General features: G+C 42.3%; 2 protein-coding genes across 10 annotated transcripts; both read right to left on the bottom strand.

Annotated features, from left to right (window-relative positions):
- Window positions 1-95,482: 95,482 nt before the first annotated feature.
- EDN1 (endothelin 1) lies at window positions 95,483-99,626 on the bottom strand. Its single transcript, XM_054284988.1, has 5 exons — window positions 99,316-99,626; window positions 99,006-99,147; window positions 97,859-98,017; window positions 97,482-97,589; window positions 95,483-96,731 (listed from the first exon to the last, which is right to left on the bottom strand). Exons 1-5 carry the CDS (start codon window positions 99,377-99,379, stop codon window positions 96,593-96,595), a joined length of 612 nt encoding a protein of 203 aa, XP_054140963.1. The 5' UTR covers window positions 99,380-99,626; the 3' UTR covers window positions 95,483-96,592.
- A 27,060-nt stretch (window positions 99,627-126,686) lies between these two features.
- On the bottom strand, window positions 126,687-257,524 carry HIVEP1 (HIVEP zinc finger 1). Of its 9 annotated transcripts, none has more exons than XM_054284572.1 (11): window positions 257,123-257,524; window positions 252,756-252,902; window positions 188,111-188,164; window positions 162,313-168,254; window positions 155,972-156,105; window positions 154,433-154,608; window positions 152,302-152,406; window positions 141,068-141,585; window positions 137,152-138,201; window positions 134,209-134,313; window positions 126,687-129,667 (listed from the first exon to the last, which is right to left on the bottom strand). In XM_054284572.1, the coding sequence occupies exons 2-10, from the start codon at window positions 252,793-252,795 to the stop codon at window positions 134,305-134,307; spliced, it is 8,028 nt and encodes a 2,675-aa protein (XP_054140547.1). In that variant the 5' UTR covers window positions 252,796-252,902; window positions 257,123-257,524; the 3' UTR covers window positions 126,687-129,667; window positions 134,209-134,304. The 9 variants fall into 9 exon arrangements, with proteins under 9 accessions (XP_054140547.1, XP_054140548.1, XP_054140539.1 ...); XM_054284573.1 differs by having other exon boundaries at window positions 137,212-138,201; XM_054284564.1 differs by lacking the exons at window positions 126,687-129,667; window positions 134,209-134,313 and having other exon boundaries at window positions 136,482-138,201.
- Between the last annotated feature and the right edge of the window lie 30,834 nt (window positions 257,525-288,358).

The following is a 288,358-nucleotide window of genomic DNA, read 5'->3' as shown; positions in this document are numbered from 1 at the left end:
AATTAAAATTTGGAAATATCCTGAAGCCAAACAAAACACTGCAAAGTCCCCTAGATGATTTGTATGCTGGGCTTAGTAACCACTCACTGCTAGGCAGGAGATCAATAGTATAGTGACAATTAGATATTAAGTAGAAGGAAAATGGCATGGATACACCATGTCCAGATTGCTAGAAACATATGAACATGAGGAATGGAGGTGGAAATAATATTTTCAGTGCTTGATACTGGGATTTTCTCCCCACAGTAAAATTGGCCTTATTTCTTCTGAAAGGTGTCTTCAAGGATTTTTAAAATAGCCTCAGACATTTCCCTTGCTGCTGGTCTAATGCTTCCTAATTTCTTTTTCCTTGCTTAGGATCTCCTCATGACTCCTCTTATTAGTTAAATATATGAAAGCCAACCTTTGGTTTTCACATATTTTATTTCTCACAGGACTCATATTTTAAAACTTGCTGACACACTGCCAATCTGGGTGCTCATTTCATACTATTTCCTGCCTGAAATGCCTAAGACAGTAATTTTTTTTATTCTTCCTTCACACAATAACTTCTGCAATAAGACCCTGATACTTTGTTAGAGTTGCTAGGCACTGCTGTAGCACCATTAATTATAATAAAGAACAATGCATAATCCCAGAACAGTTTCAAAATCCTTCTCACCTCAGCAAACACATACAGAAATATGTGAAGAGGTTTATCCCTACCCAATGCAGTTCCCTTGCTTAGGAACTGCATGCATTCAGCCTCCTTGATTACCTTGGCATTTATTGTCCAATTTCTTTCTTCGGGGTTTCAGAAGTCAGAGGTTAAGAATACTTTTCTCATAACTTTCTGGCTCTCATCTTTCTGTGTCGTTCTCTTTCAATGTACAAAAGGTTTCCACATGCTTGCTGCTCTGCCTACATACCTGGGAAACATAGCAGGGAGAGAGATGCTGCCAAAGCACAAGATCCATTAGCAATTGTTTCCCTTGCAAGGGCACAAGAAAATGTGATTTTGTATATAATGTTGATCACAGATTCCCAGGTCTGCCTTTGGCAAAGAGAAGAGAAATTGTATGACTCTCAGCTTTGCAGCCATAGTTATTCTTGCTGTCACTGCAACTGGATTTAACTGCCAAGTTTTAGACAAATCTTTCAGCAAGTGCCAGCAAAAGGTATTGGTTGCAACAAGGGCCCTAATTCTGTTTTCACAATTATGTGAAATTAAAGAGGAGCACGTCTTAGTGTGGGAAGCCTCTAAGAGCAATACCCATGACTTTACCCTAAACTCCAGGCAATGAGTTCTGCGGTTTTGGGTCAGCCAATATTTGACTGTGGCATGACTGAGGGGTTATGGTCCCTGTCTCCTCTTGAAAATAAATGGGGCACTTGTCCTGTGCCAGTTAAATAACAAGCAGAGATTTTTTCCCCTCTGTGCCAGCACAACCCCATGGACTGTTTCATGGACAGGGTTGGAGTACATCTGTATGATCAGCTGGAATCGGTCCAGAGTTGCAGGTGCTGGCACTGCAGGGGATGTTGCAAGGACTCTGTCTAATGCCCAGGGAGCCACAGGGCACATGCAGTGAGCTGTGCACCCCCAGAACAGGAACAGCTCACCTTTCCCAGTGCTGTGCTGAGGCAGTGTGGCCACAGGCCCCTTGGTATGGGAGGTACTAGATGCAGCTGCAGGTTTATGCCCATAAGATGTGGGTGTATGCTGATGATAATGTGAAGGGCTGGGAAATACAATACCTCTGCCCTCAGTGCAATTACTTCAAGTTATTCTGCAAACCTTAATGACTGAAGTGGGGGAAATAAGAGAAAGAGAAGAAGGTAATAGACTTCGTCACAAGAGCAGCCATGTCCCTGCAATTCTTGGGGTTCAAAGAATAGATGAGACAGAAGAAAGAAAGTGTGATGCCAATCACTGTTTTCAATATCCTCCCACGTAGCAACTGCTTCTATTGAGCCTTTCTATTGTGAAAGCCCTTCTTTCACTGCAAACAGAGTGGGAGCTCTCAGTGAGCCTTGGCTCCCAGTGGAGAAAAATACTGTGCTTTGGTCAATAACAGTGAAAACTTGTTTATACCTTGAATTTGCTGGAGTGCTGCACTGGCTGGGGGCTTGGCCCTGCAGAGAGAGAGCGCTGCAGCTTGGATCCTTGCCATGAGAGAGATCCCATTCTTCCTTTGAACTTAACCAGCAGGTCCTTACCAGCCCTTCAGTCTTATTGCCTGCTGAGCTGGAGCTCTCAGAGCAGATGGGCTGGTTGAGAAAAAGTGGCCACAGACCACGAGGGCCAAACACTCTTCCCTGTCACCTCAACATGAGTGAGATCCTGACTGGTTGGTTGCAGCTGCCTAGTAATTTCCAAGTGACATCTGGTTGTCTCTGCCACCAAAGCTATTGGAATGAGCCTCCAACTGCACCACATCCGGACTTTGACGAAGTTTGTTCCTATAGCTGAACTTTGCTTCTTGAACTCACTTTTTAAATGAATTTTTGTTGGCTTCCAAGTAGAACAAAAGAGAATTTACACTCTCTTGGAAATGTGATGAGAATGACATTACAGAAACCTGAATTTAACTTGAAAAACATGATGACAGTGTATGAGCAATTTGCAAGGGAATCCCTGTGAAAAACATGTTGCTAAAACTGACTTTAAAAAAAAATGAATTCATTAAAAGCAGAGCTAAGCAGGTCCAAAGATAATGTATTGCAGATCCTTAATAGAATTTTCCAGTTTTCCATAGTACTTTGGAAAGGTCTTCAGTGCAGGAGAGAAGAGAGAAGCAAAAGACCTGCTAACACTCCAGCAGAAATCTTTGCTGACAAATAGACAAATTGCATGTATTTTCAACTCGGGAATAAAACAGCAGAACAAATGTTAGCATCAGTAAAGCCACTGGAGTATCAGAGACTAAAGTAAAGCTTGAAGGTGTACCCTTCCTCCAGCTAAATGGTTGACAAAGGATTTTGAAAGATTGACACATGTATACACATGTATAGACCAACAGCAACAACAGCTGTGCTGTAGTATCACTGCTTTGTTATTTCTTTGTGAGAATATTGGTTATAAAGCAAAATTAAAAAAAAAAAAGTAGTGCAACTGCAAATTGGATTGCTTCTGCAGTTTTCATTATTGGTCAGGAAGCTGGTAATTGAAGGATCATTAAGATGCGAAAACATGTCTTAAAATAACTTGTTCAGCAGAGAGGCCCTTTTATTGGATTTCTTTCTCTGAAGACCATCTCCAATATTTCTCAGAGCTGCAATATGCTGCAATGTGCAAGTCCTTCTGGCTCTGCTAGAATTTACTGAGTGAGCAAAACAGCTTCTTGATAGATTGAATTTAATGAACTTGCATGGAAGGACCTAATCACAGGGCTAAAAAAAAGCTCTCTGTGGCCAAAACCACCTCTGTACAGCTGCTGAAGGAATGACAGCTTAGTGGAGACACTGCAAAAACAGGTTTCTCACAGTTTCAGAAGAATGAAAAGCTGCAAATAGCTGGCTTAGGGATTTGAAGGAAGGTCATTAGAGCTACCCTTTAAACTTAGTGGTAAATCCAAACAAAATCCCCTAGAGAAAAAGAGAAAAGCTGGAAATTTGCACCTGTCTTTATTTAAAATCAGCTTTCCAGCTTCTCTCTTCTCCCTTGACAGGAAGTGTGCCTTGAACACGAAAAACATTCTAGGGGTTGAGGTGTCACTGTAGCTTTTTTTTTGGTTTTACCCTACTCTCCAGCAACTTAGGAGCTGTGAGACGTCCATGAAGTCCTCATCCCATGTACAAGGGTCAGAGAGACAAACCCTCTTCCAGGCCAGTTTGGGGCCATGTGGGGGAAGCACAGCAGAGCACAGAGCAGCCCCACAGCGATTTGCTGTGCCCCTCTTGGGCAGGTGTGGCACCCTCCTTGAACACCAATGCACCCAGAAATGTCCACATGTGTGGTGCAATGATGCTGACTACTCATGGTCTCTGGATAAACAGTGTGATGTTATATTGCGGCTGCAGTGAGATTTCACAAAGCCCTGGTGCTGTGGGGTGGATGCCTCTGGGTGCAGGAGAGCACATAAAGAGGGAAGTCTGCTCTCTATAGACCTTCATGTCAGCAACGTGAGCTCAAATCTTTCCCATCCTCAGCGCAGGTAATTATGCCCTCCCACTGCTTTAAACAAAAATACATTCTTCTCTTTCAAACAGTCAGGTTTTGATAACTTTTTTTCTGCCCACCTTAGCTCATATCAATCAGGCTTTACGTAACTGTGGTATTTTAAGAAGTAACACCTACTCTGCAGAAGAGTTATTGGCAAAGGCCAACTAAAAAGGAAAAAAGGAACATGGAATGTTACGTTCTGTCTAAGGGCAATGTTTTCACAAATAGAAATCAGAAGGAAAATCTGACCTGGAGGGAAAAAATGCCATAGAAGGAACCTTTGTACTAAGTATGATTTAGTTTCATAGAGCCATTCCTGGCTTTAATTCTGTTTTCACTTTCAATATACTACAGAAGAGGGCAGTAGAAACCCAGTGTTTGCATGTAGTAACAAGAATACTTCTGTGGTCACATCAACAGGATTGAACATTAAATTAATGTTTGTCCTAATACACGGGGGAAGAATTAATTCCTGTAGTTCACACTGTGGAGGATTTTCTAGCCTGTGTCTTAAGAAAGACAGAGCTGGGAGTCTTCTTTCACTCTGCATTTTCTGTGCATATGATCTGTAAATCCAGCATATAATACTGCATATGAAGTATGCACATCATCAATGCCAAACAAGCAAAATCAGGGTCAGATTTCAGCAAAGGCTAAGGCAGGCAACTTCAGCACAGTGCTTTTACTTACTTCCATGGAGATAGATAGGAAGGCTGTGTAAGGAAGAGAATGATTCTCCAGGAGTCCTGCTTCAGCTGGTTTTGACCAAGTGGAACATCCAGCTGCAGGGGTGGGCAGAGCAGCTGGAGGACTCCCGGTGAGAGAGCTCTAGATACTGCTTTCAGATTGCAAGAGAGTTGCTCTAAGTTATCACCAACTAACACCTTGAAAGGACTGTATGAATAGAGAGGAATAGAGGTCAGTATCGATTCGGCTTGTTGTTTAAAAATACAGGGGTGCCCAACCTTGTCTGCTAAAATTACCTCTCCACCACAGAGCTGTAACACCTTCCAGCCATAATGCAAGTCATGGCTGCAGTGGCAGCATTGCTGTGTCTCACCAGTGTCTGAGGAAACAAGTGCAGGCAAAGATGATACTTTTAATCAACTTGGTAGTCCTAGAAAAAGCAGACAAGCTCAAGGATATAATCATCCGTCAGGCCTTTAAGGAGTTAAGTTTGCAGAACAGTTCGCACTTCTTCCTTTCCACAGCGCTCTTTCTCTTACATAATAGTTCTGCTCCCCTTATATAATAGTAACTTTCTAAAATCTCCTTTTATTGCTGATTTTTTAAAATGGTTTGCATCTCTCAAAAGAAAAATTTTGCTATGTGAACTATGACAGGAAACATCAGACAGCTTGTGGAGGCTGTGTGTGCAGAAGGAAGGAAAAGTTTCCTCCAAAAGCTGGAAGGAAGGGGATGAAATTACTATTTATACTATCACAGGCTTAAAGTTATAATTTGACATTTAAAATGCACTCACTGAGAAACTTGTATAAAATCAACTTTAAAAATCTAACAGGATACCACAGGGACTGTAGGTGGTTACAATCTAATAGACAATTTCATAGAAGCGCTTAGCAGGGACAGTGCTCTAATAAAGAGAGTCTATAAAAAGAAGTTTCTGTGAAAATCTATAGGATTTAACAGCAGAAGCAGGGAGAAGGGGGGGAGGCAGGGGAACAGGGAGAGAGAAGATGTGACTTAAGTAACGTCTGCTGAAAATTGCATGTTTTACAATTTTGTGTAGGTGGACTCTAAACATTCTAATGATGCAAACGTCAGACTTGGATGTCAAGTGCCCCAAAGCATGAAATATGGAGTTGAAGGGCTGGAGTTTCTGCCCATCTGTAGCAAAATTGTGTTGCTATTTATAGGCATGCTTTTCTCAAATATCTAAAATGCTTTCATTGCTTTGCACAAACAGGCATGCCTATAGCTGAATGCAACTGAGTCATCCGAGTACTGCAGTTTTCCTTACATTAACAGGATTTAAAAATCCTACCTTTTCACAATGAAAGAAGCTAGGTAGGTAGAGACCTACCTTGCCTTTTAAAAAATATTGCAACTTCTGTACAAAAGGTGGTTTTGTAATACTTAAACTTGAAGATTTTGCCAGTTTAGTGTTGGGCTTGAAATTTTTCCAAACTCTGCCAAAATTCTCCTCCTCCTCCACTTGCAGACTCCGCTTGCTTGTGTTTTGACAGGGAGGATCACGACTGGATTTGCTGAGGAGATCCATATTCAGAAGAGGCAGTTTTTAACCCAACCACACAGTTAACCTGAGCGCATTGTAGAAAACATGCTAGTTTAAATGCATTATGTACATTTACTTCGTCAGCTGTTTTTCATGGATGTCACTTCAACAGTCACTGCATAAGCAGTCTCCGATTGATTTAGGTTGGTTCTAGTTTGAAATCCCTGTCAAAACCAAACAGTGTCAGTAAGTAAGTAAATGTGACCATCAGCCAGGCTCATTGTAGAACAAAACATCCTGACATTGCAGTAATTACAGTACAGAGAGAGTATAATAATCTGGAATAGCTGGAATTGTGTATTATTCTCATCTTCTCAGACACATAGGTCATAAAATTATTCAGAAGGCAGATTTGTATTATGCTTGTTACTTTTGCTGTCCCAGGAATTTTTCAGGGTGTCTAAGAATTAAAGTTATATTATGTCACAAAATTGAGACTAAAGCGTTTAGGCACTAGGAAGTGCTGATTAAAAACGAGCAAGGAGCACAGGAGCAAATCTCTCTCTGCCTTGTTAATGCCACTTTCTATGTGCAGTATAGACTGTCGCTAGGAGGCAGCTGTGCCTCGGATTACATGGTCCTTCTCATTTCTCTCTGCTGATTTTTCTCACAAACCTCACATCCTAGAGCCTGGGAGCTGTGAGACCAGCTTCACCAGTCTCAGGGTGACCTGTAAACATGACTTGTCCAGATGATACACAAGATGTCTAATCTTAGCCTTGTCTGGTAGCATCTTGGCCAATTTGAGGTTAAACAGCTCCTGCCCCTTGTGCAATATCCCACTCACATGGACCAGCAGCTCTCTGGGGAACCTCACCATGCCATGCACAGTCTCCACAGCACCACTCTTAATCCAAACTGCAGCAAACTGCTTCTCTAACCTACTCCTATCAGTGTTTCCTTGCCTGTGTTTGGCAGGGCAGTGAAGCCCTCGGGTGTGTTTTATGCTTTACCCTGCATGATGCAGCACGAAGACAAAATTCCTCAGAGTCCTGACAGATCCCAGCCACAAAAACCTCAACTAGAAACAAACTGGTCAACTTTTTCCTGCCTAAATGCTCACTGTGCTTGCCATTAATTCAAATGATTGCAAATATAAGTGGCTTAAGCTCTCCAGGAAGAACTCTCAGAAAACAACCCAGTCCTTCAGGAAAACACAGCAGACATCCATCTCGTAGCTGGTAGATTTCCCATAGAGGCTTAAAATTGTGATGTACTGGTCATAAAGGTGACATTTTTCTAACAAGTAAGTGGAAAAGCCTTACACCATGACTTAGTTTACCAATAACCCTTAACCAGCTGATGCAATTGTAAATACCCAGTATTACAGTTCACCTTCATACTACTCTCTACATCATGATAGAGAGCACAAAGGATCAAAGCCTGGCTGGCTGTACATATCCAGACCTCAATGGACTCAAAAGTTTTGGTGAGGTCTCTAAGAAAAGGGGCCTGGCTGGGGTGATGCTGCTGAAAGAGGAAGCACAGACACGCTGAAGTTTGCACACACAGTGAGACAAGGCAGGGAAAGAGGACAAGGCAGGGAAAGAGTATCTGCTGGACAATAGGTAAGGCCACAGCACCTGGTGGTGACACTACTAATGCAAGTAAGCACTGCACATAAAAGCAATGCAAGCAACTTGCACTTAGGTAATGTGAGTTTAGAATATATACCCAACTATGATCTTAAACAATACATTGTGAACTGGCAGCTCTGTTTCACTGACAGTGGTCCTGGGCGAGTCAGAGGTGCAGGCTCCTGTTTCTTAATTCTTCCAATTTGATAGAAATGTGAAAAGAGAGTGCAAGCTCGAGAGGGTGATGGTCACAGCAGCAATGAACTGCTGAAACACACTTTTTTCTTGAAATTCAACATCGCTCAGTAGAGGGCACCAGCACCTCAGTTTAGGGCCAGACTGTGCCCAGCAAAGCAAGAATTCCTGGGAAAAAAATCCCCCTGTTCATAGCTGGGAACTAGTATATAAGAAAATATAAAATTTGAATAATAACAGCAAAGTTGCCCTGGTGAAAAGAAAAAAGTTCAGGTCAAAGCTTAGGTTTCCAAGTTTGTGAGCAACAAGGAAAACTGGACACCTTCCTAGCTTCAACTGCAAATGCACTCTGCTGTAAAAATAAATTGAAGCACATAAAATAAACAAACCAAATAGATCTTTAAAAATAGATAGATTATCTCATTATAATTCAGTATACACATCTTGATGCAACAGAAAAAGTGAAGTCACTACTGAGCCATAAGTTAACAAAATATTGCTGTTGCTCAGGGCACTTTACAAGTGAAGCAGCTCAAATCGCTCGGCCTGAACCTACAAGAATATTGCAGATGCTTGTTTCTTACAGTTATGAGACTTGCTTCCCTTAATGTCTAGAAAAAGCACCTTCACACTTTTCATTGATGTCAGGGAAGTTCAGCCCACAGCCCCATCCCCACGAGTGTGGAGTTGCACACCATGGTGTGACTGGCAGGTCACGCAGGTACCCTGGTGCCTCCTGGTTTGGTATTTAGCACTGTGGGGACACGGGTTGTGGCATCCAGGGCCACCAGGATGCCCCTTCCTGGCATGCTGCTGTGATCTCTGCCAGGCCCCAAGCCAGCCTGGCCTGTTCAATCCAGGACTCAATGCTGGTCCAGCCTCCTGACAATGAGCTCAACTTTAAGTCCTAAAAAATCCACATCACCCTGAAACATTGCTCAAAACAGAGTGCCCAGGAACAGGCTTTCCTGAAGTCAACACGATAACAAGGCCATTTAATCATCCAAAACTATGTGGCCTCAGCTTTGTCCCTCAAGGATATAAACATCTCTTTTTAACCACACTTGGCAGCAATAGTCTTTCTCCTGGATTTCAGCTTTCTAAAACATTCACAGGAAAGCTGATCCTTCCATGACTTGATGGAACACTGGATGGTACATGGGGAGCTAACATCTTGTAGTGACAGAGGTTAAACCCGTGTCTGGGGCAATGTAGTTCAGTACACTTTACACTGCTGTGTCCTTTTTTGTCAAAAGGGTACATTTTGGAGAGAGGAATCTCTCTATGCTCACATGTCTTGACAATAAATGATTGAGAAATAAGGAAAAAAGACAAAAAGTTTAGGGAAAAAAGATACAATTCAAAGGACACCTGAAAACAGCCTTTCAGCTTATAAAATGAGACAGGGCAGTGCTTTTTCTACAAGTCCTGGCATGGCTGAGGTGCAAGATCTGCTTGGAGGAGACCTGTGTTGTCAGGCCCAGGTGGATGTGAACAAAACCCAGACTTCTCCAGCGGAAGCTCAAGCATAAAACCCCCAAACCAACTAGATTCTTATGAGGTTAGCTGGCATTTTATGAGTACCAGTGATTGGTCATAGCCTTCTAGACAAGCATCCTGAAGCCTGTATCTCTGCATGTTTAATAAGCCTGGAGGATTTTTCTCCAAAGTATCAGTACCAAGGGGGAAAGGGGCCATAACGGCATACCAGGGGATCCCTTGGATCCAGATTCCCATGGCACTCATATTAATCTCCTCAAACCTAACCCCCATCAAATGCTGCTGACTCCTCAGCCTGGACATTAGGAACTGGTCCTGGAAGCTGTACTTCAGGAAGGATAGAGATGAGGTGGTCTGGAAGCAGAGCTGAGCAAGAAGAATGACAAAAGGCTGGGAAATATAGTCTGTGAGGAGCAACCTCAGCACTGTTTACTGAATAAAAACCACTGAAGAGTACTGAAAACAGACCTAGGAACTCTGTGAAATGTGTAGAAAAATACCCATTTCAGAAGGATGCTGTAGAAGATCTCCCAAGGCCCTTTTCCATGGTAACATTATACAATTCTATGACATATCAGGTTTAGAGATCAGTCTAGAGTAACAAGTGCAGCAAAGAAAATAGTCTAATAGTTTTATCTGGTTTTTACAGTCAAGGAAATTGGAAGCAAGGACCTAATCCCTTGACTATGAGGTATTGCAGTTTTCAGATGGAAAATTCTCAAAAACCCCCCTGCAACAAAACAAAGGCGCATTGTGTTTTAGCCTGGGTACCAGTAAATACATGTAAGTTGCCACTCTTACATTTCTCAATGTATGGGATGCAATTTTCTCTGCCTCCCTCCAATGCCATCCCTGTGTCACCCAGCTACAGCCCCTGCCCTGTTTGCACAGTGCAAACCCAGGCTCTGGCAGCAGGACACTTTAACGATTGACAGGGGAAAATATGCCAAAGCAAGACCAAAGGCCCGGGGTAAGAATAGTCATCAGCCTGGTCCTCAGCTTGCTTAGTAAACCTTTAAAGGTGTTAGCAAAACTAACCTGAACATCAACATGCACAGGCCAGCCCTCAGGTTATCAGGATCCTCTCTGTTTGTATCAGTCCTATCACAGGACTGAGTCGCACTGGGATGTTAAAAAGAAAGAATTCAGTCAGTAAACTTCAGGAGAGAGGGAATTCATCCCACCAAAACTCAAGGTTCCATACTCTAGCAAGACAAGCAAGCCTAGACCACGAAGAGGACAAATGCTCTTCTTCTGCCCCACGGCTGAGTAGCAATGCCTACCTAGAAGGAAGGAAAACATCAGCAAAGCCAAGGAAAACGGGCATGCTGTGGGTACACAATGCAAAAGCACAAAGTCACTCCCTTTCTCTGTGTGCCTGTTTGTTTCTGTTGTGCAGTTAATTCTTCATGCTGACCTTCTAAGGACAGGCACATTAGGGAATTTCAGATGGTGCTGTAATGTCTTGGCCATTGAAAACTCTTCCTTATTTTGTCTGAAATGTTCTGAGGGTGCTTTCTTTAGCAGCTTTATTGGCTCTACTGCAGATTGTTTTTGTGCTGGCTTGCGGGAACATCAGGTAGTTTTGGGGGAAAACAATTATTTTTGTTATTTTTTATTTAAGAATCGCTCATTCAATAATAGAAACTAATTTGTCATTTTTTATATTCCTAGTGATTCCCCATTCTCTTATTTTCTTAGTCCCACTGTTCATACTGAGTCATGGTGAGCACTATGCAATGGTGGAGGCAGAACACACGCTGAGAAATAGGTGAGGTGAGAGTTTTGCCATTCCTAAAACCTTCGCCAGTTACTGAAAAGAGGAAAATAACCTTCCAGGGATGTTGCAGAACCCTCCAAAAGATCCGTGTGGTGCTGGTGAGAAACTGCATGTGAAGCCAGCTCCAAGGGTGAACAGCTCTCAGAGTACTGGACGGAGGAAAATTTCCACTACTAGAGGGAGGAAAATTGCCCTCTTCCCTTGCTCTGAAAGGTTCTGCAGCGTTAGTGTCCTTCCTGGGGCTCCCTTCCCCTAACTGAACAGCTGCCATGACTATCCCAGACACTTCGCACTGGACATTAGGTCTGTGTTTGAGCATAAATCTGTGACCTCTAATGCCCATCTCTCAGCCTTGTGTGCAAATCATAGCATCAGTTTTTCATTCAGGTGAAGGAGACCCAGGAGGATGCTAAGGACACTCTAACCTATGAGTACTGATGTGTGTTAGCCATGACTACCACCTCTTCAGGGTCTTCTTTTCCAGTTAAATGATCTTGCTGCTCCAGCACCTAGGTCTGCTTTAGCCACACATGGAGGAAATGTCATGTTTTGTGTCAGGTGGGAGCTCATTAGCCCTCCTGCTGGGTCTCCTCTTCTCTGTTGTGGTTTGCCAACCCTTTTTCCATGAGGCTTTGCTCTCCAAGGAAGTCTGAACCCTGCTGTGCTGGAGTTGCTGTCTGCTGTCTGCCCTCTGAGCCTTTGCTTTATACACTTCATATGTCGCTTAACCTTTCCACCTCCAGTTTTCAGAACTGTTGGAATTGCTCTACAATTTGCACTGCATTTCGGTCTTAAAAGTGGCCATTTAAGACCAGGCCTGTCCTCCTTGAAAAGCAGCCAGAGTCCATACTGTTCTTGCCTGCCAGCATTCCCTAAATCTGCTGCTTATTCTTCCACCCAGACCTCATTTTTATTTCTCTTCCGTTTTAAAACTTTGTAAAACTTAAAAATAGCTCCCTGCAAGTTCAGAGAAAAAGCTCAAGCCAAAAAAAAGGAAAAAAAAAATTGCAACAACAAATCAGATAAGATGAAAACAGAAAGGGAAAGGGGGGAGGGCATGCCACAAATTATATCACTGTCAACATGGAAATGCTTAAAGAATGCATATTGAGAAACAACAGGAATTAAGAGGCCACAGCTGTGTGATGAGAAGTGATAAGAAACTGCCATCCTTTAATAAGGAGTCCTAGGAGACATGCTTCAAATGCCCCTTTTCCCCAGGCCCCTCAATCTCCAAACAAACAGTACCTGCAAAAAAAAAAAAAAAAAAAAACAAAAAAAAAACCCAAAAAACCAACCAAACCAAACCAAACCAAACCAACCTCCCCAAAAATAACAAAAATCCAGAAAACACCCCACGCCATCATGATTAAAAAGAAACCCTTCATTTACCCTGTTTGGGATTGAACAAGAGTTGGGGTGAATCAATGAGCAAATAAAATACATACAGTAAAGGCTTTTAAGACCATCAATGGAAAAAGGAGGAAGAAAAGGGGGGAGGGTGCTGGTGGCAAATAACAGTATAAACTCTGCAATTGTTACTAGTCTGTCAACAAACATACTTTAGGGATTTTCTTGTTAAGCCAGAGGGATATATACTTGCAGTAGAGGATTTCAACCTTTCAAGTTTATTTAAAGCCATCCACACACTTTGATTAAAAACACACACAAACTTTCACGTTGGAGGAATCTTAGGTAAATGTCTGTTTTAGCAGCCATTTCTTTACTTGATTTTTTTTTCTTTAGGTTTTTTTTTGGTTTGGTTTTTGGTGGGTTTTTCTTTTTTTGTCTGCTGTGCAAACTTTTCACATAAAAGACAGAGAAAAGCACTTTCACTCCTGCCGGGTCTAAAAAATACCACCCTTCTGGTTATTTATTTATTTTAAGCACTGTGCTGGGGACCTGAGCACTTTGCAGAGCAGTTTAAGTGCAAATACATCTCAACTCTACAGGATGTTTTTTCAATTGTGCCTTGGTCTGATCTCTTCTGGATTGTCTACAACGTTGCCAGCTTTTACTGTGAGTGGGGAAATAGTTCATGGCCTAATTAAAAGCCCAGCCTCTGGGCTCTTGGGACTGTGGGCTATTTAGCTTCCCTTTAGAGAAAGGACGCCTGCACAGATATAGGGAAAAGCCTGGAAGTGCCACATAAATGTACCCAAGAGCCTGAAAAGGCAGAACGTAAGTTAAAAAGTATCTCAAATTCTTTAGAATATTTAAAATAACACCACAGAAGAGTTATGAAATCCCAGGGTTGGCAGGAATGAAATTGCATAACACCCTAGAGGTTTAAGTGTTGACTGAAATCTAACAATTAACAATAAGAAACGATAATAAAAATTAAAAACAGTAGAAAAGAAATATTTGGCAAGAGATTGAAACTGTAAACATACTACTCTGAATTTTACATTTTAAAATTGAAATTGCTTGAATTACTCTAAATACTGTAAGAAAAGAAAACCAGAGCTTTGAAAGAATGAAGCTCTTGAATTAGGTATCTCATTAGCACAGGCTGATTTTCAGAGGCAACCAGCTCTGTCTGTGACAGTAACAAAGTGCATTGCACTGGAAAACTCAGCCTTGTAGTTAGGGGTGTTGGCACAGGCTCTGGTACCAGTGCTAGCCACTTGTTATAAACAAACAAACAAGCAAGCAAACAAACAAACAAACAATCTTTTGGTGGAAGTTAACTTCCTTTCCCAGTCACACAAGCTGTGCTCAGGTTATGTAGGCAAATATTTATCATTTGATAAAAGGTTATGATCTGCTGACCTTGGTATTAGTCTTGATTGCCAGTAAAGCAGAGTTCTTAAAAGCTGTTATTATAAGCAGGGAGCCAAACTAGTCAAAAGTTTCCTGTGTAATTTATGTCAGGTTGCTCTGAGGTTGGCTTTTTATTTTTTTAAATTTTGTGCTCTCCAGAGAGCCATGCTCTGGTGGCTGGTAGGAACTACAGATCAGCCAGCAAGATCTACTCATCAGCTGCAGCTTCAGATGTCCCTGCACTGACTGCCTGGGAGGGTGATGGGGAAGTGTGGTGAAAAGGGTGCCCTGCAATTTTCTCACCCTGTGGACAGGACAAAGGGGATGAGCAGAGCAAAAGATCAGACCTTTGTATGAACAGACAATCAGAAGGCAATTATGATGTTTGTCATGATTGTTTGCTCCTAATCTGCATCCACTACTATGCCCCTGAATTTATGACTTAAGATTTATCATAACAACACTGGTGCACCTACTGTAGGTCAGAGTTTGCAAACTCCTGCACAGGATCAAGCCAATAAACGCTGGCTGCAGAATGCTCTTAGGGTGGGAGTGTGCCATGTTTTAGCACATGTATGTCCTAGGTACCTGTGTGACCTAAAATACAGCCAAAAGCAATCAAGTGAAAAAGAGAATGTCTGGGACCCAAGTTTCAAATAAAGACAGTTGCTCTGCTGCTTTCTGGAAGTCACTCTCCTCATTATTCACATGTACAGCATGCTCAGAAGCATTTCTCAACCTCACAAGTTTTGTATATTCACTCTAGGAATGCAGTCATCATCTTCCTGGGTACATGCTTCCAGTTTTCCAGGAAGAAAACCAATAGGAAATGGAGCAAGTGATCATATCTGATAAACCTGAAAGCTGCTGTAATGAACAATGCTGGGGTGTCAAAACTCTTCAGTGCCTGCCAAAAGACGGCCAGTGGCTAAGTAGAAATGGGGCTCTACCAGCAAGGAGCTGAGCATTTCTCCTTCATACAGCAGAGCCCACTCATGACTAAACCTATACACGTGAGTGAACCCAGAAAAGCAGATTTTTTTTTTCTTTTTGAAGATTTGCTTTGTCCACCTCTTCATTGTCTGCTTTACATAGCCTGGAGGGCATGGTGTGCTGTGTCCAAACTGCATCTAATGCTTTAGCCACAACTAGCTGTTAAAAAATAAAAATAAGCTCAAATCCCTGTGCTTTCTCACATTAGATGTGTGCATGCCAAGATTTTTTTAAAGTGAGTAATACTTTGAAGAACCTTTGGTTTCCAGTTGTTTTAATGTGTGCCACCACTCTCTAATCCCCTTCCCAAACTGTGAGGTATCCATCCCCTAGATTTCTTAGAAGCTCATATCTGCCAGCACTTGGGGATTATCATAGTCCAGTGGTGTCCAGATCTGCACCTTCTCCTCAATATATACAGACTGCTGGTGAGGCTCCTTAAAAGTATCAGTGCCACGAAGTACTAGAATTGGGAAAGAGACAAAAGTGAAAGAATCAAATAAATTCTTCTGGACATGAAGAGCCATACAGAAGGTCTTGGAGAGGGTGGATGCGAGGAGATATGCAAAGAGTGCAGCAGATGCCAAGATCTTTCTCTCCTTAGGGAATACTGCCTGCACCAAAGGATTTTGCCAAACTGGTATATGAAGTGCTGGTGCCCTGGACAGGTGCCTTCCTCTGCCTACCTCTTTCTCGGGGGCAGGAGCTATTAGTGATCTTGCAATGATGACAGTGAGGCCCATCTGGAGCCCTACAAACACACTCCTGTGCAAGCACTCTGTCCAAACCAAGCTTCTGCTCTGGATGGCGTTAATTCATGTCGAGATTCAACAGGTGGAGAAAATGAGTGAAAGTGCTCATGAGAGCAGTAGGAGGGGATGTGAAAGATGTCTGTCAAAGACAAGCATTTTATCCCTCACCATCTTCTTCAAATGTTAATTTTGTGTTCCCTTCACATCTCGAGTTTTACTTGTTTGAAAACAACACTGTACTTCAGGATAGCTGACTGGCTCCTTAGTTATTGGAGGGAGAGTAGATTTTGCCTACCTGAGCAAAGTATTTTCCTTTTTCTGAGGCCAGGAGATCTTCCCCTGGGAGGCAGAAACAGCAAATTGAACTGGACCAAGAGCAGACAACTTAGCTTAGGACACTAAACATTTCAAGCAATTTACCTACTCTAGAGCCCAGCCATATCTTGCGAAGGGGATAAATTCTTTCTGATAATCATGATCATGGGGAAGGAGGGGGTGAACAAGAGAAAGAGCATGCCAAAGCTTTTCATCAGCTCCTGCAGGGGTTGGTTTTGTGCCCACCATGCAGTGTGCTGGGATACTCTACACCCACAGCCCAGACTCCTGCCAGCAAAACACCAACCCCTTGAAGGATTTCAGCTGTGTCTCCCTTCTTCCTCTTCCAACATCTGCTGGATGCTCCCTCCCTCCCTCCCTCTCATGAGCAAATCACATCTTGACTGCAAAGTCCTCCAAGACCTCTCCTTTCTGATTAAGGTCAAACCTGAATTTAAGGCACACTTTGCAGAATCACATTGTTCGCAGCCCTGTTGCATGGACCTGCCTCAGCACAGGCCAGCACTCATGCAATTTGAAGGGTCAGGGAATTAGGACAGAACAGACTCTGAATCAATGGCTGCTTCCCAGAACCTTCCCCTTAGGTGGCAGGGGTGGTGACTGCCCTCTATCACTGCTCTGTTCTTCTGTAGGGGTTGAGCACATTCATTGTGTAGCTCATGCCACTCCCCGCTTCAAGGGCAGCTGGGCTGCTGTGGGAAGTGCCCAGAGCCATGTCCCAGGTCCCCGGCAGCCCCTCCTGGCTTCCCCCCGGCTCTTTTGTTGGCTTTGCATGGCGGCAGGCGGCTGCGCGTGCTGCGTGACTTTCTACATGCCGGGGGATACTTCAGATGACATGATGGACATTCCTCCTTTGAACCCTGCCCAAGCCCATGCCAGAAAGGCCCATGATAGATTCCCCGTGCCATCCTGCAAAACAGGCTGAATTATAGCACCTTTTAACCACGGCCCAGGGTAAACAATACAGCCTGTACCACGGCTCATAAACAGTCCTCATTATTACAAAGGGCATTTCAAACGCGCTGCGCTACGGCTTGACCTTAAAAGCTATAGACAATCTAGCGGAGCACAGACGGTTTCATAAAGTACAATCACTTCCTGCAATTCTTGGGGCAGTGCAGCCGGAGCCGTGCAAATCCTGTTTTCCCTGCATTGTTTCCTGCATGTGAATATCATCAGTCTAATGGTGCTCGTAACCATGGCACTCATTAAACAGGAGCAGGGAGACTTGTGATAAAGCCATCCAGGACTCCAAGGATTTGCATGAGGCTAGGAACCTTGACTGGACAAGGCAGAGTTGCCAGCATTCACTTCAGAAGATCAAACAAGCAAAGTATGCAAAAGAGAAGTGCTTTAAGAACAGATACTGAGTAAAACTGCAATCACACAGGTTTAGGTCAGATAGGACAGTGGGTCCTCAGTGATCCCCTCCCTGCTTAGGGGGAGCACTGCATGTCTTTGGAGAAAGCCTTTGCTCCTGTCTGAGGGTCCTCAAGCCTGCAAGAACACAGAGATACAGCAACATCTGCACAAGGCAAGAGCAGATCTGTGGGAGGTACAGAGGCCAGGGAGGATCCACCTTACTCACCTCTCCATTTCCCTGCATATAGGGAAAAAAAAAAGCATTGGACAGAGGTATGACTGCAGAAGAGGTAACTGGAGGTAGTTGGCAGTATAATCAGTTTATGCTCTGGATAAGATTATTAATGACTCTCTGATTTATTTAATATCCGTGGAGGGGTTTCATGTTTCCAGACAACACCAAGACAGTACCTGCCTGGTGCATTCAGGACTGCCAAACATTTCAAACATTATGTTTTTACAGAGAAGTCCATGTAAGTGAGTGCACACAATTACACATTTGACAAACAGAAAGCTGATGGGCTGCTCAGCAGGCATCTGGCCATCCTCAGACGCCTCAGTGCTTGGCAGTCTTTGCCACAACTGGGAACTAAAGCATCAGCAATACCCTGCTTCATAACTGAAGGCACCTGATCAACAAGATGTTGGAGGTGTAATTGCCCCATAAAAGGTTTAATTTACAGACTCCTGCATCCCATAATGAAACCAATAGCGCCGAGCCTGACCTCGGTGTACAAGGCAGCACCCGCAGAGACAGAACCAGGCAGAGGTTACTGCAAATCTCAAGGCAAGTAAAGGCTTGATGATGGGGAAATTTTAGATGAGTAATTAATCAAGGAGTGCTGGACATAGTTCATTGTGTTCTTTAAATACTATAGAAAAAAGCCTGTTTCCAAGTAAGGAAAGTGCTTGTCTGGGGCAGCAGTGCATACTTTAGTCTTGGTGCCACTGAGCAGGCAGGAATTGAACTCAAACTTTAAAATGTAAGGCCAGGGGGATGATGATGGTCACAAAATGCTTACATTCTTGAAAAGAGTAAAAACCACTAAATAAACACTTGTAGATATGGTAAGTCAGGTCTCACAGGAAGAAATTCTGGGGAACAGTACTCAAGCCTACATTTGGACAGCCACAAAGCAGTGTGAGTTGCAGAGGAGAAGAGCACATATAGTTGAAGAGAATGGGACAGCACCAACACCTTGTGGAACATTACCACAAGAAGGAAAGGTTATCAAGGAAGTTAATGCAGAAGTGGAAGCATAGACTTTTGCTGGTGAATGAACATAGAGAAATAGCACAAGCATGTAAATACAAAATGAACAGCAACCAGGAGGTGGTATGAAAGCCTCCCAGATACGCAGAAGCAACCAGACAATGAAGGAAAACTCATCACTTCTTGGATAAAGAGGAGAAATTACAGCTGAAAGAAAGAAGGTTGTTTAAACCTTTGTAAAAAGTTAACCATGAAATTGATTTAGCAGATTATAAAGGCCAAAGCCGAAAAAAGAAAAAAACCCAAAAAAACAAAAGAAAAAACCAAAACAAACAACAAAAAAAACCCACAACCCCCCCCCCCAAAAAAAAAGAAAAGAAAAAAGAAAAAGGAAAAAAAATTGCTCAAAGAAGTTTTAGAAAGATAATGTTTTGCAGTCTAAGAGGTCTGATGTAAGTCACACTAGTGTAATTAAGGAACTCCCCAGAGCAGACTGAGCTATTAGTGATTATCTGCAAGAACTCTAGGTTTAAGGGGGATGTCCCAGAGGGCTGGAAGACAGCAGACAGAGGACCTGTCTTTACAGAAAGGAAAAAGGAGGAGCCAGGGAATTCAAAACTAATCTGCCTAACTTTGATAAATGGAAAGATAATAGAATGAATAATTAAATAACCAAGTTATAACCCCAAGAGAACAATATGTTGACAAATATCAGCGACTGCAGTTTTTGACTATTTTTTATTTTTAATAACATGGCATGTCAGACCAATTTACTTGGTAAGTAGCCCAGTAATTAAAAAGGAGGCAGGATGCCATTTTTCAACACAATGTTCTGAGAAGTAAGAGGAAAATATGATCTTGGTGAAATCGCATTAACTTGAATATGCTACTGTGTGAAAAACTGCACTTGGAGACCAGGTGTCAATCATTCACTCTCAGGGCAGGATGACATTTAAGGAAGTCCTTCCTGCACTTATCCCAGTCTCTTCTCTCTTCACCTTATTCATCAGAGGCTGGGACTGACAGTGAGCTCTCCTCTTGCAGAACTAGCTGTAAAGCCAGAGGATGATCCAAACTGAGGAGGGAGCTCAAATGTGCAGCCTGAAATTCAGCAAAGGTGAGGTATTTTTGAGCCAAATAAAGCAGACCAAATAAGCAAAGAAGTGGCAGCACACCAAGAAGTGATCTTTGGGACACAGAGGACCAGGAGCTCAAGGTGCACGTAGAAAACAAGGTGAATCTTTTTTCCAAAGTGTATCAGTAAGAGGGCTGGATGTGAAGCACGAGGAAACTGGCTTACTCTGTGTGTATAGAAAATTTAAAAGAGAAAAATTAAAGACACTGGTAGGACATCAGCTTGTCTCCCTGCTTGAAATGAGATCAATTCCCCAGTGAGTTCAGAAGGGAGCAATGGTGATGATATGTGATGTGAAAAACCCATTATCCAAGCAAAGGCTGGAGAAATCATCTTTGTTCAGAAACAGGATTGGGGGAGAACAAGAGAGATGCTGTCGGTCCTACAAGAAGGGAGTTACAGCAAGAAAAAAAGCTTAGTTGTTCTCTGTGTTGAGGAGAGTTTTGTTTATTTTACACAAAGATATTTTGAGCTAGCTGCCTGGGGGGAATAGGAGAAAAAAAAACAAGGATGAAAACCAAAACCCAAACCCCAAAATAAAACTCAAAGCTTTCTCGTTTGAAAGATAGTTGGAACAAGGTAGCAGAGGAGGCTGTACAAACTCTGTCATTGGAGGACTGCTAGTGGAACAGCTGTCAGGGCTGCTGCAGATCATCTCTTGAGGTCCTTTGCAGCTCTGCTTTTGTATGATCTTGCAGAGTAATTAAGCCTCTGTTTAACATTATGCACATAAGTGACTTGCAAAATAGGCAGTGTTCCAACCTGAGCACATGTTTAATTGCTTTGCTGGTCTGAGGCCCAAGGTATTTCTGGAAGGTGTTAATTTATTCCAAAAATTCTTGCTAACAACTATTCCCCTATGCACACTGACACCTGCAAAAAAATAAAAGCAGCATTCTTCTGTTTCCAAGCTGCTGCATTCCTTTCAAACCATCCTGCCCTCCTCTGATAATACTAAGAAAATAAAAGATTCTCTGTTTGTGATCTTATTTACCAGGCAAAATTATTTCCTCATGTGGTGTAGTTACAAGAGAAACACGAAGTCACTGAAACAATGAGATGATTTATATCAATAAAGCATTATGGATGCAAAATATGAACATGAATGTATTTAGAATTCACTCAAAACCATACATAATACATACAGACATCACACACACTAACAGACTCTCCTGAGCTTTGAATGGATGGAAAATCTCATCTTACAGCAGCAGGACCATTGCATTTAGTTCCTAGTCTATATCTATGTTTAACCTCACTGTGCCTTGTCTCTGAGGCAGCTGGCACACGGTGCCTCCAGTGCCACAAGCAGGAAAACAGTTCATAAAGCACAGCTAAAAGATCTTTGGGGAGCTGAGACATTCTGAGATTTAACTGACTTTCCCAAAGCTAGACAACCTCTTCCCAGGCCTATAGGGCTGCGCCCCATCAGCACACAGCTGGCAACTGCATGGGGAGGTTGGGGAGGCCAGGGGCAGCTCAAATACCAACAAATCCTCATTTTTCTGTTGGTGGATTTTGTGTGCGTGTACTTAATGAATTGTTGCTCAGGAGTATCAAAGCATCAGTCATGATTCTGGTCTTCCCAGTCTGTGTGAGGTGTGCAAACACACAACAAAGGAAGGAGCCCTGCCTAAATCTTTTCAAGCTGAGTGCTAGATGAAATACCAGAGTTGGATGAAAGGAAGGCAGGGAGGAACAAAAGGAAACTGTAAGCCTGGTTGCACTATTATCTGAGAATTGCTGTTGCCTATAGAGCTGAATTTTAGCTCTTGAGAGCTTGCTTGTGGAAGGGGATAAGAAATGGCCATCCTTGCCTAAATATTTTGATGGGAAAGGGAATTACCAGGAGAAGATCCCATCCCCAGAAAGTCAATCAATGGAGTGTTTATATTGCAGGCAAAAAGCCTTGTTCCAACCCTTCACTGCAAAGCTGGCAGTGAAGGGACTTAAACCTGGTGCTAAAACAGACCATGAGATTCAACTGGATCTGGCAGGGAGGGCTTGGACATTCCAGAAAACCCCAACAAACAAGGTGGAGGTGATAGACGGGGGGGAGATCTTCAATTCAGCCACCATCACTAGTGCTAAGGTTCTTCCAGACACGGATCTGTCAGAGGCTCCTGCCCTGTGTGACTTTGCCACCAGAGATGATGCTGGATGCCAACAGCCCCACGCTGGGCTAGGTCCTCTCCTTGGTTCTCCACCTTTCACTGGGAAATTGGGAAAAGGGAAGGGAAAGATTTCTTGTAGAGAGGGTCCTTTTCCAACTGCAAGCTGGCTCCTGTGAAAAACTTGGTGGCCATGAGTGGAGTGGGACTCTTGACTTTATTTCCTTGATAGAACCAAAACTGACCAATTTTCTTGAGAACATTTTAACAGCACGACTAAAATATTGCGTTTGAGTTCAATTCCTAAGATGCTTTAAACTGAATTTAAAAGATTTTTATTTTCTGGCTTCTTACTGATATGACGAAATATAAGGGATTTTTTTAGCAGTTGCCCTTTCACTGTGAACTTTCAGATATGCAGCTTCTCTTATGAGATTTCTCTTTGTGAAGCTGTAGTGTTTTAATTCTGATAAAATGAAAATCCCATCATTAATTTTAAATCTGCAGAGCATATGAATGACCGTTTTCCTAAAAATACACATTTCTGTCAAGTCATTCATTTTTTATTTTGAGATACTTATGTTTTCCAGCTTTCCTGCTGACACATAAATTGGTATTTTCCCAGCAGCTCCCCTCTGAACAAAATTTCTCATGCACCATTCAGTCAGGCAGTTTCAGTTCATAAGGTCTAATCCTTTAATTGTTTCATGGGTGAAAATTCCAATAACATGCGATTAAATCTCTGGCACATATTAGTTATTATTTCCTTATCAGTAATATTTACTATTTATTCTAGAGCAAATACACTCCCAGAGCACCCAGACTACAATACATGAACCGACTGAAGGTTGTCTTGTAGACCACTTGCTAACTGTGGCTCTCAAAAAGGCCCATCAAAACCTTGGGAAAACTTTAAAATTACCTCCCTGATGAACCCTGCTTGTCCATGAGCTTTCTAGTAAAGGTCATTTGCTTGAAGCTCATTACTAATCCACTGCAGGATTAGGAGAAATTTAACATTCACAGGCACTGCTTACAGGGGAAGATGAACACCAAAATATTCTTAGTATACTTCTGAAATTCTGATTATTTTTTCCCCTACTGGAAAAAAAAAAAAAAGGAATTTCAAGAGCACCAGATCTGCTGTGATTCTTTGCGTGGTGAACAGGCGAAAAGAATGTTATAACTGGAGATGGCAAGGGAGATTAAGAAAAGGAGGGGGAGTTTTCTTGGAAAAGGCAGTAGATTAAAACGAAGGCTTTCCTTAGGGACCTATTGTTTTTTGCTTGCTTTTGATGAAGAACACAGAAAGCATTTTTTTTCCTTGGGTGCAGTAAAGAACCTCTAGCTTAGGGAGGCACACCCTAGGATGGTGAGTGGGCTGGTGGAAGGAGTGCTCTTCCTCTTCCAGATTAATGACCACTTCTCAAGTGAAGTCTGAGCTCTTGGCTATTGTGCAGTGTGTACTTTTCTTTTTTTCCTTTCTTTCCCCATATTATTATTTTTATTTTATTTTTGGCAAAAGCTATTGAGAGAGTCTTGGTTTTATTGCACTTTGACACGAGTGTCAACACCTTGAAATATTTCACAAAATGGAATTCTTGCTGCCTGCCCAGTCCTATAATCAACACCCCAAGGTTTCCTCAGACAGCAATCTTTGCAGAAAGTCTGGAAATCCTTAGCCTAAGTGATGAGCTAAGATACATGGGCTCACAGAGGAAAGTTGGCACATAGTGCCTCAAACCCCAGTTTTGTGGGGAAGCAACTCTTCAGGCAGCAAAGCTGTGAGTGCCTGGTGAATCCATGATCCTAGAGGTCTTGTCCTGGCTGACTCCCTGTGAATTCAGCCCTGGAGCTGTTGAAGCACACAGCAGCACTGCAGCACAGAGCATATGGGAGAGGTAACCGAGTGAGTGTGATGAGTGAGGGGCAGCAAGGCTGGGGAAATCCTATGTGCAGTTATACAGTCATGGAATCATTTCGGCTGGGGAAGACCTCTAGGATCATTGAGTCCAAGCACAGCACTGCCAAGTCTACCACTAAACCATGTCCACAAGTGCCAGATCTATATACATGCCCTTTACATACATCCATGGATGGTGATTCCCTCACTTCCTTGGGCAGTCTGGTCCAATGTTGGACTATGCTTTCCATGAAAAGATGTTTCCTAATGTTGAATCTAAACCTCCCAGGTGCAACTTGAAGCCATTTCTGGTCCTTTCATTTGTTACCTGGGAGAAGAGGCCAACCTCCACCTGGCTACAACCTCCTTTCAGGCAATTTTAGAGAATGATCAAGTCCCCCCTGAGCCTTCTTTTCTCCAGGTTAAACACTCCCAGCTCCCACAGCTATCCCTTATAGGACTTGTGCTTCAGACCCTTCCCCACCTTTGTTGCCCTTCTCTTGACATGCCCCAGCCCCTCAGTGTCTTTCTTGACATTGGCCCAAAACTGAACACAGGAGTTTGAGGTGTGGCCTCACCAGGGCTGAGTACTAGTGAGAAGGATGATCATTGTCCTGGTCCTGCTGGCCACACTGGTCCTGATCCAGGCCAGGATGCCATTGGCCTTCCTGGCCACCTGGGCACACGTTGGCTCCTCTTTGGCCACTGTTGACCTGCATCCCCAGGTCCTTTTCTTCCTGGCAGCTTTCCAGACATTCTGCCCAAGACTCGAGTGCAGGGGGTTGTTGTGACCTTACTGAACCTCATACCACTGGCCTTAGCCCATCAATCCAGCCTGTCCAGATCCTTCCACAGGGCTTTCCTGCCCTCCAACAGATCAACACTCCTGCCTGACTTGGTGTCATCTGTGAAGTGACTGAGGGTGCACTTGATCCCCTCATCCAGATCACTGTTAAATTATTAAACAAGGCTGGCCCCCACACTGAGTATTGGGGAATAGCACTTGTGACAGCCACCAGCTGAATGCAATTCCATTCACCACCACCCTCTGGACCCAACCATCCAGCTAGTCCTTTACCCAGCTAACAGTACATCCATCTAAGCCATGAACATCCAGAGTCTCCAGAAGAATCTTGTGAGAAACTTTGTGTCAGAGAATAAATTCCAGGTAGACAAATTCCACAGCTCTTTATTCATCTGCTAAGGTTGTTCTCCAGCACAAGCCCCGATGAGCTGCAACCCACCTGTGTGCAGATAGAGCCCTTCTGCTTTGCCTCCAGGACATTTTTAGGGGAAGGGCACAGTTATCTACATACACAACTCTTCATCAAAAGCTGCATCTATTCAGTTTTTTGGGTTCTGAAAGCCTGAATGGGAGCCCTCACCTCTGCCCCTTGCTGTGATGATGGGCTTTCATTCCTGGTATTGGGATGCAGCCCCATCCAGCGAGGCTGATGGACACCCAGGGACACATGCACTCTCCTCTGAAGGATTTCTTTTTTTGTTGTTCTCCCCTTTTTTTCCCTTGTTTTGTTATTCTTACCACATAAAGGAGAAGTCCTTCAGAGAGAGCCTGCCGGAAGATCCAAGACACATTCAAATGCTCTCTTTTCATTGTTCCCAGAAGATTAATGACACGTAGGCCAATGGGCCCATAGCCCTGTTCCCGTAGCCTGCATGCCAAGGGGGAACAAATGAAAGCATGTAACTGGAATTTCCACTCAGCTTGTCTCAACAGCACACGAAAACCTAGGACAAATCAAATTACAGCTACAGAATACAACAAAGAAGTTGCCCTCTCAAAATAAACAAACAAGCAAATGAATAGGAGAGTGGCCCCAATTTAATTGGTGAAGTCAGGCAATGATAGCTGTTTCACATCTGGGCTGTACTTTCATTTGGCTGGAGGCCTTTTCATGCCTATGCTGAACTCCAGCCGCCAGTGAGGAGATCTGGTGGACTTTGAATGTCTTTTCAAGCTGGGCAGCCTGCTGCTGCCTTCCCATGGCCAGCTCCCCATGGCTGCTCGCTGCTTCCATAACCCAGTCACATGAGGCCCCCCACTGTCCCATCCCTGTTAAGAGCAGATGTCCCTTGTGTTTGTCCCAAATTCCAGTGCAGCAGCCAAAGCTGGCTGGCAGATAAACTGCTGTGTGGAGGCCTGTCAGTCAGAACCATGTGTGTCCCCCTAGGCAAGGTGGCTTCTTCGTTCCAGGCTGCCAGCCAACATAGGAGAAAGGCACTCACTCACTCTGAAGAGTATCAGCAGGTTGCATGCCTCAAAAGCAAGCGTTAAGTAAATCCGCACGTCTGGGGGTCAATGTTTTGTTATCCAACTCTTTCTCCCAAAACTCTCACTGTGGTTTGTCAAGTCTCTGGTTTTGGGAGTTTGGAAAAAGAAGGATCAACAGAGACATCAAGTAGAACCAGCAGAGTAAGATGAAACTCCAAAGAACCTGGGAATGAAGGAAGGCAGGGTGCAGTCCCTGGAGAGTACCAGGGAGCCTGTCTACCCTGTCAATGCAGCTGTGCTGGTGCCAAAGCAGATCCCCTCCTAACCAGCTGCTGAGAGGGCCCCACTAAGCCCCTGCTCCCTCCACGGCCACAGGTGAGCTGGAGCCAGAAATGAAAAAGCAGATTTCTGTCTGGAGCTGGCAGATACTTATCACTTTGCTTCTAAAAGGATGAAATTTTGAATGCTATTTCCTCATGTTTTCTCACAAGCCCAACTCATCTTTTTCCTGGCATGCAATTCAACCTCCAGTTGGGAAACAACAAAAACAACCCCAAAACCACCAAAAACAAACTCCCCCACAGCTGAGCTCTGCTTCTGCCAAGCAGACTCAGGTAGTCCCCGGTATGAAAAACAGTTGCTGGCACCTAAGGTGTGCCCCAGAAATCCCTCCTACGTACTGTTCCTAGGCTTTGTAACCTGACCTGATGCACCAGGAGCAGTGTTTTTGGCTCATTTTTACATTAAATAATGCTTACTTGATACAGTGAGTGAAACACACCAACCTTGGGCACAGTTAATAATTCTCCTTTCACTCCCTGCCCAAATCCAGCCAACTAGCCAGAGGTTCAGCATGCAGAAGGATGTGTTCATCCCTGGTTCCAGATAATATCACTCCTTACCCTATGTTTACAGCAGTACAAGTTATAAGTAAATCTAGTAACAAGTCATCTTTGTCTGTATTCCAGTCTATTTTTTCAATTATTTTTTTCTTCCTTTAAATGTAACTTTTCAGACTTGCCATTTAGAACAAGCCTCTGCATTGCTAGCTGTCTTTTAAATCAAATGTAAACTAAATGACACAACAATCTTTGGGTCATATGAAAAAGTGGTAGTTAAGATCTACACTGGCTGGAAAATGGCTTTATTCACACTGCATTTGCTTAAATCTGACACACAGACCCAAAGCTAGAAGAAACCAGTTTAGTTGCTTCCACTCAATTTTCTCCAGGGGAAACTGGAGAAAAAAACAAAGCAATTTCTGTTTGTTGTGGCTGAGTGACATCTGTCAAAAGCCAAATGTTTTTCAGGCATGGGTGCCCACAGGCAAACATTATCAACAGCTCAATGACTGCACTGATTTTTCCAAGGTTGCATCACTGGTAGTCACTGCAGTCAGGCAGTGTCCAATGCGTGAAAATATCAAACCCACTACTTGTGTCCATTACCAAGCAGTGACGTGAGGCCCAAGAGTCAGGCAAACCATGCTTAAAATAACAGTTAGCATCATTGCCCAACTCCTACACCAACAGATCCTTTCTGGTGACCTATTTTCCCTCCTCTCTATTGCCTCTGATAAGATCGCATGGATCAAACCAGGTGCTGTTTCCCCTGTCAGTGCAGTCCTGGCTGTCAGAGCACACTGTCCATACCCAGCAGCTGTGCCACATGGAACACAGCACTGGTTCAATCACCACAGATGCCAAAGGTTGGGTTAGTGCAGTGGTCCCTCTGCTAGGGCTGCCTGACCCTGAATTATTGTTGTTTAAGAGGAGGAAGGTCCATGTGTTAAGAAAACATCCAGTCTTGTGTTACTCAAGAAGCTATGGCTTCTTGAGGAGGTGTTTGTTCCAAAACACAGCACGGGGAACACACATTGCACACCTCCCTGTGTAGGGGTGCACACATGCCACACGCAGCAGGGAAACACGCCACAGCACTTAATTGCTCTGGTACACGTGAAATCTGAGCAAGAGGGCCAGAGAAACAGAGAGACAGCAGCAAGCATATGGATATTTTGAGATGTTATTGAGCTTCAGTTCCGCTGCTGATTTCTCAGCCTCTCCACCACATGCTCCCTAAAAAAGCTGTGTTTCCAGCCCTCCACTTATATGCAGCTCAGGGAGCTGACCCCACCAAGACAGGTCAGAGGGAAGACAATTCACCCTCGGCAGGCACCTGAATCACCATGATTTCTGTGATTTATGATCTCTGCCTGCTGCAGCCAGTGTCCAGAGCAAGTGAGAGAACGTCGCGCCCATGTCCCTGTCCCCACGTGCCTTTGTTCTCCAGAAATAGCCAAACAACACATTGGAAGATTGCAGTCCGTGCTAGGATTTATTTAACTTTTCCCCCCCTCTTCTTTCTCCTTTTTTTCCTGCTCAAAGGAGGTCTCTGGGCATGTTCCGGTGGTTATTGTTCTCGGGCAGTGCAAGGGCAGTGCCCCAGAGGGGCTGGGCCGGAGCCTGACGCGTTCCACACCCACATTCCCTGCTGGGGGGAGACGGATATCTCCTCATGGCCTGTATTTGCACAACTTACTGTATATTTCCATAGAAGGACAATGAGCATCTACCTAAGCATAAGAAGCCTCTCAGATGACAAACATGTTACATGTGCACCCAAAACAAAGGATTTGCGAAATACAGAAATTCCCTTCATGCTTTTCCTCTGAGTTTTTGCTGGGATTTTTCTCCCTGCTTTAAGCAACAAAGTCATTGTATGAGTAATATTGTCCCATACTTTTTTTTGTTGTCATTCATTTATGTTTCCTATAATTATCAGACAAGCTTCCAGAGTTCTGGAAAAAGATTTGCATACAAATTGCCTCTTCCACATGTGCGTAACCTCTTCAGTTTTCAAATGAAAAAGCCACAAAAGTTTTCATTTTCAGATCAAATGGAGGGCTGCTATGAGATGCTTAAGCACAGTCTAATTTTACAAGATATGAGCAGTCCTATTGGCTCGAGGGGCCAGTAGACAAGTGTCTGTGTTAAAAACACAAGTTTATCTCATTACAGGCCTAGCATGAATTCTTCACCCAGGATCATCTGGGAGCAAGATAACAGTGTCTTCATAGCTACCTCCATGGTTTGAGGATAAGAAACCGGGAAAGTTTATAGCCAGACCCAATCTCTTCATTTGGCTAACAGATACAGCAGGAAAAAAAAAAAAAAGAAAACTTTAGGGCACACTCTGTCTGATGCTACTTGGTTTTCTAAAGAGAGAAGCAGACAAGGTCTTCACAGGTACAAGTTGAAATCTGAGAGCTGAAATGGAGAGGAATACAGCTGTAGGACCTTGCTGACTTCAGCTGAATACCTTTGAAGGCAACTTCCTCCCTCTGGTACACAAGACATTTATTTTGTTGATTAAAACCAGGTTTATTTAGGCTTTTGTTGTTGCTAGCATGAGTACAGCTACCAGGGAGGGAGATTTATCTCACTTTACAGGAGTTATCTCAGCATTAGGCAACTGGCATGATCTGGTGTGTCTGGGCTCCCACTGCAGTCAGTGGAAAAGGATGAGCTCTTCTAGGGGTGATTCAATCCATTTTATGACAGGTATCAGAGACAAGAGGGATGAATCGCCCTATAGACAGACTTCGCTCTCTCTGCTGAGAACACAGAGACTCTGGATGACTAGACCTAGACTTAAACAGCTAAAATTAGATGACATGAATCATACCCAAAGGTGATTTTTTTTTTTTTAATGCTAGAAGCACAGATACTACCCACCCAGCAAAATTAGCAAGGCAGCAGTATCTGTCAGCATAAAACCCAGACCATGTCTTTTCAGTCCAGGAATTTGAAGAGTCATCTCCCAAACATCCAGCTCCTCCTACAGACTCCTCTCCCTCCCTGAGACCTGCTGTACCCACAAATGCTCTATGCAGATTTGACACCCCACAAACCTTTGTGACCATTCCCCATCTCCTTTGTGCCAACAAAATGAGCCCAAACCACTACAAAGAAAACGATCCTTGCTTCCTACACATTTCCAATGGGAGTCAAGGCAACTTGGAACATCAAGAAAGTAAGCTCTACTATTTAACACCTTCAGTGATTCAAAGATGAGGCTTAACATTTTATAAGGAGGCTTAATTTAAATCTCTCCCATCAAATCAGGATGAGATTCCAGTAAAATTGTAAAGTTTCACTTGTAATGACCAGCACCAAAACTTGTTGGATGTGTGTGGGGGACCCTTGAGAAATTGCCTCTGCAGTACATACCTGTATGTTACACAATTACACTTCTTCCCAATATAAGATGAGATTTCAATAAAGGTCTCATCCGAAGCAGCCCTTCCCACACCTATTTTGTAGGGTTACATAAGAGAATTACAAATATGCTCAGCAGCAGTATGCATTCCCAGCCCTTTATGAATCTTGATAAACTCCCGACCTCCGTGACAGCCTGCAGGAATGAGACCCATAGTTGAATTATATCACACAGGCAAAAATAGTCCCTTTTTCGGCTTTGAACTTGCTACCTTTTAGTTTCTTCCAGTGTCCTTGGACAGCAGCTAGAGCATGTTTGGAATTTTCCAGTCAAACAAATTGGAAAAGGGCAATTCAGAGTGAAAACGTCTTCAGGAAATGGTTCTGTTTGACAAACTTTGATAAAGCACAGGCAGGATTGGGTCCCAGAGGTGTTTCCTGCTGGCTGAGCAACATAACACAGGGGAGCTGAAGGTTGCACGGATCCCTGCTCCAGGGCAGGGCATTACTGGGCTGGCCACTACTAGGAGACCAGAGGCCCTAGGAACCCTGGCTCTACTGCATGTCTTGGAGTTTAGATACCACTGCTCAAAGGAGGTTTAAAATTTTCCTGAATATCCTGTTTCAGTTCTGAAATTTTTGTGGAATTTCCATTTCCCAGGAATTTGCAAAATTTGCTTCCCAGTGCCTGGCTCTCAAACAAAGACTGCAACATTTCCTCCCTCATTACCCAAACCCAGTAACTTTTGACCTGCTGTCATGACATTCAGTCCTTTTAATTTCTAATTTTAAGGAAGCATTTGTCACCTTTTCAACTTCTTCCCTCCTAAGGGTTTGCAGACAGCCCTCAGTTATTTTGGTTTGGTACTTTTTGCTGTCCTGAAAAATTTCTCCAAATCTACAGTGTCTATATGTGAGTAAACCAGAAACTCTCAATGCCTTTATTAGGGGGACAGGGCCAATGTTTCCATGAATGCACATAAAACGTGGTCACCACCTGAACGTTTGCACACCAATATCCACCACCCAAGGCGTGGGCAGGGAGCGCCTCGGTGCGTAACAATGCGCAGTATTTGGCAGGACTTCAAAATCTTCCTTCCTCCCTTTTGGTATGCCTCTGGCATGTAACTGCAGCTCTCCCAAGCGCTCACCCAACGCCAAGTAAGGGAAAAGTGACTCGCTGACTTAGAAATGCAGACCCCTTTCTTTGCAAGAAGGAGAATTTCAGGATCTGTCTTCCTGTCTGGGCTGAGAGAACAGACCTGAAGGCATATTTAGGGACACTTCCTTTAAAGGTTTGTTCCAGCCAAGTATGGGCCTATCACTACAAAATTAAACAAAAAATTCCCATGCAGAACAAACAGAAGGGGCCAATAGGTCTTCTAATGGACATTTTCCTTTGATGTCCTTCTGAAACAGATTGAGATTGCATTGATGCATATTTCAGGCTAAAAAAAATAGAAAAACAATTCCCAAACACTGACATAATAAGCAAACCAGAAAAAGAAGCATGGCAAATTCATGCTTCTCATAGCCTTCATTTTCTCATATTATTCTTTCTCATTCCACTGTAGGGAGTATAAAACAAAACAGAAGGTGCAGATGTGATTTTTTTTTTGTATGAAAATTATACTAGTGAGCCTGAAGTTGCTGCATTAGTGTCACATGCTGAGGTGCACAATCCATGTTATCACCCTGGAGATGGAAAGAGGTACAACGATTTGAAAAGCACGAGACAAACAAATAATGAACTTGGTCCAAGGATGATGAACCTGTGAAAAACAGACTTGGGCAGTTCAAGGCAACCTACGCCTCCAAGACAGCTCTTCCAGTTGTAGCTCAAACCTTCCAAATGCCTGGGAGATTTGAGAGCCACAGCTTTGGCTGATAGCTCACATCTTTTCTATTTCATGGAACTTTGTGCAGCCTGACCTCTGGCAAGCCAAAATAGGGTGGTGATGCTCCCTCACAGCCATGTCTCCATGGAACTCCTCTCCAGGCAGAGGCATGGGAAGCTTAACTTTGTGTGCCATCACAGCCACCCACCACTGACCAGTGCACGAGCTTTGTTTACTGTCTCACTTCAACTATATATAGCCAGCCAGACCTGGAAAAACACAAATTGGGTCATCCACTCCAGTTGCTCACACCAAGGCTTGTTTCCTTGCTTTATTATTCCTATTGTCTTATCCTATCTGGTCTCACCCACCCATGTCATTGCCTCTGCTGGTCGGACAATCTATTCTAGGCATGCTCAAGGTTGTGAATTTTTTTCCTTCTGTCTAGCCTCATTCTTTTTCCATTTTTAATTTTAGGCCAAAATCTGTGCAGCCACTTTCTAGATAATCCAGATAACCCTCTTCCTTTCTTTCATGCAATTTCCTTTCACTTATTTATATTGCTATCATCATGTCATCACTCCCTAGCCTAACTTTTTCCAAGAGTTTTTGGCTGATGCACTCTCTCTTCCAGCACACTCATGTGCCCTTCCAAGGCTTTACGCTCTACTTTTCTACCATTACAATAGTTTTTGGCTGTTGTGCTGCATTTGGGAAGCAGAGTTTTCTGCTCCCACCCAGCATGTCAATACTGAAGGCTAGTAACTTTACACACTATATTAGCATCATGGTAGTCTATTAGGCCTTTAAAGCATTTTGCCCTCAGCTCAAGCCTTTTAGGCCTTTAAAGCATTTCTCCGCCCTTGTCATCTCCATTGTGAGATCACAAAACGTACAGGTCAAGATTACACCTGATACTTGCACAAATCTAGGAGCTTGAAGGGCCCATGGCCTTCATGCTTTGTGTAAGGTCTCATCTATGGTCTGTCGTCACCACAGGGCTGAAGACCCTGTGTGAGGAGAGAGATATCAAATTCTGGGAATAGAAGCAGAATATAGGCACAAGGTCCACTTTTAAATAAAAACCTCATCATACAGAAGCTTATTCGAGTAGTAAAAGACAGTCAGAAGGGTTTAGATTATTTCACATGAAGGCCAAAAGTACTGTTTGGGTGCAGACAGTTAAAAATTTACTATTGCAAGAGGGACCATCATCTTTCCAGCACATTCTATTGGAGCTTACCTCTGCCTCTCACTAGCTGGTTTACAACTGACTTACTACTAGTTCCTTGCCTGTCAGCTTCACACATTTGTATCTTAGAATCTTTAGAAATAATGCACTGTATTTTTTTAAAGGGAAAACCAGTATGTGATTCTTGCCTGTTTTAAAAATTGTTACTTCAACAGTGTTTCCTTTTTCTAACTTTCAAATATATAATTCATATCTTTGCAAATAATAATTTTCTTTCTTCCCCCCTGCCATTTGAATGTTGCCTGCCAGTGATTGGAAATTGAGCCTTGATTTCAAGGCACTACATGTTGTAGTTATTAAAATACTGAGCTTGCTGCCACCACTGAGGCCCCACGATAAAGGTTTTAAAAGTCATAAGTGCCAGTCAGACCACGATTTTATTGAATATCACAGGGAGGAAAGGTATGTAATTGTGATTTTATTTTTGACAGCCTACCCTCTCACCTGTCCTTGTATCAAGCTACTGGAACCTGATGGGCAGGTTGTAGATGTCTCTACAGTTTTCAACATCCAATATGACAAATGAGAAGAAAATCCTTTTATGTTTAAGAACAGGATTTTCTAGTGACATCGGTGAAGGTATCACTGTGCTCCTGAAAATGCTAATTTATGGAGTTTCTGAATTTAGAGAGATGCTTTAGATGGTCCTGACTGCAATCTGGTAGTGTGCCACCCCCTCAAACCAAGGGGAGCAGGCTCACACCCTGGCTAGGTCATTCCAGCTCACTCAGTGCTATGGAGCTGACTGAAAACTGCATTTCTTTCAGTACTTTGGGACTGGCTTCACAGCCACTAGAGCTGGTGCAAAGGATGGAACAAAAGTGCAGCAAGGCACTGGAAGGGGAGAGCAAGCAGGAGCCTGATACCATATGGAAGCACTGGGGACAACCCTAGGTGAACTTACAGCGCCAAAAAGCAGGCTTATCATAGTTGTCAAAATAAAATTGAAGGAATCAGATGCAGATCTAATTTCTCTCTCTCTACCACTTTTGCAGTGTTTAAGCAGACAGCCTCTGAATGCAATCTCTCTATCAGTTTATACAATGCTAAAGTGTGGCTACTAATTACCTTGTTAAAAAACAGTGGCTATTGTAGGACTAAGTCAGAACAGCAAAATTAAAGAGACCAGGCTGCTGAGAATGTAATTAAAGAGTGTTTGCAAAACGCTGTGATTATTAGATAAATGGCAGGCTTGGGGACACTAATTACTACAGTAAAACTGCTTTTGGTGGTGTTTTATATAGATAATTAGTGTGATGAGCCTTGAGATAGGGATTGGATATTCTGTCACCCCTATGGTCCCTAAGACTTCAGCAAAATTAAGTAATCTCTCCATAAGTATGTTTTAGTTCTTCTACCAGCTGTGACGACTACAGAATAAAAGTCAGTAAAAAACAAAGATTGGGACATGGTTTCCAAACATTTAGGAAGGAAAGATTTTGTCTAGTTACAGAAATAAGCATCTTGGAAGGGTTAGCCAGCAAACAGAACTGAAAAACTTCAGCCCAGGGATACAGACACCAGGATAAGAAATATGAGGCTTTCCATGTAACTATTATTGCAGGAAAGTGGGTCAGAGAGTCAAGAAACCGATTAATGAATGGGGAATAGTATGCAAGGCAAAAAACAAATATCAGCATTTTTCTCCCTTGAAGCTGTTGATAACTTGAAGCTGTTTCAATAATGATATCCCAAACTGATGGCAATGTTTCCTCCCACCATCCAGCACTATCCTGTTGCTTTGTGTTTTGAAGGGCTGTCACTCACATGGAAAACACGGAAGAAAGGTCAAGCAGAGAGTACAGGATACGAAGGAATGTCGCACAATCAAGTCCTGGTTTTCAAGTGCACAGAAGCCCGACACAGGCATTTGCAGCTTGATCCTGCAAGCCTTTCCTGACAGCAGCTGCCAGTGTTTGTGCAGGCACCTGATGGAAGCCACAAGGCTGATGTGCATCACTGGTGTTCCTGGAGACAGGAGGATAGCAGTGTCCATATGTGATTCCAGTGCAGTACATGACCAAGAGCTAAGGCCTTGGTCCCCACTTTTGATAAGAGAACATAAGGAAACTTTTTACTATGTGATCCTCTCTTTTCCCTCTCTCCCCCCCTCCCCCCTCTTTATTTTCCTGTGTTTATGTGTTTGGGTTTTTCTTTGTTTGTTGTTTTTAAGTGGTTTTGTAAGCTGACATCTTAGCCACTTGTCCAGAGAACGATGAGAGTGAACATTGTTGTGTTGCCTGATGGTTGTTGTTGAAGTGGAAAAGAGCAACAAAACCTCTAAGAAAGCTGGAGTTTACGTTTTAAGCCCAGTTTTCAGCCCAGGGTGAAAAGTATTCTGTGTTACTGAGCTCTCAGACACAGCAGGCCAGAACAATCTTTGTATGCCACAGGAATACTCACATGCACCTTAGAGCCATAGGAAAGGGTCAAATTCAGAACCTTTAAATATCAGCATTGTGCATGTTCTTTGAATCAGCCCAGGTTCACGACCATGCCAAAAATTCTCAGTGATTAAAGCCCAGAGAACAGTGCTCCACAGAAATGGGGAACAGTCCCCATGTGAAACTGTTTGGGTTGGGACAGAACTGCATGGGACAGAACACTACAATCCCTGGGGAAGAAAAACCAAAACCCAAGAGAAAGCACCAGCCCAACTGCTCTTTCTTGCTGAAAATTACTAGTTTTGCTACAAAACAAGCTTTCTCTGGGTCCAGTGAAACAAATCGGAAAAGGGCAATTTTCTGTAAAAAAGAAAAGACAGTCCCTGAAGCCACACATCAAGACATGGTTTCCCCACATCACTTGCATGACACTTTTCCTCAGTTCAGAGTAAAGACACAAGAGACATTCTCTCGAGCCAGAGCACTCCTTGGCCAGCATATTTAGTCTGGGCTGCACATCCAAGGATCCTGAACATTTTGTCCCTTAGGTAGCTATCTGCTATTAACATGCTGTTTGAGAGAACCCACACCAAGAGGAGAGCAAAGCATCCAGGAGCCATGAAAGCCCCTAGATGAGTCTAACAATTTATACTAATTTTACTGTTGTCATCATCTAGATCAAAGAATGGAAGTGACCAGCTAAAAAAGGTGGGCTTCTAAAATTCAGGGAAAGCCACAATCAAAGGGCCACATTCTGCAGCAGCTCTGGCTCCTTTGAAGACAGGAGATTAGGACTGAGCCTCTTAAAGTTCATAGCTACTAAACTGTTAAGGGTCAGTGAGGAGAGTAGGTCTGTAAGTAATGTGGACTATTTAACAGACTAAAGCTGTCCAGCTGCCTCTTTTTTTTTTATTTTTTGGCTAAAGGAGTCAGAACAAAAGGGCAACCTCAGAAAGGGAAGAGACCACACACACCTGGTAGATCAGAGTAACTGCCAGGAAGAAGCAAATTCCTTCCTAACAACTACTAGAAGTATCTTTTAGAATTCCAGAAGTGGAAAAACTAAAGGCTTAATGGAACACACAAATCTGCCTGTCCTACATTTCCTACAAACCTTCAGAACTGGTATGGCAGTCAGCATATTTAATCTTCTATTTTGTCTCATTTTTATATGTATGGCCCAGATACATATGACAAAGGGTTGGACTATTTTGAGCAACAACAACAAAAAGCTTTTCATTTTTACTTCTTAATGGTTTGCAGATTCCTCAGTGGTAACAAGGTCCAACCCTTAACAACAACAACAACAATAAAGCACAAAAATTATGAAATCATTAATACATTTTCAAGCCACTCTAACTAGAAAGGAGATCTTGACATTGACCATAAACCAAATCTAAATTATTGTAAATTTTTGGCATATTTAAATTCAAGAACTTGCTTCCTTCTGCTGTGACAATATTTCATAATGGTAGAGATTACTTTGTCTAGAGGAGAAGTGGGAAAAAATTTCTTTGCTTGAAAATTAATTATCCAACTCTTCTCCTTCAGAAGGAGATCTGACCACATTGATATCACTTTCTTCTGACTGAGACTTAACAAACCTCAGTGTTGTCCTGTAGGTTAAATCAACCTTTTCAAGCCAGCAATACTTCCATTTACTAACAGCAGACATAGAGTGATCAAAACTGGATACACATATTTGGTTGCATTGAAATGACACTTAAGGTATCCTCCTTCTGCCTCTAATAGCATTTTAACCCAACCCTTGATTTCTTTTCACAGGGATGATGCAAGAATTTCAGAATTACACTATAAGGTGCAACCTGCCCCACACAATGAGAGTATCCCAGGACTGCAACAACAAGCAGGAGTCACTCTGAGTGCTAGTAACAGTCTCAAAGATGACAAAAAAAAAAAAAAAAAAAAAAAAAAAAAAAAAAAAAAAAAGAGTAAAACCCTAGGGAAAACTCCAAGGTGAACTTTTACATTCAGAGATAGAGGCTGGTATTGCCCCATATCAAATTCTACCATTATTAGACCCTTACTAAACTTCCAAGATCACCCTCACCCTGACTCCTTCCAAAAATTTCTCAAGTAACAATTGCCTGCCCTTATATTCTGTAATAATTAATTACCTTCACAACTGGAGTATGGCAATGCCATCTCACTTCTTCATTCTTTTGCATAACCATGAAATTCAGTGGCATTAATACATGAAAAATAAATTAGAAGAAAATGTAACCAAAAGGACACCTGACGCAACACTTCTCCCTTGCTCCTAAACAGAAAGTCTTTGATATGAGGCCAGTATATAACTGTGCTACTGCATGTCAGCCACTTGACACCTTTCTACCTCCCTTAATCTTGAGCAACAATAAACCAAACTTTGAATTTTTTCATACTCACATAACCCCAAAGGAAGTCATTCTGGCTGCAAGCAGACAGAGGAACAGACACCTGTAGCTCTTGTGGCTAACTACATGGTAAGTGGAAGCAAAGGAACAAGAGGAAGGGGAGTAAACCATGCTCACCTGACAGGAAATGGCACTGGCTGCTCCCATTGAATCCAGTACTGAAGAGTTACCCGGTGTGCAAAGTTTCAGCAAGCACCCCCTAGTTCCAGCATTAAGGAATTTGGTAAATAACCCTTCTACCTTTACCCAAACCACTACCTTTGTGATTGTGTAAGTTTTTACCATCTCCTCCCTAACCTTTCTTCTTTCTGGATTGAAGAAATTCCATCTTTTTAGTCTCTCTTCGCAATCTGTCATTCAATCAGCAGTATCTGAACTTGTTTTCCTTGCCCTTCTCTGGATCTTATCTAGCTCTGCCATATCTTCCTCAAGATGCAGAGCTCCACAAGGTACTCCAGGTAATGTCACTACAGTAGTTTTCTATGGTGGGAAAATAACACTCCTTTTCTCATTAGCCATACCCCTCCTTGTGATGGCCAGTGCTTTGCTGGACCCCCTTGCACACTGAGCAGATGACCTCCAAGAGCTGTCACTGATGATGTTGAGGTCTCTTGGTCTCTTTCCTGCAGTGGAACTACAGGAGTTCTGCCTCATAGTTTAGATTATTTCTCCAAAGGTGCATCACATTTCATTTACCTATCTGGACTTCTCCTGCCTTTTTTTTTTTTTTTTTTTTTTTGTACACTTATGTGGTCTTTTCAAGCCTGGCATGGCATTTGTTTGTTGAGAAATGCTTACTATTGCCTGAAAACATGCACAATTTCTTGTTCATGCCCTTGTCTCCTCTTTATTCTCAATGAAGACAGCACCCATTCCTGGGCACTGTTCACTGCTGACTGTGATCCTCTGGCCAGTGAATTTCTTCAACAGCCTTCAGGGTGGCATCTTGTAAAAGGCTTTTGAAAATTCAGATGTTTTGAAAATTACATACATAGGGTTACTTTCACCCTCCTGCTACCAACACCCTCTTAAAGATGCAGAGACAGGAGCTCCCTTCTCTAAAGGTGCCTTTCCTTTTGTGGGTGTGGGGCCATCTACCACCCTCCCAGGATTGGAAGTCAGACCTCCCTGGTTTACCAGTTCTAGTCTGTAGTCCCCAATTCTAAAGACAAATTAAATTAAAGGAAACATTTTAAGTCAAGAGAATTTCCTTATCCACTTAAGAATAAGGCAGGTCTGTCCTCTATCCAATTAATATAATGCTGCCATTAAGGCCTAGCTCAGTATATATAAAAAAAGTATTTTGTCTGTTTATTCAGTAGGCTTTAGCTTGTCATAGACTGTAGAAAAAAGTGCAATGAAGTAATTTTGGAGACTTGAAAAAAACAATTCAGACAATCCCATGGGTCCTTGGTCTTGCACTCCAAATTCTTCAGTTGTAAGGCCATTTTCTAATTCAGAACAACTTCCTTAGAGGCCATTCTTTCACTCCTTTCTGCAAGAGGGCACAAGCATCCTGCATGTTTAATTGCAAGCATACAATGTTATCTGCTCTTTCTCTCTTATGTAAGTTTGCAGGAATGCTGAGAGACTTTCCGGGCTCTGAGAGGTTAGGGGTTGGAATCAGGTCCCTTGTATATCACTGCATTGACTTTTTGGGACGTGGAGTTATTGCAATTAAGATACTGGCCGGATGTGTGGGCTAAAGAGCCCGACTGATATCACAGGCATTTATTGATAATGCAACTTCTGAGGAAGAAATCTGGGGAATTGTTGTTCTTCATGTTTTCCTCTGCAAGCAAGCAAACCATATGGATTTATCAGAAACACACAATGCTTTATCTAGCAGAAGAGAAAAAAAGAATAGTGTTTATTTTACTGTGGAGGAATGTTCTCTTTCAGTTTGGAGAGCCAGTTGCCTGAGCTGGCAACTGTGTACCTTTTGGCCTTCAGCAGGAGTATTGCTCTGGTTTAATTCAGTGCTATCTTTAACCTGATTACTATTTACTATTTGTGTTGTGATAATATTTCCAAGCTGCAGTCAAGGAGAAGGGCTTCATTGTGTTAGGTGCTGTACAAACACACAACTGAAAGATAACTCTTGCCTTCAACCGTGCAACTGAGCAGCTCCTAAGCTGGGTGCTGGCACACAGGGAGGAAAACATCAGCAGCAGGCTGGGCTGAGGGCTTGGGTTTGCTTCTCTTTCCCAACTGTGCAATCTCAAGCAATTGGCTTTCCCCCATCTCATTTAACTTGTGCGCTGCTGTACAGAAAGCCTGGCCGAAGGACAGTGAAGGGTGGTGGGAGGAACTGCCTATCTCCCACTTCTTTCCTCTTGTGGCACCTGATATTAAGCAGATCATCTGCATCTGCCTTCTCCATGTGCCAGTGGGCACACAGGAAGGAAATGGTGAAAAACCTGAAAATTAAAGCAGTGCCCTGTCTGCCAGTCACTTTGCAAAGTGTTAAGAAGACATTTCTGTGAGGAGAAAAATCCTTTCCCAGAAATCTTACCAGAGTCCTAAGAACATTTTGTTTGGCAGCAATAGGGTAGCCTCCTACTCCAACAATGTTTTGGGCCCTTTCTTACTGGTAAAGGGCAGCATTCAAAAGGCAATTAGGAAGAGCAGTGTTTGGTTTAGTCTCACCATTTACCTCATCAAAGCCTGAGGTCTCAGTGGTCTTGCAGGATGGAGCTTTTTGCCAGAAGAGGTTTGGTTGGGTCAATGTCCACCTGTCTGGGTCTGGCAGGAGAGATCCAAGTCTTTCCTCCGAGATGTTGATTGCATGACCACCCTCAAGAAATGGACTTTGAGTGAGGCCAGAGGTCTGGTAAAAGTGTTACTTTCTCCTGTGCATTGGAATGAGTCATGGCTCCATAAAGCCATTTTCACTTTCCAGTGCATGAACTTAAATTCCAGGAGTCTAAAATAAGTGAACAACCCTGCTCAATGTGGGTTTCAGGCAAGCCAGGGGAGCGCAAAGGAGAAGGAAGAAGGCAGAAATACTCTTTTCCAGCACTGGATTAATTTTCCAGATTTTATGTTAACACCCTCTCTCTCTCTCACTAATATTTCAACTCTGTCTGGATTTTTATATTCCTCAAGCAGAAATTTGCTGAGTTATCCCCAGCTGCACAGCAAGGATGTGCATTGGATGGTGCTGCCAAGGAAATAGGAGTGAAATAATGAACAAGGGAGAGCACAGTTCTGTGGGCTCTCCAAAGGGAGTCTGGACTCTTTAAAATGCAGCAGCACCTTGCACTTCTATTTGCCTATCTTATGCTAAAACCTACTGCTGCAAATATCCTTACAAACAAATCCTGTGGGAAAAAAAAGAGACTTATGTGGCTTGGTACCTTTGATAACAAACTAAAAAAAAAAATATCTGTAATGTGGCAAATAAAGTCCGTCTTTGCAGGGATACAGGCACACCCCACACAACCACTACATGTGAAACCCAAGAAAGATTCTGTAATAGCTTCTTTCTCTAGAAAGAAATGGAAATAGCTGTAAAGCTATTTCTGTTGTTTAGGGGAATATGTCAAAGTGACACCAGTTCTGGAAGACAAGGTGACAAACCAGCAATTAACGTTTGCCTTTTCACTTACAGTAATGTCATTTAGGAACAGAATACATACAGTAGACAGGATAATTCTATAATTTCTTTATATAGACCCTAATAAATTGTATTCAAGGCTGTGTCTGTGTTTTCTCAAAGCCCCACTGGTCTCTCCCAGCTCCTGCATGTTTCTTCAATTCCCTGCTGGCTTTGTCTCTGGATTGTAAGCTCTCTTGCCAGAACTGGGTGTAGGATGAGGAGCTCTTTCTTTTGTACTTCTGAAGTGGATAGCATGTTTTTAGCAGTATTCTAATCTTAATAAATATATAAAATAATTGTCTCCTAATAGGACTTTCATAAGTAGCTTATGGCACATTGCCCTTATTGTAGAAAAGTATGTCCTTGTAGATAAGAAATGTCAATTAAAATGTAACCTTTGTGGAGGACAGTTTTATATGCAAATTTAAAAAAAATAATCAGAACATTTTTGGGTTTTGTTGTTTGGGTGTTTTTTTATGCACAGACATAAGTAGTAAAGGAAAAGTAATGTGCAGGAAGCTGAACCAGCATATTGTATCAGCACAGTAAATAACATCATAATGACTGTGTTATCTTATCACAGTGGTGCATAGTTTTGTATGCAAATGTTACCTCAAATAGAGTCAACTACCTGCAATAAAGAGCATTTATTGTAGGAAATGCAAGAATAATTTTATATTATTTTGTTATTACAATTGATTTTCAAATTGTAATAACAAAATAAATAGATTTGCACAGATCTAAGTTAATGGACAGCTTATTGCTTGCTGCTTGTATATTGTGTTGTCACACAAGCCTTTCTAAAATATGACAGGGAACATGGGTGAATGAGATGGAGACACTGTCACACACTTCCTCATGCTAATGTCAGGGGCCAGTAACAGAGGGCAAGAGAGCTTGTAACAGGAGTAACAGGAGCTGCAGGGAGCTCCTGCAGCTGACCTGGTAACATACTTCACAGCTGGATAGCATTACAATAATTTGATTTCTGGGCCAGCCAGGGAAACACCTTCCTAAGATTGCCCCTGTCTTGGGCACTCTGGGAAGTTAAACTCTGAATCTATATAGACACAGGAGAACAGAACTGAAATTTTTTTCACGGCCTTTAAACTCTAAAAGAAGTAGTATTTGCTCTTAATGTAATCTAAAAAACTCTATAATTGAATAGCTTGTGTGGTAACAGCATGATAGTGTGGCTGAAAATGAGCCCTCTATTTGTATTGGCCATATACAAGTAAAATGCTTGAAGCAAGGAAAATTTTGCTCTTCCCATCACAATTCCACTTGAAAAAATTACTTCTTTAAACTCCTTCATTTATCAGAACTTCTGCCTGAGATGTGCTGCTTTTCCCCTTTCTGAATTCCTGACACAATACAAATCAAACAAATTCAAGATAGCAAAGCCGGGAAAATCATTATAATCGCAAAACCATCAAAAAGGTCAACCAGAAGGAGAACAACAATAGGATTCTGGTAACTGTTTGGGAAGAAACTATTCTTGCTGCAGTGAAACTCTCTGTTTTCATAACAACAAATTAAATACCAAGGTAATTCCCTGGGGCCTCCAGCAGCGTGGCTGTGTGGCAGCAGCAGCAGCAGCCACTCCAGCGCAATGCAGAGTGTCATTAGGAAAACCCGCTGGCTGCTGGGCCACTGGGGCAGCTCCGTGGTGTTTGAAGTTACACTGGAGTCCAGCCTACCTTTTCAGAGCTCTGCATTGTTACTCTTCTCTTCCTCCCATTCCTGTCCATTTCCTTATTCTCCTCTCTTCCTGTCCCCTGTCAGGCAGACGTGTTTTGGAATTCATTCATAGTATGAGGCGCTGAGCGTTGTCAGACTGGTGCAGGTGGCTGGTGTGCCGGCTTCAATAGCTGGAAATGAGGGAGTTACAGCTGCACCTCTTTTTCAAGATTTTGTTGGCTTCTTGTTGCCTTATAATCACCCTAAAAATGTGTAATTGGTCAAGTGTAAGGTGTTCTTTTACACTCAAATAGCACAGGTTAGCAAGGTAAGTGTGCTGCAAACATCCATTCTGAGAAAGAGTGACATTTGTGTTTGCTTTGGCTGTTCAGCTTTGGAGAATGAAAAATCAAGACTGGCCTTTCTGAGACTCCTGTTACTCATCTACAAAATGTGATGTTCTATATATCAAAACATTTCAATGATGGTTGCCAAGGAACTGCAGGTATCAAAGCAACTTTCTTAATACTTTGCACTGGGAAGCTTAGATTTTCCTGACTAGTATGCAAAAATGATTATAATTTATCAATTATGGGCCAATGGAAGTGTTTACATTACTATGTCTGTCCTTTTCTGAGCAACAGGCAGTAACATAATTTATAAACAGCCAGAGCGAAACAAAAAGAATACTCACATTTACAAAAAAAATCCCCTCAATTAAATGTCAGGTAAAGAGCATGCTGCAGCAATGCAATCATTGGGGTGCTTGGTCCCTGCCAACTGACAGGTTTAAAATAACCATTCTTATGCAATGAACAGCTATAGAAGTTTCACTGGGTAATAAATACCCATGTGACAACAATAGTCAACTTTATCCTCCAAACCTGTTCACCACATAGCCTGAGGCTTGGTTTGTCAGGTCTGAAATATGTTTGCTGTGTTGATTCATGGCATTTTCAGGTAAATTCCTGCTACCTTGCCTTGCAGACCAGGCCCAGTATCTCCAGTCCTTTCACTGAGGCACCTGGCTGATGTAACTTCATGGTTTCATGAGATTCAAGGCACAGTGAAACGAAGAGTCAGAGAGGTGGTAAGGGGGAAGTTGTTCCTGGTCCTTCTCTGGACTCATTGGGTTCTTTCTTCCTCGCTTTTCCATACTGTAATCTCAGGCTGACTGCCCTTGTCCTGGAGTCAGGCACTGCAGGGGCACCCTGACCCACAGGTAACTCTTCTGCTAATGAAAATAAATGGAATTGAGGGGAATTTTATAAAGATTCTTGTCTTCAAAATAAGTTATCATGCCAACATCAAAATTAGAAGTCAAGAACCCAAAAAGAAGAAACTATTCTGAAAAACAGAACTTAATCTACATTAAATTTTAAACCCAGATATCTGGGTCTGTCTCCTATGTACTCAAGCTCTTTCCTCAGATCAGGTAGCTTTTGCATAGTCCAGAAGTTCTGAGTAAAAGAAACTTTTAAATTTTTCTCTGGATTTCCCTAGACATATTAAGGGATGTATCAAATGCATAAATAACTGTTCAGTGAATTTACTGTTAATAACACTTTCTACTTCAAACTGGATTTGAAAAGAAGTGGTAAAAAAACTATTGAACTTCCTACCAGTGCTTTGCCATTGGAGACCACTATCATGGTCCAACCATAATTTTCTGAGACTGCATATTTTATTCCTTTTAGTAGAAAGAGAAAAAGTTGCAGACTTAAATATCTGTCAGATTCAAGGACGCCTGTTCTGGCTCCATGTGTGTCCTATTTTGTAGCATTAAAATCCACTTTAGAACAGTTCTCTTTTTTCTCATGATCCTTTCAGCTACAATTGCAAACAGAAATAAGCATGAGGCAAGACTTCACTCAGTCTCAGAAGGGAGAGCTGTGAATAGCTGAATATCGAGTTCTCTGGACATTTACATGCTTCAAATGGCACACACTGGATTTTACTTCACTTGACATGAAATTGTAGGGCGAGAAAGGCTGGTGAGAATGTCACTGAGATATGGACTGCATTCACTGAAGAAACTGAAAAAACTCCTGGGAACCCTTAGCTGCATTTTGGTTGCCTAGAATGCAATATAATGAAAGCAGTGTTCCTGTTCATGAAGCAACTTCTGCCCTTACATTTGCTAAATTCCTACCAGGAGGAAGTTTTCTTGGAATGGTGGGGAAATAAACAATGAACCAGAGATACAAACAGTTGGTATTGTGTGATGTCAACAGTAATGTGGATGAAAACAATCCACAGACCATTATCTTTACATAAATGAGATGTTAGCCTTTTGGTGCAAGGTATCTTAATTTTTCCTAAGTTCTAACTCATACATTTGCAGAGGTCTGCTTGCCAGTGGCCAGATCTACATAGTTACAAAAGAATGGTTTTATTTAAAAGGAAAAACAAGCTTGTTCTCTCCAGGAAAACATCCTCCTCCACTTCCAGGGATTTACAACACGTTAAGGAGACCATAATCACCAGAACTCTGTTAAAAACATTTGTCTGAAATTACCAAACAGTAGGATGCACAACAGGACAGAGAGAAGCTTCTATTTCAGGCTGATCCAGATAGGGGTAGCAGAGGAAAGCAAACCAAATCTGTTCTTGTTTTCATTATTGATAAAGTGCTCTGAAACTCACCTCACTATGACTGTCAAATGAAATCTGTAGAGAAGACCAGTGTGAAAATGGAGGGTTGAAAGTCTAGCCCTGTTGAATGCAACCACAAGATCACAACAGGCTTTTCTTTTGTCCTTTGTCTTTGCATATTACGTAGGACGTTGTTAATTCATCTTTCAAATGTTCCTTTATGGAAAACATTTACACCTGATACTAGTTTTGCTTTGTGGAAGTGAAATGCTAAACTTAGAATCACCATTTAATCATATGTTTCCTGTGCATTCCACCTGAGCACTGTTGAGGCAAGCTTTCCTTCTAATTACAGAGGTGAGCTGAAGAACCAGTGATTAAAATAAGATCAGCTTTTCCTTAAATACCGTTGTACTTCAGGAGAGTGATCAAAGTCAGTGGTTGCTTTCAGAGATATGCTAATTTACAGCACACAAACTTCTTAAATGAAGAAGTGTGGCCCTCTTTTTCTTGCTTAGATTTAGAAAAAAAGAAATACCCAAACCAAACAGTTCAGTGTACTGAGCAATCCTTCTATTAAAAAGCTCTGTCTTCCCTTCAGGTTAAACAGGGGACTCAGCCTGAATAAGGGTAATGCTTTTGCCAAAAAGCCTCAGGGAAGATCGTGTTCTGTCTATAATTTTGTTGTCACAATAACACCCATTGTTTTTTTTTCTTTAATTTTTTTAAAATTTGCTTTTCATTAAGGAGAAGGAGATTTTTGTGGCATTGTCAGTGCTTGCAAAGCACTTTTAGATCCATGGTGCAGTAATGTGTGACATCCATGTATACGTGGTGCATATGCACAGGTACATATAAAGTGTTACCCATAAGTATTAGTGTTTCCTCCCTGTTTCTGATGCCTCGTGAAGCATGATTTCAGCATCTGAAACCAAAACCAAGCCCAGAATAATTTGTCAGATTTACAGAGTTCTAGTAACTCTCTGATAAGAGATATGTGTCATCTAGGAGAAGCCTGAATGAAGCATAAAGTCCAGTTTCTCCTCAGGACACCTGGGCAAGCTGATGCCTGGGAAGGAGAGGAGTGCGCAGCTTATCCTGCTGTGGGCTCTGCTCTGTGTGAATGCTGGAACTGGATCAAAAAAGGCTCCCTCTAAGTGTGTCTAACACACTTGTGGAAGCAGTGGGAAATGGGCACTCATGAGATATCTTGTTCTTTATCTGGGAGCAGGTATATCTCTGTATAGGCATATCTCTGTGTCTGCAGGACCAGCCACACTAACCTACAGTGGAGCTTTGCTGTGTGCCAACTTGAGCACATTTCCACCATAACTGCAAGAGAGGGCAGCAAAGCCCTCCTCCAAAGCAAATGCTGACAGAAAAGCAGCTCATTAAAATATCTGTTAAGCTGTGAAGTGTTTAGGCTTCTGATTGAATGTAAAAATATTCAGGGCATATCTGCTCTGTAGGCCACAGAAGTAGGTGTCACCAGTTGTTTTTCTTTGGTAATAAGTGATCCTATTGATGACTGTTTGGAGGTATCCTGTCATTTAAAATCACAATGCCCAACAATTGTGTTCAGATCTGAAACAGACTCTTTTAGCTATCCAAAACAAATGGTAGGATAGGAGCTTGAACCATTTCTTGTGGCCAGGACACTGAACTCACTTTGACTCAGTACAGGTGTTGAAATCACTACAGGATTATCCCTGGAGGTGGGTAATCCTTTAAAGGTTCAGAGCTTTGGGTTAGATAAAAATCTAAACATTTGGATGTTTATCTGAAACCTTATCTCAGTCATCTAAACTCCTGGAGGCTGAACACCCATCAGTTGCAGATCTACAAGTAAAAAAGTAGTAGGGTCTCTTGTTTCTACAGACTTATAGCCTGATCCTGACAGCTCTGAATAAACAAAACCTCACATTGATATCAACTTGCCTTTGAGCTGGAGTATTGGGAATGGGAAGTTCCCTTCAGCTAAAAGTGACCACAAACATTATCTGATGGGGGTAGAGGAGGAAGTTTTGGTTACAAAATATAGGATTTTTTTTTTCTCATGAAAGTCACTCATAGCAATTTTTTTTTTCACTGAAAATGTGTATACTTGAAAATTGTTAGAAAAGCTTTGGCAATTTTCCTTTATTTTCTCACAAAAAAAAAAAAATTTATAATGAAAATAATGAAGGATTTTCAGTCCCTCCTGGCATTTTGACTAAGGTCACCCTAACTGAGGCTGTGTGCTGTGGTGCCTCACAAGAGCATAAGAAAGCCTGTGAGTGTGAAACATGGACACTGCAGTTCACAACAGTGGATTATATCAGTGCAGAGATATTTTTCTTCTCTACTACAGTACCTCAAATTTTTCCATTTTGCACCAAATGTTTTGCTCCTTTCTAGCATTTCAATCAACAAAACAATTTTGCTAGGTGGAGAAAAATTAACTTATGTCTATTAAAATGTGTGAGAGTTTATTTCTGAAGAGGGGGAGGGTAAGGGCAGAGTTTGAGTAATGACTCCTTTCCTTTGCTGACATTCCCATGTTATTTTGTTGTGCCATGCATCCCAGGCTGTATGAGAGGTATATGTGTGAGGAAACGGCACATCCTGGACGTTTAGTGTGCCCAGACCTGTTTTATAGAGTTAAGACCATTGCTTTCTCCTCAAGGCTTGCTGAAACCAGCAGCAGTGCTAGCTCCCAGTTCCCACCACTACATGGAAAGAAAAGCTGCTGAAAGAAGGCAAGAAATGGAGAAAAGAGAGGAAATTAGTCAGGTAAGACAGTGGCTGGAAACATGGTACATACAGGTTCAGTTTCCTACTCCAGCACAACTTCTCTCCTTCGCCTTAGAGGACTCCTTTTGTCTGTGTTTTCCCTGTTGACTGTAAAGGCTAACACATTTATCTTAAGGGGCATTTCAAAGATAAACACTAAAAAACCCCACAAAATCACTCAGTTTAACAGAGTAACAGGAGCTACAGGTGCTCAGGGAACAGACAAGAAACTGGACTGCACTACTTTTTGGCAAACACAGGCAAAAAGTGTGACTTTATCAAGGTCTGGCCCATTTGTCTATGCTGCTGTTCTTAAACTGAGTCTTTTCTGTGCCCCTTACACATTAGTATAATAGAGAATTAACATTGTTTTCCAGTATTTTAGTGGCTGGGAAGAGAATTCAAACACTTCCCCTTTCCTTTTCCTCCTGATATGCCAGTTACAGTCCCAAGTTCACAAGGGCAATTCTGCTCGTTCCTGTACTTTTGGAACCATGTGAATAGCTGCCACACCACTTTTGTAACAACACTCTCACTCTGGGAATTAAAAAAATATGTACTTATTTTTTTGTTTTGGGACTACAGTAGGGTCACAAAATTAATGGTCATGAATTAGAAAGATGTTAGTATGACTCTCCTTTGATACAGCAATTTCAAGTTGATGTCTAGAGACAAAGTGATATTCAGAGTTTCACAGAATAATTATTTTCTCCTGTCCATGGCACAGTTGTCTCTTTTTGGCAGTGAAAAGGGCTTGCATGAAAAGGGAGGGAATGGTTTACTTTGTATTATTAAATTCTGGGGCTCAGGAGAATCATAATTCCACTTCTGTTGAAGAAAACTATTTTCATTCTCCTGGCATTTTTCAAGCATCACTGTGCTTTGATAACTTATTCTCTGTCAAGCTTCCCTATTTAAGCAATACACTTGTTTTCCCTGGTTAACTACCTTTTATATGTACAGATGTTATTTCTCATCAATATTTTATGCTTCAAATAAAAATGCTAATTTGGTTCATGCAGAAAGACACTACTTCTTTTTTTTTTTTTTTTTTCTGAGCAGCTGTGCTGTCACCAAGATGATTTCAAGTAGGTCAGTAAAATATTTTATTTTATGAAAGGTATTTCCTTCTCAGTTCTGTTGCTTCTGAGCATTGCTCTGAAAATCCTACCCCTTGCAGAGGCTACCCAGAAATCAGGGCCTTTCTTTTGGAGAGGAGAGTTTTTTTGCAGGGGGTGGAGAGGGGAAAGGAATGACGTAAGAGCAAATGCATCTCAGTGACTCATGAATCCAAGGCAATCTGCCCACCTGCCCCTCAGTGTGCCCTGGGTTCTCCCAGCAGTGCTGGTGTGCATTGCAGGAGTGGGAGAGGGCTGGGGAGCGTGCACCACCCCTCAGAGGCACGCATTCCACAACTGCAAACACATCTGGGCTCCCCCTCTCGCTTCATTCCCTCGCCCACATCGCTCTGGGGGAAATTCTTGCAGGATGCTTCCTGTTTTTCACTTAATCCTCTCTCATCTTTAAATTCTATCAAACTGGGCACTATGAAAGCTTCCAATGATTTGTTAATTGAGAATTTTTTTCATGGAACTACTCGATACTTGCAGCAAGCATTTTCTGGCCTTGTCAACACCTGAATTTTTTGGCTGCAGTTTCTTAGCATGGTGGTAAGCACTGCTGGGTCTTGCCCACCTTATGCATCACCACAGAAGAGCTGACTCAATTCCAGGCAGGTTTTAGCCTCCCAGACCTGTAAAAATCAGCTGCACTTGTCTCAGTGAAGGTGTCATTTAAAGCTTACAGTCACCTGCCACACAGCAAGCAGCATGTACCTTGTTACTCTGCCCAGCTCTGAGGCCCCCAGCATAAGGACTGGATCTGCTGGAGCAAGCCCGTGGGAGGGCCACAAAGATGCTGAGAGGGCTGGAGCATCTCTCCTATAAAGACAGACTGAGAGAGCTGGCATTGTACAAGTTCAGTTTAGATGAGGTATTCAAAAAATTCCTGGAGGAGGGTGATGCACTGGAACAGGTTGCCCAGAGAAGCTGCAGATGCCCCATCCCTGGAAGTTAAAGGCCAGGCTAGATAGAGCCCTGAGCAACCTGATCTAGTGGAAAGTGTCCCTTCCCATGAGAGAGGGTTGGAATCTGTGAGGTCCCTTCCAGCCCAAATAATTCTGTCATTCTATGGGTAAAAACCGGTTACTCTAGAAGAACAATTCACGAGGTACACAGGTATTGCTCTGAAATTGTGTGCTGAGCCCTGAGGGGAGGATTTGTGTTCATCTCATATTTTTCTTGAGTTTTTGCAGGGGGTATCTAGAGAGCCAACTGAGTGAAAATCTATATAAACCCATTATGTTCCCAGAAAACATTAGGGGTACATATCACTGTGCCTCAATTTGCTATGGCAACTTGTACATGCACCTCTCACATTCCATGTACAAGCAATACAAATGAAAACTGGAAATGCCAAACATTTGCAGTGGCTGCCTTCCACAAACAATACTACCAACTCAGACACTTCCTAGAGATTATTTAAAGATGACATATTTTCCAGTTAACTCAAAAAGAAAGCAACCACAATTAAATGTCCTGGCTGTAGATATTTCCCTGATAAGATGTGGTAAGAATTGCTCAGCCATGTGCCACAGCAACAAACAGCTCTCTGAGCTACAATCCACCTGATAGAAATTCAGATGACCCAGGTATTAAGAAAAGTATTGGCCATCATTTCACAAGTGGTCAAAGATGTACTGCACTCCTGACTTTAGTAGCAAAGCTGCTTGTGACATCATTGCAACATTTAAATGGAGCTTGTTTCTGTGGTCCATGAGGGAGAAAAAACATTTTATCCCTTGGTGGTGAATGAAGAGTAGGTAAAAGGTGCATTTCCAGGTAGGAAACACATTAGACAGAAGACATTGCAGAGGAAGTGGGTACAGGGGGCAAGGGGACAGAATAGAGAGTCAGGGCCAGTAACAGGGAGCTGCCAGTCCATATATACATGTGTGTGTGTGTGTATATATATATATATATATATATACGCGCACACACAGAGCCTATTCTAAATACAGACAAGTTTTCTACCCTGTGCAATTCACGTGGACAGGAATGCCAGCTCAATGGATGCTATTCAAAGTATTCCACCACCCCCTGAAAAAAACAGTAGGCTTTTTCTGCTGTGTCAAGACAGGCAAACTGGTTCAAAGCACTAATGCCAGCAAACATGTCTGCAATGCAGCCCAGCCTAAAGGCAGCAACAGACTAATCATTTAATAAGGCTGCCCCATCAGGCTTAATTTCAGCCTTTAAAATGTCTGATTGGACCTTTGGGTGAGACACAGACATTATAGAAGTACATTATTTCTTAAATAGTAAATTCTTTGGGGCAGGAACCCTGAGTTCCTACAGGTCTCTATTTGCAGAGGCCTCATTCAAGGATCCTTCCACTATTACAGCCTCAGAAGGCACAGTGATCAGGGTGCATTTCAGTTGTTTAAAATGCTTTGGTTTTTACTGCTAAAGATGTAATCTTGCATTTCTTTCACTGACGTGGTATCATACACATAGAGCAAATGGCACCAGCCAGGGAGCAAGCCCTGACTCAGACTTGTGTACTTCAGTGGTGCCAGCATCAGCCGACAATAACGTGCTGTCAGAAACCTGGATTAGCCCTCAGACTAGGTGAAAAGAAAGGATTAAATGAAATCCACTGGTAATATTCCAGGCTCTGAGAATGGTAATGTGAAACAAAACATTGTATACAAACTTAAGAAATGAGATGGAAAATGTAAGAAAGCGACAAGAGACAGCAGCCTGAAGGAGAACTGCCAGGCATTGTGCAGTCCCTGAGAGGGAGAGTTGGGGAACAAAATATTGCTGTACTGTAGAATTGTGGCTCTAACATCTTAAACTTTAATTTTTCTCATCCAAATTTTATACATATAAACCATGAACGAGCACCTTTGTCCTAACTCTGCAGATAGCCTCAAACCACCTGAGAGGTGTGAGTCTTCTAATAGGGACAATATACTTTGAAGCCCCGCAAAGACATGTAAGTGATCTAATCTATTAATTACTTTGCTGCTGACAGCATTGGTAGAACCATGCAGCTGCTCCATTTGTCCCAAAACCCCAAACTACAGCATTGCCCTCAGCTACTCCTTGCACTGCTCCTGCAAAAACCTTCATGTCTCAGCGGAGGTCAGCTGTGGGATGCCAGTTGCAGAGATGGAGGTGCTGCTGGGTTTTGCCACATGAGGGAAGAAGACCTTCTTGGCTGACCTTCCTGCCAAGGCAACAAGCAGACAGGCTGCTAGGACTGCAACTTTTCCTGCAGCCAGCCAGATAAAAATTCCCCTCCTCTGATTTTGTGACATTGTGTCAGAAAAGCAAGAGATAATAAGCTGGAGGAGCCCCTGGGTGAGGCACATGCAGCTGCTTAGAGCCACTCTTGCTTTCCCTCTGTGCTTTCCCTAGGTCACCCTATGTGGATGTTGCTACCAGCTCAGACCATGAGCAGTTTGTCTCAGAGCTGTCTTGCCAGTTCAAAGGAGAAGTCTCCTGCAGCTCTCATCCCGAGGTACATCCACCCTGCTGTCTGCTCAAGTCCCAGAAGACTCAGAGCTCAGTTCACTGTGAATTAGAAGGGCAGGAGATTTGATTTTCTATTGGATTCCTTGCCACCAGCTATAAAAAAACAAGCTGCCATTCAGCTCTTATCTGCCAAGCTCTGTATATGTGAATTTTGCTTCCTGTTATTGCAGCAACGGTAGGGATGGAGAAATGCTCTTGATTTCCTTTTTGAGAAGAATTTTCTTTTCTAAACAATTGGTATTAACCAGAACAAAACAACCAAGAAACAGCATGCTTGTTTCACAGATTCCAGTAATGTTAGAGCTCTGTACATTGTTTCAGCTCTTGCTGAGATGAAGCTTGATTACATTAATGTTAGCCAGCCATTTAATTTGTTTTACTCAGGGACACTTTCACTAGAGGCTTCCTGACCCCTGAGGAGCTGGCTCTGCTTGCAATAGCATGGGTGGGCAAAGAATGGCAACAGGGTTTTTGCCTGACTTCTAGGAAAATACCTGTGTGGGTTCACAATGTGCCTGTTCACGTGCATTTTCATTTGGGTGTGTGACTGTATCTGCCAGCAGAGACTTAGGTGTGTCCTCCACTTGTGGCTTCTGACCAATCTCCACCAGCCTGACAGAGGAGCATAGGTTACAAGACTAACTAAGGTCCTGCAAGTCAAACAAAGGCGACACTTCAGAAAAGGGCCACTCAAGGGTAAAGCTGCTAGATGAACTTCTTAGAGAAGGCACCTGACAGTGCAACAAAAACTTCATTTGGAGCCTGATGCAAAGTGGCCACAAACCCAGGAGCTTGCAGGTAGATCCCAACAACCCCAGCAGGTTTCCCAATGTGTCTGTGCTCTGCTGCAGCCTGGTGGAGCTGAGCAAACCAATGGTACAATCAGTACCATCAGTACCGCCTGCTTGCTCGCTGTCCCTGTGGCCAGGACCTGGCTTACCCAGGACACCACGTAACCATGCAGCCCACACAACATCTGATGTAGATCCTTATGGAATATTGGTCAAAAAACGTAGGTCTGACTGAGAGAGTCACCCCTATTCAAAGGTTCTCAAAATTAGTACTTGTGAAGAAAGTCCCAATCCTGTTTTAGATGAATTTGTCAATGCAGGGCACTGATGGACCATGGGCTACTGGGTGGGTGCAATGCACTTTCTTAAACACAAAATCCTGAGGGCTTTCTCTTGTCTTTGAGTCTATTTGTGACAAATGAGATGAGCAGAGCCAGTAAAGAAAGCATCACTTCCTTGCTAGACACACTTTGGGCAAGCCCAGTCTTACATGTCTCCCAAGACCTTGGGAGGTAGGAGTACATAGGAGTACAACATCCATGTGTTTCCTGTGGTATCCTTATTGCAACTCAGCTTCCTGGTGCACATACTGTTACAGGAGCAGAGGATAGAGAAATAGAGATTAGATAGACAGGACCATTGATATTACTCCCAAAAGACCAGATCCAGCTCCTTGCTCCCTAAAGCAAGCTGGATCAGGGTACATGAGTCACTTTCTGCAAGTACAGGTCAAGGAGGGACACAGCCTCTAGAGCCAGGCTGCCCAGCAACAGGCCAGTCTTTACAGCAGGATGATGAATTATTAGAGACCTAAGTACATTGTGATGAGGTGGCATAACCATTATCTATTCTACAATGAAACAGCTTGCACTTCTCATGGAGAGCTCATCAGAACTGTAACTTTTCAGTTTAAATCTTATCATGCTGTATGAGCAGCTGGTTTACGTTTTGCATTGTCCATTTCAAGGAATTATTCTCCTCTGTTTGTTTCTTAAAAATTAATATCTTGCGTCTTGCCTTACTTTGATGGTTTGTTTTACGTTTCAGGAATGCAAAACAATTGCACAATAAATCACTGGAGGAATGTACATGGGGGTTATTTGTCATGGTTATAAATAAATGAACTTTAGCAATAGTTGATAAACAGAAGATTATGGACAATTTGGGCAGGCTCTCAAAAAGATCAGATCATGACTTTAGCCTTTTAATAACAAGCTGTACTTTATTGTCCCATAACCCACAAGAAACACTGCATGCAGGGTGGCCAGGTGACTCTCCAAGCTGGCAGCTGATTGCCAGGAATAGGCTATAAAGCCCTATTATTCTTGTGAAGAGGGCCTGTTCCACACACTGTGCCAGGAGCAGACACCCAGCACTTGCGGAGACTTTACTGTCTGTGAAAATTGTGAAGGAAGTTCATCCCACAGATGCTTAAGTTTTTGGAACATAGCTTTAACTGTTAATATTAAATGAGAATCAAATTTGGACTTATGCCCCTTGGAATCAAGCATGAACTCGCCTCATTACAGAAGAGACTCCAAACTGCAAATCATAATGTTCTCAAACACCTTAGAACCCTTCAGTTCTAAGATTTTTTTCATTTGGCACTACTGAAAATAAATGTCCTGCTGAATAGAAATAAGATTACCCATTTATCATGTTCCTTGAAGCAAGGACAGAGAGAGAGAAAGAGAGAATATCCAGCCTTGAACTTGCCAATGAAAGTATTGGATGCTCCAATTTTTATGGACTCTAAAAAAGTCACTGCAGTTCACATATCTTTGTAGGAACTGGCTACTTCTGTGGCAATCTTTGTGCCCCCAAAAACCCAGTCAGACTTAGGTTCTCTGTTAACCATAATCCCATTTACTGCTACATTCACGTAGAGAAGTTTAGTTGAATCTTGCTTAAACTTGTACCTCTGAAAGTCTAGACTCAGTCCAGCTCAGGGAGGAAAGATGAGAGCAAAAGGATAAGCTGGGTTTTTACTAGGAAGGTTTATTCTTTAAAAATACATCTCTGAGACATATGTATCTCTCTGAATAGAGGGCCAAGGCTCAAGAATACAGCAATTAATCTGATTTCAAACTCCAATTTGAATATACACACATGTATTTTTGAAATGCAATGATGGAAGGAGCTGTAATTGTAACAGATGTGCCAATCTTTCAGAAGCATATTTCAAAAGGGTAATTACAGTAGTTATGAAGTAACCACCTTTATGATAATAGGATGCAATTAATTCAGACAGTTCCCTATCCATCAAGGTAAAGTGCAACAGAAAGCAAAGGGTGGGGGAAAAGGCACTTAGGTGTGCATGCCTCTGTGTTGGTGGGTTTGCAATTGCAGTCAGACCCAGCACTGCTCTTCAGACACCAATATCCGAATTGCTGCTATCTGCCAAAAATGCTTGTGTGCAGTACACAGCTCTTATTGTCTATTGTTGTTATCTCTCCAGACATCTAGCTTGGGAATAGCTGAAGTGTCCTTTGCTTTTCTGTCTGAGGGTGTGGTGAGATGGCAAGGCTGGGCCGATACCGAGGCTTGCAGACGCCACGGGACTGGGGGGGGATGCATCCCAGCCCACCTCCCCTCCCTGCTACCTCCTGTTGGCACTGGTGTGCAGCTGGCAGGCCAATAAACCAATTCAAGCCAGGGAACCAGCAGGAAGCTAACCCCAGGAGAGGGGGAAACAACCCACGGCCAGTCTAGCAGGCTGAGTGAGCCCGTGCAGACACACACGTGCCGAAGCTGGAGCAGACAAGGAATGAAATAGCATTGCTGGGAGGGAGAGAGACAGGGACAGCCCCTGCACTGATGTTGCATGATGTTTGCTTTGCCCTGCTGTCTGACCTCACCCTCAGCTTCTAGGAACAGTGACCTACAGTGTCCTAGGAATGACAGTTTCTTCTTCCAGTCTTTGGTAGACCAGCATGTATGGGATGTCAGTGTGCTGGAATACAGGGGGTGTACTGTGCTTGGGGAAAGCATCAGTCCTGGAGCAGGAGATTCCATCTGAGCAAAGACAAGTTATGTAAGGAAATTTGTCAGAAGACAGGACTACTATAGCTATGCAATCAACCAAATCCAGACTCAGCCTCAGCTTCTTTCCTTACTCTTTCTTATCCATGCCTCAGCACCTTGGGGCAAACAGAGCTGATGGGAAGTTTAACAGAAGGAGGGATAGAAGGGGGAAAACTCTATGAAAAGTGTCAAAAATGCTTAGAGTCTGGTAGGCAGAAACCAGTGCCAGAAAGAAAGGACTCTTGTGTATAATCAGAAAGATAAATTTTCTGAATATGTAGGGCATTCAGAATACAAATATGCTCCTGAGACTGAAGCCACAGTCACTCCTAAAGACTAGCTGTAGCACCAGCAGCAAGGCACTACTCCCACCACAGCCCCTCTGTGATTGAGGAGACCCCCAAACTGTATGCCTGTTCCCCTCAGAAGCTCAGCACACACACTGGCCTCAGAAGAAAGAGTCACACTTTCTATGGGAGAGCTTAGACCAGGCCAAGGTGCAGCAGGCACACACAGGTCTCTCTTTGGAGAGCTGGCCCAGATCCAGATTTGCTGAGTCCTTGGTACCAGGGAGTGTGGGGTGGGCAGGGGGGACCCCCATGCAGATTCCTGCCCACGCACATCCTTTGCACAGCCCCAGATGTCCACCAGATCCCTGGTGAAAGCTGGAGCACTCCCGCGCTTGTACAAACAGGAAAATATGACAACTATCTGCCCAAAGGGGTTTCTGGTTCCATGACAACATACCAAACATGAAATACTCCCACCTTTCTCAGAGGGAATTTTCAAGGCAGGAGGCAGGTTGGTAGGGAGGAGAGCACCTAGGTGCTACAGAAACAACACGGGCAGGTGCAGATCACCCTACTGCAGAACACCTGGCAATTGTCAAAACTGCAGAAATAAGTCAATTGGTGTTGATACTTCATTACAGAGCATATTTTCCTTTATGATTATTAAATCTTTAATCCTTTACTGGCATATTTTTTTCTCCTCTCACATAAACAGTTTTTGGTTTCCTGGAACAGAGTGAGGCTCCTTCACACAGTCAGCCACAGCCCAGAAGAGCCACGGAGAGGAGAGTAAGCACTGAGGCATCCTCTTTGCTTTGTTGTTCTCATTTTGACTTGATAGACCTTGAGTTTTCATTACTTGGAGGCTCCAACAGCCTCTGTGGACAGAAAGGGAAGAGCCCAGGAGGCAGGGGGAATTCTCAGGGTGGGGTATGGGCTACAGATGCCTTCACCCTCCAGCCATCATTAGAGACACATCACGGTGGGTAACCAGAGCCTTCCCTGGAGCATCATTGCTCAGTGCAAACCCAGCCTCTTCCTCACACTGCCCTTCGGCCAGACTGCACAGGGTTTTTGGGCCCTGTGCATTTTCATGCTCTCCCCCACACCTTTATCAGCCTTGGAACGTGCTCTCTCATTGTCAGGGCTTGACTTGACCCGTGGGACAACTTGAAGTGATGAGGAAGTAACCCTGTACCTGCAGCACCACTGAGGTGGTTCTTCTGCTGAGGTTTGGTTGTTGCTCCCCATCACCTCACATCCAGCTTCCCCAGCCTGCAGTGCCTTCCCAGATAGCTTGGGCACCCAGAACAATTCCCACGCTGCAATTTCACTGTGTGTGTTCTGTTGCTTTACATATTGTTGCAGCACGCAGATGACATTCAGTTGTATGTACATTAAGAATAACCCTAAAAGCAGAGCTGAATGCTCACCCACTCCTGGATCCAACCACGAAGGGGCACCTGCACACAACCATCCATACCCAATGCAGTGTTTTCCCACAGTACCATTACCCGTTTAGAGCTGTTCAGGTTGCTCAGGTCAGAATAATAGAAACAACAGGAGGAAGGCAAATAGTTTGTACAAGAGGGAACAGTGAGGGTTTTCTGTGGCAGACTTGTATTATTGGATAAGAGCAGGGCAACCATTTCTAGTGGAAACTGTGTCAGACTCTCTGGGTGCATATGAGGTACCTGCTTTGTATCGTGCTGGAAACACAGAGGAGCTTCAAAATGGGACTAAATTATGTTGGTGTCCTACTACTGGAGGTTTCAAAAATGCCAGTACAACCCCATACATAACATTCTTACTCATGTGCTCTGCCTTTAAATGGTCTGTTGGACTCTCCACAACTCTTTGTGGCTCAAGATGCCAGAAACCAACCAGCTCATCAGTGCAGGTTTCTAGCCTCCTACGTTTGTGTATATCCAGTAAACACAGCTATTTGGCTCTAGCCAAGCCCTTGTGGTTTCTCCATGGAGACTTTGTTGCCCTAAAGAGCAAAAGCATTGAAATATGTGACTAATTATGATGTCTTACCCTCTTTGCATGTGCAGGACTAGAAATGCTTTGCTGAACAGACAGGGATCCTCTTTCCTAGTCATGCAAAGCACAAAGCACGATGGGGAGCTGAGGCAACTCACAGGAGCTGTGCTCCAGGAAGGACAACATTTATGTGTTTGATGAGCCACAGCTCATCAGTGGGGCGGTCTAACAAATATTGGCAATCAAAGATTGCCCAGCTTTAATCTAGGAGAGGCTCTTGGGTTTGTTTCTGACTGGAAAGCTCACCAGATAAATGACACCCCAGTTTGTTAGCTACTTCGTCACTGTGTAAAGACCAATCTTCCACTGCTCTGTCACACTTTGCGTGATGATGTTGCTGTTTTCTGGCCATGCAACACAGTCACCTCAGCTACTGGACTTAAAAAGCAAATGCTTGCAGAACTCAGACTCAAAATATATACCCTGCAAACTTACCAATCAGCAAAAGTTTTGAAAGCAAGCTTGAAAGAAATACAAGTTGGCTAGAACAGCCTGTTTAAAGTCCAGATTCAAATGAGTACTCATAGAAAATATGTTGTAGCATACACCCAGATTTTATGACACAACAATAATAATTGTAATACCACCTAACTTTCATCTGTAGATCTTGAAGGCAGTCCACAAGATATTAAGCATCCTTAGAGCAGCTACTTTGAATAGGCACTTTTTCAGCTGCTGACAATATTTAAATTACTGAAGCAGATTAAATGATATTATTAACTAATCACATGCCAAGCCTTTTTACGTCAAGTTGCTACCTGGAGCAAAGTATTATGCTTAATTTTGGAACAGCCGACACCTATGGTTTATCAGGGCAACTGTAAGCATAAACAATAAACCCAACTGCACAAAGGTTCATTTGCATGGCCTAATTTAGTTTTTGCCAGTTGTACACAGCATTGTTTCAGCCATGCAGATGCTCTTCTGCTGAAATCAGTTGACATCTAAGGGAATACAAGTGACTTGGGAAAACAAAGCCTTAACTTTCCAGAGATGATGCAAAGCATATCAGACTGGATCAGTCCAGGAATCACAAGTATAAATCAATGAGAAATGAACACCTCAAACCTGGCAGAGCAATGAGGGCTTAAGTAGATCTGCCTGACAGAGGGAGGGGAGAGACTGAGTCCTACTCATGAGATGAGAAGTTATTTTTCTTCTTCCAAACTGCTGTTAAATTTTGTTATTGTGCAATATCAGGCTCTGCTAAGTGGTAGATAGTGCATTAGATAGGCACAGTGGGTGGTAGATGTGTATTAAGATATTGCATGAAGCAATAACATTTCCTAAACTTTCTCTGTCTTTTACCCATCACACAATGCAAAAAGCATGAAAACTACCCACAGGTTAGTGGTGGGTAGGTTTGAAGGGCCCATATTGCACTTGAAGGTATTTTGACTGTGCTACAAGTAGCCAGTCTCACAGGCTGCAATGATCCTATGAAGTTGCACAATACCTGTGGAGCTATTTTTTATTAGAGCTTGGGGTCAGTGTTGTTTGGACAATGCTCTTATACACATGCTGCAGTTCTTGGGGTTGTCCATAGCAGGGCCAGCAGATGGAACCGATGATTCTGGTTCCCCCTTCCACCTCAGCTTATTCTATGATGCTATTTTCAAAGTGCTCCTTGAATTTCAAAATGAAATGTGAGTGTTTTGCCCTCACAGTGAGGCTCAAAGCCTGAAAATGCAACAAAAAGGTGTTTTGATGGCTGAGATATTACAGCACAAATAATATGTCAAGCTGCACTAAAGAGACAAAATATCATTTTCTGTGCTTACTGTTTTCCATGCAACATACCTACATTTTATTTATCACAATTTGGAACATGAGAGAAGAGAGATTTTTGGATTTTCTGAGAACCAGGAGAATGCCCTGCTAAGGTTCCAGGTATGATGATGGGTTAGTCAAGATCCACTTTTTTTGTGGGTAGCAGGTAACACCTCAAGTATTGACCAAGAGAAGGAAAAACAGGTATTTACTAGAAGTAAAGGAAAAGACCCTGAAAATGGAGCCTTGAGGCTGCCAGTCTGCCACAAAGTACACTCTCAGTCAAAAGGCTACATGAAGTCAAGTTGATTTATTATTTTTTAATTCATTTTGAGATTACTTTAGGCACCCCAACATGTGAATATATGTTTTTCCTTATAAGTGATAAAAGAAACAGACCTTGTAATGGAGTATAGTGCTCTCCCTCTCTCTTTCTGAAGCCTTTCACTATATTATTCCAAAAAAGAGGCAAAAGACAAGACTTTCCTACTTACATAGCTCATGTTTTGCCAAAGCTTGCAAAAAGGCAGCAGTACCATTTTCACATGAGCCCATTGCAATGGAATTAGGAATTACTGTATTTTGTCTCATACCTCAGCCAGAGGTGGGGCCTTTGTGTCAGTGCCAGGACAAGTCTAGCAACAATTGTCAGGTAACCTCAGACTGCAATTAAAATGAACTCTGAAATAAAGGATTTCTGAACAGAAAGTTGTAAAAGAGAGACGGGCGGAGAAGAAATGTCTGAAGTCCAAAAAAGGCGATGTCAGGCTCCTGTACCTGGGGAGGAGTAACCCTGGGTACCAGGGCAGGCTGGGGACAGGTGACCAAGCATTGGAACTGGCTGCCCAAGGGGGTTATGGGGTGTCCCTCAGTGGAGAGACTCCAGAGCTGTCTGGATGCAATCCTGTGCTGTGTGCTTTAGGATGACCCTGCTTGAGCAGGAAGGTTGGACCCAGATGACCCCTCTGAGGTCCCTTCCACCCTGACCATTCTGTGATTTTGTGAAAAGTTATTATATATTAACTACATTTTAACAAGAGAATCAAAATCTCACCATGATACTCAGTAAGACAATGAGATTCTAGAAGACAAATTTCAGATTAACTCTGTGATGAAATATTGGGGGGATTCATTATTTTTAAGTCATAGTTGAATGAAATAATTTCACCTTGCAGTATACTATAGTCAAACACATAAATGGTAGGGATGGGAAAGAAAAAAAATCCTAATGTTAATTTGAATGAACCAGAGGAAATGCCTATAGAAAGTAGGAAAGAATATAGTTTTATATGGTCTCTGTATCTTAGGGTTCTCTCACAGTCTTCACAGCACTCAGAAATTACAGCTTTGCTCAGGAAAAACCTGCATTTTTAGCTTAGGAAGAGCCAAGTAACTGTATCAGTTCTCTGCAAATCAGAGCTGACTGTGGTCATTAGCTCCAACAGGCAGACGCAGGCCTGCAGACAGGCAGGTGAAACCACAAATTGAGCCATGCTATGTACGAGGCTTCCAGCCATCACTTTCATTATTGGAGCACCAGGATGACTCCCATCTTTACAACTCCCATTCTTGAGTACATCGCCTCAAGCCTTGTGTTTTCATCCGTAGCAGAGGAAAAACCACCACCATCTCCTCCATCCCAGCCTATGTCAAGTAACACCCTCTGGTCAATAGAAATGCCCTTCCAACCCTTTTGGTTCCTCAGAGACCATGGCAAAGCTTTTGTATACATGGGAACAGCAGAGCACAGCCCACCATGGTGCTGTGCAGGGCCAGGAGTTGGACTTAATGGTCCTTGTGGGTCCCTCCCAACTCATCATATTCTGTGATCAGAGAGCTGAGGGAGCAGGGGTTGCCTCTAACAGACTCTACTTTTTAGGCAAAATTACTGTCTACAAACTTGACTGGTTGGTCTCCTACTAGCAGCCACACTTACCTGAAGACCCACTGTGGCGTGGTACAGTGTGACTCGCCTGGCCTGGGTGCTGCTCAGGGCCCACACATGGACTATATTTACAGCTCCATCGCCATTATTTTGTATCTGGAGTTAAGCGTGTACCTTGTAATTAACAGCCTACTGAATTGATTTTTACCTTGCCCTCTCCAGAATAGTTTGACCAGATTGCTGGACTGTAATGTAGTCCTTCCTTGAATTTTACTGGGGTTGTTTGCTTTGTAACTTCTGAGATGGCATCTCCTTTGAAAGCACTTGTGGGCACTTGAAGTATTTGCTATTTAGCCATCCAAACATTTTGATCTAAAATATGGGACCAATCACGTTTTTTGTTTCCCAGGGCATCGGCTCAAGTCCTGCCCGCAGATTGCTAAATGTATATGATGATGTATAATCATAATCTCCTTTAGCATTTAGATACTGCCCTCCTCAGCAGATTTCCATGCTCTTTCCAGAAGGGGACAGTTTTGTTGTATACATTTTTAGAACAGCACCTGTTTGGTGCACAGAAGTAGAATGAGTCTCCTTTTCGTTAGGCCAAGAACAGAGTAAAAAGAACTTTGATTTCCTCTTGCCCAGTCAGTATCCCAGTTATAAGTGCCATCAGTTTCTTATACCTTAAAATTTTGTGCATAGTAATGTTTACTCGTTCCACTTTTCCAGCAAAATCAAGATGGAGCTTTGATGGCTAGTGCATGGTACTCAGGATCCACTGATTTTGTGACCACATCTGCCTGCGAGCCCCGTCTGAGAATGATTACATACCCAGTCCAGATGCATGGAAACTGGCTTTAGTGGAAATTGTCACTTTTCTGGACTGATCAGCTTTGCTAAGGAGCAGGCAGGGCTGGGAAGTGATCTGTCCTTCAAATTTGAATAGTTTGTATGGTACCTGAACGAAGAAAAAAAATTGAACCCTCAGCGAAGCTCTCCAGTGCACATGGCTCCAGTGCACATGCCTGACATGCCTTTCCTGCTGAGCTGTTTCTGCCTCACTGGCTCCACAACTGGAGTTCCTGTGTGCAAAACAAGCTAAGGGGGACAACTGGTGTTGATTGTGGCAGAGGTTTTTTCAGGTCTGTTTCTACATTAAGTCTTTTTTGGGGATTGCTTTAATGCTTCTGTTGATATTTCTATGTTTTGCTTTTCATAAAAAATATCTAAGTGACCTCCAAGAGCAGAAACTTCTCAGAAAATGTGAGATGGAAAAGAAGAAAACTCTCTGTGAAAGAAAAATCATCAGAGATTTCACTTTGATCTTACTCTATTGTTTTGGTTTTGCTTCTTTTCACAAAGTTCAAGTATTTTCTCGCCTGTAGCAATGCTAACAAATGTAACGTGCAAACACACCCTCTTGCTTGTTGCTGATTACTATATTAAGATAGGTGTCAGATTAAAAAACAGATGGAACAACAGAAGTCTAGTTTGCAAACTTTATTTAAGCAGCTACATTAACTGAGAAATACCTCTCAGACTTCTATCACTGCTGTTAATTGTTAAAATACACAGGCTGATTTTGCATCTGCTACTGGAAGGAGTCAATAGGGCCAGCTCTGAAAAGCTTTGAAGGCTCTGCCTGTGTACAAGTTTTGAGCACATCTTCCCTGGATAATTTGGTTTCTTTATGCAGTAGAGATGCCCAGCATGCTGCACCAAGCCAGGCTGGGTATGCCTTTGCACACAAGTGCAACCCAGAGAGGAGCAGATTTAACTGAGAATGTTTCTTGCCCCCGAATTGCTAATTTTTCTGGCATAAGCTTTAAATTGGAGCTGTACGAAATCCAAGGAGAATTGCTGCAAGGTAAATGATACAAGGGGGTGTAGGAGTAAATACCATGGCTGGACACATTCAAATGCAGCCCACAGCATTTTCCCCTCTTGCCTCTCCTCCTTCCAGTCGCAGAGTTTAGCCCTCCTCTATGACAAATCGCATTCCAAAAAATTTAATGACTGCAAGCATTTAATGAATTATTAAAAATTACTGTAAGCCAGCTATAACTTCTTCAAGCAAGACTGAGCCCCACACCCTCTCTGTGGTGCCTTCAGTGAGGTGGCTGAGCTGGCCCTGGCCCCTGGCTAACGCTCCCTCTCTTTGCTCCAGGAGCCTCTGGGACCACGGAGGGCTCCCAAGGATGAGCTCCTGCAGCTGAAGGACCAGTAGAGGGCATTCAAAACACAGAGTTTCCCAAATGGTTGGGTGCCCCTAGCACCCAATAAAATCAATGAACTGGTGCTATGTGGACACAGTAAGTTGGAGAACACCTACACTTTGCAATTCATGTTTGTTCAAGACCTAATGGAGGTAATATTTGTCCTGACGCTACCACAAGTGCTGTTCCTATGTAATTACTGCCAGAATTACACCACAGGAGGCTCAAATCATACAGTAACAGGTTACTTCGGGGTATGGAAATTCAGATTGGCATCTCTTGTTTGTTTTGCTTTTTGTTCAGGGTTCCAGTAGACATCAAAGTAAATGGCCCTCACCACCGTTCACATTACTCCTCCATATATGTGTGCAAACATGTTCATCCAATTCTCCTAACTCCAGAGTAGCCACTCACAGGTCTCCTTCTTTGTTTGACAAGGTATTATTTAGCAGCCACGTTTTCTTCTGCTACCTTTACCCTGTTATCACTTCTTTCTGCAGTTTGATTACTCAGTTAAAGAGAAGGAGGTTTATTTGGTTTGCCTATTTGTTCGGATAAAGGTTTACATGGTCTGTAATTTTCTTGCTCTTGAGTTACAGCTGGATTGTTGAGCCTAATTCTCCTAAAACACAGCTTTTATATAAAATAGAAGAGTATCTCACTAACTTAACAGATGTGAGGTTTAGCACGCTGCCATCTTTAGATGAAAAGTAAGACTAACTAACAACTGGCTGGTAACACGGTTCTGTCAGTAGAGCACGCAGTATTTATTGACAGCCACATTAAATACAGTCCCTGTATTTAGTAAGGTCATTTGTGGCAGTGCAGTCATCACCAGGACAGCATTTAAAGTCTGCATCAGTGTTGGACCCATCGTTGGGATCTGCAGTGAGTGCTTTCGGCACAGGCTGCGTTTGCTGCAGGAAAGTCTGTGACTGGGTGGTGGCTGTGCACTGTGCCTGTGCCTCCTGCTCACAGCAAGTGCCTATTGCCTCAGTCTTTTATTCATGAAACACTGATGTCCTGCCACAGATTTGTAAGCCAAAATATGAAGGGAGGAACACAACCATTGTTTGGACAAATACAGACTATGATCATGTTCATAGATCTTAAAGATAGATCTGTGATCATATTCATAGATCTTAAAGCCATAGCATTATAATCACACTTTTATTGCGGTGGGATTTCAGCCACTCATTTCCACATTAGTTGCCGAACTGTCTGAGATGAATTATTTTTCCTGGATAGGACTTCTCTTCTCCTCATGGATGAAGAGTTTTCTAGACATTGAATGTGACAACTCAAATGGCATAGTGGAAGTTTTTAGGGTTATCTGGCCCTCAGACTTGAGTTTTCCAGGAACAGCAAGGTATTTTGTTCTCTCTTGTCCTTCAGGATCATAACTGACTTGCATTATAAGTTTTCCACTTATTTGGCATATTAAAATTTAATATGTGGGAGGGGAAACTAAGGGAAGAAGTTCTATTCCCCTGCTTGCTCTTCAAATTGGAAGTTCCCTAAATTCTGCAGCCTTATTCTGAAAAATAACAATAATTTTCCTGTTTCTTCTATCTAAACCTATAAGCATTAGCTGGGGAGAAGTAAAGCAAAAAGGAGAGGAAGGAGCAGAGGCTAGAGGAACAGGCAATGAAATTCTATTTGACAGTGCTCCTGTGAACTTGCAGGTCACCTGCTCTATAGGCCTGCTTAAGCCCCAAACTTTTTCCTTACCGATGTTCACACTTTTGTGATGGGATATTTCAAGAGGTATCATCTTGAGGGAAGATCTGTGACTGAGGAGGAGCTTTGTCCTGTGTGCCATCTGCCCTCTCCAAGGGCAGATACTCCTTGAGCTACTCCCAGTGCAAGGCGCAGAGCAAAGTTCTAGAGGCTGGGATTGCAGTACACAAAGCTGTTTTATTCTTTGATTTTTGTAATCCATCACAAATTGCCCCTCAAGACACTTGTCTCCATTTGTGCCTCATGCCCCCATCTATAAATGCCTATAACAAGCCCTTTCTCCTGTCTGTTATTTTTCTTATGGTCACACTATGAACTGTTTGGAGGATGGACTATCCACGATGGATCCAACAGCCTAAATTATAACCAATAGTAACATAGCACCAGGAAAAAGTGTGGTTAATCCAGTAAGTGAAGCTCGAGGAATTAGTTCTGAGAACATTTTTTTGGGGTCATTTCCACTGACTGATGCAAATGGACACTGATGGAATCTGCATTCCTTTCAGAGCAGCCTGAACAGCTCATCCTAGTTTTATTTTTCTTTCCCCAAGCATTTGAAAATGTAATTTTGAAGGTCAAGGATTGCTCAGGGTGATACGGTTGGAGCTTTTTTAAGTTTCTGACTTGATTCAACAGAGCAAGATTATACTGCAGTGAAAAATCTGGTGCATGTGCCTAGTTATGTCAGGAACAGCTGGATTGTATAGCAAAATCTCTACTCTAGGCTTCCCATGATATACCCAGTTAAAAAATTAACAACTGACAAGGTATTCCTATTTTATTTTTGGTTGCAAAGACTAATTTGAAGAAGATTGCATTGCTTTTGTGTCAGCTGTTTTACTTTTAATAGGGAACTGTCAGGATAGGAATTAGAATGAAGCAATGTCCCTTAATCTTTTATCATAATTAAGATCAGTGAACTTTAGACAAAGCACATCTTCCCACTGACATCCCTGCCCAACCCTGTTTCTTTTAGTCTGCCCTCCCAGTTTCCCCTCGCCCCTCACTTGGAATGACAAACCAAAGATATTGTCAACTTTAGCAGCAAAAAAGGGGGTGGATAACAGGGACAAATGAATTTCAACTATGTTAAAAACAAAGAATCACTGATTTTGCAGAGGGTATTCTAATTCAGCTTCTCTTTTAATTTCTGTACTATTAAAGCCTTCAGATAGCACTGTTGACTCTTGGATTTATCTGCTTATTTGAATAACAGCTTCAGCAGCTTGTTTGAGATAATTCATATGTAATCTCAGGGACAAAAATTCTCTGGTCACTGCTGAGTCAAAACTTCACTGAAGATAATGTTCTTGCTGGGAGAGTCTAAGAATACCAGCAAGATTTGCAGGAGGGGGTAATATTTGTTTCAGACTAGCTGATACATCTGAAAAAGCAAACAAGTGTCTGGGTACAAAAGTTTTTCTTGAAGTCAAAAATAGAAGCTGAAAAGATAGATACAAATTTGGAACTCTTGTTCTAATTTTAACCTGATTATTCTGTCCTCTTAGTCTATGAGAAAGAAACCACATTCCCAGCTGGTACCTACAAAGCAGAGAGATGAAGGTGCACAATTTGCTCTCAGACAATATTGATACTGAAAATATTAACTTTGAAACTGGGCCTGCTTTGATCAAAGGACAGGGCAGATGACCTTCAGAAGTCCCTTCCAGTCTCAATTATTCTTGGGGACCTGTGATTTTATGCCACCTCTTCCCCTAAATCTTGCCTTTTAAATGACAAACTCTGTTGTTTGAGTAAGAACAGCACCCAGAGAGCAGAGGACTGGCCAGCTCTTTTCTCCCCTTGTGGCACAGGCCTGGGGCTGATATGGCCATTTCACACGTTTTCATTCAGATGCTGGCTGTTGCTTATGAATTCCTGTTGTGGAAAAGGCCAGACCCAAAATGGAAGAAGGAAAAAACCCAAACTACAAGGCAGACAGGAGCAGGGGTCAGCAAGCCACAGCGAGAGGGGTGCGGGAGGGTGTTTTACATGTACCCACAAGAATGGTCCTGCACACATCCACTGACACATTTGACATTGAGGTCAATCATGTCTTTCAGCTATTTGGAGAGCGACATTGCTGCGGGTTTCGAAAGGATGATCTGCAAGTGCAGCCAAAACCATCTCATTAGAGCACCTGCCAGTCTTTATCAGTTGTCAAATAAAGCAGATGGATTTGGTCAGCAAACCTGCAGATAAAACATTAAAGGTTTTGTTGTGCTTTTCTTCTTTACTTTGGGCCCCACTTCAAAGCTAGTTTCTGCTTTAAAGTTCTGACTCAGTCCGATAAATAAAAGAAGTCTAAGTTTTCAGTTAACAATGTTTATTACAAAAAACCAACACAGCTGACCCTTGCAATTGTTAGCATGGGCAGACTTCATCTCCATTTTTTTGTTATAGAAGGGAAATGGTTTACCAGAAGTTACTGCTAAATATTTCTACAAATAAAATAACAAGCATTAATGATAATAATTCAGTAACAAGAATTCTTTACCTCTTATCTTAGGAGTTTAAAACAATTATGCCTCACAGAACCTAAAACAGGATGATACAAGAAAAAGGACGTAATTCCCATATGGCTGTAAAATTAGGCTGCTCCTTTTAGCATGAACTGTATGGACACAGTGTACACACAGCAGTGGAAACAGGAGAGCTGCATCTCACCTGTTGGGGCAGTTGCCCAAGCAATTGTCCCCTGTACTTCAGAGTAGCCTCAAAGACTACAAGATTATACATAACTCACTGCTGTACCTTTTCCAGGGCTGGCACCAATGCGGCTGGAAGCCCAGTGCCCTCCAGCAGGACAGATCACTGAGGGGCAGATACTTTCCCTATCTCCCCTTAAGCTTCTTTGGACAGGAGGAGCAATGCTGAAGCTCCACCAAACCGTGGATTGTGTGGGTGCAAAAATCTTTATCACTCAGGTGTTTGTGCAACACAAACATTAGAAAGAAGCACAGATACCTTCAGAGGGGCTTCATTAAGAAAATGCAAATTCATCTCCTCAGCAAGCTACTCATACTTTTCTTTCAACTCAGATTATTGTAACAGAAAGCATCTCTACATATTCATTACTTTCCAGCAGCTACTTCCTAACTGATTTCACTGCTGATGGGATTGAATGTTGCTTCAGAAGTATTTCTGAAGCTGAGATTAAGAGGTGAGCATCTTTGTGAGATTATCACCAAGGACATAAATCTCAGGGTGATGTGATGGATGGAGAGGTGTGAGGGAGGCACTTGGGGAGCAGGCCTTATCCTGCACCAATGATTTCAGGGAGGTAGGGGTCTCTGGGAGAAGTGAAGAAATAACAACACTTGTCAAAGAATATTTTAATAAGAGAATTGGCATAATGCAGCAAATGCTTTCTGGTGATGAATTAGAAAACATTTTTTCCTTTCTGGCAAAGCCCTCATTTATCACCTGGAAGCAAAACTAATTGAGTGATTCAAATGAGAATTATGAAGCAATGCTGTTAATAATCTCTTCTGTGTAATAATTCTTTGTCATGCAGACATGCAAATGATTTGCAGTTCCCAAGAGATCGTGTTTGTGACTAATGAGAAGAAAACAGGCCAGATTTTACCTTCAGCAGCAAAGCCTACATCCACTGTAAAATTATCAAAGGTGTTGAAATAACATATGATTTAATGTGTAATTGAGAGTAATTCTAGCTTCAAATTATATTAGTTTATCACAATGTACTTTTCCTGATGCCTCATGAATGATATTCCTTAAATCTCACAAAGAGAAGTTCTCATCCACTGAGGAGCTCCTGCAGCTGGTGCAGTGGCAGACTGGCAACATTTTAATATTCCAAGCAAATCTGTATGGGTCAAAGCAAACCACAAAGCCTGAAATATCTGCATCTGGCATTTCAGCTGGATTTACCTGGCAGGGAGGAGAAGGAATGAGAGGGAGAGGGGAGAGGGAGAAGCAGCCCTGGCTTTCAGGTGGAATTGTAATAATTCCTTTATGGCAGGGCATTAACATAGAGCCCGTGCCAGTAAAATTAGCCCACCATTGTACTGGATAAACAGCGTCTCGTTGAGACAACAAACCTGTTGATCTTATCTGTCAAGACCTAGAGCATCATCTGGGCTTTGCCTTATCAGCTGCTCTGTCAACAGTTCCCCCATAAAGAAAAGAAATTGCAATAGCGAGAGTAAAAGCAGCCTCCAGCACACAAGAAGCTTTTTGCTTTAGCAACCTGCCAGGCCACAAAAACGTGCCACTTTAAAGAAGAAGGCACATTGTTACTGGAGAAGATAACCTCTGGGCAATGCTCAGCAATGGGATTACAGTGAATTCCATCTTGGACAACAACTTGATGATACAGGTGGGGAAGAGTTTAGTGTTTGCAACCAAAGTTTCTTACCAGAAACCTCAGAAGTTTAGTGAAACCTTGTCTTTAATTTTGCTTGGTTTTCCTTTATGCATCTGTGACCGTATCTAAATTTAATGGAGAAATATAACATAGCAAACAAACAAAAAAAAAAATACCCAACTCACAATGCTTGGAATATTTTGCTTGAAATTTTTTTCAGCGAAACCAGGGGTCTTAACACTGTGTTTCCCTCCCTTGCAGCTCTTTTTTCCTCTGGAGTTTCCTTTTCCATCAAGCTGACATGAGAAGATGGCCTTTCATTCTGTGAGCAACGGGAAGCACCCCTGGATGAGCATTAGCTCCTTGGCCAACATCACCTGCCATTGCATAATATCAGCTTGGAGAAATTGATGAAGGAAAGATTTATCAGGATGCCCAGGTGCTGATAGAAAGTGACCTGCTTTCTTCCCCTGTTTGTATTCCATTTACTGCTGAGCCAAGAGGGTGCACAGAAAGAGGCAAAGCAAGCCCAAGAGTATGAGGAAAGTCATACCTTGGAGAAGGAAGATCCATTCAGGTGTGACTGCCTAGACATGCTCTGGTCTCTGAAACATATTGCAGGCTTTCAAACTCCTATTAAAAGGATCAGCCTGTCCCTTTCTGAAACAATTTGTGCAACTGTGAAGCCTGTAACATCCTCATGTCTTTAACAAGGAAAAGAGAAAAACTACTTAAATTAAATGGCTTTGGTACAAAGAGGATCTGGCAGTGGCCAGCTTTATATTATTAACATTTCCCAGGAGTGATGTTCCACAGTGGCAGGCTGATGTAATTACCAGAAGTGAAGTTGTAAGTACTATTGAAAAGGCCAAGAGATTTGCTAGCAACTTCAAAGAGGTAAAGATTTGTGTGGATTTGCACGGGGATAGAAAATGCAATGGGTTAGAAAATCAGGTCCTCCAATGTCTTTAATCTTTTGTGGGCTTTATCCAGACATTTTGGTTTACAGGGGATTTAAATTAAGTTGCAAGAGAGACTTCCTAAACTTTCTATCTGAATGTTATATTATGTGGGTTTTATACTATTAGCTTCAAAACTGACCTTTTCTAAGCTTTTTGGATTAATGGCTTGTGGACAACTAATGCTGGCATTGGCAAGGAATTTACTTTCATGATGTGGAGACAAATGATGATCTAATAGTGATTTGTCTTTATCCAGGAAATTCACATATATATTAAAAGATGAAAGAAAGGTCTTGGAATGAACCAGTAAATTATCAAAAAATGACAAAGCACACTGGATAAAGTACACTGGAAAATGCATTTGAGAGAACTTGTAGTGCAAGATATGCTACAGAGAGTCATTGTGATAGAATATGATCAGACAGACCTTTTTTGATCCTATTTTTGTTTGAGGAGTAATGGTATTAGTATAATTATGCAGATTTGTTCTGAATTATTTATAACAGAAAGTGTGCCAGCTTTTGTGGTTTGACTTCTTAAAATTTTTCTTTCCTTAATGTAGGTCAGTCTAAAATTTGAAAAAAAAGTCAACTAAGGGAAAAAAAATCACTTGTGTTTTAACATAACCTATTGTCCATATGGATATGGAGCAAAGGGATACCTTTTCTCAGACTGTGCACTGTGACAAGATGTCCCAGGGGATTCAGTGTTCCAAGGATCCTCTCTGTTGTTTTACAGCAAAGGTGGGAATGCACTTCTGTAAAGCAAGACATTTTCAAAAATGCTCAGCCTTGTGAAAGTGCTATAAATTGCCTGAAACAAAGATTGCTGCAAAGATCCCTTCAAAGACAAAAAGCATCTTTTAAAATATTCCCAGCTTCTATTCTGACCTTGCCACTGATCAGCTTTTTTTCCCCTCTGGCCTCTAGATTCCAGCATACTTTGAAAACCCACCATTATAAGAATTTTATGCAGGCCAAACCTGGAATAAGTTAAGGCATGCTTCACTAGGCAAACAGACATCCATTAAAAGAAATGTTTTCACTGTGCCTCAGTTTCCCTCTGTGTTCAGTTGGAGTAAAGATGCTTATTCCACAGCAACACTGCATGGTAAAAGCTTGCTTGCTTTTTAAAATCCCATGGTTTGAAAAACATGGTGGGCTGGGGATGGCTGACTACTTACCCTTGAGCAGAAGTGAAGTAGTTATAATTCCCAGTATCCTCAAAAAGGCAGGCAGAGGACTCAGTAGGAGCTGAATGAAGCAAATGTTAAGCACCAGCTATGGGAGGTGATGTCAGTCCCCTGCCTTCTGTCTCCAAGGACCATCACTGTGGTCTGGGAGAGCTGTAGCCAAGGCTGAAGTTAACAGGCAGGGCCTGCAGGATAATCTAGATGGACTATGAATGCAGGAAAAAAGGGAATGCTTGTTCTCTCTCTTCACACCCAAAAAGATGAGAAAGTACTACTTGCAACTTTCCCCCAGCTCAGGCATTTTGTAGATTACACTGTAAAATGCTTATTCTTTTTGATTACTCTTAAAAAGAAATGTATCAACTCTGTGGTTGTGTCTCTTTTCCTCATAGATGTCACATGAGTGGAAGGGGTTGGTGGAGGAGAGGGCTGTGGTTGGGCATAGAGTGCCTCCCATTCCCTTGGTAAACTCACTCATGCCCTGGCTGGCTGAGAAAAAGACTGAGCACAGAAATGAGGCAGAGGGCACAGGAGTCAGGGGAAGACCTTTCCCATTATTTGCTTGTTCCAACACAAGCTTGCCCCTGCAGATGAGGGGACCCTTGTAAGAATGCTGTTTTAGCTGACATGGGAGAGGTTCTTTATAAGCTGGGACCAGTCTGATGGAGAGAGGCCTGCTGCTGCACAGTGTGCAGGTGCCCAGCTGCTGCTCTGCAGTCAAGGTCCTCAGTGTGTGTAGAGAGGTGCTGAACCAAGTCCCAGAAAGAACCTCTGGGCAGTGCTTTGCTGCAGGTGCCACCTGTTGATAGACACTCTTCTGAAAGAAACATCAGTGTTTTGCATATTTGAGCCAAATACTTTACTGGGGGCCAAGAAAGACCATGCTGGGAGAGGAATATTGCTTGTATTGGTTTTTTCTGTAGTGTGTAAGCTATGATCTACTTCCTAGGGCCTTTTTAGACTTTTAAGTAACACTTTCCTACTGCATCATTATTTCTGGACATGGGCTTCCCATGGGTCTCCTCCCTTCACATTGTTTGCACAGGCTCTCAATCTTTACTGTAGGTCTTAGTTTGTCAAACGGTATTAGGAAAATATTTTGAAGCCTCTAACAGTCAGTGGCATGTGGAGGTGATGCTCTAGGGCCCTGTTGAGATTAAACATTTACTGCTTGACTTGTTTGTGATGACAGGGACCTGGCTGGTCTTCTCTTCCTATGCAAACTGGCAAAGCTCTGCATTTCAGCAGCTGGGAAACCAGCCCTGTCGGCACCACTCCTCCTTTGTAGTGAGGAGCAGCTTAGCCTGAGAGCACAGAGTCTCAAAGCAGTGCTCCCTGTCCTCCAGAATAAAACTTTTTGATGAGCTCTGCTGCAGGAGATCATGGAAATACTAGTGAGGGAATTGCTGAGTACATGTGTTGTCTTTATGGGCCGTGGAATTGACATTTAATGAAAGTGGGCACTCTTTCCCTCTCTCCGGAGAGGTAAGTGTTGCATGGGCAACACAAATAATAGATATAAATTTAGGCACTCAAAATAATATCTGACAAGATAGGAACATAAAAATCAGCTGTCACTCACCACTCTTTCCCTAGCCCTGGTGCATGAGGCACTGGCAGTTTTCAAAGTGAGGACAGACACCCTGCAAGTCACAGGTGCCACTGCATTAATGTTAATGACAATATTTGTTTCTGCCAGGGCACAAGGGTCCCCTCCATCTGCTGCAAATATTTTTGCTGTGCAGGACTCCCTAACCTAGCTATTTTAAGTTTCTGGTGCATAACAGTTAACGGAGCTGTCTCAGTTGCTTTTGTATTTTGTAACTTTTCTAACCAAATGTGGTTGCACCTGTCTGGTGTTTGACAAGCCATTAACCAGTGTGCTTAGTGCCAGTGATGTCCATGTACAAGGAATAACACTTTTTCAGAGCACAGCACCCACTTCAGCAAAGTTGCCTTTTCTCACCTTTCCAAAACCTCTCAGGTGTGGACTCTATCCTGTTGTCTGCTGGGAAAAGAAATTAATCTCAACATGTCCAGGCTCCAAAGCACAGTGAAAGAGCAGCTCAGAGGAGGAATTCATGCAGGGAATTACTCTGGGCAAGGGACTGTCTGTGATCCCCTCTGCTTTACACATTTACTATAACATGGGATTTGTTTGTTCTTTCACCTGTGAGTGTAGCATGTACAGCTGTGTGTGTGCACACTAACAAATTGACTTCAAGCATTCCCCATGCACTCTGCTGATGACAAAACCACATTGAGAATTTGCAGATCTGAGAGTAGTACTTGGAAAAATGATCTATGATGTTTCAACCACCATAAAAGACTTCCTGATAAGGTTGTATCTGACACATATATTACACCAATTTACCAAGCAGAAGTTTTAAGACAAATAAAAGAATGTATTTCTCTTCCACAAGCATAATCAAGCTCTAGAGCTCTTTACCACTCTAGAATTTGTGACAGACAAAGGGATAAAATAATTGACAAATATTTTTTTTAAAAAACTGAAAATCAATCCTGCTATGTCGCTATAAATTGAATTGATTGAAAGTAGAAGCATCCCAGCATAGGAGGCAGACAGCTATGTGCTTTTCTTGTTCTGCATACTTCTCCTGAACATTTGCTGCTGGCCACATGAGTGATTTAACTAACTGCACAAGACAAGTTCATGTCCTTATTTTATAGCCATCTTTCAGGTAAAATACAACCCAGAATGGATCCTCACTGCTTCTTGCTGTTGTTGATGTCTCATTACTTGCCTTGAGGGTGATCCATGAGTGAAGTCAGCATTTGAAGTCAGCAGAACTGCAGTGCTATTCAGGGATGCCTAGGATTGTGTTGGGGTTTAGGCTAAATATCAAATCAACTCAAGCAATCATGTTTTACCCATATATACCAAGTTTCCCCTAGAAAGTTCATCTGGGAAAAGTCCTTCCTGTTGCTCTGTTAAGCAGGTAGGCAGTTTAGCTACCATGTCCTGTTCAGCATAAGTCACCGTGTGCACCGATAGGCAGGCAGCCTGTACCCACACGTAATCTGTGTCTCTTTGGAAGCAGCACAGAAAAACCCAGGAAATCAGAGACTTTTTATCATGGGTGTAGGCAAAGAAGCTCACCTCAATTTCAGGCTGTCCCAGCTAATAACATTTGTTCCCATTGCTCCGAGGGTACCTGCGTGTGTTTCTGGGTTCAGCTGTCCCAGTGGAACTTGATCTGGGTGACAGCAGGGAGGTGGAGGCAAGCAGGGTGCTTTCTGCTCCTCCTCAAGGCTATTGCATCACGATTTTGAGTCAACACATTTCAGACCTCCCACAGAGAGCAGAGCTGGCTCTTTACCTGTGCAAGACCCAGCATAATAACTTCAGGTAGCTCTCCCCAAGGCAATTTGCTGAGATCATACACGACAGTCACAAATATTTCCCAGATTACCAAATCATGTGTGTTGGACAAAGAATTTGATTTTTATTTTTTATTTTAATTACTGTAAGGCAAAGGTTAGCTAAAAGACTAAAAATCATACAAATAAATATCATACAAGGTGATAAAAATTACAAATACAAATTTTAAAAAATCATACAAAGTGATGTCTGAATCATTGACTATGACCTCTTGCATTAAAATCCAGAAAAAGAGAAGAAGAATCCCACCTTTGCTTCCTTTTTATTTTTGTACCACAAGGCTCTTCTTGCAACACCAGCTAAGAAAGCAGTTTTCTGTGAACCTTCTTGAAATGAGGGAATCCGCAAAGGAGTGGTAGAAATTTCTATGTTGTGAGCCTTATGCACCACAGGGAAGAAAGAGGTATTGTTGAAAATGTCAAAATACCTGGAAAAGTAGTAGCAGAGGGATTGGCTAACTGGTATAGTTTAGAATGGGACTGAGGTTACTCAGGGGGTGAAACAGAGAACTAGAAAACTTTGACTAGTTCCCTGATTGTATGTATAAGCTTTCCACAAGGAAATTGAGACTGACATTTTTTGGGAGGGACTGTTAGTTGGTGAAAAGTCTCAGTTTCTGGCAAAGTAGCAAAAAAACCCCTCAACACATATTCTGCTTTCTTGCAGAAAGAAAGAGCAGCTGTTTCAGCCACACAGGTGAGGCCAACGAGGTAGCTGAGGTACCTATTGACAGATAACACTTTTCTCAGAAGCAAGACAACAATTAGAATGACACCTTGACAGTGTGCAAGGCTCTCATATTTGCCATTCACACTGGATAATACTCCCACCTCCATTTGTTGAAACTTGTATCCTTGATCAAGAATGACTTTTTGTCATTTCTGCAAAAGAGCAAAATTCCTCTGGTGAAGAATTTGAAGTTCAAGCAGAGCCAAAATTGCTCAATGTCATTAATAGGGCCCAGACTGAGCTTTTGTGCTGAAATAGCAACAGTTTAGGGGGAAAAAAATTAGGAGGTTAAAAAAGCAGTTATGAGGCCCCAGAAGGGTGCCAACTATGCAAATCCCCATTCTCCCAATTAACATCTTGTTTCGGTCCTTTCATATTTCTTCTCTGCCTCTGTTTTTCATGTGTGTATTTTCTGCAAGAATAAACCCAGCTTGGACACAGGAAGGTGAAAGCATTCTTACCATGTTTGTGGTGCAGAACACAAGCAGCCTCTTTGAGTGTGGGCCAGGTGTGAGCTTAGCTGAAACTGAAATTCTGCCAGGTTTTCTACAGAGCAGAAATATACACTCACACACTCATATATATAAAAATAAATATATATATATATATAAATATATATATATATGCATGCAAATAAGTATCTATAAATGAATGCAAATGTATTTATGCATGTGTTTGTGCTTAGGTACATGCTCTGTGCATCTTCTTGACAGTGCTGGTTTCCATTTCACAGCAGCATTTCAACAAAATAAAATTGGGGATTTTTTTAGTGGAGCATCAGATCTCTGTTGCATAATAAAGGAAATAAAACCAAAAGCATACCTCCTCACTTCTTAAGCAAGAAGATTTTTGGGTTTGAGGCTCCTGATTGGAGGAAGTTGTTAGGAGTTGTCTTCCCAGCACGTCCCAAACCTATCCTGACAATAAGCAGCCTCGCAGCTCTCCTGGTTGGCACAGTGAATTTGTCAGCTTCACTTCAGACAGCAAGAGGCAAGGAAATAGCTGGGCCTTCAACCAGCCCCAGTGTTTCAGTGGAAACACATCTGGGACATGGTCATCAAACACATTCTGGAGAAGCAGCGAAGAGAAACACGTCTGAGTCTCCCTCACTGGAGCCCTTATGTTTTTGTGGTACCATCCATCTGAGCCAGCTGTGTAGGAACTTGTGGCTGTGTAAGTAAAGCTTTATTTTTTCACCCTGCTAGTGCAGACCTCTGTCAGTACAATGTGTGAAACTGGAGTGTCATGGAGGTCACAGTTCTGGCATATGCCCTTGAATAAAGATTTTATCAATGTAAAAAACACTCACTGCTAGAAACAAAGCAGTAGACATCTTGGTTTGTTTTGCTCAGTAGGTTCAAGGATGCTATTTTGCCTTGGTGATTCTCTGCACTCTGATTGACTTTTTCCTACCAATTTCAGGTGCATCAAAACAATGTATTTCATTCTAGAAAGAGCTTCCTTCCTATTTTTTGAGGGTTTTGATTTTTTCTTGGTCAGTGCATGTCTTTCAGAAATGTAGTAAGTGGCATCAAGGAATCCTCCTGCCTGTGAAATTAGATCCCTTGTTGAGCTGTTGACTTGCACTGCAATAAAGTGATTTTAGTTTTTTGTATCCTACAGTTTTGCATGGAGGCTCCCTGGATTTAGAGGCTTATAAAAGAGTCCATAGGCAATCTCACAGTCAAAGAGTCATGAAATGGGAAAGGTTGGAAGACACCACTGGAAGTCACCTAGACCAACCTCCCTGCTTTGGCAGAGTCTCCTAGAGCATGTTATTAAGGATTGTGTCCAGATAAATTTGGACTATGTCCAGGGAAGGAGACTAGGACTTTCACCAGTGAAGAGTTGTGCTGTTTTCCAAAAAACTGATCTTTACACAGCAATCTCTGCCTGTACATCCAGATGACCCCTCTTTTGGCAGGAAAGTACAATGGAAACCCAAGAGTGGCATTAGAAATAATTTCCATACGTGATACTATGTTGGGTCCCAGCTGAACTGAGAGAGTTAAACTGTTGCCCCAAGGGCTCTTTGTCAGACTCTGTAGCCTGCGTTGATGATCTCAGGCAAGACAGATTTCCTACAGATTACAGAGGCATATCTGAACACTGAGTCAGTTCTTGTCCAAAAATTATGAGTAGCCTGAAGATAATGCCTTGCAGCAGCAGGCAACCTGCCACAGGGCTGCCAAAGGCTGGCCAGATTTTGAGCAGCACCCAGCAGGGCCAGCGTTATGTGAGTCACCGTATTTTGTGGTTGGTGTCCATAAGAGGTGGCAGCTTTTATTTCTGGTCAACTTTGGGTTTGGTGGGAGCCAGGAGCTGCTGCACACAGGCAGAGAGAGCATGGTAGCTGCTGTATCTCAACTTGTGCTGTGTTGGGTGGCATTTTTCCTCTGAGTAAGACAGCACCTCCTGCAGCACATGCAGTGTCACTTGGTATGCTGGACTTCCAGCTGGGAAGGACATCTACAGTCCTGAGTATCATTTTGCAGAAGCTGCTGATTTGTGCTCTTATCTGTTATCTCTCTTCATCATTTCCAGATTAAGTCTTGCACAGGCAACATGATTTATATAGCTCAGTAGAATGAGTCATTGAAGTTAAATGCCCTTTTATTATCCTTATTTCTTAATGGGTAGTCTCATCCTGGTCATTCTTTAAAAGAACAAATCTTCTTACATATCTTCAGTGATAAGAAATGGCTCCTTGGTCTCTGTTGCTCACATAGACATGTTTATTTGCCTGTTGCGCATTCACATGCTCATCTCCTCTTCTCTCTCTCTTGCTCTGTCTCTCTCTGTCTCTGTCTCTGTCTCTGTCTCTCTCTCTCTCTCTCTGTCTCATGTTCATGCATCCTCCTGGAGGTCCTGCTTTCTTATATGTACATTAGTACACAAAACACAACCAAGATAGAAGACTTGCACATCCTAATTAGCCTGGTTGATTTTCACTTGTTCTGAAGAGCCTTAAAACCTGAAAAGGCATTGAATATTAACAGTGTGGCACTTTATCCAACAAGGGAATATTTGTTTTCATAGGTGAGCTACCCAGTACTAGCAGTTCTGACCTGCCTGGCTATGGGGTGAATTGAGATGGAAGAAAACACTCTACATTCCCAAGAATAGGCACAGATTATCTTTTCTTTAACCTTCCAGTTTGTTTCCCCTACTTGTTTGTTTGGTTTGTTTTACCCTCTACCCATTTGGTGTGTTTCTGGTTCAATGCCCCTGTAAAGGCCAGAGGAATTAGCACTGTTGAAAGAAATCCACTACTGAATTGCCCTTGTGTTGTCTGGACTTTGTTATGGCATCAGTTCATTAAAACCAAGAGATGGATAGCTGGAAGAGAAAAAGAGAGAGAGAGAGAGAGAGAGAAAGAGAGAGAGAGAGAGAGAGAAAGAGAGACCAGCTAGAGGGGAGCACTTGTGGCCGGACTCTGGCAAGTCTCCTTGAGGGGCCAGACCTGTTTTCTTTTGAAAAGAGCACTGAGAAAAAGTCCCAACTGTGAAATGGCAGGCTAAGTAGGAAATGGACATATTCCAGGCAAGCTGGAGAAAGATAGATGCTCTGTACCCTAATTTTCCCAAGTTCCTCCTCTCTGGTTCCCATCAGTGCTGCCGCTGGATGTGTAGATGGGTGTGTTGCATCCCTGCCTCATTTCTCCAGTTCTCTGAGCTCTGTCAGTTCATTCCTCCACACACTTCCCATTCCTCTGATGTCCCCAGAGAGTGACCTGGGCAGGTCCCATCACTGGTGTGGTGGACTACCTGCAGCTCCTACTGATTGTTGGTGTCCCTGAGGACCTGAGGGCAAGGAATTTCCCTCTCTGTGGAATCTCTGTGTGGAATCCAGCTGCCATGTATGGACAAGGCACAAGATGAAGGATGCAGTAGAGGAGCAATTGTGCCTTCCTAAAGAAAGAGAGAGATATAGCCAGCTGAGAAAAAGGGAGAGGCAAGACTGAATCTTTAGTTTGTCTAATTTTCTCTGAAAATTCAGTTCTTCAAAAAGCTAAATTTTACATAGCTATTTCAAATCAAGCTTACCTATTTAGGTAAAATTATCAAGGCAGCCTAAAATAGGAGTACAGTCCTTGAGGCATGGCCGCAATACAGTGACTTTTCCCTATCAGTTCTCTAAAAACTTGCTGTTGCCACACCAGTAATTGCAACAAGGGAGATGATAATAGTAATGAGCTGTCCTATTTTTAACAACAAACCAGGAATGAAAATTTTCTCCTTTCTCTGCTCTCAACTTTTCTTCCTCTTTTCTTCTCTTCTCTCCACATTTAACCATTTAATGACTGGAAGCAAAGAGGAAAATAAGAACAAAAGAATGTACAGAAAACTAATGACATAGGAGGGGGTCTGAGTAGACAAAGACCTGTTTTTTCCATTTCATTACAAAAATCAGAAAAATGTTTTGAAACCCAAATTTTGAGGCATCTTTTTTAAAATTAATTTCTTAGAAGATCAAATACCTTATACAAATATTTTATTTGAAATGCACCAGTTCTGTTAAATAAACCACTGAAAATGAATTCTGTGCCTTGTAAATGTGTCAATATCTGCTAAACAACACACAATATGAATAAATCAATGTGGCTGAGTACTCCTGTATTTAGAGAGAAACATGCATCAATACTCTTTTGAAGTTATTTCTGTCTGATGTGTCAGAATTTACTAAGCTGTTTCATAGACCCTCCATCAAAGGACGGCAGAAACCAAACAAAATACAATTTAAAAATAGCTACTTATTAGGAAGAACAGATGGTGCATTCATATACCACAAAATTGTAAAATTTTAGAAGCCTCGAATATCAAGTCCTTGAGTTGTAACTCATTTGCACTGGAAACTTAGTTAGCAAGTCAGAAAAAACACACTCAGAATTCTGCAGAGCTGTAAAAGAAGCGAGAGCTGACACATTAAATAAAACCCATCTATTTTTATGTCAAGTCCTGATAACAGTACATTTTTTCATTTTCAAACATAAAGAGAGAAAGAATTCAGTTCTTTCCAGGCTTGGCCAAGGCACCTGATTCACAATGGAAAATATTTTTATGTCTTATGTCAGCATTACTTTGTTCCAAATTAAGGGCTGTGGTACTGAAATCTTTCTTTTATGATAGTGCCCATTTCTCACCAGTTCTCTCTTTCCCCTAACAGTGCTGCATGTTGGAGGTGCAGCACAGAGGTGTTTCAGTTCACTCAACTTTCCACATCAGTTTTCACTTATGTCTGAATGCAAAATGACATAGTGAAATGTGTCTTTTGAGACGCAACCCAGGGAAACCATGTGGGAAGAATAAGAACTTGAAATCAGATTTTTCAAGCAAATTAGTCCAAACCAAGCTTTTTGACTGAAATATTACCAGAAAAAAAAAAATGTTGATATGCATCTGAGGTGTCAGTGCAGGCATTTAGGGGCCGAGGCTGAAGACTGAAATCTTCCTTTCAATTTAATTGACTACCCCTCTCACTTGTTAGTATCTGGAATTAAATGGCAAACTGAATGTGTTTGCAGAATTAGGTTCTTGAAAGATAAATCAATAAACTTGGAAACAGACGTGTAACAACACTGGAAAAATGCTGGCATTACTCAGACAAGTATGCAAGGCTTGGTACAGCAGCTGGGAAAAAGTGACATAAATTCTTAGCAATTTTTCATTTCACTGGGAACATGAACGGTGGGACTGGGTCTGTCTAGCTCTCCCCATGATTTTGTACCCTAGTTTAATGAATTCTTGAAGGCCATATGAAAAGCCATCTGTGGTATTATTTTCCACAGGCCTCAGTCCCACTGATGTCAATTGGGCTTGAAGAATACAAGGGGGGCAGATGCTTTAGTTCCAGCATTTACTGCCAACATGTACCTCAAGCACCGTGGACATCTCATAACACATCTGGAATCACAGTCTGTAGCTTCCACACCATCCCTGTCTACTTTTTTCTTCTGCTCTTTCCCATGGTCTCGAACATTGCAGAAGTGTCGGAGCCCAGGAAATTCCTCTGGCTGCCCTGGAGGACTCGAACCCCTGCCCAGGGAGCTCAGAGACCTTGGCACAGAGCCCAATAACCCTGTGTCTTTGATTTAGCCCTTGGAAAAAACAATTACCAACCTTTATATGAAGAATTACAAGCCACGACAGTTTAAGTAGAATGATAGTTTATTTATCACGGGGTGAAAAATAGATTTTTTGGGGTTTTTAGAATGGGGGTTCAGGGGGCAAGATGGAGTAAGCTGGGATGTCCAGCCTTTCTCCTTCTTCCTCTTGGCCTCCATCTTCTGCTGTGATGGTGGCACTTTTAGATTAGCTTAGAGTAGAAGCTCACTGTCTAACATAGGTGATAGGTATTGGAAAGTAATTGTAATTATGTGTACAATTGTAAACATTGTACACATAATTTTTAGTATAAAAAGATAACACCACCCTGGGGGAGGCAGAGTGCCTCAGACTGTCCTGCTGGACAGGCATCGGCAGGGCAGGAGGAAGAATTTTATAGATAAGATACAATAAACAACCTTGAGACCGAGAAATGAAGAGCCCTGACTCCTTCAAGTGCCGGGCTGGGAAAAGAGACTTTCTAACGCATCTTGGGGTCACTCTGAGCAGCGAGAGTGCTGAGAGAGAAGTTGGGCTGGTTGGATGTGAATGCTGACCATGTATTTTATCCCTCTTACCACCTTCTGTTGCTTTTAGATGCCACCCCTTAACCAGGATGTGTTGGAAGCTGATGCTGGACCAGTAAAGTCACTTCTAGCCAGTGCCATCCTCACTGTCACTCTTCATTCAAGTCCACAGACACTGCCTCAGCCTTTCCAACAAAAACTACCAACAAGGAGTAGCAGAGTTCCCTGTACCTCAGCAGAGCTTTTTGTGCCATTGCAATGCTGTGAAACACAAACAGGAGCTAACTTGAGAGCAGCACCTCTACCAGGTAAATCTTCTCATTAATCAAGGAGGAGATAAGCTAAGCTGGCTCCATCTTTGCAGCTGGATACAGGTCTCTGGATTAGGAGACAAGTCAACAAAAGTCTGTGTGTAGCTGTTTGTAAGAGTGAAAAAGAGAGCTTATTTTCCTTTCCCTTGTTTTAATCTGCAGTGAAAGTCAAAATCAATTTAGAAGATACCTATATCTTGATCCAGTGAAGAGAAAAACAATATTTCAGCTTACCCAAAGGAACAGTAGACACACATCTCACATATGATTTGCTGTGAATTTAGAGACCCAAGGAGAACACTTTTTTTGCCATTAGGTTGGGGTTTTTTTGCATCAGGCAATACCCTCTGCTGTCAAACATTTCTGAGAAATCAATGCAAGTCAGGGTAGCCCCATTTCACAACTTTGTTCTCTCTCTCCAGCAGAGAAAGCCACTTCATTAGGTTTGACTCAGTGCCCACCTGGCTCAAAGATGGCATAGCTATTCACTGATGTCACCTATGGGTTTCAGGGTAGAGCACTGTGGGCTGGGACCTGTTCCTTTCTGTATGTTTGATATAACATAAAGAAACTTCATCTGACCCCTCCTGACTTTCTCAGCAGTCAAACTCAAACTGAGAAATAGTCTTAAACCAGCTCTGTCAAGGAATGCCAGCGCTGTCTAAATGATCCAGCTTTCTGATGGGAGTCACACATGGAATGCATTCACAAGGTTTCTTCAAACTGGGAGTGAGTACAGTGAGAACTGATCTACAGTGATATCCTGGCATGCACTCCAAAACTATTGAAACCAATAGCCTCAGTGCTGTTTCTACATCCTTTTTAACTACACTAAGATTCTCTTTTCTGGTAATTCAATTCTTGACATTTTTCCTTGAGTTAGCCTACGCTTCCCCTTTCTTTTTTTTTCAGAGGAGATTTCCCAATGAAAAATTGTCCTGGAAGAGATATAAATAACATCTGGGTGTGAAAATTTTTTTCAACAGCTGACTAAGTCAGAAAAGAGCACGAAGAATTTTTTTTTTTCTTTTGTTGGTATGATAGTCGAAACTGGTAATCTTTTCCTCTTAAGTCAGCCCAGCTATGTGAGGGTAGTAGGCCAGGCTGCAGGAGCTAGCCTCATTCAACATTTCATGGGAATCAAATTCTCCTCAGCCTAGTTTCCATCCTGCTTCTTTCTTCCCTCTGATTTGCTACCTCCTCAGGATAACCTAGAGTTGATTCATGGTAATTAGGCTGTTCTAGAAACTCAGCTTAAGATGGTGAGCTTCTCCTCCCAAGAGCTTCCTTTATGCTATTTTCTTTACCACACCTTCAGTTTATTACAAAGCTCTCATACAGTGCATCTTGTACCTGCTAGCCTCAAAGAACATATCAGAAGTTTGTTATTTATCTATGGGTAAACATTTGGTAAATAGCTGCCCTGCTATTCTTCTGTGAGAATTTTGTATTTTCTTAAGCAAATTAGATACTGAATACATTTCCCTCTGTTTAGTATGGTTTCATCCCTCAAATGCTACTCCATGAGGATTGCCAGTAGATGCTTCCTGCATATTTTTCCCACCATCCTATTTCTGGCCTCTCCATGTCAACCTGTCCTCTGAGCTCACACCCACCTCTTTTATCATTTACACATGGCATAATGTCTTGGGAACAATCTCATTTCCTTAGAGAAGATCCCCTAGGCTTTTACATTTAACCATTTCTAATAAAATTAGACTGCCTGTACCTGTCCTTTGCTGCACCCTCCTTTGGTCCACCCTCATTGCATCTTAATGGATGCTAATCTGAGAATATATCTGCTTCTAAGCCCTGTACTCAGCTGGGAAGCATAATGGTACTTCAGGGTGAATAGCATCCTGAGAATAAATTGTTCACTGTTGAACTGGCACTAAATTAACACTAGGCTGAGAACTTTGAACTGATCACTGTGCTCTGCTCATCTTGGTGCGTTACTGTGGCCCTTCCCATTTTGGAAAGCAGCTCTCTGCTGAGAGCTTCATGGGACCCTTAGTGTCAGAAAAACACTTGCCACAAGAGGCTGTACAGATTGAGCCTCTTCCCTCTTATTTCCCCCTGGCACCACTCTCACCTCTGTCTTGTTGCCTTTTCCAGATGTAGTTCCCTAGAACACATGGTGATTACGGACATTCCTCAGACCAAGTTTCCTAGCCCTGAGGCCTTCTGGCCTGGAGAAGGGAGTCCCTATGGATCACCTGCATGATGCTACAGGCTGAAAGTCTGGAGAACTTCCATGTTCGGTAAGACACTGAAATATTTGCCTGGACAAGAGCAGGATTTCACTAAATAAGTAATTTCATTCATTCAGTAACAGCTAGTTAAAGCTAATAATGTCTCAGATATTCCTTTCCATAACTGATCCTGTGACCCAGTCCAAGTCTTCCTCAGGCTGGAGGACACCAGAGGGGAATTTCACTCTTGGGAAGCACCTCTTCTGCCTGGGGTGAGGACAAACCTTGGTGACAAGGCCACAGAGGGCTTTGGAGTAACCACACAGAGCCTTATAACAAAACCTCATATTTGTGTACAAGCTTCCAGGGAAGAATGGAAAATGAAACATCAGCCAACACTTCCTGTAGATCCACCCTTGTGCACGTGCTTGGGTGGTGGTGTTTCATTTCATTTTTCTGGTTAGTGGTTCTCATCAGAAGTAAAAAAGAAGCTGTCCAATGGTTGTGCAAGAGAAATATGGCCTCTGGAGATCCTGACTGCTCTGTAAAGGGAGCTGCTGTAAAAGCATCAGCAACCTGCTCTAATAGCCCCAGGATGAGATTTCATGGGATTCTCTATCATGTGGCGGTCATGACACGCTCTTGCAGAACAGGTCTGGGACCAAATTCTGTACATGAGATCCTGCCTATAGGGATTCTCTTTGGGTAAACATTGACTTTTTCCTTCAGATCAGCAGAGCCAGCTTTGCACTGAACACAACCATAAAGTAAAATCATTGCTGAGTATGGTGGACTCTGGCCACTTTTGGCCACATGCAGCTGAGGCCATGCAGAATTTTGTACCCCAGCTCTCTGCTGTGCTGTAACCAGATGGCAGCAGGTGAAGAACATGTGTGCTGGCAGTGGGGAGCTCTGTCTCTGGCAGAGGCAGCAAATCCTCAGAAACAGACCAGCTGGGCTCCCTGTAGAGGTTGGACACTCGGAGCCATAACTGTGATTCCTATTGCACTGTCACCTTTAAGATGCTGCCATTTCCTACCATGCTGCTTATCATCCAGAAGTTTCCCACCCTGCCTTTCTGCCCTCGTTTTTAACAGTTTTCTCTTCCTGGAGAGACTGTACCAAGGGGCTGAGAGTAAGATCTGGGGGCTGTCCTGCTTCCTACTCAGTGTTCATCTAGACTGACCTGCTTCTCAGATGCTTTCCCTTTCCCAAGCCTCATTTCTGCAGCAATGCCTGATGTTCTCTGGGCAGGGTGCTCAGAAGAGACGGAAATGAGCATTTGCAGACACTTTGAACTGTCTCCTGAATAAATGGAAGAAAACTAAAGGATAGCCAGACAGCAGGGATTATTGATTTTATAGCTATTTCAACAGCTTCATCAGTGGTGGCATGTAAAAAGAGCTCATCATTTATAAATTGACTCTTCCAGGGATCAAAGGCTTGTCAGGCAACAATTAGTTCTGGTAATTTATCAGATGTTTGAGCTTGTCAGGTGGAGAGAGAAGGCTAGTTCTGCATCAGCTCCCTTGCAAAGTTGTAGCTGTAGCCAGGGCCAGGTAGGATGTGCAGGTCACTCATTTGCTAAATATTTCATGTCCTCCAGTGTTCCATCAGTCTTTCTGATACCTGATCCAATTTGGTTGGGCTGTCAGCTGAAAAGGAGGCATCTCTTAGCACACTAATGCCACCCCAGCCACAGGTTCTTTGTCTCCTTAACAATGTCCCTGTCAAATCCCTGCTGAGCAGCTAAATGAACTGGAATGCAGCAAAAATAAGGAAAAAAGAAAAAAAAAACCAACCAAAACCTGTGGTCTGTCTTTAATTAGCCCATAAACCATTCAGAGCTTCCCAACTGTGCTGTCCATCCAGAGAGGGAAAACTGAGGGCAAATATACTCTCTCCTTGCAGACCTCATGGTAAAAATAATTCCATGTTAACAGCAAGAGCTGATTTGAACAGATGAGAAGCTTGAGCAAAAGCAGCCATTCTGTGTAGCAGTGCCTGGTGCAGGTGCTAAGAGCAGCTGCACACTTTGCAAAGCATCCTTTGCAAGGGCACCTACGGAATTTGGCTATACTGACGAGAACTCTGGTAGTTTAGGTAGCAATAAAAAAGACAGATATCAAGGCAGAGAGCCCTTTGATTCTGGATTCTTCTGACAATGGGGAGTAGATCCAAAATGTGTTGTACAACATTGAAAAGACCTTCATTGCAGTACCCTACATTGCATGTGCACACATTTGCTGCCTACAAGCACACATGCCAGGTTGATAAATGCCTTGAATTTCCCCTGATGTACCTGATCACGTACACCTGATAATGTATTTATACAATCACATTCTTTTAAAAACAGTACCTTTCTTATTTGCTATGTGGTGGGACTCAATCCTGAACTTTCCTATGCTGACATTTTGCAACTTTTTTTTCCAATCTACTTTCTGTGTATAACCTCCAGTTTAGTTAATTTATAATGTGGGCCACCAAAGAATATCCAGTGGAAGTGCAAAGTGTTCCAGGAACTTCACATATGCAGGTTGTATTAAAGCACATATGAACTTACATCCCTTAATCACATTTCATGGTTCTTCAGACATTCAGGGAATACAGGCTGAAAAAATAGCTGCTATCAGAGCTTCATACAGAAGCAGCTCACAAAAGTTGTGTTTGGTAACAGGGACAGCACAGAAATACTTGTGTAAACAAAAATAAAGGAAAGACTGTAGCTTGCTTAGAAAGTTGAACCCTGTGCATGTATAGGCATTTATAGAAACATCTTTGGAGAAAAATAATTGCTGGGCAGAAAGTGGTTAGTTCAAAGAATACATTTTTTCACTGTATAGTAATATCTAGCCAACTTTCTGACTTGCCTAAAGGGTCAACACCAGAACCAGCAATCTATAATCTATTGCCAATTCAGGGCAAAGGACGGCACTCATGAACAATTTGCTTTTCAGCCAGGTGAAAGACGTCCTTGTGCTCATGATGAAGCAGACTAAGGGTGAAGTAAAATTAAATTAACAGCTTTAATGCACATTTGGAAGCCACTGGAAAGCACATAGCTGCAAAGTGTCCAGCTGGATGTGTACCGAGAATGACATAATGGTTAGCAGAGACCCAGAAGGAAAAACAGCAGGCCAAGTCCTCAAGAAAAGCCATAAGATTTTAGAAAGATAGTGGATTAAAATTTCTGGGAAAACTAAGAAAATTTTCTTCTTATGAAAACATGGAAGAAACATGGATGTCTGCTGAGGTGTCTGTGGATTTCATAGCTGTAGGCTATTGCTGCATGACTGATACAATAAAGCCTTTCAGCTGGTGAAATCAGGGCTGTTCCTCCAAACTCTCCTGAATAATGCCAGTTTAGTCCATCCATAGGGAAGCTGGGATGACTGGACAGCACTCCCAGCTGAGATGCTTTCTCAGAAAAATCTGCTGTGAGATACTGATAAGACCAGTGGGGTCATTTTGAGATGGTGCCTATGGAAAGAGCAGCTGGCACAGCAAAGCAGCCCCCATGTGGAACCTGCAGCCGTGTGGGACAGGAGGTTTACATTTCCAGAGGACTGATCAGGGCTGCTGGTGTGGCTTGTGACAGCAGCCACCCTTCTCCTGTCCCCCAAAGGGCACACTGGCATCGTCATTGAGCATTGCAGGCTCTGATCAGCCCAGCATTGATCCCTCCTTCCAGCAGCATGGGTTCTCTCATTCCTGCTTGCCTGGCTGCATAATTAGGTTAACTGCGTGATGGATGTGCTGGGCAGCCCATGTGCAAGGAAAGAGAGTCTCCTTTGAGGTGACGTGAGAGGGACAATCACAAGGGGAAAACCCACAGGGAACTGTCAAGGCACCTCTCCAGCACATATAATGTCATGGTTCTCCTTCTGTGCTTGTTTATGGAACTCGAGGGAAATCCTCCCACAGGCAAATCCACACCTTAAAGGCCTGCACATTTCTGATAAGAATAAGGCACACACCATTTGTTCAACTCTGTCTGCTTTAGTTTGCTGTCTAGTTTGTGAATATCACTGCTTTATACTCCTGTTAGAAATAAGGGAAGATTAAAATACAAAACAAAAGACAATCTCTTGCAACAATAGGATTGAAAGGAAGATATGATGACAAGAGAAGCTCTTGCCCATGAAAACATTCAATACATGTGACTACCTCTGCACAAGAAGTCCTTAGAGCACTCCTTTTTTTTTTTTTTTCATGATGGATACTTCATCAAGTCCTGGGTGAAACTGTGTTTGTGAAAAGAGATGGAGAAAGCAGAGGAGGATAAATCAAACCTATGTGACCAAAAATACAGTGCTGCTTTCTTCTTGCCAGATTAGAAGTTGGATTTGTCTCTGGTGACTGGCACAAATGTACATTTTTCCTTTAGCTAGGAAAAAAGTTCCTTTTAGGATTGTTTTTTTACTTTCTTTCCTTGGAGAGAAAAACACAACAACAACAACAGTGTGGGCTTGAATTACAGTTGATGAACTAAATAATTTCTGTGGCCCTCAAAATAGCTGGAGAATTCAATGAAACCACAAACTCCATGGGGCTCATCCATTTCTGAATGCAGCTTTTTTGAGCCAGAGGCAAACTGCCCTATCACTTACCAAAGTGATATCTATCTAATTTATTACTATCAAATGCTTGCAGGGAGGAAAAAAACCCATCCAAATAAAAACAAAACCCATCCAAACCCAGCCCAAGAAAACCAAGAGCCACTAAAGGCCTGTGCTAGCATGAGCAAACCAGTGTCTGTTTGTCCCCAGCGTGGCAGTACCAGACAGAAGGAAGCCTTTCTGGGTCAAATTCTGCTTTCATTTGCACTGCCAGAAGTGATGCCTCTAAAGCTGAGGGAATTGTTGGCTGGCTGGCTGGCCCAGTGGACTTCATGCAGAACTCAGGTCTCCTTGACCTGATCAGAGCAGAGGAGCCTGTCCCGGGCACTAAGACATACCAACTGATTGTTTAACCATATTGAGCAAAATAGGCTTCCCTACCATTTTTCACCTAGCTCAGATTTGATCAGAGATATAAAATAAAGAAAGACATGAACACTCATTCTGGCTACGGTTCTGAAATGTCGTTTGCACAATGTTTACCTCAGGAAAAACGATCTTGCCACTATCTTTGTACTTTATCTGCAGCTTTCTGTCTCTCTGCATACTTACACTTAGCACCACAGCTTCCAAGCATTCTCCTCTAATTAATCAAAAAGTCGGTCCTTTTGTTTCCTAGGTCACGAAGGAAGAACAGTACATTAAATAAAGATATTGGCTGAGGATGGAAGCTGGATTTCTACCCAAGGAGCCTAATAATAGTGCCTTGATGCAGTCCAAGTAAAAATTGATATGGTTTTATATACACAGAGGCAAACAGTTGAGTGTGAAAAGAGTAAACACCAGATAGCATTCAAACAGTGGTTTATCCAGTCATTCTGTGTTTGTAAATATAGAAATGTGTTTTGGTGGCTAAATTTATCCTAATGTAAGGAAACATGAACAAAGAGGTTGGTATTTGGTAACTTCTATAGGCAACATTAGGACATCCTGCAGGAATTATTTGGGGGCAGTTCATGATAATGTGGTACAGATTAGGGTTGCCATTTCTGGAAGAATTAGGTCAGAATTATGTAGATAAGATGGAAAGAATTTCAGTAGCATTGTAGTATTTTCCTGACTTGAAGCCTGACTCACACGTCAAAGCTTTGTTTTATTGTATACCTTGTTTTGATCTATAGTCAAAACAGCCTTTATCCAGAGAAAATGAAAATAAACCAGCTGAGAAAGAAAGAATTACAGTCAGCATTGAATAAAAATAAGTACAGCAAGCCTAATTTTGGAGAATAGTTGTCTTTTCCTGTGAAACTTTCCAATTCCAGAAATGGCCATACTGAACCCAGGAAATATCAGAGGAGGGAGATATACTTTGATAACAGCTCAGGAATGGAGCTTTTCCTTGCTCTCGGTGTGAGATGGAATTTCAGTCATATGTCAGGTGTATTTTGGGCCACACTGGAAAGTGGTGTCCCTCTTCCCTATACACTCCCCTTTATGCCTCTCAAATTTCTTCCTGGATTAGAAGAACCTCTCACTTAAAAAGGAGATAGATCATGATCATGAAAGGTTCCCTTTTTCAGGGCACTAAGATTAGTGCTAGTTAGAAGACCAAGAGCTTTGACTCTGCAGCCTTGCCTCTGCAGTCAGCACGATGTTTCCTTTGGCTTCAGATAGAATATTTTTTCACTCAGTTCGTTTATTATAAGTAAGAATGTACTTTTACACTGCTCTGTGTTCGGTGCCATAAATCCCAGCACATATTATGCCTCTCTTTTCTCACCAGGGGCTCTAGCCTAAGTTACTGAGTCTCTCTCTCTCACAGAGCTTTGAGAAGGAGCAAACCTCTGGGACAGATCCTGGTACTTGTATGTGAGCCAGAGTTAAGATAAAATGCTTCATGTTCCCTGTTGCTTGTTCAATGAGACAAACAGACTGCTGAACTCTGCTTTACCAGTCTAGCTCATTAATGCAAACCAGGGTAGGCTGCAGTTTATGCTCCAATGCCACAAGGTAAATGGGGGGCACAGTGGCATGCAGAAGCAGCAATGCATCCCCTTCCACCCTTGCTGCACACCACTGGGTCCCTGAAGCCAGCTGGGCAGCATGCAACCCCTCCTGCCACCCTTCCCAAAGCCTGCAAGCCCCTGCCATCAGGGCAGCTTACCCCTTTGTGCTCTTTGCATCGAGGCTCAGGCTTTTTCTTTGCACGACCCTGGGGACCAAGCTGAACCCATGGCATGCCAGAAGGCCAGAGTGCCCATCCCTACACAAAGCTGCAGCAGGAGCAAGCAGCAGATGCAGCTTACTGGGAAGGAAAGGAGAATGGAAGCCAGCTTTTGACTCTGGGCATGAACAGAGTAAACCTTAGAAGGAACACGTTTATTTTTAGGATGGTCTCCCAAGAATCCCTTAAGCAGATAGCCAGAACTTTGGGCTACTGAAGCCCACCCACAGCATCATTTAGGCCAGCCACATACAAAATCCAAATAACCAGGCTTAATAACAGCACAGACACTGCGGCAATGCTCCCCCACTCCCAGAATTGATCCTCTCCCCACAATCTTTCCTGGGAGAGAAAACAGGAGCCACTGGGATGGGGATGCTGATGTGCAGCCCCTTCACTATCAGGAGCATTCATCCCACACCAGCTGCTCGCCGGCCACTTTGGCTGAGTGGGAGGCAGCATCTCAGCTACTTGCTTGTTTGTTTTCCCTGCCAAAGGCAACCACTGGTAGGGCAAGAAATGGAAAACCAGGGAGCATTAGTGAGGTCTCTTCACGCCTGACAGAGGTCACTGATCCAGGCACATCCCAAGCAGTCAGTGCTGGTGATGCAGAGATCAAAGGATAGCTCTGGGGGCTGCAGCCTGCCCTGCAGAAGCACAGGGGCTCCCAGCTCCTTCCCACTGCCTGGACCAGGCACTCCTGTCAGTACAGGACTGCCAGCAATGTCATTTCCCCACTGAATTACTGCTCTAAAACATAGCAGAGCAGTGCAAACAAAACATTTTTTTAGCCTGTCAATATTCATAATATTGACAAGAAATCCAGAACAATTTCAGAAATTTTCAATGGTGACTACTTCTGTGATTGGGTCACACTCCTTGTATTGTACTTCTTTGTTAAGTTCTGTTTTTAAGAAAACCCAAACCATTCAATTTTATCCTTGGATTAACTCCTGCGCTTTATTTTTTTCCTTACAGGATCAGAGTTTATTAAATCAATTTATTTGCTTTAAGCATCTTTCTGGGTATAACTATTTAAAGTCAATATTTTGAAACATGTAAAAAAGATAATTATTGATCTAGATTTTTCCTGGGCTTGGGCCCCATTGAGATCTCCATCTTTACCTTGCATGGAACGGGCTGAATTTTTTAGTATAGCAGGGTAATAAGTAACATTTCCTAGTTCAACAGAGCCCACAAGTTTTCCAGTGTGTGCATTTCCCTCTCTAGTTCATCCGTATCCAAATCCTTAATGTCCATATTTTAATGCTGTAGTACACCTACGTCATACACGTGAGAAGACTGCTCCAGGATAAATTCATTTGACCAATTTAGAGTTTGCCATGGAAATTTGATGAGCAGCCTTGCAGCTGGAACAAGTGTCATCTGCTGTCTCACATGTGGCCCAAACTTTGCTGTGATCTGGCTTATCTGACAGAAAGACAATTACATGCACACATTTCACCTGGGTCAGCTTTATATGTGGGGCAACCTACCTCCATGACCACAGAGCCACAGACTAAGTAAAAACAAGCCAATACAGTAATTAAAAATATTTATTTATGAAGATATTTACCTTGATAGGCATAAAGCATTTCCCAATTTCATACAGAAATACATAAAACATGCATAGACCAATATGGCCTACTTCAATGTGTATTCAACATGGTAAATATAATGAAGAACTTGTGTGAATATAAATACATGACACAAAAATAAGCACATAAGATTCAACTTGTCTGCAAATTCAACAATGTGAACAAATTCACTGCTATAAACATTCACCCAATATTAGCCTTTTGACTTAATTCAAAACAACCCTTTGTCTCAATGCATTTCCACCAAACAAGGCCCTGAATAAATCTTGCAAGAGCCTCTGGTACATCCCCACTTCAGTGCATTTTTGGTAGCATGCAAGACACAACAACCTGTATTATTAGAACTTCAGTTGACCAGATATCCTTGTTATGGGAAACTAGTAGTGTCCTTGATAAGTTTTATTTTATGTTGAAGGGTCCTTTGGTATCCGAAGCCAAAGGACTTTGACTATGCAAACAATCAGAGTGCCTAACCCACATTCAGATAACTCTGGTTGTACAAGTAAACTAGACTTCTGAAAAAAGGCAAAGGGTTGCAGCTGATTAGTAAAGGCAATAACAAGGTGTAAAAATACTCTAGCAGGAGTGCAACAAACAGTATGCGAGGTAGACATGTATATATGCAGTAAGTCCTGATTAAAGTAGAACTGTGGCTTTCATTTTTGCATTTTAATCAAAAGGTAGAGTTCTTTGAAGTTTGTACACTCAGATCTTGCTTTCTGTCCTTGCTAAGCACGTCTGTGAGGTCTTCCTTGCGAGATGCTTTTATTGTAGACCCCGAAAGCTGCTCAATTGATGGGCAACATTCCAGAAGCAGTATTCAAACATTTCTCCAGACAGATGGCTTTTCATGTACGTCACTGCAGATTTCCCTTCAGCCCTTCTACCCATCCACCTGAATTCCGAAATGACAAAATCCTTTGTCTTTATATCTCCAAATACAGGACTTCCTTAGCACTTAGCTCCACTGTGCGAACACTGGGACAGAGGGGCCCTTAGCCATCGAGGAATGTTGGAGTCAGGGCAGTTTTCGCGATGCTTTGTCAGCAAGCGTTGCAGAGGAGGATTCCGGTGATCTCCCACTAGGATGCTTTCAGGCTCTCCTGGACGCTTTGCCTTTTGCTCGCCCTGTTGTGTTTGAGCTTTCGCCCTTTCTGGAGCTCAGCCTTCAGCTTTGCGATACTGAAGGAGGCTTTGATACTGTTTCCAATGGCCTCCAGCCTGCAAAACCAAGAAATGTACATTTAGCCTTGTGATAATGGAGATGTATGTGTAGAGTAAAAAACTTACTTTTTGCTTAAATAAACCTCAGTCTAGATTTCTACTGTGGGATCCTAATAAACTGCTGTTTGCTATACCTCAGAATGAGGATAACTTAAGATACTTGAAATGTTGTATTCATAATTTCAATGCAAACATTAAATTAAAATATTCACTCAAATACAGATGCCCTAGACTTCCTTAAGTAGCCCGTCAGGAGGTCTCCAGTGGTTTTTTATGTTTCTCCTGTGTTGTTTCTTTTAGTAAACCTGATCCTACTTCCAATGAATAGGTGCATTTTTCAACTAAGTAAGCAAGCCCTGCTTTCAAAAAATTATTTAAGACTTCCAGGGCCTAAGTCTCATTCAATATCATCAGGTTGCCTGCTCCCCTAAGTCCTGTTCTGCTTGTGAAAGAAGCACTAAACAGTCTTCTTTAGTACAGGCAAACTTCTGTATTCCATACTTTTCCATAGGATTATGGCTGAGCACTGAATGCAAGCAGAGGACAGACAGCAGGCTGAGCTCAGCACCCATGTCCTCACAAGCTAAAAACCCAGAGCATGAGGAAAAGCCCTCAGAGTATCCTCACTGATTGCTCCGTGACTGTCAGGCTGAAACCAGCAGCTAAGCCCAGGATGACCCGAAGGCAGGTGAACTGTGCTCTCTATTGCTGCTCCGGGGAACTACACCGGGATGAGAAGAAACTCACCGCTTCATTTTCCTGCTGTCAACAAGCTGTCGGTTCATGCATTTGGGTCCAAAGCAACTGCCGGCTTTGATGCGGTGCCGCGAGGTTTTCTCCACTGTGGACTGGGCCCTGTTAAAAGGGAAAAGGTGCTGCTGTTAAAAAAAGCGCCGAGTCTGCAGTGCACAAGGTGAGGCATCTCATCAACCACTTCTCAAGGCATGCAATAAGCAATCTTTCTGGGCCAAGCCATAGTGTGTATCATAGAAGTGGGAGCACTCAGGTAGGAGGCAAGGCTTTGGGGAGAGCATTTGCTCAGCAAGTGCCAAAATGAGTAAGTGCACCACAATCCATCCCTTTCACATGCATTGCCTTTTAAAGAGTAGCAACAAGAGACGCACCAGAGATCTTTGCCTGCCTGGCAGAAGTTCAGACATTTCTTGTCCTTCTGGTTGGCACATCGGCATCTGCTGCTTGGTTCAGCGAGCATCTCCGGCACCACGTCCTTCAGTGATCTTCTGGGTCGAGCAGGGCCGCCGAGACCATATGGAACAGTCTTCCTATGATCAAAGAGACAACATGAAAGTCATTTAAATAATTCTGTGGCTTCAAAACACTGTGGGGTATTTTGGGCAATCTTATCAACGGCATTGATTGCACGAGTAAAGGTTGTGGGATAGGGAATGCATCGTTAGTCACAGTTTCCATGCAAATGCTTCTGATGATCCTGCAGCATATTCATTAGCATGGCTACTGACAAGGATGATGACCTTTTAATTGTGATTTCACAAGGCTGTTGTGCCTCCCTGTGCAATAGAAAGCAATAAAACCTCATCTCTTTGAACTTTGGCTACTGCCAACACTGAAAGAAGCAGTAAAAGTGAAGAACAGATTCTCTCTCAGAGGAAACCCAGCAGCAGAAGAAATGTCAACGTTGCAGTGTTTGCAGCCTTAGGTGAGCCTCCGGCTCACTACTTTTTGGTGAGGAGAGTATAGAAATGGATACTGTGCATAATCCTGTTAACACGTGGGGTGCATTAATTTGCAGCAGAGAGCAGTGAAAGGCAGCTAGAGCCACCCGGTGTCAAAGCATTCCTTCCAACCTCCTAACTTGTCAGAAAGAAAACCGCTCAAATTCAGGCTGGCAAAATCACGCCTTTGGCATTTTGTCTGATTCTGATTCATAGTGAAAAGCATCCTGCAGCCTTTGCTGAGCAGCACCCGAAGGAAATTGTGCTGCCCAGATTTTAGGCAGGCAGGTGTGCTAGGGCTATTAGGAGCTATCTGCCCGATCTGGGTGGCCCAGTCCTGCTTGCCTTCTTCTGGGGAACAGTCTCGTTGCTACACGTGCCAGAAAAGTAGGAGCAGGAAGGTAAAGCAGTAGGAGAAACTCTGCAAACAACTATTCCTTCCTCCCTCCCCTTCCCATCTCTGCAGGGGGGTTGTGGTTCGTAATTTTCGCCTTCACACCTCCCTCCCTTTCTTCCTAGCCACAGGGGAACCCGGCGCTGGGGAACTGCCGAAACCCCTCCATTGCACTGCACTCACTCGGGGGTGTTGATCCAGATGATGTCGAGGTGGCAGAAGTAGACGCACTCCTCGTCCATCAGCGAGGAGCAGGAGCAGCGCCGGGCGCGGCGGTGCGCGGCGGCGGCGGGGGGCGGCGCGGCGTCCGCCTCGGCTCCGGGAGCTGCGGAGGGAGCGGCAGAGCTCAGCACCCAAGGCAGGGCAGGGCAAGGCACCCGCGCATCCCCTCCCGCTCACCCCTCGGCCAGCCCTCCCCGGAGCCCCGCTGCGGCCCCGCAGCCCCCGCGGGTCGGTCCCGGGCGGAGGCGAGCGGCAGCGGACCGGCACCTACCTGCCGGCAGCAGCCCCGGGCAGAGCACGAAGAGCAGCGAGACGATCATGTGGCAGTAATCCATAGCAGGCGGCGTTGGGCGGATGGAAGAAGTGAGGGGAAACGGGGTAAAAATCACTAAAAGGCGAGGGAAAAGAGGAGAAAGTGTGTCCCAGCGTGAGCACGGAGCGCTGTGGCGGGTGCCCTGCGTGGCGCGGCTCGGTGCGCCCCGGCGCGTCTGGCTGGCGCGGCGGTCCCCGGCGCCCTTTTATAGCGAACCCCCATGGAGCGGGTAAACAACCCCGGCGCTATTTTATCCCGAGACAATGTTATTCTCCTATTAGTCACCGCGCGGCAACGTGCGGGCCGAGATAAGGCCGGGGCTGGAAAGGAAATCGCCTGCAAACTTCAAGAGCGGGGGGCGGCGGCGGCGGCGGCGGCGGGAGGGGGGGCCGGGGGCGCCCCAGGGGCGGGAGGGGCGCGCCGGGAGCCGCCAGGGGGCGCCCTGCCCGCGCCTCGCACCTGAGGGCGGCTCCGGGATTCGGGGATTTGGGATTTCAGGGATTCAGGGATTCAAGACTCAGGGCTTCAGGGCTGCGGGGCCTCAAGGTTCATCGCTTCAAGGCTTCAGGGCTCGGGGCTCTGGGCTCCACCTGCTGCTCCCGCTGCTGCCGTGGGAAGAACCCAGCTGTGTGACACCGGGGTCCCTTATGGGGGATGATGGAAGCCTGACTGCGCTGGACCCTGCCCTGCTCCTCCCTTCAGACCCTGTCATGTGGGCTCTGGGGTCTCAGGAGGTTTGGGCTTGGCAGCAGCGCTGGAGAATTGGGGTATAATCTCCCTTTTCTTCCATGGTAGGGCAAGGTGCTAAAACTAGGGTGTTTTAGGTGTGCAGGTGTGTAAAGCCAGGTAGGGAGGGAAGGAAGAAGATCTGTGCCTGCTCTTCGCCTATGGCTCTCACCGCTAATTCTAACAACGCCTTTTTTCTGGCATGTTTGTGTTTTCAGCCTTGTGTCCAAGAGCAGAGTCAGTGTGGAAGCTGGACCCTTGAGGAGTGGGTGCAGCAGTGCCATCACAGATACAGACATGCATGGAATCCACTGAGGTCCCAACTGAAGGAGCCAGCCCCTGACTATAAACTTAATTAAGTGAACTCAAAGTGCTTGTGATCCACTGTGGAACCGTCGTGCTGCAAAGCGTGCCAGTTTCACCTATGATAAATAGATAAGACTCTCTTGGTATTTGTGGTATTTCCGTGCACTGTGCTGTAATAATAGAAATGACCTTGGCTATCACAAAGAGCGGGACTGTTAAGTGCAAGTTGCATTGTGGTCTGGCAGGTGAATGGCCAGCTTTTTTAAAGTATCAAATTATACTGTGCCACTGTATCGCAGCGGACAGACTGTCTGCAGCCGTGCTGAGTCAGAATAAAAGTCCATTTAGCTGGTATCCTCTCTGCCACAATGAATGTTAGCAGATGGCATGGGAAGGAGTACAAGAAAGGAATGCAAGTGGAGACTAATCCTTTCCTCGGTGTAACCTCCCTGCTTCTAACAGGATGAAGTGTAGGGGCTTTCCAAGCAATAATGAACATTTAGACCATTATGCTGAATAAACACCAGTGGCCCCATCCTGAGATGGTCATATCTATTTATCAAAGGTACTCTAAAAACTGCCCTGTAAAATATCTGTGAGTGCAGAAAGCCGGGTTATACAATGGTTTTTGTTCACACCTCTCCAGCGTGGGAGTTTATTTTCCAGAGCAGGGATGATATCGTCTTGTGTATTTTGTCTCCTTGTGTATGTAGGGCAGGATTTACCGGAATGCCGAAGTATCTGTAGAAGTGTGTTTGAATTGCTGCAGTCATGATAAGAATCTGCCAGCAGGGGTCACACAGCTACATACAAAAAGTAATCACAGCCCTCCGAAGTAACGAACTTTATCTGAGTTCAAAAGTTAGGAAAGAAACTAGGCGACTTTTTTCTTTCTCGGCATTAAAAAAAAAAAAAAAAGAAATTTTTAAAAAGCACAAAACGTGAAGCAGCTGTGCGGGTTGAAAGATAGCAATCGTTCTGTATTGAGTACAAATATGCATAGCCTTTCCAGCCTGTCACTTAAAGACTGTCTTTCATGCCAGTGCTTATTTAAATTTTTTTCCTGAGATTCCTTTTTCTAAGATGTGCACTTGGAGCCAAAATGACTCACATTGGTGTAAGATATTTTCAGCCTTGTCAGAATATCTTGTTAGAAAGTATTTTGTTAGCTGACAAAAACAGCATGCATGTTTCCTCTGAGTAACAAGGCACAAACATATCGCAGGTACTTCTGAAGATGGTGTTCTTTTTTGCCTTTTTTTTATAACAAAAACATCTTCAGCAATTTTTCATAAGAATTCATAAATGTTATTGTTGTCAGAGATCCATTTCCTCTGATTCAGCGATTTTTGATAGCTCCACTTTCAGATCTTGAGACTAACCAGAATCGAGTTATTCTGGTTGCTGTTCCCGTTGCTTGAGTAATGCAAAAACAAACTTTTGTTCCATTTGTTACCAGTGGCCCACAAGGGTCATTTCAGGCCACGGGGATTGCCAGGCCAGGACGTGGGTTTCCCCAGGAAAGGGTAATCCTGACCCCTACTTGGACACTGTAAAACACGATCAGCTTTGTGCCATGCAGAAATACTCTTTGGGAATCAAAGAAGGAAAATTTCCTCACTTTAAAGCTGTTTAAAGGAGAAGTCCAACAGTAGGGGTCACAATAGGGGCCTTGTAAAATCTTCTGAAGAGGACTGAACTTTGGGTAGCAGTCAGAGTTTGCAGGATGGAAACACAAAGTCAGGTACTCCAGAGTCATCCCAGTGCACGCCAAGCCAGATCACCCCAAGGGCCATATTTGCACCGTATTTGCACTGCTGCCCATGGGGACAAGGGTGGGAGCAGGAGCTGAAGCTGGCTGCTCCAGCAGCAGTCCCTTTCTAGCTGGAGCACCTTGGGCAGCCACCCCCGAGACATTGTGTTACGGAGCAAAAACTCAGCTGGCCAGCCAGGCTGTGCTTGTAATGTTCCAGCTGGAAAAGGCCATGGCACTGACTTCTGTAAAGGACATTTTGTTTGGTGTCAGAAATGTGAAATGCCTGCTTATCAGCAAAACAATAAAAGGAGACTGTAGAACTGTGCCTTTCTGTCTAGGGAACAAGGGGAGCAACATGCTGTTTGCTGCTGATTTGAAACACTATTCTCAATTAAATGAAAGTTATATAACTTGTCCCCTTACTTCCCTCACTGCCCCTCTTGCACCTTACTTTCCTCTTAGGGGCTGTCCCACCTGCCCATACCCCATTTTTATACAAAATGAAATTTTTTTACATAACATGCAAATCAAAGAGCTGACAATGCCGTGCAGAGGGGACCTTGACAGGCTTGGGAGGTGGGTCCATGCAAACCTCAGGAAGTTCAGAAGGGCCAAGTGCAAGATCCTGCACAGGTGTCATGGCAATCCCAATCCCAAATACATGCTGAGAGATGAATGGATTGAGAGCAGCACCAAGGAGGATTTGGGAGTTTTTTCACTCAGAGGGCGGTTTGGTACTGGAACTGGTTCCCCAGGGCAGTGATCACAGCACCAAGCCTGACAGAGCTCAGGAAGCATTTGGACAATGCTCTCAGGTGTGATTCTTGGGGTGTCCCATGCAGGGCCAGGGGCTGGACTCGATGATCCTAATGGGAGTCTTCCAGCTCAGTATATTCTGTGATTCTGTGGTTCTATGACTGGGGGCATTGGTGGATAAGAAGCTTCATGTGCTTCCAGCCCCTAAATTCAGCTGTATTCTGAGCCGCATCAAAAGCAGTGTGGGCAGCTGGTCAAGGGAGGTGGTTCTGCCCCTCTACTCTGCTCTGGTGAGAGCTCTCCTGGAGTGCTGCATCCAGCTCTGGGATTCCCAGAACAGGAAGGACATGGACATGTTGGAGCAAATACAGAGGAGGCCATGAAAATGCTCAGAGGGCTGGAGCACCTCTCCTATGGAGACAGGCTGAGAGAGTTCTTCAACCTGGAGAAGAGAAGGTTTCAGGGCATCCTTAGAACAGCCCTTCAATATCTCAAGGGGGCCAAGAAAGCTGGAGAGGGACTTTTTATAAAGGTATGTAGTTATATAGCAAGGGGGCTTGGCTACGCACTGAAAAGAGAATGGGTTTAGAACAGGAAGAAGTTCTTTACTGTGAGGGTGGTAAGGCACTGAAACAGATTACCCAGGGAAGCTGTGGATGCCCACCTCTGGAAGTGTTGAAGGTCAGGTTGGATGGGGCTTTGAGCAACCTTTCCTAGTGGAAGGGGGCTTGAAATGAATGATATTAAAGGTCTCTTCCAACCCAAACAATTCTAGGATTCCATGATAATTTGAGCTCTTGGAAATTACCTTATTCTCATCTATCACTACCCAGCCCTATAAATACATTTATTTAATTCTCCTTACAGCTGTGAGAGTCCTTGAACTGAAGTCTAATTTCTTGCAAACCAACTTTCTTCATTTCTCCCCATGCCCAGTTAGTGAGGTTTGGCAAAGGACAGGAGTGTCTTTCTCAAAATACAATTGTGGACTTATTAAAGTGCTGAGGAAAGGAATGAGGACAGCCAGTGATCCAGCAACCTTATGTTACATGTTTGTAACATGTGGCCCAAACAGATCCTGTCCAATATCACCAATGATCATTTTCTTTCCAAAATTCACTCCACATACAAAATTACATTTAAGCCAGGGAGGAAAGTTGCAGCTATATGACCCTTGATGGAGGAAAGCCTCTATCAGAAAGCTCTTCCAGACCATGCACGTCCTGACACCATGTGGCAGTGACTAGATACCATTTAAAATACAAAAATCAAACTCTGCTTAGAGCTGAAATAGATGAGAAAACCAACTTTAGTGAGCAAGGTTCACAGTTTCTCCCAGGGCTAAAATCGTTATTGTCAGAAAAACAAGTAAGATGGTTTGCAGAGATTCAGGTTTCAGAGGATGAAACCTGTTGTGAAACCTTCCTTCCACTTATACTTTCCACAACAAAGAACTGCAAGCAACAGGAAAATATTCCCTGGAAGTAAAAAGTCATCTTTAAAATGAGGGAAACATCAGGTGGGAAAAGGGAAAGGCTTAAATAGCCTGAGAACAAAGAATCCATATAACTTTTAGGTGAGAGTTAACAGGAACTTCTCACTTACTTCAGTGTCCATTTCTGCTGTGATATTGTGGGAGAAAGAGTCTCCACTTCCCACTGAAGTGAACCACAGTGGCACTGGAGGCACTTGGCTGTCCCCTGTCCCAGCAAGCTGTAGCAGTTCCTCCCGTTTCCATCTTTTACCCTGCATCTGCTCTTGTGCAGGGGCAGCAGGCAAACAGAACACCAGGAGCAAGGGAAAAGGTTACGCTCCGTGGGTGGAATGTGGGCAGCTGCCCTGAGCCCTCCCCCCAGGCCCTGTGAAGGTGACAGAGGTGCCTGGTACTGCCGAGGGTGTGTCCTGTGAGGTGCCAGGGTGGCTCAGCTGGGTGATCATTGCTGCTCTGGTACCTCAGGACCCTGCACACAGAGACCCCAGAGGAACTCAATCCATTGCCCTTTGCGCTACAAGCAGTTTGTACGGTGGTGCTTAAGTTGGATTTAAGTTTTTAATTGACCCAATTCTCATGTAAGTGTCAGCATTAGTAGAAGGTAAAAGGCAAAGGCCTTACTTCTGGCCCAGAAAATCTCAGAGAGCTCCTTCTCCAGAATATTTCCCAATCTGTCTTATGCCTGGTCTCTTGCAGATACAACCACCTTCAGCCATGTCAGACACAAAATGCTGGGTTGATCCCACAGGACTCTGATGTATTCTCATAGCTATGCTTGGACTCTTGAGTTTGCTGTAGAAAAAAAGAAATACGTCTGTGTGGTCTTCAGCTCCATTCCATCATTCAAGTTCAAAATACAGACAGCACGAACTATGTCTTCTAAAAGTGTGAAAAGATGGTAAAAGGTTACATGTATCAATAATCAGCCTCTAAAGAATGAGTTATGCAAGTAAGAGTTTAACTACTTAAAGATTAACATCAATAAATACAAGAGATTAGTGCAAGGACTGCAACAGAAGGCTTTAGCAAAGAAAAGGAAATATTAAACAGAAAATGTTACTTGTAGAAAACCAGATCTAGTTTTGTATACAACCTCTTCTGTGAATACAGCAGCATATGACAGAACACTTATTTGCAAATAACAGTTAGTGGAAAATGTGCTTTATCAGGTTTGTTTACTTACTTCTTGGCAAGTCTGGCTTGCAAGGAACTCAAACCCCATGCTTCCAATTATAAAATCTTCTGAAGAAAATTACTAAGAGCAGTTGCTCTAACTAATACCTTGTTCCTATCAATAGGGCATTTCAGAGTCTCATGTTCTTTAACAATAGTCACTTTCCCATAACCTTGTCAAAAGATCAGTGATGCCATCCCAGTGTCCAGAGCTGGGAGTTGAAGCACAGAGGACAGCACTTGTGCCACCAGACAGCAGAAATGGTTTCTAAATTAGATTAACATCTTAGTTCACCTGGTGTCTGAATTGCCCTCTGGAGTATGGAAAAGGGTCTAAGGTGCTGACTGTCCTAAATTAAGGCACCATCCTCTTCTTAATGTCTAGAGATAGCTGGGGATGAATCCACGTTGGTGACTTGTCCAGGTCCCCTCAGAAATTGATGAGGGAGTGGAGAAATGAGCTGAGTTCCTCGAACCCATGTCCTGTATCCTGCCCACTACATTGTCAGCCTTTCCAGTACATAGAGGTTTGTTTATTAAAATTGACCTTTTTTTTCTATTTTGATTTGTCCATCACTTGGAGTTTATGTTGCTTTGCTCTGGAATGGTACTTGTGAGGTCATCCTGCAGTTTGCTCAGAGGTGCTTCTTTGAATTAAGTAATATACTTGACTTTTGATGCCTAATTTATCCACCTGTCATGTGGCCTGCTCCACCTTTGAATGAGTCTCCAAAGACTCAAATCAGTAGATTTCTGAGAGCTGTCTGGCTCTACCCTTTCCTGACTGCATAAAAGCCTTGCTGAAATGAAGGTGATTAGAAAAATGCATTGTTCCAAGAATGGTGTTGAACTTTCTTTACAGCACAGTCCTTTGGCCAAGAACATGGAGCCCCTCTGTGACTGCTTTGTCCCCTCTGTTTTGAGTCTGGGGTTTGATGAGTGGGCTTGCTGCTTTCTGTCTTTTCTTTCTGAGGGAAATGAGTGTGGGCTAGAAAACACCATGAGTTTAGATGTGGCCTGAGCCATGGGTGTGGGTTTGTTTTTCTCCTGTTCCAGGTACTTGCTTTGTTCCCAAACCCCTTGGCACTACACTTCTGTGCATGACTGCCTGGAAAATGGACAGGAAAGTAGTTTTATTACAAGCCAGTGCTTCTAGCACTAAATATCTGCTTGTCCATTTGAGTACATGCTTGTCTTTTTTTTTGACCAAAGTATATTTTGCATGTAGTTGAAGTGTTGATCATCTCTCTCCAGCTGCAGTTCCTAGTCTTCATCTGTCCTTGTTTCTCCCAGGAGAAGGCTGCTTTGTGAGGAAACATTGCACTAAACATTTTCAGCTTGAACAAATTATACTGAGAGTTGACAGAGGAGAGAAACTCTAGACTAACTACATTTATTTAAAAAAAAAATCAGAAACTCTCCTTATTTATAAAGGGACAATAAGAGGGACACTCTCTTCTTTTACATGGGACATGTACACATTAAAGTATCTAGGTCTGAGGCAAAATATGGACCACACAGATCCGGGGTTTGTTATGGCAATTACTCATTGGTGACACTGACAAGGAGATTTTGTGACCTGTCAAGGCCAAGAAAACAGGAATAGCAGCTTGAGGATAGACGATGGCCCAGCGCTGAGCTAGGGTTACCTTACAGACTCCAGCCCCTGCCTTTAGCTGCAAGAGCCAGCTTGTTCTGAGGTGAGTGTGCCACCTGCAGCATCGGCACTCCCCAGCACAGCACCAAGTGCCTGGGAAATGTGTGGGGATGAGGCACCGCCCCAAGGGAAGTTACCTCCAGGACATTTATCTCCAGGCTCCCATGAGCAGCTAAAAAACTGAGATGCCTGGCAGGGCTGTATGTCGATATTTGACATATATGACAAATAGCATATAGGAATGAGGTCAGCATTTCTGGCTGCTTTCACTAAGTGTCCTTAAGGCATGTCTCTATTAGGAATTTTTCACCAGCCATTTCCATTTTGACTTCTTGTCACAGCCTGAGCTGATGCCTCCGGTGACTCCACTGCAGTCTCTCGGTGCCTGCAGCCAGTCCTCTCTGTTCTTACTGTTTCAAGCAGGTTTACTTGCTGTGTCAAAAAAGGCACTGCAGTTTCCTCAGTTTTCTCTAAGCATTTAGCACTGTAGTTGCAGGCATTCAGCTGAAATGGAGGACGCTTCTGTAGGAGAGGTGTCCCCTGGGACTTTACTCTGATGGTGCAGCGCAGTGCAGAGCAAATGCCAGTCTGTGCTCTGACAAAGTTTATGGATGGTGAAGACTTTTCTGCCATTGCTACCAGCCCTGTATATGCAACATCCTTTGGCAAATCCTGTTCCAATTAGCTGAGCTGGAGTTACTCTGTTACCATTGGCATAACTGTATGTGAGCCTTAAGAACTGCTTCCTAGTGTCAATTCACCCCAACATTTACCATCTTTTCGCAGCTTTAAATGAAGTCTTATTATTAAAGACAAACATATTCCACCTTTCCTAACAGGATTATGATATAAAACCGTAACATTGGTTTCAATTTTACAGAAACAGTCAGTTTCTTACAATGGGTCTAGGATGAATCTTTTGAAAATAGGAACTGTATATATCACACAATGTAGGTCAAAGCATCAGCTGACAGAACAGCTGACAGAACAGCTCAGCTTTCTTCAAATTCTTGCAGACATATTTCCTTTTCAAGTGAAAAGCATCTTTCTGCAAAGCCAAGTTGGTTTCACACCATCTGAAACAGTGAAAGCAGTTTCATTTTAGTTTTAGGAGGGCAGAATAGTAAGGAGGGTTCAAACGTGACTGCAACGAAGTTTAGCATGTGTTTTGAACACATTTCAATGATTAGCTATCCATATAGTGTTATTCCTAGTTTTTAAAAGGGCTTTTAAATCATACCTTTCTCTAGGACAATGAAACTTAGTTGGGAAGATATCCAGGCCAAATGCAAACAAGAGAAAGGTCTCCTTTCTCAAGTATTTTGATCCTGACACCAAGTTTTTTAGCTTCGATTCAACCACTGGTTACCAGAACAGCCTCTTTTCCCAGAAGAAGTGGAGCTGGCAGTAAATTTTGAAAATGTGTTATGTTGTACAATGGAAAAGAGAAGTAAAACCCGTGCTTCCTTTGACAATTCAGAGAGTTTCCCTCTTTGTATTGGGCCACATGACACAGTTCAAATCTTTGTCTGTTTCTTTGCAGCTTTCTTGTTCCACTGGCAAAGTGGAAATCAAAAGCATCAAGACAAAGTGATCCTCTCAAAACACACTTATCTTGACAGGTAAATGGTTTAAGATCAGGCAAAAAAGGAATCCTCACTTCCTTTTTCTAGAGAAATTACGCCATGTTCATTAGCAGATCTGTGTCTCATTTCCATCCACTTACCCTTGTTATAAAAATAGGAAGAAGCAGGGCACCTGAGGGCACCTACCCTTTGCTGTCATTAGTATTCACAATTTTTCCACTCTTTCATTTAATAGAAATATCAGTTGTGACACTTGAATGAAATAGCATCCTGTTTTCCTTGAAGTTTGCTTGTGATTGTGTAAGATATTCCTTACAATGGGAAGGTGGGATTTCCAACACTGGTAGAAAAGAGAGACTTTTACTGGAAACAATCATCTTTGCATCTCTGGGGAAATTTTACCATGCATTTTCAGTACATAAGGGAGGCTTGCAAGAAAGATGGAGAGAGGCTTTTTATGAAGACCTGTAGTGACAGGAAAAGCACAGCAATCATATACTGCAAGGGTAGAATTAGATTGGACAGAAGGAAGAAATTAATTATGATAAGGACATTGGAACAGGTTGCCTGGAGAAGTGGTGGATTTCCCAGACCTGGAAGTGACAGGGAAGTTGGAAATGGATGGTCTTAAAGGTCTCTTTAAACCCCAAACATTCTGTGTTTCTTTGTGTTTCTATCTTCAGCCCAGACTTTGCTTGCTGTGTCCATGCCACCATTGCTGTGTGTGCTGTACAGAACATAAATGGGTGACAGCTCAGTTGCAGTAAAGGGGCTGGTTCTTGGACCTTGCCAGTGGCTCTGTGGTGTGAGAAACGCTGGGAAATCAGCAAGCAGGGCCAGCACTGCCCATCTCCATCTCCCCAGCTGCAGCCAGGAGGGCAGGGAGCTTGGCCCTGGGGCAGGCTGCAGTGGAGACCTTCCCAGAAGGGTTCACAGGGTCCATGGAACTGGAGCTCTGTCTCCTCATCCTCCTCCTGAGGAGCACTTACAGCAGGGGAACTGCTGCCTTGAGAAAGCGAACCTGCCAGGCATTTCCTTGTATCAAAGTACACTGTAGCCAAATGAGGCACTGATTAGTGCATGCAATAGAAACTGCCCTGCCAACCCCCCCCTTTTTTTTTGTTTTTCCATTTTTCATTTCTTTGGTCTTATCAGCAAGGGCATGGCTTTCTCAAAGGTTATTTGACAGCCCAGAGTCATGGAGCAGACACATTGACCCACAGCATGAAAAATACAGCTAAGCAATGAAGGAATTACAGAGTGCTGCATCCTCTCTGCAATGTAGCATTAACACTTGTGTCAGTCCCAGAGCACCACAAACCAAGGTGGTATGAAAGACAAAAAAATTAAGGAGTCAAGCCCTAGAACTGGGCACAAGGAAGAAACACACATTCATGGAGGGCCACCCAAGAGAGACAGCTCCAACAGAAGATCCATGTAGCTGCTGGGACTGCAAGGTCCCTGCTGCAGTGCTCATTGGAGCAGGTAACCTGTGCTCAGAGGTGCTGACTGCATGAGCAGCTCCACTGGCTTTGAGAATTCTTTAAGCACATGCTCGGGTGTCTGCAGCATCCGGGTCGGATGTGTGTCCCTTCCTGGTGTGCCAGTACGTGACAAAGTGCAGGTGACAGAAGGATTTCAAACACCTCTTGAGGTATGGCATTCTGGGGAATACTGAGAAAGGAAATTCGTGTTTCTGAGGTCATAGGTACATATGGTCACCCTGCTGAGACCTCTTGCGAAGTGTGCCCCTCTCATATAAAATCCAAAGCTCAGGAGCTTCATTGAGCAGAGGACATTTCTCCCTTTTCAGGTTTGATCTTAGTCTAACGGGCTTCAGGAAATATTTTTTCTTCTCTCCATTCAGATCTGTCAAAGGTGAGGTTCTCTCACCACAAGGGTTTAATGATGGTTTTTTGCATGACTGAGGATGTTAGAAATATTAAATAGGATGCTGTTCTGTGTCTCAAAAGTGGCCATTGACATTTCTTAGAAAGTATCTCCCTGGTCAGGGAGACCAAGTGTAGGAAAATAGCAACTTGGAGGTGCAAATAGACCCTGGGCTTGTCTCCAGTTCCTACTGTGGAGAGGTACTTCATTATAATAACGACTTTCAGTGATGCAATAAACTTCATGTCACATATCCTGTGGCACAAAACAAACAAAACCTCCTCTGCCTTTGTAGACCTAGCAATTATTTTTAAAGTTCCTACTTGGGAGGGGCCAGCAACAGGTTTATAGAGGAAAAAGATGTTGCAAAAAGAAAAAAGATAGAACACTCTGGAAAGAAGAAAATGAGAGGGTGCTAGGAAGTTAAGACATGTGAATGTTTTCTGAAAGCATTAGTTCACCAGGTTCTGGAGAGGTAATCTGAATGCAAGGAGATGAGCCCAGGTGGTTCAGTGCAGGGAATCAATAACACAACTCAGTATCAAGTCCCCAAAAGAAGTGACCTCGGAGGAGAAAAGAGAAATAGATTTTCCCTGAGTAGTGACAAAATCCTAGTCTGTTCTGGCCTGGAGAGGCTGCTTAGCTGTTAAAGACTTAAAAGCTGTATTGCTGTGGATGACCACAACAAGCAATTACTGAAATCTGCTTTTGTTTATTAGCTAAAAATCGAGGCTGAGACTTTCACCAAATAAGTGCCTAAAACAAGTTGCTGGTTGAACTGAGCACATCTTGCATAGATTATGGAGATACCCCAATTAAACTGTCCCCCGGATTCTTTTTTGCTGTGGGCTGAATTTCCCCTCCCAGAACTTTTGCACGCGGCTTTCTCTCCCTGAGGGCTTCCGGGCTCGCATTTATTGTTCAAACGAATCAACTTCTTTTGATAAAATAAGGAACAGGAAAATGGGAATGCTGGCGCTCTTAACTGCAGTGACAGGCGTTGCTGCACTGTTATCGCTGCGGGAAGGAGCCGGGGCTGCCGCGCTCGCCTCTCCGGCCTTGCACAGCCCCGGTGCCGCCAGGTGGGGCCTGGATCCGCGGCCTGGCGCCGGGAGCCTGAGCAGCGGCCTGGGCTGGGCTGTGCTCAGACAGGGATGCCCGCAGCCCCATCACACATCGGTGCCCTCCTGGTGCGGCAGAGGCAGCAGAGCAGGGCCCTGTCTCTGAGAGAGGGGGACTCAGCTAGAGCTGGAGGGATCCCTGCACAGCAAATAGAAATGTCTCATGTACAGGCTGCATCCAGACCTGGCTGATGTGAGGAATGAAATCCTGGAGATGAGAGCTCTTTTTCAGAGTAGTAATTGGTAGTTGATGTTAATGAAGTTGATAAGGTCTTAATTTGAAGTGTTGGTCTGTTGTTAAACAGTGAATGTTAGAGTTCTAGGACTTGCTTTCAGTTGCTGTTGTTAAATGTTGCTATTTTACCCTGTATTTGTATCTCTCCTCATCATACTCTGTATTTGTACCCCGTGTTAGTCTGTTGTTAAACCTGGAAGGCTAGAATTCTAAGACTTGCCTTTAGTTGCCGCTGTTAGATGTTACTATTTTACCTTGTATTTGTGTCTCTCCCCGTCATACTCTGTATTTGTACCCCTTTCCGTCTCACCCCGAATTTGTATCCATTCCCGTTGCGAACCACTTCCCCTGCTCCCCTGCTCCCAGGAGGACTTGCACCCGGACTGAATTCAAATGAGAGGCTGTGGGAACTATATGAACCCTCTCAAAACAACAGACCAGCGCATAAACTTTGATTTTAACCCGCCAGAACCACACTAAGTCACCCACTCTTGACCAGAGCCGGATCCCATCCTGTCACCATAACTGGATAGTACCCAGCCTGGAGGATACCCCTGGACTACGAGCCAATATTGCCTCCCTAAGGACTCTCATGAGGATGGAAGCCCCAGCTCTGCCAAGAGACAAAGCTGTACCCCTCGGGTTCCCCACCCAGAGCTGTCTTTAATAAAGGCCTTTTTAAAGGAGCTGGTCTCCTGGCCCTATTTATCACAAATGAGACACCTTCTCTCAAAGCTGCATTCCAAAGAAAACCACGAGTTGTTTCACTTTGAGGATGCTGAAAACCATGAGTTGTTTCGCTTTTTTGATACCCTGTCTTCTAGAGAATTTGTGTCTGTAAGGAAATGTAACCAAGTCTACACCCTTCAGACTGAAGTTTTAGAAGAGAAAAATGAAGTGCTTATGGGTCATCAGCAGGAGCAGGTGCCTGTTTGTTTTCTGCTCTGCAGCCTGTTTTGCTAACCTGAGCAGTGTGAAAAGTGTGGTGTGTTTGGCAGGAGCAACTATAAGAGACACTTGTGGAGCAAAGGAGGCCACGGAGGGTACAGAGCTGTCTCCTACCCTTGACTAGGACATTATTAAGGGCAATATTGTGTGAGGGCAGTACTAAGGATTGGAATTGAAAAGCCCCACTGAATTTGTTAGATGTGGTTCTTGTTGTTTCTCTTAATATCTTTGAGGTGAAGGACATTCACCAGGGAGGTTCACAGCCTTGGAGTGGTCACACAACCCTTCAAAATGCACTATGCAGCTAGGAAGCAAAACAAATTCTTAATTGGGCAAACAGAAGCTGCCTTGGAAGTCTTGCTATTTTCTTCAAAGATGCACCATCCTCTTGAGTGGAGTGACAGTGCTTGTATTTAGTATAGGGAAAAAGAATTCACACTGGTGCTTCCTGCTTGTCCCTACAGGTTTCCATTTGCTGGCATGTAAGGAGTGAGCAAAGGTGGGACAAGGGCTGAGGTGGTGTCACAGAGGGATGGACACCCACAGATGAAGCCAGAAGCAGGGACGTGCCTTGCTGGAGGAGGGGGTGCATCTTTGACAGGCTCTGCTCTCCCGAGCAGGCTGAGGGATTAGCCCCTGGATTTGTTTTTCAGATGATCCCATACTAACAGCTTTGGGTGGATTTGGTCTGGCTTCTCCACACTGAGTCCTTTGACCTTTTAATCCTGCTGAAATAACCTATTCCTTCCCTGCTGCTGTCAGCTCCCAACCCCACCAGATTTCCTTTTGTTGTTTTTCTCCTTGGACATGTTTTAGGAGCTTGTTGCAGCTTTCCTAGTGGGCTGGGTAATTAGCTGGTGGCAGCTCTGGCTCCTTTCTCCCACTGGACTGTACCTGTGGCTGTGCTTATTTAAGAGTGCTGCTGGACAAGGGTGTTAGATTTCCAGGTTTTTCTGGGCTAAACCAAAAGTCTGGCTTTTAAGAGAAATAAAAAGGCACATCTCTGACTTCTTTTCCTTTATTTTAACCTCTTTGTCCCTCATTCCAATTGTCAGGCCCAAAGGGTTATGCAGTTCTAAAAGAGGAAGAAAACAAGCCTGTGGAAAAGAAAAGAAAATTACAGCTGGTGAGTGAGGCCAGATATAGTCATGGTGTGGATGGGAAAGGGAGGAAAAGAAGAAAGCTGGAGAGAGCTCTGGGAGCAGAGGGCTGCAGAGCTGGTCACATAGCTGAGGTGAAATATTTTAAGGACTTGGAATGTGGGGGATGTGCAGAACCCCCTAAAGCCACTGCACATATGGTCATTAAAAGCTGTGTGGGAGTGTCTTTTACAGGCCCAGATTCAGCTCACATTGTTTTGAGGCTCTGAAAGAAGCAACCCAGCTAATGGCACCTCCATGGGGAGGTTCAGTCAGCTTTAGCCAGAGGATGGGTGCCTGGGGTGTTTTTTCCCTCAGATGGATAAGACACTCCGTCTCCAGCCTTGTCCTGCTGTCTCCTTGGCTTCCTCTGGCATCAGTGGCTGAAATAAGAGGATCACAAGTGGCTCTTTAAAAACATTTCACACTGGTGCAGGAGAGGAATAATTAGTCCATAGTTATTCTTCTGGGCTTAGGTCTTTAGGCTGACAGGTCAAGACACTTCCTTCTGCTGTTCATCTTCAAACTTGTGTGTAGAGGAAATGCAGGAACTGCTGAGAAAATTGTGCAGTGCCCTGCAAGGATTATTGGCATCTGAGACCCGTGGGAATTAACATTGCCTTTAAAATTATATATACACTCGAGATTTTCTCTCAAGAAAGATGCTCAAGCATGTTGGAATTGGAAAAGTCCTTTTCCCTCATCACTCGTGATTGCCTTGTACAAACCTGAGTGAGCCCATGGTAGGCTGGCTACTGGTGGCAAAATATGCAGGTGTTTCCTTGGCTCTGGACAAGAAAAGGCATCATTTTGGGGACTCAGCTTTCTCCCCTTCTCTTCCAGGGAGAGTTTGTTGGAGAGGGAATGCACAGAAGGGAATTTGGAAAGCTGAGGACAGCAGCTGCTGTCAGTGTCTGGTGCTGAAGAGCCAAATGCAGAGGAGGAGGGCAGCAATGCCTGATCCAGCCCAATCCAGGGATCAGAGAGGAGCAGAGCTATCTCAGTAGCTCATCCCACACCTCTGCACATGGACAGCCCTGCCAGGCTTGAAAAGGTGTGGATATTTCCCCACACAGCCCAGCAAGTTTGTTCACTTTCCTTCTACAAATAAAACTCTGCCAGGGTCACAGTTTCTGAACAGTTTACACTCATTTTCCATGTGAGCAAAGGAAGTACCTGTTGAGAACTAGGAATTCTCAAACTCCTTTGCACACCTGGGAAGGATGATGGCATAGATCTATAGGCATTATACTGCAGACCTGCTGTAAGACTAAGGCTTTGGGCTTAATCATGTGTGATTCAAAGGGAAATAAATTCCATCTGAATGTACAAGATAAAGGAAGCAACTTTTTCTCACCTGTCATGATGTCATGTTTCATGTTTAATGGAAAAACAAACCAAAGCACAACATGTAAAAATCCTCACAAAAATGTCCTAAGACAGGATGCTTTTTGCTTTATCCAGGTAGTAGCATAAGTAGTCTGATTCTTAAGGGGCATCTGTGTATGGAAAAAACCAGAAACTTCTACAGCCTCTGCACCAAATACTGTTAAAGTAAGCATGGTAAATACAACCCTGAGCACTGTCTGCATTAAAAAAAACCCCAGCAAATCCAAACCACTGAAATTTTGGCAAGTCTTTAAAGTCAAAACCCAAGAACGGCTGAGCTGCCACAAGGGTCTTCAGTGGGATCCTAGAGAGTTTTTGTCAACCAATGCTTGGAAAACCAAAAATCCAGGTAATGTTTTGAGTCAATTCATTCTCCTAGGAGTTGTCTCACCTAGCTCACCCTCATCCAGCGCCTGGGTGCTACACTGCATCCCCTTCAAATCCCTTGTGCATCCATTCAAATCCCTTGTGCATTCTGCATGCCTTGCCATGGGAAGGATGTCATGCTGCCACAATCCCTTTCCACGTGCATGGGCACCTGTGCTGTGTCAGACCAAGAGCCACCAACATCAGTCCAAGGCAGATTCCTAGGTAGGAATTCCTAGGTAGGAATAGGAGAATGGAGAAAGAAATAATGTGAGTCACCCCCATGAGTCACAGAAGACGTCCTGAGCCAGGGGTGGTGCTTTTGAATGGAGTAGCTCTCCATGGATTCCTATTCCACTGAGCTACCCAGTTTTCAGAAAACAGATGAGCTTTATTGTTCGCAGCATCTCACAGCCAGTTGCTGTGGTTCACTTGTATTTCCTGTGAAGAAAATACATCCTTTATTTCTTTTTCATTCTGCTTTATGATCCTTAGTTCCTGTCATGGAAGATCCTTACATCCCTCCCTCCCAAACACGCAAGGTTTTGCAGATTCCTGTTGTCACCCTGCACTCCTTCCTGCCATACTGGGACTGGTTTGCCATTCTCCTCTGCTGCTGTAAGTCAGAAGTAGCACAGTGAAGTCTGCAGAGGCTGTACAGGAAGAGAATGTGTGTGTGTGGTTTTCTTAATGCAAGCTCTGGTGTACCCCTGCAATTTGGCCCTAAGTCTAACACAAGAGATTTCCCTATGTTACAGCTAAAGCTGCTTGGTGCCTTTAGTAACAGAGCAATAAACCAGGGATCTTTTCTCTGCTGTCCAGAGGGAAAAGAAAACAGGGATTGAATGCTAAATTCAGTTTTCAGCTTCGTCAAGATATTGTTTCTGGTTTAAAGTTTTCTGAGCTTTGGTTTTAGAAGCGTTCAAATTTATGTCCCATAAGTCCATGCTCACCCAGAAATTCAGTGAAGTCAGGGGAAACAACTGGTCTCTGAACAGCTGTTAGTTTGGTTTTGAGTGCTTCAGAGGATCTTATTAAAATAATAAATTTCCATAGGAACTGCTACTGCAGCATTTTTTATTTTTTTTTCTTCCCCAAGAGGAAAGTTATGCAAGGCCCTGGATGATATCAGCACATCTGGACAGCTCAGAGGCTGGGGGGATTTAGTGGAAAGAGGAGGTAGGTGATAAACAGCAAAGAAACTCACAGTTTTCTCAGCCTGGGGCAAGTGATGGGATCCTGGAGAGAGAACTACAAACTGTGCCAGCACCAGGAGGGCCCTGCAAGGCTCTTTGCTCTCCAAAAGGGCGCTGTGCTTGGCAGCCACCACCGACAGCACACAGCTGCTGATGGCCCCAGTGGGAAGTGCAAGGCCAAGCAAATTCGTTCACGATTCCAGCACTAAACACTCAGCAATAGCTACAGTTTGTATTTTTGCTCTTGGGAATCTCTGCAGGGAAAGTTTGTTCCCCCTCTTGCCTAAGTAAGAAATATTGCACAACAGGCAGGTGCTGGATGCCTTGGAGCAAGTTCAGCTCAGTCCTGCTGATAGGAAATCCACGGGATGTGCATGCAGGTGGAGGGGAGCCTGCAGCAGCTCTTGCTCCTCACAGCTACCACAGTGACATCCTTTCAGTGCCTTCAGATGCAAGCCAGGGCAGCAGCCGCTTGCATTTTAGCTTAGACACTCGCAGCTCATAACCACAACTCCCATATCAGGTTCACAAGCCTTCAGGACATGACTGATGGTGCAGGGAGGGCCCCTCTGGCCTGCTGCTAAAAACAGACCTGCTCATTCAAGAGAAAGTGTTGCACAGTTTAAAAAAAAATATTGCTCTCATATAATTTTCTGCACATATCTTCACGATATAACTGTTTTTCAATAAAGCCACCTTTTAAAAACATAATTAGAGGTCAAATATTAATGGACAATCCATGTCTTCAAATGTAATTAGAAGCACTGATACAAAACTGCCTCTGTCCAGAAAGTTCCTGTGCTTGGCTAAACTTTCAGGGGCTGGTCATTACTCTCAGAAGTAGAGCTGCTTAAATCACATTGCTTCATAATCCTCAGCAAGAGAAAAATCAATGCTGGAGTGCTTTCCTTGTGTAACAACATGTTTTAGTGAGGCTGGAGTGTCTCTTGAATGAGATAATATCAGGCAGTTAAAAAATGTAGAGAGAGCCTCCTGAATTCATTATGAATCGATTTTTATCCTTTTAATATTCTTGATTACAAAGGAGTTCCTGTATAACACATGGGTCTTTCTCTGGCAGTTCACCTCTTTCTTGTTCCTTGGTGCTCTCCCAGAGCAGGCTGGTGGTGGGAATTCCAGCAGGAACAGGCTATTGATGAGCTCTGCATAAACTGAGCCACATAAACTCAACATTAAAGTATCTGCAGATAGGCTGAAGAAGAGAGCAGAAGGAAGTGCCTAGTAGCCCTTGCAATGACAAAAATAAGAACTTGTTATCAGTCTTTCTCAGGTGTTCTGGCCTGCTTGAACAGGAGCTGTCTCTTCCCATGCTCATGGACATGCCTGCTACAGCTCCTCTGTGGTTTTCCAGACAGATTTCCAGGGATAAAGTGATTTGACAGGATTTGGTTAAATAAACAGTTTCATTTACTACCTTGGAAGGCATGAAGAGTTTAGTACCGAGTGATGATAAATCATGGTCTCTCTTCAAAGGGTTAACCACATCACTTGGGCTGTGGCAGCATGTGTTAGGTCTCCTCAGTCTGGACTGTCTCTGGAAAAGCACAAGTTTTGGGGGTTTTTGCCTTTTTCCAGCAGGATAACCTGTACCTGTAGGCTGAGCCCACACTCTACAGCTGTGCCTACCGCAGGTCATTTTTCCAGTGCAGTGGCATCATTCACCAGCCACATCTTCTTGCAAACTATCCTTCACAAATCCACCAGGAAAAGGACATAAATAGGCCTGACCTCCTGTTCTGCTTTTCATAAGCCACTGTGCTTTTCATAACTCTACTCTGCCTCAGCCCGATGAACTAACCAGGGCTTAGGAGGCTTATTCTGCTCAATTTTTTTGGACAAATTGCGTACATGCTGAAAATTAGTACCTGATGTATGCATGGCTTGCATGTGCAGTATTTGACTGTCTTAGTTTGCTTATTTATAGATCATTAAATACAAAAATAGATTAAAGCCTTTGTATGCCAGAAAATATGTTTTGGATGGGGCTGATAAGCATCTTCTCATATGCTATTTTAATAGCAGTAAATATGTAGACATATGCAAAAACCAAGGGTTCCAATGGAAAATGTTTCAACAACAGATGCTGAACACTATTAAAGCAGGTTTTATGCTTAAAATCATGATTAAAATTATTTGAAGTTCCTAATATACTGATAATACCATTATTCTTCTCTGAGACTTCTAGATATTTTAGTGTCACTTGAACTGCAAAAGTATCTGTTTATTTGATAAATAATTTGTTGTATTTTCTTCTCTTCTCCCAACTGCCCCTTTTTACACCCAGCCATATCCTCCCTCTCCTTGACCTGGGCTATCATCCTGTAGCTTTGCATTTGCCGCACAGAAACCCCCTTGCCCTGAGCTCTGTGTGGCTGAGAATCCTCCCAAAGGCTCTGCTTCTCCTCAGGAGTGGAGCTGCCACAGGGACCTGCATCCATCAGTGTGCTGTCATAGGCAATGGTGTTAGATAAAGTGTCCAGCTGGAAGGGGAGGAATGCTGCTTTTCCCATCATAAAATGCCACCCACTCCAGGGGCTGAATTGTGTCCAAGGCCCATTTGTGCTGATGTTTTCTATCATAGCAGTGCTCTCGCAGGATGCAGGTGGAGGAAGCATTTTGAGGCCTGGGGCTGTCCTGCACTCACAGGCATTTCTCAGAAAAGACCCCAAACCTGGGAAATTATACACATGCTCCTCAAAACATGATGTTTGATCCAGGATCAGCTCTTTGCACAGGAAGCAGTGCTCTTCTCTGCAGTTATCCCTAAGTGAAAGTTGTTACTCATGCAAAGCTGTCATTTCCTCGGTCAATTTAATGCAGCAGAAGTAATGACAACTCATGCAAGCAGTCTTCCTGGCACATGGAATTTTTTCTGAGTAAGAAATAGCGATGCATAATTTTGGGGGTCTAACCTTTGGAAACTGCTCATGCACTCCATTCTTAATAAGCAGGCTAGGGAGGTTTTCCCCACCTCTATCTTAACATAAAGAAAATGTTTAAAACAGCCTTTTTGTTCTCAGTGATCCATAAAGAAGCATATTTTCAAATTTGTGCCCATGTTAGATTATTTATATCATTCCAATTAGTCTCCCCATGGAATTTGTTAACATGTTGTTGGCTATTTTCATCCTCCACATGAAAATGAATCTACTGGGTATATCTACAGTGCTCAGATATTATGAGATTTTTTGATGAAAGACTTAAATTGCATCTGAGAAATACAAATTAGAGGGTCTAATGTCCCCCCAGAGGTTTAATTTAATACACAAAAGGAGCTGATCACTCCCTGCTGAGGTCATTACACGGGAATATTTTTTCTAGCGAACAGAGTAATTGGGACCAGTGGAGATTGTTTCCCCTGCCCCTCTCAAGAAAAAAGGATGGGTCAATTTTGGCTGCCTTCAAAGGTTCGTAAGTTTTGTGAGTGATCATGCCTGAGATGAATTTTGTTGCTGTTGTTGTTTCTATAAGGAACAAAGAACTCGTGAGAACCCGAATTCATGCACAGGTATTGCTTGACATGGTGGCCTCCTCTTTTCCCCATTACAACTGCAGGAAACCTCTGAGATCCAGGGCCCCAGAAACCTGGGTACCCAAACCTGAGTGCCAACGCCACCTCCTTTCACTATGAAACCCTTTGGAATGCAAAACACCCTCACAACATGTTGTGGGACAGTGAGAAGCAGGGTGCTCCTCCCAGAGGTTGCCCATGCCCTGGGTGCCTGGAGGAGTTCATGGCCAGGGTAGCTGGCTGCCGCTGGACAGCACCATGGAGCTGATCCCACCCCATCTGCTGTCCCCTTGTGACTGCTCTGTGGATATCTGCACTTAAGGGCTGGGCAGTGCAAGGCAGATCCAGCAAAGTCCCCACATACCCATTTAATTCCAGGATAAACAAACATGTGTTGAGGTCACCCCCAAGTTATGGCAGCGTGGGAGCCAGAGGGATGTCAGCAGGCCAGGCCGCAGGGTCAGGGAAGATGATCCCACTGCAGTCCCTGGTACAGCACCATTAACCCCAGCAGCTCCTGGGCAGTTAAAGTTTAAACCCTTGCATAAGTGGTTTGCTGAACTGGTGCCAGAAGGATCAGTGTCTTGCAGGACTGAGCCCATTAATTCTCACTCTCTGAGAAGTAGCGGGGGGAACAGATGAGCCAGAAAACTGAACAGCTTTGGACTGTTTGATCCAACTAGAAGGGAAAATTCCAAAGCTGAGGAAACCTCATAGGCTTTGTATAAAAAGACAAAGGGACTTCAGGGCTTTCATGCCACAGCCATGCTTGGGGCTGTGGCAACTACAACTTTGCATGGATGCAGGATATTTTTGCACAATAAGCCAAGACATAAGCAAAATAAGCCAAGACATTTTTCATCATGCCAATTTGTAGGCACAAATTAGGTGTATCACTGGTGTGAAATTCATCCTCTTATTTCTAACTTGAGAAAAACTTTCCTAACGCTAATTTTTTTTTCCTCAATCTCCTACTGAAGAACAAAGCACTCAGGAGAACAGGCATCCAGGAGACACACTCACTCCCTGAGTGGCACTAAACTTCTTTAATGGATACAGATGATAACAAGTATACTAAAAACAGTAATAAAATTATGACTCAAACAGAAGTAATGTACTTGCAAAACAAGGCTCTCCACCACATGGGTTTCTCCCAGTGGGGAGAGGCTGTGAGAACAACCAGGTGACACTTTTTAGTCACATCACTTAACTGCACGCCTGGAAAGCTCTCGGAGCTGCTGCTGGTGGGGATGATGCTGTGAGGCCCTCTGCAGAACATAAACATTGTGCTTCAGCAAAGCCTTTCACTATGGTGTAGATGGAACCATTATTTTTCCCCAGGGTTTTAGGCACTGGATTCTTTCAGGAGCCATTTAATTATTTTCATTTTATTTCTGCTCAATCTGTATAGGAAAGCTTAGTAAAAGGACTGTTCATTTTGACAAGATTCCTTAGGGAAACCTCAAGACAAAATAGCAGTAATTTCTTCCACATATAACTCACCAAGAAAAGTAGCAGTGGAAATAAAGGGGTAATAACAGAAAGGGGAAGATTATCTTTTAAAAGCAATTGCTTAATAGCAATGCACAGTGAATATATTTAATGTCTTAAATATTGGTTTACTTAGGGAAGACATGAGGAAATGTCAGGAGCAAAGAGACTCTTAGAGCTAAAATGAAATTAAAATTGGCAAGTGTAAGAGGAGAGGAGAGGTAGGGGGAACGAGAATCCCACAGGTGGGAGTCCCATGGTCCTGATGAAGGCTTGATGGCTGTATCCCAGCTGTGTGTTTCCTGCTGCTCGGTCTGCCAAGGCACCTGCTAACCTGCCTCCCTTACTGGCTTCCTTTCTCCTTAGAGGGAGACAGCTGAGGCAGAGACCTACAGATAAACACACAGGTCTGTCCCTGGTGTGAACTGGCTTGCAGAGAGGAGACAAGTGATGAAGTCCTGTTCCCCCTAACATGTGAGATCTTTATTTTCTCTGCTCTGAAATGTCCAACATTGCTGATCCCCAGGCTCTTGACCCAACCCTACCTTTCTTCCCATCCTCTGGTACACTCCTGACTGATGACACCTTCTTTCTTCCAAGCACAAGGACACAGGCATTTCAGGGCTCTGCCTGCCACTGGCAGTCCCTTCCTTACAGGAGTGTCCCCATGTCCCCTCTGAGAGCTTGGTGTTGCTGCCTGGGGAACTTGACCTGCCAAGCCTGGGAGATGCTGCCTTCCAGAAGGAAGAGAAAACCCCATCCATCAGTTATCAGTATATTTTCTGATTACAGATCTTTCCTCATGCCTCCACAACCAAGACATAATCTATGTTCTTAAACTGATTAGGAGACCACAATGCTGAGGCCTGCAAAACAGCAAACATTTTCTCACCTGTACCTGTTCTGAGCCTTCTGGGCCCTGAACCTTCAAACACACACTCAACTCTGCAGAATTTTAGTTTAGTAGCCATGAGTTGCCCCTTGGACTTCATATGCACCTGGCTTTAGGATTGATGTGGTAACCATTCCCCCAGTCCATTACACTGCTTGCAGCGGGTCAAGTACATAAATCATGGCAGTTTTCAGGCTTGGACTTTAGGATGTAACTGTGCCCTAGAAAATGTGTTGAAAATACTCAGTTGGATCCAGCTCTAAGCTGAGGATATTGGTGGCACTGAGCGCCTGGAGGGCAGGCATGGCTCAGTGTCCAGCACATATCCCTGCAGGTAGATTCATCCTTCCCTCATACCAGGCAACCAGCCAGACACTGGGATCTTAAAAGCAAACTCCCTTCCCATAAATTCATATGTCTATAAATTTTACAGCCATGGGGAGCATTAGGACTCTCTATCTTCTGTTTAATTGGAGCCAAAGAGGCTCATTCAATAAATTCTGTGTCAGCTCAGAAGTTGTGATTGAGCCATGGAGAAAGTTATCCAAATATTGACATAAGACTGAAAGGAATGGGGAACATCCCATATTAAACTCATATTGGCTATGTATCCTCATTTGCCTTCTATCTTTGTAACAACTCACGTGTCTCACTTAAGCTTCTAGCTTCAGGTCTTTGCTGCTTCTTTACTCTTTGCCAGATTGAATATTTTTTTCCTCTGCCCCTCCCTAAAAAAAAAAAAAAAAAAAAAAAAGAAAAAGAAAAAAAAAGGAAAAAAAAAGAAAAAAAAGAAAAAAAAAAAAGAAAAAAAAAGACCCCACCCTTGTTTGAGATTTAATAGCTGGGTTTTCCAAGCTACCATCACTTATACTTCTCTCTAATCATGAGCAGGCTACACTTTTGTTGCTAAAAGCTGATTTATTTCTTATTACCTACTCTTTTATTTTAGTGTGAGAAGCCCTGAAGAGCTTAAAGAGAGCCTCTTGAAGGAGAGACAGCAGCCATTTAGAGTGTATGGCAATTTTTGTGATGGTTGCTCCTACGGATGACCCTGGCACAACAGATAGACACATGGATGTCTATCTGAGGCTCAGCTGAGGCTCTTGGTGCTTGGCCAGCAGGGCCATGTTTTTGCCATAATAACAGTGCCTTTGAAGAATTAAATTGCAGAGTTGGAATGACTTAAAGCACATGCTGATCCCAGAGTTATAATGACTGACTGGACTACTGGAGCTGTGTTTGAACATTCAGGCATTAGGTCTTCCATATTTGATATTAATTCTCTTCATAGGGTTGCTATCTCTAATTTTTTACAAGGCAGAACTCTTGGGAAAGGCAAAAATGAAAGCAATTATGAGAGAAACACATATTATACGGAAAGAAAAGCCTGAGGCATGATTGCTTTTACAGCGGGCAGCTGCAGGATCCCATACGTAACCAACAGCAATACAAAGCTGCCTTCCTTGTGGTGCTGCAGATGTGGTCAGCAAAGACTTGGAGGGACACTCAGGAATTTGGTGGATATCAAACAGACCTGGGGATGTTCTTTTACAGTTGTTGTGGCCATATCCCTCAGGCTCACACTGGGTCAAGAATGCACAAATTTCTGCTGAACAGAAGAGAGAAAAGCAAGTGGAGAGATAGCAGAGCTTGTCTTCCTCGCCTTATACAAACCCTGACTGAGAAAGATCCACTTTGATATTATAGGAAAATTGATGGGAAATAGGAACAAGGAGGTAGGAAATAATACTCTCTTAGCTGGAGAGAGTCCTTGACAAAGAAGATTCAAGGCAGGTTACTTCCACATCCCAAAGCAGCTGCAATCCTGGGCCTGCCCATCATTGCTTTTCCCAAAATCTTGCCCCGTGCACAGATGACTTAGCTCTCTATGAACCCAAACTGAACTGGATTGATGCACTTCTAGTGCTCAAATCACTACCACAAGAATTAGAGGTCTGACTTGATGTTCATCACAAATAGATATTAAATATGAGACAGAGTGTAAAGCAAGCAATCTGAGTCTAAAGCAGTCTAAAATCAGTCTGAGCACAAGAGTAATTCTTGCTACACATTGTGGCAGAAAGATCTGCTCTTGTGAGCCCCAGTCCTGCTCCTTCCTCTGTGAGGCCACTGTGCTAATGAAAAATTCACCTACCCAGAGGCAGCAGTTTTCTTGCTGCCCTCTCCCCCTTCCATAGTCTGCCTCTCCCCTTAAGAGCTCCTCTCACAACCCACACGGATTTCTGGCTGCTAAGCCCAGTTTATACCCCATTTCCAATCTATGATTGTTTTCACACTGATGGGCATCTGCTCCAGGCTTCTTGCCTTATCTAGACCCTCAACCCTTCAGCTCTGGGCCAATTCCTCACCTAGATGTTCACATCTTCCATGAAACCAGGTAACAATGGTGTTCTCCTTCCCTTATTCTTTATCCTCTCCCTCCCCTTGCATCTTTCCTAACATAGCTGACTCCATATGGTGCTTCTCAAACTGGAAATCTGGTCTCTTCAGTGTCTGGATTGTCCCTGAAATGGCTGGAGAAGAGGAGGCTCTACAGACTCCTTTTGGCTCGCATAGAACAAAAGGACAACTTTCTCCTTTTCCTCCTGCCGATTTTTTAAAATAGAGCTATTGGTTTTCTGCATTGTTATTCTGCCTGACTTAATGAGCCATTCCCCTCAAACACTTCACATTAACGTGTTTATGTATTTGCTTGCCTGGCTGGGTTCTTTAATAGCATGCCTTTGGTTCAGGTGCTCCCAGCAGAGGCTGCTCTGCCAGGCTGCAGGAGCTCTCCATTCACTGCAGCTGTGGCTCCAAATTATGCTCTGTGACTGACTGACTCCTTCTGGGGCAATTGCTCAACAGTAATAAGGAATTTGATAAATTTGATCTTTTTCAATGGGACCCATTCACACTGTGCCTTGGAGAGATGAATCAGTCTCATTCTTAGCAGGTTTTTTTCTGCAGTTTTAGCTGAAGGTCCCAGCACGAGGATTATTTAAGAATAGAGTCTAGATTAAGATATCCTGCTAACTTGAATGTGGCTTGGAAGGCTGTTGCAGGGAGTATCAATAGGTTTGGGGGATTATTGTAAAAGTAAATCCATTTTAATTTTAAACAAGTTTGGCAAGCCAGTGCCATCCTTGCCAGAAAAGGGATGTCTGGTCTGGCTGATTGACTCTGGTGAAGCCAGTGTCCAGTGTCAGGCTCATTCCTTTGACAGCTGTTAGAAGATCTACACCCCCAGGGCTTTTCTTCTCTCTTTTGCCCTTGTGCTGGGTAAACTTGAGCTCTGACTGATGCAGCAGCCACAAGAGGGCAAGCAGTGAGAGCAAGCCTATCTACCATTCCTACATTGTGGAAAGCTTCCTGTGAAATTGGATTAGCACTTAAATGTTGTGTGACAGAGCTTTATGTTCTAGGTTTTGTAAATGTCCTCAAGGAAAAAGGAAAAAAAAAAATCACTCCTCAAACTCTCTATCGTTTGGGGACAATTATAGTATTGCCAGATTAATTACAGTGTTTCTACAATGCTCTCCTCTGATTCTACTGTTAGAACACAGCAGAAATCAGAGTCTGTTTTGACCTTTATTCAGAGCCTCCTGTTAAAGTGACTTTCACAACAGAACTCAATTTGTCACATTTTATTTGTACTTTAATTTTATTATTAACAGATTAATGAAGCTGGTAATGGGTTTCCCAATGCTCCCTTTGGAAATGTGAACTGTGTCCCTTCCTTACATCAATCTGCTGTCAGCTGATGAAGCGCCTTTGCAAAATGCTATTAACTGTTACCAGAAGCAATTAGTCAAAATAGCAAGTCAGCTTCAAAAGGAGAGACTCCAGATTCCCTCAGTGTGTTAGGAAAAACGCATTAGTAGGATTTAATCTCTCCAGCAGCCACAAGCTTTAGGCCCTGCAGTAGGTGTCTGGGTTAATGACACATAGAAATGTGAACCTATCAGACTTTAATTTGCTTGAAGGAGCAATGCCAGGTTAAAAAAAAATAGAAAAAAAAAATCACTTTCCAGTGTCATTAACAGTAATCCTCACAGAGCCAGAAATGCCCACGCTCTGTTGTAAGACTCTGTCTCTCTGCCAGCATTAAAAATTCACGAGTGAAATCCTGGCCTTCCCAAAGGCAGTAGGAACTGCTTGTGACAATGCTGAGGCCAGGCTTTGGCTTCTTTGTCCTAATTTCCTGGCCCAAACAAATATTTGAAAAGTATTTCCCATCACCTTCCCAAGCATCAAATTCCAACCCCTTCTTAGAGAGCTCTCTTTTTTTGTGCTGGGCCAGAAAGTCACAAGAGAATTGCTGGTGAGACACACACAACCTCCAGCTCCACTTCCCCCCTGGGAAGTGATGGCTTGGCATCATCATTACTCCAACAGCTTTATTGTCTGGTCAGTATTCCACAAGGGGGGCAGCCCTGCACATGGCAGAGTGGTTGGAACGAGATGGCCTCCAAAGTCCAGAACAACAACTAAATAAACTATTTAGTGCAGTACAACCCATTCCAACCCAAGGCATGGCATGATTTGCTGGGCCTGACAAAACTGTGTTACTGTGCATGTAGAGAACATGAGGTGTGCTCAGTAGATGGTCCCAGCAGGAGGAGGTAAGAGGCTGAGCCCTTTTGAGGAACAAGGCAGCACTGGGTAAAAAGGCAGCAGTCCCCAGCTCCCTCATCCCTGCCCCAGCTGAACTGGCAGGGAGGAATGTGGGGGAGGTGAAGCATCTGGTTTAATGTGCTACATGCCTAGCAAAGTCTCAAGCATGTGCTGTGGTATTCCTACTGCTTCCCAGACTGGACATACCAACAATTGCCCCCCTCCTCTTTCAAATGTTGGAAAACAATGTTATCCATCACTTTTTCCAGTGCATTTCTAAATACATGTGTATTGTATACATGGGTCCAATTAAAAGGAGAAGGTCATGAAAACAACAGTAATTCCACTGATACTGAAAATAAAAAAGATTATCCATTTGTCCTCAGGAATGGGCAGTGAGGTTTCTGTTTCTATGCAGAAGGTTAATATTTTTCATGTCATTTATTATTTCAAATTCCTTCAAACCCAGTCCCAGCTCCTTTGGGTGGTTGCAGTGGCCCTGATGGCTGTCTGAGCTGCATCAGGGGCAAACTCTGGGCTCAGCTCACATGCCTCTCACAGCCCTGCCATATGCCAGCACTCCCACTTTGGGGTTTTTTTGGGGGCAAAGAATGACTCAGCACCGGGCCTTGAGGACATTTTTCCTCAAAGAAAACATAAACAGCTGAACCCCACCCAGGGACTTGGACAAACTACAGTCTGGATAAAAATGACCACCCTTTATTTTGCCAAGACCTCATTGATTAAAAATATGCAGATCCAATGATTTTGCTGAGTGTTTGCAGAGTGTGCTCCTGCTGGGTATTTTCCTCCACTGCCTTCAAGTGAGTAATCACAGTGCATAAGGTTAAAAGATTTTCTTTTCCCTTCCAAGTGCAGAAGGGTACAAGAAGAGTTAGAAGTCTAGGACAAAAAAAGAAAGCCTGGCACAGTCCACTCTAAGATGTAAGAGCAGCACGTCCTATCTTCTTTGATAGGAGCTTCATGACAACAAAAGACTGTCCTCTGGTCCCTCAGTCAGCTCTTTCCACTGATTGGAGGAAGAGCTTCTTGAAAAAACACAATGCATTCTTCAAATATTCCCATAAAAATGGCCTTCTGACTATCCAAACACATTGTCTGTCCTCTTAGATCAAGCATGGCTCTTACACTTAAACATAAGGATTAAAAGGCATCCATTAAAAGGAGAGTTTAAAATTCTATTTTAAAAAAGCTCAGAAGCTTAAAAGACGAATTATTTGTGTAATCTTCAAGATCAAACGTTGCTGAAATAAAGACTTTAACTCCTTTATCAGATAAAACCTGTGTGCAAAGATTGCAAGGGGAGAAGAGACTATTAAGATAATCTAGTTTGACCTCATGACCTCAGGTTTTGGCATCTCACTGGCACAGGACCCTTTCAGTTGTTCATGTAGCTATATGGAAAATTGAATAAAACCAGGGAGGATGCAGCAGACTACATAAACTTGAAAAAAACCAGACCACAGGTGTTCATGTTCCTTTAATATTTGTGTTTGTAGGCAAGGCTCAGTGCTTAAATGGATAGTCCCAAGTCCTCTGCTGACACAGTTGGTGCAGGTCTTGCTGAAGCTCATGGGTGTCATTTTCCATCAGATGAGAATCTGGCCTGAGAAGTTCCCAACCGTAAGAGAGAATGAAGTAAATACAAAAGTGCAAATACCTAGAAAGGGCAAATTGCAGAAATCTTTGGGTAAGTTACATTCCCAAAGTCTCTCTCCATTTTTCTTCTTTTTTGTCTTTCTACTTTTTATGACAAGAGCATAGGATTGTGTTCACTGTGCCAATTTTCAGCAGGACAGGAGGGAGAAGCTGGGACACATTTCTTTGTGTGTGTCTTTTCTAATCTGTTAGAGCTGTCTGATGTCTTCATATCTAATACATTCGGGACCTTTGATCTGAGTTGGAGGATGTCTCAAGAAGGAGTGATGATTCACAGGAAAACAGGATATCCACAGGGGAGCCAGTTGCTCAGTCCAGCAGCATTAATCAGCATTAGATGTGTGAGCTCTTGCTCTGAAACACTGTAAATAAGAAAAGCGTCACAGATCATTATAGGTGTGGGAATAAACAAAGAGAGAAACACAATTTAAACCTCTAAGTGTCAAAAATGGTTTCTGGGTTTCTGAACCACCCACTTGATTTTTTGGTGGAGCAAAACTGTCTGGTGTCCAGATGAAAACATGACTTCTGTTTTGCAAAGAGGCACTGTTTCAACACTTGCTTCTGTTCTGGCACCTAGACTGTTTTTGCAAACCAGGGACACACCTAACACTGGGTAACAGGTCTGAAGTACAAGAGCTGCCTTCCTGTGCCCAGACAGCCCAACAGCCTGGTTACAGTGCCATGCTCTCCCTGGCTTGCTGTGTCTTGCAGCTTGGTTTATCTTTCCCTCTTTCTTCTCTCCTGGCTCCTTTCAGCCAGCGAGTGCCTGCAGCTGGCCTGGCCAGAGCACAGGAGCTTGGAGCAGCTCCTGGGAGGGAGGTGTAATTAACAGAGCTGTCCTTTCACCCAGGGACCTGAGGGACACCAAACTCCCTTGCTGTGTAATCCCTGGCTGACGAGGAGGGAGCTGGTGCTGCACTAGAGGACGATGACTGTATCTTGCCTGGCACCTCTTGGTGGCAGAGAGTGCCACCACTGCGGTGTTGGTAGCTGAGTGTAGAAGAAATGGGCAGCACCATCTCCTCCTCCTCATGCTCACGTGTTCAGGATGAAGCCCTTGTGGCTGGGTTGTACACAGGGTGTGATCACTCTGGACACAGTGTTCCTGAAGGATACTACTTTGTTAGATCCTGTGCAGGACAGCTGGGTGCCAGAAGGGCAGCTGCTCAGGCTGGGGAATGTTTGAGCATTAGCAGAATCAGGGGATGTGGTAATGTTCTGTTCAAACAGGGAATTTTGGCTTCCTGTCAAAATTCCTTCTGATTAGTCAAAAATTTCTGTCAAAATATGCCTTTTAATCCTTCATTTTGACTTGATTTGCCTTGATCATAAGGGATGGGAAGGGTTAAGTCACAAGATAATGGCTTTCAACTCAAGTGCTTCAGGTCTGGGTAAGTCCTGTTCACAGAATCATGTTTGAGTTGAAAGGGACCTTTCAAAGGTCATCTATTCCAACCCTCCTGCAAAGAGGCAAACTCCTTTTGCAAAATCTGCTCCTGGATGAGGCCCAGCACTGAGCAAAATCCCTACAGGTGCACCTTGTCCTGGTGCTCCTGGGAGGTGGGTGGATGTTCCCAGTGATGCTCCCTCCATGCTCTGTCCCTCACTGCAAGTTCATGTCCAAGGAGTGTCCAGGGATCACTCTTGCCTTCCACAGGCACTCTGTGAAAAATCCCTCATGAAAGTGGGGCTGCAACAGGGATGGAGAGCTGTGCCAACAAGTGGGCTCTGAACTCACTTCCATACCTGGATCTGGAGCAGGAAGATGATGGGATGGCAAAGGGCTCTTAGCAGTCAGTGGTTTTAATGGAGAGCTTATTATTCATGATATGAAATGGAACTGTCACCTGTGTCACATGCTCTCTTTCTTAGAAGCAGGAATCCAGCCCTGAGGTACTTAGGTACCAACACCAAAACACCTCAGACCTGAATGACCTGCAAATGGAACTTCTGAAGCCCAAAGGGATGCTGTAACTGCCTGAACTCAACAAAAAGAGGAAATGCTGGGGGCATTTGACTTTATAAACAGTCTTCAGTTGGCCCATTTCCAGCACAAATGCCTCATGCATGGTAATGGATTTCAAGTACACTAAAGAGCACAGCCACAAAACCAAACAAGCCTTAACATTTGACCTTATTGGGGAAAACAAGCCTACAATTACCAAAGAAAACTAAGCATGCCTAGCTAATTGACTCATCTTAGAACTCCAAGTTTTGTTTCCATGACTGAACCATCGGAATGTAAAGCCTTGCCATCTTTCAGCTAGCATGGTTTCCTTAGATCTCATGGAATATCTGAAAATCACCAGTCACCTTCTAACATTGTGAGTAGTCTGTTCAGTATAAAGAGGAGAAATGTACAGACAAACATAAATGGCAACAACACCTTTTTTTTTTTTTTTTCTTTCCTGATTTAACATTCCTGGAACAAAACGTGAACATCAAATCAATGAATTACAGGCTGTTACACCCTTATTGCTGTATGCTCATCCACCCATGAACATTCCATATAAAATTACCTAATAATCAATTTGAAGTACTTTAAAGTAACTTGTTTTCATCCTAAGTCAGTAACAGAATCAGCAGTCCAGTGTCTAGAATTAAGACAGGGGTCTTATCCTCAAAGATGTAAGCCAGAATTGGTGTTAAGTCTTTGGTGGTTTACGTATCATTTATAATGACATCTGTAGGTGCTGAGACTCCTTACAGGAAATAGAAATTTCCCTAAGACATGGGAAGACAATTCTAGCCATGTTTTTTTTAGCCATCCATAATGTAACATTCACAACTAGAGACTGGCCAGAAGTCATCTAAGACAGGTGGCACTTTCTGCTCCCATGAATAACCAGGAAAGCAAGGAAAGGAGGAGATGGTCATACTGGTCTGAGAGGATCTTTCCAGAGCAATGAAGCAGGGGCCCATCAGATAAGTCAGCTGAAGGTATCTTGAGTGAGCACTCTCACTTGTGGATTGTTTGGTTTCCATGGCTCTTGGCAAGTCACTCATGCTAAAATTGAGGATTTAAAATTTTGTTTTGATGAAACTGTCCCAGTGTTACACACATGTTTGAAGGGCAGTTTACAGGTTTAAATTACAGTGTTTATGAAAGCTTAGTGAGGATTATCTTGCAAAAAATGAGGACTTCTGGAGTAAGTGACAAATTATATAGTGACAAATTAATTTTATATTCTGTTTAACCATATGTCAGTAAACTGAAGGCAAGAAAAAAATCTGTTAAGAAGCCATACAGAATGTTTAGCCAAGTGTAAGGCATGGGATGTCTGTTTCATGGTACATCTCTGGCTTTGAGGTGGGCCATATTGTGTTCAGCCTATGTAGGTTGTCTGAGATGAAATGCATGTGATGGGCACTTGAATTTGTATGCAAAACACTGCTGTCAGACTTTCTGGTAGGGGACTGGCTGATATGGACCAACTGTGGGCTGCGCAAGCCTCAGGGCATAATTTACAGCAACCTGAAGCTCAGCAAATTACTTGAGAAAGAAAGGCACAAAGGTGTGTACAGCAGCACTAACCAAAGCAGGGCAGAGCATCCCTGCACCTACAAAGTGCTTTATTTCAGCTGGGGTCCAGAAGCTGGGAGTTGCATCTGGAGATGCAATGCTACAGGTCAAGAGATCTGAGGCCAGGTATATTGTCCATATCTGATTCTGGTTTAGTTTTTGACCCAACAAATGACAGGTAGTCCATGCTGTAGCTTATTAAAGCCCCAATGGGAAACACAGGCACATTTAATAGAGTTCATGTTCCCAACCCGTGATTATTGTTATTATATGGACATGCTGCCTCCAAAACCATGTACCCATGTCACCAGCAAACATCATGTATTGCAAAGAGAAACCAAGTAATGTCTAAGATGAAAGAGCTGCAGGCCACTGGCCACCAATTCTTTTCCTAGTGAGGGCTTTTGGCAGATCACAGGGAAGCATCTGCACAGATCCCACAGAAGCTGTGTGTCTGTACTCTGGCTGTATTTGTATCCAGCCTTTAGCTGGCACCTGCTTGCACCCTCCTGCTGGGAATAGGTTGTGAGAAGATGCCAGAGTGTGCCTGGGTACACTGAGGGGCAAAACTTGTTCTGGCCCCTTGATGTTTAAGCAGCTGTTCTGGATTTGCCAGATTGTGTCCGACAGAGATCCCTGAGTAAACAGGGCAGTGTTATTTATTCCAATTCAGCTGTGATAATTCACACCATCTGAAGAGCAGCCTAATACTGTACTGGCAGGTTTCTGAGATGTTTGCTACTGCTTTGAACAGAAGGATCCTTGGGGCAAGGCGAATATGATTCCCCCATCACTGATGACTCTGGACAAGACAATAAAAGTTACAACACAATTTAAAACAAAAGGAATTAATTCAGAATGAAAATGTAATTGCTAAGGCAGCAGTCACAGGCTTGTGCTCATACAGGACACCCATGTGTGCTGACATATTTATAGATGTTGATTCCAGGCACTAACAGACGGGATGTACAGAGTTTAACCTTCTCTCAGGTCTGGTGACACTCCAAATTTGTTTCTTCTTGTTGCACAAGCTGTAGAGGCAACTCAAAGAATATCCATTTGGAAACATCCTAGAGGAAAGGGAAACTGTAATTTTCAGGACCACAGTCTTCTACAAAACTGTGATTTCGTACAGTCTTGATGTGAACATTAGATATATCTCCAACTACCTGCTAATAGTAGAGTTCCTGCTTCAAATGTGGCTAATCTGCTTTTTCTGGGTAAGTGATGATTCAGTATTTGTCCTCAGATCTCTTGACCTGCAGCTTTACATCCTCAGAAGCAACTCCCATCTTCTGGGAGTTCTTCTCCATCTCAAGGCTCAATCAGTGCCTACTCTCTTGGTCCTTTCTCCCTGTTGTCCTAAAATGAACTTACCAAGTGACACATCTGAATATTCCTCTTTATGACATATCTGTTGTCATGTCATTCTTACTCTTCAAGATATGCTTCCATCTCTTGCCCTTGGCGTCTTCAAAACACCTAGAACAGAAAAGACAGATGCAGATCACCTGATTCACCAGGCTGAATTTTCCATTAAATTGGAGACTTCCTGGAATTAATCCTGAGCAGAATGTGAGCACACCACAAATTGCTCATCAAGTAAATATTTAAGATGTGTATACAGTAAATCTCTAGAGTTTAGTAAAATCAAGACTCAGGGGTATGTGCAACAGCAATTCCTTACCCACTGCTGCCTTCTAAAACTCGGGAAAATGGTAATAAGTTGTGATGGCATTCAAAATTTTGGGGATAGTTTTACTTTGCTGTAAAGCTATCTGATTCAGTCATCTTTTTTTGCTCATGCTTTAGACAAATATGCTCAAATTAATTACAATAGTTCTCCTTTGCTGGTAGGTGACCATTTCAAAGGAACTAAAGCTAATGCAAAATTTCTTGAGTTAAATAACTACAAACTCTCACCTGATTCTACTGGAAAAAGCTTCAGACTCTTAAAGCACATGTAACACGGCAATGTTTTGATTCTAGCTTTGGCTGGTTGGGGTAATTTCACATAGGTAAAAATGATAATGGTACAAGACACGTTGACACCACGACTACACTTATAAAAAGAACATACAAATGCACAGTGACACTCCACACAGGGCTTGCACGTAAGACACTCATAAATCTGAAGTCCGGCGCTGCGGGGAGCCGAGGACTCTTAACTCTCATCAGGTTCAATGTGAGTTGAGAGTGCTTGGTGATTCGGGGGCTGGGGCCCTCAGCGAGGCTCTGCACAGCCCTGTCAGAGACAGGAGTAATTTCCCCTTTCCAGTGTGTGTGCTTCTAATGGCTGGATTAGTACAATTGCCTGATAATCACGAGTAATAGAAATGGCTTTCTGCTACCAAAGTGCTCTTTCTGGAAGTTAATAAAGCTCATTCAACATCGCCTACAGTTTTACAACACGCCGTAATGGAATAATGTAATGGGTACAATGTGAGTACTGTACAAAAGCTGGTGTAAAGTTAAAAATGGATCTAGGGTACTGCTGCTTTTGAATATGAGCAGTGCAAGGTATGAATTAGCTCCTTGAGATGGATACAGGAGTTAATCTGTGAACAATGCGGCCCAGCTCACATTCAAATTTGCTCCTTTTTTTTTTTTTTCCAGATTTGCTTCCTGTCCTTTTCTTCCAGTTGCTTTATATGTGTTCATCCTTGTTAATTCCAAAAAGGTGATTGTGCTTTTAATTTACACCTTCCAGTTTCCTACTGGAATTTGGTTATTAAAGGGGTTATAAAAACCTCTGTAACAATGTGATAAAAGGACACAGCAGGAAACCAACTGTACTTAAAAATTGTAGCATGAATCCCAGGTCAATTTGAAACTTCTAGAAATGTGTAGCCCTGTAACTTGTCAAACGTGTCTCCTGCCATTGTTGGAACGCCCAAACACTTCAGAGATAATTTAACATTGTTTTCACTACGTGCAAACAGAGGAGTATTAAATTTCAGTATTCTGGGATCCATCCATGTTTTGTATGCTCAGTATGACAGGTTTGTTGCTAAAACAGCACATTAACTGTATGTGTAAAGCCTCTAGTCCATTCTTCTTTTCCTGCATGAGTAAGACTTGTATTTAGGGAGAAAATGGCTTTGTCTACCTGTAAATGAAGATCTCCTGAGACACAGTCTCCTAAGAGGTTGATGATAATCGGTTATGCCAAGCCCTCATTACAGTAGTGGCATTTTCAGCAACTGTATGGCGGATTTTGCAATTAACACACAAAGAATTATTCCTTTCTTGTGTAACAACATTTTAATATCAGTAAAAAGTGGTTTTATAGTTCAAGACTACAAATAAAAAAATATTTCATTGTGACCCTTTTGCGATTTGTCCTCAGGCAAGTCTTCAATCTAGTTAGGAAAGAAACACAAGGTGGATGGATGCTTGCTCTACGGAAAGCTGAGGGACTCCCTCCCCACTCTGCAATTGCCACATGTTTTGAATGGAAGATTTTACTCCAAGTAAAGCCCAATGAGTTACTCTCCCTCCCATGGCAAGTGAAATCTCAGGGGCTTTTACCAACACCAGATCCTTTCAAGCTGAACCAGCTGGAAGGGCATGGAAGGGCACTGAAAGGAACGAGTCAAGCACCTCTCTAGCTACTGGACTGCATCAAGAAGGCACAACATAAGCAATGGTAAAGTCAGTAAACAAAATTTTACTGTAATATTTTGTAACACAGATACTGTATTTCTCTTTGAAGTGTAAAGCTACCGTCTTACACAAGAAAGATGGACAGACCCTTTTCCAAGACTAATATGGATACAATAAATATGGAGTTTTACATACTAGATCTGTACACAGAAACTTTGTCCCACAGCCATAAAAATTTACATTTAACAGTGCAACATATAATTTAATCCTTTATTTATCTGACATAGGATGTTTACTTACTAAACACAAGCAACTACCTGGTTTTAATATACATATTTATATATATATATTTTATATATATATATTCAACAATCTGTACAGGTTTCTAAACATAAAACTCCAAAAAGGCACAATTGTCTATACAACATGTACAAAAATGGCTGGAGCTGACAAGAAACAACAATTATTGGTCAAGAGTTCATGATTGCACGAAGATTAGTAATGAGTTTGAGTCAGAAAAATGTGCTTTAAGGAAAGGAAGGTTTGCAAAGAAACCTGCAAGTGTTATAAAAAAAACCCAAAAACCTCTAAAAATAAAAACACAATGAAAAACAAAAACTAGGTTGCTATTACAAGTCTATCCTCATCGTCACTGCTGCCATCGCTAAACTGCACCGTGTTTTGCCGCTGGGGCGGGGCGGCCGGCCTGGGTACCTGTCTGTCCGGGGTGACAGTTCGGTGGACTGGGGACTTGCTTAACGTGGTGGGATTCGCCTTGGAGCGGGGCTCTGCCAGGGCAGCCCTCTTCACCTGGAGGGCAGGGAGGTCATGCTTTGGCTTGCTGGGGTGGGCGAGGTCAGTCTTTTCAAGATCAGTTTTCCCGGGACCAGCGGGGTTGGTCAGCGAGTTGGGCTCGGGATGGCTCTTCCCGCCGTACCGCTGGCCACCAGCCACCGCCTGAGGAGAAGCATCGCGGCCAGCCTCGGCCGTGGGGAAGCCGACAGGAGCGGGCTCCAGCTGGACCTCGCCGGCTTTGGAGCCCGCGGTGGGTGCCTCGGAGGCTCCGTGCCCCTCGGCGCTGGCGGGGCTGACGGAGGGGATGAGGGTGGGCAGGGCGATGTTCAGGATCTGCAGGCCGGGAAGGGGTCCCTGCGGGCTGGGGTTGGTGCCCTGTGGGGCCGCGCCGGCCGTCAGCACCTGGAGGCCCACGGCGTTGAGGGTGATTCCTGGAGGGCGCATCTGCGGGGCGATATTGGTGTTTGCCAGGCCCAGGATGTTCACTGTCTCCATGCCCAGCGGCGGCAGAGGCTGCAGGTTGGGCGTGCCGAGCCCCTGAATGCCTGGCACGCTCACCTGGCCGATGGGAATGCACGGCACCACGCTGTTCACCTCAGCGACTCCCACGGGATTCGCGGTGGTGCCGGGGGCCGTGCCGCCTGTCTCGCCAAGGGCGCTGGTAGTTCTGTGAATCACGCTCACGGCTGGGATAGTGAGCTGCACCGGCCCCGCCTGGATGGGAACGAAGGTGGAGTAGGTGGCCAGGCCGGCAGGGACCACCTGGATGCCCCCGACGGGCACCATGCCGTAGGGAGCCTTGGCTTGCCGCTGCGAGTGCAGGGGCAGGTGGCTGAAGAGGTGAGTCTGGGGAGCTCTCGGCTCGGCAGCCGGCTTCTCCTCCGGGATTTCGCTGTAGGGTGATGGCGCTGTCGGTGTCGGCATGCTGTGGTCTGCCAGCAAGGACGGGGAGCTGACAGAGGGCGTGCTCTGGGAGAGAACAACACATGAGTGTTAATGTGGCAGCCACCACTGCACCTCAGTGACATGAAAACACGAGGGAGCTGGGAGTGCTTCCCATGCTCCCTTTTCAGAAAGAACAACAACAAAATGGTTCATAGTATATAGTGCTGAGCTTAAACAATGAACTGATTTCCTTCCTTTCTTTTTCCACCTGCTTCCTCACCCACTAATTGCATTTTCCTTTCCTAATTATCCTTGCTTAATTTCTCTCAGACACTAGTGCTGAAAAACTTTGCTGAGTATCTTTTGCACGTGTGTTTTAAGTGGTGAGAAGGCTTTGGAGAACTGTTTTATGTGGAAATCACCTCAGGCAAGAAGGTTAAATAAGCATAAGCTGGCATTTTTGATGCACGGCACTGACTTCCTCTCCTGAAGGCATTACAGCCTCCAGCAGGCAGAGGCAGCATCATGGCACATTTGTCATAGGTGCTTCTAGTGTGACAGACAGGGTGTGCAATGACAGGAGATGGCTGACAAGTACAGCTCCTGCAGAAGTGGAGGTGATGGGTGGATACTGGAGTGAGATGTGGGATACACATCCCCTTGCTGCCTCAGCTCACTGTGATTTATTTGGTGCACACACCTGGATTTATAATCCTATTTTTATCCTCCTCTTTCTTCTCTTACAGCTGGATGCTGACCAAGGCTTGCAGCTCCTTTCCTAGAACCTTCTAAAACGAGTACTCTGAAAGTGCAATTGCAATCTCATGGTTATCTTTTTGTTTTTGGCACACTGATCACACACACGCACACTGGTGCAAATTTACTTAGTTTTTACAGTCCTAACTCTCAAAAATTCCCTAGAGCAGGCAAAAAACTCAAAATCAGAGAGAAATGCTTTTGAAATCTGCTCGTAGAAAATGTATTAGCAAAGAGAGATTATGACTAACTGGCTATGCAGTGCCATCCTGTCTAAATGAGAAGATGGATGTGAGAAAGAAGTCAACATCTTTCTCAGAACTGACACCTCACAAGAGATCCTGATAAACTGATATGGATGCTTTTGAAGGAATGTACAACAGCCTTCCTGAGCTATGAGGACTCCTTTTCTCAATTGCAAGATCTGGGATCCACAGCCATTCACAATAGGAACAGACTGTGGATTAACCACTGGAGACACAAGGCTGATGCTTCTTTTGGTCTAGGAAAGGAAAAGAAAATCTGGCAAGGAATTGCTTCCTCATATTATTTACATGTCTTCCCTTTTTTTAATATATTAATGCAGACAATTATTAGCACCATATAAATGAATACCATTCAACATTTTTAATTGCATGAATATTTACTTGAAGCTTCAGTGGTTCTATTTAATGAGGGAGTACACTCAGTTAAATGTCCTTCTGGTATCCACTGGCAGCAATGGAATCTAAACTCCAAATACTAGGACCCTTCCCATTTTAAGGCAGGCATATACAGTTATCAGACACCACTTCATTTTATTCTCTGTCACACTACAAACTCGCTCCAATTAACATTTAACACATGAACTCACAGTTCCTACAAGCCAGGATGAACCTGTGTCAAACAATACAATGCAGCAATAATTTTTATTGTTTCTCCATGTCAACAGTTTGCTATCTTAAACTGTATAAAAAATAAATCCAGTAGAGTAAATTTGTAAGTTTTCAAAGAAAAAAGCCACTAAGTACTTAAAACAGATTGGAATTTTTACTTTTTATGGTTTTGAAAATTTTCTGCTACTTTTGTTCAGTAACTGCATACAGTTAGGTTTAGGCTTGGACTCAATGATCTCAAGATTTTTTCCAACCTAAATTATTAATTCTTTCTATATAATATTTCTAAATATTGCATTCATCATGGAGAAGGCAGTGCCTTGATTACCCTTTTAATTAAACTATTGTGCATTTTTGAGCATTGCTCTGAAAAGCCTGAATGCCTTCATGGTCTGTAGCAAGAATTAAAAATTCCAGAAACTGTCTTTAGGGTCAGTCTGGTAAGTGACTTGTACCATCCCCATCACAGTCCATTAAAGCCATTGCTGAATTGGAAAAGGCTCAGCACCTGCCACTTCTCTCTGTGATTTCATGGGCACACCTAAAAAAAAAAAACTTTGCCAAAATTACTGAATGCTCCCACAGACCTGCACACAGACTGACCTCATCTTTCTGTACACTGCTTTGAAAATCCACATGTCTAACATGTGCATGGGCAAAATACATGCTTTTCCAATTAAAATCTTCTTTCAGCTTGGACAAAAGCTGAGAGCACTGGGAACTCAGGTCTCAGCCCTGTGTTCTTCTCTCCTTTTGTTATTGTGCAAGGGCAATCTCCTAGTTTCCTTGAACATCTGGTGCTCTTTCTAATTCTACTACTAAGCATATTTGGAGGACAGATAAACAACTGCACCATTTTTTTTTTAGTGAAAAGGCAAAAAACTTTGGGACTAGATTAATTTCCCTTTGGAATTACCAATTATTGTATTATCACATTTCAGAGTGAAATGATTGCTGAATTCTATCACTTTCCCCTGAAAACATAACAACCACTGTATGTTCATTCCATGCATTAGTTATTTCCTTCTGACTTGTAATACAATCTACCAGCTCCAAATGACCATATTACAATTAAACCTTTCAGGAAGATTACAATCAAATTTAAGTATTTGAAAAGCAATGCTCCTACAACATCCTTGCGTCTACAGTCCTATATATTTGTGCTTGGACTAATTTTAACTCTTCTGAAAGACTCATCACCAAGAATTCTAAGAATGAAGGGAAAGGCAAACATTTTATTCTTTGAAAAATCTCCAAGAAGATTTTTTTAGAAGGAGGACTTAAAATCCTACTCTCTCCCTGGTTTCAGACACTCCTACCTTTGTATGAGCTGCAGTTGATATTAAGGAGTGGCCCAAGGCTGTATGTGGATCAGGGTACTCCACGGACATCTGGCGACCTGGAGACGCAGGAGCAATGTCCGTCAGTGCCGCATCAGCACCGCAGGGACCCACTCCTCTCTCCTGGGCTTTGTCCTCATGTGCCTCCTGATGGGTGGACTCTGCTGGCGACCTGGAGGTCCTGCTGACTGACTGCACTGTGCTAAGGACAGTCATCTTGGTCAGCAGTGCTTTTGGGAGGCCATCCATGGAGTCTGTGTGAGCCCCGGTGAAGCAGTCTGGAAGCCTGATGTCGTCGTCGGTGCTGGCGGCATCCTGCAGGCCGTGGCGGGATGGCTGGTGCTGGGGGCTGGCCGTCACCGAGGGCGTTGTGGATAGCACTGACTCAGCCTGGCTGTCTTCATCATCGTCCTCGTTGTCATTCTCATCTTCATCGCCACCATCAGACTCCTCCACGTCATATCCTGACCGGTCATAGCCAAATCTTTGCTTCTCACCTGCAAAAGTGGAAGGAGAAGTTAAGGCAATGAAGGCCCTGGACTGACTGGGAAGGAAGCAGGAGAGAACAACTAAAACCACCAAAAAACCACGTGATACGTGTATTTTCCAATCACACCTCACTGCATCAAAGCAACTTAAATTTTGGTTTTTATTTTCTGGCTTACATATTTAACTGTACAGCTACACAATCTTTCATCTTCTGCTTCTATGTTGTTTTTAATCTTCTGGATTTGGCTGTTTTCCTTCATGCCACTTGTAACCATTTGCTCAAAGTCACCCTTCACTCTTGTGCGTGGGGAGCAGTGAGCAGACTCCCGGTTCATTAGGTTCCCAGTGCTGACATGAGGGGCTGGTCTGTCAACCTTAGCAGTGGGATATTCTCTGGCTGGCTCTGACTCATAAGTGGGTGTCCTTATACCTAATGTGAATCATGGCTGCACAGGTTTTTGAAGGATGCAAACAGAAAGACTGGAGGCTGTTAGTCAAGAATCTGTCTTGTTAACAGGCAAAAGAGACCAAAATTAGACCCTAGTAGATTTCTTCACTTCACTAATGCTTTGAAGGGTTTATTAAAAAATTACCTGGGATGTCCTAGGAGCCAAGAAAGCATTAATTGTATCAAAACTTACCTATGAATCTTTGTTTGCATAAAGAAGCCCTCCTTACAGCCAAACCTCTGTCCAGGGGTAAATTCTCTACAAAACACAGTTATACTGCAGCTTTTCACCTTCTTTTGTATCTGACTTGGAAAGAGTTGTCTTTAGTAAAGCGACAGAAAATCCCATCTGCTCTGTCTGATTTCAAGCCAGACTGTCTGGGATAACATTTTACAAAAGACAAAATGCTTTGAATACATTAATATTTTGTATTTGATTAAAGGTCTGTCTCTTGAGCTGTCCAAAAAAACATATCTGCATAAAAATCATTTGGCTCTGTAAAACCAAAGATGTCTGGTTAGATAAAATCTCAGAGATGCTGTTCCCTAGAACAGCATCTTACTTACTTACACAGCAACTTACCATCAAAATGAACATTTCTGAAAAAAATCAGACTCTTACAAGAATTTGAATATACTGCCTATACTTTAGGCTGCTAAGTTACCAAAACCAAAACAAACATTTTGAACTCCAGATGAAATAAATGGGTTTCACAGAGCTACCTTTCAGTAAGTTACCCACCACTATAAGACTTTATGGTTTCAAATGAGCAATGCAATTGGGAACTAATAGCTTCTTTGGAAAAATCCCTCTGTAATGACTTTCCCCCTCTTTGCCTACACACTAATCTGTACATTAGCTAAATATGGAAACTAGATTTCTTATATTTACTACAGCAGATGTGAACATGTCAGACAGGTTATTAAAAATACCCCAAATCCTCCAGGTCATTGGAATGATCCTAACAAAAATATTTATCAGAATTTTAAATAGTCTTAATTTATAATTCTCATGCACAGACAAAGCTGTTAAAAATAGAAAATACATTTTAGTGGAAAAATTAATTCATTAACTTCCATTCCAAAATTATGGCAAGTACGATTGTTAAAGATATTATTAACAACAACATGTGGACTGACTAAATGTTTTTGGTATTTTTTCCCTATAATTCTGTCATTTCTATTCTTCATATAAACAGTATTTTTTCAGTAACTTGCAAAGCAAACATATCTAAAATGTTAGAACATCTACATATGTTTGATTTCTGAATGGACACAACTACCTCTGCCTTCAATACCAATGACAAGCTAGGAGGGTCCTAGTGCCCTGAGCTGGAGGACCATGGCTGTGAGAATGATAAACTCTGAGTTGACTCTGAAGTTGTGTGGGAACTGCTGCTCCAGCTGGATGCCCAAAGTCTATGGGGTCTGATGGGATTCATCTGAGAATACTTAAAGAGCTGCTGATGTCATTGCAAGGCCTCTCTTGATTATTGAGTGATCCTGGGAATGTGGAGAGGTCCTTGCTGACTGGAAGCTGGCTAACATTGTCCCAGTTTTTAAGAAGGGCAAGAAAGAGGACCCCAGAAACTACTGACCAGTCAGTCTCATTTCTGTGCCTGGTAAAGTTATGGAGAGGATTATCCCAGGAGGGATTGAAAAACATCTGGAGGACAACACAGCCATTGGTCACAGCCAGTACAGCTTCATGGGAGGAGAGTCCTGCTTATCAAACCTGATTTCCCTGTGTGACAAGGTAACCCATGTAGCTGACCAAGGGAAGCCAGTTGATGTAACCTTTCTGGGTTTCAGTAAAGATTTTGATAGTGTCTTTCAGAATCCTCCTGGATAAAATGTCCAGCCCACAGCTGGACAAGCAACACATCATGTGATGGATGAACAAATGGCTCACAGGTCAGGCACAAATGGTTACAGTGAATGGGGTGACATCAGACTGGCGACCTGTCACTCGTGGGGTTATACAGGCTCCATCCTCGGCCCTGTGCCCTTCAAAATCTCCATAAATGACTTGGACAGGACTGGAAGGGACACTGAGCAAAACTGATACAAAACTGAGAGGAGCTGTTGACTCCCTCGAAGGCAGAGAGGCCCTGCAGAGAGACAAATTAGAGACAGGCAATCCCCAACTGTATGAAATTCCACAAGGGAAGGCAACAGATTCTGCACCTCGGGCAGAACAACCCTGGATGTACAGACAGACTGGAATGAGAGGCTGGAGAGCAGCCCCATGGAAAGGGATCTGGGGCTCCTGGTCAATGCCAAGCTGACATGAGCCAGCAGTGCCCTGGCAGCCAGGAGGGCCAGCCCTGTCCTGGGGGGCATCAGGCACAGCATGGCCAGGCAGGCAAGGGAGGGGATTGTCCTGCTCTGCTCTGAGCTGGGGCAGCCTCACCTCCAGTGCTGGGGGCAGTTCTGGGAGGCAAAATATGACAAAGATATCAAGCTGTTAGAAAGCATCCAAAGCATAACAAAGATGGTGAAGGGCCTTGAGGGCAAGCCTTACAAGGAGAGACTGAGGTCACTTTGTTCAGCCTGGAGAGGAGGAGACTGAGGGGAGACTTCATTGCAGGCTACAGCTTCCTTGTGAGGAGAAGAGGAGGGACAGACACTTCCCTCTGGTGACCAGTGACAGGACCCAAGGGAATGAATGGCCTGAAGTTGTGTCAGGGAAGGGACAGGTTGGATATTAGAAAAAGGTTCTTCACCCAGAGGGTGGCTAGGCACCGGAACAGGCTCCCCAGGGAAGTGGTCACAGGACCAAACCTAAAAGAGCTCAAGAAGCATTTGGACAGTGCTCTCGGAGACCTTGTGTGACTCTTGCGGATGGTGCTGTGCAGGGCTAAGAGCTGGACTGCAATGATCCTTGTGGGTCACTTCAACGCAGAATATTCTGTGATTTCCTCAATGCCTCTGTAACAGATATTGAAGATTTCTCCATCTAAAGGGGGACCTACAGCTTTCTTGCAACTCTTTAAATAATGAAGGACACATTGCAAAGTCTTGGAGTTCACTCTGGACTCCCTCCTAAATTCAGTCTCTTAACCAATGTCACATAAATATTCTCATTGAAATCCTACCGATTCTTGCCTTTTTTTTCTCCCTCTCTCCACATGAATCACATTTTCTATGAAAGCTGATGTCAATCATGAATGATTGTTTCTACTGGCAGGAGGAATTACCTGAAGTGATTAGACTGACTTGATGCACTTGTAAAGCAAGGAAAAAGTATGTGCAAACAATGATTTAGAAGAAACCATCTTCTTTCAAATCAACATTTAAAAATGCTACCGGATTTACCAGAAAATGCTGCTTATCTAGCAATTTTCTGCATACATCCCAGCTTTCTACAACAAAGCCATGGAAAGAGAAAGGGAAACTGTGTGTGGAACAGATTCCTTACATGCAGGACTCCATGGGATATCATTTCCCCCTATTGTTTCCCTGTTTACCTCCACCCTTTGTGCATTTGCCAGCTTCTATTTGAGTGTGGTTTTACCTGGAGCCAGAGCCTGCAGTGTAGGCGAGGTGACAGCGATGAATGTGGTTCCCTTACTCCCACACCGCTTTGCAACATCAGATGAGTGAAAAATAAGATTCCTGACTTGCTTGTTCTGGCATAGCACAAAGGAATGCTTTGCTCTGGCTTTTATACCTGAGTGCACATTTGCTAAAACAAGAGGTGCCCAGGCTTTTCCAATCAGTGATCCCACTAAGCATCACTGTGGAGTTCAAGAGGATCCAATGCTGAAGTTTTAAAAGACCCAGGTAGGGTTATGGGTCTCCTCTGAAGGAGCCATCAGGCTGACGCTGTGACCACTCTTTGTGGTGGAAGATTCTCTTTCAAGCAGTGTCTTTTTAACTAAGCAGTATTGGCTCCAATCCCATTCTGATAATTGTACCCTGCCTACTAAAGTTCCCTGGCAGTTTTAATTGGGGAAAAATTAATTCTTCGCTTCCTATCTTGAACTATGCACAATTATAACCATATGCTTATGTAGCTGATATATATATATATACACATACATACGTATAACCAGAACTGACTCAGTTTCCAGTGGGAACAAAATTACTTCTGTGTTTAACTTTGTATGAGGTTGTAAAATGGTGTACAGTATTTTCAAATGAAGGATGTATCATAAATTTCAAGGCTCCTAACATATGGAGAAATGGCTTTTGGCATGAAAGTTCAGTTTCTTTTTTAAAAAAGAAAACAGGAAAAAAGTTTCACACTATTAAGTGAAGGCTTATGAAAGCTACTTCTCTTTCGAATTTGTAACTCAACTCTCACCATTTCAACAGACAAACTGTTCAGCCTCAATTTTTCACAAAGAGTCTTTTTGGAAGAGTAGGTAATGCCTTTCATCCTCTGTCAACTGCTGCAATCTTTTATTTTAAATTCTTAGAAAGAGTCTTTCTTCTTCCTGGACTTCACACGAGTAAGTGAATTTTACAGACCTGAACTCTGCAGAAATTAGGAACAGCTGGAAGTAAAAGCTTAATAGAAACATGGACAAAACTTTTGACTGGGGATTTTGTTGTTCACATGCCAGCTACAATTATTTTTAAGAAAACTGAAGTTTTTATCCTATCTATTGAAGAGTCTACAAATCATAAGCAAAAATATCTTAGTCCTTCATTTATATCAGTCCTCAGCTGGTCAGCTCTGTACTGTGTTTGTGGTGTTGGTGTTGAGGTTCTTGGACAAGGCTCTGTTATAGTGACATTTTACCCCAGAGCAGAAAAGAAAGAACTCCAAGTTCTTTAGCACAATAGCATTAGCTGGAATTATCAGCATCCTAACATGTCCATTTGTGAAGTGCCTGGGGCTAGTAACTCCACATATTGCTATTTCCATAGTTAGGATGCCAAGAATTGGGTAATTGAAATACGTCTCCTTATGTACTTGGAAGTTTTTCATTTTATTAGAAGTTTTTCCCTATAGGAATCCTTACAGTATATGGTTTTAACAACAGCCATCTAATTATCATCATACTGCAAAGTACTAAAATAAAGGTTCTTCAGAACCTCAACTTACAGCTTTTAATTTTAATTGCAGTATCATTGACACATGACCTGACTTACTGAGGACCCGCTACAGATACAGCAATTTCTGCACCAAATCCAGTGATGAAGTTCAAAAGCTTGTAACTTTGTCACATTTAGTTATAACTTACTAATATTTAAGTAGATTGTCACATAAAGAGAAAAATGTTCATTTTCATTCTTTCAGTGGCAGGAAGACAAGAACGGCTTCAAAATACAAGGCTGGACTGCTCAGTTTTACAGATTCCTAAGGAAATGTGCAGTTATGTAGATAACTATATGACTGCCATTAGCTCTACTTATGCAGACTTTACTAAGTATCTATTCCTATCTAAATCTAAGTTTATTACATGTATTGGCTTTTAGCACCTGAGTAATACAAAGCAGTGTTCATTGTCTCAAGTTCTGGAAGTATCTTCAGTTATGGATTGGCATTTACATAAAAGCATTTAAAAATAAAGCATCCATTCTGTATTTTATATATTCTCCATCAAACTCAAGAGAAAATGTTGACTATGGCAAGAAAGGCAGAAGTATTTTTCAGCATGTCATATTTATGATCATAAATCAGAAAGCGAGGTCTGTGTGTCATCAATTCACTCCATTCTTCTAAACAATTACAACTTAGACTTGCCTTTCACCCGTTGTGTTAGACTTGCAACAGATCCTTCCACAGCCATTCACACAAATTTAAAGAGCAGTAAACAAGATATGGTTAAACAATGCCAGCATCTGTACCCAACCCTGCTGTCCTCCTGTCACTCTAGGCCTGTTCATAGCCTTCAATTATCGGATTTCAGTCTTGCTTCAGCTACTGTCCACTGCTCTACAGGACTCACAGTGACATCTACTGGGTTAACTTCAGACTGGTGATCACCAGGGCTCCTCAGAAACGAGAAGAAGAATATCTGTGGGCTTTTGACTTTCATTCCTAAGATGACAGAAAGTAATGAAGTGAAACTACACCAAAAAGTAAGAGCAACTTCTGCTTAAAGAGATTATTTACACCTAAACCTTCTTAAGTAATTTGTATATTGTAAATCAAACCTAGCACTAGGTAGTCTAATGTCAGGCTGTGGGTGTAGGGCTTCAGGATGCCTAATGTACATCTAGTTGAAAAACAGACACTCATATTAACAAAAAATAAAAAAATAGTTATTGTAAACTACACAGAGCCAGCCTTCCATTCTTTTTATAAAAGAAAGATATTATTGCAAGGCTTTTCATTTATTTTCACTTCTTAAATGCAGATTCAGTGAAAATAGACTCAGTCATGATTAAGCTAATGAAGAGCCATTGAAACTGACTTAAAATCTACTGTAAGTAACATATAGCTAATTAACTTAGAACTGTGGTAATAATACTGCAGAAAATGAAAGTATTTTCTTAACATGTGTGTGTGTAGATATCTATAAACACATATCTGAAACTTACAATTATGTATTTTTACTGGTAGAAATAATGAATATTTTGGGATAGAATTTCTGCAGAGAAACCCCTTAAATGTTCTGCCTATCTGCTGATTTCATTATCAAGAAATTCTCTTGTGCAAGTTCACTCAGACATACCATACCATACCATTCATACATTAGCTCATTACAAGTTCAAAGTTTTTAACTGTTGTAATTTGAACACATATTATTGTTGCTTTTAAGACTAGATAGAAAAATGTTGTGTGAGCGTGTGAGCAGGGCCAAAGAGGATATCCCCAGTTGCAGTCTGTCACACTAAACAGTTCTCCTCCTCTGACAATTTAATTCAGATATTAACATTCCTCACATTGTAACCCTGTATTTTGGTGACAAGAACATTCCACAGAGCAGAAGATGAAAGATAAATGGATGAGGGAATCGTTTTGAATACAAAAACCCAGGCCAGAAAGTATTTACTAATACCCAAATGACGAAAAGTCCAAATACAAAGAATGCTATGTTAAAAGCTCTGATCACATACAGTCTCAGACAGCTAGAGAGCATCTTTCTTTTTTCCCGAGACACCACAGCACAACAAAATTTCAGCTTCTCAGATTACTGAAAAAACAGACTCTGTGTGTGTGTCTGCCTGTGCTCAGGATTGTGCATGAGTTTGCACTCCTGGTTCAGTTTGCATCCATTTAATCTGTACTGCTGTCGGTCACAGCTGGCTTCTCATAAGAATCCAAAAAATTGTATATTCAAATAACTGTGATTATCCAGACTTTAAAAAAAAACCTAGAAAAGACTGAAACTAGCTAATTCCTTTGGTGGCTTTCTTAAATTTCTGGGTAAATTCTCTAATTCAAAGTGGAATTCTAGTGGAAGACATACAGCTTAGTTATTTTAAGCAAAGGTGCAGGCATTTCTATTACCATAAGAATCATCAGTGTTCCAAATGTTCAGATAATGAATTAGGTGGAGACAGACAGATAGACAGACAGACATTCTACAGGTCAGGAAACAGGCCAATTTCACACAGTCTTCAGGAAGAAGTTTTTTTTTCTGAGGTCATAATTATTTCTTATCAGATTTTCTTCACCTTCCTCTACTGCTTCTCACGTTGCCTTCCAGCCGAGGAAAGTGATGGGAATAGACAGACCACTTTTTAAGAGACAGAACATTTCTAACAACCAAACCCCAAACATTTAAGCATTTGAAAATTTGTTTTTTAAAACATCTGAAGGATATGTGGCACAACTGTGCCAGCAATGCATGCCAGCAGGAGGAGGGCTGGAAGCCCCAAAGATGTAACCCCACAAGTGCAGCTCAGTACCCACGGCCCATCACACTGTCCTTTGTGGGTGACGTGCTGCTGCCAGGGCTGTCCCTGAGCCCAGACCTGGCACGAGGGGTGCTGGCCCCAGTGTGAGCTCTGCTGCTCTGCCCTGGAGAAAGGGCAGCCAAAGAGGTGGTTGAAGCTGATTCAAACGCTGCCTAAAATTAGCATGTTCAGGATTTCAGAGAGGGCAACTGAACCACACAACAAAAAACACACATGTAAATGCATCACACTTTTTTTCCCCTCCTGATTCTGCTTTAAAAAGAGGCTGACAAAAAAGATTCTGAATTATCATGAGAAAAACCTTCATGGCTGGCCTGGTGAGCAGACAGATGAAATCATATTTTTGAAGTGCAGGGTTGCTCGCTGAATTTCCATGGATAACTGTAAATGCCCTGTGCTCTGCACCAACTGAAGAGGCTGGACTGGTTTGGCTGCAGCAAATGCACCTTTATCAGGGGTTTAATTACCCTAATTCTTGGATAGGTTTCTAGTGCTGAACTTTGTGCTGCACTGTTGGTTTTGCTATGGGTACCTGAGCCAGATCCTTTGGAAAAGGCAGGGCTTTATCACCAAGTGGTTATTTTGGTTTGGGGCTCCAGTTAAAGAAAGAAGTGCTACATCTTCTATTTTGGGAAAAAACAAAATAGGCATTGTAGCCATAAAATTAAATTCTATGAAGAATTTCAAGGGTTATGTAACAAATCCTGTAAGTGTCTATGCTTTTTTTTTTTTTCAAAATAGAGTATTTCATTTATTAGGTAATTACCTTGCTGAGCAAAGAACATATTTCAGGGCATATATAATACTTATATATACTTATGCTATGGTCAAACATGCCTGTACATGATATGTAAAAAGGGAAAGCCGCTCTCTTTTCTCTTTCTCAATTGAATAGTCTTGAAGTCAAAGGAAAGCATTCATTCAACGAATGTTTGAAGTGGCTTCCTTTGACTCCATGTTACTGAAAATTCAGTTAACATTTGAAACATTTCCCATTGTATTATAATCACAAATGCAACTTTTAATGCATGCCATTTGGAATATCAATTTATCAATCAATAAAATGTTTTCAGTTTCTAGTAAGTGGAAATATCTGTTCACTTGTCGCTTAGAGAACTCACAAAAATGTCAAATGCTAGAGAATATTGCTTAAAAAAGTGACAATTTTTCTGTCATATGAAGACTGAAAATATTAATAAAAATTGTTCCTCTGTAAGAAAAATACAGTAATTTACCCTGCTGCTTATCTTCTGTATAATTTATCTGGTACCTCAAATTGGGAAGGGAGACATATTTTTTGCTTACGAAAAAACAGTACATTGAAGAAGGCCAAAAATGGGAAAAACACAGGTTTCTTTCTACCTAGTGCACTACTGAATCACAGCAGCTGAGTCATATTCCCAGCATTATTTAGAATTAGATTCAAGATAATTCGCTTATTCTGCCAGTGGTTGTCATATGGGAGCAAGTGCATTCATCTTTCTTTTCTCTTATAGCTTAAATAAAGACCCCACTGCTATCTTTTCTCCAAGCCTCATCCACAATCTAATAAACTATTCCACTGGAGGGAGAAAAATACACCAAGGCAAGGCAACACGATTCATCTCCCCACGGAGGAATGCGAGGGAGGGAAAACGCCATGGCTGCACTGAGACATGCCGAGATCCCAAACTGTCCTAATGCACAATCCTGCTCTCCATCTCACTGGCCCTGCTGCAGGCACACCTTTCTTATCATGACAAGCAAGTCACTCATGAACCTGGTTTGGGCCTCTTTGACTGTCCTTGATCTCATGTCCTCTTCAGTAGAATCTTCTTGGGATGTGGGAAGTGCAGAATTCAAGTTTTTTAGCAAATACATTCATTCTGAAAACATTCTCGTCACTAATGAAGAAGTAGAACAAGTCAAGATGAATAATGTTTTTAATTTCTGTATGTTCTCTATCTGCAGATTCATCCCAATTATTTGTGACAGAGGACAGAATTCTATGCTGGAAGGTGATTAACCTCCTTGCAAGGCACTCAGCAACATATTTGTGATTTGTGTGGCATGTTAGTGATTTAATTTCCATGAAATATGCATCCCAAAACTTGGACCATTTCATGCACAACTATTTTCAAAGAAGCACTACACTTGACTGCATTTTTTCTAGGCAAACAGCTGTTTTTCTGGTATTTTCAATCTTGTCATATTTATCTGTGAAAGTGATAAAGTTAAACTGCATAACACTTTGTGAAAAATTCAGCAGCAATTTATCCTTAGCATATGCCTGTCATTTCTTTCAGGGAAAATTTTTTCAGTGTTTCTGGCTCCCTTGGACTAGCTCTTAAGATTTTTCTCTCTGTATCTTTTCCCTGTACAATAATTAAAAATCTTCGGAAAAGAAAGGGTAAGAAGCTGAGATGACAAAATAGACACAATAATTCAATAAAGAAAGAAGACTTCAATTTCTTACCAAATTCTTCTTCTCCATCCTGGTCATCTATTAAGCCTACTGAGACTCCCAAATCCATGCATTTCTTGCTATGTGCCTTTGACTTCATATGCTTTGTTAAATTGCCTTAAGAAAAAAAAAAACAAAAAACCATTAACTGATCTGTGACTATACAAATGTCTACAAATATATGCTCAACAAGAACGGCTTGAAAATCCCTTCTTCGGGTACATTTATAACAACCTCATAATTTGATTTCACACTTGCTAGAACCTTGTCCCTCAATGCAAGCTGTCAAGGGCTGCAGGAGATTCACTGTCCTGAATGTTACCAACTCACTGTCTACATTTAGGAAGATTTTTATTGCGATAAAATAGAAGAGGATGGAAATTCTAAATTATTATGTGTTTTGTACTGGTGTAAGAGATCCCTCCTTTGTTTATGGCAAAGTATAAAAAGGGGTGATTCAGTCTTCAGAGTCATATTGACAGAAAACTATCACGTGAAACTGAAGTTCATATCTTGCAGCTCTTCCAGTATTTGATGAATTCTATTTTTAGTGTAAACACTTTCAATGCCAACTTAAGCAAACATGTTAATTTTATTCAAAATCAGAGCATGAACATACTTGATTTGAATCTCAAAAGTGAATGTGCAGCTGAGAGGCCCCACAGGCTGCTCTCCCCTTCTCCTTTAAAAAGAAAGGGTATAGAGAAATATGGTAAATATCAAGAAATGGCTAAGAGTGGCTCAGATCTGTAAATTATAAAATGTATGTTACTAGAAGTAACTGCCCACATCAGACTTCACAAAAAATGTTTCTTGGAGGTGTTTAAATAGGAAAAATTAAAGTGTAATGCTGATCTTCGATGGTTATGGAGTACTTTATTTCTGCTTTGAAATGAAGGTGGTAACTCATCCCAAATGTTGAAATAATTGTTGTGATATAATTGACTCACAAATAGCAATTTTTCCAGTCTTTGCACACTTCATGAAGCTGCTGGCTACACTGTCCTGTCATGACGAGTGGCTTACCAAACATCAAACAACCAACTGTGTGACCTGACTGCCAGCAGCAATGGCACGAGCCAGGCACAGCAAATGCAGAAGAGGATGTGAATGCAAATATCTGCTATGACTGACACCAGGGAGATCTTTACATGGGCAGAACTTAATTACTTGAACTTGGCCAGCACCCCTCCTCTGCAAAAACCATAATGAGAATTTACTGGGTTTGCACTCCAGCGTTTCATCATAAAGGCAATATGATGACCCAGCCTGTCAGGATGCAGTGATGAGTTTTGACACATCTGAAGCCTATTCATCCCACTTTGTACAGCACCGCGTTATTTCTTGGAAGTCTTCCACCCAACCACTGTATAGTCTCAAACCCACTAAAAACACAAGTGTTCCTGAGGTTACAGCTTGGGGGAAATTGTTGCTAAATGATGTTCAAAGCCAAGAAAAATGTTACTGTTTTTTTTTTTGAAATTATTTTGGCTGTGAACTTCTCCTGTCTGTTTCACTTGAGTTCTGGATGTACCACTGTTTAATATATTGCCTGCATAAACTGGGATACACTTAAGTATCTAAAGTTATAAATAGGCTTTAAAAAGTAGACATCCAACTCTGGGTCTTAGAAGGTCAAGTGGAAAGTGAACCTTTGTCCTTCAAGAGTAAAAAAAAAAAATTATTTCAACATAGTAATTTATTAGAGGCCAATTTCTTTCCTAGAGCAATTGGTTGAGTGCCACTATGAGTACAATATATGTCCATCTCCTACCTCCAAAAGACATTGTAAGTGATTTAAAATTCTGTGTCCCATCTCTATCTAGGGTGAGCAGCTAACCATCTCACTTGTCTCCACCTAACCTTCATCATACTCCCATGATTTCCCTCTTCCACTCCAATTTCTCACCCGCTGTGGCATGCCAGACAGTTCATTCATATGAAGATGTGATCATATGAATAAATACACAGAATACAAAGGAAAAGCAGGAAATAAATTACAAATATTTGAAGCATGAGATAATAAAATGCCACAGAGAGGGAACCTCTTTAGTTCATGAACAGTCAACTGAGAGAAGAAAAGAATTGTACTTTAAAGTAGAAAGAACAAAAGGGAAAAACATACCCAGTAAAGTAGCCTTACCTTTAGTTTTGAAGGAAAAGTTGCAGTAATTGCAGTGGTAAGGACGGACATCGGTGTGCGTGCGAATGTGCTTCTTCAGCATGCTGGGCTTCTTGCAGCGTATTCCACACTCCTCACAGATATACTTCCCTCTCCCTCTCCCTCTCACATACACATAGTCTTCATTTGACTTGTACCTAGTAACAGTACCATGAGAGTAGGCCATCAGTTGTAATGGAAAAATGAGTCTAGCTAGAATCCCTCATCTACCAGAATTTTTAAAATAACACATTAGATGAAAATCCATGACTGACAAAACCAATCATGCTCTTTGCCTGCTCACTCCTGCATGTATTTGTTAAATTTGTATCTATATTTATCACTAGCTAGTCATAGACCTGTTTAGGAATAGAAGCTAATCTTTTTAAATAAAGGTACTGGTGATACTAAGTATTTAAAGATTTCAAATTTCCTCTTAGCAACACAGGAACATATCTTTTAAAGGTGTCAGTTCTTGGAAGCAGATTTGAGCACCTGCTTGAGGGAGCTTTAAAAGAGCATCTTGGAAGCCCTGCCTTGTGCAGAAAAGGAGTAACATTAGTTACAATGATGAGAAAGTCTATAACATTCCCTATCAATGTCCTCTGGACTCAGCCTATGGGGACTGTTTCTAGATAGAAAAAGTCATTCAGATTCAATTATGCCCTTCATATTTCCACTCAAGGATGCCAAATGTTGTGTTACACTTTTGTGACCTGGTCCTTGAAATGTCTGCATCGGAGCAGAGACACAACAATATTTTACCTGGGCAGCTGGTAATGATTTAACTGCTGGCCTCAAATTGGGAACCAGTAACTAAAGCCCTAGAGCTGACCATTGAGACTAATCAAACATGAACTATTTATGCTACAAAATTTTACAGATGTCACTGGCACTTTTCTATTTAAAAATCCGCGTTTCTATTTAAAAATTTTATAAGATGTTGCACATAGTGCAACACTGTAGCTAAAGCAACAGATATTTACATCAGGCAGCAGATTTGAAGTATTATGGTGCAGGGAGGAGGGCTCTCAGTAAATATTTCCATGGCACTTTTCAAATCAGAGCTCTCCAGCCTGTGTATGCCACAGCAAGCTGCCAGACAGAGACGGCACTGCAGGCTGCTGCTTAGCCCCTGGACTATTTCCTCTCCAGCTACAGTTATACAACCTTGCTGCAGAATAGGTATTATTTATCATCTAAGAGAAACATAGGAACAGAATTTACATCTCTGGCTGTATCTAGCTGCTCTTAGCACTGATTAATGCTCATTCCCTGGGAAAAAAAATGAATTGCACAGCCTACTGTTCTTTATTTTATTACCCCTTCTCATAACTCTCATGGCTCCATGCTACTGATGACTTTCCATTTTTCTTGGAAACATAAACTAACATCCACAGACCACAATATGGCAACTGTTGTTTAAAATAAATCAACCAGGAAGCAACATTTCTGCAAAGTCTAGAATCTAGGAAAAAATATCTTTCCAATGATATCTAGTATACAAAGTACAATACTTGCCCTCCATCAAATATTTTAACTCTTCTTGGTACAGTTTTGATAAATGAATTTTCTTTATCATGTTCAGTGCTCGATTCAGAGTTTTCCTTATTGCTGAATTCAGTTGGAGTCAATTTTTTCCTGTTTAATCCTCTCTGAAAGAAAATGAGATATGCTTATCATTAAAATTAGCATCTTTCATATGCTATTGAGACATTCAAGTTATTGTGAATAAAAGCATCATAAAAGCCACAATTCTAATAATTGGTTTTTAAAACTGTTAAGATACATGAAACAAAAAATATCTTTTGCTAAACTTCTTCTCTACTATGCATTGCCTGTTTGTGGGCTGCTAAATCTATACAGAGATTATGGCCCTGTAGGAAACCAGGAATGCTTTGAGTCTGAAGCAGGACATTCCTTTTCTTTGTCCTAGAAAGATAAAGGTTATGCTTTTTAGCTCACAAATAGCCTTCAGAGAAAGATGTGTACAATCAAACCAAAGTGCTTTCTGAACAGCAGCACCTGGACCAGCCTGTCTGCTGACCCAGGATACAGCAGCACCCCATGCAGGAGCTGCCTTCCCATGGCACAGCAGAGAGAAGGGTGGGAAGGAGGGGTGTAGCTAAGGAGGTTATTAACAGGTAACATTTCTGAGTGCTAATGATTTTCAAGAACTACAGCTCTTTTGCTCTGGAGACTGACTGCTTCCCATTTGATGAGGTTATTAACAGGGGTTCCAGAACCCTCCCAAAGCAAGATTCCACACTTAATTTCCCACTGCCAGACCAAATTACAAGAAAAAGCATACAGTTGTCTAGCAGAACAAGATTTTATTTCTTCACTTTGCTTGATTATTAGTCGAGGAACTTTTTTTTTGTTTGTTTTAAGGAGGATGAGTTCCTCCAACATTTGCCAATTAAAATCTACTCCTTCCAACCCTAGGATATTTATAAAATGGGCAACAATGAAGGAATGATCCAATTAGCCAGCAATTATTACAGCTATATTTATAAACTGTTCTACCCACGTAGCTGGCACATTTACCTCATTTGCTCATATTGATAAGTGAATAAAATGATGAGAGGAAAAAAAGTCTGGCCTTATGTTTTTCACTCATTATAAAATTTAATGCTGTAAGCTTATGAATTCTTGGCAAGAGGAATGACTTCACTGGCTGGCTTAAAATGACTGATCAGTTATGCTGGTTGTTACATACATTGAAGGGTGACATCATTCTGGCCCGTTGTCCTTCATGCAGCCTCAGACACTGCCTTCACTTCTAATTCTCACAGGATAAGGAATTAACACAGAGCAGAGGAAAAGCATCTTCCTATTCCATTGAAAGCCCCAGGAAGCTGCACATGCACAAGCACTACCCCAATCCATACACCCTCACACAGCCCCCTGCATTGATTCAGGCTGCATTTTCAAATGTCTGAGCACTTCTACCAAGCACACATGCCAACTCTGCCTGTGTGTAGGAAAGAAATTTCACCCTGCATGTTTTAACAGCATTCATACAAGGTGAAAGGAGATGATGCTCTGGTTGAGAAATATCAGAAGTGAAGCCTGCTCCAATAATCACAACTCAGCCACTCTGCAGTTCCTATACACTACCTGGCACACAAACTGCTTTTGTTTCCACTGCAAACAAAGAGTAACAAGGTGAGATTTGTAGCTTAACAGGAAGAGAGCTGTGGAAAATACAGAATACACACAATAAACCAAACACATTAATATTTCCAGCAGCTGAAATAATGCAATCTTTTAGTGTCTGATCCTTCAATACTATATACCATTTATTTTTTTCCAGATTTATTTTTAAATAGTGAAAAGACAAAGGAAAAGGAAAGATTACAGAAGTCCTAGACCCACGCTGTTATCCAAACTATGATGAAACTGTTACAATAAGTTGTATATTTACAAAAGTATTTAGAATGAAAAAGCTAGCATGAAACCAAGTACTTCTCATGCTCCCACCACCTAATCTTTCTTTAAACACTTGTCTATGTACAGATATAAGACAGCCCAACTTATGTGTTAAAATTATTTTACCTCCTCTGCTGTACTTAAGTTTAATGGTTATTTGCTGCTTTAGGAAATTGCTCCAGTGTCTTGGACATGTAAAATGGTGATATCAGAGTAAAAGAAACACTGAGTTTCTATCACAGAAATCTACAGAAATCCAACTGACAATGAAAAAAGCAGTCTGTTTAGCTTTTTCTGGAAAATTTCAAACTGATGATGAAAATGACTTGGCCCCTCTATCCATTTTAAGAGCAACCAGTCTCTAACTAGCACAGGTTTCTAGTGTGGAAATCCTTTAATGCACCTCACCTGAAATCTCCTCAAACCCCACATGAACTGGTGGAAAAGGCAGAAAAACAGCAGTGCTGGAAAATGCTCCTCTCTGTGATTATTCTGCCTTTTGTTTTTTAACAGAGTCACTTGTCTCTCTACTGCTATAGAGAAAAGGGCCATGATTCATTCCTACTTTACTCATTTTGCTCCAATTTAACTCCACTGTCCTCAATTACTAATATAAAACTGAAAAAAATTGCTCTTAGGGCTGTCCAGAGACCAGAGTTCAACAGATACTTCTGGTACCTTACAACATCTTTTGGAAAAAAAACATGCTTGCAGTCTGAATCATCAAAATTATAAATTTCAGATTAGAATATTCATTAAAGATTTTTCCCACTGGCACACAGTCACTTGGGGAAAATGTTTTTAATATCTTTAACCTTTTACTAGTTTACATATAAAAATCTTCTGCATTTAACTACTTTCCAGTGGTGAGCTGGACTGCTGTGGCATATCATCCAAGAAAGGAAAGTTTTCCACAGTTAGGAGAAACTTTCCATTCTTCAGCCTACCCTTGCTCAAAAATCATCACCCTGGAATATTGCACACACTACTGATTCACTTTAGTGAGAAGAGCCAAGATCAATGAGGAGGCTTGAGAAAGATATAACACCAGTGAATTCAAGTGAGAAAAACTGGTGAAAAGTAGTAATAAATGGAACAATAAAATAAAAAGAAGATGGAGATAAAATAAGCCTTTTCCATGCAGGTGAAACCTCCTGTTACATTTTAACATGCTGCGCTCATTCCAGGAGCTTCTTTCACAATAACATTTTGTGGTTTGTTTTCTGAATCACTGGAACGTGGCAACTTCACCTATTGCCTCTGAGCAGTGAATTGTGAAGAGCAAACAAAGTCCCTGGGTTCCTTTTTGTTTGCATTTTGTTCACGTGCATTTTCCTTTCCCGTGGTACCTATTGTTGAAAGAGCTGCCTTTTTTGGTGACAGTGATTAGTAGTGGTTATGCAGCAGCATGAGGTATCTGTAAACATGGTTTAGTTCTGGGGGCAAACCCAGAACAGTTCAGCAAGTTGCTTTATCTCTGTGAGAAGATCAGCAGTTAGAGCCCCACCAGCAGAATACACCAAATGAGTCTGGAAAGGGCTACAGCTCTGAGAGAGGAGGTGAGACATAACAGTACTGCGTTTTTATTATTATTCATAAATTGGATTGTGGTAGCACTTAAAGCTCTCTGTCAGATCAGGGTTAGAATGTGCAAACCACTTGAGCAAACACAACCCCCAACACCTGCAATCCAAACCATGGTTCCCCAAGGAACTCAGGACCCTGCCAAGCTTCTAAGCAGGAAATCAACCACTTTTTTTTTTAGAATGATTTGCCATTGCCATTTTCTTTGTTGGTTTTGTTTGTGCTGGATTTTTTGATTTTGTGTTTGTTGGATTTTTTTAATGGCTTATTAATTTCCAAAACGATCGCCAATGTTTTCCATCCTCAGACTCCAACCAAAAAATACCGAAACAGTGGAATTACTGGGCCTGAGCTGAGGAATTTCAGTTTTTGCTTTTTTAAAATATGGCTTCTGTGAGGAAGACTCCAAGCTGGCATCAGCTATTCCATTACCAGGTCTAACTGGAGACTGGTAACACAGCGGTACACTTTAACAGCAGCAGCAACATCATTCTGGAAAACAGCTGAAATCCTGCTACTGTAATCATTAGAAGGGAAAGCAGACAAACTCCGGAAGAATTAGATCAGGTCTTTGAAATTTTTTACTTCTGCCACGGTACACCTTGCTCATGCAATCTGAGGTGCCAATTAAACTTTAATTGGTGCTATTTGCTGCACTTTTTTCCTTATTAATGGCTCTGAGCAAAGCCTGTAAATCAGCCCAAGCAGAGCTTAAAAACTCTTCATTTCCATCATGCTCATGTGCTTCATTCAAAACATCAGCAAGAAAGACTGAAGAAAGATTAGTAACTGTGTTTCTTTTGTGGCAGAAGCACTGCAAATGTACCTGACAGCTGCCTATTACAGCATTTAAGCACTCCTGGAGTGTTTTAAAATGGTGCTGTCAAAATATTTTTAAAAAATATTATTATCCATTATTTGTATTCTAAACAGAATTTGTTTGTACAGAAAATCTGTTTTTTAAGAGGCATACAATTGCTTTGCTATCACACAATTTCTTCTGAAAGACTGTTCCTCAAAAATAAAACAAATATGACTCGATGACACAAGGATGTGAGACTTGCCTTAGAAAGACTTGCTCAACTACACACAATGAAAAAGCTAAACATTTGTTTCCTTTTTGGTTTTTTTTAAATTTAGCACTATTCAAGTGCAACATCTCATGAAATGTATGAGGAAGCACACTGAAAAAAAAAAAAAGCAGTAAGAGTTTAAACCAAGGCAGCACACTAACATGGAACCAACAACTTGATTCAAATACAGCACTAAAAACAAAATCAGCAGCCTGTATGCATTTTCTACAGGGAACATTATGGATAAAGTTTTGAACTCCAATATAAATGTTAGCAAGTCTCCCACTGATTTCAGGAGGACCACATTTAACTCCACTGCCCTTTTGGCCTTAAAGGTTTTAGCATATCTTCCTGTAATTCTGAAACTACTTCACTTATCACACAGTTTCTCTTGCTATTGCTTTTCTCCCCACTGACAATGCTGTATCTTAGCAAAACATTTAGCAGACACAGAAACATTCCAGGGTGACCTCTGACAGCAGCAGTTTCTGTTCCTCAACACCCACACAAACAGGGGTCTTCTCCCGAGCCTGTGGAATGTCTCCTCTAGAGTGACTGCTGGCTTATGGACCCTGAATCCCAATGTCTGGGACCTTTTGCTGATGGCAGTAGGACAAATTTCAGTTACCTTCACTCCCTTGCCAAACCATTTCCATGCCCTGAAGGATCATGGAAAAAGGAAGGTCTATGGCTTTGTGGATGCCCTGTTTTTGCCAGCTCCAATGTGTTTGACACCAAAGACACAGTGTATGCAGTGCAGAGGAAGGAAAAGCACGAAACCATGCTGCACGCTTCAGAGAGCTTTACAACTTCAGTAGATGAGACAGTAAAATCCACTACTGGGTCCATTACAGAGACACAGACACCTGCTGCCATGATGCAGGGCTAAGAGCCACCTTCACCCATGCAGAGCGGTGGTTCAATCCCTAAGGACACCAAATCCAGTCTAAACCAAAGAGCTTCAGGTCCTCTCTGTAACAAAAGTGTCCAGCAAGTAAAATCTTGATCACATCTGTGCAGGCCCAATACAGCTAAGGAAATAATAAGAGACTATTTTGCTCTGCCACTTTGGAGTCTGGAATGATGTGGTTTTTTATGTGGGTCACAACCTTGCCTGGATTATATTCCTCGGCACAAGATTTAATGTTATCTTTGGAACCATATCAACCCAAGAAGTCGTCAGTGGTTTTATGGCAGTGGCAATTTTGTTTAAACCTTGCTATTTTTGTCATTATTTCACACCACTGATTAACTAAGGTGGAAGAAAGGGAAATGTTCCTCTCACAATTAGATGATCAGTGATGGTGAAAACTGTTTTCATGGTGTATCCATGGACACCTGCTTAAGCTGAGTACTCTTTTGAAGCAGAAAATACCCTTATTGTTCTTTCCTTAGCTGAATTTTAAGGAAAAATATGTAATTATGATCTTAAATTAAGTTAGAAGTGTTTAAAAAATATTTATATCAGACTTACTTTGTTCTACCCTTTGCATGACAAAAAAATAGCCAGACACATTTCTGCCACAACACTCAATACACAGATTTAAGCCCAGGAACTAATTCCCATTAAAAAATGATAAATCCTTATTTAATTAGGTTTCCTAATTGAATTACTTAAGATCTTTTTAGCAGTTTGATCCAGCATAATTAGAATAAATAAGCACATATATGGTATGTGTCCAGCATATTACATTCTCTAAAATAAGAAGAAGCATGATTTCCAAAGCAAATCCTCTGTAAATGATCAGTATACATCAAACATAGCTTAAGTACCTTGGTCAAGCTGTTCTTCCACTTGCTTGAATAGACCAATACATCAGATCTGGGGTGAGTAGTTCTTGCTAGAGTGTACAGTGGCTTTTCAACTTTCTGTTTGGAATTGAGGAGGGAGAGAGCTACCTTTGTCGACAAACCGAGTGGATTGGGGTTGTTGGGACTAATGGTCCATGTAGAATAGGCAGAGATTTTTTGATCATTTTGCAGCAGGTGCAATGGTTTTCTCTTCATGAGGTAACACCAGGTAAAATTTGTTGTGGTCTTGAGGCTTGGAAACGACAACCTCTGCAATTCTCCTGCATTCATCACGGCCAGTGTCGCTACAGGCTTTGCTTGGCCCGGGCTGCTGATGTGGGTGCTCTCATCACTGTTAGTTGGGGACCTTCTTTCTTGGCTGCTACTTACAGCCTTGAGAAGAGAACTATTCACTGGAGACAGTTCAGAAGGTTTCCTAACTACAAATACTGGCGATGTGGAAGACTTAAGGTCTTCAGATTCTGGTGACTTTTTCAGGGTTTCTGAAACCCCAGTGTCAGATGATTGATGGTCAGGCAGGTCTGAAGTACTGGCCTTGCTGCTTTTTTCATGCTGTGTTACAACATCAGGATCCAAGAGGTGATTTTCAAGAGGCTCTGTGGTGCAAACCTGTCTTACCAAAACTGGTTTCTTTTGCTTACTAGTAGGGTCATTAGATCTAATGCTCAGTGAATGTAATGATCTAGCATCTGTCATACAAGCAGCTCCACTCTCATCTTTAACACGTTTTTGCTGTTTTTCCATGGCAATATCTAAACTGTTTGCTGGGGAAAGCATTCGTTTACTTGAAGCTGTAACTTCTGGCTGAGGGAAGAGTCCGCTAACTGGCACTTTCTGAATGATATTTGAAGAGCTTGACAAAGGTGAATTTCTGGTTCCACTTTCCAGTGGTGAATTTTCAAATTCAAATGAATTTGGCAAAGTCCTCTGATGATCTTTGTGAGATTTTGGCAGCTGAGTTTTGCCTTCAAGCGTTGGCACCATCACAACATTTGTTTTGCAGAGGGACTGATTTCCCTGATCCTGGGTCACTAAAATGTGAGGCAGGGGTGTAACAGTTGCGAAGCCATAGGATGGCATGCTGCTCTGAATACGGACGGGAACCACAAAAGGAGGAATCTGATGTATCTGACTGCTGCAGTTATTGGGAACAATTTGCTTTAGAGGAGGCACAGAGTACGGATTAGACACGTCAGAGAGTTTTGTCTGCACTTCAAAGGAAGATGCATTCTGGTCCACCCCAACTTGATTCGAACCAGTCTGAGTTGATAAAGTATTTTTTAGTAATTTAGAAGAGTATGGCTGACCTATATGTAATGTTTTAACTTGAAGTTGATACTTTGGAGCAAAACAGTCCTTTTTTTCATCAGGATGACAAGAAAGTGAGTTCGCGCTTGCTTGCTCCCCTTGGGCTGATGTTTTAGTAGACGGCTGAGAAGGCTGATGAGTCAAGGATGGCTGGCCTTGATTATTCAACATGTGATCTCGAGGCTGCTGAGGCGAAGACAGGCTAACAGGATTACAGTTTTGAATAGCTGAATGAGGTCTGGAGTTAGTCTGTGAGTGCTGAGTACTTGAAGGAAACTCCACTGAGGGTTTGCCAGAGGTCTGCAGCCTGTGCAATGGCACTGTGGGCACATCTGTGGCATGAGCTGCCTGCAATGAAGAAGTCGATTTCACTTGAGGCTGTTGATTTTCGGGAGCAATATTTAAAGATATTTGTCTTACAAATGGCCCCCTTCTCCTTTCTAGCAGAGGCACATGTCCAGCAGCTCCGTTTGCAGATGACACTTTTGGAGCAGCTACCTCTACAAGTGGGACAGGTTTTAATGGAGACATGCTTCCACAGTCGAAAGACTTACTCCTGTAGTCCACAACCTCCATTGAGGGCTGCGTGCAGCTGATCTGCTCTGAGGCAGCACGTCTCATTTCCCGGTAATGAGGTCCAGGCACTGCCAGTGAGTGTGAGCCAGCAGGAATCATGAGGAATTCTGACGACTTACTAATGGGCTCTGCTTTGGAAGGGTTCTCAGCCTTTACAGTTTCATCTTTATCAAGTGAAGTTGAGAAACTGGAGGCATGAGACAAGCTACTCTCCTGACTTAGGCTTCTGGAAAGTGTGGAGTCAACACTGGATTCAGCAGATGAATGTTCCATTTCAGCCAGCCGAATTCTCTTCTTTTTCGGTGGAAGCTTTTCTGTTGGCAATTTTGACAGCGTTTCACTGCGTTGTGGCCAGTTAAACCTTTCTGTCTTTTCTGGGTCATTGCATTGGTTTTCTTGCTCTCTGTCTGGTTCTTCTGTGACCAGTATTTCAGGAACCTGGATGTTATGCTGGCGAACGAGTCTTGATGGCTGAAGTGGTGCACTTCTCTCATTAGAAACTAATTGGCTTCCCTGAACTTCCCCTCTAGGTGGTTCTGATGACAAGGGTTGGTGACGCTGGGGAGTGCTCAGATGAGAGTGTCTGTCTTCTTGGATTACAACTGTATTCAAAGAGCGGTGCTTTGCACCCTTGTTGGGCTCTTGAGAAGAAACTGGAGATACTCTTTCAAATGACTCTGATTTCTCAAATGAGCTATTTCTGCTCAGTGAATTTGTGTGCTGTATTACTGAAATGCCAGTCCCTTGTCTTTTCAACTCCACCTTTTCTTGCACAGCTGAACTTGCCTGCTTTTCAATGAGGGAAGCCATCTTTGGCTCAGTAGTCTGATCTGTGCCACGAGCCACAAGCTGAATTTGGGAATTCTGAAGTAGAAGTTTGCTTGGTTGTTGTGATCCTACCACAGTTGTGGCACTGTGTTTTGACAGACTGGAAGAATTTGCTGGCTTGCTCTGGCCTTCTGCGTTCTTTAATGGTACACTCGTATCATTTTGCTGTGGGTCATCATCATCACCAACACTTTTCATTTTCCTTCTTTTCCTTATCTGGGGTGTCTGCTCCCAGACACCAGTTGAAGTTGTGACTCTGTAGTGTAGAATTTGAGGTTGTGTACTGTTTGGAGCAGTTTTGTGCTCAGGCTCTCGGACTGCTGCTTTAGTTTTAGGTCCATGCAACTCTGAACAATAAAATTTCTTGTGGTTTTCAAAATTTTCCAGTTTTCTATATCTGTTCCTGCAGGTTTCACATTCAAACATTGTTCCTCGCACCTGAGGGGACTTCTTTGTTTTTTCTGAATTTGATCCCTGTGCCAGAGATTTGCTCCTTTGCAATAAGGATTCATTTGATAAATTACACCCCAGATAATTTTCTTCTACAGATCGCACAGGTCCAAGACCTTGGCTTTCACCAGTAGAAGAATCTTCTATTGCTGCCTGTCTGACCAGGGTCCGAGGATGTCCACCTTGGTTCAGTGGAGCAGCAGGTCCCGACACAAAAACATCATCGTACAAAGAGCCAATTTTATCATCAAATGACTGGCTTCCTCGAAGAGGATGAGAGGGAGGTATGACATTAGGAGGTACTGCTGAGTAACTGGTGGTAGGCATGGAATTACTTCGTGTTATAGGTAAACAGTCAAGGGATGGTACAGAAAGAAGAAAAACTTGCTTGGATTTCTCAGTGGGTGTGAAAGGAGACTTTGGTATATCAGAGCTTGAGCTAGTTCTTCTTCCCATGGGCTTTAAATCAAACTGGAAAGAGTCCTTAAATATGTAAGATTTTGGTGAATCTATGCTTCCTCTTCTTGAAAGAGATGTTCTTCTTGGTTTCACACTATCTAACTGTTTGTCATCCACAACAGCTTCATTATCAGAAATTAACTTTGAGATACGCTCCTCAAGAGTTTTTGTTGCCAAGGGTGGTCGCATTTGGCCAGAGAGAATCAGATTTTTGTCAGCACAAACAGTTTGTACCACTGATGCTACCATACCACTTGCTCGTGGCACACAGGGCAGATTTTTATTTGGATCTTTCTCAGAGGTCAACAATCCCCTTACAAAAGGAGCTGGAGGGCTCATTGTTTGATCGGCACTTTCGGAACGAGAGAAATAACCGGAATCAGTACTACCTAAACTTCTAGGGCTCAAAAGACATTTTCCTTGCTGATCCTGAGAACCATCAGTAGCCTGCTGTCTCTGGAGCTGAGCATGCACTGGTCCTCCTGTAGATACTGGCTGTTCCTCTAACAGGCCTGCTTCTACTTTCTGATGCTGCTTTATGTCATTCTCCTTGAATGAGGCTGTATGTGTTAAATTTGACTGAAGGGTTGTGACTTTAGAATCTCCTTTTCTCTGTGCTGCAGCAAGCTCAGGTGCTGGCTCTGTCACTTTTGGGCTATCGGCCCTCAATGGAGAAACATTTACAGAATGAACCACTACTTTTGGTAAAGCTGCCCTTACTTGAGGCTCTGCATCATGTAATGAAGAGTCACCTGACACACAGTCTGGGTTGCTTAATGGAATAGGGCTTCCTTTCTGCAGTGTTTCTGCACTTGGAATTACTTTCACTAATTGTGCAGGTTCCAGTTCTTGATCATCTTGTCTTTCATCTGCAGTGCCTTCATCTTCACTTTCACCGCTTTCTTCCACATCTGAATGAATGCTAAGTGCTTTGTCCGAGTCATGAGATAAGAAGAGGCCACCTGAATCTGGTTGCAGGACAAGTCCAAGTTTGATAGCGTGTGCATGAGATTTTTTGTGCTTGTAGAGATTGCTTTTGGTTTTAAACGAAAACCCACACGTCACACAAGGATATGGTCGCTCTCCAGTATGGGATCGGATGTGCTTTTGGAGAACACTGGGCTTGGCACAGGCCCGATTGCAATACTCACAGACGTATTTCCCTAGCTTTTTAGGCTTCTGGTCTTTCAAGAGGTTACATATTTGTTCTACACCATGGTTTACAACTGATGCTATCTGGGCTGAATTATACACGGGACCTATAGACAAGTGTGTTGAACTTGATGTGTTAATTGACAATGGTGAAGATGTACTAGCTACTAAGGGGTTTTGAGAAAAAACCTGAGTTACAGTGGAAGATGAGGTGTGAACAACAGATGAAGTTACTGCTATGCTGTAGATCTGCTGGAGCTTGTGGTTTTCTTGACTCTGCTGTTGCACCAGCGACCTAGTTAAACTTGGACACATAACAACCTGGTGATTTTGCTGACTGGTTTTAGTAATAAGGTCTTGTGAATGAGAAACTGATTGGCCTTGTGCTTGTCCAGTCTTGGCTGTTGTTGCTACATGCACATTGTTCAACGTACATGGGTAATAGGGAGGTCCAGCTGCAAACTCCTGCTGTGACAAAGACGACTGATTTTGGACACTTATTGTATTGGACGTGAGACTAGAAGAGGTGCTTACAGTTTTATTTGGTCTCAGTTTCTCTATCTGCATCCCATAAGGGGGGCACTCTTGTGCTAAGGTGTTCAGTTCAGGCTCCATAGCTTTTAGTAAGACATCGAATGCAGTACGCGTACATGGGGACGATGTACTGCAATCAACAAAGTTAATACATTCATTACTGTCAGTCTTTGTATTACTTGATGAGGAGTTTGAGGGAGGCTTCCTCTCTGCTGAGTTCAGTTGGTTTGCATCAGTATCCCCCGCTGCCTGTTTGCACAAATCTAAGGACTGATGCGTCAGTGAAAGCTTTGTCTGCATTGATGTCTCAGATTTGGTTGTTTCAACACTTATCTCACCACTAAGTGCTCCCCCATTCTGTTTGGTACATTGATTTCCATTTTGCACGGGCAGGTGATCCTGTGCTGTGGCATGTTCAGAGGCATCCGGAAGAGCTTTCAGCGGTGAAGGGTCTACATTTTGCTTAACCTTGGGTTCAGCAGGGCTTCTCAAAGGCGATTTTGGTATTTTTTTAAGATGGTTTTCAGAAACAATCTTTTTTCTTTTCACGCCCTTAATTGTATCTTGGGTTCCTCTAGTACCAGCATCAGTGATTTCTGTGAAAACACAAAAAGAATAAAAAGAACTTTAAAAAAAATCAAATTGGATAATGGAGTATATTTTTTATTTATACCATTTTACCATCTCTAAGTTTCAAGAGTAAGCCCTGGGGCAACAGGACTGTCCGTCTCTCCAGCCTCCAATACTTTCAGCTAACAGTAAATGTATCTTAGAGAAGATCTACTATGTTTTCATCTAAAATGAGCAATGCTTTCTAACTGATGTTTGAAGACATTGCAAAAGTAATTCACCGTAGGAAAAGCTTCAAAGTAAATGTAAGAAAAGGAAGGCTACTGAAGGAATATTTCAGCAACTCCTTTTCAGACATGTAAAAGAAGCCTCTCTCTTGCACTACTTTAAGAATTCAAATCATAATAGGAGGAAAACGAAGAACCAAGACACATATGTCATGTTTGTCACTTTTTCCATCTATATGTTCCCATAGTCAAGGAATGAACACAACTTCTTCATGGTTATATTTGTAAGTAGATTTATCATGGAAATGGCACAACCACCCACACCATCTGTCAAATACTGTATTTCAGAGCTCCAATTACTGAATTTCAATAGCATTTCAGATGAGCAGCTACTGCAGATGAATACAATCAGTCACACTTAAATGACTTCCTATTTGTGCATCATGAAACAAAATAAACTAAATTTGAATTATTTCATTACTAGCTACACTTGTTGCTGATTTTAAGCAGATATGCGTGCAGAGTTTCAGGGGGGTTGGGAATAGCAAATGAATTGGAGCATTATTCAGCAGAATAATTTTGTAGGAAGCACTTGTATTTGTAGACAGTCCAATTCCCTCTATAACAAAAACCACAAATAGATTGAATTTCAGTGTTGATACACAGAAGCCTTTTTTTTAGTGGATACCCAAGTTACATGTCCTTGTCTACCTCAAATGTAGAATCATCTATCAGCTAATTTGTTTTTGTTTTACTTCTATCCTAACATAGTCAGAGCCACTGCCTCCACTAGCATCACTGGTAGGGCAGAGGAAGATAAATATTAAATGGATGTAAATTCACTTTTTTAGGCTTTAACAACTCCTTCATCATGCTGTTAGCAAACCCCCTACTTGTCTGACTGCAAATATTAATAGCAAAAGAGGAATCTGACGTGATTGATGGCTCTGGGAAGGTTCAGACACACACATTTTGGGAAGCAGCACTGAGTAACCCCAAGCAGTTTTTCCTGCATGAGTAACTCAGGAACAGAGGTTTATGTGCAGTTCTAGGTGAAGAACAGCCTTACAGCAACACATAAAGGGATGAAATTCTCACTGTCAAGGAGGCATGTGGAAGAATCTCAGATTTCCCAGTACTCATCAACCCTACAGCCCCTTGGACTGGCACACACTGTGCTCTTGCAGAAACACCAGCTGAATTCCATACTGTGGTGGGAGGAAAGCCAATGCATTGTGTGCATCTGACAAGAGATACTGCAGCTGATGAATCCAGAGTGAAATTCCTGTTCCATTTAGAGAAAATCCAGGCCATGCTTAAAGCCTGCCTAGCACAAGAGAATGCAAAGTGACCAGTAGGGAAAAAACCAAAGATGTTATGCTGTCTCCATGCCAGAGCACAACCCAACTGGGATGTGTGGTAATGCCAGATACCTGGAATTTCAAAACCTAAAATCTGCCTCAATGCCAACTTAATTATACACATATATTCAGTTAGGGTGAATGGATATTCAATTACTCTGCAAACTGAAAGATTAAAGACTACATATCACACAATGTGCTGGTTTTGGCTGGGGTAGTTAATGTTCTTTACAGTGGCTAGAATAGAATCTTTGCTGCTGGCTGGGGTGAAACTACAGCACACATAATTCATTGCAAGTGTGGAATCTCCGCAGAACCTCGCCCACACCTCTCCCAGCCCTACTAGAGAAAGCTTACCTATGAAGAGCAAGAGTGTTTTGCTACATTCATCAGTCCCATGAAGGAGATGCTTGAATCCCTTGCCAGAACTACTGGCTCCTAGTTCTGGTAACTTTGTGCTCCTCTTGGGCATCCAGAAAGAAATTTCTGTGGTAATTGTTCACTTAACCTTTAAATGAACTTCAGATTTATTGCTGTATCATAAAAACCTATTCCTATTAGGCTGGATTTAACATACTCAAAGCCAAGCTGTCTTCCATCACAATGTCCTGTAGTTTCCATTGCTTCACAATTTAATAGTGACTTAAACTAATAACTTATTGTTCATATTATTAAGGGTGAATTCTTTACAGTTCATAGTCTACTGCGATGTTTTTTCTTCAATAACAACAAAAACCAGGTTTATACAAATCAAAGAGAAAATAACAAGGTAATTACATAAAAGCATGCTTTTAGCCATGGTTTGGCGATCTCTCTGAAACATGGCCATGTTAATTGCACATAAGTGATTTGGTTCCTTTTATGCACATGCTGCAGCTTTTGTGCTGTCACAATCACGCCCCCACACCCATCACACTGCTGGTGTTTGTACCGGAGCACTACAGGAAGAGCTGGGCAGATTACACAGCTAGGAAAGTTAAGAGTGCCATGAATTGCAAACATCCAAGCAAATGTACACAAAAAAGACTAAGCTGTTTCATACTGCAGCAATTGAACAATCAAATTATGTGGTGTTTCCTGATATATTGGAATATTCAAAGCTACTGTTTCTGGGTTTCAACTGTACAGTGCCAAGGAACAAGGATATTCAACCTGCACAATGTACTGGTGAACTGGAAACCAACACAGCTGAAAGATATAATGTGGCTTACAAAAGCCTTAAGGGAAGTAAAAATGTATCTCTAATCTATCAACAAGCAATTAAAAAGATTTACTCACTTTGAATAACAAGATCAGAATTTTCCATAGTATCTTTACTGCTTTACTTCATAAAATGCAGTTCAACACATGCCAAAGTTTAAAAATTGTTTGGGAAATTGAAAAGAAAAGAAAAAAGAATAAACAAAGGCAAGCTATGCATTGCATTACATACAGAAAAAGGTTTTTTTCAGTCTTCACTATAATTGTGCTGCTTCTATACCAATAAAATTCCAGTCTACAGAAATCATGAGAACTAATTTCTTGTTTGTATTTCTGCCTCTACAGATTTTCTGATCCCAGAGATGGAGTCAAGGAATTGCTTCAGTGTACCTGTGTATAAAATCTTGTAAAATGTACTTACTTGACAACGACTTTACATGGTTTAAAAAATGTTTAAGTCCTGTCTTCTACCCTACCCCTGGATAATTTAGAAATCTTTATTATTATTCTTAATGGAAATATTCACCTTATGTTTGCTAATAACCAAATTTTTGGCATATCTGGAGAAAAAAAGGAACTACCAACAACTCTGCTTCACTTATTTTTTAGCTTGCCATTCTTTTTGTATAAGTCTCTTCTTTGTATTCCCAGTTTATGTTGAAGATATTTCACTGCACGTTTCTTCATCTACAGCTACATGATTGCACAAAGGTCAACTGCATCAGTGTTTCCAGAGGCATCAACAAAACTGGCAGAAAGCATTGATCCCCAAATGCTAAAGACTCCTCTGCCTTGCAACTTTCAGGAGTGTGATGACTTGCCAGGGCCTTCCGTGTACCTTCCGTGTACATCCACAAACTGACATTGAACAAAAAGAGTGTAAAAACATCCTGATGTGCAAAAAAAAGTATGAAGTTGATCTGCTTTTCTTTCTCTCCCAGCCATGCCATGTGCTCTGCTCACCCCCTCTGCAGTCACCCAGCCATTCTCATCATTCAGTGGTAATTTCCCATTTCTTCTGGGGGTGAAGTGGTATTTTTGAGAACTGCTGTCACCTCAATCAGATGTCAAAACAGAACTTTTCTCATAAGCTGTATTACATCAAATAGGATTAAGTTACCCAGGCCAGGAGAAGAGGGGACAATGCCACTGTGCTCAATACCTCACTTTTCACATTCCAGGGACACCAGAGCATCTCTTTGTGCTTTGCCTGGTTGGCTTTGTTCTCCCTGCTCTCAAGATTCTCCACTTAATTCCTTTGCTTCAGCCTGAATTCTGCACTCAAAACATGACAAGAGAAAGCTGATGTTTCTAAACATGATTTTGTTCACCTACAATTTCTCTGATGCGCTTCGCTCTATGCACAGGAAATAGAACAACAGAACACAGGTGTGATGGTGCAGATAGCAATCTGCAGAGTAACTCACACAGCAAACAAGGGAAGTTATAAGTGATCTGATTTTTTGCTTTTAAAGCATTTACTGGTGAACCAGACAGTGTCTTGACAAAATGATCTCAATGGTTTTGTTTAAGTAGCTTCCAGAACTGCCTGTCTCAAAGCCTACATGTTATTTTAACACCCACTCTCTTTCTCTCCCTTCTAATAGAGCTACAGGCTTGAACTTAAAGGAGAGAATAAGAGGGAACCAAGGAAGCGCACCACTCCCTTCTCCCTCAGTGCCATCCTGTGGACATGGAGCAAGCAATCACTATCTATCCCTGCAATCCAATGAGTGCCACGATTTTCATCACATGTATTCACTTCACATTGCAGAATTTAAAAAAAATCATGGTTGGCTCCCACACAAAGACCAGACTTTAAAATCCAAGTGCCTGATCTTTTAGCTCCTAATCTGTATTTTGGCTCTCAGGGCACTGCAAGTAAGACCAAGTCTCTTTTCAAATTCTTCAACTACTAATTGATGTCTTAAATGAATGGCTAAGAGGTTACTGTGACACCCAGCAATGCTAGTGATCCAAAGATGGAAGGGTCCCCAAAAGAGAGAGACTGTTACTAAAGACTTTATTTTGATTTAAGCTAAGCTTTACATACACTTTAATTTTGATTTCACCAAAACTATCAAAAGCACTCGTGAATCACCTCACTGGATCTGTTTCCATGAATAAGTAAAGAATATGATTATGAAATAAAGAAATAAGAAATAAAATATTTGCTGGCAAATATAAGGCTACCAGAACTCACATTAAATGCAGCAAGGACTAACTTGCTGCATTTATGCATAAATGTTCTTTTTTTAATAAGTTACCTTTTAACTTCATACCACTTCCTATGTGTTAAGTACAGCCATAAATATTTTCCCTAACAACAAAACCTTGATTACATAACCGACCCATACAACTATGAAAATGTTCACAGCCAACAAGTCAACACGAAGATTTGAACATGATTAACACAAGTGCTATGCTTAATTTTAAGTACTAATAAAATCATATTTTAAAGCAAAACTATTTGAACAGTCTTATTTCAGCGCCTAATTTCAGGCTTCATGAAGTGGCCAGAGGGTGGTTGCTCCCTGTTTCAGAGGTCAGGAGGCAAGCGACAGAACTTGGGGCACTCCAAGCCAGCAGTGCTATTTGAAAGGCCCTGTCAGCAGGATTAATGCATGTTTATGGACTTTTATTACTGAGAACACCAGTCCAAATATATCAAGAGCAGACCCTTAAAAACACTGGATTTGTATGTAAAGCACATTTTAACACAGATTAATTAAAAAGAAAAGTAAGGAGGAGCTTTGACATTCAAAGGCTAAGGCAGTATGACAGGGATTGGATCAAGTGTTCATCTGTGCCAACATTTGTCCTTTTGTTCATACCAGCCAACAGCAGATGATTCCATATAGCATGTATAAAGTGAGTACAGCTTCAGGATTTCACACTGTGAGCACATGATTATTTTTCTTGGTGTTTTTAACAGACAATGTTGATATGTGACCCATAAAAGGCATTGTACTGGCTGTCAGGCACAGGGTCCCCAGTCCTCTTTCAAGAGTCATTTCCACCAGACTTTTATACTGGAATGACTATTTTATCAGCATAATTTCTCATTATTAAACAAAATACTAAATATCCTACTAACACAAGCTCCAGGAAAGGTGCTAAAATGTAGTACCTGCACCTATTTGAGTAGTGCCACTAACTTCAATGACAGCACACATTTTTGTAAAGTCAAATTAAATTTTAATGCCCTCTACCATCACACCCTGGCAAGCCCATAAAATCAGTGTTTCTCAAGTTCATATGTTAAAAGTAATTGTTGAGAAAAATATATATTGATTGATACACACCAAGAAATCACATTCAGTTCCTCTGCCACTGAGTGAATTTTCCAACCTGAAAATTGGTATTTCATACCATCACAAAACAATTCATTTGGGAAGGGGCCTCAGAAAATCTCTAATCCAGCCTCCTGCTCAAATCAGGGCCAGCTATGGGATCAGACCTGAGTCCATAGGGCTTTGAACTATAAAGTATTGGAAACCTCCAAGGAGACAGTCTACACAGCTTCTGTGAGCAACATTTTCCACTGCTTGACTGTCTTCCTGGGGAACAAGCCAGTCTGCATCACTCTTGTTTCAACTTGTTCCTATAGCGTCTCATCCTCTCACCATTCTCCATCATGACATCTGACTCCATGATAACCACCTCCAAAACCACCTTTTTTCAAGCCTGAACGAGCCCTGGTTCCTCAGCTTCTCCTCAGAGTGCAAATGCTCCAGCCCTGATGGCTGTGCTGCCTCAACACCAAACTCACTGCAGTTTTCTGATGTTCCTCCTGCACCGGGGAGAGTGGGGTGCTGCTGGTATAACCGGAGCATCTGAAAGTGATCTAAGGGTCACTGAGTAGAGGCAGATCATTCATTCTCCTGATCTGGTCATGCTTTCGTCCATGCAGCCCAGGATGCTATGGTCTCCCCTGCAGCCAGGTGTGCTGCTAGCGGGTGCCCAGATGCTGCCCACCATAACCCCAGGGCCTTTCCACAGAGCTGCTCCTGGCCTGTCAGTCCCCAGCCTGGGTCTCCTCCTGCCTGGGTGCAGGGCTGTGCATTTGTACCTGCTGAAATGCTCCTCTGGTTGTCCACCTAGCCAGGCCTTACCAACCTCACCTGGATACAGCAATACTGTGGGAAACAGTGTCCCCTTGTCCCCAACTCTATAATAGAAGCCATTTTATCATAGTTATCAGAGTTTCCATTGTTATGAGATTGGAATAGATAAAGCTGAATGCCTGCAAAGTACTTTTGCTTATGTTCATACCCAAGACACTGCTTGCATGCTTCCACAGGTCTTCATCTTGTTAAGTCATCATGATCAGAATGCACACCAATGATACTTCTCTTGCTACACCAGGAACAGCAACCCCAGGAATCCTGCTTTTCTATTTTCCTTTTTGCTTAATTCCTTTACCCATTTGCAATTTCTATCATGGAACAAATCCCACAACTAAATTCTGTTAACATTTCATCTTACTAATGGCAAAACTAACAGGTACCTCAACAAAATCAATGCAATATAAAAACATTCTGCTAATATGGAATTTTGTGGTTTTCAACTACAGACATTCCAAGAGATACCCATAGTGCTGGCTATCAAACATAAGCAATTGCTAAGAACTGGCAAATATAATTTAGTAATGTTTAGTACAAATGGCAAAGCTTAAACTACACAATCTATTGTTTCCACTAATTCCATATTTACAGGATTGAATTGTAAAGGTATGTTACCTATGAAGGTAACACTGAGGAAAGGAAGGAGTATTTCTTGTCTTTGAGTAATGTTTCCCTGAAATAATAGGCCTGCCTATATTTCTCCTGTGAGGGAGATAGAAGCTGGTGTGGGAGTCAGCAAGGCGCTCCTCAGCCCCCAGGTTTCAGGACCTCCCTCACCAGTGTTTAAGTTGCAAAATTACATTGAAGCTGAAAGGGGAGAATAATGTTCTGGACTGATTGAAGCTACAATGAAGAGATACAGATATGATCCAGTAATTAATTCAAACCGTAAAAGGTTCCTCCCCAAGAAATAGGAATACACATAACCTCACAAGTGAAATACTGCAACTGACATGTTTAAAGGTTCCAGCGACAAAGGTGTCCTCTGGGCTAGTCATCACACATGGTGAAATACCCCTGCGAGGGCAGAGCGGATTAGCTTTATAAATTGTGCAATAACATTTTAGCGTAAGCAAAGGGAGACACCTTTGCCCTCAGGCACAGGGCTTGCACTTATCAGGAAGCTCTCCCATGATACAGTTTCATCTCAGATGTGAGAGCCTGCCAACCCTTGTTTGGCCTTGGGACAGGTAAAGAGGAAACGATAAGCTGCAGTCTGGGGCTGTCTTCCCTGCGGCACCTTTTCAAGGCATGGCTACTCACATCAAGCCACCCTTGACTTCTGATGGGGTGTAAAGGACATAACTGCCCAAGCTAACAGGACCAAGAAATACCTTCTTTAAAACAGTTTGGTTTCATTTAGTGCATCTAGCATCTCAAGTGAAGAAAGTAACAACCAGCAGATTTTTAGCCAACCAGCAGATTTTTAGCCATAAAATCAGTATGCTTGATGAGGAAGACCATGAAGATCAAACAACAATAAACATCTGACAATTGAGGTAATATGAGAACCTCAACTGAGACATTCCAATGTCCATATGCAAACAGCAATCAAATGCAACACTTCGACATATCTGAAAACCTCTGACCAAAGTGAAATAGGATTTTTTTTTCCCCCAAAAAGAACTAATTTCCTGCCCAGCAAGACACACATTAAATGAAACATGACATTTGATACTGATCAAGATTTCCCACCATTATGGTGTAAGAAACCAGCAGAGGCTGAATCACTTAGAAGTTTCTTAAGACTTGACATTGAAAGACGGAGGAAAGCAATGCAAAACCAGCAGACACTGACCACACAGGCTATGGTTAATGCCTTACTACACCCATGAAATGGCAATGTATGAAAATTCAGCAAGGGCATATACTACAGAATTTTAAACATCCTGCAAAAAATTTAAAATATTTGCTATATTAAGTAGCCCTGTGGCATTCATGTACTGGCTCTGCATTATAGCCCTTTAACAGCTCTATATTCCTAAACTACACAGAACCCTTCATACCAATCTAAGAAAAGTAATCACATTTTAAGTGCTTACTTAAGATAAAGCACATTGACTATGAATAAGTGGCAAGACAATGCTATGATAACTCACATCACCAGCAATCACAGCCTGAGAAGTTCTTTCTTGCTTGGGCACTCCAAAGACAAGCAAAAAGAGACAGGATGCCTCCCAAAAGACATATTAATGAGCTCCCAATCAAAGCCAAAGCAGAAACCAGTTCCACCTAATTATCCATGTGAAAATAAAAGCTACTTAAATATAAATAGTTAAAGAAACTACACTGCCAGAAATTAACTAAAATATCTCAGGGATATCCAGAAATTTTCCTTGAGTATCAGGCAATGTTGTCAACAGTTTCGCAACGAAAGTACCTGTTTGTAATTTAAGGATATCCAGTTGTTACTGGAAAGTCAGGGTTTGGTTAACAAATTATTAGAAGAACTTCCACCTCTAACACCGCTGAAGAAGAAAGGCCGTGAAAACAGAATGGTAGACAGGTTCATGAAACAGCAGCCAGTGTAAGGGTTTTCAGCAGAGAGCAACTGCTACATGGTCAGATGAGACACTGAATACAAAATATCCAAACATGAGTCTGGGGAGAAAAAACAGAAATGAAAGGAACAAGATGTTTACTAAACCATCCCTGCACATAATGATGTTCAAACAGAACAAGCTCCTTAGCCACATTCTCTGCATTTCTTTAACATAATCTTCCATTTGAAAAGCAGGGATCAAATGGAGCAATTTCCATACCGCCTGTAGTAACTCACCAGGAATGAAGAGTAGGAAAGAGCTCACACCTAACCTTATTTAAAGACAGAGAAAGGACTAGGAGGTTTGGCATAGAGAGCAGGAAAAGTCCCACACAGCAGATCTTTCTTTGGGACTAAATGGTGCTGTGAACGTGACAGAAGTAGAGTAATCAAGTCCATTTGACTGAAATCTAGAAGTGAGAAATGTCCTAACCAAGGAATATCCAGATTGAGGTTTTGTCATGCTGCAGAGGGAAACGATGATCTCCCCAGGGTAGGTTTCCTTCAGCATCAGTGGGAAGCCCCAGTTCCAAGCTACTCAGAGTCCTTCCCCCAGCCTCACCTGCCCTTTATCCATAGATGTGCACAGTCTCTCTTTTTACCCTCTCACACATCCACACGTTCAAGGAGATTCCTGGGAAAGGATCCATGCAGGTCAGCCCATAAGCATATCATTACCAGAGAGTGGTACATTTAATCCAATTCATCACTCATCCATTTGTATATTATATTTTCCCTTCTGAAGCAGACCAAAGGAAACTAACAACTCTCCGAGCTAAGGGAGTATCAGAAAAACATGAAAAAAACCACTCATTACTCATACGCAAGGCAGATTGCAAGGAAGCTAACAAGTAAAAACCTTGCATTTCCACAACTGGCTTGCTCCCAGATCACATCAGCTAAAATTAGCACCCTTTTGAATTCACTACGCGCGTGTGTGTAGGTATGCTCACAAATTAGCCAGTTTGTTAGCTCAGCATCCTCCCACCACAAAAATGAACTTGTTGTGGTCTCAGATTCTATAAAGTTGAAAGAAATCCTTCTATTCATTAAAGTAGGACTAAGCTCAGAATGTTGCTGTGTCTGAAAACATTGCCCCCAATTTAACAATGTACTGTACAGTGGATTTGGAATAGATACTTTCCATTTACTATCAGGAAGATGCTTTTCCAATGATTGTTTTATAATGTCAGTTTGTAAAATGTCCCTTTGAAAATTGTACTTGCAGGTTGGAATCTCTTTTGCTGAACTGTCACTCAGAAAATTTGCCATACTTGTCAGAAGAAGTCAAAATACTATCACTTTAATATCCCATTAATGTTTTAACCAAGTTCTCCTAATAGCTCCAAAGGATGAAATTTTCAATTTAAAACTGTAAATCTGTTTGTCTGCCTGTCAAAACAACACCAGCTCTTGCTATGTCTAGCACCAGCAGTGGATATACCAAGCAGATTTCATCTGCTAGTTGTCTAAATGAAATGTACTAACAGAAGAAAACTAAAATAGAAATAACAGATACAGACATTGACTCACAATGCAGGAGGTCTACAGGAGCCGGAAAACTTCCCTGGGTTAAGCCCATATTCTAACGTTGTCTCTCAGAGCACAGAACACGTAAATATCTCCATTTTTATCAGTTTGTCCCCACTGGCTAAGTGGGGACATTAAAATGTACTTAACCATTGAAGACAAGAGCAAAGAAAAATGAGGTTAAATGATATCAGAGACTATTTCTGTTCCTGCAGAAGTCAGGAGAGTTTTTTCACTGTTCTTCGTGGGCACAAACCCCCCTATTGAATGTGCCTGAAAACAGAAGGGACCTTTCAAGTTGTCACTGTTGTTATTAGCAGTATGCAATGTTCCTTCAATGTGAAAACATCAGAGATTTCAAGAATAGATGTGACTTTATGAAAATGTGAGATCTTGTACAACATGAGCTATAGACATGAATAGTTCCTGCATTAAGCCAACCATAGATGTCTGAGTTGATGTAAATATTTTAGGAAGACATTTCAGTCTTGAATGAAAGCCTTATATATTGACACAGAGCACAATTTAAATAAATCATCTCTTAGACAGATGTATTGACATATTTAAATGCAGATACAAAATGCTTTATGAAATCAGGTACCAGGAAAATGCACAAGTGAATTGCTCGAAATCCCACTGCTAAGTGGTAGTTTTGAACACTTGGAAAATAAAAGCTAGGCAGTTCTGGTGTAGGTAAAAAAAAAATTAAAAAAGCTAATCCTCTCATCAGCATTAAGTAACAAACATGACATTACTGTAATTTGCAATTTTTGAAGATTATATACCTCCATTTAAAATGACTACATTTCTCACCCATAGGGTTGGTGAAGATAAGGATGAGAAGATGAAAAGAATCAAATGAAACTCTGGATCTTGGTTGTGTACCTTGCCCAAAAAGTAAGACAGTTTCCTACAAGTACAAAATGGAAAGAAAATGTTTTGGACTAATGTTACTACACTGGTACTACACAGCAGCAAAGCATCCAGAGAGCTCCTGTGCCTGCACACCTCCTGGAAAAATTCAAGGAAACATCTGAGGAAGATGACGTCACACTAAGCTAGTAGATCAAAACATGCAAATTGTTAAACATCCCATTTCCAGATTTTTGCCTGATACTTCCCCTTCTCATTCCACTTCCTATTTCCCCCAAGTGAAAGAATATGGTATTGACTGCAGCTGTCTGGCTGTGCTCAATGCCAGGCTTGATAAGCCTTTGAGAAACCCAGTCTAGTGAAAGGTGTTTCTGCCCATGGAAGGGGTTTGGAAGAGGCTAGAACGAGATGATCTTTAAGGTCCATTCCAACCCAAACCATTCTATGATTCTGTGATGGCCTAGGGAGCAGGGCACATCTCCAGCACGAAGTGCTCCCACCTGTTTTTTTGGAGAGGTATAGTGGCAGAAGGCAGGAGTGGGAGTGCCTGTGAGGAGGGGAGAGGAGGGAAGGTACCTGGCTGCTCCTTTGGGGCCAGATGGTGGGCTGGTGAGAGTCATCTGTAAGCTGGGACATGACAACATGAAAACAGCAGCAATCTTTAAGGTAAGACATAACCAATGCTTTGTTTATCTAAGCAGAATGCTGGCATATTTATAATAATTGATTTCAAACTCCCTCTATGATTTTGTCAACAACATGCATTCATGGAACAAGAGGGATGATAAAGCGGGGAGGGTTAGGAAAAACTCTCATGATACAAAATATGTCTACCATCAATCTGTGGCAGAACATATATTTGTGAACTAAAGTCTCATGCTCACATTTATAAAGACAAATCTTCTCACTCAAATCTCAGTGCTGTTCAGTTTACTAGAAAAATAACATTCCAGTTAAAAAACCAGCAGATGGGCAAACAAGGTAGAGGGCATTTAATTCTGGTTGTCTCTCCTCCATGCCAACACACTGCTTTGAAGGGACTGCAAGTGTGGGAGAGGAACATATGTGCATGTGGATTGTGCATCTCAGAGAGTACTTGGTGGTGAATGCAATCTCTCCTTTCTTTCCTCTTTCTGTGCACGACAGCTCAAAGGTCCACTCACTCCAGGGGTGGTTCCACACAGCTATACTGGGACTGAAGGAAGCAAATGGAGGGTCATGTTCTGCACACCAACAGTGACTACAGAGCCACTCCACCAAACACTGCTTCAACCTTTAGGCTTCTGAGATGTTACAGATGGATAATGAGGCAAATGGCTCTCGCAATTAAGGGATAACTATTGTGTGAATATTAAGAAAAGCTTTATTGAGTAGAGTTATGTTATTGTAGTTTAGATGGCCTCTGCTCTCCCCATAGTTCCCTTTCCCCCCCTGTATTGTGACCATCAGACAGCCTGGGTTGTCTAGGACAGGTAGACAGAAGGTGTGCACATGTATCCCTTACCTGGGGCAGTTGGGAATGGAAAAGCTTGGTGCTTAGGGGGTGTGGCATGGCAACACCTGATCTCCAGTTAAATTGCAAGAAAGCAGTAACCACCGATAAATGGCAAAGAAGAGCTGACTGGCAGACTTTGGGAGGGGCCAGGGCTGCTTGATGCAACCCCCAAGGTATAAAAGACTGAGCATCCATCTTGAAGATGAACTGGCCATGTGGAATCCATGAGGGCAGCTCCCAGTGCTGTGAATTTTTCCTTATATAGTCCTTTTGTTGTATTTTTGTAAAAGTTTAATAAACCTTTTTAAATTTTCAAAGTGAGCAGTTGTTTCTCACAAGAGAAGATTAGCACCCACCGAAAATGATGATGGAGATTTCAGGCAGCTCCATGACAGAGGCTGGAAATAAAGATGTACTTCAACAGCACCCAGAAATTGCTTGGACCTTGCTGGAGTCCAGACCAGGGCTTTGAATGGCTCTGTTGAGGTGGTTTCTCGTGAGCACTGACAGAACCTCCAGCCATTCAAACAATCACTGATAAGTCAAGCAAAACTCTTGAACTGGTCAACAATGTTTCTGTATCTCAAGATAAAGGTGAAGAGGCTCTACTAATATCAAAGCATAGGACTCTGGAAAGAGAGCTGATCTGGATGAAATTCTGCTACTGTCTCAGGGACAAACTGCAGTACCTCTGAGAGGGAATGCTATCGTCAAAACAGATCTGCCACAAATGGCCTCTGGAATAAGTGAGAGCAACTTAGAAGTTCAATTTCACAGACTAGAAAGTGAACAGCTATGCTGAGGATCTGAAACTGATGACACAGAAGAATGAACAGCTTAGTATTTAAATTCCTGCACCTCCAGCTGAAGGCAAGAAACCGAAAAAGGTCTTTAAGGAATGTGGAAAGGATGGAGTGAGAAACTACAGCAAGTTGATTGATAGGCAAATGACAGACCAAAATAGGTGTTAAATAGACCTTAGCACAGACTCTTTAATTCAAGTAAGTACTCCAAAATGACAACTGGCAAACTGCAAAGGACCAACATAATGCACTGACCTGAAACATAAGTAACAGCTTATTCCTTTCTGCTATTTATGGCATTGCCTTTTCTGAGGGTGAGACTAGGTGTGCTGCAACAAACTTTGCCCTCGCAACATGGATCCTCCTCGTTCATGCTATGGAGCACAGACCTTGAAGGAAAGGTGTAATTCAAGATGTAACTATTCCCATGCTTTGTCTGAACAAAGTCAGCTGCAATTGTTGAGGTGGCGTGTGACACAAATCCTCAAATCCATAGAAGAAAAAAAAAAAGGCTTTTCTTGAAGCTAGACAAAGAGGTATCTTTCTGGGAAGAAATCGGGAGAAGAGACTGGCAGATGCCTGCATACCCTTAAGAAGGTCTGGAAGTATGAGCTTAGGATGGATTTGTTATACCATATACAGCCTGCAGAGACAATCAGTAACCTGTTTAAAATTTTACCTATTGAATAGGTACAAACAGTACACTAATCTCCCCCTTTCCTGCATGTGCTATTTATGGCTGGGATAGAGTCAAAATTCTTCAGAGGCTCACAGGGAGCTGTGTTTTGGATTTGTGCTGAACACAGGGATGGTAACATAGGGATGTTTTCATTACCCCTGACCAGGGCTTGCAGTGTCAGGGCCTTTTCTGCTCCTCACACCACTCCACCAGAGAGTGGGCTGGGGGTGCACAAGGAGCTGGGAGGTGACACAGCCAGGACAGCTGACCCCAGCTGACCCAGGGGACATTCCAGACCATATGGCATCAGGCTCAGCATATAAAGCTGGGGGAAAAGGAGGTGGACATGAATGATGTAATTTGTCGCTGGACAAATGGCAGTGGATCTCTGCTGTCCTGTAGATGGAAGAACACCTGCCTGCTGATAGGAAGTGGTAAATGAGTTATTAGTTTTGCTTTGCTTGAGTGCCTTTTGCTTTACCTATTAAACTGCATTTATTTCTATCCAGTTTTCTCACTTTTACTATTATGATTCTCTCCCCCATCCCACTGTGGGGGAGTGAGCAAGTGGCTGTATGGGGCTTAGCTGCCAGCTGGGGTTAAACCTTGATACTGCAGAAAGTCAAAAACTCGATCAAACAATAGGCAGCAGCTTATTCAGAGGGATGAGTTCACACCTGACAAACAACTTAGGAAAGCCTGCAAGTCTAAATTCCAGTGAGGCTGATGAACACATGCATGTCTCCAGTCCACTGCTGACCACCCTATAGCCTAAGGACACAACAACAGCCATGAATGAGAAGGAGAAGGAAGAAATCCATCTTCATCTTACCTGGAAATTTATCATTGACCCTTCTGGTGACACAGCAGTTAATTGAAATGATGGGAGTCCAAACAGCCCAGCAGACCCCAGGATTGGTAGGCAATACAGAGTATACATCTGTATTGCCTACCAGTGAGATGAGATGGTCCTTTTGGAAACCTTTCATCCTTTTTCTGGCATATTTTGGTGCTGCTAGAGTTTGTCACCAACTTGAGTGTTCTGAATGTTCCCCAAACATCCAAAAGCAGAGAGAGATTTAGGTGGCAGTCAGCATTGCTGACACCAAGTATGGAGACAGCCAAGTTAGTTCCACTAGTCCTAAGGAACACAATGGCAGTGTTCGTGGCACTGATGTACCTAGGACCCAGAGTGCTGGGACAGGCAAAGAACTGCTGCAGTGGTTAAAGCAGGAAACAAAATGCTTACAGCACTTCAGAGGCTGGACTGTTTCAGAGGATGACCAAATCAGATGCCTCTGTGGTAATCACAATCTGACAGAACTTGACTTGTCTGGAAGGGAGAAGACAGAGAGACACCCTTGGAATGGCTTTCTTAGGAGGATGGCCAATGGCAGACCAGAGATAAAGCAGCTGCATTCACCTGAATGTTTCCCAGCCCACAATATCCACTGAGTCTCACACCACGGAAAACTTCAACTGCATTCTCAAGGAGAGATTTTGAGTAGTTCAAGCTCACCATCCCTTCTAGGTTTTAAAGAACACCATGTGGAGCAAGACCTTCTCTGTCACATTAATTAAACCTGTACATGTGTCAGAAGACAAAATTCAGCCCCAAAACAGGGGCACACCCAGGGTGTAAAAGAGTGTTGGGAAATAGCAGCAAAAAGAAGGGGAAGCACAGTTTCCCTTCCTGAAAATTCAGAGTGGCAGCTGGGCAGCAGAGAGCAAATGAACCTACATGAGAATTAGCCACCTTCCACACTTGCTGAGCAGGAAGCTGAGCACAACCCCTAATGAACATGCTTCTGGCCTCAAGTGGTTATTTGAATCAAGGCCATTTGAATAATTTGTGAACTATCACTTCAAAAAACAAAAAAGCAGTTGGAACTTTATACTAAATAACCAAAGTGCAAACTTGAAAACTATGTCTGCCCATTTACTGCCTCATTTGTGCTTGAGTTCTACTCGAATTTGCACTTAATTGGATTACTATAGCTAATGACAAAATGAGGTGTTAAATACATATATTTCTGTAGTCAATTAAATTCAACTTAAATCCCAAACATGTACAAAGTTATGACTGATCAGAGCACAAAGCTACTCAGCAGAAACTCAGCACGAATAAACTTAGGGAAAACTCCTCCCCACAAATACATTGGGCCACTGACAGCTCCTCTGACAGAGCAACACTTAACTTATGATAAGTTCCACAAAATTACATTTCTTAATAATTTCAGATAGGAAATAAACAAAACTAAAGTGATCTAGATGAACTGAAAACCAAAATAAATTAACCAAGAGGAAAAATATACAGTCATACTTCACACGAATCTGTATACACAGGATTGTGATTTACAATAACTTATGTGAATATGTGCATATTTTTTGTTTACTTGTTTAGCTCAAAACATGTATTTTCTTTTTTTCGGCAGCCTTCAGAGTCTAAAGCTTCAAATAAATAATTTTGTTTACTTCATATTACCAAGAATGTGATCTATTCAGGCATGTAAGAAACTAAAAAAATCCCATAGGCGCAGAGGACAGTTTTAATTTGAAAAGACTAACTTTATTACCTCTGTTATTTATGTATCAGTTTTTATTTTTCAATTTCCAGCCATAAGAATTTAGGCTAGAAGCCAAAAGTTAAGTCAAATCTCTCTCTGATTCTGAGGTGCTTGAAAGCTGAGTGCTACCACCACATAAACCTTTGTAATCCCATCCCTTTCAGAGTACATTGCTAAGTTTACCCTAGAGAATTTATCTTCCTTTATGCAAAGACCTTACCAGGCCACACGTGAGAACAAATGCCTAAGAGCAGAGGTTAGCTTGTCTTTAGCTTGAACACATCCATCACAAAAAATCATCCAGAGCAGTATTAATGTTGTGAGACCAACAGCAACAAGAACAGACAGCTATACCTTACTTGCCAAGTTTTTCACATTTGGATGACAATACCACTTATCTATGACACACTAAATAGAAATGCATAAGAAATACTTACTAGAAGGTCTAGTTTGTTTAAAAGTCTCTACAAACATTTGAAGGTCTGCTATCTAGCCACTTATGTTTTATCTCTTCCACCTTTTACAAATACATAGAGCAGTTCTAGTGCTCATATGAGACTGTTTATAATAAACCTTCTGAAATATGAAGCCAGCTACAAGTTAGGAGAGAAAAAAGCTGAGCAAAATATGGACAAGATTTACAAAATCGTGAAAGCAGTCGATAAGGTGAGTGTAGAACTGCTATTTAACGATTCACAGTGCTTGAGCTAGGGCTGTTTCCTGTTGAAAATGGGAGGAAAATTAGAAATTGAGGAGAAAAGATAAAATCTGTATTTTTAACGTTATTCCTAGTGAACTACTGCAACTTGCTGCCAGAAAATGTTGGGTGCAAGTAGCATTTAATCAACTGTACTCATAGATAACAGCTCCATGAATGTCTAGATAATAAAGGGATGAGGCAGACATCCCTAAATTCAATGTATGTGGACTTCATAAGGGGAAGACACTAAAGAAATTGGCCAGGTTTATGTGGTATCCTTTAACAGTACATCCTACTCCCTCCATGGGAGGCCAAATGCTGGGCCAGAGAGACCCTGCTGAGATCCACTTGGGTATGTCTTCTGCTCTCTAATCTTTAAAAAGTTTTGAAGTTCATTGTTTTGAAAGATAATAAACCTTCCAGGACAGAGCATCAACAATTTACAACACTGTTCACAGATGTGTCACAGGTCACCATCACTGAAAGGTGAATGCCTACCCAGAAAAAGCCAAAGCACTGACACCAGATACCAGAAGATATCTCTACTAAATCCAGCAGCTCAAGGAAGTGAGGCTGGTGCTGCTCCATGCCCCCAGATCCAACCAGTAGCAAGGCTGAAAACGTTTCCCCAAGAGAGACATATATCAAACCCCCTGCCCCCCAAACATACATACATACATTCATACATATGGCTGGACATACAGATCCTGGACAGACACTCTGAGCACTCCTACCTTATCCTGCTCCTTGATCTGGCTAAGCAGGGCAAAGGTTCACTAATGGAAATATTTCTACATCTCCAAGGTGGATTTCACCAGCAGCTTGGCTCAGAAACTCAGTCTGCCCAGTAGCCACCCCTGGATCCCAGACTCCTCAGCTGCTGCACCTGGACATATCCCTCAGGGTTGCAGCCCAACTCCAATTGCTGGTACAGAGCATCCACACCCCCCAGAAACTTTTGTCCTGCATCTCCTGATGTGTCCCACAACCCCAGCTAGCAACACTGTTATTCCAAACAGTGAACTGCAGAGCTGCTCCCTGACTCCACATGGTGACAGTTTCACTCCTGGACACAGGCTGGGGCTCTGCAGGAACAGGCCTGAGAGGAAACTGGGCAGCATTACTCTCTCTGAGTCCTTAATTTGTGTTTCTCCCTGCCCCTTTGCTCCTCTAAGCTGTGGAGATGATCTCTCATGCCTCTCCCATGACAGGCCCAGTAGTAATCTGGCAAAGTTCTGTTTGGGCTCCCCACTCTGTGTCTGGGCATCCTCATGTATCACTGCAGTCAGCCATTTTTGAAATGCAATGAGTTTGCACCAGCTTTCTAAGCTCTAACACACAGATTAAATCTGCCACAGGTCATCTGTTTCTTAAAATAAGCTGTGAGGATCAGTCTCTTTCCTCAGCATCTTGCTGGAAATCATCACATGTTGCTCACCATAAACTGAGTACAGTTGTTAACGATTAGGTAAACGACATAAACAACTAAGGGTTAGCACAGGCTGTGGTCAGCAGTGTGCATGGCCCTGATGCTACAGCTTCAGCAATCTCATCAAGGTCAAGGCAGCTACTTGAGTGGATAAAACAAAACCTTTGTGTCTCAGCTGAAGTGGGACATTACAGACACAGCCCCTGATCTGCAGACAGACATGCCTGGGGCCTCATCCAGTGCCCAGCCCAACCGAGTCTTTTCACTGACACAGGAAGGCTTTGGACCAGTCTCTAGGACTACAATCCTTCATTTACTTTCTATTTTATTTTTTGGGGGTGGTTATTACCTCTCTGTTGGTCTTCTGTTCCATTAAGTTGTTTTTGTGCTTCTTCAATTTTGTCTGCAAGAAAAAGAGGTCACTATTAAAATACATATATAAAAAAGGCAAGATTGCAGTAAGTCATTTACTGAAATCAGTCTTGAAATATCTGTTTATATTTAGGAGTGATATCATTCATGTATAACTATGTGGTACATTATGAGTAATACAGCCATATAAAATTTTATCATGTTTTACCAGAGAGGCTATTGACATGTTAAATTACACGGAACCACTGAAAGAAAAGCACTGGCATCGGATCTGCAGTTAACAGCAAATCCCACTGCAGCTTCCTACCATCTATAATAATGTGTGCAGTCAGGGGACTCTTTGGAATAGGTATTATGGTGCATTACAGAGTGTTTTAATACATTTTTGAAAAATGCTGTTAGAGCAAGTCAATGTTGCATTAAACATAGTGAGAAGAACAGCAAACAGCATTTGCTAAGTGAAGCAATGGAGCCAATCCTCTCACATGGGAGCACAGGGGGTGAGTGGTAGCCCCCACCTTATTTCTTTGTGAAACAACCAGAAGTTCCCACATGCACAGAGCAGGAGCAAAAGGGGGCCCTGAGTCTTTACTCCCAGTCTGTCTTTGCAGTTCACTTGCTGCCCCTCAGACACACTGGTGTTGGAAGGAGAGCTGTGCTTCACCTGCTGTTGCACAGAAGCTCCCATGGAAAGGGGGGTCCTTGCTCTGCATGTGTGCATGTTTGCATGTGCAGGGCAAGAAGCAAGAAAAGGTGTAACTGGACTGAATAAAAATTTAAGACCAAATCTTCTTTTGGTAGCAAACAGTTCTCTGAGTAGGTTCAGGATAAAAGGTTGTGTTGGTAAGAAGTAGCAGCACCGGGAGAGGCTGAGCTCTCTTGGTGCTCTGAGCATCAAACTATGGCCTGACTGACCAAGATCTGAGCTTGGAACACGGCTTTCAGTTGTAAACGGTCATTTTCTAAAATACCTGTGAAAACTTTTTTCCTTGTATTATTTTTTTTCTTCTTTTCCCCTGGTGGGGTCAGTTTTTATTGAACTAAATTGAAAGAACAGAATGTAACTGGATTAATCCTAAATCTCCCAGACTCTATTGGTGCAACTCAAGAAATGCCAGACTTCTGGCCGCCATATACAAGAGGAGTATGACAGCTCTGCAAAGCCCTCAACTCTTTCTTTGCAAGCATGGAGGCTTTTCTCACTCTGACTTTTACAACAAAAGCTTTCAAAAAATGGATATTTCTTCAACACAATTCTTAAAAAGTGGGTTTAAATGACTTCTCTTTTATTTATCAGCTGAATCACTCAAGCATGTTGGAACCATTTATTTACAGTTGAAGTCTGATATGGTTTCTTGATTTTTTCCTCCACAGAACCAAATAATTACAACTGAATCAAACTCTTGCAGCTTTTAAGACTGAGTTTTATTGAGCTCACTCTGGTTCTGCATTCCTGTTTTTCAGAACAAGCTTCTCATTAAAGCTCAGTAATTTTTCTGTTGTACGTTGTCCCAGAGAATGGACCACAAGATCTCACAAGGGTGCTAACTGAGCGGACTCCCAAAGCTTCTCATGAGAAAGAAAGACACCACAGCAATTTGAAAAGCCAAACTTCTTCCTTCTTCCCCTGGGGTTAGTGAGACATGCATACATATTTAATGGGAAGTTTTATCACATTTTCTTTTATACTGACTTACTGGCTGCTGAAGACCAACACAACTCAAAAAGAGCACAATCCTTCACCATCTCTTTACCAAGCCAGTTATGCAGGCTTACTTTAAACACAGAAGACTCAATATTTAATACTTTCCTGGATTAAATATTACAGCTGAAATACTAAATGTATTCATACCTTTTTTTTATAGAAAGGGATGTAAATAACCATTTCCAACAAAAAAAGGAGGAAATGTAAACAAAGCATCTTTTATATACGTGTCACTAATACTCTTAGAGGAAAATGTATCTAGCAATCTTATACAGTTTTTCCAGACTGTTGCTTTACAGGTGATGGAAATAAACAATTCACAAAGTTGCAGGACAGTTGATAAAATATATGAACACATAGGGAAAAAAAAAATCAACAAATTATCCATGTAAATGGAGCTGTAGGTTTTAGCAAAAGGCAACAAGAAATCAAATCTATAGTTTGGCTCTCAAACTCACTTTCCCTATGTTAGAGATATATTTAGTGCACAATACATGGTGTTTCTGTTCTCAGAGTAAATGTTTTGTCAACAAAACTTACATCTAAGTACATAGACAACTGCAGTTTTATTATTAAAATTATTATCTGCATATTTCACATAAATGCTACAAGAAATATATGCATTTACATTCACAATCATCCCACTTTTTAGAGAAAAATTACTTAAGTATTTCAGAATCACGCTATATGAGAATGCCAGAAAGATTAAAGGCTTTGATCTCCTTAACTGAATGCTCTGTCTCTTATTGGAAAAAAAAAATTAGTTCCTATCAGTAATTCCCAACCATTCCTTTGTCAGACTGTAATCTCAAACAAAGAACCACAGATAACAGAAATAATAGCTAGGTAAACAGGTGACTGGTACACAGCCAGAAAGTCTCCTACACTTCCTGCCTCTCCTGATACATTTTCCCCAAGGAGTTATTTCTGCTGTGTGTATTTCTTCATACCTATGGTGGTATCTCTGTGCAGAACAGTTTTGAACATTCTGAATACTGAAAAATCTTGGTGTTAGCGCTGGAAAACTAAAGCAGTGATCTGGACTGTAAATGAGACATGGGTATTAACATCAGTTTGGGGCTAAATGTTTTTTTAGGGCCTACATCCTCCTAATGGCCAGCATCACACGCTACCTGCTCTGGCTATTGCACCAAGGGATGTCCAAACCATTGTACAAAATCTGCGGCAGCTGCTTCCCACCCTGCTGCATTTTACAGCTACAGATCCTACACAGGCAACTGCCTAATAGACTGCTGTGTTTCAGGCTGGAGGGAAGAACTGGATATCCCTACGGGCCGTGGAGCAGGTGGCAGGAGCAGGCTTAGAGCCAAGTACCCCAGCAACACCAAAAGGCAGCCTCCCCAGGTCTTCTGCCAACTCGCACGTACGCCAGCAATAACTTGCTAACAAATTTATATTATCCAGTCATCTCCTTCTCTTGTGTGCCATTAAATTAGCTGTATGTCAAACATCTTAAGGAAAATTATTTCAGACATCATACCACGTTCTGTCATAATTGTATTATAGGTGCTCTAAGGGTACATACCTTTGAAAATGCTTTATAAGCAAAAAGACACCACACAAAAAATCATCTGTAAAGCCCAGGAGGAACTGAAAACCAAGAAATCCTCCATTTAATTGCAAATAATATTATCCAATCCAATAATTGTTTGGTCTAATATTATTTCAGAATTGAACCTGGGATACTGTCTAACCTGAACATTTTACAAAGGAAACATTTGCTTATCAATGAAATATTATCTACTTCTACTAGAATAAAACCATTTAACTAATGGGAATTTCTAGTACATGATAGATATTGCACTCTCTTCATTTCCCCTAAGAGCCAGAATAGTACACATCTTGACTACTTTACTGTAAGACCTATCCCAATGGCCCCAACCTTCAGCAGCCTTCTGGAGTAGCACATATCTAGAAGCAAATGACAGTGACAGACACACTCTCACTGAAGATGGGACACTTCTCACCAGGCACTTACTAGTGGAGGTGCAATGGAAGAGGAAATCATCATATGCATCACTGTAGAGAACGGAGATTTCATGTGATAGCACTGCAACAAGCCACAGAGCCAGCTTTTGGCCATTCCAGGCAGGGGCATGCCACAAAAATGCAAATCACAAGCAGCATCATGAAATTATTTTATTTATACATTATAGATATAAATTATACACACACACACACACCTGCATATGTGTAAAAGAAAATGAAACAACGTGTACAATGGCTTTTCTTACTCCAGCATGAAATCTTCTCACATTATTCTCCACCACAGCTCTCCCAGCAGGTATCTGCTGTGTGGAAATACCATCAAATTCCTTGAGGTTTTAAATATGTAATGTAACTGTGCTTTTTAGGAATGCAAGGAAGGAGACTGGCGTGCAGTAAAATATGCTTCTTGTTTTACACACCTCCTGCTGTGATAGATCATTACAAGGATACCAACAGTCTGAATTAGATATGGTGGCACTGTGGTGGGGTTTTAAATGAAAAAATAAACCAGATTTTTCAACAGCTTTACAGTCTCTATTTTTGGTCTTCACTGAGAGATAGAACCTCAGAGATTTTAATTAATTCATAAATAAAATGTAATTTACAGGGTTTTTTTCAAAGAGATTATCCCAATAATGTATAAAACCCTGAATATGTCTAGTATTCTATGTATCAGATATGCATTACAAATTTTCAGAGATCTTAAAGGCCTCACTTATATGGTGAGTTAAGGAAAATAAAGATTTTTTAACTTCAGCAGGGAAAGCAAAAATACTGAAAGGTGTGAGGTTGGCAAAGTATAAAACCAGTAACTTATGACAGCAATTTAAGCTGGAGCACACTACATTTTCTAGTAAAGAGTTTGTGGGTTGGTTTGTTTCATCTCTCTGGAGTTTTTTCCACTGACAAGTGTCCCCACAGCAGCCTGATGAGATGACTTTGTCCTGTTGAACAAGTCACCCCGCCCCACACAATGACAGCACACAGAGGAATTAAGTCACTGAGGAAGACCTACTTTAAAGCCTCCAGGAAAGCTTACAAGGGAGTGGTTGGTGTAAGTTCATTAAGTTCTTGCAAAGCACCCTAACAGGAGGATTTTTCATTGCATATATTTGCATGTGTCTGTATCACTGCAAATACAGGGATTTTTTGGCTTATTATTGAAGATGTACAGTTGCTGCTCTGAAACAATAAGTGTTTTGTTGGATTTGGTTTTTTAATCACAAATACTCTGAAAATTAGCAGATTTAGACCATTTTGGATGCTGAAAACAGGCTATGACATCAAAAATTTGAAAAACACAGGCTTATATCTTGCCTGAAAGGCTAGAGTTATATCTTCAAGTATTTAATCGGAACAACTGGAAGGAAAATATCAGCACATTTTTTCCCCTTCAGTTAAAGACAAGAACAATTCTTAGGCCTTAGGCCTGAGTCATCCTAAAAATACCTCCTGCAAAACAGCTTCAGATGACAGCAGATTTTCTTCTTGCTTTCTCATAAATCGCACTCTCTCTTACCTTGCTGCATCAGAAGACATTTGAAAAGTAATTTAGAAAATCACTTTGCACGGGTTTTAAGATGGACACAAAGAAAGATGTTACTTCAATTATTTTTTCTTGCACTGATCATCTAGATCAGGAGCAGAAAAGAAAATCAAAGTGACAAAATATTCTTCAGCTGAAGTACATTAATGCAATCAGTCTGTATGCACTGGGCAGTATTACTGAAAACAACTGTCAATGTGTTTTTATTTGGGGGGGAGAGGGCTGTGCACAGCTTAAGAAAAATACTGATGAAAGTACAAAATGCTGCATTTTCCACCACTATAAATACAGAGAGCAAGTGAAAAGAAGCTGAGTCCCTGCATGAAAATCTCAGTCTTCAGACTATTGAAACCAGCAGGCTTATGTGCAAGTAACAAAGTGCTTCACATTTCACTGGATGAGAAGTGTGCCTGAAAGCTTTTATTATTAAATAAATTTTTAAAAAAATTAAAAAAAAATACCCTGAGCACCAGACAGGTGGTGCAGAATAGCACATCTTACGAATCATAGAATGGTTTGGGTTGAAAAGAGCCCTTAGAGATCATTTAATTCCAGCCTCCAAGCCACCAGCAAAGACACTTTCCACTAAACCACTCAAAGCCCCAGCCAGTCTGGCCTTGAACATCTCCAGGGCTCAGATTTGACACGCAGGACCTGAGCCCAGCCTCACATCCCATCTGAGCCATTTCACACCTCCCCCAGAGGGAAGACTCTCTGCTGCTGGAAGCAGCAGTGCCCATGCAGTGCAGGCAGGGCAGGAAGGGCAGCCACATGAAGCCAACGAACGACGCAAAGATGATGCAAGCTTGGCGCATTTCCCAGATGGCAGGTTCCCTTGGCACAGGAGGCAGTGTTTAATCCCAAGGCACCCTGCCTGCAGCTGTGGGTACCCACCTGGGACTGGAGAGCATGCAGAAGCGCCCACGCTCCCCTGCAAGGGAGTTGTGATGCTTGTCTTTCCCTTTTGCTAGCAGGAGGAAAGGCTCTTTACAACCTGCTAAAACAAGAACGCTGTCGTCCTAATGTGTTTTGGTTAACTGAGATGAATCCCAAGACTTCCTTTAACCAGCTCATTAAGAAAAAAATAAAGGAAAAAAACCCCTAACCCAAAACCCCAAGAGTCTTGTCTGTACAAGGAGCCCATTAGGTTAATTGGGAGGCGGTGCAGCCGGTGGGATGCTGCCTCTTGGGGAGCGCAGAGGCTCGGCAGGCCCCTGCACGTCCCCACACTGCAGAGAGCCTCCAAGCCCGAAACCTAGCCAGCCAAGCCGGGGTCCTGACTGCACCCTGGGCACGGCAGCACTGTCCCTCTGTGCTGAAGGAGGGGACCCTGCACCCAGGGGTGCAAGGGCTGGCAGACACAGGCAGCTGAGGACGCCTTTGATGGCCCCAAGTTTCCACCACCGCCCTCCTGCCACAAAGTGAACACCTTCAAAGCTGGCAGGCAGCAGCAAGAAGGCATTGCATGAAACCCACTGGACCAGGCACTCTTCTCACTCAGATTTAAATCTACTTTTAATTAGAAACCACTCTTCTGTCCCCATACACTTCCTTTTTCCAGTTTAATGAGAAACACTCAAGATTAAAAGCAAGAGATCAGATGAGGAAAGACAGTCTTTTCATCTTTATAATTTCATACTGTGGGAACTTGACACTTTTTGGCATATGGTTTGTTTTGTGGTTTCTCCTTCCCAATTGGGGCTTGGAGAATCACAGCACCACAGCTTAGTAAGCTGTCAAATGCTGAGCCTGATAACTGATAGTATGGATGTCCCCAGCCTATCAAAAATGCAAGGTAAAACAGATTAAATCTCAAGTTTGTCCAGTACTACTGGGTCTGAAGATTGTTTGTACAGCTGTAAGAGAGGGGGTGAAAAAGACCTCCTAAAAATGATGTAAATTCAAAACTCTTAACAACTAGTAGGGTGATGCAGCAGCAGTCATCCTATTAATAGCTATAAACTACCTTTTTAAACATCTAAAATGAGACTTTAAACAATTTAAAATGCTCCACTAGTCATTATAACCTTGACTAATGACCTGTTTGATCAGTTTTTCAGAAAAATTTGATGCATTTTCATTTTAACGTCAACTTTGAATGCTCATCATACTCCCTGCCATATATAATTATTTGCATTTAAAAATGAAGAACTCATGACAGATACTTTATATAACCCCGTTGAAAACAGAAAATTAAAATCTTCCTTTTATTATTCTTCATTTGAAGAAAAAAAGATGCTCGTATATTTGAAAATACAATCTGTAACCTCCAGTTTAAATTTGTATCAGCAATGATCTGCTGTACTGTATAGACAATAAAACAGCCAACGCAAAGGCTGTATATAAATTAAATATATAAAGCCTTTATCCTTGCCATCACATATATTACTTAAATATGGTAAGGGCTCCTGATGAGGTTGGCAAGGTGTATGTGCATAAATTACATAAGCACTTTACATATGAACCCAAACTCTGTCCCTGTGTCATTTATTTGTTATTGGGGAGCTTTCAATCCTGTGTTTGTTTGTTTGTCTCCATGATTTGAATTTTTATTATGAGGTTTCTACACTCATTAAAAACTGAGCACAGGAGGGGATGGGGAGGAAGAGAATTTTTGGATGACTGTCGCCTTACAGAAGGATATAGCAAACAGCGAGGCACCTGTGGGGAGAGGCACAGTAGCTGCCAAGCATAAGATTTCAGAAGTGTAGGTGAAGTATCTTCAGAAATACCTCCTGCCTGGCACCTCCTCAGCCTGCGTAAGCCAACGCACAAGGGTGGCACTTGCCAGGGCCGGCTCCTTTCCACCGGCCCCACAAAGCCAGGTGATCCTGCATCCTGTGTGTGCTTCTGAGAGCACCCAGCTGAGTCGCCACAGATAATTCCTTTACACATTGTCTCCCTCCGGTACCGAATTACAAACACAAGTACTGATTGCATTTCATTTGCATAGCTCCTAATTAGCCATCTAGCACAATAATTACCCCATCGCTATGCTGATCCTAGGGCATTGTTCTATCCCGCTGCCAAATTTCAGCTGCCTACCTAGGACAGGGTGATTATTATCACTAAAATCTGCATAATAATTACTTAACAGCCTCTAGGGTATTCACTGTTCACAAGTTTTGGCTTTCTGGGTGTTTCTTCCACACCTAACCCAGTACCACTGTTAGAAGTTAAAATATTAAAGCCACGAGTTGCTCTAGTTCACCACCTTGTCCAAGCTGCAGCTAGGAAGCTAGGAGCAACTTCATACCTTCTGCACTGAGACAGGTTCCCTCCCTTGGCAGGTTTACTGGCCTATGAACTGTTGTCCCCAAACTGGAAAAAGGAGAGGTTTTTGATTATATATATATATATATATATATATATATATATATATATGTAAAATTTTTAAGTCATACACAGAAATTAAATAAATGCCAGTGAAATAACTGAAACCATTAAAAAAAAAGCAACAAACCAAACTGACAGCTTTCCTGCTCACTGGAAACATATAAAAAATAATAATATGTGGAGCCCAAAAGATTTTGTTAAATTCTGTATTTTCTCAGATGCAGATCCTAAACCAAAGCAACAAACAGTGAACCAGCCACTCCCCAGCCAAACAGGGGAAAAGGTTTCCATGTATCTGTCTGATACTCCAAAAGCACTTGTCTCAGCTGCCTGGCTGGTGAAGGAGGGCTGCTCAACAGAAAAAGGCACAAAACTGGTTCAACAGGTACAACAACACCAAGAGTTGGTGTTTCATCACCTGAGACAACAGTGTAGAGGCTTTCTGCAAGTTCTCTGAGGGGTCAAACTTCTCTGTAATTTCTTCTTCTATTTCTGGACTTCCTCAAACACCATTAAGTTTACAAGGCAGACATCAGGTAAGTAGATTCATTCAGCACAAGTAACCCACAGCACCAAGAACCCTGTTTAAGCAGAGATGAGTTTTCTTAAGATTAGCATATACCCTTAAAAATTATTGCTTTACCAAGATTCTAAAGTGTCTACAGAAATGGTTTACAATATGAGATCTTTAGTAGGACTTTGGATACTGAAGTTGTTACAAATACCTGATACTAAGATGGACAATAAATAGTACTGCTGGCTAAGGAAAAAGGAAGTTTTTGAGGACTAACAAGAAACCAAAACAAATTGAAAGTCCACAAGATAAGTCAGGTGTCCAGCCCAACATCTTGCCTCCAACAGAAGTTGACAGCATAAGCTGAGGGAAAAGCAGAAGATCAAGTTGCAGATTCTGAAACCAGGCAGCTCTGAAGTGAGCCCCAGGAGCTGTTCTTGAACTTTACGGGTCCCACAGATTATTCCTACATTAGTTTCTCCAAGTATCATTTGAATCCAGGGGAGCTTTTCATACTGAATCTATGTAAGCTTTTCACATCTTTCTTCAAACTCCAAAGGGCTTCATCTACTTGATTAATTCCTTACACAAAAACTGTTCGACATACTTATGACCTTTGGCAGCTTTTGCAGTGCAATTTTATCCTCTTTGGAGGTGGAAGTGAAGAGGGAAAAGACAATTAGAAGAAAGACATCAGAATTGATCCCACTGTTAAAGATGAAGGCACACCACAGATGCTATCATGACAGATATGTTTTCCTGTACTGCGTAGATATTCCTAATGCTTTATTTGCTTCTTGACAGCTAGTGAGTATACAGTTGACTTTGCCACACAAATACATGACCCCAAGATCTCATGCCCAAGTGTTAACAAGCAACTCAATTTAAATGAAGAGTTTAAATAATTTTCCTGTGGACATCACTTCACATTTATCTGCCCTGAATTTCATTTGTCATTTTTCCAATTTGGTTGCACAGCAACCTAATGTCATTTTGAAATCCTTTGCAATTTCATTTGCATCTTCATCTTCACCTCCCTTGATAACTTCCATCAAATCAGCAACACTGTCACTTCACTATTCCTGCTCTTTTCCTGGATCACTCAAGCAAATGGGAATCGACAGTAGCACATTTCTATTAACTGTAAAACAGAAGGCAATGTTTGTCTGCTAAGGAGCAGGTATTGACTGCAAAATGTGTAAATATCAGCCTCTCAGTAAATTTACACACAAGGGAGTTTTCTGCTGGGGTATGTTGGGGGAGTTCACTTGGTATTGGATCTTCTTTAAAACTTTGCCCTTATTTCCAACCGCCTTTATTTCCAACTGTCTTTAAAATCCAGCCAGCCCAAACACTGTCATCCCTTCACCATGTATAGGCCAAGGTACAAAGCACCTCTGTGTCTCTACCTCCAGCCACCCTGCCCACTTCTTCCTCACCAGCTCCTGCCTGTGCTGGAGAATCTTCACGTGATACTGCAACAACTGGAGTGACCCTGACACAGCTTGGGCCTTTGCCGCACCGAAGGGCAGCTGCCTTCTTATGCTATGCCATAAATCCCCTTCCAACAGGGCTGCTAAATCACACCTTCAAATTCAAAATCACTCTTTTAGCATGACTGAACATTAAACTCAAAGTTTTTCATTAACTTGACTAAGGTATCTCATTTTTTTGCTTACTTGTTTATTTATCCAAGAACTTAGTAGGTCTTAATGTCAGTCTAACATATGAACTGTCATACTAACTGTTATCAGTGAGTCTTAGTGCTCACTGAAAAAACAAAAAAAACCTAAAAATCCACAATTCACTTGCTATACTAGACCTTGCTCTACAGACTTTATAAGCTTATTTTTCCAAACTAATTTTCTATTTTTGCCCTGAATTTCACATGCCAAATAAAATGCTACTAGCTACAGCTTTAAAGTGAAAAAACAACATCAGAAACTGGATTCATAAAATGAAAAACACCTTTGAAAAGATAGTCAATACAAGTTGATGTAGAACTAGGTGTACCTGAAACACAAAACTTTAGCAAAGGCACAAAGATATGACATTTTTTATGTTAACAGTGTGCTGTAGCCACGAACAGGGGCTTAGCCACTTTAAGAGTCTTACAAACCAAACAACCCTGGGGAGTTCATGTTCTTTTCTCTAGGCAAATTATAAATTGGCGGTAATAAATATACATTGAAGCAAATACCTCATTTCAGTGACTGATTTTACTGTTTTCCTCTACCTGCTCCCATCCTCCTTCAAGACCTGAGTCAAAATCCAGGTCTAAAGTATCCCAGTGAGCACTTGGGTCTTTCCCACCCCAAGGAATGACTTGGGGAAGGAGGGGACCAATCAGCAGGCTTTCAGTGAGGAAATCAGGCATACCAGGGAGATGTTTGGTACTGAAAGGACAGTTCACACCATTATGAAGGGATAATTTCTGGTCACACCCACACAGCAGCCTGCTGAAGCTGTGCTTGGCTTTAAGTACCAAGCTGCTACCCTACAAACCACATGAGCCATTTTCAAGCTCCCCTCTGCTTCTCTTCTCAAAAAGATTTCTGCTTGGAGCAGGATTGTGCTGGTCCCAAAGTACTTGTTAAAACCTGCCTCCAGCACAGCCAGCTCTGTCTCTCCTCCTCCAGCCTGCTCCAGCTGGAACCAGGAGCCAAGAGGGGAGGCTGGCCCCAGGGCTACCACTGCTGCAGCCTCCCTGCTCCTGGTCCCACCCACAGGCACCCTGCCCAGCCTGGCTCACCCATATGGACAGCAGGGCCCTTGTCCCTGACCACTGCAAGAAGTCAAAAGTGCTCAGATCATACAAATCCAGTAAAAGGGAATGAAGACAACTGAATTTATACAGAAAGGGAACAGAACAGTGAAATCTTGAATCAATCTTCCAAAGCAAAGTCTCAACCAAAATGATTTTTCTTTCTTTCTCTTCGAGGAGGGCTAAGAGTTTTTAAAATATTTGCCCTAACTGGTAATCAGCATGAAATCTGAAAAAAAAAATTCCTGAAATGCTGTTTTTCTCCTCCCCCAAGAAAGATAATACATTCCCTCCCAGGAAATAAAAGAAAGGAGGCTGAAGTATCTGGCATTCCTTTTTTGATAATCTCTAAGATACCCTTGGATAAGAAATCAGCTCTTGAAAAAAAATATCCTGGAATACTGACACTGTAAATTTAACTAATTGAACTTTCATACAAAAAACCCTAATTATTATAAGTAGCTGAGAAGGTTTTGTTCAGTAAATAAATAACAGAAAACAAATATGGCAGTGCAGATAATTACGTGTATTATTAATATGCTATGAAGGGTGTTGAAAGGCGAAGAAACAATTTTATAGATGAATTCACCTCATCCCACAAGAAGTACAGTTCCTATTGCTATGGAACAGCAAGCTACTATGAATTATTGAAAAAAAAAAACCCCACAAGTAAAATCCACACCGATTGAAAACCCAGCCCTCTTCCCCTCTTTTTCTAGGCTTAGTGGTGAAATTTTCTTTCTGTACTTGCAAGCTTAGGAAGATAATTAATGAGCTACTTCTTAAACACCTACGAAATGATGGCACTCTGCAATGTGAACATCACCCAAGTGTTTTTTCTCTGTTTTATTTAGAATTCACGCTCAATTTTGTGCTGTCTGATTGAAGATGAGGGGGCGGTGAGGAACGTGGGGGAGAAAGCCACAGCAAGCTGCTGCATACATCGTCCTGATCCTGCATTTGGAAGTGAACAATTCAACCTGGAGGGAGCTTACTTCAACAACCATGTGCCAAAGTGAACATCCAAGGATTTCAAGTCCTCAAATAAATATTTTTTTGGCCTTTAACATAATGATTTTAGATTAGTCAACCCTGTGCCACAACAAAGTAGAAAGAATTACATCCAACTTTATTGACTAATTTACAGTAACATTTTTTTTGTTTTGTTGGAACAATGACTCCTGGAAAATTTGGTGTGTGGGAGAAGAGATTATCAGAATGTGACACTTGACTAAAACAATGAAAACAAAAACCCAGTAGAATGTCCTGAAACTGCTTTTTGGTTTTGTTTTTATTAAGTTTGTTCGGACATTTTCTCAGCACTAAAATTAATGATTCAAGAAACAGCCCCAAATTTCCTGAAATATTCAGATTTTAAAGGGCATGTCCTCCCTACCTCTATATATACTCTAACCTATTTATTTCAGTTTTAGATGTTGTACCTATTTACAGAAGTTATTTTCTCTTTTTTTTTTTTCCAACAGCTCAGCTAAAATAAATTCCTGCTTGAAGTTTCCATGTTTCCTGGCAGAGAAAGGCTAACTGAGACAAAAATTGTGCATGGTTAATAGGAAGAAAAGAAACATTGGAAACTTCACTTGCATAAGGAAGGGAAGGAGGACAGAGAATAAAGCCAACTGGATGACCTCTCTTGCTCTCTGATTTCACCTCTCGGAGGAGGTTCACAGTGACTGGTAAACCACGGAGTCTCCCAGGCCCAAGCACCTGGAGTTGTGTTGAGGGAAAAGGCTTGGCCAACTTCTCACTAAAGCTTACATCTTGAACATTTCAACCAAGCTAAGAAATCATAGTGATGGCCTGCCAAGGAACAAATGTTGCTTTCCTAAGACTTACTCTTCTCCACTTATAATCTTCTCCAAATTCATTTTGTTTGTTGTTAAAAATCATCACACAGAACTGCTGGAATGACTGAATTTTCTGGCACAGAAGAAACAGGAGAAAGGCTGGGCTCCGTGCTCCTCAGCCTCTCTCAGGTTTTGTCTCTTGCCAACCCCTCCTCAGCCAAGAATCACAGAGCAAGACCAAGTTCCTCCCATCTACTGCCACCAGATTCACCTGGTGCTGATATTTAGGGCTGTGAGTCATGGGCATCCTCCAAATGCACAGATCTGTTATTGCCCATGTGAACTACAGTAGGTTAAAGGCTTCTGATGGCTCTGACTTAAAGGGAGACCTCATTTTCCTCTCTTTCTTTATGGTTCTCAAAAATAGAAATAGTTTGCTCCATGTGGAGACTGATGAAAGAAGGAAAGGACATAGGAGAACAAAGGCAGCATAAAAGCACAGGGACAAAAAGAAGAAAAATATTATTAAATACAATACAAGGCATATAAAAAGAGGCTACACTGTAGAAATTATGCACTGAAATGATTTCCTTCTTTCGCTTCCTTCTTCCTGAGAAAATGGTAGATCAGTTCATATTTTGAGGAATCTACTTAGGAGAAATCACAGCAACTACGAAAATACTAAACACATGATTTCCCATTTTCTTTCCCTTTTTAACAAAACACTGAACAATATTTTATCAGTGATTAAATTTAATTAAAATAAATAATCTTACAGCAGATGACCGGATGCTTTCATATCTTTGGCAGTCTTTCTGTACAGCTTCTACAATTCATAATTACAAACTGAATAATCTGGGGTTAATCCTGAGACAAGACTAACCAATTTTTTATATATTGTCAAGTATTTGGCTTTTGGTTTCATGCTGTAGAATAAGTTTTAAGCACAGAATACTTTCAGAGAAACAAATAAAAGAATAAATCAACCAACCACATCCAAAAGTCAACAACACACCCCACACCCTTTCCGTTCATATCAAGTTTATGGTTTAGGTGTTTAAATACTTCAGTTTTCACTTAATCATTTTAGTAATTACTTTCCAACCATATTAAACTGAAACAGTTTTATTTTTAAGAACTTCCAGAAATTATGCTTTATTCAAATTGAATACTCAACCACTATTCATTAACAACTCAAGCCAAATTCAGTAACAGAATCCAACCTTAATTACCAATTATCAACTAGATAAAATTTTCACACCCCTAGTAGATGATCTTTAAGATTTTGGTGGCTCTAATTTCATTACCTCACATACTACAATAAACAAAAGATTTGGAAACTATCACTCCAAATTTAGCACAAAAGCAAGGACAACCCCAGTGGCACTCATTAAATACCCCTTGAAAAATTAGGATTTAAGTATGGAAAAACAGAGTTTTAAAATTACTACCAGGATATAGTTCTGAGCATGCAGATAGTTTAATTTCCTGGCTTAATTCCTGGCTGAACTACAGGCTGTCATATGGTACCTTGCGAGTCACCTCCTTACAGGACAGCTGGAGGAATGCAACCCAACGAGCACATTAGCAGCCTAAACTTTGGACTATGGGAAAGTGTTTGTACCTGGAATGCTGTGTTACAACAAGAATGCTAAGGTAAAAAGCCACAGTCAAAACACTGAAATACATAAAGAGAGAAATAGGTCAAATCCCTGTACCTTTTTAAACTGCTCATAACATTCAATTTATGACCTTTTGGTCTGTGGCGCTGAAGAGCTGACCTGCAGGTCTTGATGACTCTCGGAAAATAACCACATAGCACATAAAGTTCATTCCTGAGCACTTTGCTGGTTTATTTTTTTAATTCTTTGTAGGAAGGGTCAGTCTTCTGAGATAAAATATTAGGCTGCTTCAGGAAAAATACAGACAATACAACTATATCAGAAATAAAAAAAGTTCAAAGAGCAATACAAATACTTACAAGCCTGCAGATGAGTCCCAGTGAGAAGAGTCTGAAAGTTTACAGCAGCTTAATTTACAGAGGTGAGGAATATTTGAAATAAGGGTATATTAAACAATCAACGATACAGGGAAGGTCAAACTGAGCATTAGTGGAATAGAAGACCAAAGTGAAGCTTTGTAACTTTCACTTCTTATGTCAAGTGGTAGGTCTTACGAGTTGAACTTCTCACCAATTTCTCTCAGCTCCCATTTCCTCCCTGCTTTCAGGCAGTTATTTAACACGCATATGTTTGAGATTTAGCTTTCCCATTGCAAATGAATTTTTTTTGTAAATGCAAAAAGAAAATATGAGATATGAGCTCCCAGGCTTTTTTCCTGGAATACTGAAGCTGTGTACTGGAGAATCTCAGCACTTTCTTTACTAAGAAGAAGACATCCTAGGTAAGGGCAAACAGATAACACTCTCCGTAAAGATCAAATGTGACTTTCAGAACACCACCCAGCTACTAACTGCAGCGCCCAAAGATAAAAAAATCCACAAAACAAAATACCATGGTCCACAGCCGTTCTTGCAAAATTGCCCACTGAACACCTTTTTATTCTCTCTTAGAAACACTTTACAGGAGTCACTTTGAGACAGGACCCTGACAAATCACTCTGAATTTCTTTTAAAGAACTGAGGAAAGAGTTAAAAATAATTCTGGTTGCTTTTGAAACTGACATCCTTTGTTTTGCTTGAGATGAAATACCATTACATGCATGCAATACTCTTTAAACTTGCCACTGTTCCAACAATAACTAAAGCTATTCTAAGAAACTACCACCCAAAAGGAGGTCACCACAGAACTACAGTAAGTTTGCTGCTGCAAAGCTAGACTATACTTGTAACATTACCAAAAATGCTCAGCCAAGCCTAGCTGGGAGTGACCTCAGTGTAACCACCAAAACATGACAGTGACTGCTGCTCACCAACTCCATCAAAACCACAACAGCAAGAGGAGGTTTCTATTTTCAACAGCAGCTTGCAGCAAAAGGTATTTTCAGCAAACTTGATGCTCAACCCAATAACTAATGTCTTGTGTAGAAACTAACATTTCTACACGAGAAAATTAAAATACTGCTAAAATTTAATGATTAAGGTAAACCCATGTGGTTTTACCATGCATTTTTATGGCTGCATCTCACCCAAATTGCAAACTTGTAGACTGATGAATTCACATTCTCTTGTTTGCTGATACAAACACTTCAGCTGCAGTCAGAAGCACACCTCATCACTGACACTTCAGTATTTCTTTTAAACAATACAGACTTTTAAACTTGTAAGCTGTTTCAAGTTGGCACCACTTTATTTCAAACCATCTCAATTAATATAATTCAAGCACGGAAAGGAATTTTTGTTTTGCAATACTTTAGCTTTCACAAACCCATTCCCAGGTCCCTCCATGCTGAGTCACCCCCCACGCTCTCCCCTCCACCTGACAGCCACCCATGGCACACAAGAACACAAACTGCCTGTTTTGACATCTGTCCTTCCCAAAATGAACCTCAAAGGACCACTTTGAACCAACCCAGAGAAAACACTTAAAACAATGTTTTGAAACATACTGATGTTCCAGTAATAGCTATGCTTATACAGTTTACAATGGTGCATGTGACAATATATATGACATGACTTCTAAGTCTTGATCTGTCTTAACAATTTAAAGATTGTTCTGACTAAAATTAAAAACACTGATAGGCAAAACGAAGCTCAATATTTTGCAAACTAAGCTGCCATGTCTCCCTCTACATATGCCTATGAATGTACACATTTTAAGAATGCATAATTAACTGTAAGAAAATAGTTCTCAGAAACCAGAAAGCTAAAGTATTTATATCAAAAGCTGAATCTTTCTCACTCTATCTGCACAAATAAACCCACTGAAGCTGCCAGCTTTGTCAAAGTGAGCAAGATTAGGTTCTAAACATAAATCAATTTAAGCAGTCAGAAATCTACAAGAAGTTCTAAAATTGCTTTCAAATTCCTTGCATAGTCTTACAAAATAAAAATCATTGATATGTCTCTGGAAACAAAGTTTCCAGTCTCTGGAAACAAAGTTAAGTATTTTCTAAGACAGCATTGCTATCACATTTCTATTAGGGACATTTAAAAACTGATTACAATGCTGGTATTTCTACATAGCATTTTTAGGGTGGTTTGTTGATGGGGAGTGGGGAGGTGGTGGTGGTGAAAGAGGACACTGATCTTACAACTATAATGTCATTTAAAATCCCAAGTATGCATCCACACTGGTCAGTCAGATTTGCACTGCTCTGATTTGGTTTAATTTTGTTGGAGCTGGTTTTTTGGTTTTGTTTGGGGTTTTTTTCTGGTTGCTCTTTTTTGCTTCCAAATTTTGCTATGTATTTATAGGCATAGAAGTCAGTAAAGTGACTTGATTTGTGAGAGGCACTACAATCAGATAGATCTAAGATAAAAATAAAACTCATTATCTTTAAGGTTGCTCTCAAAAGTCAGCTATCACACTGGCATCACAAGAAATTAATTCATCAGTATATTTTTGACAAGCACAGTTTTTTCCTCCGAAAGGTCATTTTTCTAAATTAAGCTAAGTATTAAATATCTTTGCTGTTCTGTCACACATCTCAAACTTAACTCCTGAGATGTTTTCACAGTAAAATCAAATTACATTTGAAATAAACATCTGAAATAAAGTTTCACATGCATTTAAATTTGACATTTGTACCGTAAGCAATGTAAGCAAACACTAAGGCCTGTTTGTACATTTTATAAACTACTTTAATGGAAAATGTGCTTACTTGGTAAATACAGTATAGCCTAGTTTTGCCCAGAAAGCACCCTTGTTTTAGAACTCCCCTAAATGCACACTGTTAAGCATGAGAAGCAGATCTGGAAATCAATGCTGTTCATATCACAGTCTGCTAGTGAAGGATTCGGACCATATTTACTGAGCATGTGCCAGAATCATAAAATAGTTTGGGTTGGAAGGGACCTTCAGAGGTCATCTAAAGCAATCCCCTGCAATGAGCAGGGACATCTTAACGAGATCATCTTGCTCAGAGCCCCATCCAACCTGGCCTTGACTGTTTCCAGAGATGGGGCACCTAATACCTCTCTCGGTAACCTGTTCCAATGTCTCACCACCCTCACAGTAGAGAATTTCCTCTTTATATCTAATATAAATCCAGCCTCTTTCAGTTTAAAGTCATTACCCCTTGTCCTATCACTATAAAGTCCCTCCCATCTGTGTGGGCTTTCCTTACTGAAGTAGGGAACCCAGACTGATATCCTGACCCTGTGCCCTGCTGCATGCCACCTTTACATCCCCCCATATCTTTCTCTTCTCTCCTCAAACAGCTCTGGAATGGAATCCGCCAGAGCTGCTGTCCAGGACTTTGCTTCTGACTCCTACCCAGCCTCCAGAAGGTGCTTTGCTGGGCTCTTCCAACCAGCAGGGACGAAGCCCTGGGATGAGCTATGGAAAATACCCACCTCTCCCCTTCCGCGTTAGGAAAGGAAACCTACCCGCAACACCGACAAGAAAAAGCAGCTCCGCAGGATAAAAAACGGGAATCCTCTGGTGCCAAGCACACATGCCAAAGACAACTTCTCTTTGTGAATAAACACAGCACAAAGAACAAAGGTTCTCCTCCCCTTTTGCACCTACTGGAGGTTCCTCTGCGATGAGTGGGTTTTCTGCAGCGCCTGCCTTCCTGGCAGGCGAGGGTTACAGAGTGTCTTCACTTATGTAAGTGCGTTTCTTGAGTACACAATTACTCAACACACCCAAGGCACTCCAAGGCTTTTTTTTTTTTTGCCTTTTTTTTTTTTTGCCTTTTTTTTTTTTCTTTTTTAAAGAAAAATCAGTTCCTTTCCAGCTGGAACATTTTTGCTTTTTTCAAACCTAGGTCTGCATGCAAAGCCATAGAAGTGCTCTCTGAATGTGGTGCACAGAGACCCTCACCATCCCAGTAAAAGAGACATTAATTTCTTGGCAGCACAACTCTCTCCCTGTGTACTGAAACGTAGGCTGAGCTCCAGACTCGCAAGAGACCTCAACATTCACAAGAACCTCCTCCATTTTCACCTGTGCACCTATTTTCCTCCTACAGAAGGTCATCAAGTATCTGCTGAACATTCCTTCCAAAGCCACAGAAGACACCTACGCTAGCAAGCCCCATCACCAGGAACAAACACCCCTTCTGCCATCTCACAGCAGAAAATACTTGACTGTGTTCTTCCTAAATTAAACACTTCAACTCATTTTGAAAGAGTAGGATATGAAAAAACAAGAGAGTATTTGCCCAGGAAAAGGCAGTGGGGCCTTTTGTGGGGAGATACCTACAATTGTTCAGCTGCAATAACATGTAGAAAAATCTAACTCTGCATTTGAAAGGCCATCAGTGAAATCAAATACAGACCTGTCAGGCAGCACTGAATAGACCACAAGAGCCTTATTACCAGGATTTGTACCTACCACAGTTTTCTTAAAATACCTTCTGCCTCCTGAACAAGTCTTCAGCTAAAGGCCATTCAAAAACCGTGGAAAGCTTCCCTTTGGGCACACATTCAGGAAAAGACACAGCAGGAACATTCTGTGTAGGTATCAGTCACATCCATCATCACTAGGTCTGTGCCAGGCAGAGTGTGACAGAAATCTCAGATCACATGTTGGTAGAAATAGGCCTTTTTTACTGACATCCTGAATAGTTGAAAGCATGAAGGAATCCAAATCATTCCAATGCTGATGTAAGACTTTAATCACACTTGTGGGTTTTTAATCATACAGGTCTGAAGGAGACATGGGGAAATCACTGGTGTTCATATCACAGTCTGCTAGCGCAAATATTAGGACCATATTTACTGAGCAGTTTGCCCAGCACATATAAAAGGGAAAAAAATACTTAGTCCCTTTCTCCCAAGAAGTTTAACTTATCCATACTCTTAAAAAAATACTGTTTCTATTTCACAAACATTGCAGATGCCCAAAACCCATATCTCTGCTCAAGACCCTAGACATCCTGACAAAGTCGCTGTATCTGTTCAGGTGATGTTCACTCTTTCCCTAGACACTATTTTTGATCATTTTATCCAAAGCAAAATGGTGGAACTCCACAACTATAGTGGGCTTGGAGGTACTGTAGAATTTGCTTGCTTCATTGCTATGTTATACCTGATGACAGCTCAGAGGTCTGGAACAATACTTTAGAAGAAAGGAAGATGTGAAACATGCCCAACCTGCAGCCTGCTCCTTGCCATGCTCCCACAGCCACCCAGGGCTTTGGGAGAGTGCATCAGTAAGGAAAGATACCCAGGTGGCCCCCAGGGCTGGGGGTGATGCCTGGGCAGCTGCACATCACCACCAGAACTGCTGCAGAGATGGAAGCAGAGATGAGCATTCCCACACCTGGCATCACCTTGGCTACAGGAAGGGTCAGAAACATTCTTCCAGACCCCCAAGATACTGATGGAGCTGTGAATGCATCATGTTGAAAGGATGTTGACAAATATTTGTCCTTGTCATTAACTGGAGTAGAGGAAAAAGGTTAAGTTGTCTGAGAGAAATGAAATATTTTAATAAAGACAAGGACAAATATGAAGTTGTCAGGATGCAAAAAGGCAACCTCCATAAAACTGCTCATGTTTTAATCTATGCAACCAATAAAGACACAGTAAAAATAACCATGCTACACTCTGCTTGAGTGCTGTTGACATAAGATCTATGGGAGAGAAAATAAAAAGTAAATAACCAATCAGTCTGCTGTTTCACTGCTGATTGCTGAAGATACACAGCAGGAAACGATACCTTCTGTCTCATACAGATCAACAAGACTTGGAGCAAACCAAAATTTTATTTCCAATATTTCATTTCCAGCTCAGATTTGAGATGGTTGGCCATGTTAATTTACAAATTTTTGCTTTATATCATATGTAATTAATATTTAAGAAGTAAAATTTGAAAACAAACAATGCAACAGTAAAGCTTCCTCAAGGCATAATGCCAAGGAAAACCAGAAAGCTGCACTAAACCATACTAACAAACACATTTTGGGAATATCTGGTACAGGCCAATGAGAAACTCTGTGCTGTATTATCCAAGGGGCTTTAAGTATTATACTGCAAATCCTGTGTAACAAGAAGCAGATCAAATATATCAATCCATACACTCTCATCTGAAATTTCCCCTATAAAAACTAGGTTTTAAGAAAACAGGTTGACAATAAATGTCAACTGGAGACTAAAATGCATTATATGGCACATTATCCTCACATTTATCCCCAAAACAAGTAATGTATATCCATAAAATCAGAGCAAAATAAATTGAAACACATCATGGCTGGGAAACACACTCTTAAGGCACATGGAAACTTCCTAAATCCAAAGTCAATACTGGGGCTCTTAATAAGATATTTCAGCATTTTGAAATCCTAAATTCTATTTTCTTTAATGATGTACTGACCATTTCTCCTGTTCTAATACTACCAAAGGACACATCATTTATCTACAGTATATGGTGGCTGACACCTATTTTTCCCTAAAACTGTAAGTTCCCATGGAGATGACAAAATGACGCTTCCAGAGGGAATCTGACAAAAAAAATTCTGACAAAAAAATTCACTACCAAAATCTAAGCTATTTGTGGAAAGGATGAGCTTCAGCAAGTTTTACAATACAAAATATTTTCTAGAATGAACAGTTTCATCTTTCCTAAAAAAAACACAACAAAAAAACCTCAAAAAACATTTGTCCAAAGCTTTATTTCAAGTATTTTAATAATTTAAACTAGAAGCCATTTAGACTTTGAAAATTCAAATTCAGTACAAAGTCTGTAAAATTTAGAACAACTAATTCCTCATTTAATGCAGACAATTTCAGAAAAACTATAGAAATATGACAAGTTTTGAGTTTTCTAAAATTTCAGTTTTTGTTGGTTTTCTCCCATTAAATACAAATTACAAAGAAAACAAGATCACTCTTTTAAAAATAATGTCAACACTGTCCTACGAATCTAATTTCAATGAGCTTTAATTGTAGATGTTTGAGTACAGTACAAATCTACTGTGAAGGTCATCTGACAAACTCCCAATGAATGGCATGGCACACAATTATTAGGAGTGGATTTAACATCTATTGCTTATTCCAATCTGTGAGTAAATTTACAACTGTTTAGGGAACTCCTTCTGAAAACACATCTGTTTTAAGCAATTTCAACAGGGATATGCTTTGCTTTTTGCACTAACAACACCGTAGCCATTGTAAAGTGACATTTATGTATGTCAAAATGCAGGGCTTTTTCTTTGTTATACATTTACCCGTCCCTTGCAGGCACACACAGGTGAATATCTCACACAGAATAAATTAGAATTAGATGAAGCTGAAATGCCTCCCCCAACCCCATGCTCCAGTCTCAGGTGAGCATTTGACTCTTCACCAAAATTCAGTCAGTGCTCAGGCCGACTATAAAGTTCCCAAGGATTTTAAGGGAAGCAGAAATTGGTCTTTCAATTTTATTAGGAAACCAAAACTTCCTGGCACAAACCCACAACATCCACCTATCTGTGGGAACTCCCTTGTTATTACTTCCATTCCCCTGTGGCAAGAGACTGCAAACCAGCCAGATCTCACACAAAGGTTCACTTCTCCATCGCACCTGTGGAATCCCCAGGGTGTAGATGAAAGTCAGGACTAACTGTCTTGGAAAATGTCCAAGGAACAGAGCAGTAAAAACTGCAGGCAGCAAGTCACCTACCAGAAGCTCAAAATTCCCTCTTTTAAGGTAAGAGGGAAAAGGGAAGGGGATTCTTGTTTTTGACCACATAGCACATAGATGGGAAGGCAGAAAAGAATGTGTGGGATGATGATGGAGAGGTGAGAGAATTTCGTAGTGAGGGGAAGTCTGGTCTCTGGGTTTAGGAACTTGTCATGGGATAGGTGAGTTTGGTACCAACATCCAACACAATCTTCCCGTGTACTTTATAGTTTTAGTCCATGAAACAAGATTTCCACCCTCCAAGAATTCATTGGAAAGATAATTATATTACTAAGGAACATAGTGGCTGCACACATGAAGACTTACAGAAATATTTAGATACTTTATTGCCAACTACTTACATAGAGACAATCTAGAGTTAGCCCCTTGCCTGCCCTCCTGAGCCTATCTTCTCATTTACCTGTGCCCTTTCCAATGATACACAAAAATTTAAAGGCAGCTTTTTTCACTATTTTATAGAATCATGGAATGTTTTGGGTTGGAAGGGACCTTAAAGATGATCTAGTTTCCACACCCCAGCAATGGGCAGGGACACCTTCCACTGGACCAGGCTGCTCAAAGCTTCATCCAACCTGGCCTTGAACACTTCCAGAGACGGGGCATCCACAGCTTCTCTGGGCAACCTGTGCCAGTGCCTCATCAGGTACAATTACTGCATCCAAGAGTGGCCACAAACTCCTCCTGCCCTTACACATTCTGACAGGTAATACTAACTAGTGAGACCAGAGACCTCCAAAACAGCTAATGAATCAAAGTGCTGAACCAGAGCTCTCTTAAACCAGCCTGGTTTTCAGCAGGGGGCTTCCTGAAAATCAGACCTTATCAGATTGTCTCAGAGTGGGCCCACACAAAGCTACTGCTAAAACTTTTGCAAAGACACAACTGTTTTGTATGTGTCTCCTAAATACAGTGTAAACCAATTATTGTGTACAGACAAAGCAAAACTGGGGTATTGAGAAAGTACCCTCTTCTTCCAACTTGTAGTAATTAATTTCAAAATCAACAATCTTCATAATACAGTTGAGAATTTTCAAAAGGCCTTTGTGACGGGTTTTAACTAATTCATTTTCCCATAGAAACTGGTAATCTCCTGCCAATTAAAACAGCATTCAGCTAACTCAACTCTCAGGTGTTCCCAACAATCACACTCATAACTCCTAGGTGAGGTAACAACCCATTTCAATATGTTAGAAAATGATCTTCAAAGATAAAACTTATTATTAAGTCATAAAGCCCTGATATTTATCTTGCAATGATGATAAAGACATATAAAAAGGCATGAATGTTCAACCAGAATGAATACTGTGCTCAGTATGAAGTAGTTTACAATCATATACTCTGTAATATATAAAATCCAAACAAGCAAAGACCGAAGCAGTACGGTAAATCTGTAGAGCGTCTCAAATGGACACTTAGACCACACCAAAAGATATCCATGTGGTTCTTTAAAGACAGCTCTGCCTCCCACTTGACACATCCCCTCTGGCTGAGCTAGCTTCATTAAGATTCAAAAGCCTTATCCCTGCTTCTCACTCTCGCTGTACTACCCACCTCCTGGATGAAAGACAACTTGTGAATTTTTAGGATCACTTTTGGTAAACTATACTACAAAAATGTGCACCATCAGATTTAATATCACAAAAAAACTTGCAAATATGGGAAGATTTATGCTTGGTGTTCCTCTGAAATCTCCCTCTAATAAATTCCATGGTTGAGCTCTAGGCACCTCCTAAATGTCTTTCCACAACATAAGCAGGACTGGATGAAGCAACATTAACAGCTAATCCTCCAGTATGTGCTGTGTCCTGTCATCAATCACCTCCAGGGCCATCAGCACTGCTGGGGGTTCTAATCAAATTATGGTCCATAACAGACAAATGAGCAAAAATTCTTCTTAATTTAAAATGTCATTAATTCCATTAAAACTATATTGACTGTACTAAGGGTCTGCCATTTTTAAATAGTGCAAAACCGTGCAATTCCCTGTGACAAGCATACATATACCCAAATAAAGATACAGAGATAGACTAGTTCCATATCAGGGAACAGAAAATATCTGAAAGACTTACCTACAAAAAATCGATTAACACAAGTCAGAAATCCAGGGAATTTCAGAAAGGCTACAGAAGTGGCACAGATGACATGGCATGTTTCCCTTTCTTCACGGAGGAATTACTTACTGAAACCCTACACTGTCAAAGGTAGCAGTGAAAGTAGCAGCAATTAATGCCCTCAGCTGCATTTTCCCAGCCTATCCAAAATAATTTTATGGCCAGGCTTCATCCATCTTAATTTGTTTATAATTTTGCCAAGGTAACTGCGATTAACTTATCAAGTTTCAGGCTGAACTACTTTGGGGTCAGGGGAGATGGGAGGAAAAGAAAAGTTAATGCCAAGTCATGTGTTTCCCTCAGACACCTAAATAAATAACTTGCTGGTGATGCAGAACAACACTGCATTTAAAATAAACAGGAGTCAACTCCTATGGCTGAAACAACCAAAACATAAAGTTACCTTATCTCTTGGAAAGTAGCAGTCAGTATGAGCAGTCATATGCAAAAACCAGCTGAATTACGCATAAAATCCCTTCCTGTACTCTTTTACTTCTAGAAATGAGGCAGAAGAAGTATTTCCAGCTTCTGAAAAGTCATGGTTGTAAGCTAGTTTGGGGGCAACTGAAGATGTCTAAATGCAAGCAAAGTTCTCATATTCAAACATTTCCAGTTCTCTGAGCAAACAACAATTGCTCATGCCCAGAGAGCACAGAGCCAATTTTGCAGGCTGCTTCAACAGGTACCAGGCCTGCTTTGCTAAATAAACACTCCAGCAACAAAACTATCTAGCAAATTCCCCATGGGAAGTTTCAAAACCAGAAGGCACCAGAAATGGCTGCAGGCATATCTTCCACCCTCCAGGCACCCCTGCTTCCCAGGCAGAGAACTTAGAAACTGATTCTCAGCTCCTTCCTGCACCACCTGGAGTGAACTGAACTGCTGAATAACCCTGCTGCAATAAACCCCAGCATCTGGCTCTCTGTGCTTCTCCTGTGCTCCCACAGTTCAGAACTGCTCTAAGATTTGGCTTTTTGTGATGCCAGCTCTGACTTCTGCTTTTTCAGAACATCAGCATGTGTGCACACAGGTAGCACCCAGGCTCTGCTAGCTAAAGCAATGATGCTCTACTCGAGTGTCTTCATACAATTAAATGCTCAGCTTCTGGAAAACTGACTTGGTTGAGATTTTGTTGGTTTCCAAGTATAACTGGGAGGTAAAGGCCTTGTCAGAGTTGTAAAACCTAGTGGTAAAGCTGCACTACAGCTTTGCTATTCATACAGCAGTGTCCTCACTTCAATGGTTCAGAGTTCTCATAGTCCATTTCTGGGTTTTTCATAGAAATAATATCTGCAAAAGTGAAATGCCTTTTCCTCCATAATGGCCTTGAAGCTAATAACTATTTTAGAGCAATTCCAGTACAGTCGGAAGCTGTTATTGGCTGTTTATGTAACAGTGAATTAACCCCCACTGACACCTTTCAGGAATTGAGAACCATAGCACACAAAATGTGCTTTGCGAGAGCTTGTTAATATATGGTAAGTGCAAAAGCTGTCTCAGTACAGAAGACTGGCTTTCAAAGCAAACATGATTAACCTGCAGTTTCAGTCACGGAAGAAATTACTCAATTAATTGCAGGCAACAAAAACAACAGGGTTATAACTAACGTACAGTATATGCTCTGTGGGTGTAACGCAAGCTCATTTCCCAGTAGTATTCTCTCTTATATTTCTTACCCCACTGCTGGAAAACTGTTTAAGAATGTTAAATTCACTTAAGACTTTTTCCCCACACACATCTCTTTTCTGGCAATGAATATTATTATTAACACAGGTAGGGGCTGCTCTCTTAAGAAACATGTTTACAACACAGTAAATTTGGAGACCAGTATTTTTCATACTCAATTCTAGACCAGACATCATCTTTTCCAAATTTAAAATCGAACATAGGAATTTATAAAGTTTTTCCCTGCTCTAATGACATCCTTACAGCGACAAAGAAGACACCACGGCAAAAGGGTTCAATAAATCCTCACCTGCTTCTAGGAATTCTAGCAGGCAGAGTAGTGAGAAGATCAAAAGCACAAGAAGACCCCACCAGAGTTGACTGCTCCCACTCTGACACTGAGGAAGAGACAGTGTAAAATACTAACAATGATTAAAGATAAGGGAAAGGAAACTTACCCAAGCAGACACTGATGCTTTCTCCCGTCATTCCTTCCATTCATGTAAAAGACATCTGTCAATGATTTGATCTAGGCTCACTATCAGCATAGGGCTGGTACTTGGACTCGCTGCTTAGAGATTCTCAGGGTGTGTTTATGTGCACATCTTACGATTAAAACGCTGACAACTAAATGTGATAATAAAATATGCAGATGAAGATTAAAAGAATCCCCTTCCAGCACCTGCCAGGCAGTTCTCAGCAGACACTAGGAATGTTCATAAAGAGAGATGCCTCCCGTTTCCATCGAGGCCAATTTCTCAAACCCACCTCCCTCAAGCCCCGCAGTATTTTTCTCATCCTGGCCCCCATGCGAACGCATCTAATCCTCTTACCCCGAGAGCCACCCCCGCTCCCTCCCTCCCAGCTTTATTTTATTTAAAACGATGCCTGCAGCAGCCCGGAGCTGCCCGCCGGGTCACCCCCCCGGGACACCTGGGCGACCCTGCCACATCACGTTAGGCGCCGCGGAGTGACGGGTTAAGACGTAATCTGTCCCTCTCCCCCGGCTTACGGATCCCAGGAATCCTCCCCCGCTATCTCGCCATGGCAACGGCACCACCGGCAGGGCGGCGGGGCCGCCGCTTACGCAAGAGCCGCGCAAGGCCGGGCCCCGCGCAAGGCCGGGCCCCCGCGGCGGCCTCGGGGCGGCCGGGCCGGGGCTGCGGCCTGCGGCTGCTGCCGGCGCGGGGGGCGGCGCGCTCGCCTGGGGGGGTCTCCCCTCCTTTTTTTTTTTTTGTTCCTTACTCTTCCCCTCCCCTTTTCCCCCCTCCTTTTTCTTTCTCTTCTTTTTCTCTCTTCTTTCTTCTCCCTTGTTTCTTTTCCCCTTCCCCGTGATACTTTTTTCTTCCTCCCCTTTTCTCCTTCGTTTCCCTCCTTGCCCTTTTTTCTTTATTCCATTTTTCGTTTTACTTCCTCCATTTTAATTTTCTTTTTTTCTTGTTCTTATTTACTTTTTTTGTAAAGGTGTATCCTTTTACACCTCTATGTACTCTTTTCTTTCCCCCTTTTTTCTTCCCATTTTCCACCTTCTTTAATTTGTTTTCCCCTCTATTTTCTTGTTTCCTCCTTCCCCCACCCTTTTTATTTTTTTCTCCTTTCCCCTCCCCCCATATTTTTTGTAGGGCTGGTGTGGGGTTTTTTCCTCTCCTGCTTTGTTTTTTCTTTTCATTTTTTTTCCCTTGCATTTCCGACAGCCAACCAAGCAAGAAGCAGCTGGTACAGATTTAACCCTCTGCAATCCCATCTCCCACCATGGAAAACTGAGCACAGCCAAGCCGTTGGACAACCTAATTCCCATTCCTACTTCCCGGGGAACGGGCACGGCAGAGAGGGCTTGCGCCTTTGAGTTCTTCAAATTAATAACCCTGGGAAGGGCAGAGAGCCGGCAGATGAAAGGCAAGGTACGGACTTTGATCGTGCAATCGGAGCCATGCGGGCAGGCTCCCGACCCATGTGGAGCACCCCTGAAGGTCAGCCTGGGCTGATCAGATTGCAGCAAGAGAGCCACGGAAAGCAGGGCAAACGGAGGTGGAAAAATCTATACACCCAAATATCTGCCAAGAGATGAAAGAAAAGTTTGCCTCTGATGCTGGGATTTATGAATAAGGTAAATGAAGCCGTAATCTAACACTTGCGAAGATGCTTAGGTCTTCCTTCAGGAAAACACTTAAGCATGTGCTTAAACCCATTACTATTCAGGGCAGCCCTTAAGCGTTTGCTGAAGGTTAAGCACAACCTTCTTACAGGGAGCCCTTAAGTACTGTGCTGATTAAGGTGGGTTTTTTCCCTTCTAAATCTGAGCCACTGTGAGCCACAAAATTAATTGCCCTCATTATATTTTAATATTGTCTCTGTCTTCTTCCAAATTAAACCAGAGAATGCAAACAGAAGGTAGTACTTATTTTACATTAAGAGGATAAAGTCAAACATTAGATTCTGTCGTGTTTTATTTTTCTTTAAGATCAGCTGGCTGCACAACACCATGCATCCCTATGAATGAATACCTTTCATGAGGAAGAAAGAGCACATGGAAAAGTGATTGCTCTGCTACTCCTAAACTCTGGAATTCTCTTGATGTGCTGTTACAAGCCAGAGAGGATCACACAGAGCACTGCATACATACGTACATATGCTTTATCCAGTGATCTCTATTGAAGCAAACCTGAAAAAGGTTGCAGATGATGTACACATTTCAGCTATTAAAGGTCATGGATAATTCAGCTATTATCAGTTCAAGTAAGGTCAGTGTTACATCCACGGGCAGAGAGCTCTGCCTGTTGCACAAATGACACTGCCTGCCCTTAATGCCCCGAGAAACTTTTGACCAGCTAAGCATGTGTAACATACAACTGCAGTTCATTAACGTTCAACAGGAGGGTATCATATCTGAAATGGGTTCCATTTCTGTATCACAGTGCATTTCCTCTCCTCTAAGCTCTCCACTGGTGATTTCTGAGAAAGAAATTGTATCCCCTGATGGAGAAGGAAAGCTCACTAACTAGTGAATTGGTGGTTGTGGCTCTTCCAAGAACCATTCTACTTTGCTGCTATTTAGGAATATTCTACCCCACCTACTAAACTATTGGTTCATTTACTTTCTTCATACATACAGAAAAAGGGACCTGGGAAAACAATATGTGCCAGTTTTAGACTTCTACTGGAGCTAAAATCAGGGTCTTGGTTGAATTCCATAACACACAGTTTTGGAGGAAAACACTGTTATGTAACTCTTCTTTTTCCCTTTCTGGGAGACAAGCTTGGTAGAAGAGTGTGTGAGAGGCAGTGAAATCTTTTGCAGGCCTTGAAACAGATGGCAAAGTAGGAGGGCAGAAGGTTACCTTAAGGTCAGGGTGTTTCCCATCCTTATTAGTTATATCCAAATGCTACAGGCAGGCAGGAACACTTCTGCTACATTCACCTCCAAGAAACTTCCTCTCACTTTAAGTAATTTGCCCTGCTAAATCCTGAACTAAAGGCAGTATCTTTTTCCTGGAAGCCTTGTTATTATAAACAAATTAAGACAAAGAAATGAAGCATAATCTCAAATGTCTGTCCCTAAATAACCAATCTACCTTTCAAGAACTAAAGGTCTCACCATGCTCCTATACTTGGCATGGAAGGTGGTCAAAAGAGATGAAGTTTGAAACCCAGACACCACAACTTTCCTGATGTGCCTCAGCCCTTCAAACAGGAGAGCAAACTCAGGAAGTAGCAGGTTGCATCTTAGAACCATTTAGTCATTTAGGTTAGAAATACCTCTAAGATCATTGAGTCCAACCGCTAACACGGTGCTGACAAGTCCACCACGAACCATGTCCCTAAGTGCCATGTATACACATCTTAAACACCTCCAGGGATGGTGACTCAACCACTTCCCTAGGCAGCCGGTTTGAATGCTGAAGAATCCTTTTGTTCTTTCATTCTAAACCCAACTGAATATTAAATTGTCATAGAAACATTAAGAGAAGGCCCCAATCATGCTGCAAAAAAGTCCCAGAAGTGCATTTGGCTGTCCATGGATAGTGAAATTAACCATGAACTTTACAGAGTGACTCTTTGGATGAATGCTGTAGAATTTCTTTTTAATTATAAGAACAAAAAGGGGGAAAATTAGATGTTAAAGTCTTTCTCACTGTTCTCACAGCTTAAATACCTATGGGCATTAAATCAACATAAGTACGATGATGAAATTAGTAAGTAAACAACTACAGCCTTCACTGCTGCACAAAGAAGCTTGAAACCAAAGATCAATATGAGTGATCCCAACTCCAAATTTATAAGCCAAATCTAGAAGAGAATGCCTCCTTATGTGAGATCATGGTGGGGCCCAAGTGGCTTCAAGAAAAAGCATACATGAACGACTCTCCCCTGTGAAGGCTCAAAATTGGATGCTCAAGTTAACCACCCATGAGTTTTCCCACAGAAGCAGGACCTTGAACAGAGTGTTACTGCTGGCACCAGATTCCCTGCAATGACCTGGCAGCATGTGATTACCACATAAGCTTCTCTTTCCTCCCCCAAAAACAAGCACAAAAAATGAAGGATGCTAACAGTCAGTGTCATTAGGCACTGGAGATCATTGCACCTCTAACTCCCTACATTTACTTCATTCTTGGAGGATTATTTTAACAGTCTACTAAATAACGTTAGCGAGAAATGAAACAAGAACAGATAACAAACTGAGGATCTCCATTTTCTACAGCTGAACTCCCAGCCTCTATCACTGGAGTAAAAGTCCAAGTGATGAAATAAACCTTGAACTTTGTTGCTTTACTCATCATTTTTTGAAACAAAAGAGCACCTTGTCCCAGACACCGCAATTTAGCAACTTCATCTGTATACGTGTCAGAAAGAGGGAGCAGAAAGCTCCAGCCAGCTAGTATCCAAACAAGAGCATTCCCCTGATCAACATCATTGACTGGAATTGCACTTGGAAAGGATGCACATCAGTGCAGTTACTGTCACACCCTTAGGACTCAGTTGCAGGTAGGAAGCTGTGCTCCCAACCCAGTGGTCTCAAAAAGTGGCAGCAACCAATCATCTAGTTACAAAATGAGTGGGAGAATGAAAAGGAGGAACCATTTACCACCAACAGGTTTGGTAGAACTCAGCCTGCATCATCCTGTTAGCTCTCCCAGAAGCAAGTGAGCAGGAAGGATGACAGAGAAGAGCTTTGAACTGGAACTCACTGGCAGAGGAAAGGGTGGGGGAGTCGTAAGAACCGTAGCCTTCTCAGCTTCCAAAGTCCCCAAAGGAGCAATGGGTACCTTGTGCATGTGTACTGGTTCTCCCTCTAATCTCAGCCACCTCAATTGTTCCTGAGCACGAAACTCCATTTCATTGAAAAAAAAGGATAACAGAATCTGTGTATTCCTGATGCAAAACATTCCGCTGCAACTCAAAAAAACAAAAAGACAACTATTTAACTAAGTATTTTTCCTATTTTTTGTCTAAGGTAATTCCAAATAATGAGCAGGGAAGGGAAATTCACTATGTTATCCAGGTTCATCCTAAATCAGATTGCAAGATATATTAGAAAAAGATAGCAGTTCACTTTAAATATGATTGAATAAGAATTCCTACCTGGGCTTGTAATTATCTTAACTAGACTTTCCAATGGTTTTGCCCTATTACACTCTGATTTAAACAGGTATAACACAATTTTGAATCATATTTAAACAAGGTACCTCAACCAATTTAAACTATATTTAGACCACAGTATTTTTACTGCTAAAGAAACCTAACAGAGGAACAACATGCATAGAACATCTGTCGCAGTGATTGAAAGAAGTCTATGACAGGAATAGCAAACAGTTATTTTCTTTCCTGACATGATGTCAATCTGTTGAAGCCAAGTATCAGTAAGTAGATTGTTTCTACGAGGTACCTCACTCTGGCCTATCTTCTCCAAAACAAAGATGATTAAAATACCCCCTTGCTGCATAACCTTGTCTGCTTGCTTATTATTATCTGCTGTTTCTGTAAAAGGGGAAACACTCTTTGTCAAAGCTAGTAAGCATGTTACAGCACTATGTGAAAAAAAAATCATTTGTTCAAGTCTAAAAACCTCCACCTAATGAAATTCAAATTTTAACATACATCAACTATTATTTACATTTAGATTATCAACTGTATGACTCAACACAATCCCTAAGATACAGACCTCTAAGCAAGGCTGTCTGTCACACAGCATATTCTGTAGTGATGATCAGAACCTCACGTTCTTTGTAACACAACTTTGCAGTTACTTCATGGAAGATGATGACAGAATGGCTCTCACTCCATGCGAATGCTGGTTCTCCAGGATGGATTTCAATGGGGTGGTCAAAATCAATGTTCTTTCCTACAACAAGTGTCCTTCCTGCCCAGACCATGCAGAGGTGGAGAACGAAGCTGAAGGAAGGAGGCACTGCGAGGAGTGATGTGGCTCCCTCTGAGCACAAAGGTATAGGAAATGGGGATGTTCATGGAATGACTCACAGGATTCATTACAAGTTCTTGGTGTATCGCCACCATGGGTCCAACTGTGGGGACACAGCAAACAGTACCTCTTCTGACTGTCATCAGGCTGACGTTCCAACCCCATTGCCCAGTAGCAGCCACACACATTGCTCCCCTGAGCCATGATCTACTGGGGCCCTTAAACCAGACACAGAATACGTGATCAAGAGCGGTCAGTTACCCCACATCACCCATCTGACTGACACTATCAGCACACAGCTAGGGCAGGCAGTCTCTCTTGAGCTCTGATACAATAAGCCTGGAGGCTCAGTTGGAAGAAGATGGGTCTGGTAGGCTGCCAACATGAGAGCATGGATGCCTTTAATAACCAACAACAGCTCTGCATGACATGAGGCAATGCAGCCTGTGACGGGCCCAAGGCGGCCGCGTTTGCACGGCCTGGGTGTTTCCCTTGTGCTTGGTGCTAAACTTGGTTTGGGAGAGGCAACCACCACCATTATTAGTGTTCTCAGATCAGCCTAGGAAAGGGATTCTCATCAGGTCACAGCCCTGCCATGAACCTGCTGGATATGGCAGCACAGCCACAGCTGAGAACAGTGGTTTTCTACCAAAAAAAAAAAAAAAAAGTGACATAGTTTAGGAAATGTTGTGATAGGAATTAAGATGGGAACTTCAAAAAAGCAGCCAGTTTCTGACCAGTGAATACAGGTGTAAAAGCTTTCTGAGAAACTGAAGTATCAAATAGCTAAGACAGAACCAAGTACCAGCACTCAAAAGAAATTACTGAAAATTACCGTAAGAAGGGTGTGAAATGCCAAAGGCTGCTGATTATTTGAAGAAAAAGAAATCAAGCAAGGACAGGGATACTTACATATTCAATAGAATAGTTTAATAGAAAATATAGACTTGAAAGCACACTTTATCCCTCTGCGTAGTGTTTTCTTTTAGCTATAGGACTGTCTACTTCAAAAGGATTGCTAAAAAGGAATCATTGTTAACTTTCAACTTAACTTTCAGCGTCAAAAGTATTTTGTGGGCCAGTCACAAAAAAATATCACAATTCAACCACACTAGAGAGCTCATTTTGGGTTCTTGTACAAAAAAAATCAGGAAAAGTTGGTGGCTTACTTCAAGACTTGCCTTATTGCACCCAGCTCCACGCATGGCTCAAACTCTATTGTACTTTTATGGATACTGATGGACACAGATCCCACCTTCCTGAGAGCAGAGATTTGATTTCACTTTGCATCTACTGCTCCTTCCTTTGAGCTCTCCAGGGGCATGTCAGCTCTTTGCTCCTCTCTTCCTTAAATTTCAAATGAGGGACTTCAGCAAAAGCTATCCACTTTAAACTGGTGGTGTAGAGACCTTTCTAGAGCAATAGAAAGGTAGGACAGAATTTTCTGTGTAGGTAGCAGACAGGCAGGGCTCCTTTTTGACTATTCATTTTAATGCTGCCATGGTTTTGTTGTAGTATTAATTATGCAGGATAGCGCCCACAGCTTTGTATAAGCATCTTTTTGAATTATTTAGAACAAAATAACATGGAAACAGTAGTTACTCAGCATTTCTGCAAACTGAGCAACTCAAATTTTAGCCTTGATCACAGAACATGCTAAACAGCAACTGAGGTAGTCACCAATGTGCAAGCCTCAAAAGATGAAGCACAGGTCAATTCTACAGGTGATTGTCCCATTTGTAGTAGTGCACATGCTCAAGGACAGAAGAAAAGTAGGATTATTAAGTGCACTACTTTGTGGATTCAGGTGGTTAGCTACTTAAACACACAAAACAAAACAAAAAAGCAACCCCAACACCTCACCCAGACCACATTATGGGTGGAAGATGCACTAAATTGAACAATATAATTAAATTTTTGCCATTCTGGTTCAAAGTAGCCCAAGATGAAAGACCCAAAGGGATGTAATGTTCTCAGAGTCCCCTATGATTTCAACCCAGTCCTTGGTGAAGACAGTAATAGCTGGATCAAAAATTATAAAGGAATAGAGCTGCTATTTGTCAACATGGTTTTGCAGCCACCATGGAGCATCCTTCCCTCCTGGCTCCCAAACCCATCCCAGCCTCTGGCCCTTGCACAGGCTGTGAAACCATCTCCTTCCCTGCTGAGGATGGAAGCAGCGTGGGGCAGCAGCTTTTAGAGAGTTCCCATCAGGCTAACGAGGAAATGTCGAAACAAAACAGGGTGCAGTCATAGCTGTGTGACTCTCTGAAAGAAAGCATTTACAAACAGATTCATAAACAAGGGGATTGTGGCTGTCAGTAGGGGCTTAAGACCCATAATCGGGATCAGGCAACACAACGTGAAGCGCGGCATTCGCCACAGCACTTACTACACTTCTGTCCTTCTTCCAGCAACTTCTGCTGACTCAGGAGCACAAGCTGCTGACATCCCTCCTGGGAGTGCCTCTCACACACTCCTTCACACACACACAATGTGAATGTGGAAAGGGGTATGAAAGAACAAGTATATGTCAAAGAACTTAAAAAAAAAAATAAATTCCGTTCTCTAACCGCCTCTCTTTTTTAAAAATACTCTCATTAAGTGCTACACTGAATGAAAGCAGCTGAACAAACAATCTTGGGATTACTGGAAAAAATACAGTGCTGAAATTTTACAGGATTTTAGCCCACTACAAAAACACATAGTTTTTTTGTCCAATCTGGAAGACAAATTGTTTCAATGAGTGAGGATTTCCCCTCTTTCCAGGAAGAAAAAACTCACTGTGCATGCGTAGAACATTCTAAATAACCAAAACCATCATGGGACTTGCTCTGCATAGGTCCCCACTCCAGACACTGCAAGGCAACACTGCTCTTCCATACGAGGGATTTTTAAAAAATCACACAAAAATCTAAAGTACCACTTCTTGAAACATACAAAAAAACCCCACTATTGTTACAAGAAAATGCATACACACAAACTCAGCTGAATTCATCTAACACAATAATCACTTGAACTGAATTTTTTTTTCATAAGGAAGATGAAAAGGTAACACAGAAAAGCAGCTTGGGCTGCAAAGTGACAGACTTCAGCAGGCACCAGAGCAAGAAGGCAAATGTTAGTGTTAATACTATTAAGAACACTGTCTTGCATATACAAGCAAAACATTTCTTTGGCAGTCTCCTAGCCTCAAACACTTTATAACCTTGATACCCAAACTGAACTTCAGCACATTTTATGCCAAAATCCCTTTGGCATCTGCTTTAGTAACTGTCAAAAAAAATACTCCATGTCTTGTCCTTTTTTTTCCAGTGAAATGTTTATTCCGGTATTTAATCAGGTAGTTTTCCTCTAAGCCATTGTCAGCCCTTTTTCTATTTCACTATCCCAGGCCAGCCTCACAACCAGGTTTCTATCTTTCAGCCCAACTTGCACTGTCCCAGATAGGCAAGAGTTCTGTGAAAGAGAGCTAGAGGTTACAGCACGCAATAAGCTAGATAAGCATCACCAATATCAGACTCTTGCAAAAAAGCAAATATTGTGTTGGAACAGACAGCAAGAGAGGTCTGTGAGGAAAGCCTGTTGCTGTACTCACCATCATTAGATGTCAACAGGAACATTTTGGTCATGTTTCACTGCTGCTCTCCATGAGATATGTGGACAAGTTGGAAGATATTCAGAGAAGAGTAGAAAGAGGACAAATTAAATATCTAATCTAAACAAAAGGAGGCTGAAGGCAGAGAAGGTAACAGTCTTCAATTGTTCAGAAGGAAGATGCAAAGAGGAAATTAATGTACTTTCAAATTTAAAGAAGAAAGACTTTACCAAGACAGTGAGAAAAGCTTTCTGACAGAAAAAAGAAAAGCACATTAATAGATTTCCTACATATATATATATATATATATATATATATATATATGTATACATCCATCATATATATATATATATATAGTATCTTTTTATTGGGATGAGAATATATAGCTATATGTTCTGTAGAGAGATGCCAGTTGCTCTCAGAAATTACTTTGCCAACCCTGTCTCCCTGTCTTAGGGTAAGCAGGTTAGATCATTCCTTGGGCATTCAGCCCTTTGGTTCTGCATGCATGCAAACTGCCTTGCCCTTTGTCCAGCACTAAGTGCCCTCTGAGGCCTATGAGAGGAGCACTCCCTTTATTTTAAAATACAGACACAAGAGAGACTTCAGTCTTGCTGTCCCTGGTAGTCCTGGGTGAAGGGCAAGTACAGCCTGCCCATCAAGAGCAAGTCTAAGGCAGAATGATGAAAGATGAGGTAGCCATGTGGAGTGCTGCAAGTCACCTGAACTGCACAAAAACCCCAGCATCCTTCCGATCAGCTACAGAGAAAATAAAACCAGTGGTTTGCAGTTAGCTGCTAAGAGATCCAGAAATAAGAAAGGGAAAAAGTCTACTGCAACACTACCTTTCACTTCTTTATACTTTACCAGCACAACACATACTATTTGAGGACGTCAGCCTTTCAGCATGACACCCTGCCTCTATATAAAGTATATAGCTTTTTCCTCTCTTTTGTGTAATTTGTCTGCACAGATTAATAGTGGTTTGAGGCTAAAACCTATTTTACTTATTTACATCTTCCTTCAGAAAAGCAGGGATCTTGCTCATTTGATTATAAGTACTAACCAGCTGTTAGCTGTCCAAACAAGTTGCATCTCCCACCTCACAGTGAACTCAGCTACAGCTACAAGTTTGGGTTCAAAGTTCTTTTTCCCTACTAATATGAATCTAAACCCATTCTCTGTCAGTTTAAAGCCATTACCCTATGTCAAAGATCACATTAAAAACATTCTAGATTGGGGCACTTTGGTGAAAATCGACAGGACTGCAGTCTGGGTGAAGATCTCAGCCACCACACATACATGCTCCTTTGGCTTTTCTTTTTACCACAACACAGAAATTGGCACTATATTAAGAACTGAAGCTCTCTGAGAAAACAATCCAGGCAGAGCAGAACACCTCAGTAACAACAGTACTGATATTACTAACACATGCTTGCCTTAGCACAGCCTTGTCCACAGCACATGCATAACTAAGTTTCAGCAACTTGTTCTGGAGTCACATCTCATGCAAAGCAACTCTTGAGTTTAACTCCTTTTAACAAAAAATGTAACTGCTTTAACTGCTTTTAAGAAAAAATTTATCAGAACCATTACTGGGCAGACACTTACGTGGTATAGCCAGGATTAGGGGTGCTTATCTGAAAAGCATATTTTTCTCCCCTGCACATGCAGGGGATTGTTGGAACACTGGGTTTTGTTTCTCTCTTTATATATGTATATATATATATGTATGTGTATATATACATATATATATATACATATATATATATCTCAAACACACACACATTCTCTCTGAACTTCAAGGAAAATAAAAAGAAGTTTATTTTATACTTCTACTCACCCTCCTTTTTTGCTGAAGAAGCCAAAGCCTCATGCAAGGGCATGGCAGACCTGGCTTCACTGACAGGGTACCAACAGCTGGCCTGAGTGAGGTTCATGTGGGCCACAGATGTCACGCTGCACTCATTTGGAAAGTACACAGCAGCCACTCCTCAACTCATTTTGAAATCACAGAATGGTTGAGGTTGGAAGGGACTAGTCCAACCCCCCTGCTACAGCAAGTTCACCTACAGCAAATGAGAAAGGCCACTTCCTGGTTTGTATAAAGTTCATCAGAAAACCACTGTTTCCCACAGCAGTTAACTAAAAAAAAACTTAGATGGGCATGCATGTGCAAGGCTGTTTTCTTAAATGTTTCATGGACTAAACCCTGTCAGAAGGGTGGACATTCTACAACAGCTGCTTTACCAAAACCAGGTAACTAATATGGAAGTTACCTCCTTTTTCCTAAAAACCAAATGCGGTAGTATCAGCAAGCTATTTGGAAAGTGAGGACCAAAATTAAGAAAGAAAAACAAAACAAGGCCATGGTTCACATGACAGAAAGTGCTGCCCATTTAACAACTTTCACTGATTCCACCAGAACTTACTGTATTAATACAGGCACCTGAAAGGCAATTGAAAAAAAATGGGCTTTAAATTCTGTTTTTGAAGACCAGTGTGCTTGGTTACACAACATGTTATAACCAAGTTTCTTCTACTTGGAGCATCAGGCAGTTATAAAAGACTCTAATGACATCATAAACCTTGCCAGTGTTTGATAATTTCTTAAGGGATTTGATAGAGGAAGCAGAAAGTTACAGAAATCTCAGTTTTACTTCTTAGGTTCCTAACCTCAGCAGAGAAGTCATGTGGAAGAAACTAATGTGAGTCACCAGATGAAAGAAGGCAAGTAAATACATTTTAAGTTACTTTTAAATTAAAATAAAATCTAATAAAGTAAGTCAGCTTCAGGAAGCTCTGGCTGAAGACTGAGCATCCTGGGGTAAGAACACTACTAAGCTTTAGTGTTTTGTAATAAAACCTCTAATTTCATGCTGTGTTCAAGTCAGCAGTTACTACCCGAATGAGCTTCCAAATTCAGTGGGTTGGGCAGCAAGGGCTCCATGCACCTGTGGCAATCTGCTGCTGAAAAATGCAGAAAGATCTGCTCTATCCCAGCCACGGTCCATTCCCCTCCTGCCCCCAATGTGACCCCTGAGCCAGGGATGATGCACTCACTACCTGCAAGGAGGGGTTTTCCCCACACACTGCAGTCCCTCCCCAAGCCTCTCCAGCATCACATACATCCCATCACTTGCACACAAGACACATGTCTTGAAGGCTTGAAAATTCTGCATGGCCTCTTTTCCTTTAGGAACAACAGAGACACTGTTTACTAGAGAATGACTTAACAGTGCTGCTTTAGCAGGATGCTGCTGGCCCTACTTCCTTCAGATGTAAAGGATGATTCCTTCCTTAGGAGCTAGGAAGGATGAAGCTATTACTCATCTAATGACAGTAACTAGTCATTTCTGCTATATAGCATGTACTGCCCTACCAGGGAAACCATAAATATGTACTGAAGAACCAAGTTCTGCCCCCAGAGTTACAGTAATTTAACTCCAGTGGGGAAGAAGCAGGCCCAAGAAAAACTCAGAAGGGGATTTTTTCCTTCACCTTTTCTCACACGTGAAATATATGCACGTATAGCAATATCCCTGGTTTGTTGTTCTGGTATTTGTTTTCCATTAAGCAGTATGACACTTGCTTTAGGAAATATGTTTTGTGGGTTGTCATCCATAGCTTGTTAACCACTATATTCATTTAGGGACTACACATATGCTTTTTCAAATATAGACATAAGGGGAAGTGAAAATCATGCCAGAGAGCATTGGTTAGTTCCCAGGAAAGACAGCATCTAGAATTTGGCAGCCTTTAGACATGAGAAAAGTACAAACACAGTCAGACGCAAAAAATTTAAGTCATTTGTGTGGACCTTTTTTTTTATCTTGGTGATCCCAACTTCTACAATTATTCATAGCCTAAATTAGTCTTATTTCTGAATGCAAAATACATACCATGGTTTCCTCATGTTGTAATGTACTAGAAAATGACATTTGCAAAACACCTTCCCACAGTTCCGAGTCCTCCCAGAAACTTATTTTTGCTGGACATTTGACAAAAATACTGTTGTAATTTACCATATTGCTACCAAACCTCTTACAGAAGGACAGTAGGCTTGTTAAACAGAAAATAATGAGCTTTCACTGGCTCACCAATAAAGCAGAGAAGGAAAGTGATCACACCAGATCACACTGAGACCTGGTCACTACCACCCAGCAGAAAGTGGCACAGCGATCCCCAAGGCCAGGCTAAAATTATTTCAATTACCTTCACACATGAGGCAACAGAGGTCATGGATCCTCCCAAGAGCCACAGTCAGCAAAGCCTTCTGCTCTTCATGAAGCCTGGCTCCCTGCTTGGACAGGGATTAGCCTCCCTGCATGGCACCTGCCTTGGGTGCAAGCCCAAAAAAAAAATCCTTATTCTCCAGCATGGTGTCCCTGGGTGGCAGCTACCATCAGTGAGCAAGGAATCTGTACCTTACATTCATACACAGCAAATAATGAGCTCTACTAAACCCCTGTGCTAGCAATGAGGCTCGCTAATTGGGAAAACACACCCATTCCAAGCTGTCTGTTTGGCTTACTGTTTTCTTATAGCCAACACGGAAGAATCTTATCTTAAGCTTGCAGCATTTTTCTTTCAAATAAAAAGATACTGTTGGTTCTGTTAAATAAGCCAAAACAAAAGGAACAAAACAAAACAAAATGAAACAAGAAAAAAAAAGAACAACCAAAAAATACCCTCAAAAAGCCCCCAAATGCCCATCATCAGCAGAAGTATCTAAGTGCAGATAACAAGAGGAAGCTGATGTCAAACATCCCCTACAAACACTCCCTCCAGAGGGCTGCTCCCCCTGCAGTACTAAATTCCAGCCTGTCCTAGGAGCTGTCTGGCTCCCTTCCTCACCAGTGCTTCACTCCCAAAGTGTGGAGTTAGTCAGAAGCAGATCTGTGCTGAAGAACATGACGGGGCAGGGGAGACAGGCACTGGAGTGAGGCTGAAGGCAGAGCCTCCTCTGAACCACAACTGCTCTGTGCTGCTGCTGCTCTCACTGTGAGGAAGACATGGCCATCACTTGGTGGTCATCCATGCATTGCCCTCTCTTTTCTTCTCTGGGAATGGCCCTGTGCCCACTCTGGCATGTTTGTCAGTCCACTTGGTAAGAGACAATGTTTAAAGAGAAGTCTGGGTGCTGGAACATGACACCTATGAGGGCACAGGTTTGGTAGCCATCACCAAAGGTCAATTTGTTCTCTACTGATGCATCTACTTCTTAACACTTGAGTGGGATGGCCCCACACAAGGTTGAGCCTAAGGTATTTAATACATTGCAACTGCAAAGGATATCTGTAGAAAGAGCATATTTTTATCACCATTTAAGAAGAAAAAGCTATTTATATTGACATTATAAGGAGGCCTTTTTTGGTTACAAAAAAACCCAAGCAAAACCTTCAATTATGTTCAACGTTTTAAATTCAAAATTAGAGTTTATTCTGCAAACTGTGATTGCACTGTGAAAGGGGAATAAAACCATTCTGTGTGCTTCCTTAAGGTTTAAGAAAGTAATTAAATACTTCATGTTATTTTATTCATTTCATGTGAATAAAATAATATTTTATTCACCTCAGCTCCTGAAAAATATTTAGACACATAGGGGGCCCATTCAAAATTTTGATCTAGTTTACTTGAAAACTATTTAAAGGAAATATTAACTGATACATACATTGCTGAATCCCTCTGCCAACACTTGCTGATTATCCCAGCAGTTTTCCCTGCTATTGCTATATGAAAGAAACAGCCAGCTAATTCATTAACCAGGAGGTGCTGATTACATACATATTGTTAGCAAAAGCAAAAACTATACTTTTTTCCCCTTCTCTCAGTTACAGTAATTTTAGGTGCTTGCAAAACAAGCAGAAAGAAAACATTCAGCCTGAAACCCAATAAATACTTAAATAATACTTGGGCATTGCATCCTTAGGAACCCAAATAAGACATGGAGAGCATTTGTACACTCAAACCCTAGCTAAGCACAGCTAGGAGCTATTCTCAATTAATTATTCTATTTAAAAAATAGGTAAATGTCAACAGACACAGAACACTTGGTTTTGTTCCAGAACTGGAATATTCCCTAACTTTACATTTATACATCCTTTAAATTCAATTTAATTTCAAATGCATTAAAAAAAAAAAAAAAAAAAAAAAAAAACCAAAAAAAAACCAAACCAAAACAAAACTTTTTTTTGCATGGTCCAACTACAGATGATGTGGTTATACACATAAAGAATGGATGCTGCCTTCTAATAAAATGATTCAACTGGTTATTTTCAATTTTACAGTCCCGTTAAAGAAGGCCCCAAAACCATGAAAAATTACTTGGAATTTTTATCAGCACTTCCTGCCCATATATATTTATGAATACCAAAATTTGTAGTTACAATAGACTCTCCAGTTGTTTTCAGTAATTCATCACTGTGATGGCCAGAGCCCCCAAAAATTACTAACTGTAGAACAGGCTAGTAGCCCAAGACTATTCAGAAGTATCACCCTACAAGCCCAAGTCTGTCATGGATTTAATGCATCAGGTTTTGTCCCCAAGTAATAGTAATAATAGTAATAAAAGTAATAGTTCATGTTAATGTCATACATAATCACAATAAAGTATTACTGCTCTAGAAGACAAAGTGCTACCTGATACAATAAAGTGCTTCTAGTGCATGATATAAGTGAATTATTATAAGGTAAAACACAGGAATTTTAAGGATGCTCTTCAGCATCAAGACCTGTTCACAAATAAGATTTAAGGATATGATAGGATCAGCATCTTGGTTGCCACGTAACTGAAAACAAAACAGGAAAAAAGGAGCTTAAAAAAAATCAACAGAAACACGATCTGAAATTTTATTTCTTTAACTCTAGGTAAGATTTCTCCTTAGAAAGGGACATTATAAAGGCAAAAGGCACATGTACAGAGCCAGATTCTCAGATTTTTGTAGCTATAACACACCTTGGCCAAAATCGTAGAGAAACAGGTTGAATAGAACATATAGCAACAGGCTCTGTGTAATTTGGTTTATGCTTTACATTTTTGGTTTGTGCTAACTCAGTAATCAAGGACTTAAACCACCACCTGGCTGAAACAAAACTAGCTTTTGCCTGAAGTTCCTCCAGCATCTCTAGTCACTTCGCAAGGTCACACTGAGGAGTAGTGATATCAAATGCCAGGAAAAGCAAGACTTTTTGCCAAGCAGGCAATGTCCAGTGCCTCCCTGGCACAGGGCAGACAAAACAAAGGCAAAGACAATCCGTGACTCTGGGAAACATCTGATTTCACTTATTTAGCCCTCCAAAAGAAAACACCGAGACCCATTACTTTAATTGAGGAGAAATTTATGCAGCATCTTACTTCATCAGATAATGTTCAGGATGGCAAGGCAGTATTTTCACCATTGCCAACTTCTGATGTACTTCAGCAGCTCTTTTCCTTCTTTCCATGATAAGCCAAAACATTCTACTTAATAATATTATTTTGCATAATCTTGCTGGAATACTAACTACAAAAGTCAGGTGGATTTACCTTCAGGAAGTCCAATAGCTAATGGCAGTAACTTTACAGAGTCAATGACAAATATATTATGTGTTTTATAGTTCCTACAGCATAAGGTTGGTAACTCATGCAGTATTTTCAGAAAAAGCTTTCCCTTACCAGTCTGGTCAAAAATCACATTGATTGGCATTAGGTTCACAAAGGGTAAAACTGAGTAATTTTTGTACAAGAAGGATGTCTAGTGCAGTAGCTCAATACTGCTTCTAGCACTTGTCATGTGATGGTTGCTGAGGGAATGGGTCGCAATACCTCAATTCAATGAGCTGCTGAAGGCGTGCCCCAGCCCCCGACCGCAATAAGGTACCTTTATTCCCTTCTCAATATCTCGCACAACAGCTGGGTATCCATGCCCAATATTATTCTGTGCAATGTCCTGAGTTATACCACAAATGGCTTACGTAACACAGCTAAACCAAACTGCTCTGAGGGCAGCGATGAATGGGGACTCTGTTGTTGCAGCCCTTGCCAACTGCGTGCATCGCTCTCGGTTCCGCTAGCGCCGAGCGGGGACAAAGGCTATATTCTCTCCTTTATGGCAGCACAGCACAGTGATGATGCTGTAAATTAAAGAAAGCACAACATGCTGACAACAGACTCATTACTACCTTCTTACTCTCAGTTCCAATACATAAATATAGCATAGAGTTCCTCACATTGTGCTGAAAATAATAGGAAAGGGGAATAAATGTGGGACAGCCTTTGCACAGCTCAAAAACATAGATCCCACTTCCTCCATCTGGATCTAATTTTGTTGGGTGTTTTTGCACCAACCATCTATCCTCATTCTTACCTTTTCTTCTACATATTTTCAGAGCATATCAGTAATTTAAAAAACAATCTTCTCTGGAACAGGAAAATCTATACTCCTATGAGAAACTCCACCACAGCGTGTTGTAATGTCTTATCTCTATTTTCACTTCAGGCAAACAGAAAAAAAAAAAGTTTGAGGAAACATCTAAGAAAATTTCTTTCTTAACTTGATGTAGACATTTCCCATAGAGGTAAGTAAATTACACAGTTCTGATTGCTCCACAACCCCTTGTTCTACCCCTGTTCCCTGTCCACTTCTCCTTTCCCCCCATATGCATATATATCTGACCTGGGCTGTCTGGCTGCTAGGTGTGAGCTCAATATCATCAGGATATTGAAGGTAACCTAAACGGAGACTTCAGAAAACACATATCTAATAATAAAGCTGTTTGCAGAAAACTGGGAATTCCAGAGAATATTACAAGCCTAGAAGGATTAAGTATGCATACAGAAAAACCAGACTCAATTCTGATGTCCCCAGAGAAAACACTTCTGTATCAATACTGTGCTTGCCTTAGGAACAACGAAATGCTCATCAGCATACTTACTATCTCTAAAATAAACCCAAAGCAACGCAAACCATCCCCCCCAAAAAACCCAAACAAACAAACAAAAACCCACAACAAACCATGCACAAATGTTTGGCTATTTTAGGAAGTTTTATCAGGATTTTGCCGAGTACCATTATAGTACCATTAAGAACTACAGTGATGAAAGACTAAAGGGTACCTGACCATGCCCAACACAGCCACCAGTGCCTCTGGCTGAACAGCCCCAGTTATACCTAGCCTAGACAAGCCACTGGTTAAAAAAAAACAACCCAAAAACACCCTGGAATTGTTCATAATATGACATTTCGTAGAGATGACTACATTACAATTTCCATAATGTTTAAAAATCAGATTCAAAATTGGAGAAACAGTGAATGTAATCCTCCTGCCAGGAATAAAAACCAAAAAAATACCCTGAAAGTTCTCAGGTTAACAGCACCCTGAAAAATTCCTCTGTACATTTGGGATATATCCTCATGCAAACAGAAATACAAATTAAAACAGTCACTAACAGGAAACATATTTTCCTTTTTCTGTGTTTCCAAAGGAAGTAGAGAATTTGGTGCAAATGTTACCCTTTTCTCAAAGGTGGATTTCTACAGAAGTTAAGGCAAGCAAAAAGTCACTATGTGAAAGCTTCACAACACAGAGGAAACATGCAGCCCATCATAGTCTATGACAATAATTAAAATACTCTCCCAAAAAAAATCCTGAAAATAAGCTTAGGAAGAGTTCAACCATTATTAACAGCTAAGACTTTAAATACAGGCTGAAAAACATAGCTACTCATGGGGACATGTTGGGCTAAAACAGCTACTGGTGTAAGTAGAGCCCAATGCTAGTTTTAAACTGGATTTGTTGGAGAAGAAAACACAGTCCTGAGCTGACTCTGTGACACAGTGACTGACCTGAATGCCAAAGGGCAGTGCTGACAGGTCTACAAGGATCTTTTGTTCACTTTCAGGGCTGAAACTGTATCAGCTGTGCCAAAAATCAAGACAAAAACCCTAAAAGGGCTGCTGACCTCTCCCACATTGCTTCCAATTACATATTGTACTTTAAACCATTCTTACAGAGGTACTGGAGAAATCAATCCAGTGACAGCCTGACCCTAATCGACTTCTTTGCCAAATAAATAAGTAAATGTGAGTAAAGCCTGAGCAGCTTGTACCTGCTGCATGCAGCCACAGCAAACAGGTTCCCTATACCACTCACCCGGTTCTGCAGGGATTTAATCGGGAGAGGGTGTACTTTGACATGAAATTCCACAATCACTGAACTAGGATTTTCCCCAGGGAACATAGTGTATGGCGGGAGCAGGAAAAAGAAAAATTAAGGGTTTTGATGTTGCACAAACATGCTTATTTACCTACTGGACATGAGCACTGAGAAACACCCAGACTCATAAGTCTACTAACTTCCATGCAGAACTTTACACTTTAAATTAGCAACCACTGAAAAATATGCTATGTTTAAACATCCCAAAACCAAAGCATTTTGGGTTCCCTTATACAAGATATTCTACTATTTTAGAAGACACATTGTCTGCCCTGTAAAGTTCCTCTACTCCCTTTGGTTTTTCCCTTTTGAATTTCCCTTTTACTTACTGAGAATGTTTTGAGGTAGGTTTTTTGGGGGGTTTTCTTTTTAAATATTTACCGAAACACTCCATTAGAAAAGGGCAGCACTAATACAAAATTATTTCTTTAAATCAAGTCACATATTTCAATACCATGTAATTACCTTGATAAGAAGTCTGGCAACTTCTGTTTACATGCCTTAACCTGCTCCTTTGTGTTCTGTAAGATAGTTTGAAGTCATTAACTGGAAGTTACAGTATCCTCGCTGGTAAACAAAAGGAGCCTTCATCCTGCACCCACAGTCATTTTGTGTCATTAATCTGTTGCATGATTCAAGCACATCTGGATTTCAGGTAAGAGCTTATGACCAGTAATAAAAACTATATATAACCTAACTCTGTTTGGACTCCTGCATTCAACTGTCAGCAGAAGCTCTCCCCTTGGTTGTAGCTGTATTGCTCAACATGCAGTGTGCAGGAATTGTTTGTGGAAACATTTGGTATTTTTAGGCCTGGGCCCTCAATGGGAATTCCACACTGAAAATAAAGGTATCGTTTATACACTCAAACCCCTTACTGAATCCTCTGTTACAAATTTACATATAGGGGGTGGAGGGTGAATTGCTCAGTTATAAGCTGGAATTTACAAATGTTTTTAAGCACCTGCTGAAAATATCTACGAATTACGCTCTTGACATGAGTACATGCTTTTCATTTTCTGCAGAGAAAAAGACTCAGCCTGATACAGGACAAGAGTACATGTAAAATGCATCAATATTTAATGAAAACCCACAAATCTGCTATTCTGATTTCTAGTTTTTGTCTTAGTTGCTCAAATATGTTCTTTTAATCTAATTTTTAAGGTAAGATACTCTATATATAATTTCTATTGAGAAAAAGGAAAAGAAGAGCAAACAATGTCTAAAAATATTTCCATGGGCATTAATCATGAATAGAAAGGGATAATCAGGAAGAAGGAAAGATTACTCAGATGGAATATTGGAATATTTACCCCTATCCTTCTCTCAGCTGCATGCTCCACCATTAGTGTCAGATAAAGAGAGTTATGGACAAAGCTTTTCTTTGAAAATGTATTTATTCACTTAACTGCAAACTACTTTTCTTTGGTGACTGTATGGAAGACTTTGACCCTGAGCTTGGAAGCATTTCTGTACTTCAGCACCACAGAAGTGCAGTTATTAGGAAGGGGATGAAGCAACCACCACTACTTGGAAGGGAATTTCTGTAGCAATGCCTCAGCTCCAGTTTCTGAAGAAAATGGGTGGGGCGATTGGATTTGCTTCTGGAAAAATCTCATGTTTTTTTCCAATGAGCTGTTTACTTAGAAGGCTGCATTGTTATTTTAATGAATATTTAGAATAGCTAGCAAGAGCTCCAGAAGAAGCTAAGCAATGTGTGGACCCAGCAGTTTTACCAAGGGACCAAAGAAGCAATTTACCAGGAGTGAGACATTCTTTTCTCCATGTGTTGGCAGACTCCTGGATGATTTGCACACGACAAAAAAATTGACGACGCAAAAAGCAGCAGTGTGGCTTCACGCACCCACGCTGCAGCATCATTAGCCCGCTACAACTTCTAAACACTAAGTAAGCAGATCTGCAGTTCTAACATTGGGATTTACATACGAAGCGGAAGGAACAAACCAGGCTCTTTAAAATTCATTTGCCAAAGACATTTTTCTCACTTGGCCACACATGAGGGATAAACCCATGTCAGTTTTCACCAATACAGCATTGCACCAAGGTCCTCAGCACTCCTGAGCACACAGTGGTGGAGAATAAGTTTTCCTCCCTCTGGGCAGCCAAAAGTCTATTCCCTCTATCTTCCCATGAGGATCTCATTCCCATGATTCATGTTTTATGGTTCCTAGGTTAGTGCAGTTCCACAGGCATGAAGTCAGCTGCTTCACAGAGGTTGCATACAGATGAGAATTCCACAGCCTGTACATAACTGGGGCCAGGCTCCACTGAACCTGCTGGTGATTCAAAATCAAGAGTATGTGCCCTAGTCCACTGCACAGGCTGGCTCTACAGAGTTCTTCACGTTCAGCAACATACCTGCCATATTCACGGCAACAGCCCAGCGAAACAGAAGCCACGAACACAGTTGCAGGGACACAGAGAAGGACTTGGCCACTACTGAAGGAAATTAATTCTCAGCAGCAAGATATCCAGATGTTAATTACTTCTCAGGATGAATGAAAGTCTAACTGTGTCTTCAGGCACTTCATTTCAGTAATTCATTCACCACAGAGAGGTTCCCTCAGATATAACTCCTAAGAGGAAAGCGCAGACTGGGCAGCTGGTGATGCTGTTCAGTCATGCCCCACTGGCAGTGTAAGGCAAGAGCCCCTGCACAAACACATCTATATTTCATTAATCTATACCCTGTAGTAGTAGGCACAAATACATGGGTGGGTGGCTCTTGTAAGGAGAACCACAGAGCTCAAACATTTTAGGAAAGGATTTGTTGGAAAACACTGGGTTAGCAACAACCACTGCTACCCAGGCGAACCAGGAAAGACCCAGCTTAATTTCCCAGCATGACCCTAACTGACCATTCCAAGGTGCCTACACACCTTGGTTAAGCTGTCCCTTAATTTTTCTGTGCCTCTGCTTCTTTGCTTCATGGTAGCTGAAACAGCAATATCTTATTTTCAAAGGTCTGCTGAAAGAAATGCAGCTAAAATTATGGAAACCCCAATGACAGTTGGTGAAAAATGTGAAAAGCAGAAGGGGAGGATAAAAAAAAAGAAAATTATGAAAAAAATAAGCCAGTAATATCAGTTATAGACTTGCTCACCATGAGAGGAGGGTGATTGTTCCATTTGTTGCTTGCATATGTTTACTTTCTATTCCTTCCCAGTCCTCAAAACCTCTGCCAGCTCAACAACAGAAGTCCTTCTGTGTAAACAGAAGTCTTTGCTCTACAAGCCCAGGTAGAAGACTAATAAGAAACCTTGCAGAGGGTATCAAACCTAATGCAACAGAAATACAGCAGGTGGAGGGGAGAAAAGGTTTGTGTCATCAGAAGGTACAGAAAGGATATTGAGTTTGCTTTGGAAGAAGGAAGAGTCAAGTCGTCCTATGCAGGAATTCTCTGTCCAACTCATGAGCACAGTATATTGTCTTTCCTATCAGATAGTCACATTAAGAGGAAGAGGAGACATGGCTTTTCAGAAGTGTCCCACCTTCCTGATGTTATCCCTGTGTGAATATCCCCTGTCAAAGTTAAATCACTCTACCTAAAATTTCTTTGCAAACAGCTCAATCCTTGTGCAAGATGTCAGTTTTTAAAGAGGCATCATTTAAAAGGCAAAGGGTAAGAAGCAAACAACATAAAAACAGAGTCACGAGAAAGCAAAGGAGGGGAGGAAGGGAGGGAAAGGATTCCGTTTTGCCTCTCTACAGAAATTGTTTTGATACAGTATCCCTGTTGCATGAATTTTCCATATGCCTGTGTCAGATCTACTATTTCAAGCCACAGAGCTGTCAGATGCTCGTTTTTTATGGCATGCTTACGTGGCAGGCCAACCTTTCTGTTCAATCAGGCAGTTTTTCACAAAGTTAGGATCTTCTTTAACCCAGAAAGATGTGCATGCTCCTTTGGACACAAAGCACCAGCTTTGCAGTTGAAGTGATTTGGCAAAGCAAACCACCATCTCTGGTAGCTAACAACTGTCATCAGAACCAGTGCTTTTGCATGGAAAAAAACCACATTATGAGCAACAGAAGGAACTATTCTCTACACATATATGAAGCAATGGAAATGCAGATTTAGATGATCAGATGCTATCATAGTTTGGCAATTCTTAAAATAATAGAGAAAAAACTTACAAACTTTTGTACCAGCTCAACTTGCTTTGAGTTTAACAAAATGAGGAGCAGGAGAAATTTAGTTCATGAATAAAAAGTCTCAATACTTAATTTTAAACTTAGTTTTGTAACTTAAATGACACAAACATTTCTTCCTTTAGTCATATCTGATTATGAAACTCCATAATCCCACAACGGAAGTGAAAATATCAGTCACATCAATATCACTTTACAAGTGCACATTCTTCACCTTACATCCCCAGCATTTAGCATCTGAAAGATAATCTCCATTCTCCATGCCTCATATTTTGCTAAAATAAAATGGCATATTTAAATACAGCCTAAATGCTAATCAGGATATAAACATTTAAATAACAGAATGCAGATCCGTTAATCAAAACTGATTACCAGCTTGCTTTCCATTTACTGGGGGCTCTTCTGTAAAATACCGCCTTAGTTACTGTTGCCAAAATTGTGTTTTTAAAGCCTCTTGGAGAAAAAAGCTGATTACTTACAACATTGGCTCAAGAGACACATTTTAGGACAATGTTTCCTACAAATGTGAAACAGCAATTTACTTGCAGGTAACCACTACATAAATGTGTATTTGCATTAACCCTTTTCTGCTATCTTAACACCAGGCTTTGTCTCCTCTTTCCCTTTTCCTCATAACATAAGATTTTAAAATATTTCATATTTCTGAATGCCCTTGCAGAACTACGTGGTCAGCCAGAAACTTTCAGCTCTGGAAAACACTGACCACTACATCCTTTTCAGGCCAATAGTTCCCACTTGTATGAAATTAATATTCAGATTCTCACCTGTTTGCAAGTACTTTTTAACAGTTTTTATAAATTAATACATCCAACTACAGAAGGCCAATGCTGGTGAGCTAGGACCATCACTGGCCATGCTGTGCAAATTGATTTTGCAGTCAAAGTGAAAACCAGAAATTCACAAGCAGCATCTATAATATTTTACCACTTGACTGCAGGCAATACTAAGGTCTACAGGAAAATATATTCTAATGGCTTCAATCTACCTTTACCCCTGAGCCTACAAAGTGGCACAAGAAAAGAGTCTGCCAGGCATGTGGGGCACATCAGCCTGCTTAGCACACTCATGCTTCCTTTGACTAGAGAGATCTACTGGAAAATCTCATCCATGCTTTGCTAAAGCATGGACATTGAACATTCAAAAGAAAAGCTGCTAGAATGTCAATCTCCTACAAATGGGAAAACAGAGAGAACTGCTCTGTCAATCACCCTCTCCTTCCCCTTCCCAAAAAAGAACAAAAGAACTGAAATTACTGTAAAAGTTGGGAAAATATTCGAATATTAACCCATTTGGGGGTTTTTTTTTGCACCTTCAAGCAGTCCTAGATGTGTTTATACAGATCTATGAGAAATGCAGCCATATGCACACTTTCTCTTTTATCTTGGAGACACTGTTTGTAGAAATGCTGCCTAAAATAATGGGGCCAGTTTTCAGATATACTGAAAATCCATTACTTGTCCTTGCTTCCCAAGCACGTTACATACAGGTATCCCATCCTTCAAACTTGGCTTCTCCACAGCCAACTTCTTGTTCTGCTTTTTCAAAGCACTATACAGATGTTACTCCTGAAGAACATGCTTTAACTGGGTTTTTTTTATCTACAACTTTGTTCAAGGAGAAAACTGAAATGTGTGAGATGTTCTCACTACCAAAAGTTTTTCAGGTTTTGAAGCAGAAGGAAAAATCTGGCAGGTATAAGATCGCACTATGAATTTTTCTGTTTCCTAGATGCCCATTAGACTGTTTGTCATACTTGCATTAGCAGGCAAAATCATAGAAAAGAAAAAAAGCACAGAAGAAGAAAAAAAGAAGCTGTTAAAAAAATAAAGGAGAATATGCTCTTTATTTATTTTTGAAAAGGCATGATAAAAGTCAGCCATAAGATACTGGAGAAACATTAATAATTAAAATGTGTTTAAAATGTGTTTTTTGCCAAGCCCACATCCCACCTGGGTGCCTATGAAAATGTCCCATGAGCTCTGGTATGTGCCCCATCTGTGTGTGATGCCCTCTCACTCTAGGATAGGATTCTAGTCAATTAATGGGTCTAAGAGAGAGAAGATTGACCCTTTTAACAGAGAAGCAGACCCACATTTTAGAGCCAAACAAGACAAACTGGTATGCTTTCTTCCACTGCAGCAACGGATTTCATGTACATGAACAGGGATGGCAGCCAGGTTCTGCAGCAATTCTGGTACCAGACCTTGCTGAAAGGGCACTAAGGACCAATTGCATTTCATAAGTCTGACAAAAGGAAAACCATCTGGTATGAGAACAGCAATTTCTCCTGCTATCTCCAAAAGTTATATCACCATTTCAGAATTTTAAGAAAGAAAAGGAAAAAAAGCACGTAAGGAAAACACTATTCTGAACACACTAATGGATGCATACATCTGGATATAGCACACGTAGGCAGTGTTCTAAAATAAATGTAATATTTTATTGTCACAGAAATGCATGTTGTTTAAAATAAAGAAAAAAAAAAAAACCAGGGGAAGACAAAATTAAATGTTCCATAAACTGTTAACACAAAAAAGGGTACTATCACACCTTCTAACAAATATATGCAATACTTGAGAAAATTGTGAACTACAAAAAGATATGTTTGAAAATGACTAAATCATTCTTGCAATAAAGTTTAGTACTTTCACAGTTCCTAATCTGCCTCTTGGCCACAAAAGCACTGCCCTTACACTCTCATACAATTCCAGGCATTAAACTATGCCATGTACATATCTTGCTCTGCCTCTTGACAGTGGAGAATTACAGGAACACTTGGATATATTAGGTATTCTTCTAATAAAATTATACTAATATAGTATTTGAAACACTATTAATACATACACCATTGTGTTTTCTCCATGGACCTGTGACAGAAATACTTATTTCTGTAAGAAATCCTAAAGCAGGGAGGAAGGTAAAATCCATACATCTACTGAGTATGAGACATACACTTCACTTCAAAAAGCATGGTGGCTAGAGATTCCTTACAGTAATGGAACACAAAACCACCACAGCAATTATATTTTAAGTGCCACTTCCACACACTTTTTTTCTTTTACCTGGCTCTGTATTCTGCCTGCATTGCAACCTTTAGGGTAAGAACAAGCCTGCAATCTCCCATCTAACTTAACAGAGCTCAGTAGTTAAAAACAATGCCATTTAATATTAACTTACCCTACTTCCCAGCCCCCAAAATTAGGCCAAAAATCAGAGGAAATCATGCGGTGTGCTCTGGATATTCCATGACTACCACTGCTGGCAGGGAGTAAGCCACATATTTCATAGGTAACTAGGAACACACACACAGTTGTTTTGTAGCGACACTGCACCAAGGGCTCCTGCTGAACTGCTGCTTTTCCTCCCTGCAGCTCATTCCAAACCTTTCCCAGTTTTAGCTCAGGAGGTTTGCCCTGGAATTTACAATGGGCACTTGCTGGGAACTTATCTTTAAAACACAGGAATTCAGCAGGAAGAAAGTTCATGGGTATTTAAAATATGAACATGCATTCTCTACTTTCTGTTGGCAATCAAAGATGTTAAGTCCAGTTTACTGAACTGGCCACATGCATACGATAAAGATTAAATTTTCAATTACAGACACTTCTTCAACTTTGCCTTAGCAAAATCCTCCTTCTCCTTTTCAAAACCTGTGGATCCTGACAAAGAGATTTCTTCTTCAGCCCTCCACTAAAGGTCATACAGGAATTGCTAAGCCATCACAGTCTCTGAGCAGCCTCATTCTGAGAGAAGCTTTAAAGGCATTTATAAAGCTTTTATTTAAAAACAAACAGCACTGCCTCACCTACTGAACTAGAGCTTCCCTACTTCCCCCATAAATGCTTTACTGAAGGCTCCAAAAATCTGCCATCGTGTTTTCCCCCCTCCTTCCTCTACATGTAAATATTCTGAGTTATGATACATTTAAACAAGTGGTAGGAAAGACTGCACTTTGGCAACACATGTGATTTGGAAACCTAAAGTCCACTTTATTCATCTGTTTTAACACAGCAAGGAAAATCTTACTTTTCCAACTAAGAGCCCCAGTTTCTCTCTCCATAATCTCATAAGCCATTTCTGAACTAAAATGCCTAACACAGAAGTCCAACATACCAAAGAATGAACCAGCCTAGGAACTCTGTACTGGTATAACCAGCTCTCTAAAAATGTGTGGCTCTAGGAAGTCTCCTTTATGTTTTACAGCATAAATATTTACAGCAGTTTGCAATTTGAAATCAAAATATCTGATTGTAAGAAGAAACTCAGAATACACACCACGAAGGGGAACAATTCCTGCATTAAAAACCAAAACAGAACAAGATAATTCTCAAAACAGTCTTTTGCAAAGTTTCCTGAATACATTAAGGTGGGCTCTGAGTGATTGTTTTGAAGGTAGCAACTGACTGTGGTTAAAAAAAAAACAGTTCTCATCTCCTCAACAATTTTGCAAAGGGTTAGGTCAAACAGATGCTCCCACCTAACATACAGGCAATTGTGTTACTGAGCTGCCTGCCCAAGGTCCTGCATGCCTGTCTGCCCAGCTAAAGACTGGGAGTTCTTTCCACAGATAAGAATCCTCACCTGGAGCAGCAGGCAAGCACTTGGAACACAAGCCCTTTCAATCATAGTAATGCTGGCTTTATTATTTATTATTTGTTACTTATTCCTCTGGCATTTTTATTAAGGAAAATTAATTAGAAGAAGTATTTTTAAATGGTAAAAATGTTCTTGGATAGTTTATTGGGCTGGATGTAAGACATGGCAGTAACACTACCACAACTGCAAAGCCCAGTGGACTGAAGACTTCAAAGTTTGAAAATACTGACAGGAGTCAACAGACAAACTTGCATAGTTCTGAAGCCCTAAAAAGTCAATTGTGAAAACACCACACCACAAGCCTTTGCCTTTTTCAAAACAGCCTTTTAAGGTGTAGTTGACCATAAATCTGCAAGAAGGCTCTCTTAACCAAGGTTCTCTGGAATTCTGCTATTTACATGTTTCTTTCAGATGGTTACATATTAGTGGCGGCTGTTGGGTTTTTCATTTGTTTGTTTTGGTTTTTTACACACAAACACACACACACCCTCCTGCCATTTAAGGTTACCTTAAATACACATAGCAACCCAAATATGGATTCTGAGATGAGAAGATTTAAACCCCAGAAAACTGAACAAAAAGCCATTTCTCCTAAATGTCCATAAGAAAGCTTGGTTCTTAGAAAATGTTATTGTTTTTGGTCTAAAAAGACTGGTCTTAGTTTCATCCCAAGGTCAACTGCCTGCTGTAATACAAATACTTGCAAGAACAACTGCTGAGATCTTACTTTTTGTTTCTCTTTCCACAGCTACCATTTTCTTCATGACCTTCCTAACATGCTGGAGTTCGTGCTTCAGCAAATGTCAAATTCTGTAGCATTTCTTACTCCACGCTCAATTAGCAATAAAGAAGATACAGATGTAAAGGTGATGCAGATTTAAAGATGTGCACTGTTTCCACTTCACTGAATTCTGAAAGAAATCTAAACTGGCTTACACATAGCTTTCAAGACCCAGTCCTCTGCTACTTTTTTGCTTCCATAGGAATTCAATTTTTTTGACATTACCCTTGACCATCCCTTTCCAGCTCAAGACTGGTATCTAACTGCAATTATAATGGTTTTCTATTCCATAAAAATACAATTTGTTGTCTCCTGAAAGCAAAAGAGCAGAACTAAGCTCCTTCCTCCATTCTTTTATTTTTTATCAACATTCTAGCAGGTATTTATTTGCAATCCTGTTAGCTAGAATACCATTCTTACACCTTCCTCCTTCATGTTATTTTAACTCCCTCTGAGAGCACCTATTTTCACCATGGTCTACATCCAGCAGATTCTCTTTGTATTATTCCAATTCTCTTTTCCCAATATTTAGCATGAATATGCAAAAATCTATATATATTCAGAGCTGTCAGTGCCAGCTACCATCAAGTTTAGTTTTCTGGGCCTCCTTATTAATTTCATAAATCTCAGCTGATTTTTTTTTTCATTCTGAATGAAAGTTCTATGCCAAATTTTAGGGACAGTGTTTTATTTTATTTTTCATTAAGGTGTCAGCTGAGACCAGTTCAGTTTCCTGCTGGCTTACCAGTACAATGGAATTCCTAAAGTCATCCATAAAGAACCTGCATCACTTGTGAAGTTTGGAAATTCATCAGTAGAAGAAGGGTTCTGGAAAGCAAAGCAAAGAAAGCAGAAACAGGGAACACACCTTTTGTTATCCTCATGAAAATCTAGACCTGCTTTTGGGCAATTAAAGAAGCTTAAAAAAGCCTGCTGCTCACAGATGGCAAATAGAGGCTTACAACATAGTTTCACCATGAGTTCAAGAGGCTCAGGGCAACTCCTGCCTCTGCACTGTCTCTCCCTGTCTGCCACTGCCACCAGCTCCAGCAAGGGTGTACAGCATGAGGGAACAACCAACCCAGCCCCAAAAGCCAACCCAGATGATGCTGGTATAACTTGCCCTGGGTGCCACTACTTCCATGGTGGGGCCAGCAAACAGACAAGCAAGAAGGGCAACAACCATCTGAGGTGGGCAGGAGGCAGGACTACTACACCACCTCCTCTTCCAGCAGCAATGGATTAAACCAGGTTCAAAACCAACTGGGAAATGACATTAAAGGAGTTCCTCTCTAGAGACCTTTCCTGCCAGTGAGTATTCCCTCCTGGCTTCAGGGGCTTTCTCGGCAACAGTGTGAAACTCTGACACATGATGAGGAACACTCACTGATGGGAGAGATTCCTTCCTCCAGAGCCCTGTGCCAGGTCCAGGCAGGGCACACCAGCACAGGCTGCCCAACTCACACAACAGAAACCTGCGCTGCAGCTTGAGATCCTAAAACGCCGATGACTCACAGAAGAACTTTGTGGTTAGATATGGTGGAATGCCTTGGGCTTTTAGTTTGGTATTTCAGAAGCTAGGAAGTAAGCTTTAAGAATACCTTCTAAATGTTAAGACTGTGAGGTGAAGCAGCAAGAAGTTGGAGGATGCCAAAAGCAAGGGTGTTTATGCAAACGAAGCCAGTTGCAAACTGAGCTGTGCTCACTGCTTGGCTCTGTTTACTACCAGTTTCTTCATCATCTTTTCCGTTATTTAGCCACCAAGTGTCTGCTTCACAACACCAACAACTTCATCTTCTGAGTCATTAAAAGCTGATGTGGAACTGGTATCTTCAGTTTACAGCAGAAAACAGAGGCATAGAGAGATTAAGAGACAGAGAGAGATTAAAAGATATGCCAAAATTGCTGGCTAATTTTGATCTTCAGCTTAGATCACCTAGACCTTGATTTTTTTTTTTAATGTACCTTGCACTTTTGCAGTATTTTGCACCAAACTGTCACTATAGTCAAACAACTGTTGTTGCATAAACTCAGAACTTGTGCCTGGGTATCTCAAGGCAAAGTGCAGCACTCACCATTAGTGGGTGGCTGCAAAGGTTTAGTGTAACAGAATCTCTCAGTCTCAACACAAGAAACTCACTGGTAGATGCAGAAATTCAACAGAGCTGTCTCAGGGCAACAGTGACCAGTGTTACCCACCCTACTGTTCCCTCCCCTCTTGCAATCCACTCTCAACAGGCCTTTGTCCATCAACTGTGGCTACTGACAAAAGATCCCAACCATCCTGACAGTGAATAGGTCTACACCCTGCTGAAAACACAAGATCAAATTTGGGAACATGGCACAATGAGACAGAAGCAACAGAGGTGATTGGAAAAGGTGGTAAATTGCAGCTTTAAACACAGCCTTTCTTACATCATGGAGTATGTGGGACAGTTTATTGCATTTAGACATCATTCACATTACAACAAAATTTAAGGTCTGCAGGCACATTGATATCTAATTTGCAAGATGCTGGACCATACACACCATAAGACACAGACTAAAGATCCTACACCTCTAACCAGTAAAACGAAAAAAAAGCAAAAAAAGAAACATCATCCTTCCACATCCCAAAAGAGAAACTCAAGACACACAGGAAGAGAGTACTTCTGTGGTCAAAGGAGATCTGTCTATTCACTGCATTACAGGTGGATCTGCTGGTACTCCAGTGGGTGATAAATCAATACAGCCATGCATTCTCTCTACATGAGAGATGTCTGGAGCACAGATTTGGCTTGTAGAAGAAATTACACAAAACTATCTGACATACAGAAACAAAAACTGCTGCCAAATCGTGGCGTATTTTCTGTAGCAAAGTCATCAAGTCAAAACTCTTCTTGTTCCACCTGTGTCTCACCCTTGCTCCACAAACTTAGGCAAGACACATATGCAACACCTTTACAGATGCCCACAAGTAAGTTACAAAGTGCAGACCACCAGCACTTCTGGTGTACTAATACTGCACCAGCAGCACCTCTGGAACATCCTACATTAGGGCATCACTTTTGTCTCAGAAACAATACAAAGACCCAAAAGTCAAGTGTGCTTTTACACTTCTTTTGACTCAAGCAAGCACAAATTCTAGAAGCAAGCCTTGAGAAAGCTCAATATTTTTATTAAGGCATTTGATGAAAATCATGCATAAAGTACAGCACACAAATCTATTCATAACTTAGACTACAAAACCAACACTAATAAGGAATATCAATCTGTCAGCTTTCAACACAGACAGACCTATTTCAGCACTAAAAGCACATCACAATCTTAACACAGAAAGACTTTGTTAATTCACACTTGAGAAGCAGAAGATGCCCAGCTCTTCTGGACATTTTAAAGCCATTACATACACAGCTTTCCAGCAAACTTAAGCATGATTTTTAGATTATTGCAAAGCTATCAACATATTCAGCAAAGTTACTCATATTATACTTGCATTTCCTTATCAAATGCAAAGCACTAGAAGATTTGGAAGCGGCTGTTGAACATTATGGGCCTGTCTGCCATTGTTTCCAAAGAGAAATACTTGATTGAGAAGGAAAAACAGCAACAACTTGTCTTCTGAAAAAATAACAGAAAGCTTATCAAGAAAGAGACAAAATTCAAAATATTTGTTACAGTTTTGTTTTGGTGAATCACAGCACTGTGCTAAACAGGGTACACATAACAAAACTTTTCATTTTAAACTCTGCAATTGGGTACTTCTAAGTAAACAAAAACATGAGCCGTTTTTCCTTCTATATCCTCACAACCATCTGACAACAAACCAAGCCCACTCAGCCCTGCTAAAAGCATGATTCTCTAATGTAACTGTACTTCTGGAAATACACTACAGATTCCGTGAAATGTTTTGTTACATGTGTGGATCAATTGGCCATGTAAATACAGAGTGCAGCCACATGCAAAGGAGTCTTTTTGTTAGTTTTAGTGAGCTAAAACAGCAAAGAAAAATAAGAAAATGAGACCTCTGGGTGTCTGAGCAAGACAGGTATTTTCCTCTTTTGCAAATATTGCCCTTTTTGTTTTCTGAAGGAGGAATCATGCTTTTGATTAGCAACACAATACACACCCTTAATATTTAAAAGACTAGGACAATATCAGGAACACCTGCTTATGAACTCAGCTCCAGTCACATCACTAATGGACAACCCATACCAGGCTTTTCCCACCCATACTTTTGGCCTTCACCTCTGAAACCACTAAACACTCCCCAGAACTTCCATGCATCCAATCCACATCTTCCTTTGAGACATAGAAAACAGTAATTTCTCTCAAATTTTAGCCACTCAGCCCCACTGCTGGGGATGACAACGACTTGTAAGCTGGTCAGGAGACAGCCTGACACTGTATGACTCCTCTTACCAATGCAGCCCACTGGTGATGGCAAGGTGTTTCACATTAGGGAGGCATTTGCGGTGAGGAGCAGGGAAGGCTGATATGACAAAACAACTTAATGAAACAAGGGCAGCACAGCATGTGTCGTATTGCTACCTTCAGATTCAACATGCTCTTTCAGATGCAAACAGGCATCAAAGCCATGTCACTAATACACTCATGAAAACAAATGGTCAACTAATTAGATTCGGTTTTATTTGCAAAATAATGTTTCCCATACCCCATCTTGCTTATATAGGTTTCTTTTCCTGTGGTAAAATCAGGTCAGTATAGCACTATATTCAATCATCTATAAGCAGACAGCGAAATCTTCAGAATATAAGGCTCTTCACTGATCCTAACACTTTAGGGCAGCTGCTTTTCTGCCAAAGGCTGTCAGATTTCACAGAATATACAAAATGAGCAGAACCAAGCCACGACAGAAAACAAAGAGCCTTAAGGTTTCCTAACAAAATCTTAAATTTAGCTCTCTATATTAAACAATGTTACTTTATTTTCCCCAGACAATAAGGTTGCTTACGGTAAACACAGCCAATATTAAAACCTTCAAAACTTATTCCTACATTGCAGCAAACCTCAAATTAACTAATGGGAGTGTGTGGGGGGGATCTCTATGGTGGTTTTTCTCCTGTGTGTTTTCTTGGCAGGAAGGGAGAGAAGGATTGTGTTGGGGTTTTTTTTAAGGGAAAATACTTTAGGTTCTTGAACGTGGTTATTTATTCTCCAGGCTGATTTGGACTGCAAGTGCAACCCAAATAACTCATCTAATGCACAACAGCATAGAGAGAGTCTCAAGGGTTGTTCTACAGTGATCTCCAAAAAAGTTAAACATTGATGGGCTCTGAGCAAGTCTAGTTAAAGCTGTTGGCAACTTGATTGCTATGGGGCAATGAGAGGAGCTGGCAGCAGGGAAGGAGAAGCCAGGTAAGGCCATGGAGTGTTCTTTGTACATAGTACAAAAGGTGACAATCAGGTTTAGACAATGTAAAAATAGCTTTTAACCTAAAAACCTGTAAAAACACAGGTTACTTAATCTTACACCTTTGTCTTTCAAACATTACAGAACATATTTTTTTGGTCGCCAGGTTTGCCGAGTTTCACCTTTGACCATATACATTTATGCTTTTTTGCACACTTAGTTGTCATCAATACCAACTACCATGGATTAAACCACATGCTAAACCATGTGGTTTTTAAAGTTTTAATGGTTAATTAATAGCATCCATTTAAGATGTGTCTAACTTTGCATACACACAAATAAGCTGTCAGAAAACAGACCTGTGAAACCTTTCAGTTTCCCCAAGTTCCAGCACAAACTGAGAGTTCAAAGCAAGTATTTTCTGCAATGCTCTCAGGGACTGATAAGGAGACTAAAGAAAGTGAAATCCAGTTTTCTTCATTATCTGGACTAGAAATGGAAATTGTGTACAACTAATGAGAAGTAAATTGATTTTTCAAATCACTTCACCTCTAACAACCCATGACAGTAGCAATATCTGCTCACACGGTGTTGAAGTTTACAGCAACCTGTGTAGTTTTGACAATCATTGAGCTGTTCCAACACAATTTCTAACTATGGGCTTGCTGTATACACTGCTATTTCCCTTCCCAACATTTAACCCATCTCAATTCATTCAAGAACTCCATTAGTTGTAGAAAAATAGGAACTGATGAAAACTGCTGTAACAGGGTTGGTAAAAGCTAAATGATTGGAGAAATTATGCAAGGAAAAAAGGCAACTAATTTCTTACACAATTAAAGAGTTTAATTAGATTATTTATTTAAGTGAATAGAGAGCTTTACAATACATTTAACTCCTATTAAGTTTCAAGCAACACAAGAGTAGATATCAGAGTACTAAAATTAAATCAGTCTCATATTTGATCAGAAAACATAAGCTCAGTTATGTCAGCAACTTGCTAAGCAGCAATATTGAAGACTCAGCTCTGATTTATTACTTCACATTCTGTAAGGAGAAACGCAAAATTCCTGATCTGTGAGAGAGGTTTATCCATCATAGCAAAATGCTACTCAGCACTTCCTGAATAAAGACACTGCAAAAATGTCTTCTCCAGCAGAGACTGTTAGTGGTAGCAATGACAACAGTCTGCAAACATGAGGTCTCAGATACAGCTGTATGCACAAGCCCTTGAGAGACTCTCAACTGTAAACTAACTGAGACACATGAGAATGTTTGCTGTGTTTTGACATAAAAAAGTTAAACCAGAATCAAATGCTGTTCCTGCCCTTAAAGCTTTATGTTGATGCTTGTGGTTTTGTAATGGTTTTTTACCTCTGAAGGGATGCTTCCATCCTGCAACTGTAAAATTAACCTGAAAAAAGCTGATGACAGCTACATGTAAGGGTGCAGGTGGAAGCATGTTCTTCCAAGAGCTGGGCAAAAGGGCGGGGATGGAAGCGTGTTCTCCCTCAACATGGATGTCTGCTCTTCAACTGACCTGCATTTTTCCTCTCATTTAATTCCTCTAGGGCCACTTCTACCAAGGCAGTAACAAATATCCATAGGATCAGATCCTTCACATTCGCATGGGATTGGTAAATTGCACTGGGATTTTGTTCTAGGAAATGCCAGGACATGTAAGCTTGCCAGTTTGCAGAGCAGCTTTCTCACCTGCTTGCCCCTTACAGCCAAGCTACCATGTGGCTGTGCAAAGGCAGGAGAGCAAGGAGACCAAGGTCAAACCTAGCAGTGCTCAAGGTAGCATGGGTGACAGGTGATAGATAAATAGAGAGAAGCCATGCATGGGAGGAGGTTTTGATCCCCTCAAAAGCAAGCTAAACTGACAACTATTAAAGAAAAACAACTACCGGCTGCAGGACGTCAAGTTCTGCCATGTCACACCCATTTCCCACCTCCCCCTGTATTTCAACCGTAAATTCTCTGATAAGGAAACTGCTTCTTCCTTTGCATTTTCAAAGTTCATGCTGGCTATTGCTGTAAGCTGGAGAATATCAAGAATGCTGTCAAGCACAGACTGGAGGATTAAGGACATGTTCCAGTTATTTCTCTGTGAAAATTAGAGCGGTCTCACAGACAACTCCTGAAACTTGCTTACAAGTTACTTTTGGAACAAAACCAACTTCTTAAATACATATTCCTTTAACCTCGTAATTGAAACTGCAACCGAGTTTCCCAAGAGCTTTTCCTTCTCAACTGAGAGCTACATACCTCTCAGATTTCTGGGATGTATCTGCTTTGTCCGAGGCATTTTCCTCTAATCTCATGCACCACTTTCTCCTCTCAGAAACGGAAAGTACAGCAAGCAGAGAGATGGCAGCTCCATAAACTTGTCAAAGGGCTCAGTTAATCCGTATGCTAAAAAAACAGAGAGAAAGTTATGAGATGTAGGCATCAATAAGAAAAACAAAGATAGCTATCTGATCCCTTTCATCCTCAAATGACTATGGAAATTAGCAAGAAATATTTCTGCACCTATGATTTGCTAAGGGAACTTTCCTGTCTGACAGCCCAGGAGCCACCCTGGCAGTCACACTCCGACCACCAGAGTTACACTGCTGAGACCGAATTCTCTTCACAGCAGGCTTGACTCCCTCCACTCTCACACACAAGATTTCCTTGCCGGCTCAACCCACGTTTCCCACAGCAGAGTCACAGACCCCTGGTCCCTTCAAGTAATGTTTTCACGGTGCAAGAACAGAGAAACAGCCCAAGCTGGTGCCTCAGAGGAGGGATCCTCAAGGATCCCCTGGGCTGCTGCTTTTAAGTCTGCTACTGATCCCAGACTTATGCGTGCCAGAGTCGGGGGTCTTCCAGCTGAGTCCCGGGTTCCCGCTGTGTCCCTGTCCCCTGGCAGGGCCACAGATCCTGGTGCCCTTTGTTGTGCAAAGCCTCGGCACCACTTCCCGGCCTCTTGCCCCGGGCTCCCGCCACCCGGAGCTCAACCTGCAGCTCCCAGGGCAGCTGCACAACCTGCACGGAACGGATTCCTCAACCGGTTCTATGGAGGCAAACGTTCCAGTACCTTAGGAGAACCACGTGAGGCTGAAACTCCTTTCAGGATTACTCAGGAAGCACGAGAAAACGAAAACACTTTTCCACATTTGTCAGCTGTTTTCTAGCCAGAAAACATCTTCCAGCAACCCTCATCTCATGCAAATAAATCCAAAAAGTTAAACAAAATTTGGCATCTGGCTTTCAGATACACATCTTCAGCTTCGGGTGGGGGAAGTACAGAGGGGAGGGCAAGCACACAAAGCATCATCCGATTTGTAACATCACCTACAGAATCCTTACAGGCAGCATGTAAGTTTGGAAGAATTCCCCATGGGATATTTCTGCTGAAATATCAGTGTACAGCCGAGGATCACACTAGCTCTTGACCTACCTGCACTTTCTTACTTTTCAAACATTCTTAGGAATTGCTAACAGTTCAATGAGTGTTTTGTTCACTTTCTGATACAGGATGTGAAATCTCTCAAAGACCTATGGAAAACTACCTACACACAAGAACCTAAAGAAGAAAATAACTGGTGCAATTACACTCTTCCATCTAAACAAAATTTAAAAATAACAAGTTTCTGCTCTTTTTAAAATAATTCTACTTCATGTTAACAAATGTTTCTTTTTAGTAAACATTAGAATTTTTTTTTAACTGTATGAACTTTGGAATGGCTCCTAATATAGGCAAATTGATTAAGGACAGCTGTTTGAAGCAGGAAGGATGTAGAGTTCTTAGCATTTGTTGTAAGTATTAATTTAGGGGCACTTACATTGTTTTTCAAGGCAACGTGTTTCTGAGTAAATTTAATTCAAACTCAATTAAAATAGACTACTTGCAACCACCCCTTCAGTCTACATACTGTTAAGGAATATAATCATTAATTTTTAATGTTTCTTTTGTCTGTTGCTGCATAAAAAGACCCAAACAGGAGGAAAAAAATTACTGCAACTGACACAAAGGAAAGCTGGAAAATGTTATTCTGACTAAATGATTCTTCACTAGGGTATTACCGCACGTTGAAGGAAAAAGACGGAAAAAATCCGAAACAGAGCACAGTGCCTGTCAAGCTGTTAACTCATACCAGTTTATCTGCAAGCGTAACAGAAATATTTAGAAATTAAATAAAACCTTATGGTAACAGGTCAATTTTCCAGGTCTTTGGCACGAACTGGAAGTGGCTGGATGGCTTGAAGCGACCAGCACTCCCTGAGCCCCAGTCCCCACCTTTCCTCCGGCTCGACTGGGAAAGTCGCTGGGGCTGGGCTGAGGTTTTTAAAGACGCTAATAAACACCGTCACTTCTTTACACAAGTTATTCGGAGCGAGAGTTTGAAATCCCCCGGTGCCTCCGTAAATCGGCAGCCCCTTCCCGACGCTTCCCTGCAGCACAAATGACATCCTACTGACGCTTCAATGCCACCAAGCTTCCCCGCTCGCCAGCAGGAGACCCTCTCCTTCGGGGAAGAGATGGCCGTGTGAGAGACACGGCGGAAACACCGGGCAGGACCCACGCCAAAAGTCATTCCCTCTCTCGCTTGAGCAAGGAGGAAAAAAAAAAAAAAAAAAAAAAAAGGGGAGAGGGCGAAACGGGCCTTTGCGATCGCAGCGGTCACATCCCCCCGTACCCACCCAAAAATGGGGGAGCGGGGCGGGAGGCAGCCCACCGGGGGGCCCGGGGAGCCGCGGGTATGTGCGAGCGGGACTGCGAGGGGAAGGGAAGGGGAAGGGAGGGAGGCAAAAAATCCATGAATGAATAAAGAGGGAGGAGCCTGGGAAAACCCCTCTGCAACGCCGCACCGAACAAAGCGCTGCACACATGCCGCGGGGGGGTGGGGGGGGAAGGGGGACAGAGGGACGGGGGGCGGCCGCGGCCCGGCACCCAGCGGGGACGGCGGCGGGGCCGAGAGGAGCCGGGCCGGGGCTCCGCGCCTCCCAGTGCCCCCGAAACCCCGGCTGCAGACCCGGGGCGGAGGGGGGGACGCCCGGACAAACCCACCGGGAGCCGGGGCGCACCGGCACCCCCGGGGGCAGCGCGGGCGCAGCCGGAGCGCGGAGTCCCCGCGCGTCCCGGAGGGGCCGCGGCGGAGCGCGGTGGGCTGAGGGGGGGATCGGGGCCTGCGGTCGTCCCCGCCCGCCCGTTCCCCCCCCGCCGCCGGCGGAGGACACATTGTGTTGTGGCTGCCGCAGCTCCACGCCGAGGGGGGCGGCGGGGGGCGGCCGTCCCGCCCTGCACCCTCGTCCCCGCAGCGCCTCCCGAGCCCCCTCCCGCCCCCCGCGGGGCCCGCTGCAAACCTGGCGGAGGGGCCGGCGCGGCGGCTGATGGCGGCGGCAGCGGCGGGGAGCGCGGCGACCCCTGCGCGGCGGCGGCGGCGGCGAGAGGGAGAGAGAGGGAGGGAGGGAGAAAGAGCGGGGGGAGCGGGGGGGCCGGGAGCCTCCTTCACTTGACAACCTCAAACACAAACATGACCCAGCGCCGCCGCCGCCACAGCCGCCACCGCGCCCGCACACACACGCACACGCACACACAGAGCCCGGCAGCGGCACCCACCCCTCCTCCATGCACCGTCCCCCCGGGCCGGCCAAGGCGCCGCCCCCCGGCACGGCCCCGCTCCGCAGCCCCCCGGCCCCCGGCCGCGCCCGCCCCCCGCGGCAGCAGACCCCTCCTCCGGGAGGTCCATCCCCCACGTCCCACTCGGGAGCCCCCATCGCGGCCCTGCCCCTCGGCCGTGGGGCGGTGGACGGGGGGGGGGCACACAATGCGGGGGAACAGGAGGCGGGGGAGTGGGAGCCTCCCCTGGCAGGCGGGAGAGGCGGGGCGGGCCCGGCGGGGGAGGGAGGGAGGACGGGCGGGCTCGGCGCATCCGCCGGGGTCCCCTCGGGGAGAGCCGCGTTCCCCGCCGGGCCCGCCCCGCCCCTCCCCCCGGCGCCCCGGTCACCGTCGGGGGGGGCGCGGGGGGGCGGGGGGTGTTTTACCTTCTCTCACTTTCTATTGCAGGAAGCGCGGCCGGAGCAGTGACGTCACCGGGTCTCCCGGTCCCGCCCCCTCCCCGGGTCGGGGGAGGGGTCACCGAGGGGGTTTCCTCGCGGCCCGGTGGGGGAGGCACGGCCGGGGGGTCGCTGCTGCTGCCGCCGCCCCGCTGCCTCCTCCCCCTCTTCTTTCTCCTCCTTCTCACCGGCGGGACTGCCCGGGCGCCGCCGCCCCGGCTCCTGCTCCTGCCCCGAGGCAGGGGGGCACCTCGCCGCCGCGGTTCCCGGGGGTCTCCTCTGGGGGGGTCCCCGCTCGGCGCGGCACGAGGCAGCGCCTCCCCCCGACGGCCGAAGCCGCCGCCGCCGCCGCCGCTCGGGGCGCTGCACGGTGCGCGTCGCGCTCCCCCCTGGCAGGGCCCGGCCCCCGGGGCACCGGCACGGCCGGGCGCGCACACACACACACACACACACACACACGGACGGACACGCAGAGAGACGGGGCTGACGCGGAGATCCCGGAGGTTCCTCCCTGCCGCCTGCCCGGACGGGCTTCCCCGCGCCCCCGCCCGCCCGGCCCGCCGCGCCCCGGCGCCGCCGGGGAAACTCACCGCCGCGCCGCGCATCCCGCCGCGGCTACAACTTTCCATCCCGGGCGGCAGCCGGCGGCGGCAGCGAGCCCCTCCGCCGCTGGAAGTGGGCGGGGGAGGAAATACGAGGAGGAGGCGCGTCGTGCTCTCCGCCGCGGCGCCCCTTTTTTGGCCCGGGACGCGGGTTTTGCCGGTGGGGGCTGTGCTGCCGCGGTTGGTTTCCTGCATCAGCTGCGGGGGTGTGTGTGCACAGCACACACGTGTGTGTCTGTGTGTGTGTGCGCTCTCCGTGCCGGGTCACCCTGCCCGCCCCAGGGCTGCCCTCCCTTCTCCCGCACCGCTGGCAAGAGAGCGCTGGGCCGCCCTCCAAAAGGCGAGGGGGCCCGAGCTGGGCTTTGCGTCCTTAGGAGGGGAATTTGGCATTTCTTTTTTTTTTTTTTTTCTCTTTTTTTCTTTTTTTTTTTTTTGTCACCTAAACTCCCCGACAAAGCAGTGTTGGCAGCTTTTCATTGCCACTCGGGTTTTCGATCGGGTTTTGCTTTTGAATCCAGTACATGATGTCTTTAGCAAACAAACCCAAATAAATGTTTCTTGCATCACCTCCGTGTTCTCCCTCCTCCCGTGCCTGCACTCCCCTGGCAGTCTGTGCTCAGCTGTGAGCACCTTGGCCCTGCTGTGTCCTTCCCTTCCGAGTTCAGTGTCCGGACCAGATCCTGCCTTAAGCAAACAGGACCACCATTCTCAAGAGTTTTCAAGGTTTTTACAGGGAGTTCTTTCAACCTACATTCAATTATGTTTGTAAGACAGATGAGTATTTTAATCCCCATTTCACAGGGGAGAAACCAAGGCAGGAAGATGCAGAGTAGCTTGCTGCATAGCTGTGGACTGACATGACACCACTTCTGCCTGAGCTTTTGGCCACAGGCGCTGTCTCTGGGCTATTTTTCCTCTTGAGTTCACTTAAATTATACCTTGAGAACACTTCCAGCTTACAGTGGTGGCAGGTTCTCTGCTGTGGGTAACCTGTCCTATGTCCTGCCCAGAGGCAACACGGGAGGCAAAAAGTGAAATCCCTGGCTAGTTTGCAACTGGTGGTTAGGGCAAGAGATAGTATTCATCGCTGAACTGGAGATTCATGGAAAAATCAGACCCTCAAAGAGTATCTTCAGGAGAAATGTGTTCTGCTGCTCCTATTGGACAAGCAAATGATGATTCTTTATTGTTAGAGACAGTGCTTGTCTTCTCCCTTGTCTGTCCCCCCCCCCCCCCCCTTGCCTTGTTCTTCCTTTGTCTGGCTTTTAGACTTGGGACTCTGACTTGCTAAAGAACGGAGTTACTGTTATCCTAAACACATCAGCATGAATATGATCCTAAGGGTGCCATAAGCTTAAATTAGTGTACCAAGTCTGACCAGTCAGGACCATGCAACTTCTGAAGCTAGGTCTGAGCCTCTACTTGTTCTGCTCAGCTGTCCCTTGAAGTCTGTCCTGCAGGCCTCTGAGACACATGGCATCTAGATCCTTCTTTGCCACTCATTGTCTGAAAGCCTCAGATCGTGATCAGCAGTCATCAAGAGAAAGCATCAGATACTGGCCCTTTCTCACAAGATGCCTTAGGAAGAAGGAGCCATCACAGCTGCTGCTGGTGCCAAAGGGAGTTCTAGGTCACTCATCTTTTCACAAGGACCTGAGTAAGTTCAAAATAGATGCTCCAGCCTGCAAGTTGAAATGAGACCATAGCAAACCCCCTGCAGCCTGCAGGAAAGGTTTCTTCTGCTAAAAGTAGTCAAACTTCCTCCCACCCGTGAGTGAAAATCCAGCCCTCTCACCACACCTATGTGCACAGGAATATAAGTGCCCTTCAAGCACAACTGTCTTAACAAGAAAGACTCAATGAGGTGTCAAAGAGGAGACAGGTCCTCAGGGATGTGTATCATATGGTGGCAGCTGATCCTCCCCTGAACATAAAACCAGTCATCCCAAAGTCAGTTTGGGTCAGAGGACAAAACCAAGAACTGAAAGTCTGGCCCCTTGGGGTTATTTCCAGGGCCATCTGAAAAAGCAGCCAAAGAGGCAGCTGCGAGCTGGGGACTCTCCTCAGCCTGTTCCCCTCCAGCGAGCACAGCTAAGGGCCAAAGGGCCGCCTTGAGCACAGTTCAGTGTCGTTCCAGAGGCTGCCCCCTGGCCAGGTTAAAAATGCAGTCCTAAGGGCTTTGAAAAGGAAGCATACCAAGATGTTTATCCCAGCCAGACCACTTCATCTTTTTTTGTCTGTTTTTCCACCTTTTCAGTAAAAAGGAAGTGCTTACCCACTTAGTAAAGCACTTTGGGAAAAATACTGTGGATGATTGCTAGTAGGAGGCACAGAGTAATCTTCTCAAACCTGCAAATGAGGGAAATTCTTTAAAACTTTTCAGTGAGATTTAAAACACCACATCAATATGCACATAGGAAAAAAAAAAAAACCCACACCACCTTCAATGCAGAATTTAGATACTTTTAAAATTTCACCTAAAAGGAGTCCTGCAGGATATAGATCCTCTTTAAATGACTATGTGTATAGCTGAACAGGGAAGATTATTGAGGTTTTCTTCTCTCTAAAACTCGGCTGTATTTTCAGGAGGACACCTATTTTTAAACATCCTCTAGTTTTACTCTTGAAACCTCGTTCAGAAACTGGTTTTCTGTAATGGCTCACAGGTATTTTATGTATAAATATATACACATACACACATTAGGCTCTCAAGAAACCACGATACATTAGGTAGTCTTGAATAATTCATTGTTAAGCACCCCATGATAAATCTCTAGTTGAACAGTATGTGATTTTGATAGAATTCTTGGGATAAATTGAATGTGAAGCACTGTGGTAAATTTAACTATGCTGAGCGTCAAATGTGAAAACTTTACATTGTACATTACATCCTGACATGCAACTGAGAATCATTATTATTAAGGCTTCGGGGAATTTTCAAGGGAACTTCTGAAGTTCTGAAAAGAAAAAGAACAAGACTGAGTGCTGTTCTCTATAGAAGTTGAGATTTTCTCAGAGAAGGGAAATTCCATAAGTAGTCTGTATTGAATTAACATAAAGGTTTCACTAAAAGAACTGCTGTCTATTAGCTTATGCTCTGAGGCTTCTCATTGAGCACTACATATAAAAGTCAGAGTATCTTGGCTTACCTGGTACCAGCATGTGCTTAGAGCTTTTCTAGGGCTTGCCACTCCTGCAGCGGGGCTGGAGAGATAGGGCAGCAACTGCTGATGTGAGGGGAGGTCATTTTCCCTTTTCTCTAGCAGTAGCTGTCACCCCAGATACTCACAGCTCTCCCTTGTCAGCAGCAGCCAGACACTTTCCTGGAGCTAGGCAAAGGCAACAGCTCAGGGACCTGGTCATGCACTGCTCCTCACAGCCTGCAGCTCCAAACAAGAAGCTGGTCTTTGCTGGGACATTTTGCATGGCAACATCCTTCATCTCCCCCCTTCTCAGGATGTCCTGAGGATGGGTTTCTTTTCATTGTCCCATAAGTGGGCTCAGTTCTTTCTGATTTGGAGAAACTGGCATTAAATAATGCAAACTGTTCCATCAAAGAATTTTGGCACAATCTTCCTTTTTATTTATGCGTATACACTGCAGCTGTGTATGGTGGTACCTGGTATCTGGTAGTCATGTGGCCAGGAAAAGGTACAAATCTGTCCAGCTTCAGGTTAATCACCTGATATAGGGCACAGTTCACTGACAGAGCTTCACCTTTTTTCCAGGTTTTATTAACCAAACATTTCAATGAACTTCAACATCACTGATACCATATCTACTTATTTATACCATGTTCATCTTATTTATATCAGAGCATCTCAGACAAGAATATCTGTGTTTAAGAGGCCATGCTAAAACCTCTTTTGGTGGCTTTTTGTCCTTCTCCCTCTTTGGAAGAGTCCCAGCTGCTGGGGTGCTTCCCCAGGGGTAATCACAGGACAGCTCATGGAGGCAGGGGAAGAAATCCTAATTTACCCCACTTTTACCACCACCACCACAGCCTGACATCAGCCTTCTTTCCTCCCAGCACACGAGGCCTCATGTGTCTGGTCACAGGACAGAGATCAGGCAAGAGACCAGCCACAGAGCAAAGGAGCCAATGAGAAGAACACCTTCTGGCAGAGTCCCTGTGAGGTGTCCTTCAGTACTGCCAGCCCTGGTGACACCAGTTCCAGACTCACACCTCATGCAGCATCCTCCCTGCAGAGACACCTGCACAGGCCAAGAGACAGGGAGGCACCCTCAGCACTTCCCAGGCTGGCCCCACTCCCTGTCTGGCCAAACATTTATGATGACATGCCAAAGTCTAAGGAGGAAAACAAAAAATTATTAAAATTGTACTGGTTGAACCACTGTTGCCTTTTTGTCCAAGAGGAAGCCCCATTGGCGGGCAGATGGTGTGGCCCTGCTGCTGACCTGCCCTTAGCAGGATAAGGAGCAGGCTGGACCACTGGCAAGCTGTGAATGCCTCGTGGTCAGCACACCACACTTCCAGCAGGGCTTTGTGGGATGTGACATTAAGCACTTAGAGGAGGGAGATAATTGCCACACAGAATTATGAGCTCTGGAATGAAGGATTTGGGAGAAGGCAAAGGCTCATCAGCCTTCACACCAACTTCTGAAGTGCAGGGTATGATACCATTTGGGTTATATAAAGGGCTGGGCCAGCACAGACTCCCCACCTCCTCCCAGAGATGGAGCTCACCCAAGGCCCTGAGCAGAGTCTTGTGTCCAAACATGAGGCAAGTTTGAGCTTGGGCCGGTGCTCTGAAGTTAGTGTAGATGTACCCATGAAAAGCAAGTCTCAGAGCTTTTGGCTTCCCACTGAAAATTGCTTCTGTCTTTTCATAAAGAGCTGCTTCTCTATAGGTCAGCAGGCTCTGCCCTTTCACAGCCCTTTTACTCCCTTCCACCCTGGTATTTTTGCTTCTGAGTTAGACAGGTTTCTGAACGTTTTCATGAAGTTGCTCATATTTTCCACTGCATCTCCTTTTTATCTCACTCCACCAGTTCACTCTGGTCTTTCTTTCTCAGCAGCTCTAGGTTCTGAACTGTTCATTTAAATATGGTGTGGCTTGCCAGCATTTTTTCCTAAGCCTTTTATTTTATCAGTTAAAGAAACAGGAGACACATGAGGCACTTAACACAAGTGCACCTTGCCAAGATGCCTCCAGTGGTATGCTTTTTCTTTAGGTTTGACCACAAACATTTTAACATATCTGAATGATTAAAAAGCATTCCAACCCATGCTTTCTTCCCCAAGTATTTTTGCCATTCAGTGGCCCTCTAGTATTGTTTGCCACAGACATATGTGGGAGAGTTCTTTTAAATATCACTTTTTGAGCACGTTAAGTTAGCTTAGCAGCTCAAAGGTTGCAGGGTTAAAAGGAAATAGGCAAAACAGAGTTCTTTTCTGTGGAAATGTTTTTCCTTGCCTCCTTCCCAGTGCAGATATGAAGAGAAGAAATCCACAAAGATGAAAATAATCCCCGTTCTATTGAAAATTCTCAAATATATTAAAATTTATTTGATGACTGGAATGTTTACTTTGTAGGCATATTGCAGATCACTAGGTACAGATCAGCAACAAAGCTTCAAGCTCCTTTAGCCTTTATGTTCCTCAGAACTGTGAAGTGGCATTCAAATAGTACACAGAATATTTGCAGTGGTGCATCACAAACCACACAGCTCACCTTTGTAAGCCATGCTCTATCATTTAAAGATGTTCAGTCATCCTTAAATCCAAATGGCTACAACAATAATTAAACATATGGCTTTGCTTTGAATTATTGTGGTTCTATGTAATTTCCCTGTTTATGGGGTCTCCTGAAAAATCATTTTCTCTAGTTGTGGCCAGTGATTTTATAAATCTTTTTAGTCTAAGGCTAAGAAGGTCAAGCTCCAGTGCTGAGGAGTGTAGAAAATTTTAAAAACACACTGTAGGAAACAAATGCAAGTTGCAAACACAGCACTTGGAATCTTGCAGCTGTCCCAAAATTTCACAAGGCCAACACTGTAAAAGCCATGGATCTCATTATCCAAAAGTCCTATCACAGCAGTATGACTGCATCCTTTACCCATTTTCACACACGGATAAACAATTACCCACGTAGCGTACAAGACAGAGGAAAGACAGATGAAGGAGAACTACAGTGATATGAATAAGAAGCATGGGTCAAGGCTGGCTTCTCACTGCAGTAAGGACAGAAATAATTGGGGCTTGGTTTTTCATGGATTAGCTGATGGCAGCTGATGGCTGCAACACCCAGTCCTGTTTGCCCCTGACCCGAGCTGTTGCTCCAGTCTGGCTTGGCAGCCTCCACATCGACTCCTTCAGCTCCAGCTGCACATTGCACCCCTTCCAGAAAGCTCTGCCATGGCTTCATCACATTCCAGTTGAAGCTCCTTTTCATCAAAAAGGAGTAAGACATTTCACAACTGACTCTATCTTCTGTTTAAACACTTGAAAGGCAACATCAAAACATGTTCTAGGGTGCAGCAGCAGGTCTCAAAGCTGTTTGTCTGTTGGCTTAAGAAGTGGTACAACAGAAACAGCGCACTATTTCCTTCAGAGGTGAATCATTCCCCAGCCTTGTCTTTATAGCAAGTGGTAAGGCCTTTTTTAAGTCACAAAAATGTGGTTTATATATTATTTTGACCAAACTGTGGAACAACCATTCTGGTGAATTAAATGTGCGGTGAATTAAATTTGTGGAAAGTAGAATCTGACACTGATGCACTGTTAAGCTTGCAGATAAGCTCATGGAAACACAAGAAAAAGCAGAAGTTAAGATATTGAATACTCCACTGGCTTAAATTGTCAAAGTTCCTTCAAAATACTTAGATTATATTATTGCCATATAAATGCTACAGGAGGAGCAGCCAGTCAGCCCATAAACCCCAAAAATGGTGTGCACTCACTTCTTAAAAATACTGGGTTTTTCTACTTGTCCAGAAGAAATCCAGTTTGGAGGCCAGGCCAGTTGAGATACAGAAAACCAAGCCACATGAGGCAGATGCTGGACACAGATAGGAGACAAGCCTGTGAAGAACAGCTCAGCTCCCCAAAGGCTTCAGGCACCAGAGTGCAGTGAGGGGGAAGAGTGCACAGCACAGCTGTGAGTCCCTCTAAGGAGAGGCATTTCCTTTGTGGAGTAATTTTTCCTGTGCCTATCTTCAGGAAAGAATTTGTGTGTCTGTTAAGTCCCACTAATGCACTCTCAGAAAACCAGAGCATGTGCTTAAGGGGTACTTGTATCAAGTTTTACAGGCATCATTTCAGCATGTGTATTATCCCCTTGGCTTAGTGGGACCATGCATTCCTGGAGTCCCTGATGATCTTACTGTAGCCTCCACAGTAAACTCAAATGGAAAAGGAAAGTGAATTTTACTAAATCAAGAAAGTTCAAAATTGAAACATTTCTGAACCCCTCCTCCCCCACCTAAGGTTCCATTTTGGGGTATCTGATTCTGTGAACAGCTTGCACAACGAGGCACCGAGGTCAACGGGGCTAACAAACCACAGGTTGTGCTTTCTGTTGAGTCAGAGGCTTTGCTGGCAAACATTCAAAGCCCATTCTGCAATGATCCACCATGCATGTTCTTATTATCAAGACAGCAGTGCCATTCTGGTGTAATGTTTTAGAGATCTTTCTCTGCTAAAAAAACATATCCGTGCATTACTTTTTGTTGTCTCTTAAACAGAAATACACAAAGCTGTAAAAACACTTCTAATTATGTTTAAAAACCAATCACATTAAAACCAAAGCTGATGCCAAGAACATATTATTCACACAAACCAAGAGATGCAGAAACACTTCACTCCACTGCTAGGGACTGCAGGATAAAGTAAACAGGATAATTCAGTCTGGTTTATGGAGGCCAAAGTCATGGCACCTACCTTTGTATCTTCCCTTTTTGTCCCACAGGCTGCATACAAACTTTTTAATATACCTTCTCCACTACACATTCTTTTTAACTTCTTCATTCTCTACTCCAATTCCCAGGGCCTGTCTTCCTGCTGCGTTTTGTCTCTTTATCCAGTTGTTCTCCACACTACTTGTCTCCCAGTTTCAAAGCACCTTTTTCCTACGCAGACTGTGTGAGGAGACACTGTGTTCCATCTTTTTTTCTTCTCAATCTGGATGTATCTCGAGAAGTTGCAGGTTAGGAAAAGAAGGATTGAAGCTTCCTTCACTCATTTCTCTATCATCCTCCCTCTGTGCTGACCATTTGGTGGATACCTGTTAAGCATCTCCCAGTGGAAGCACAGAGAAGACATGGAAATACAAATAGTGGCTTCTTGTTTTCAAATTTGGGACCTGCTGCCCAGCTCTGTTACTACTGAGGCCAAAAACATTCCTTGATATTGTGGGGTTGGTTGAATGCAGTGACAAAAAGTGATCAAAGGGTGATTCTTACCGGAAGCTTACTGCAGAATCCCAGTCCCCTTGCCCTGTAAAACACACGTGGATCAGTCTGAGAGATAAGAAGTACCGAGTGTGACCTGAACACTGAGCTCCGGAAACACAAGAGGCATGCCAGTGCACATTTCTTACTCAGGCAAGCAAGGCTTTGCAGTGAAGTGAAACATTGAAGAGAGGATTATCTATATTTGTGGGCAAAGTCCTCTAGCTAAATCTGAACCACAGATCTTCACATCTGAAAATAAAACCATTATCTAGATTTTCCTCCCGTGGTGCAGATAATACAGCAGTGCTGCCAGAGACTTCTATTCCATATCACTGCCTTCTGCTGTATATTCTGCTGCTTTCCTGCTTCCAGGGGAAGAGTAGACAGTTAACAACAGCTCCTTCCTCCTTAGGCAAAAAGATGGCTTCAGTTACAGCACTTTTGTAGAGTGGGTAGGAGCCACCACCTTCTGTCACTGTGACAGCACAGTACCTCACCTCTGTGCACGCTTGACGAAACCAGAAGAGAGAGCAGCAAATCCAGGTCTTTTCTCCAAGGGATGGCAAGCCAGGAACTGAGCTGACCCCATAGCCTTCCCCTCAGCCTCAAGGGAGCCAAGCAGGATGGGCTCAGAGATAGCAACCAAGAGTCCAGACCATAAGGGAAAAGCACGTTGACAGGGCAGATCCAAGATCAAACCAGGAAGGCAGAACCAGGAAGCCAGTTCATAAGTCAGGTCCAGTGACAGTAGGGCCATGATGATGAGACAGTGGCCAGTTTAGGCTGGGAAACCAGTCCAGACAATGAGTTCCAGAGAAAAGGTCTCCATAGCAAGCCCTAGACAGGCTGAGTTGGAGACCAAAGTACCCCCAACAACTCAAGCAGAGGCTGACAGTCCTCAGCTGAACTAAAAAGGGGCTCTGCTCCCTTTTAAGGTGGTTGGGTGGAGGTCCCAGATGGGGCTGGCCAGGTTTGTTAAGTGTTCTCAGGACCCTGATGGAGAGAATGAGCAAAAGAAACTGCAAAACATACACGTGTATATACATATGCATATATATATATATATATATATATATATATTTATATATGCACACACATAACCTATATGTCACTATGTTAAGCCCCTTCTCCATTTGCAAACATCTGGCTTCTGATTTTAGAACCTCCAAGGCTTGGAATAGACCTTAACTCTAAAAATCTATCTGATGTCACAAAGCAAGCAAAAGATTAGGAAGTTAAAGAAAGACACAGATGCAATAAAGGGATTGCAAGTGCTTTAAGGAAAAAGTTTCAAGCTCCAGATAATATGGCCTGCATTCCAAATTGCATCCAGGCTACTTTAAAATCTATTCAAGGACTTCCTAGTTTGCTTGTCTACAAATCATTATAAATCTGGAAAGAACTGTTCTTGCACTTCCAACATCCTTCCACATCCTTTCTTTTTTTTTAATTTGCTTTATTGATTTGTACTTTTACCACTACCTGTTGGGCTCACTTTTAGACTGTTTTCCCCAAATTGATTCTCCCTTTGATCTTTCCATTCCATAAGGATAATAACTTCTCCAAGATCCTCTCTATTTTTTATGGTCTTTAGTGGCACCTGTACTCCTTCCTAAGTTAAAAATCAACTGAAAAATTAGTGCTGCTTGCCTTGTCCCTGCTCTCTAGTAGACACTAGTGAGTATCTGGCACATCAGTCAGGTTATTCCAAGCAGTGTGCAGACAGACTTGAATGCAAACACACACAGGGCTGGGCTTGCAAGTGCTGGATTTCCTGGAACAAGATTATATTCTAATTATCCTGCAGTAAGACATTTCAGGGCTGCTGAAAAAAAGTGTACAAAATATGAAACAATGATTCTTATTAATATCTTACTTTACCTCATGTCTCAGCTTAATTTGGTTTTCTCTGTGTTTACAGTCTGATTTTATTTGATAATTATTCCTGGCCAAATTATCTGAAACAATTTTTAAGCATTTACTTTTGCAAATGTTCCCATACAAATGCAAATCCCTTAATAGAGTTTGGTTATTATGTTTATTCTTCCCTCTTCATTGCAAGTTTGTGTAATTAGGTTTTAATTTAGTTTATGTTGGAATTTTTGAATATTTAAAATCCTGTCCATGTGCTACCATTACCTCAAATGGACCATGTTGAAGTCAGATGGATTTCCAGGCTGTGGATAAATGTCTTCTTCTTGTGTTACTTTTCCAGCTGTGATTATGTGTGTCCAAGTCCCACCTGAAGTTCACAGCTCCTTCTGTGCCAGCAGAAGGGGTTGGGTGGACACTCCTTGAGCTGCTCCACTGCGCATGGGCTAGTTCAGACTGCCTTCTTCAGTGGTTTGAGATAACTGAGTTCATTCTGTAACGAAGCAAATGGTGTATGTAAACACATTTCCACCTGCTGGCTGATCAGGGGGAATGGAGACCTCTGTGCTTGAACAGTCACCAGTCCCTCTCAGAGGCACCATCTTCTACCAGCAGAGACAGCCCCACAGTAAACACGTGCTTATGACCTGCCTTAGCTAAAACCTGGAAAACAAGGATGCTGCAAAAGCTGCATTACCTTTGGAAAGAGATGGGGGATGACCAAGAACAGTGCATGGTACTGCAGTGTAGTGCAGGACACCACAAATGACTGCATGGGCCATTTCCCACTGGCTTGTTCTAGAAAATGCAGGTGTGGAGCCAGCACACAGCAAACCCTCCCAGATTGCACAGATGACTCAACAGAATGTCAAAACCATCTCTGTGGAAGAGTTATTCAAGGATGATTCATGACCACCGTCAGGAGGAGATTATCCAGGGAGAGGACAATGACAGTTTCAGCTTCTCAAATTGCTTCAGAGAAAATGCATCTGATTCACACTAAGCTCTGGCCACCACAACTGCCCATCATGCCCTGATCTCTAGAGACTGGCAGCTGCTTACCTGATGGAGGAGGTCTGAAATATTTTAGAAACTCCAGAGCAGCCCATAAGGCTGGAACCAACAGTTTCACACAAGGGAGATTTGGGCAGCAGGGACTGCAGCTACCTGCATCCAGGAACACTCTCACATGCTGGAGAGATGCAGTGAGGGCTCCTCTTCTCACCTAATGAGCGTGTTCTTATCAGAAGAGAAGCCTCACATCTGAGAGACTAACGATGAGGACAGTGAAAAGAGAAAACCAAACTTGATAGAAAGAGCATTACACATGCACATTTGAGTCCAGGCAGCTTCTTGCACCCTTTTCCACCTCTGTAATTATGGAGGGGCTGCCAGGATCCAGTCTTCAATAAAAGGCATCTGTTCCTGAAGTGAAAACCAGCACTTAGTTGCTAACAGCACACAGTAACTCTACACATCAGTGCAGGGCAGGAAATGAAAAACACCTTTTCTAACTATGTTATAATGGCAATTTTAGGTAGATGGAACATTAGCAGCAGATGCCAAGCTGGAAGCTGGCCACACCATTGGCTTTTCAGCAGCAGCTTTAGTCTTTGGAAGCTTTTCACAGGCTGACAATGCTTCAGAAGAGTCTACTTTTGTCTGGGATTACAAAAATCAATTGCATCACTTGTACATAGCATGAATGGTTACCATGTGGACAGCCTCTTCAACCAACTGGCATTTATTCTAGGTTATCACATCAAGAGTGCCACAGGAAGCTTTCTCCACCTTTGTGGTGCAGTTTGTCAGAAGATTATTTCCATTTTTAGACTCAGTTTTTCTCATTCAAAGAAGAATAGATTATTTTTCTCCCAACGGGCAAAATTAGTTCCCTCAGGAAAGGTTTGTGTGGAAAAGTGGTAAAGTGTCTTTTAAGGCATTTCAAGGCTTATGCACAACACTCATGTCACTGTAGTGGTGCTCCTCTTGTCTTTTAAATTTCTATAAAATGGGTCTTGAGCTCTAACTACCTTTCAATCCTTCTTTCAGTGCAGAAAACTGTACCAGGTGGTAGGAATGATAGTTCTGCCAATGTCAAGCCTCCTTGCCATTGGTAAATCCTTTTCAATCAAAACAGATGCATTTCATACATGAATATCACCCAAGGTACACCAGAGCACAGGGGCAGGTTTCCCAGCTCAGCCCACGTATCTTCACTACAGTCTTTTGGAATAGCAGAGACAAACCAAAATGTCCTGAAAACCATCTGGTTTCACTCTGGGGGAGTTGCCTGACTTGCTAATATGAAGTTAGCAGAGCACCTTATATATCCTTTTAACTTCTCAGAGGATGACATGAGGATTAAGACTCGGGCATCCTCACCACTAGTCGATGCTTGGTTGCTGCCCTCAGCCTATTTGCTTCTCTTTTCAAAGTACTCTTGGGACCACTGGCTGACACAAATCAAAGAAGCTTTCAGACTCCACCTTCAGTTAGGAAACTTGTTTTGTCCACTTCTGGCCTAAGATTTAGGTTATGGGTATGGTTTAAAAAACATCTCCCTTTTCAACTTCCCCCACCACCACCCCCCGGCCCAGTTATGCCATGTATCTAATGCAGAGACTTGGGACACACTACTTAGCAACTCTGTAGTGAATCAAACATGTTGCACAATGGTTTGATTAAAGGAGTCATTCCTTTTCAACTGAGACACCGTTATGTCATGGATCTGCACAAAACACTTTCCAAAACATCTTTCGTCCAGCAGTCCAGAGCAGCTGTTAATATTTAAGGAGCACCAGAAGTTAGTAAGTGTCTCTGAAATACCTATGGGATTTAAATGTTCTCTGTGAGGTCTACTTGATAGACTCATTGTAATTTTGACTGGGCCATAGGACTGATTCATCTGCCCCTTGAGTATTTCCTAGTGCACAGCAAGGAAAAGGTAGCAAAAATATATTTCCATACATATGCATGGCACACATTTACCTTATGTAACATGTATTTCCATGTGTACTGACATATAAAAATGTGCTCAGAATACATTTCACACTGTAAAGTTCACCACTTAGCAGTTGGGAAACACCATAAGAAATGTCACCTGTGCAGCATAGCTTAGTCCTGTGCAGTGAGTACTGGAGCCCAGCATCGTGTTGTGCTCCTTTGCTGTGCGTGAAGGCCAACCCATGCTCTGTGTGTTGCTGAGGGGGGGACCCCAGTGAAACAGGATCAGATGTGTTTTGATCACAGCTCATCCCAAGAAAGAGTCACTGCCCTGGCGCTAGCACCAGCTGCTCATCACCCCTTCTCTACCAGGGACATAATCACACTTTCTGATCTGCCAGCACAGCTCCATCTGTAGTCATTTCCTAACTCAAATTCTGTCAAATGATCCAGTTTTTTGGGGAGGCAGCACGGGGGTGTGTGTGCTTTTAAATGGCAGTCAAAGCAGTGCCCACGCTGAGGCAGATCATTTTTGCAAAGCCGAGGAACAGTGAGATGTGCTCTTCTACCAGCAGACCTGAGAGGTCAGCAACCCGTGAGACAGGATCTGCTGCAGCCAGAAAATTGTGTGTGATTGCACCATTAATGAGCTCCTGTTCAATATTCCTTTTTACCATCTTGCTCAAGGCATGGTACCAAACCTTAGTAATGGTGCCACTCAAACCCTGTGGTGGAGACAGAATTACTAATATCCATAACACCCGCCACTCTAATATCACAAATACCCATTTGTTCATAAATTTTAAATGCCCAGTTTGATTTTTTTTCCTTTCAGAAGCTTTAGCATTATACAGCACTTTACTTGACAAGGGAACAACTTACGTTGACTTTTGCTGCAAACATAAGCAGCAGCACCTGAAATCTGGAATGCAGTACATATGAAACACACTTGCTTAAATAAGCTGTCAAACTGTCAAAGCTTGATTAACATCTTATAGGAATTAGAGCAGAACCAAGATACAGCTCTGACAATCTCTAGTCTCTATCCTCAGTTCTTTGTCTCATGCAATACCCAATTGATAGTTTCTACATAGAGTAAGGGACGGGACCCTGGGTATGTCCCAGAGCAGATCCATCCTGTGTCTTCAGCAAAGAAGTGCCCTGAGGGGAAAAGTATGTATGATGATGCAGTTAAAATTGTAGGTCTCAGGGCTGACAGCATTTTGCAGCCTTAATTCTAGCATTGCCCAAAAAGTAAGGACTTGATATTTTTAAACATTAACAGGAAAAAAAAAAAAAGGCCATTATTTCCTATGTTTATAAAAACACACTGAAAGGGCAGAAGTGTGCTTCTGTTTTCTCTCAGTACCCCAGCACACAGGAGCCTTCATACTGTCCTTGGAGGCATCACCTACATTAACTAAAGGACAATTTTCATTAGTGTTTGACCATGGCCTGGTGTATCTGACAGGCTCTCACCTGCCATGCACGTTTGTGTATGTGAGTGTGTACACCACAAACACACACACACTTTGCCAGTGCTGTTTGCTGACACTGTACGAACCAAAGAAATATATGCTGCAAGAGACACACAGAGTCATAGAATCACAGAATTGCTTGGTATGAAAGGACCACAGAGATTATCTGGCTCCAAACCTGTTGCTAAGGGCAGGGACACCTTTCACTGGACCAGGTTGATCAGAGTCCCATCCAGCCCGGCCTTGAACATTTGCGGGAATGGGGCACCCACTATTTCTCTGGGCAACCTGTTCCAGTGTACCACCACCCTCACAGTCAAGAATTTTTCCCTAATATCAGATCTTTCAATCTGAATCCACTCTCCCTTGTCCTGTCACTACATGCCCTTATAAAAAGTCCCTCTCCATCTTTCTTGTAGTTTCCCTTCAAGTACTGGAAGGCCACAATTAGGTCATCCTGAACCCTTCTCTTTCCCAGGCTGAGTAAACACATCTCTCTCAACCTTTCCTCATAGGAGAGGTACTCCAACCCTCTAATCATCCTGGTGACCTCCTCTGGACTCGCTCCAGCAGGTCCATGTCCTTCCTTTGCTGGGACCCCAGAGCTGGATGCCAGTGTTCCTGGTGGGGTCTCAGAAGAGCGAGCAGAGGAGCAGAATCCCCTCCCCTGCCCTTCTGGCCACACTGCTTTGGATGCAGCCCAGGACATACTTGGCTTTCTGGGCTGGAAGCACACATTGTTGGCTCGTGTCCAGCCTCTCATCCACCTGCACCCCCACATCCTCCTCAGCAGGGCTGCTCTTGACCTGTTCATCCCCCAGTTTATCAGGGGTTGCCCCACCTCATATGCAGGACTTTGCTCTTTATCTTGTTCAATGTCATGAGATTTCCATGGGCCACTTCTCAAGCATGTCCAGGTCCCTCTGGATGGCATCCTGTCCTCCAGGCATGTCAACTGCACCACTCAGCTTGGTGTCATCTACAGATTGGCTGAGCATGCACTCAATCCCTTTGTCGGTGTCCTTAATGAAGTTAGGAAATACCTCTGGTCCCAGTACAGGCCCCTGAGGGACAGCATTTATCACTGATGTCCATTGAGACACATGCTCTTCTGCTTTTCCTTCCCAAGCTTGACTGATCTGTCACACCCCACTATGATGCTTCTGCTTTGATTCTTTTCCTTTGGCTCTCCTCAGCCCTATCCATTTCTCCTTGTCAGCTGAATCCCTTCCTTCCTTTGTCCCTTCCTCCTCTGAGCTGTGAATCCCTATCTGAGACTCTTTGCCAAACTGCACTTTGCCCCACCTGAGTCTCTTCCTCCCCTCAGTCCTTCTGCTTCACAAGCATCCCCTTGCTCTACAGGCTTCCTGTCCCTGATGAATGCTCTGCCTTTGCTGCCTTGCCCAGACAGTCCCAGCTCTACTTCAAAGATTCCTCCTAAAAAGCTCCTCAGCCCACCAAGGTGTCTCTGTAGACCCTTCATCCAGCTCCAGTCTTCTGCCTTTTCTTATCCTGACTACTTTCCCCTGTCCCATGGTCATTCTGATTTTCCAAACAGTCTTGCATTGTTGAACCAGTTCTGCCTCTACTCTCTCGTCTTCCATACTCATCCTCCTTTTCCATTTCCTTTTCAAGCTTGTCATCTTCCTTTTAGCTTCCTCTGTCTCATTATCACTTATACCCTACTTCCCAGACTGCTCTTCCACAACTTCTCCTCTCTCTTGGAGCTACCAGCTGCTTGGCTGGTAGCATGTGGATGGATTATCAAAGATGGAAAGAAGGGTACCCAGTCTAGTTTTGTCCCTTTCAACCCAAGGCCTGAGTGGGAGCTGCTGCTGGCTCTGTCCTTATAGACACCTTGACATGATCTCAGACACCTTAAGTACCTTTGCATGTCATCTGCACAAATAAAGTCTCTTGATTGCTTACAACTTGAGAGCTTAAGCTCCAGTCCTCAGGGAATGGCAGGCCAGACCTTGGGGGTCAGAGATCTGGCACTTACACCACTATAAAAATAGCCAGGACTATCTTTATCCTTCTAATACATTACTATAAAACCTATATTGAATATCAGGATCAGTTACCTGCATGTACTTACATTAAACGTTACAAAATATGTTTCAAAATATGTTTCAAAATATGTTCAATCTAATTAGACCAAAAAAATACCCATCCCAAGAAACTAACCAGGAAAAAAAATCTCCAAACCCAGATGGAAGTGCTATTGCCTTGGTATCATTTACTAGTTCTGGACACACTCTGGGAATGCTGATAGCTTGCTCTGCGAGACCATTTACACCATGCTCTGAAAATCCCGTGAGGTTCCCTCCTGAGCAGGTGCTGAGGACCTGGAAGGACGCAGTCATGAGCTCCTAGCAGAGAGCTCTCACACACTTCCATCATTTGGGATGGAGCACACACTGCACTGATCCTCTGCATTCACCTTCCCTCCACCACCCTGCTGAGCTAGCAGAAGAATCCAGGTAACTCAGGACTTCCCAGCCAGTGAGGTATATTCATGTTGAAGGTGAGGCTCAGGACAGTGCAAGGGGCCAAGTGAATAAGCTCTGCTGGTGTCTGTGGCCTTCTTCTTGGAGCTGGCAGTCAGAAAAAGCAGCAGGAGCATGGGGACCTGGGGCACAGGAGAGCAGCAAAGACTCTGTCTGGCAAGACGAAATGGGAGATTTCAGCTGATGTGGGCAAAGGTGGAAGCTATCTGCTGGGGACAAGGGCCAGGAGGAAAAGTGCTAAGAGGCTGGCTCCAAAAACATTGGTAACCACTGGCCTAGAGACACTGGCAGCTTGCAGTAATTAATGTATTCCATTACCTCATGATTTTATGCTTCAGATGCAGATTAATAACACTCATTCAAAGAAAGAATGACATCATCTGCATGAAATCCTTTCCAGTGTCATACAGTACTCTCTTGCTCTCTGATTATTGCTGGTCTACTGGATTAGTGATGGTGTTTCAGATTTTGTTTTACAATTAAAAAAATGTAAGTCCCTTAATCCTCTATTCAAGCCCATATTGTAAGAATCTTCTTAATGGAGAAAGGGACATTATATCCAAATATATATTTTCTGTCTCCTCCACCTCCTCATTCCTACAGGAAACTTTCTGCAGAGGTTTCGTGTGTCTTCGCAAACCGAAAGGAGGTTGTAGTGAGTGGGAGTCAGGAGTCAGCTGTGTCACAAGTACCAACCAATAGGGCAATAGGAAATGGCCTCAAGTTGTGTCAGAGGAGGTTTAGATTGGATATCAGGACCTTGCCCAGGGAAGTGGTTGAGTCATCACCCCTGGAGATATTTAAAAGAAGTGTAGATGTGGCACCTGAGGGCATGGTTTAGAGGTGGACTCACTAGTGGTGGGTGAATGGTTGAGCTCAATGATCTTAAAGGTTTTTTCCAACTTAAATGATTCTATGATTCAGCCTTCATCCAAGCAGGGTCATCTGGGGGCAGTTTGCATACTTGTGGGATTTTTTTTTTGAGGAAAAACAGTCATTAGACTCCTACACACCATTCTGCGTAGGCAGCACAATCTAGCTCTGCAATTTTTTGATGTCATTGCCTTATTAAAAATAAATAATCCCTAAAGATAACAGGGTAAAGGAAATAAGCCAGACAATATTCCTTTGGACAGAAAGTCTCTCATATGCTCATATGATACAACCTGATATCAAAATACTGCTTGAATTTCAGAGAAATATGGTTTTTCTTCAGCATTTTCAGAAAGCTCCCATTAAGCACCAATTGAGTTCACATGCATGTGGCAGAAGGAGAAATACCCGAGAGTGCATATAAAAATAATTGAGTGAAACAAATTCTAAATACTTTACTGCTTTATTTGTCTATTCATTTTTCAATAAATTTCTAATCTGAAACCTGCAATTAAGATGTTGTGCTATTGGAAACAATAGGCTGGGTTTACATATAGCTGTCAATTCCCACAGAAGGTGCTGGGAAACATTCTGTAAAACTCTGTCTACACTATGCAAAAAAGAAATCACAGCTGCAGCTAAGCAAGCAACATAATAATAATTTCCCTGAAGTCATCTGCTTGAATTTTCAAATGAATTCACCATGAGCAGGCTTAAGTTCAAATAACATTCATTTTCCAGCAGCTTTCTCTCAGTTCCATAGCCCAGACCCTTGTGGAAAGGATACTTCCAGGACCTTAGAGCTGGGAAGATTTTCTTGTGTCTGATCATTGTTCCCTGCTGTGGCTTGCAGAACACACTGCATCTGAATTCGTATAAATAACAAAGCCCTGTCTTTAAAAGGAAGAGCCAAGGAAGGAAGGGGTAAGGCAATTCTTTCCATTAATTCCTCTAAAAAGATACTGTCTGTTCAGAAACACCTCGCTGCCAGCTTGAACTTTTCTTAACTAAGCCAGTCTTTTCATGCCAGTGATCTTCCCACTGTTTACCCAGTATTTATCCACCACTCCCATAATCTCTCCCAGCATTGGTTTTGACAAGGTAAACAAGCTAAACTCTTCTGGTATACTCCAGAAAGTTTCTAGATAGTCCAGCATCGAAAGTTTCTAGATGTCCCAACAAGCAAACAAACAAACAAACAAACAAAGCAAGCCCCCAACCTAAACAAAACCAAAACAAACTAACCAACTGAACAAACAAAAAAAATCACAAAAGCAGACCTGTATCCAGGCCTACATATGGAGGTTTCCATCAAATGTCTGCCACCTTGCAAATATCGTATAAAATCTCAGTACTGTTCTGTGTTTTTGCAAGAAAACAGACTAGCCCAATGCTCCAGAGCGAGGGAAAGGACTGTATTGCTTAAACCCCTGGCTGAATATCAACATAACCCAGTGCATCTTAGGCCTGTTTTTCAGAAATGTTAAACAGCACCGACCCTCCTCGACTTCAGGTGGAGTTGAATGCTCAGATGAGGCCCTTAAAATCTTAAAATCACAGTTTGGCTCTTGAGGTAGGTGTAGAATGAGTCTGTGTTCACACAATAGTCTGATACAGCATCTCATGTCCTCAGGTGCATTTACAGCTGAGAATGGTGGCAAGCTCTCACACCCTTAGAAACCCTTTTTGCTCTTCCAATCGCTTCAACTTGGCCCTCTCATTCTCCAAGTGAATCACAAGTGGTCAAAAACTCTCTGAAGGAAGTGTTCTCTGCCCATTGGAGAAAGCTGACTCATCCACACAAAATCCTCTGAAGAGACTGATTACAGAAAATGTCCAATTGTTGATGCTATGTGACCCTCTTGCTTTCAGAGATCTTTCCTGGGACTTGTGCTTGGGTAATGGATAGATGGATGAAATCTGCATACTGTAGGTGAAAGAGAGGTGAAGCTCTGTCTTTGGTAAGGGATTAGATGGGTCACTGACACTTTCAACAGATTTAGATAATGCAATAGATATGGTAAAGATATGCAATAGATATGGTAAAGAAAATAGTGCAGAGTATAATTTTGACTGTTTGTTACTAATGTTGGAAGAAAGAAGGGGTAGGGCCCACAAAAGGGAGAGAAAAACTATTGACCCATGTTGTAGGGTCAGGTCCAGAGATAAGAGGCTCTGCATTTCTGAGAGCAAGACCCCAGAAAGCTCTCAAAAATGTTCAGCAGGATTAGAAAACTGAGGCATAGTATGGCACACAGACATGTTATTGTTTTGCCTAGATCTGTATTTCTCTTGTGCTGCCTAAAATAGTGTTGAGGGAGCTGTAAGGGGGAGGATTGGGATGTGGTTGGAAACCTCATGCAAATGCTGCAGTATTCACTTCAGCTATCATGTGTCCCCGAGGAGGTGGCCTGCCAGAATATCCACAGAGCTGGTGCTCTGGGAAAGAGTTTGATTAAGCCATCAGGGAGTCTCTGAGACCTGAGACCAGTCCCAGGGGTCACAAACCATTACACGGAGGTCAAGTTCACTCTGACTAAAGATCGGAGTTGGCACCAAAGGCAAATCAACTACAAAGCTTTTGCTCATAAACTTGGCACTCAGCTCCAAAACTCCTGCTGAATACCAAGGCTGACTGAATTCCAAGGTCCCAGCTCTCATAAGAGGATGCTCAGAGAGGGTCTGCACTTTGGGAACCTTTTGAGAAATCCAAAGTCATGAAGCAAAGACATGCAGCAGACTGGACCAAGTCACACAAGGAGGAGGGAGGGAAGGGCTACAGCAACAAGATCTCCAGAGATCACCATGTGGAATGCTGGGGAATGATGAATTCAATCACCAATTTGCAGCCTTGCAGCTGCCTGGGAAAATGGGAGATGCTGTGATTTTCCGGCTCACTGGTCCCAGTCCTGCCAGTCACATGGAAAGCCCTCGGATGAGAAACTGAGGGTTTCCAGCACCCTCCCTTGTTCATCAGCCTGCCAGAAATGCAGTCACCCAAGGGTTTTCCCTTTAATGGAAAAATGTTGGAATTTAGGTTTCATTCCAATTTGAAACAAAACCAGATTTTGCAATATCAAAATCCTCCACAAAACGAAATGACTTTTCATAGCACAGCTTTACTGATTGATGCAGACTGCATGTAACTGAGAAGAGCCTGATAAGTGGGTGTTTCAATCAGAATTTCCTGGTCTGTCACTTCCAAGAAGACAATCCACTCCAGAACTGATGGCTGCAGTTTTGCAGGAAGGTGGTGAGAAAGCAGATTAGGGCACGGCGTCGGTGCAATGTCACACAGTGTCTGGGTGCTGCTGCTGGTGTGACAGCTTCTCAGGAAAGGTCCTTTCACACGCTGCACCTTTCCCTTTTTGGTGCTGCTGACATGCCTAGACCGTGGTGAGGGTCTTTTCCTCATGGACACAGGCACAGTTACCTGGCTCTCTTGGCTTAGAGGTGTTCACACTGCAGGTAGCAAAGCTACAGCAACTGGGGCTAGCTGAGCTCACCAGTAAAAGTAACTGATTTAAGGTGAATAAACAGGAAAATAAACTGGCAATGGAGGAGCTCTGTAGATGAGAGAATGCTGCATCAGATGTTTTTGCACAGAAATGACTTCTGTTTATCACCATTAAGCTCACACACATGGCTTCAGTTTTTACAGCAGTTGCCCAACTTACCTGCTGCGTGTGGATGATAAGATACTCAACTGTGAGGAGGATTCAATTATTCTACTCCACAGTTAGTTTGGTAAATTCGCTTGATAGTCTGGTTTGAGCGACACAGTGTTATTAATATCTGCAGGAGGCACAGGAGAATGCTGCACAGTAATATATCTGAAACGAAGGTTCTAAGACATGATTGAGACAATAAAACTTCTCCCTTGTACAAGATGATTACTTTAAACTCACTTCTCTTTAAATATCAAAAAGCTGGTGCCACAAAGATGGGTTAAAAATACTTATTTTTACTATTTCTTTTACTGGAAGAAGATTAGAAAAGAATAAGCACAGACTTTAAATGACGCTTACCAGAAAATACAGCTTACAAAACAAAGAAACAGACTTGTATTGCTTTTTTTCATCTCTTCACCTCTGGAACAAATCCTGAGTTTAGCTGCATGTATATGTTGTCCTTTCTGCTGTAGGTGTTGCTTTTTTGCTGGCTTTTTTCATGTTATTAATTTGTTTACCTCCAGCAGTTACAACAAAGTGGACAGCCTTCTTCCCCAAAAGAAGAGCAGAAATGGGTCCCCCTTGAAGGAATTCCCCACCTAAGGAAACTGAAGCACAACCTGTTCCTTCAAGCTACCCAAAAACAGGGAGCACAGATTTCTCATGGGTTTTATTTAAGCCATTTAAATTGTTTAAATAATAAAATAAATGAATAACATTATTCTTGAGACACCCAATGACAAGATGTCCCAGATGGTCTAAATTCTGTCTGTCTGTAGGTGTTTATAAGTATGGCACTCCACTCCCCTCCAAATTCTGATTTTCTGGATGCAGTTTTACAATGAAAACCCCAGCTCTGCAGCCCATACTTACAGCAAGCACTTGCATTAGACCTGGACGTCTGTACTGTGGCACCCAGCTTGCATCAGTATGGCCAAGACAAGGGAAAATATGCTCCCAGCAAGGTTTTCTGCAGACAGAAAAGGAGAAATCTGTATTGAACAAAGAAAGCAAGAAAGTATGTTCACTACTTAAAAATCAATATTCTCTGGGAACTTCACCTCCTCTTTAAGGTATCTAATTACTTTTGAACCTCTATTCACAGTGACATGTAGTGTTGAAGGGGGGAAAGCTAATGGGAACTGTTTATCTTCCTTTATCCTGCAGAAATGTCAGGTTTAAGAGTTGTATTTGTTACAAGCACACTCTTTTCCTTCGGGAAACATTACATATTTAATCCACTTAGTATCTTGCTACCAAGACAGGTGCTGTTTGGAGCAATATGTATCTTTTCAGTGCAGTCTGGGATCTCAGTTTACCAATAAATAAATTACAAAAAATTCAAGAGAGTTTTTCTCTTTGGCCAGGGTTGTAAGGCACACAAAATCGAGGCCTGGTTGTAGCACAACCTCCTCTTCTACTCAAAAAAAAAGGAAAAAAAAAGAAAAAAAAGAAGCACAGTGATTAACACAGTGAGCTCATTTGAAAAATATCTGAAAAGTTTCTAGGAGCATTTCCACTGACCTGCTCTTTCATACCAGACATCTTTTGTTCCCCTCCTCTTTAGGCTGCAAGCTGTCTGTGAGTACTTACATGTGAGCAATAGTTTACACTGGAACAGTAACATTTCTCTGGGGACTTTCAGGTGTATGCACAAGGTGTGGAGGTCTTTATTTTGTCCAAAGAGGAGCTCTTCCAGGACAGGCCAATTGCTTTAATCAAGGAGAAGGAAATGCAGCTACCCATTCTCTTTCAATTTTTCCCCTCTTTTCTATTATTTTGTTTCAAATTAACTTTACGCTGAATGCTAAGCAAAATAAACATCTCCCATGGAATTTTAATGAATGAAAGAGTAAATTCCAGAACTTTACAAAAGAGGTAAATAAACTGAGAATCCTCTCTGGTGTGCTGGTGGAAATGTGGAGTAGCCCAGATGAAATTATTGAAGTAATTACACATAAAGGAATAAGTATGAATTAAAAATTCATTCACAGTGCTAGAAAGGATCAAAGAAGAGGAATGATCAGGTAGGAGTAGGGATGATGGTACGCAGACTTTGTCATGGTAGCATAAGAATGAAACATAGACAAAGGGAATCAGCCACCCTCACTCACACACAGGGCTGCTGCAGTAGTGGAGAGTATGTTGTTACTTGGGTGAAATGCTCGGCATTGCCTTATGGGGTGTGCATGCCTGCAAAGTTCAAATATTCTGTGTGAGACCTATCTGGCCTGGAGGGAAATTCCTGCTGCCCCTATATTTAACTTGCATTACAGAAGGCCAATAAAATTCCCCTTGGAATTAACTGTCTCAGTAACAAGTGCCCAAAATTAGCAGGCAGCCTTTTTTTCTTTTTTAAAGAGTCTGGAGCAATCCAAAGAAATTTTACTAGATTAAATAATGTTTACCCTATGCTAAAGTGGGATGCCTCCTGAGAGGAGCCTGGCTTGTGGCAGGGAAGGGGATGTGAAGGGTATCTGGACCCTCACAAGTGACCACCCCCTCTGGATCAAGCAGTGTGGCCAGGCAAGGGCAGGTGCCATGCTGGAAGCGGTCTGGGACATGCTTCCAACTGCATCACCTCCTGCAACGAGGGGAAGGTGCTCGTGCCTGTGTCTTGGCTCTCTAGCAGCATCCCTGGCACCCTAACCCACACAAGGGTGGGCTGAATGGGGCTCTGAGCAACCTTATCCAGTGCATGGTGTCCCTAGCCAAGGCAGGGGGCTTGAACTAGATGTCTTTAAGGTCCCCTCCTGCCCAAAGATTCTGTGATTCCATGGAGAGGCTTCGCACCAGGCACATGCCAAGAGGCACTTGCTGGGGCAGGGTGAGGGTGGAGATGTGCAGCAGCAGGAAGGTGTCAGCAGCACTTGCAGGGCAACAGCAGCAGCTAAATCTCAACACCAGCCTTGGGAGCAGAGCTGAAGCTTCCCCACTGCCACTTATGAGGGACAGACTGCAGCTCTTCCTTGTCACCTCTTCTGCCCCCTCCTTCAGAGGCAAGCCATGTGCTCACCAATTCCTTTGGCAGTTGTGGAGTTGTTGGAGGTGACAGCACAGGAGAGGATGTTTTGTGATCCCAGATTTTGCTGTGCTGCACCTCAGCTACACCGACACCACCAAACTACAAAACTGATGAAGTGAGCAGGGACTTCTGGAGATTCTCCAGTGCAACCTCCCTTCTCAAAGCAGGGACAACTATGAGCAGTTTTTGAGGGCCATTTTTAGTTGGGTTTTGAAGGATGGAGATTTCACAACCTCTCTGGACACCTATCCCAGTGTTCCACTTTTGGAGTGAAGGCTTAAACCTATATTTCAGTGTGTGCCCATTCTCCCTTGTCCTGTCACTGGGTACCACTGAAATGAACATTTACATCACTTTACACTGAAGAGAGTCACTTCACATCTTCAGATATTTTTACACACAAGGCTCATCTCCAGCCTTCTTTTCTCTGCATGAAACAGTCTCATCTTTTTGAGGACAGAATACAGCTGCAGGGCACGGCCATACAACTGATCAGTCAACAGCTTATGGACAACCACCCCTTTTTATACCTTTGCCCTGCTATTTTCCCACTTTTGTTCCTGCTAAAATAATCTAACTCCCTCCCTTGTACCCCCTATCACATAACCTAACACACTAATATTGTTGTAGAAGGCTCTCAGATTGATTGAGCACATTTTTGCCCTTCTGAAGTCCATGATGGCTCCTAGTCATCTACTTGTTCTTCATATGCTTGGAAACTATCTCCTGGATGAGTTTTCCCATCATCTTCCTGGGGATCCAAGTGAGGCTGACTGGCCTGTAGTTCCCCAGATCCTCCTTCCTGAAGACAGGGAGGGAATTTTATTTTTTTTTCCACTCCTAAGGTACCTCTCCCAAAAGTTAGGGCCTTTTAAAGGTTGCCAAGAGCAGTCTCACAATTTGTCAGCCAGCTCCCTCAGTGCCTGTGAGGGCACCCTGCCAGCTCCCATGGGCTCAAGCATGTCCAGTTTGTTTAAACGCTCCCTAACCCAGTCTTCTGGCACTGAGAGCACATCTCCCTTGCTCTGGGCTTTCCCTCTGGTCTCAGGGCCCCTGGATTGCTGAAGTCCAGTCTTACAGTAAAATCCAATGGGAAGAAGGCATTGACCTTTTCTATGCCCTTTGCCACCAAGTCTCCTGCCCTTCTGCCCCATACAGCACCAAGCCCATATTTTCCCTAGTTTTCTTTTTCCTATGAATGTGCCCAGGGAAGCTGTTCTTGTTAACCTTTACTGCCCCTTAAAGATTCAACTCCATATGGGCTGACTTTTCTTTCCCCAATCATGCACTCTCAGTGTCTGTGTATTCCTCCTGAATCACCTGCTCCCACCTTTTCCATACTTCCTTTTTGCATTTTAATTTGGTAAGGAGCTCCTTGTCCATCCATGCCCATCTCCTGCTGCCTTTGCTTGATATCCTGCTCATTGGGATGGACCATTCTGGTGCTGGGAACAGATGACCTCTGAAAATCAATCAGCTCTCCTGGACCACTCTTCTCTCCAAGGGTGTTTCCTGTAGGATTCTTCCAAGCAGATCAAAGTCCAAAGCCTGCTCTCCTGAAGACCAGCACTGTAATGTTGCTTTGAGCCTTGTTTCCTCCCCTCAGGATCCTCGACTCCAGCATATCAAATGCTGAAGGGCAGACAAGCACCTTGTTCCCAGCTTGGGTTCTGGCATAAGATGCGTATGAAAAGCCAATTCTTCATGTGCTTGAACGAGGAAAAAGATTGAGTCTAAAAATAATAATAATAAAAATGATAGATCTTCCTTTGGAAATGTTGGCTGAAACATTTGTTGTTGTCTCTTTTTTTGTTCCCAAATGGCTTTTATGAGAATATTTCTTAGTGCTTTTACATAACATTTTATATTGTGTTAAATCACTGACCAGATTTCTTTGAAGAGAATTCTTGAGGGGCTTTTGCAATGTAGGAAAAGAAGAAAAAAAAGGAAAGCATATCCTTTTATTTCTTTCCAATTGGAAAAAGTCAACCCAAATCAACAGGGAAATGGTTTAATTTCAGTCTCCTAGAGAGATACTAGAAACACTGGCAAGAAGGAGAAAAAAATAATTTTAAAAGGTACAGCTGATACTTCATGTTCATTCTGAATGTTTTGTATTGTTTTCCTTGTCTACTAAAATGGTGTCAACAATTCTTTTAAAGATGCAGATTTAAAATCTCCAGCTCAATCAGATCCATAGTCTTTGTTTGCAAAGAAGAAAAGGCCAGTGTTCCTGAGAGGCAACACAGCATGATGAATTCAGACTGCTGCCACTGCCCTGCTTTTTGACAGACACAGCTGAACCAAGGAATTTTTTATTTCTTTTGATGAGGGTAAGAATAATCTCATTAAGGTTTTTCTGTTCACTATGGTTTTTAAACTAGATACATCTAATGGCAAGTTATTTAAACTGGACTTCATATAAAATTTGTGCAAAATAATCTGATATTAGATAAAGAATGTGCATCATAAATATGGCAACAAAAGTCTGTAAAAGCACACAAAGCAGTTAGTGTGGCTAAAAGGTTTACAGAGGTTGCTGGCAAACATGGCAAGTTTTGGAATCTGTGAACACTGGTGGAAGGAGGTTTCATCTCAAAACTTGCATGTTAACTATCACCAGGCAGATTTTCCATTCTGTCTTGTAGCCTTTGGGAGCAACAGTGTGGAAGATTACTATTGCCCTTTCCATGGGCGTGGGTGTGATGGACATTACATCACCAATTTGTGGGTGGTGCTCATTTTGGCACCCCCAGGAAAACCATCTCTGTCTGCTCTGGCCCCTGACTGAACAATGACCATTTTTAATTCCTGCTTTCCAAGACTCCTGTGCAAATAATTTTCATTTTAAGACCAGAATGAAAATAATTTAAGAAAGACTTAGTACTCAATATCTTTACAGAAATAAATAGCTTTTCTTTTCTCAAGAAAGCTCAACAGCTTCTCTATGGGGGAATTACTGACTGCCAAACTTTCTTCTGATCATTGCCTCAGTTTGGCATCTTCACTTGAATGTCTCACAAGATGAGTACTGGTCCATAACAAACGCTCTTGACTGGGTTTCTAATTGAAACCATTAGCATTTTTTGAGTTCTGTAATAAAAAAAATAAATATAATACAAATCAGGCTGAAAATTTGGGGGAATTTTGGTATCTAAAAGTAACTCCTAAACTTGAGAGAAAGAGTTGTTGTTATTCACCGTATAAGCCACTGGAGCACATTCCAGCACAGATAAACAAAGTCTCTGCTGCATTAAACATAGATAGCAAAACAAAAAGAAGTCTGCTTACAAATCCAGGGAGATTTTTGTGCATAAAAGCAAAGCTGCTGAAGTTCTAATAGGATTAAAAATTAGAAAAATATGCAATTGCAACCTAGTATTTCATAAAAAACAATTTAAAATTATTCCACCCTTTTTTAAATACTGGTGCCTATTAAAACACAGACATATTCATGTGGCTTTCAAATGCATTCCAGTAGAGTGTAACTGACAAGTCACTGCATTTCATCACACAATAGTCAGAAGCAAAAAATGATGTTGCATTCTAAGCACTCATTAAATGCAGAAATATGCACTGAGGATGTAAATGTTGTATAGATTCTCGGGGAAGTTTATAATTTATGTTCAAAACTAAGATTCATATTAAATACCCAGCTTCAAATCTCCTTGGACAGTGTCTCTCCATAGATTTCTAAAAGTGTACATTTATGGAGTAAACAGAATATTTAATGGCTGCTAGCAGTATATCAGATTTGTTATGCTTATGGCAGCTGTGGTCATCAAATATTCATGCTGATGGTTCTTATGCAATGCTGACAGCTTTCTAACTTGTGAAATAAGTAATGGGTGAGTGGGAATTGATGAGATAAGTAGACTGCTTTATCTAAGAAGGGTGACCAAGCTTTTCTGTGGCAGAAAGAAGATTAGGAGTTGCATTCTCAGAGGAAGAGGAAAAATCCAAAGGTGTATTTCTTTAGATTACAAACCAGACACATCTCTTGATCTTGCCATATGTTTTCTTATTCTTCTCACTCTAACTGTCCTTTTCAGCCCCTGGGATTTATTTGTTGGTGTCAGGGTCAAGTAGTGGGAAAATGGCTCATGAGTTTCTGCTACCAGACAGGCTGAGCTGAGGTACTGGGTCGTTTCAGTCAAGCTGGGGGAAGAATGATAGCACATACATAAACCAGTCCCATATTTCTTACTCAGGCAGTTTGGCCTTGCTCCAGTGAGGGCAAATAAAGCATTTTACCTCTTTAAGGAACATAGGGGATGGTCCATTAGAGGTTTTGTTGTTGAGGCTTTTTGTTGCTTTAATGGACTACAGTCCTCAGTGTTGGCACATCTTTATTACATTGTCTCACAACTGCTACTAAACTGTGTACTTCAGTTTGATAATTTGGCCTAATTGCATTGGAAAAAAGCTTCAGGTTAACCAATTATCCTGTACCATAAGCCAAGATCAGATCATAGGAAATTTCAAGCATGGATGTTCTTCACTCTCTTAATAAATTTTTATTTTGTATGATAGCCATTACTGTGCAGTAGTTACACATCCTTCATATTATCTGATCTCAGCATCCAGCCTTCAGGATTCCAGTTCCTGGGATATCTCTATTATAAATCAAAGAAAGAAAAAGCATCTCCACAACAGCCTGGAGAAATAATTCAAGTCCAGTACATTTTGTGATCAATGACAGTGACTTAATCACCAGTTATGGTTTTCTAGAATTAAACCACTAATATTATCTTTAATTCTTTTGGTATGAGTCTCCATACCTATGAAACAGCACTTGAAATAACTTTGGTTCTCATGTGTCTACCTTGTTAGTTGTTTCAAGTGCTAAGTTAAAGAATTGCCATAAAAATAGTTCAGAAAGTCCATGTACAGTGTGATGTGAGTTTAAGAAAAACTATATATGCAACTCAAAAGCCCAGTTTTCAACCACGAGATAAAATGTTTCAGAACCTATGCCAAATCTAATGCTCTTTCCAATAAAAAACAAAAAAAACCCCCCTCATACTTAAATCAAGCAGAACTGTATTTGCACTCCCAAAACCAACTTTCCTCAAACAATGATGCAAAGGCACCTGGGTAAGACCAACTTTCTATTGCAGACCTTGAAAGATAGGAACATTACAGAAAGGATAAAAGCCCTAAACCATGGTGCTACTCTCAGATTTATCATAAAGTGTGAGCAACTTGAAACCAAGTCCTGCAAATTTGACTTGGGAGGTGCATTAGAACAGACTCAGCAATAAAAATAAAGGGTATAGTCAGAATGTCCACTTTTTGTCTCATGGAGCTTTTCTCAAAGCATAAACTTCGGTTTACTGAGGATGTGCAGTATTAAAAGTTTGCACTGAATTTCTTTTGCTGGAAGTTGTATTGACATGATACAAATAGGGTTACAGGACACACAAGAATTTTTGTAGTAGATAACTAAATCTTCCTGCTAGAGCAATTTCTTTCTAGTGTTCTAGCAGTTCAATGTTCCCTCACTTCCTGAAGAAGGACAAACTGTGTTCTTGCCCAAACTAAGCTGTTTTATTCTCCTCTCCCAGAAATCTTTGTGCCGTATCTTTTTAGGCAAGGGACAGCTCCTATTCATTTTGATCTCCCAGGTGAAGTCATATTCATCACTCATGCTGTTCTAACATGACTTTAATTTTTAAAATTGTTCATTACTTACTAAAGGCTGTTACAAACATGTAATACATAGGGAAAATGAAATTCACAGTCATCTACTTCTCTGTGTTCTTTTCCAAGTACAGATTTGTTTAAAAAAACAAATGATATTCCATCCATCTTTTGACATGTTCTAGGTTCTCTTGGGCTTCCTTTCACCAAACACCAAACCCAGAGGAAGCTCCTACCTCAACTCTGTTCTAATTTTCTGCAGCCTTTCTGTAAACATTCTCTCACTACAGTTCCATATTCCCCTTGTGCCTTTACTGCCCCAGACCAGTTGAGGTTGGCAAGTGTAGATCAGCAAAGGTTCAAAAACAGAGGGTGAAAGAAAAATACACTGAAAAGCCTTGTTTTCAGGCTTTTCAGCCCACTGGGGCTTTTTCCATGTTTTCCCCTCCCCCACCCCCCCCAGGACCTAAATTTTTAAAATATTTCTTTGCTTTTAATCTTATTTTTAAAATAATTCTTCTAAAATACTATGTTTAATGGCCACCAGTTGTGTTTGAAACCAGATTTATACTTTGTCAGTGTACTATAACATACATGAATAGACTATGACCACTATTTTTATTCTTTAAGACATCTAAGCATTCTCCACGAGCTCCTGTCTTCCACAGGGTAGACTAAGTCCACCTGCTGAATTGTATGCCCTTTCCCCTCATCTTCTATGTGCAAAATCTGTATGGATGGAAAGTTCAGCAGCTTCCAAATTAGCTTTTACAGTGGGAATTTGTATTGGC

The sequence above is a fragment of the Melozone crissalis genome, unplaced genomic scaffold (genome assembly GCF_028551555.1).
Source record: "Melozone crissalis strain CALT ecotype California unplaced genomic scaffold, PUWL_Pcris_2 ptg000042l_1, whole genome shotgun sequence".
In the NCBI taxonomy this organism is placed as follows: domain Eukaryota; kingdom Metazoa; phylum Chordata; class Aves; order Passeriformes; family Passerellidae; genus Melozone; species Melozone crissalis.
This window is presented reverse-complemented; position numbering and strand designations above follow the sequence as displayed.

Bases quoted from the DNA above. Each gene is read 5' to 3' on its own strand.
- HIVEP1 (XM_054284564.1), bottom strand. From the start codon at position 252,795: ATGCCTCGGACAAAGCAGATACATCCCAGAAATCTGAGAG. The intron at 141,586-152,301 runs GTAAGAAATTGA...CCACTTTTGCAG, and splicing joins GGATGGAGAAGAAGAATTTG to GTGAGAAGCAAAGATTTGGC. The intron at 138,202-141,067 runs GTAGGAGTGTCT...GTTCTCTCCCAG, and splicing joins CAACTGCAGCTCATACAAAG to AGCACGCCCTCTGTCAGCTC.
- EDN1 (XM_054284988.1), bottom strand. From the start codon at position 99,379: ATGGATTACTGCCACATGATCGTCTCGCTGCTCTTCGTGCTCTGCCCG. The intron at 99,148-99,315 runs GTAGGTGCCGGT...CTCCCTCCGCAG, and splicing joins CCCGGGGCTGCTGCCGGCAG to CTCCCGGAGCCGAGGCGGAC. The intron at 97,590-97,858 runs GTGCGTCTCTTG...CCCTTTTAACAG, and splicing joins CAGGCAGGCAAAGATCTCTG to GGCCCAGTCCACAGTGGAGA.